The sequence below is a fragment of the Clinocottus analis genome, unplaced genomic scaffold, assembly GCF_023055335.1.
Source record: "Clinocottus analis isolate CAN_PGR_092001 unplaced genomic scaffold, fCliAna1.0.p SCAF_6, whole genome shotgun sequence".
Taxonomy (NCBI): domain Eukaryota; kingdom Metazoa; phylum Chordata; class Actinopteri; order Perciformes; family Cottidae; genus Clinocottus; species Clinocottus analis.
In genome coordinates this window covers 1,037,501-1,302,500 of record NW_027176218.1, presented here as the reverse complement: position 1 = coordinate 1,302,500, position 265,000 = coordinate 1,037,501, and the positions used below count along the sequence as shown (strand labels likewise).

General features: G+C 44.1%; 5 protein-coding genes and 1 long non-coding RNA gene across 14 annotated transcripts; 3 read left to right on the top strand and 3 right to left on the bottom strand.

Annotated features, from left to right (window-relative positions):
- Nucleotides 1-202: 202 nt before the first annotated feature.
- Nucleotides 203-5,189, top strand: LOC137804204 (deformed epidermal autoregulatory factor 1 homolog). Its single transcript, XM_068603302.1, has 13 exons — nt 203-467; nt 1,201-1,298; nt 1,489-1,615; nt 1,767-1,916; nt 2,068-2,207; nt 2,312-2,377; nt 2,833-2,877; nt 3,036-3,159; nt 3,608-3,742; nt 3,839-4,116; nt 4,339-4,413; nt 4,534-4,623; nt 4,749-5,189. The coding sequence occupies exons 1-13, from the start codon at nt 269-271 to the stop codon at nt 4,842-4,844; spliced, it is 1,623 nt and encodes a 540-aa protein (XP_068459403.1). The 5' UTR covers nt 203-268; the 3' UTR covers nt 4,845-5,189.
- Nucleotides 5,190-5,969: 780 nt separating this feature from the next.
- Nucleotides 5,970-7,626, bottom strand: LOC137804202 (E3 ubiquitin-protein ligase TRIM21-like). 5 transcript variants are annotated; one of them, XM_068603299.1, is made up of 2 exons: nt 6,932-7,619; nt 5,970-6,808 (listed from the first exon to the last, which is right to left on the bottom strand). In XM_068603299.1, exons 1-2 carry the CDS (start codon nt 7,617-7,619, stop codon nt 5,970-5,972), a joined length of 1,527 nt encoding a protein of 508 aa, XP_068459400.1. The 5 variants fall into 5 exon arrangements, with proteins under 5 accessions (XP_068459400.1, XP_068459399.1, XP_068459397.1 ...); XM_068603298.1 differs by having other exon boundaries at nt 5,970-6,872; nt 6,942-7,619; XM_068603296.1 differs by having other exon boundaries at nt 5,970-7,346; nt 7,380-7,619.
- A 37,155-nt stretch (nt 7,627-44,781) lies between these two features.
- Nucleotides 44,782-56,267, bottom strand: rassf9 (Ras association domain family member 9). The gene is made up of 3 exons (XM_068603312.1): nt 56,149-56,267; nt 55,594-55,684; nt 44,782-47,176 (listed from the first exon to the last, which is right to left on the bottom strand). Exons 2-3 carry the CDS (start codon nt 55,638-55,640, stop codon nt 45,892-45,894), a joined length of 1,332 nt encoding a protein of 443 aa, XP_068459413.1. The 5' UTR covers nt 55,641-55,684; nt 56,149-56,267; the 3' UTR covers nt 44,782-45,891.
- Nucleotides 56,268-58,558: 2,291 nt separating this feature from the next.
- Nucleotides 58,559-64,980, top strand: nts (neurotensin). Its single transcript, XM_068603608.1, has 4 exons — nt 58,559-58,744; nt 59,537-59,598; nt 63,432-63,662; nt 64,520-64,980. Exons 1-4 carry the CDS (start codon nt 58,684-58,686, stop codon nt 64,661-64,663), a joined length of 498 nt encoding a protein of 165 aa, XP_068459709.1. The 5' UTR covers nt 58,559-58,683; the 3' UTR covers nt 64,664-64,980.
- A 12,408-nt stretch (nt 64,981-77,388) lies between these two features.
- Nucleotides 77,389-190,653, bottom strand: LOC137803569 (alpha-1,3-mannosyl-glycoprotein 4-beta-N-acetylglucosaminyltransferase C-like). Of its 5 annotated transcripts, XM_068602123.1 has the most exons (8): nt 175,035-175,300; nt 171,675-171,752; nt 142,061-142,135; nt 132,758-132,837; nt 102,661-102,799; nt 84,449-84,602; nt 82,105-82,252; nt 77,389-80,782 (listed from the first exon to the last, which is right to left on the bottom strand). In XM_068602123.1, exons 6-8 carry the CDS (start codon nt 84,575-84,577, stop codon nt 79,626-79,628), a joined length of 1,434 nt encoding a protein of 477 aa, XP_068458224.1. In that variant the 5' UTR covers nt 84,578-84,602; nt 102,661-102,799; nt 132,758-132,837; nt 142,061-142,135; nt 171,675-171,752; nt 175,035-175,300; the 3' UTR covers nt 77,389-79,625. The 5 variants fall into 5 exon arrangements, with proteins under 5 accessions (XP_068458224.1, XP_068458225.1, XP_068458223.1 ...); XM_068602124.1 differs by lacking the exons at nt 102,661-102,799; nt 175,035-175,300 and adding an exon at nt 190,466-190,653; XM_068602122.1 differs by lacking the exon at nt 102,661-102,799.
- A 12,244-nt stretch (nt 190,654-202,897) lies between these two features.
- Nucleotides 202,898-209,371, top strand: LOC137803720 (uncharacterized). Its single transcript, XR_011080095.1, has 3 exons — nt 202,898-202,999; nt 204,372-204,565; nt 209,187-209,371. It is a non-coding gene; the product is annotated as an uncharacterized lncRNA (long non-coding RNA).
- Nucleotides 209,372-265,000: the final 55,629 nt, after the last annotated feature.

Genomic DNA, 265,000 nt, shown 5'->3' with positions numbered 1-265,000 from the left:
GTTTCGGATCCACTCGTGTTCTTTCGGTAATCTCCGGCTCATCTCTTTCCCGAGACTTCATGCAAAGAAACAAACAGCCGAGCGGCGGTCCCTGTCGCCTCTCTGAACCAGCTCGCCAGACTCTTGGACGTTCCCGTTGATTTTTTACCGATTCGGTAAAAGGATTATCGCGTTTTTACGGTTCGTTCTGAGCTCGTGCGGGACTCGGCGGCGCTCGGACCACGCGAGTGCTCGGTCGCGTTCGGCTCTTGTCGTTCGGCGGCAGGAAATGGACGAAGCGGACTCGGCCACGAAGGCGCTCGGGCTGCACGAACCGCCCATCGACATGGCGCCGGGGCAGGAAGTGGGCTCGGATACCGAATCGGAGGCCGAAGTCACCACGATGGCCGGGATGGCGGATCCGGGAAACCTCGACATGGGAGCCGAGTCCCCGCCGAACTCTCACGAGGCCGAGGCGGCGTATGCAGGCGAGCTAGCGGGCCGCCGCCGAGCGGGGTGGCGCTGAAACGCACAGTGCGAAAAATAAAGCATGGCAGCTGGCAGCCGCGCTCTGCTTACAAACAAGGAGAACACACACGCGCCATTTATCGATCCCTTGAGTATCGATTAAAGTGCATCAGTAACGACCCTCACATTAAACCGCACAGCTCTCCTTTGAGTCAAATAACCACTCCAGCTGCTGTGGGTGACGATGTTTGACGAACTCCCATCGTCTATCGCACAATTTAAGGATTTGCAGCTTCGCGATTGCATATGCCTCACAAATATAATATTGTACATGTACTCAATTTACTGATTTGAATGCGTTGCTGGATTCGGCGATGACTGAATTAATAACGCAACTACACAACTTTAGTTAAATTCAAACTTTTGTATTAGTTTGTGTGTGAAATAGTGAGTGAAGGCGCCCTCAGCTGGCAGACTGATGAGCGGTTGCCAAATAATTAAATCCATCCTTTAAAAAAATGTACAAAAACAAAAATTCTACATTCAAGATGATGTTTGAAATATCGAGAAAGCAGCTGCAAATATATACAAAAAAATGCCAATAATATCAAATGTATAAAATGTCTTCACGTGAGCGTGTGGTATATAACTGCATTGTGACATTACAGGGGCATTGTAGTAGCTATGATAACAAAGAAGCGCTGCTGTGGAGACTTATGTCCTCATTACATATTTCTTATTGTTGTTGAACAGAGGTGACGGCTGTGACGGTGGCGGACGTCCACCCTGGAGAGGACAACGTCTTTACCACAACGGTTGCCACATCAGGAAGTCTCCCTGAACACGTGCTGGTACGCCAACGCTCACGCTACTGCACATGAGCAGTGTCGCTCTCACGCAGCCTATGCTTTCAGATGACAATCAGAAAATATTAGTACAACAATAAGCAATAACCAGTTGCCCGAAATGTTTACAGCGGTCGTCACTCCTACATATTCAGGATGGGTTAAATGTAATTTAATGTGTGTGTTTGTGTCACAGAGTGGGAGGACGACCCTGCAGCTGGGTGACGGTCTCGGCTCCCAGAAGGCCACCTTGATCGTGGTTCACAGTGACGGCAGCATCGTGGAGGCAACTGGCCTCAAGTCTGCTGCGTCAATGGCTTCAGGTGTGTGTGTGTGTGTGTGTGTGTGTGTGTGTGTGTGTGTGTGTGTGTGTGTGTGTGTGTGTGTGTGTGTGTGTGTGTGTGTGTGTGTGTCTCTTCAGGCCTAACAAGCTCTCTGTCTGACCCGTGTGTTTGTCTTGGCCCCGCCCCTCAGGCCCACAGACTCCGCCCACCCCGCTGACTCCGCAACTGGACAAGGACTCCTGCTCCAAGTACAACTGGGACCCGTCGGTCTACAACAGCGAGCTGCCGGTCCGCTGCAGGAACACCAGCGGGGTCCTCTACAAGACCCGGCTGGGATCAGGTGATCCGTCACTTCCTGTTTCACGGTGACGTCGTCACTGGTTCCCGTGGGAACGTCGCCCTCCAAACCAGCTGTTCGGCTCCAGTTCCTCCACCTCGAACAGGACTCACGTCGCTCTCTTGTGCTGCTTCTCTTCCTTTCTGGTGTCCAGGGGGCAAAGGTCGCTGCATCAGACACAACCAGCAGTGGTTCAGCCCCACCGAGTTCGAGGGTCTGGCGGGAAGAGCGAGCAGCAAAGACTGGAAGAGGAGCATCAGATACGCTGGCCGGCCTCTGCTGTGCCTCATCCAGGTACTGACGCCAGTACGACTACACGTACTAGTAGTACACACGTACCGCAGTAGTACACGAGTACTGCGTTCTGAGCGTTCTGCTAAGGTTCTTCTTGTGTGTAGGAGCGGATCCTGAACCCACACGCTGCCTCCTGCACCTGTGCAGCCTGCTGTGACGACCTGACAGGGGTGAGTCAGCAGGGCCGGGTTCTAGTCTTAGTCTTAGTCACGGTCCTGGTCTTAGTTCTAGTCTTAGTCCAGGTCCTAGTCTTAGTATTGGTGCTAGTCATAGTCTTATTCTTAGTCCTGGTCTTAGTCATAGTCTTAGTATTGGTCCTGGTCTTATTTCTAGTTTTAGTCCTAGTCCTAGTCCTAGTCCTAATCTTAGTCCTGGTCCTAGTCCTAATCTTAGTCCTGGTCTTAGTCCTGGTTCTAGTCCTTGTCCTGGTTTTACTCCTATTCTTAGTTCTAGTCCTAATCTTAGTCTTGGTCCTAGTCCTGGTCCTAATCATAGTTCTAGTCTGGCTCCAGTTTCTCTCTTTCCATTGTAAACTAAAGGCTTACTGAATACAAAATGGAGGGTCGTGTCCTCTGCTGCATCAGGACTCAGAGTGTTTGTGTTCTGCTTCTTTCTTTCTCTCCAGTGTCCAAAGGATGGAGAGAATGTGGAGGTAGAGAACATCAGTATGGTACGTTTAAAGTCACCTGGTTGTCTCCTCGTCTCATTCTATGTTTGTGTTTATTTCTCTCTCTCTATATTTGATGTTGTTCTTCGTGGTCGTGGTGTTCAGTGTAACATTGAAACAACTCAACATGAAGTCATGGTTTCCCCTCACGTCTCCACCAGACCGGTCCCGTCCGCCTCTTCGTCCCGTACAAGAGACGGAAGAAGGACAACGAGCCTCTGGCCGCCTCCCCGAAGAAGGAACTTCCTGCCACCAAAAGCATCACGCTGACGCCGGGCGCCACGTGTACGTCAGGTGACCTCCGTCCGGCTTAGCGGAGTAAAGCGCTTCGTAACTAAACACCGCTAACATTAGCGCCACGTCGGAGATCGCCATTTTCTTTTGAATTCCTCGCTGTTCACACCACAGGAACACAGGAAGGAATAAAGCCCGCCTCTCGCCTGATCTGATTGGCTCCCTTGAACGAGCGTGACAGTGATGAGCTGTGTGACTCCGCGCTAAAAAGTTGAGAATATTTTAACTTTTAAGCGCACCGAAAAAACAGCTTGCAAAACGCGATGCGTGGCGTTAAAAGACGTAGCGTGAAAGTCCATACCAGAGGAACACAACGGTTTTGCTAGCGATGCGTTTTGCTAGCGATGCGTTTTGCTAGCGATGCGTTTTGCTAGCGACGCGTTTTTGAGCATTGCGTCCGCTGTGATCGTCTCCTGACGCGTCTGTCCTCCGCCAACAGTCACCGTGTCGCCGTCGGGACAGTTCACCACCTCGGGCACCTTGACCTTCGAGCGCTCGCCAGCGGGGGACGCCACCGCCGCCGCCATCATCTCAGAGGGCTCGGCGCAGAGCGAGGTGTTCACCAGCACGGCAGGTACCGAGCAGCTCGTCCTGTGATGTCATCGCTGTGTCTGAACCGCAGCGCATGAAGAAAGATGAGCTCAGTGTTCCCCCCCACCCCCTCCTTCAGTGCTGACGGCGTTGCCGGCGCTGGCTGTGACCCCCATGACCCCTCAGCCGGTTCAGGCCAAGATGGCGGTGACGTTGCCGGCGGCGATGGCTCCGGTGGGCGTGCTGGAGGCGGGGCCCGTCGGGGGGGCGGAGCCTGTTGGCGAGCAGCAGAGGAGCACCTGGCTGTACCTGGAGGAGATGGCCAACACGCTGATGAGCAACGTCCAGCAGCTGAAGGCTCTGATCCAACAGGCCAAGAGCTCCACAGGGGTCAAAGGTCAGGGAGGCCGCAAGGAGGTGAGGACGCACACTGACGCACATCAGGCCTTCCTCTCCTCAAGGAGCCTCCTCGTCTCCTCGCTCTTGAGACCCAGAAATCCTCTCTCCTCGCCTTGCCTCCTCTCTTCTCATGTCGCCTCCTCTCTCTCCTCTCGTGTGTGTGTGTGTGTGTGTGTGTGTGTGTGTGTGTGTGTGTGTGTGTGTGTGTGTGTGTGTGTGTGTGTGTGTGGTTTCTCTCAGTCGTTTCAAAACCAGATCACGTTTCAGCAGCCGGACGACAAGAGGAGCTCTGACATCACCGAGATCATCATCAACGTATGACTCACACACACACACACACACACACACACACACACACACACACACTTCCGTACAGTAGCTCTCCACAGATGTGCAGCAGCGTTGTTCAGCGTGTCGTCATGTGTTCGTCTGCAGCAGATGTGCGTGAACTGCGGCCGTGTGGCCATGAGCGAGTGCACGGGCTGCCACAAGGTCAACTACTGCTCGGCCTTCTGCCAGAGGAAGGTGAGCCTCACCTGAGTCACAAGGTCACAAGGTCACCTGCTACTGAACCTCCAGGAAGTCCACGGCCGGAAGGCATCGAGTGATGACATAATGTGTGTGTGTGTGTGTGTGTGTGTTGTCATCAGGACTGGAAGGAGCATCAGCACACCTGCTGTCAATCAGCAGGGGGCGTGTCCGTCCAGGAGGAGGAGCCAATCTTGGACATGGACAAAGTGAAATGAACGCGGGCCGTCAGACAGGAAGTCCTTATACGGCGCAAAGAGGAGCGAGCCTGTTCTAAAGGCTTCACGCTTCCTCACTGGAACTTTTATTGTGAAGGTTTTCCTCCAGTTCAGACAGGAAGTGAAGGTGTGTGACTCCTGAAGGACGACCTCATCGTATGAACTGTGGGCTCGTTGGCTTCACTGCCTGCTGGTTCTTACAGCAACGTTGCTTTAGCTAAACATTAGTTTCATTATCCATTAATCTGTCAACGTTTTCTGAGTTCATTATTTTATTAATAACCTTAATTATGTTTTTTTTTTTTCCCTATTTATGTTTTTCATTGACATTAAAGTATCCGTCCAGAGACCGCCTTTATGCTTAATGAAGGTCAATAGAATTATCTGTGAATATATATATATATATATATATATATATATATATATATATATATATATATATATATATATATATATATATAAATAATAGTTTGGCTGTTCACATACTTTGGATCTTGAGTATCTGGTTTATCAAACACCATTTTGTTTATTTATTATGACACTTTTCCCCTTAACAAATAAATACATTTAATTTAATGAATAATGTGTTTTTTACATCTTCTTTTAGCTCTTCAGTGAGCTTCTTTATTGATTTATTATATACACTCCAGCTGGATTTAGGTCTTTTCTGCCTTCATTCATCTCCTCAGTTTCATTCAAATGTTTCAAATGTTCAAATGTTTTAAGATCAGATTTCATTGATTAATTTTCTTCCTTTATTTCCTCTTAAAAACACACCAGATGAAGATCCCTCTATTCGTCTGTTAACTGGAAATCATAAAAACTTAAACCTTGCAACAATAAAACCTCAATGATCAGACAATAAAACCTTTGTTTAAGGAGTACATTTTAACAATTCAACATCTTTAAGGCAGAAAATGCAGTTATCATAATTAATTAAACCAGAATATCAATGAGTGGCATAACATCTGTGTGTTGTAAGAACTAGTAAAATTACAAATCATATAAAAAATATTCATAGAAAAAAATCCCATTGACCAGAATATGAACAACAATACATCAACAATAATAGATTTGTAATATTCATTATTAGTAAATCTCTCTGTAGAGAATCAAGTGGTTGTTCTACTCGGTGTGATTGACAGGAGAGATGATCAGAGGAGCAGAGTTTTTACCACCAACATTAAGACATGGACTAAAGAATGGGTAGAGTTTCTCAGTGAAGCAGCAGCCAGTAAAGGAGTAGATAAGAGCTGCAGCATCAACGTCATGAAAGGAGACCAGACCCTCCTCATAGTCCACAAACACCCCCACCTTCTGAGGCCCAGACCTCAGAGAGAGACGGACTGGAGGGTCATCAAGGGCATAGTACTGATTCTCATTCCTCAACCATATCGTCCAGAAACCTTTCTGAGGAGTTGGTGTGATGCTTCCCTTCCTGTTGATCGACTCTCTCACCACTCCTAAATCCCACTTAGTCTTTCCTTTAACCTGAACCTCGAAGTAAAATCTTCCTGAAGAGAAACTCTGCTTTGCTAAGACATTAACACAAGTATCAAATCTCTCTTGGTAGTTTGGAAGATTCTTCTTTGCATCACCGTGTTTAACTTGTTTTCCATCATCAGACAGGATGAGTTTGGGATGAGCTGTATCAGGATCAAGAGTCACATCCACTGCAGACTGCTGGACCCTCTTCAGCGCGATCTCAAGCAGCTTCTTCATCTGGTTACTGAGCGTCTCCTCCAGCTGATTCAAAGCTCTCCTCAGAGTCCCCTCATATGAAGGTGGACTGACTCTGACTCCTGTCCAGTTCTTGGTGGGTGGAGCAGCCTTCAGGGTCCTGGAGCTCTGGAGGAGGTGGAGGTGGTCTTCAGAGAGTGAGAGCTGCTCCACCTCAGTGCTTCTCTTCTTCAGCTCACAGATTTCCTGTTCCAGCTCTTTGATGAAGCCTTCAGCCTGTTTCTCTGTCTTTCTCTGCTTCTCTTTGATGGTGTGGATGAGCTCGGCCTGGCTTCTCTCAACAGACTCCTTCAGAGCGGTGAAGACCTGAACACCACCTGCTATCTCTTTATTTCCATCTTCCTCACTGAGCTCCACCGAGTGTTTGATCTCTTGAATCTTCAGTCGTCTCTTCTGGATCATCTGTTGGATTTCATCATCAGTCTTCTTCAGCTCGGCCTTCTTTCCTTCATACTCTTCTTTCAGAGTAACAACATCATGGTTCTTGTGGTCGAGAACAGTGCAGAGCATGCAGACACACATCTGGTCGGTCTTACAGAACAGCTCCAGCAGCAGCAGTTTATCGTGCTTTGTACACATCCTGTCTTCCAGGTTCTCCACAGGGTCAATCAGCTGATGTCTCTTCAGACCTGGTCTTGTCAGATGAGGCTCCAGGTGAGTCTCACAGTAGGAGACCAGACACACCAGGCAGGACTTCAGGGCCTTCAGTCTGGTTCCAGTGCAGACGTCACAGGGAACTTCTCCTGGTTTGGACTCTTGTTGCTCTGAGCTGCTGCTGCTGGCTTCCTGTTGAGCTGACTGTCTGAACTGAGCAGCCATCTCAGAGATGAAGGTGTTGACCTGCAGCTCAGGTCTGGTGTAGAAAAGCTTCTTACAGTTGGGACACTGATACGGGACATTGATGTTCCAGTGTTGAGTGATGCAGGCTTTACAGAAGTTGTGTCCACATGGTATGGTGACTGGATCAGTGAACACATGCAGACAGATGGAGCACAGAAACTGATCTTCAGTCATCTGCATGCTGGCAGCAGACATATCGACACTCTGAGGACAACAAGAGTGGAAAAACAAAACTGTTCTTAGATACATTTCGATTATTTGTTTCATGAAATCATTACATACATATGTTTGTTTCCCATTTTATGTGTATTTGTTCTTCTTCAGTAACAAAGATATTGTGGATGATTGTCCTGCAATGTATTGAGTATCAGATAATCGCTGTATCGCGATATCATCAATATCGTGATACCATCGTTATCGTTGGTAATGTATCATGATAGTATCGTATCGTGAGATTCCCGTTATTTTACTTCAGACTGTCACAGTTTGAGAATATTTTTCAAAGATCAGACTGAGTTTGTGATTTTTAAGACTAAACTTAGTGAAGGTGGAACATCTGCCTTTTATTCTCTATGGTTTAACATCATTAGTTAATTTCACTATTTTAAAAGCCTACATTAAAATCATATAAAATAATATAAACAACATTGTACTCTTATCATGTAATTTAATGTTTGATAGAGCAATTGAAAGATGAGATTGCCCTTTTAATGGTTGAAAATGTAATTCTATTGTTTTACCAAATTCTAATTCTTATACAAACAATAACCAGAGGGTTCAGGATGTTATAACTGCAATGCTCGAGACATCCGATTAGTTTGTCATTGTTTTAATTTTGTAACTAACAAGCAGCTAGTTCCCAAATGCAACAGTCATTTAAGTGACTGTCAGCAGACCGGATCAGTCAGTCAGCCTTAACACATTTAATACAATTTACTGTGATGTTTTTAGGCAGTATTTTACTTTATTAATAGTTCCATTGAAGCTTTGGAGGGAGTAGAGATGAATAAAATTATTTCATTGTACAAAGTCCTCTAGTCAGTGAGTCAGCTCAACATTCACTGAGAGGAACATCCTGTCTGAGTAGAGCTGAGGTTTTGAGCTCAAACAGGAAACAGGTCTGTGAGTTAGCTGAAGCTAATGCTAGCTGTTACTGTATCCTGTGTAACCTTTAACTAGCCAGAGTTCAGTCCTTGTGGTTTGGTTTCTACCTGTTGGTTTGATCTACAATGACACATTTATGTGGCTTCATATTCTTTATCTGATAAACCTTGATGTAAAACAATCAGATTCTAGTTTGAACTCAACGTGGATCAAATATGTAGAGAGTGTATTTAGTCTTTGTAGATCAGAGGACTCACCAGTGTTTGTCAGAGATTCTGTTGTGTTGTTGAGGAAAAGCTGCTGGATTCAGTTGAATGTTTCTTTAGAGAGAAACAGAGAGACTTGTCTCGACTGCAGCTCTGCTGTCGCTCACAACAACTTTAATTACGTTTCAGGAAAAGTGACTTTTAAGCTCCTTTTTTCACTGTTGCTCCTCCTTTCAGTGGCCTTCGCCAGGAGGGAGTGGAGGAGGAAGTATTCAGATAGTTACCTGAAAGAGAAGTACTAGTATCACACCGCGAAAATATTCCACTAATTCGTAAAAGTTTTCCATTAAAAATTTTTTTTTTTATCTGATGTTTCTGGATTAATTTTCCTGGATATATTTAGCTCCTTTACATCCTGTTGTGTAGTTTAATCTACGTCATATAAAATCATCATATGAGAAGCTCGTATGTCGAAAAAGAACAAACAGTTTGACGAACTGATCAAAGAGGCTTTAAAGAGTCTCTTGCTGAATAAGTAGGAGTTCTCAACACATAAAGGAACACTTCACCCTTCAGTTTATCACTAACACGTCTCGTGTCTGACTCGTGAAGAAGTGAATAATATTTTTTTGCTCTTTAAGATGACAATATGGAGGATATTGCTCAGAGGAGTGCGTCAAATTACACTAACTGGACACTATACAATAATACAACACGTTTCAGTGTCATCCGGTAGAGGGAGTTCTGCTTGAAACCACTAGATGGCGGCAAAGGATCAGAAGCCTTTTCACACTAACGCTTCACTTAATTCTGACAGACATGGAAACTATGAAGATAAAGCTGCGTTTTATAGTTCTGATGAACATTTTACGCCATCTGGTGGTCAAAGTGGGACGAATCTAAATTCATCTCATCTTTTCTCACATTCACACGACAACTGTGGATCAAAAAGTGTAGATCTCAACTCACATGTTGCCTTTTTAACGTTGATAAACAAAGGTGATAATTTACAATTAACGCAGGCATTTTATGTATGTGTATGTATGTACGTGTGTGTGTGTGTGTGTGTGTGTGTGTGTGTGTGTGTGTACAAAACAACGCTATTGTTAGTCTTTACTGGTTGAACATTCAGTGCAATGTTAAGCATCAACCATATTAGACTCTCCCTTTATTGCACAAAATCCATGACCGTCTCCTTCTATAAGGCTTCCACATCCTTCACACCTGTTTCTCCACACATACATGTACACACACACACACACACACACACACACACACACAAATGTTTGGGCACAACCGTTATTTTCAAGTGACACACGTCAGCTGGACTTCAGCGATGGATGCTACGCGGCCGCTGTCCTCCATGCTGTCGGAGTGGCGTTTCTTTTAAAGTCGGGCGGGCACGAGTGGCCCTGAAAACCACTTAAAGGCATCGGAGCAGATGGAAGGACGGCAGAGTGCCAGAGGGTCACGACGGTGCACTTAACTCTAGCAGAGCCGAGGCATGGAGGAGGGAGATGGACGCACTTCATGCTCCACGCCTGGAGACATTAGAAAGTGTCACGTGACGTGTACACAAGGGAGGTGGTGATTGCCTCAATTCGCTGGTCCCGCTACATTCGGTGGTTGTCGGGGAGCTAGCAGCAGCGGTAGCGGGCCACAGCGGGGACCGAGTGGTGAGCTAGAAGTAAGCTAGCAGCAGCGCTAGTGCGCCACAGCGGGGACCTAGCGGTGAGATAGCAGCAGCGCTAGCGGGCCACAGCGGGGGACAACCACCGAAGGTAGCGATAAGGTAGCTGGTCCTGCTATCTTCGGTGTGGTCGGTACGCTAGCAGCAACACTAGCAGCAGCGCTAGCAGCAGCGCCAGCAGCAGCGTTAGCGGGCCACATTTGGTACCACCAGGTAGCTGGTCCCACTACATTCAGTGGTGCTCGGGGAGCTAGCAGCAGCGCTAACAGGGACAACCACCGAAGGCAGGCGCGGCTTGTAAGAACAAATTTTGCCCTTAGACAGTTTGCGTCCTTTTGAAACTTTGAGACTTCCTGAGATGAGGATTCGGTCTCCTCGTTAGACGTGTGAAAGTCTCGCCTGGCGTGAAGCCGCCTCTTCACATCCTGACATTCAACACCCGGCTGGAGCCGTGCAGGTTGCAGCGGACGCGGCTCACGAGTGCTTTTCTAGTCTTGACTTTGTCCCAATTTGAGATCCGGTTGGTGAAACACAGCAATCTGAACATTAATGTCGGTCCATGCACTGGTCCCAACCTGGGCCCTGAAGTTAGTTCTGTCTTCGATTCTCTGGAGATCATTCGGTTGATCTCATTTGTAGCTCAATAGACTCATAGCATCACCAAAAAAAAGGTACATTTCCTAGATTCCCATTATTCAAGCGGCAAACTGTAACGACTACTAAGGGTCTCGAACTCTGAGGGGTTGTTTACGACATATTTGATTGAATCACTTCTTCCGTCACCTCCGCTCTGTCTGTACGCGCTCAGTGTTCAGCCCGACAACGTGGTTTCAGATGAATCACCGACGTACAGTTCTCGGCTGAGCGGATCCGCCATCGTGCATCTTCAGGCCCGAGGAACAAAAAAGGTGGGAGGACGAATGAACTGAGATGACGGATACGAATAACTTGAGGTGCAGAACGCTCAGTGAATACGCACATGAAGAAGTTAAGATGGGGAGACGTATCGGGGGTGGGATGTTGCATTCGTAAAGGTTTTCTTTGCAAGCTGCTGCATTGTGGAAAGAAATGACAAAAGTCATAATGACAACGGTCATAACCAGACAAGGCCGATTGACTGACGGTCCACAACATCTTGACAAAGTAGACGGTGATAATGTAAATCGTTACATACTGTGGATATTCTTCATTATGTCTATGAGAGTTCAGGTTACGCGAGGTCAGGAAAACAAAGTTAACGTCCGGGTGTCTGTTCCTCAAGGTTGCACTTCAATACCTGTTTATCAGTACGTTAACATTCAAGAAGCCTCAGTCTGTGAGAAACGACGAGGACGCGATTCTCCTTCCACTTTTACAACAATCTTTAGAGATTTAATTTGTTTTCAAGGACCTTTTCAGGCCTGGAAATAACCATCTCATTCAATGGCCGTAAGAAACCCTGCGAAAAGCAGCCACTGGAAGCTTTCCAGCAAATTGCAATGTTGATACAATTATTATTATATATTATCCTATTTCTGTGCAATACTGTTATGTCTTTATATTTTGTGCCTTTTTTTTACCTCAAGTTATTGTTAGTTCTGTGTGAGGAGGACCGAGCAAAATAAGCTTTTCATTGTACAGAATAACTGTCTGTCATCTGTGCTCATGACAGTAAAAACATCTTGAATCTTGAATCTTTCAGCGCACCACGTGTCACTCATCTCGAGGCTGCGGTCCGTCCGGTGACGACGACGTTTCGAGCTCTCGCCGGATCGTTCTGGGTTTTGTGCCACATGACATCGCAGCCTGACATGTTTCCATTGTGTATTCTACACGGATGTTCTTGAGCGCGTTGGGTCCGTATCCAATGAGCGGAGCCTTTCTTCGACTCTAAAGAACTTTACATTTATATAGGCGCTCGTTTCTCGTGGAGTATTTGGCCCTGATGAGATTCCCTCTCTGGGAAGCCTTTCAGAAATTGCCTTTTTTTTTTTTGCAATGTAATTGAGTGCCAGCTCTTCAGCCGGTCCTCAACACGTTTGTGTGTGTGTTTTTTTTACGAGCCTCCACCTTCTACTCCTATAAAGTCGAGGCCAACATTTACAATTAAGGAAGCTAATGAAGCAAACAAATGACCTGTTTTGATTATATTTTTGAATATGATCTTCACCTGCTGCTGAGATTCCCAAAAACAAAATGCACACTTTCAATCATCCAAATTCGCTAAAGTTACTTTAAATAATAAAAATAAGCTTAAACTCTGCAGCCGCCTTTAGGCCCCGCCCCCTCCCTTTCCTTTCCAGCGGCCCGTCCTGCAGAATATTTGGTCTGCCGTCGTGAGTTCGTCTGGCTGCTGTTGCTTTATGCATAATGTTGTGTGTCAGAATCCATCATTTTCATGATGGCTTTTAAAAGGTCGCCATGAACCTGCACAACTCAGACTCGGGAGTCAATTCGATCTCCTGCAGCTGAACCATCGATCCTGCTCGCTCGCTGAAGTCAGAATTTGAGTTCACGTCTTCTTCGGTCCTTCTCTCGCCCCGGACCTTGATAATCCATAACCAGTGAAACTCCTTGGTATGTGCAAGCTGCAGCTCACATTTCTTTCCCCAGCAATTTCACACTGGCTTTTATTCTTTATTGATAGTTTGCCTTGTTGTAATGAATATTCTTTATTCGTAACTCGTTTAATTACAGAGAAGAAACTGTGAGAGTTATGTTGGTGACTCATGTGCTGCTAAAATGAGAGATTGAGACATAAACTCATGTTTACAATGTTTACTGATGGAATACATCAAGAGAGAAGTAGAATCATTCATATAGACTTCTATACAGCCAAAGGAGTCGACCCCTGGTGGTCAGGAGAGAGAATGCAGCTTTAACACATGAAGCGTAGACTTCTATACAACCAGAGGAGTTGCCCCCTGGTGGTCAGGGGAGAGAATGCAGCTTTAACACATGAAGCGTAGACTTCTATACAACCAGAGGAGTTGCCCCCTGGTGGTCAGGGGAGAGAATGCAGCTTTAACACATGAAGCGTAGACTTCTATACAACCAGAGGAGTTGCCCCCTGGTGGTCAGGGGAGAGAATGCAGCTTTAACACATGAAGCGTAGACTTCTATACAACCAGAGGAGTTGCCCCCTGGTGGTCAGGGGAGAGAATGCAGCTTTAACACATGAAGCGTAGACTTCTATACAACCAGAGGAGTCGCCCCCTGGTGGTCAGGGGAGAGAATGCTAGTTTCTTCCAACACATAATTATCCCAAACACATCAGTTCATAGGAGACACTTGTTAAGATTTCTGTCAATTATGTTTTTTCCCTGAGCTTCACTTCCAACTGGCAATTCATTTAAAATGGTGATTATCATTTTTAAAAGGCTGCGGCGACCCGTGCCAGGCCTGCTGGGCCTCAGCTGGAGCGCCGCTCTCCAGAGGACTGTCGGCAGAAAGCAGCTCATTACTATTCAACGTGGGATTCACGGGCGACCAGTCAGCTCTTCCAATAATGTCAACACATTATTGATCATTAGCAGTATGCAGTAGTAAAAAGTGTGTCACGTCCATGATTATGGCAAAAGGCCGCCATCATCCCCTCTGGGTTACTTTTCCTGGACTATACTCCTTTCCACTAAAAGATAATCAGCATTTTCCAAATACAATTTAATATATTCAGCGTATCTTGAACAAAATGGAGTTTCCCTCCCTTGTATCATGGCAGTGAGGCTTCTCTGATGTAAAACAATATTGCTGCAAAGATGATGCAACACTAGTGTGCACACACAGTGCAACATGCCCACTGATCGTTGGAAGCTTCTCGTGACTAATATTGTGCAGCTAGCTAACGTGTTTGTCCCGCTAACAGCCTGCGGATCTGGAAAGTAAATTAGTTGAGGTTGCTTTTGCCGTTTATATTAATTCACACATTGACACGTTGACATGGACTCAGAAGTTTCATGACTTTTTTAAATTGGGCCCTCCAGAGACTCCAGTGGCAGTCAACGCGTTTAACGGCCGGCCGCCACAGACGCCGCTACGGTTTTCGGTTTAGCGAGTAGCCGCGTTAGCTGGTGACGCTCGTTGTGACGACGGCCGTTAGCAGAGGACGCCGGCGTCCTCCTTCAAAAGCTTTCATTACGTTTCTAAATACAGATTCATCTGTGCGTTTATTACCGACGCACACTGTTTATGTTTAAGCTAGTGCGAGGATTAGCGGCCGCTTTCGGCTGAAAGCCGCCGGTCACCTGTTGCTCTGAAACACTTGTTAATCCATCAGAATTCAGTTTGTGTCCGCTGTTGGAATATTGACAGTCGAACCTGCAACAACCAGACATTTGTGATGCTTTTAACGGTTTCAATTTATTGTTAAAAGCGTCGGCTGCATGTGGTCTGTTTGTGAACTGTGTGCGTGTGTCTCTGCCTGAGAGATGACAAAGCCTTTGCAATATTAAACCTTCAAATGAAAGTTTAATCCAAGCGGTTTTGTTGTAGAGAAGTAAAGATGAGCCTGTGGGCAACATGAGGCAATTATGGGGTATTTATGGTATTAACATGGTAAAATGGGTTTGTATCCCCGAGGCAAACTAAATTGGCTCAAACTAGTTCTGGGATTTTAACACAATTAAAGATAAACACATAATGTTACGCTTAAGTGGTTACGGGGAGGATAACGTTACACAAGGAACAGCCAAGAAATGTGAGAAGAGGAGATGACTAAATGAGAAAGAAGATAAACAAGAGAACACTGAGCACATGCAGCTCAGCTTTTTGCTGAATAATACATTGAGTGGAGCAGGAATGTTACAATTAACCTCCGGTGGCTGTCGGGGAACTAGCGGTAGCTAGCGAGAAGCTAGCAGCAGCACTAGATGGCGACAGTGAGGAGCTAGCGGTGACACCCACCGCAGGTAGTCGCGGCTTGTAACCAGACGTTTACGGTTCATCTTTTCTTGCATGTGAACGAGACAGGATGTAGTTTTACGCTGGAGGGAGGCCTGGAGAGAAGCGCTTTGATGGGATTCCTTTCGGTTGCCCAGACCAAAGCTTTATGTTTTTACTGGAGTCTAGGAAAAGTGCATGACGTCATCCTAAAGTTAAAGTTTATGGGGTCACATTGGACCAAATGGACTGGGCCAGAAAGAAAAAAAAGTGCACGTGTCCAGTTCCTTGTCATCCTTCCATGATCAATTAAGACCAACTAAGATTTATAGGTGCAGAAAAAGGGAAATAGTCACGCAAATGTGGTTGCAAATCATGCAAATTGGGTTAAAAGTCATTGAAGTTTGGTTAAAAGTCATGGAAAAGTGATAGAAATTTGGTTAAATATTTATCAGTTTATCTTAGTTTACATACTACATTTTATCACTTTTTCATGTTTCCACCCAGATTTGGTTGAATAAAGCACACTTAACAAAATGAGCCCATACTCACACACCATGAATGTGGTAGCGTTGGTAGAAACTCTGTAAAAAAAAAAAAAGACATCAGCAGCCATCGAACTAGAAGCCGCTGGATGGGTTCGGGCAGCACTCAATAGGCTATTATGTGACTGAGATAAGGTTAATGCCGCGGGGAGCTCGGGAGGCCGGCCCTCACCGCGCGCCACACAGCAAAGGTCAAACATATTCACCGTCTCCTCTCTGAAATGTCTTATTCGCACCCCGCCATCGGGTTGGATGGGACTTGGCACTGCGGGCCGGGATTGGCTTACGTGAGCTTTTTGGAGATAGATTTAGCTGTAAGAGCTGTAAGACGGCCCATGGTGTGTGTGTGTGTGTGTGTGTGTGTGTGTGTGGAGGGGGGGTTGTGTGGGTATAAACACTTGAGCATTCTCCCACCACATCCAATGCTGCTTTTCAGTTTGTGAGGAACGAGCTTAGTCGCCACAGGAAGGGATGAATGAGCTCTTCAAAACCCACTAAATGCTCTCACGCTACGGAGAAGACGAACACACACACACACACACACACACACACACGCACACACACACACACACACAAAGATGTACTGCGTTGCTCTGTGAGGACAAGCTGTCCTTGATGCCATCTCAAAAGCATGAAGTCCTGCTGAAGCCAATAAAGCTGGGTTCTTACGCTCATGGAAACCTGGAAACGTCTTGAAAATGGTTATTTCCAGGCCTGGAAAAGACCTTTAGAAAATAAAATCCCCAAAAGTGTAGTAAAAGTCGTGTAAATGTGTTATATTCATGTGTTCATGTCGTTCATTTAGTTTAAAATAATGAATCTGCTTTTAAAAGAAAGAGGCTCAAAATATCAGCAGCATACATACAGGCATCTATATAAATGTTTATTCTTTTAATCAAACTATTGCCTCTCATTCATTTGTGTCATTTAAGGTTTACTGTATGCTTTGAATCCTCATTGTTAGTTTAAATACTACATTTTATCACTTTTTACTGTTCACACACACATTTCACACAATGTTTGCTCATGAACATTTGGTTTAAAGTCATTGAAATTTAGTTAAAAGTCATGAAAAAGTCATTGAAAGTTGGTTAAAAGTCATGGAAATTGAGTTAAACTCATGGAAATGTAATTAAATGTCATTGCAATTGGGTTGAAGGTCATTGCAATTTGTTTAAAAGTCATGTAAATGTGGTTTAAAGTCATGAAAGTTTGGTTAAAGGTCATAGAAATTGGGTTTGAAGTCATGGAAATATGGTTTAAAGTCATGGCAACCCATTGGTCAACATGAGTATGAACCTGTGAAGGTGTCTGCTGAGATAACATCACTTGGATAATACTTCACCAGGAACACGGTCAGAGGTAAACACTCGTGAGGTCTGAGGAATCTCAGGTATGCCGGCTGCCGGCACTCGAGCCGAAACCTCAAGTTTCGAGCGATTAGACGTCCTTCTCCTGAAGGTTCCTCTGCGTCGGTCTCGCTGCCTTTGTCATGGCAGAACGTGTTCCTCCAACCGGCTCCTGATAGTGGACGCCGTGGAGATAACGGCCTTTTATCTCAGAGAGAAATGAGGAAATACACAAAAACCTGAACGGGTTCCAGTCGCTGCAGCGTTGGCCAGATGAAGTCGTCTTTGTCCTTCCAGCCGGACTCAAACACAAAGTGAGGTTTCACTGAAGCCACGAGGCGTGAGATGAGGAGGCGGGAACATTACGACATTGTTATTACACGTTGAAATGACGCAAGAGAGGGAGAGGAACGATGCAGCCGCTGCCTATTAGATTATTGATTATTAATGACTCAGCTGACGAACACATGAAACTATCATGATGTCTTATTTCTTTTTTCTTGTCTTATTTATTATTTCTTGTCATATTTCTTATATCTTGTCTTATTTATTTTCCTTTTTATTGTCACATTTCTCATTTCTTGTCTTTTTTATTGTATTTTTCTTGTCTTATTGCTTATTTCTTGTCATATTTTTTATTTCTTGTCATATTTCTTATGTCTTGTCTTATTTCTAGTCTCATTTCTTATCATATTTCTTATTCCTCGTCTTATTTCTCGCAGGTCAAAGATCCGACACTTTAAAAGCTCCTCACCAGACGTCTCCTCGGCGTCTAACAGCATATATTATTAGTATTATTACTAAATTTCAATAATTTGTAATGAATGCAATTATATTCCCAAATATTCCACCCACTTTTTAAACGACAGTAATGCTACATATACATATTAATAATATACGTGAAACAGTGATAATACGTATGCAGTAATAAATTGCAAATTCAAAAGTACATTTTTATCAGCAAAATTGACCAAAAGTAATTATGTAGAATAGAAAGCATGTGGAGTTAAAACTGATTAATCTACAACAAGCCATCTCATTTTATAATCTGATCATATGTATTATTAAGAAAAGTAGTAATCTTTTCGACAGCTGCACACTTTCTCCTGATAATAAAGACGAGATGTGACAACAGCAGCTTTCCGTCCTGGTCGAGGCCACAAAGTGAAAGCTTTGAACGCTGCAGACTGAACCGGCCGTCACCGCGGCGATGATTCAGACGCACTTAGTTCACGTCTCAGAGCGTGATTCAGTCTTGTGTCACCCAGACGTTTGTGACACAAACTCAAAGGTCCTTGCAGCAACATGTTGCTGCGGAAGTGTTGCAGACTGAAGACACTTTGCACGGAAGTTGTTTTTATTTTTTACCAAACACTTAAAAAGTTTTCCCCCTTTTTCACAAAACTCTTGAACTCTTTTCTCTGGTCAGGAGAGAGAATGCAGCTTTACCATATAAAGACTTCTATACAACCAGAGGAGTCGCCCCCTGGTGGCCAGGAGAGAGAATGCAGCTTTACCACATGAAGACTTCTATACAGCCAGAGGAGTCGCACCCTGGTGGCCAGGAGAGAGAATGCAGCTTTACCACATGAAGACTTCTATACAGCCAGAGGAGTCGCCCCCTGGTGGCCAGGAGAGAGAATGCAGCTTTACCACATGAAGACTTGTATACATCCAGAGGAGTCGCCCCCTGGTGGCCAGGAGAGAGAATGCAGCTTTAACACATGAAGACTTCTATACAACCAGAGGAGTCGCCCCCTGGTGGTCAGGAGAGAGAATGCAGCTTTACCACATGAAGACTTCTATACAGCCAGAGGAGTCGCCCCCTAGTGGCCAGGAGAGAGAATGCAGCTTTACCACATGAAGACTTCTATACAGCCAGAGGAGTCGCCCCCTGGTGGCCAGGAGAGAGAATGCAGCTTTACCACATGAAGACTTCTATACAACCAGAGGAATCACCCCTTGGTGGTCAGGAGAGAGAATGCAGCTTTACCACATGAAGACTTCTATACAACCAGAGGAGTCACCCCCTGGTGGTCATTAGGAATAATGCCAGTTGAAGGCACTTCTGCATTAGTGTCACTTTTCAGAACCGGGTGTTTTTCCAGCATGGCAGTTACAAGTTGTCCGGTGTGACTGTGTGTAGTGTGTGTTTGTACACTGTACACACAGTAATGGCTGCCTGTCCGTCAACACAACTCAAGGGTTTTCACTGCAGGACATTTGACAAAATCTTGGAAATTTGCCGTTTATTTGTGGTCCTTAAGGCAACCGGCGGTGATCCTTTATACAGAGAGCTCGCCGGCGCGGCGACCTCTGCTTCAGATTATGAATTCAGTACATCTTCACCATATTTACTCCTCCTCCTCATCCACATACATATACACCCTAACGTCGTTTGAGGCAAGAAGCGGCAGCCTTTTTCTCCCTGAAGTCGCATATCTGAATATGTTTACATCTCAAACAGCCGATACATATAATGCCACCTTAAAGGCAACAAAATATTAAAAAAACTTTGGTTTCTTTTTCTTAGAAAACACCTCACGCTGAGGCACTCGGTCACATATTTCTTCTTCACATACGCACAAATCCCACAGACGACATCCACGGCGACTGAAATAGAGCAAATGTGCTTTAATCTGCCGCACAAAACGGCTCCAAACGAACCCACTGATTCCTCCCGTTTGAATAATTACAGCGCCGCTTAAGGAAACCACTGGGCCCCTTTGTTAAGATGAGTTTATTTTAAGTGAGATTTATCTTGTGGCTCATTGCCAAAGGCAGCGAGGGAGCTCATGAACCCACAGACGGACTTTTTGGGGTCTTTTCCTGACATTTGTCGACGCTGGGGAGAAATAGTCCTTCGTGATGTTAATCAGTCAACTTGTGATTTCGTTTGATTACCTTGTGCGTACACGTTCTTTGTTTGTTTGCTTGACTCCTGATACGTAACCGAGCTGTAAAGCTGCAGACCGTGCCGGCATGCAAAGTAAAATATAAATGTGGCCATTGTTGCACAGCTGCTCTGGCGGCGCTTTCACCGTGTGACAGATTTATGGAGCTGCCTCATAAACCTCTTGGAAATCATTCAGGAGCAGCTTTTGAGAGAGAGAGAGAGAGAGAGAGAGAGAGAGAGAGAGAGAGAGAGAGAGAGAGAGAGAGAGAGAGAGAGGTCTATATGGTTTACAGCTCATCTCAGGGTCCTCTGGTTGACCTCGCGGTTTCCACAACATCTCGATTGCACGCTGGAGCCAAAACGAAGCCCAAATCCAACTGTTTTGGCGTCTTTTTGTAAAACCGACACGACGCCGATACTTTAACGCAATAAAGTCTGAAACAAACTGGGACACGGGTCGAAAAGACGGCTGTTGAATTAAGTTTGTAAGATACTTAAGTTGTGAGGTAACAAGGTGACAAACCATCTGGGAAGGGCACGTTTCCAGTGGTTGAGAGCGTTAGCATGCTAGCAGCTGTGCATTAGCCTCCTAGCTAAACAGTAAGCACAGCTGCGGCTGACGGTAATGTTATAAGTTTAGCCAGGAACTAGTACATTCTACATCTTTTTGTACATATATTTAAAGTACTTTTACATTCATGGTTGTTTACCGTAGCGTTAGCATGCTAACACCCGTGCATTAGCCTCCAAGCTAAACATAAGGCACAGCTGCGGCTGACGGCAATGTTATTTTTACATTCATGGTTGTTTACCGTAGCGTTAGCATGCTAACACCTGCGTGTTAGCCTCCAAGCTAAACATTAAGCACAGCTGGGATGAAACTGGTTCATTATACATCTTTTTGTGCATACAAGTTTTTTTTAATTTATGGTTGATACCGTTTCATTTTGTGATGCACTTAAACACCGAGTTAGTTTTATGTGAATTTACTTTATTAGCAATAAACCTGATTTCCGACGTGAAAATAAATAATTGTGCAGGGCTGTCAGCAGCTTGTGTTCATGGGTTTGGGCCGTTCTCTCCTTTTAGAGTTACTTCTATGTGCAGAACGTGTTTCGACACATCGACGCTGATGGCAACCAAGCTGTGGATTAACACCCTTTCAGTCTCGACACACACACACACACACAGGAAATTACAACGTAATGACTTAAAGTGTTTCCTCCCCTGCTTTTACTACTCAGCAAACAATTAAATGAATTAGGGCCAAACGCTTTGCATAACGCACATCTGCAGGCTTTAATTGACCTAATGTCGGTATAACACATTGACTGATTGACGCTCTGATTTGCTCGCAGCCTTCGTCAGCACGGACAGAAACCTGCGAGCTCAGGAGCTCTTCGTCAAACACTAAAAACCCCACAATTTGATTTAAAATGCCCTGTTAAATCTATCTGAATAATATTTAGGCCTCGATCAGAGACACGTCCCAGTCAATCACAAAATACACAAAATAACTTCCAGTTGACTTTGGTTTTGGCTGTAATAACACTGATGATGATGGCGGCCTCACTTGAAATGTCTCTTTATTGTTGTTTGTATTTTCCCCGGCCGGCGGTCGAGAGGACATTTAGCCGGACTCAGTGACTCATCAGCTTATCTCATGTCATTTGTTGAAATCAGCACATTTCCTGTTGTTGCTCGAGAAAGAAAAGGATTTGGAATAAAACACGATCTAAATACAGAACCGCAGCAGCGACGTTTGTCCTTCGCTTAGTGTTGAAGAGAAAAGGATCCGCTTGTGGGGAAAGTTCTTCAGTCCTTCATTGGACGGTTTTTGCGTCGTGACACAACAGTGTTGACTTTGTGTATTTATTCATCTGTTTATTCGGACAGAAACAACAGGAAACCGCCTCTGTTTCCTGTTTGCTCGGCCCCGCGGTCAGAGGCCTGGTGATGGAACGTGATTACCATCATTACGAGAAATGAAAATGGACCTTTTCCTGCTGGAATGATGTATCCAAACAACGATATTGTAATGACGATCAGAGTTGTAAACGTTTACACCAAAACGCCCTCAGTTGAGTCGACGCCCGCTTGTCTCAATGAACTACTGAAGACAAATAGAGCCAACGTCACTGGATTAGATCCCATCGCGGTTTCCAACACGTTAAGACTATTTAATTCCTACGATATCGCGAAACCTCGATCAATAAATCACATGAAAGCTACAGGAAGCTTTACAGGCGTGGCGAGTAGTTTAGCGCGGATGCTGCAAAAGCATCAATTATATCAGAGCTGATATTGTGAGGGAGGCACCGAAGGCTTTTCTCCACGGAAAGAAAACGCTTTTCAATATCACCCTGCCTGGCTTCGGTTAAGAGTTTGATTGACAGTTCATCCAATCACCTGCCAAATATATATATATTTTCCCCAGAAGGATGGCTTCCCAGATGGTTTCTGTGTAAACAAACCATCTGGGTTAAAACTTCACAGCAGTGGAAGTAAAACCGCCTTCTAAGTCCTGTAAATGTGTTATATTCATGTGTCCATGACGTTCATTCACGCTGAGTTTGAAATAATGAATCTGCTTTTAAAAGAAAGAGGCTCAAACTATCAGCAGCATACATACAGGCATCTATATAAATGTTTATTCTTTTAATCAAACTATTGTCTCTCATTCATTTGAGTCATTTAAGGTTTACTGTATGCTTTGAATCCTCATTGTTAGTTTAAATACTACGTTTTATCACTTTTTACTGTTTACACACACATTTCACACAATGTTTGCTCATGGACATTTGGTTTAAAGTCAAAAGAAATTGGTTAAAAGCCATTTAAAGTTAGTTAAACGTCCTGGAAATTGGGTTTAGAGTCATGGAAATTTTGTTTAAAGTCATGGAATTTTGGTGAAAAGTCATGAAAAATTGGTGAAGACTCATGAAAAATTGGATAAAAGTCATGGAAATTGGGTTAAAAGTCATGGAAATTGGGATTAAAGTCATGAAAATTGGGTGAAAAGTCATGGAAATTCGGTTAAGTCATGGAAAAGTCATGGAAATTGGACTTAAAGTCATGGAAATTTGGTGAAGTCATAGAAATTTAGTTTAAAGACATGGAAATTTTGTTAAAAGTCATGAAAAATTGGATAAAAGTCATGGAAAAGTCATGGAAAAGTCATGGAAATTGGGTTAAAAGTCATGGACATTCGGTGAAAAGTTATGGAAATCCAATGGTCGAATGAGTATGAACCCTGAATGCTCGTCCAAAAGGAAGGACGGTTCTGTCGGTGCGGCTGCTTTCTCGAGCCTTTTGTTCAGAAAACATGTTTCGCTGGCGGCTCCGGACAACGCGAAGGGCAGGAGGGCGTTACTGTGACAGCGCCAGTTTCTGCTGACAGCGTTGCTCCTCGAGTCACAGCAACAAATTACAGGCTTTCAGTCTCCAGAGACCAACACCCCACCGACCGCAAGACGTCGATGGGACACCGTAAAACCCACCACGATGCCAAAACAGTAGAGGTCTGAATGGTAATCTGTGACTCGTAGGCTGCCATTCAAGAGAAATGAAAGCCGCCGTGGAGAAATTCTCTCTTGGCTGATAAACGACTCGCTCAACTTCCCACCCAAAGGCAAAAAAAAAACCTTGAATATGTTTGGACCTGTGCAGCATGTTGTGTGCACGATCCACATGGTTCACACACACCTTCACGCAGCTCCCGACATATTTCTGCTGCGACTTTTCATCGTTGTGGGAGGGGAGGGGGGGAGATGGAGTCGAGTAAAGACAAAAAGACGAAAAAATAAACTAATTTCTCAGCGTACCGCCGAGTTAATCCCACCACTTAGTATCAATTTTCTCCTACAAGAACTGCATGCGCTTTCTCCGGTTACTAATAAGGTGGAAGTAATGAGCTCCTGGAGACGACGGGGGCCTTTCAGCGCGCCAGTCGTGCGTTATGAAGACGCACTGCATCGAGCTTTCACATCCCAGAGAGTCGCTGCAGGCAATCTCTGAAACTTACGTACAGTCGACTAATTAGAAAGACGCGCTGTTCTCTGAGCGTGAACGGAGACATCGGGGGGGAAGACAGTTGGGTGATGATGATCATTGTAGTACGTTCAGTGAAAAGACCAGAACGTGGAACATTAAGACTTTCCAGACTCCCAAACCTGTTCAACGTGATGGTTGAAGCTTTGGGAAGATGATATTCTCAGTTCTCATGTACGGATACCTTAATATTCCTCATACACAAGGTTTACATTTCATGAACTCGTTGGCTTGTAGGTCGAGATTGAAAGTTAATTTGATGACAGTTGACAAGACATTTACTAGCTGTTCTTGAGCTTTTGATGATACCACATGCTCCAATTAACAAGATGGAGGTTTGATAGATTAAGTAATTTTCCAAAAATACTCTAAAGGGCTTTTTGTCAACGTTGGAAAGGACTGACATGACACAAAAAAAAATTAAAGGAACACTTTAAAAACACATCAGATCTCAATGTTGGAACATATATGTTGGATATCTATACTGATATGAATAGTTTATTGTCTTGGGAATGAAAGGATGCCACATGTTTTGATGGAAATACACATGGTGGACTGTATGAACGCGCCGTGTATTCAGAGTGTCGGTCTGTGACAGAAACACCCAGGAAACTCCCCCCGCCCCTCCAGTCTGACATTGATGTGGACTATACGGCACTCATTGAAGGTCTAGGACTAAAAGCCACGGCCCGCCACTGATAAATTCATATATACATACATATATACATACATATACATACACACGTTCAGCAGTTTACCGCCAAGAAAATGTTTACCAGCATCTTTTTAAAGGATAAAGGGTTCTTTTTGTTTTTCTTACTTGTACGTTTGTGACGCTTTCTCACCCACAATTAATTCAATTTCTTTCGTTTCATATTAGCTTACATTTGCAGTGCCCATTATCGGAAGATCAATCAGACTTTGCTCCTGATACTATTTTATTCTATTATAATTGTGCATCACCTAAGTATTAGACTTCATTGGCCCAGAATATGTCTGGATGCCCTTTCACCTGAGCACAAAATGTTCCTTCAAATCTGACATATTTTTATTCTCAGATTTTCCCTTTGGACCTCTTGCCACCTTCCATAATTAGCTTTAATGGTTTGCAGCTGTGAGCCTTTTTTTGTTTTCTTTGTGCACTTCACAGAGGAACACAAATATCAATCAGCAAGCCCACTCAATCAATCAAGCAGCATGCAGCAAATGTATACTTAAGTGTCTATTAACCGCACATTATACTCAATAACACGTCCGCGTTGGCATGTAGCGATGAACTGGTTGCACCGCAGCTTTACTTACAACATTGTTGTTATGAGTCAAACCTAGCAAACTGTATCAAACAGCATTAAGTAGGTGTTGAACTAATCCTTTGTTCAGTGCAGCCGAGGGAGAGTGGGTATTAAAGTCGTGCTCTCCGTCTTTTCTGACTAAAGGCTCTCATGCAAATCTCAGGATGTTTTGGCCAAACACAAAGCTGCAAACCCATTAATTCCTGCTGCAGACGGGCTGTGGGAAGCTGGGATCTCGGTGCAGACTGTGTGTAAAATGAGGCCCTCTTTTTATGTGCGATAGAGTTTCTCACCTCTTACTGCCATTCAATAGGATTAGAGGGTGAACCGGTCGGTGGTTACTTGTTTGCCCCTCCCCCGTGGAGCCAATTCTCGCTCTCCCAAGACGTATGGCCGCTCGAAAGCCTCCAGCTGAAATATAATCTTGAGCTCTTCACAGCAAATCACATGAGCTCTCCGGGGAAACAATACACCCAGGTACTGTGTGGGGGCGGAGGGGCGAAGGCTCATAAGATAAAGTGGACGGTATGGACTGTAATGGATACATGCAAGGTTTTGACAATTTCAGGATGAGAACAATTCATCAGCTCCGTCACATTGTCCTTGGAATGGAAGGAAGGATCGTATACTCATGGATCAAGTGGGATTTGTTTATTATCCAACAGCGTAATAGCTTTATGTAAATGATACCGAAAGCAGCTCCTTTTCTGACTGCTAACCATAGAAATGTGTGTAGCTTCAGCAGAGTACGATTATCTCAATAATATCTGAAATTAAAAACAATATCTGCAAAAGAAAAGGCCATGAACGCTACCCAATTACCTAATTATGAGTTTTCAAGGTAATACCACCATAGAAAATGGCTGCTAGCGAGCACACATGGCTGCTAGCTAGCACACGTGGAAGTTAGCAAAATGATAGTCTTTTTTGTCCATGTCCATGACATTAAAACTGTCCATTTGCTTAAACTAAAATGAGATTTAAATAGGTCGATGAAAAATCTCAGCTTGCCTTTCAACCAGCTAATGCTATCTAGCATGTAGTGCAGCGCAGTTACAAACGACAGTGAGAAAAGTGTTTTTCTCCATTTGTTGTGAATTGAAAAGGGAAATAACTGTATTTTAGGTCTTTTAACTATAGTTCTGCTTTAGCTGAAAGAGTATTTATACAGGTTTTAAATTTAAAATGAACACACATGAGACAGACTGTGTAAAAAGTCTGTTTTAATTGATATATCTGGTGGTGCAACCCACTCTAAAAGTGGTACTTTTGTGACTTCTACAAACACCAGCATTGGGATGTTGTTTTATTTGAACAGTTGATCAAAACAATCCCTATCTCGGTGTCTTTGGACATGTTCGTCCTGTTGCATCTTGTCTTTTTCTTTCCTGTATTGGTGACACTTTAATCACTAACCCCCGAAACGCTCAGAGGTGACGAGCAAGTAGAAACACTGAACAGCATATTTTCACAAGTCCCTACCCAAAGGATGGCTTTCAGACAAGCAGAGTGTGTTTTTAAAGTCTTGCTATCTAACACCCAGACATCACAGGGAAACACTGTGTACGGGGCGAGCTTCAGAAGAGGCAGAGATAAGAAACAAAAGCAAGCTTTCCCAGGGTGTCAAAACAAGACCTCCCTTTTCACCCGTATAGACGCGGCAGCCTTGAATCAGATAGTCCTCCAGCCGCGCTGAGATTATGGGACGTCTTTAGACTAAACTATGACACAACCTCCCCTGGCACCAGGCAAGGGCCTTCAGCCATGTTGGGGATGTGTTTGTTAATATTTTGGGCGAAACATCTTCTGCATTCCAGAGATGTTGGAAAGTTTGGAAGTCCAAAGGAACAAAAGAAAACGAAGCGGCCTCAAGGCTTCGTTATATGTCAGTTCACCTGCACCCATGGGACTGTGACATGGGTCAGGGGTAGTTGTACCTAATTGGTCACGCCTGAGGGTGCGACGGCAACCTGCTGAACACTTAAAGGGCTTTTTCAAACTTGACAACAAAAACGTTCGAAGGCCTTGATCAGAGAGAGCGTCCAAGCAGCCTGGAGCAGCTTTTTGAACTGTTTTTCAACGAGAGTTAAGGGCTTTGCACGCTGCAAAAGATATTTTGACGTAGTGATGAATTCCACCTGCAAAACGTGGCTTTTCTGATCGGATCCTAAGTGGAACCCCTTTGTATTTCCTCTCTTGCAATGTCTGACAGGAACAGTTGGAACAAAGCTGTATGTATCTATAAAGAGACCTCACCCATTTGTTTGTGGACTGACGTTTTGAGGCCTACAGTTTGTTGGACAACGCCATCTTGGTTTCTTGCAACCACAAGTGACACAAGAGGGAGGGGCTAAATACAACTCAGACAACTCACATTTTCACCCAACAACAGTTACGATTAACTTTGAAGAACCGTAAACGCACCGTGAAAGGGTTAAGGTTCAACACTGGTTCGTTTTGGCCATAGTCCAATATCTCTTCATTTGAACGGCTTAATTCCCAGAAATGTACAAACACATCTAAAGTGGTGCTTTCGCGTGATTCTTCTTAGTTAATTTGAATCGATGGATCTGAAAAATGTACTTATGAGTCGAAAGTTCATACGTGTCGAGGACAGCCCTGTAAAGTTCACCGAAAACACTGACAACTTTTAATGTCAACAGGTAAGCATTAAAAAAAATTCGAGTTCACAAAGTTTAAAAGATAATTTAATATCTGACCCGTTGGTGAACGTTTCTGTAGATTTTAAACCAGATTTTGGGTGGAAAACTGGGTGTGGCCAACATTTAAACCACACACTTGTCCATCCACTGTGTCAGTACAACACAATATTTACAAGTTTATTGCATCAGACATCAACAAACACTTTGTATGATACAATTTTAAACAAATAAAACAAAACAGGAGGATTTGCATTTGTGACGATTCCAACCAAATGTCTTTTATGATTATTTCCATCTTACAACCTGCAGCGATCACGTTCATCCAGAAGCAAACTTGCAGCTCTTTAATCTCCTTCCAGAAATGTCTGCGCACACAAAAACAAACATCTGTCGACAAGTGACAATTTTTTAGGCATTAACCGCACGCCGTTTGCGTTTGAAGATTGACAAGTCACGGTTTAGCTGTGGGGAACGTAGAAGGAAGGCGTAGCAGAAAAAATGGATAAAAGAATGTTGAACGATTTTCTTTAAGTGCCTCAACTGTTTTTATTCTCTTTTCTCCACTTCATTTTCTGCAGCTTCACTTTACTAAGTGTGGAGCTAACGTTTTTAGCCCCGCGGCGTCCATTATCGGACACGAAAAGTCAAAACGAAGCCAAGTTACGTTAGCTAAAGCATCTCCGGAACCACAACGCTCCCGTAAAGCCTTGTGGGGAAAGCTCCATCGGCTCAGAAATAAATAAACTTACCGGTAAGTTTGTGTAATTGCAGAAACCCGTAACCTCAACATCATTTACGCTCACTAGATTGTTAAATACACCTTACGAAGTCAGATTTCAATAAAAGACCCCCCCCTTGTAAACCTACGTGGATGATACACACATGTATATTTTAAATTTTCAATTTAATTAAGGACGAAAGAGGGAAAATCGACCGTTTAAACTTCTAACCAGCTACATTTACGTCATGTCTACCTCTTACATCTACTGCCGCCTCCAGTCGATTTTCTGATTTTACACAAGCTGAATTTCCATCGAGATCACTCGCCCACTTACTGTAAACATGTCCTGTAGAGGCCTTTGTGGTGTGGATGAGATGCGCAGCGTGGGCTCTCGGTCTCAGGAAACCTTCAAGTGTTGACTCGAGCCGCTCGATTGGCCAGAGCTCCGGAGAACGTTCAAGATGTAAATCACCCTCTTTTTTTTTTAAAGATGAAGAAAGCAAATGGAAATAATGTGACAAGACGATATTTCTATTTAGTTAGTACAATTCTTTCAAACATTTTTGTTTTGTTTTTGCATCGGGGCAGCTAGTTGAAGTGAATGCATGATGGTTGTGGGAGATACCACGTGATAATTAGTAGAGGGGGGTTTGTCAAGTTGTTGCAGTGGTTGAACATTGTTTTGAGCTCCTGAAAACGTTGGTGGTTCATTTTAAGTGGATCTACGTTTCTTTGAGCCGCTAAAAACACGGCAAGGAATAAAAAAGTCAATTTAATGCCACAATTTTATGACTTTCCTTATTGATGTTATCCCATATGATATGCTATTTTGGGCTTTTCTCCCATCACAAACTTTCCTGGCCTACACCCCCCGCAAGAAGCTAACCTCGTTAGCTAAGAAGCAGCAAAATTTAGAGAGAACTTAATGGAAACAAAGGAACAAGCATTATTGCTCCTATACGAGTTATATTAATATCACTACATTGCATTTTGTCAAGTAACATTAACCTAACAGGCTGTGGGTTGGACCGTGCAGCGTCAATAAACTATTTCCTCTTTTTTTTTAAATCACCAACAGCTTTTTTTTTTTTCAATGTCCCAAGACGGCATCTCTCTAAAGCAGCTCTGTTTTCTACCGTTGTCTAAATCCCTAAAATGGAAATGGAATGTAAAATGACACAATAAGGGCTATATTTAAACTGCAGGCCTGTTTCAGCAATGAAAGATGTTGTAAAAATGAGATTTTAACGTCAGGGCAGTGTGTGTGTGGGTTGGCCACCAGTAAAGAACAATGGAGGGTGTTTCCTGTTGGAATCGAAGCGCCTCTGCCCCCAGCTTCCTCTTGATTGCAGAAGGAGAGCGTCTGCAGTGTTGGAGTGCGTGAAAGGGACTGAAGGAGGACTGCCGATACCACACTTTAATGTGATTTATGCTGCACTTAAGGTGCAACGCACAACGGCGGGTTGCGTACAGCGCGCGTGGGTCCCTGAGAGGCAGCAGCATGCACACAATAAGGGCCCGGTCGGGGTCGTGAACCTATGGGCTCGCTCCCTGCCTCTGTGCGTAAATGCACAGGTGCTCCCTACGTCTGCCCACGACGTCACATCCTGAAGCGAAGCACTCGCGGCCAAATAAATCAGAGCGGAGACAATGTGGGAGCGAGAGGTGAAAACACACATGTGGCGGACGATCTCATCAGCGATTTGATTCTCACAGAAGTGCCGACGTGAGCTCGTTGAACTGGAAAGCAGCGATCATCTCCATTGAACATGGATTGTTTTATCACATAAATGTTGAATATAGGTAGCAAACAGTGTCTCAATGTCCACACATTATCTGTACATTTGTATTCCCTCGGACCTCTTGCATACTGCATATCATCCAATTTCATCTATTTTATGATATTGTTTTTCGATCATAGGTTGCCAAATTTCTGTCGGTGTGGCCTCTTTGAAATCGACTGCAATGAATCTATGAACTCCATAATGCAGTTATTTGGTTAACACAACAATGTCTCCTCTGTGTGTTATATTAACGATCACACTTTGACAGATTTCCAAGGCATCGCACTACGCTCATGGCCAGACGGCTCAGGTACAAATGCAACCAAACTTCTCTGTACGAAAGCCAGAAGTTTGGTAAGGTGCCTTTCCGGAGAATACCTTCAGTATGAATCCGTTTGCTCGTCACCTCATCGGAGAGGGCGATCACGTTCCAGCGTTAAATCTCCTCTCGCTCACCGTGACAAACGGGTTTCAGAGATTTTCCGGTGGCAGCAAGAGGGTTGTGATCTAAACCTATTGTTCAGCGGGCTCACATTGTTCTACTGTCAGGGGGGTTTGGCATCGTCAGTCCGACGTCAACGCTCCTCCTTTGTGCTCTGGACAGGCCGACAGAGGAAGTGTTTACATCTCCCGGACAGTCGGCTTTGTGTACCGTAGATGGGTTTTTCTCACTTTTCCGGATCTGTTGATCCAACTTCTCTCATCCCCTCTTGACATTATTCGTGGCGTGATGATCCTAAAACGATGTCAAATCAATAATAAACTACTCCAAACAAAAGCCCACTGAGACTCATATTTACACATTAATACAATTGAAGCTTTTGTGGTGAAAGAGCTGGTGAATTATATGTATCAAAGAGATGCAAAAATAAATGTCTTGGGTGGGATAATTGCTGTTTACTGTTGGCGGCCGCCCATTCTGTGAAGCAATCGACTTTTTGTGATGCAGCATCATGAAAGTAGCCACTTGTTTGTTTACTGTCTGCAGGAGGCGTTGATCTGGCTGTGAAATGGCTGCAGCAAAGCACCAATTAAGACGCGAGGCTTTGACTCAAGTCCAAGGGAGGGGACGGACAGATAAGACTGTGACGTCATTAGTCCTGCAGGGGGCGATATTTACACCCCCCCAGAGAGAGATAATGTGACGTCCGCGCTAATGGAAACACTGAGGACATCGCTGCATTTTGAAGAGAGAGAGAAAAGGCCACATTCCTGCAGAGAGTTTCCAGGAAGCCTGAAATGTTGTTTTTTTTGCCAAATGTCACAGATAACAGCTTGATGAAATTGTTTTTAACAATCAAGACATTTGGACCTTAAATTGTCACTTTGCTGAATGTAAACAGGGTTCAAACCTGGAAAAGTCATGCATCATAAAAAAAAAAATTAAAAGTGTATTAAAAGTCCTGTAAATGTGTTATATTCATGTGTTCATGACTCCTCTATATTTCTCAGCAACACACTTTTTATATTGTAGGAATACGACGCAGCAGCAACAACAAGAAAAAGAGCAAAAGAAACAAAACATCTGAACAGCGACTTGGCAATAAAAAAATAAAACGCTGGCAGCAGCGCTCGTCTGGAGCGATGGCGACATTGGGGGATATTCCTGTCGTGGCATCTCTCAGGAGAAAGGAGACTTTGAAGAAAACGCTTGGCTCGCAGCGGGTTTTTGAAGTGGCGGACTACTGGCGGCCGGCACGCTCCGGCGTTAGATCTGTCGCCTTTGATGGTGGGCAAGAGGCTCTTGTTTCCTGTGCCACGTCCAGGCCAGATGACGGCACTAATCTAGACGCACTTCCCCTGCAGAGCTGCTGGCACTTTGAAGCCCCCCCGGTCTGTTTGAGAGATTAATAATATGATTCTGGGCTCATTTCCTGAGGGGAGGGGGGACGCGACCAATAACACTGCCCATACTGTGTCATCCTGTGCACACACACACATATAAGCAGTCCAGTGCCTGCACAAGTGGAAAATACACACACACACCTTTTTACAACCCGCACCCTCTGAGTCTTTCATCGCGCGTTGCCATGATAACTGAAAGCAGCCTCAGCTCCTTGGCAGGTGTCACCATGTCTGTGTTTTATGAAAAATAATAATAATAAAAAGGTGCAAAAGTCCCCGTGGAAAAAGCTGCAGCCAAAGTTTCTCTCCGCGCTCGCCGCTGTCAATCACACGTTATTCATACAGTCCACTTCATGAAGATGCAAATGTTATCTGGGGAGGATTCATCTCCACCTCAAATGCCAAAAAGTCCAGATAATCCGCTTTTGTTTCTGCAGACCCGCTGCCTCTGCGTCTCTGTGCGCTCGACGGGCCCCGGGAGGTCGAGGTCGTGAGCGAGGGGCTCGAGGACGGCCCGGCGGCTACCGGTTGGGGGGATTTCTTTATCCCAGTCGCTCCCTGTGAACTCGGCGGTAGTTGCGTGGCTTCCTGCGACGTTTCCTGCGACGTTTCCTGCGACGTTCAGCGGCTGTAAGGAACGCCAACGATGAAGCCGAGTGAGTTTGGCTAACAAACAAGTATTTGCACAGCGTCATTTCTACGGGTTGAGTTGCTGTGGAGGAAATGTAGAGAAAAAAGTAGTAAAGGTGTATCTGATCAAAGAAATACTCATTATTATTTTATTTTTGTATTTTATTTTGAAGGGACAAATACACAACTAATCAACAGTAAAACTGTAAGTGAGAGAGGCTCATTTTCATCTGCTAGACCTCGACAGATTAATTTTATGGCAGCCTGAAAATACATTTTCAATAAAAAAAATAATCTAAGATCGACAGACAGCAACAAATAGACAAAACTAATTCACATCAAGGAACATAAAATACATCAACACTAATGCACATATACACAAAACAAGCAGACAGTACATTCATGCTTGCACACCTGATTGTCAACAAGCCGCTCCCTTAAGGCATGTTTGAATGTGTTGTGCGTTTCTTTTGTTTCGTTTTCACAAGTTGGCTGAATTCACTGAAAATGCAGATTTAATAAAAGAGCTTGACATTGAGGGCATTAGGTAAGGCAGGTTCATTTGTAACGCACATTTCAACAACTAGACGATTCAAAGTGCTTCACGTGCATTTTTTTAACAAGTGGGGAAAGCTAGGCTCATATTTCATAAGACATTATCATTTAAAGCTACCGCGAGGAACTTTCATTTGTGGTGGTTTTGGCGGCCCCTGTGGCCCAAAGCGGTATTGTTTCTGTACACCAGATTCCCGTTAGAAACCCACTTACTTACCCTCTCATCTAGAGTCTGAGCTGAAGGCTTACAGGGTGTGCTACTGACGCATATCTACCTGTGTGCGACCTTTTGGACTCTTTTTTGAAAATTATTTTAAGGCTGCATAATCTTTCTGCTCAAAATAAAAGAAGAGTAGTTGCATCTTCTGAAACAAACTGGAAACTTTCACTGATTACAATTTATTTTGACTTGGTGGGCAAACTCCTCGAGCTCAGGAAGCGAGGGGAGTGGTGTGTTTGTGCAGAGAAAGAGGTCCAATGATCACAATGGAGGGTTCACACACACGTTGACCGATGGGTTTCCAGGACTTTAAACCAAATGTCCACGAGCAAACATTGTGTGAAATGTGTGTCAAACTAAATGAACGTCATGAACACATGGATACAACACATTTACAGGACTTTTACTACACTTGTGGGATTTTTTTTTTCAAGGATTTTTCCCGGTTTCCTGAAAATAGCCATTTTAAACTTCCATGTCTTTTCCAGGTTTTTCAATGACTGTATGAACCCTGCAATGGAGACTGGATACATAATGTTATCTGGAGCTGGAAATCATCTACATGGGTTAAAAACGTAACGTTCACTTTAACGTAGTCTCAATGGAAATTGAGAGTATCATGTAAAACGTTTGGCTGGAAAAGATCAACAATCAAACTGCCTTTACATTTTAGCTGCGCTACTAAATATGTATGTGGGGGGAAAAAACTCCACATTTTAAACATTTATCCACCGAGCACAGAGAGAATACCTTTGAGCTTCAAGTTTACCTTTTAGTCTGCAAACCCGTTTATGGAAATAAGTTCTCTGCAGCTCCGTTAGCCGAAACTTGTAGGAAACACGCTGCTTTTACTCCTCGTGGGTTTCGGGTGATTGACGGGAAGTAAAGACTTCTTAAAGAGGACCGGCGTCCCAAAGTAGTGCTGGTGTTTAAGGTTTTTTTTAAGTTAGGTTTTTACGTACTTGACGGTGAGCGATTCACAACGACAACGACGCAAAACATTAAACCCAAAGGCGTTAAAACGCGTTATTACGGGACACGTAAGTGTTCTCTTGCAGCGGTGTGGAGACGCAACGAACCGGCGACCTTTTAAAATGGTCGCTCGGGTCTCGTCACTCCTTCTATCAGCCGTGAATCGGATTGGGGATCACGTGCGTTAGCGTCGTTATTAGCTCTTATTCACCGTGCCGTCTGTGTCCGTACGTTATGTGTTTTATCGTCAACCTCGTTTAGAAATGTCCTAAAGAAAAAGGCAGCAGGCAGATCTGCTGCTGAATCCGTGGAGACGACCGTACGGAGCGAAGGCTGATTTCATTACTTTTAAACCGTCTGGTGCGACTGGCTGTGGACATCAGCAGCACGAATACCAATTACAGTGCAAGTCAACAAAGTGCCCTTTGTGTTTTGGGCAATGCGGTTACGATAATTGGCTGACGATCTTCTCCTTTTACATTTCTAAATTACATCCTCCGTCCCTCTGGCTGCTTTCAGCTCATAGCAGGGTTCATACACATGGGGACCAATGGATTTTCATCACTTTTCCATGACTTTTATCCAAATTTCCATGACTTTTAACCAAATGTCCATGACTTTAAACCCAATTTCCATGACTTTTATCCAAATTTCCATGACTTTCAACTAAACTTAAATAACTTTTAACCACATTACAATGACTTTTATCCAAATTTCCATGACTTTTAACTAAACTTCAATGACTTTAAACCAAATGTCCATGATCAAACATTGTAAAATCTGTGTGTAAACAGTAAAAAGTGATAAAATGTAGTATTTAAACTAACAATGAGGATTCAAAGCATACAGTAAACCTTAAAGGACACAAATGAATGCTAAACAATTGTTTGATTAAAAGAATAAACATTTATATCGATGCCTGTATGTATGCCGCTTATAATTTGAACCTCTTTCTTTTAAAAGCAGATTCAATATTTCAAACTTAGCGTGAATGAACGTCATGGACACATGAATGTAACACATTTACATGACTTTTACTACACTTTGGGGACTTTTTATAGTTTTCAATAACTTTTCCAGGCCTTGAAATAACCATTTTGTCAATAACCACTGAGTTTTCCAGCTTTTCCATGACCGTAAGAAACCCTGTCATAGTTGCAGCTGATTTGTTTCACGGGCATTCAGAGCGGCCGTGTGTAATTCACTTGTAAAATTCCCCTTCATGTATTTCACTCAGGCATTTCCTGCAACCGGCCCGCTGACATTTCGCTCGGACACAATGGGCCGAGCTGCACTTTGCCTTCGCGCAACGGGGAATTAGAGAACCTCAGAAGGACAAGGAGTTCAACTCTGAAAAAGCTGCACAATGAGAGATAAGCGGCTTATGGGTGGAGTCCGAGCTGAAAGCGGTGGAACGAGGTGGAGATCTAATGACCGCTTAGCGTCTGGTGTGGTTACCAATATAGTTTATGGCTTCAGAAAGTACTTTGTAAGCGCAATTGCAGGACTTAAGAATGACATTACGACACTTTTTGGCTTTAGACAAAAGGACTTAAGGTTAGAACATAAATGTGTTGAAACAATAGTCGATGCAATGGACGTGGTTTATTAATTTATTTAAGTTTGATGCCCAATGCAGCCATTTATACCTATAGTGAAGGATTAGTCAACAAACCCTTTTATTGAACTGTAGTTGTTTTATTCTTTATCAATCTATAGACTCTTTAAAGACCGACCTGAAAACCTTCTTTTACTCAGGAAGGCGTTTTTGATTTTGTGTTAAATCAATGTCAGTTATTCATTATCAATAAAATGCATTATTTGTATTATTATTATAAATGCAGCACAGAGCAGACTTAACCAAATTTCCATGAATTTTAACCACATTTTCATGACTTGTAATCACATTTTCATGACTTTTAACCAAATTTTCATTACTTTTAATTACATTTTCAAGACTTTTAATAACATTTTAATGACTTTTAACCAAATTTTCATGACTTTAACCAAATCGTCATGACTTTTAACCACATTTTTATGACTTTTAACCAAATTTTCATGACTTCTCAGCACATTTTTATGACTTTTAACCAAATTTTCACATCTTCTCAGCACATTTTCATGACTTTTAACCAAATTTTCATGACTTATTCACCACATTTCTACAACTTTTCATCAAAACTTTATGACTTGTCACCAAATGTTCATGACTTTTCACATTGAAGCTGTAAAGACCTGACTGCACTGAGACCTTTTTAAAATTCAAATGATCAAATGAAGCCGTGATAAAAACCCAACGCTAATTGGATGAAAACTAGAGTAGACTCTTCACTTCAGCTTTCAATGGAATTAGTTTCACAGGAAAAGAGCCGGTTGATCTTTTTGTTTTCCCCGTTGACGTCGAAAATCCAATTTCCACGGAGGCGACAAACGTCTTTCATGTGTAAATCTATTTGCTTGTTTTTGTGGAGGATCGTGACCGCCAGCAACCTCCCCGGCGGTCACGACTCAGCTGCTTACACGCTGGAAAGCGTAAACCACTCGAGGAATCCGAGAGTGAAGAATGAAATGTGTCGAGGTCGAGCTGAAGGTTTGTGAAGAAGTGAGGCGTCCGTGAACGAAGGCCGCGTTCACTTCGAGTGGCCGATCAGCGCGCCGCAATCAGCCGATCGGAGAGAGGCAACCGTTGACTCCTCGTCCTCTTCAGGCGTCAACCGGCATCAAACAGTGGCATTTCCCTCCCTGCATCGCTTACTGTCCTTGCTTCCTTCCTTCCTTGTTGATGCCACCTTTTTTTTTTGTTCCTTATGAAAAAAAAAAGTCAAGATCTTTTTATTGTGACGAGGAACCCCAGAGACCCCAAAAATGGGAGCTCAACCCTTCGTCCAGCTCTTCATCGATCTCTGGCCTCTTGTGATTCAGCTAAAAAGAAACGGCACATCCTGGCCTTACAATTTATTCATGTTCATGACACTATTCCACAATAAATATGAATATAAACCATGAGTAAGACTCGAAGGGACTCGAGGGCACCCTGAGTTTTGAGAATATGCCTTTTCATATTGTTAGCATGAAGCTACGCAGGATTAGCATACAGCTTTGGATTCCTTAGAGCCGACTGAATCCACCAATAACCGCCAAGAAACCTTCGCCAAAGATACGCTCAACATTGCTCTTTACGTCCAGCAAAAAAAAAAGTTGACATTTTAATGAAATTGGCCTAAAAATGAGTACCGTGACAATTAAATAAACCAAAAAATATAGAGCAAAGGTCTCAAATATATACTAGTTGTACATCCCAAAATAGCCTATTTTAGCTCGACCTTTAGCGCTTTCAAAGCTCATGGCTGTTGTGAAGGTTTTACACATTTCTAACGAGACGTCAAAGTGCGTTTTTGTAGGTTTCTGATTTCCCGTATCGCCTCTTTTGTCTTTACAAACTCCCACTGATGCCTGAAATGTCAACAATCACTAAGTGCTTCTGTCCTGCTGCACGGACGATACATAAACTTTTACTGTTATTAATGACCTTAACTTTTATGATGCATGGAAGCAGCTAAATGTCTGCTTTAAATAGTGACGCCTGGAGTGACCTTTAGAGGTCAACAAGGCCAAATGGTGAACTCATAAAGTCACGAGTCTACGAGGGGTTTACCGTCAGCCTGAAGAGTTCACATCAGAGCGGTTTCATGCGTCTGAGCTTCGTTCATCTGATATTTTTATTCGGGGAAACGTTGAAAATACAGAAGAAACAATTTATCATTTATCATTTTTTCATTGGTGTTGTCTGACGCTCACAACTATCCACCTACGACCAGCACCTGTGTGTGTGTGTCTGTCTCTTTGTGTGTGTGTCTGTGCATATGTCTGTTTATCTGTGTGTGTGTGTGTGTCTGTGTGTGCATGTGTGTGTCTGTCTGTGCGTGTGTGTATGTGTCTGCTTGTCTGTTTGTACGTGTGTCTGTGTGTGCATGTGTGTGTCTGTATGTGTGTGTCTGTATGTGCCTGTCTGTCTTTGTGCGTGTGTCTGTTGGTGTGTGTGTGTGTGTGTGTGCATGTGTGAGTGTGACTGCATGTGTGTCTGTGCGTGTGTCTATGTATGTGTCTGCCTGTCTGTTTGTGTGTGTGTCTGTGTGTGCATGTGTGTGTCTGTCTGTGTGTGTTTGTGTTTCTGTATGTGTCTGTCTGTGTGTGCGAATGCCTGTCTGTCTGTCTGTGTCTCTTTCTTTGTCTGTCTGTCTGTCTGTCTGTCTGTCTTTGTGCGTGTGCCTGTGTGTGTGTGCATGTGTGTGTGTGTGTGTGTGTGCATGTGTGTGTGTGTGTGTGTGTGTGTGTGGCGTCATGTGTCTCCAGCTCCTGTAATGAAAGGCTTCGTGAGCATCAGAGAACACCTGCAGCAAAGCAAACAGCCGGGAGAGCAGCGCCGATAGAGAAGAAAAAGAGCATCCATTCCAAAATAAAGTGTGCATGTGTGTGTGTGTGTGTGTGTGTGTGTGTGTGTGTGTGTGTGTGTGTGTGTGTGTGTGTCATTTCATTTGGTGAACTCGTTTCATATTCAATAATGTCAGAAACCTCACAACACGATCAGATTTCTAAAAATTCCCGTCTTTTTAAAAGAGCAGCCAGCAGGTTTCCCTCCATGTGCAGAGCAACAACACACACACACACACACACACACACACACACACACATACCTACACACACACACACACACACACTCTCCCTCCCCTGTGTTTGCTCTCTTGTCGCTGCCTGGCAGCGGGGACACTTTATTGCTCTTCATCAGATGATTCATGCCTCTTGGATGCGACGGCGCTCTAAACGCGCTTTGATTGAGGCCATAAAACCCGAGGCCTCCGACGCCTCCGACGAGTCCCGACTCGTCCGAGTGGAGTTAAGATGCGACTTGGCTGACGGGACCGGTGCGAAGCCACTGCAGGAACATTGAGTTAATGCCACTTCATGCTTTTTTTCCCCCCCTCAGCTAATTAATTCTAGCAAATGTATGTGAAGGATCTCAAAGATTGATTTGTGCTTCTGGCATCATCATCATCATCATCATCGTCGTTGTAAAATACTCAGAGGTAATCAAATGAAGTTTACTGTCGGGCGTGTTGTGGGAACAGATGCAGCGCAGGGCTTTTGGCACGTGTAATAATAATAATAAAACATTTTGTTTGCGTAGCGCTTTAAAAAGCTTCTCGAGGCACGAACGCAGCACTTCAATTCACTGAAATCTTTTCAAAATGGCCCAACTTTTTGTGACTCCAAAGAACATTTAAATAAACCAGATTGCTCCATCAGACAGAAAGGAACAACATGTTGCCATCACGTCGCTAGAACAATGCAAATACAGTTGGACAGACTCCAGAAGGTGGGCGTCTGGAGGGCCTGAGCTCACATGTGATGTGAGTAAGACCCGTCTGGTTGTTCAGAAGTACCTTTGCAAAGGTGCACCGCGTATTTCTCGCAATCAGAGGAAATTGGGCTTTTACAGGAGGGAGCTGAAGGAGACGCTGAGACAGAGTATAAATCCAGAATATTCAGACGATGGTGCTTTTTGAACATGAAAGCGTGTCAACATCTTCTGGTGCGAGTCCCAAATACAAGTATGAACCTGAACATTTAACACGAGTGCCCCCCTTTTTTTTTAAACGTCAGCTTTTCATCGTCGGCACTGAAACCGCAGCTGATAACAGATTATGGTTTACTCAAGCGGGCCGGTCGCCGTCACTGGGCGGGGCCCAGCGCAGACGACGGGTTCCCAGTCAGCCTAATTGCCATTTTTGGTCAGCGTAATTATTGTTGTCGGCGAAAACGCGCACTCGCGAGTCGGCGACTCTCTTGAGTGGCTGATCAGAGAGCGAGGAGGTAAAACATCAACCCGAAGCCGCAGCCTCCTGAAAAACAGGAAGTGACGTCGCACCGGTTTGTTAAAGCGGTTTGTAAACAAAGTCTGCTTGAAAAAGAGTTGAAATGTGAAAGCTGGACTACTCCAAAGACTCTGCACAGGGTTTTTACGGTCAGGAAAAACCTGGAAAAGCCTCAAAATGGTTATTTCCAGGCCTTGGAAAGGCATTGAAAACAATAAAATCCCAAAAGTGTAGTAATAGTCCTGTAAATGGAAATGTAATGAATCTGCTTTTAAGAGAAAGAGGCTCAACATATCAGCAGCATACATACAGACATCTATATAAATGTTTATTCTTTTAATCAAACTATTGTCTCTCATTCATTTGAGTCATTTAAGGTTTACTGTATGCTTTCAATCCTCATTTTTAGTTTAAATACTACATTTTATCACTTTTTACTGTTTACACACACATTTCACACAATGTTTGCTCATGAACATTTGGTTAAAAGTAAAAAAAAAATTGGTTAAAAGCCATTTAAATTTAGGTAAAAGTCCTGGAAAATGGGTTTAGAGTCATGGCAAAGTCATGGAAATTGGGTTTAAAGTCATAAAGAATTGGTGAAGAGTCATGAAAAATTGGATAAAAGTTATGGAAATTTGGTTAAAAGTCATGGAAATTTGGTTAAAAGTCATTAAAATTTGGATCAAAGTCATAGAAGTCATTGACAATTGGTTAAACGTCATGGAAATGTAGTTAAACGTCATGAAAATTTGGTTAAAAGTCATGGATATTTGAAGAAAGGTCATGAAAATTTAGTTAAAAGTCATTAAAATATGATTAAAAGTCATAAAAGTCAGGGATATTTGGTGAAAAGTCATGCAAACCCATTGGTCAACACGTCTATGAACCCTGTCTGTAGCCCTGAATGGTGGATAGATTTATATCCCCGTCTTGGCGCGAGTAGAGTCTCAAACTTCTCCTGCTGCCTCCACAGCGACTGACATGAGGAGTAAGTGCTGGGAGGTCCTTCATCCGCTCATTACGTACGCTCGGCTCGCTGCTTGAGAACGGCAGGTGCCTCGACATGTCCCGTCAATAAAATAATGAGGTGAACCGAGTGTGTTACCGGGTTTGGAAAAGGGCCTCCCTTGAACAACAGACTCAGTTATTCGACATTCCTTTCCTTTCAGCGAACTCAAGACGGCTGTGATTTGCATGAGAATGACCTCCGACAGACTCAGCGTGGTGCGTGTCGACCTGTTGGCCAAACATGCCAAGCATTTAAGGTTCACTGTAAGCTTTGAATCCTCATTGTTAGTTTAAATACCACATTTTATCACTTTTTACTGTTTACACACTGATTTTACACGATGTTTGCTCGTGGACATTTGGTTTAAAGTCATGGACATTTAGTTAGTAGGTCATGGAAATTTGGTTAAAAGTCATAGAAATGCGGTTGACAGTCATGGAAATTGGTTAAAAGTTGTGGAAATCTGGAAAAAAGTCATGGAAATTTTGTTAAAAGTCATGGAAATGTGGTTAAAAGTTGTGGAAATCTGGAAAAAAGTCATGGAAATTTTGTTAAAAGTCATGGAAATGTGGTTAAAAATTGTGGAAATGTAGAAAAAAAGTCATGGAAATTTGGATGAAAGTCATGTAAATGTGGTTAAAAGTCATGAAAATTTGGTTAAAAGTTTAAAAAAGTCATGTAAATGTGGTTAAAAGTCATGTAAATTTGGTTAAAGGTCATGTTAAAGGTCACCTCCGACAGATTCAGCTTGGTGCGTGTTTACCTGTTGGCGAAACATGCTAAGAAGTAGCAAAACAAAAACAAAAAAACAACCCCTGTTCCGTCAACAAGTGAGGCACCGGTGCACGATTGTTCACATTGTCAGATCTCTGGCCTTTCATGCTTGGTGGAGTTACTTAGTGGCTTGAAGCGGTGAAGGGTGATAGGGGTGAAATGGATATCCTCTGCTCGTACCGCAGCCAGGCCTCCAGCACAAAGTGTGAGTCTGTCAGCGGGGCCCCGGCGGGAGGAGAGCGCTCGCTGCTGTTTGTGCTTTCCGTCGACGTCTTGATGATACGCTGCAGTGACGGGACTCACTTCTCTCCTGGTGACTCCGAGCTTTAACCCTCCAACGCTAACGTTTTCTTTTACCCTGGAGAACTTCTCATGAAACCATAAACAGGTATCATGAGGGGCCTGAAAAAAAGCTTAAAAACATGATTGAAAATATAAATGATGGAGCTGTGAACTTGTTCTTTGGGCTGTTTGGAGTCTTGTCCTGTGAAGGAAAAGACTCCCTTCAATGGTAAAAACTTATCTGAAATTTTTTCACCTTTTATCACTAATGTCAGATGGAAAAATACTAAGATTGGAGCAGAGACACGCTCACTTTCAATCAGACACGCCCACTTTCAATCAGACACGCCTACCTTCAATAAGACACACCTACCTTCACTAAGACACGCCCATCTTCAATAAGACACACCTACCTTTAATAAGACACGCCTACCTTCAATAAGACACGCCTACCTTCAATAAGACACGCCTACCTTCACTAAGACACGCCTACCTTCACTAAGACACACCTACCTTCAATAAGACACGCCTACCTTTAATAAGACACGCCTACCTTCAATAAGACACTTCTACCTTCAATAAGACACACCCACCTTGAATAAGACACGCCCACCTTCAATAACATCAGTGAGCAGCATGAAGCTACACAAGGACCCACACAACTCAGACAAAAGCAACACAATAAAAATAACAAAACCACAATCACCCAACGTTAGTGTCGTAGGGTTCTAGGTTAGTGTCGTAGGGTTCTAGGTTAGTGTTGTAGGGTTCTAGGTTAGTGTTGTAGGGTTCTAGGTTAGTGTTGTAGGGTTCTAGGTTAGTGTTGTAGGTTCTAGGTTAGTGTTGTAGGTTCTAGGTTAGTGCTGTAGGGTTCTAGGTTAGTGTCGTAGGTTCTAGGTTAGTGTTGTAGGGTTCTAGGTTAGAGCTGTAGGGTTCTAGGTTAGTGTTGTAGGTTCTAGGTTAGTGTTGTAGGTTCTAGGTTAGTGTCGTAGGGTTCTAGGTTAGTGTTGTAGGTTCTAGGTTAGTGCTGTAGGGTTCTAGGTTAGTGTAGTAGGGTTGAAGGTTAGTGTCGTATGGTTCTAGGTTAGTGTTGTAGGGTTCTAGGTTAGTGCTGTAGGTTCTAGGTTAGTGTTGTAGGTTCTAGGTTAGTGTTCTAGGTTAGTGTTGTAGGGTTCTAGGTTAGTGTTGTAGGGTTCTAGGTTAGTGTTCTAGGTTAGTGTTGTAGGGTTCTAGGTTAGTGTTGTAGGGTTCTAGGTTAGTGTCGTAGGGTTCTAGGTTAGTGTTCTAGGTTAGTGTTGTAGGGTTCTAGGTTAGTGTTGTAGGTTCTAGGTTAGTGTTGTAGGGTTCTAGGTTAGTGTTGTAGGGTTCTAAGTTAGTGTTCTAGGTTAGTGTTGTAGGGTTCTAGGTTAGTGTTGTAGGTTCTAGGTTAGTGTTCTAGGTTAGTGTTGTAGGGTTCTAGGTTAGTGTTCTAGGTTAGTGTTGTAGGTTCTAGGTTAGTGTTGTAGGGTTCTAGGTTAGTGTCGTAGGGTTCTAGGTTAGTGTTCTAGGTTAGTGTTGTAGGTTCTAGGTTAGTGTTGTAGGTTCTAGGTTAGTGTTGTAGGTTCTAGGTTAGTGTTGTAGGGTTCTAGGTTAGTGTTCTAGGTTAGTGTTGTAGGGTTCTAGGTTAGTGTTGTAGGTTCTAGGTTAGTGTTCTAGGTTAGTGTTGTAGGGTTCTAGGTTAGTGTTCTAGGTTAGTGTTGTAGGTTCTAGGTTAGTGTTGTAGGGTTCTAGGTTAGTGTCGTAGGGTTCTAGGTTAGTGTTCTAGGTTAGTGTTGTAGGTTCTAGGTTAGTGTTGTAGGTTCTAGGTTAGTGTTGTAGGGTTCTAGGTTAGTGTTCTAGGGTTGAGGAGAACCTGTAACATTCTACCTCTCGTGGTTTCACCACTTTCTGATGGTCACTACCAGCTTCATCAAACATGAGATCATTTATGCTTTTGCACAAAGAGCGAATACTCATATTTACAGTATTAGTGTTTATTATGAAAGTCAAAGTGTACATTTTATTTAATAGTCTTTGTATCTTAACGCATGATTGACACTTGTAGCTCAGCTGCTCTGTGGGTTTTGGCTCCTGCACATTAAGTGTTGGATCACATGTGTAGCAGATGGAGATTATTGCATCAGAGGGGGAAACTGTCCTGATAAAAATCTCATCTGTAAAATTTGATTACGCGATAAATAAATGTTTTTCTCTGTTATTTTATCAAATTGTCTTTACAAAAGTGTGCGCGTGTCATCGGAAACACGCATTCACAGAGGTGACAGCAGCATATTTACAGTGTCGTCGAGGGGAATGTTACTCTTTTTTTTAACAAATCTTAAACTCTACATCCAAAACAGTTAGCTATCTGTTTTAATATAAAACAACATTGTTAATAGACTTAAGTGTGTTCAAAGAAGTGCAGCTTCATAAATAGCGTGAGAACCGAGAAGCAAACAGTCACCATTATTGTGAAATTAACCAAAAAAAACACAAAAAACACGTAAAAACCGTAGTTGTGGTTGTGCTGAGGAAATAGCCTTCAGGAAAACATCTACAGTTTGTGCTTTGTGTGCGTTGTCTTTACATGTGAGTCACATACCTCAAAATCTGGATATCTTTCAGAAGATTTGCAGCTTTTTTTTTGAAGGTATTAAAAAAAAGCAAATTTTTACTCGTCATACGATCTCCAAAGCGATGTATCCTTTAATTTTAAACAAAAAAAGAGATAAATACACCTGTATGATTTATGTGAATTTAAAAAAATGTCAAAATCTTCAAAAATATTAAACCAATCATTGGTTCAGTCTGTTGATTATTTAAATTTCAAATGCCCATTAGAAGTCTACCGTTAGATCCTCTCATTTTTACCAGTGTAAAAGACGAAGATATTCACTATCATATAAAGATTTCATTTTTTTTTTTTGCTTAAAAGAAATCCAGAAATAAGTTATGCATTATCACATTCATTGCCGTCAATAAACAACTTGTTTCAGTTCCAATTGAAATTGACCTTCGTGTTGTCGTGAAAAAGGACTCCGGTCTGTGACTCGAACGCGGTGACTGGGGCTCAAACTGGGGGCCGGCGCGCCCCAGAGCAATGACTCGCAGGGTGTCGAACCGGGTCGTTCAAACGTCCGTGTCCAGCGGGGGAGGGAAGTCGAGACACGGCGACAGCGAGTCCTGGCTGTGCGTGGAGCTAATCCCAGTGTCCGAGTCCGTGTCCGTGACGTCCAGAGGGGACGGGCCGGGTTTGAGTTTCACCGCCTGCGAGACGCCGCACTGAGTCTCGCTTTTCGGCGGGACCGGACCGGACTCCTCCTCCTCTTCCTCCTCTTCTTCTTCTCCTCCTTCGTCCCCGATCTGCATTGAGCTCAGCTGGGCCGCCAGCTGCCAGCACTCCTGGTCCCTGGACACCAGCGTGGCTTCGTAGTGCTTCAGCTGCTTGCTTATTTCCGCCTCTTGGTTGTGAAGGCACACGCCGGCGTGGAGGCTGCGCCGCACCTCGTCTCGCAGCGTCTGGAGTTCGGCGGCGCTCGGCGATTCGTCCGTCTCCGAGGGGATCCAGGAAGCGGCCGCGGCTCCTTCCTGTTCGCCGCCGCCGCCGCCGCCGTCGTCATATCGGCCCTGAGGGACGTTGGCCCTCCTCAGCTCGGCGTCGATGTCCCGGGACAGCTCCAGGATGAGCTCCCGGTGCCTCTGCACCTGCAGCTCCAGCTGTTCGACCCCGTCGCTGGCGTACAGGAACTCCTGCAGCTGCTGGTCGGCGTGCGCCCCCAAACTCTCGCGCTCCGCTTCCTGCTGCACCTCCAGCTCGAACTGCTCGATGTCCAAATCCAGCCCCCGCATGCGCTGGATCTGCTCCCGGATGGCGTGGTCCTGGTTGAGGATGAGCTGCACCATCCGGTCGATCTCGTCGGCGGCCGGGGAGCTCTTGCTCTGGAGCTTCTCCAGCTTGCGGAAGGCTTTCTTCACCATGCGCTTCTGCCGCTCCGCCGGCAGAGGCTGGCCGCCGCCGCCGCCACCGCCCTGGGCGCGACCGTGCTCCCATCGCTTTGGCTTGGCCCCCTTGGTCTTTCCGGCTTTCTTGGTGGGCTGAGGCACAAAATCGCTGGTTTTGACCAGCGTAAACTGGATGAAGGGTCTCTGGTCCCCCCAGGCGAACCAGAGTCTCAGGATCCTGGTGAGCGGAGGCAAGGCTCTCTCGAAGCCCTTCCACCGCTCAACGAGGCAGAAGTCCTTGGCCTCCCCGTGCAGGAGGCGCTTGCTCTCCGGGATCGACTTGTGATCCTCCAGCAGCGCCTGAATCATATCCGCGCATGTCGTGTGCTTGGTTACTCCGCAGATGACCTTGTCCTCGTTGCAGACCGTGACCTGGATCTCCTTTCCCTCCACAGGCTCGGCATCCTTTGTCCTGGTGAAGAGACAGAAAAGCAGAGCTCTGACAGGGATTGTGGCTCGGGGGATGAAACATTAGAAGTCTTAACCCCTCAACAGATATTCACAACACACAGAAGTCATCAAATGCTGTGCAGACAAACCAAAAAACAGGTTTGGAGTACGTTTTGAAGAGTAAATCTCTTTGGGTATTTTCCCAAATGACAACCTTGGTCTGATTGTCAACTTGTCCGACACTTTGATCCTAACTTTCATAACTTATCAGACTCTAGAAACTGTCCTCAGTCAAAGAAATTCTTAGACTAACACTCATATGATTTTGTCAACTATTTGTTGATTTAATAAACAATCTGGAAAACTGAGAATCTCCACTAAGGATCACGCAAAAGCACAACCTCAAATCTTGTGATTGCCTGAGATGTGGTCATAAGTGTCGGCATAAAAAAAGCATTAAAATGACTAAACAAAGAAATCTTAGTTGACTATGATCAAAATCCCCAATTAGTTGACTCATCGTCTAAGAGCAGGCAACCCGAACGGACTCTCATACAATGTTGGACAGGCATTCATGCTCCCCAGAGGATAAAGACTGACTGTTAATGACCTGACGTTACCTTCAGGGCCACCGTCCAGTCTCCAATTCCCACGTGAAATATGTCAACATCCACTCGATGGTTTGTAAAACAGCCTGTACAGACATTCACGGTGCCCTGAGGATGCACCTCATTGACTTTGGTAATGCCTCAACGCCACGAGCTGATCTTCAAGTTCACTTACCCAGGGAACGATCACAACACCTACTCGATGGTTTGTCGCAAAGCGTGTACAGACATGCACGGTCCCGAGAGGATGAAGCATTTCTGACACTCGGTAATGTCCTGACTTTGCCTCCAGTGCCACCGTAAGGTTGACTTTTGTATGGAGGGGGTTTGTGTGAAATGTCGCCGCCACAATTTGATCAATTGTCATGCCCTCTGGCACAATTGCTTGTATTCAGTATGTTGTTTATCATAAGCTCCAAAAGAGTTCAATCATAAACCTAGTGAGACATGAAACTAAAAGCCTTATTGCCCAACAAGAACCAGCTGCTTCTTGTTACCCTTCTTTACATCCCAGACAGTCGAGAAGTGACAGGAAATGAGGATGAAATGAGTATTTTGAGATTTACATGGCAGCCCAGTGAAATTAAAATTGGTGATTAGTTTTTTTGTAAACAATGAAAGCAAGTTTTACATCAGCAGGCACAGAAATCCACAATGAGTAGCAGACATACTGCCTTGCTCATGGTTTAAGAGTCCTTTCACTTTTCTATATTTCCCTTAAATTGGTCCCATGTTGATGGTTTTCCATTAGGTCAATGAGCAGAAAACCACGCGATCATTTTGTGCTCCCTGGCTTGATCCAATTAGACCGTTACTCATCACTTAATGGTTCAGTTCTGAGCTATTTAACCCCAAGGCCCTCATTACCTTTTCGTCTGGGCCGTAAAACTCCAAAATTGACCTCCGACGGGGGCCGACGATATCAATTTTTGATACGCTTAATGGACCACCGGTAATATCAGGACCTAATATCCACTCGTTAAGCGATGGGCACCGGCAATGCAGACGTCCACGACCCGGACGAGTAATCAGATAACAAGTACGTAGATAACTTTGCCAGACATTTCAATTTGATTTCCAGATAAAGAATGATGTATCATGTTGTTGTTTGCATGACAGAAAATGTTCGCAATATTCTGCAATTCGCTTGATTTATTACGCCGGACTCTAATGAACGGTAGCAGGCTGTCAGTGAATCACTCTTATTTAAAAGTTGAAGCCGACTATTACAGCAGTATCATATAGTCACTACTTCTTTATCGTTGCTTTCAGACCGTTCAATCTCAAAGGAACCGGAGAAGGACGATCTATACGATATCACTCAGACACAAACTGGAGCTCCTCGTCTGACGGTTACAAAACCAGCAAAACTAAATTCCTTCACCGCCCTGAAATCAAACCGGCAACACTTTAAACTGCAATAAATCAGAATAAAGCGCTTGTAATTCTGGTTCACGTCAAGTTTTTATCTGCAGTCTCGACGTCAGTGAAGGAGTTGAGCTGAAGGGAAACACTTGTTTATGTTATCTGACAGAAGTGAGAGAAAGCACAAGGCCAAAACGTTCCTTTTAAAGTCACTGTGGGGAGGTTTTAACCGGTTATGAAACACTCTCAATCTTACACTGACACCTGCTCAAGTAAACAATTTCCTCATGCTAGCTTTCCAAAGGAGAGATGCATTCACGGCTTAGTGCACACAGCGGCCTTATCTATAGAGCCTTTACAAAACAGGAATACTATAGGTGAGCTCGGCCTCGCTCTCGAGTGTCAGGTGGTGTGTAGAAATGATTTCACATCTGACCCTTGCATCATGTTACTGCTGTGCTTTTTCTTTTTTTATACATATATATCTGTGGAGAAAACCTTGGCTCACTGCCGCCTCCGTCATTACGAGGGGAGGGTGCACACAAACCCACTTCCTCTAAAGATGCTGCAGATACGACCGGCCCCGCACGCCCATGCAAGTAAAGTGAGACGTTTTTTAAGAAATGCTGCCGAGCAGGGGAGAACTTACACTATCAGAGTTTTGCAGATTTCACCCTGCGATAAACACTGTTTTTTTTTTTTTTTGGTTCCCACACAACTGGGGACATTGTGTAAACGGGGCCGGTGAATAAGAGCTCAGGAATGCGACGCGTACGCGACAATGCAACGGGCTGGTTAATGGTTACGGAGACGAACGAGGCCGAGCAAATACCTGAGCCGCGAGCCAGCCAGACGAATTCAGCGCGCCCGAAGCGATCGGAAGACAACGAGCGCGCCGACTTTGACCTCAAAGAATCTCTGCAGACGCTACTGCAGGTCAGCGGAGGAAACAGTGGAGCGGACACACACTGAAGGCCACACCTGTACAAGATAACGCAGCGATAATGTGCGTCTCAACAAAGACTCACTACGATAAGCTGAGCACACATCTACACATAGCCGGGTATTTACAGAAACAAATATTTCTGCCACTCCGTTTTCATAAATAACGTCGTACACACAAGACCGTTTTCCAAAGTTTTCTGTTTCCATGAACCCGCATGAATACGCCACCGAGCACCGTCATAACTGTAAACGCTCACATATGATGTGATACATTTTTGAGTCACATACGGTGATGTTTGAGGACCTAAAACTCTGTTTGACCGAGTGCACACGCAAACAGAGCTTTCATAGATCTTTGGCTGGAGTTTTTTTTTAGAAATGATCGTTTTCTGTGATAAAACCTCAGTTTTTGTGTAAATAAAGGGCCAAACCACATGAATATATATGTGTCCCCCTCCTGTAAACAGGGCTTAAGATATAAAAAAATAATTCAACTACAGTCGCATCTGGGCTCATGCACAACATTCTTTGGCGTGCTGCAAAGTCACTGGGAAGCTGAAGACAGATGGATAAACAACATTTATTAACATCTTTAAATACTCTGAGAAGTACAAACATGTGTGTTTGTGTGTCTGCACGGTCATGCCTGAACATGCATGAGAATAAACACGCGCTCTTCGGACAATTGGATATTTCAGAGAGGGTGACTTCAGCCTCAGCTGTGCAGGAAGAGGGCACGGCGAGGCCGGGAAGCACCTGTATTTGTCCTGGGCCACAATCACCAGCGCTCACACAACATCCTGCCGCCGCTGTCCCATGGACAGAGGGAGGAAGGAGACGAAAATGGATTTTCAGCTCTACTCCAATGAGAAGAAAGTGTTGACATATCTAAAGAATAAATACAAATCTAGGGCTGGAAAAACTCTTTTTACGGAGAGCAGTGTTGAAAATATGAACTTCACGCCCACGTAGCTGCTTTTGGTGCTATAACGTCAAATTAATCTACGATGGGAAGAACAAGTAAGATGACTTAAGTGGCAATAATAAACTTCACTAAAGGAATAAAACATTCCTGTTCCCACGCTTTTTCATGTGACTTCCATGCTAGTGGATAGTTAGCAGGCTAACTAGCTTACTAATGTAGCTAAAGGCTATTTTGGGTTGTCTCATCAAACAGGCAGCTACTTCTGCTAACGCTAGTGGGTAAGCAGCAGGCTAACTAGCTTACTAATGTAGAAAAAGGCTTTTTTGGGTCGTCTCGTCGAACTTCTGCTAACGCTAGTGAAGAGGCAGCAGGCTAACTAGCTTACGTATGTAGATAAAGGCTATTGTGAGTCGCCTGATTGAACAGGCAGCTACTTCTGCTAACGCTAATGGATAAGCACCAGGCTAACTAGCTTACTGATGTAGCTAAAGGCTATTGAGGGTCATCTCATCGAACAGGGAGCTACTTCTGCTAACGCTAGTGGATGAGCAGCAGGCTAACTAGCTTACTAATGTAGCTAAAGGCTTTTTTGGGTCGTCTTCTGCTAACTATTTGAGTTGGTTAAAAGCAATCAGCAAAATTAAGCTCCCGTATAACCAAACTGCATTCGTTATGGAGGAGAAACACGTGTTCTCAATTATTACGGCTGCAGTTTGACACAGTTTAAAACAGCTGGTTACTGTCATAGATGGAAACAAAAAGCAAAAATCACTGCAGACGTTCCTGGTTAGGTTGAGAGAAAGAAACCATCACGGTTTGGCAAACACAAGTACTTTGCTTCACATACGTAGCGTTCTCTTTTGAGTGAATGTTTCGTCACATGGCTTACTATAACTTATATACAATATTTGAGTTTTCCAAGCAGCTCTTCCTGGTGTAGAAAACCAGGATGTACATCGTGACCTCTGATCATTGACGTTTTGAAGCTTTTTTTCTTGAAAATCTAAGTTTGGGCCTGTAGTAGTAACCGACTGTGGCTGTGACAGACTGAAAACACAACCTGCTGCACATTCTTCTCTTCACAACTCCTCGACGCCTCCTGTAATGGAGCAATGATTCACAGGACTGGCACCAAGACAGGAGTTTCAAAAGATTTACCGGAATAAATATTGTTTTGAGCGGTTTGTAGGTTAAAGGTCGGATACATTTCCATGAGATCGGCTGTGTCCGTCTCTTTGCTCGCCCTCTCCAACTCCAACAAATACCACACGCCCCATCGGGCTGATGTGTTCATACGGGCCGTCTCTTTTCATATCCATAGTTTGGGATCAAGCCCAGCTTCCCGGGTGCCACACATGAGGGCGGCCCCTGATTGGTCACAGCCTCAAGGGGATGTTGTGACGAATTCACTCATTATGACTCATTATGTTTTTACGATAAATATTTCATTACCAAACCACATCATGCGGGTGGATGCAGTGAAGTGGAGTGGCTTGACGGGTTACGCCTCGACAATTCACACTCGGCTGAACCCGAGACACCTGAGCAGACCTGCGTGACCTCCGCTTGAACTCGCAGGCCGAGATGGCGAGCGAAAACCACATTTTGAATTATATGCCTTTTTTCTTCTTCTTCTTTTTTTTTTTTAAAGCTCCGTCACATCGCAGCGCTCGTAATGACAACCTTGTGGAGATGAAGCTTCTCTCTCCGTGTCATAAATTAGCGAGCTAACAAGTTACCACAGAGCCAGCCGGTGGTTGGAACAAGTCACGGCGAATGACAGAATTACAGCTTTGACTGCGTCTTCTCACATCAACCGGGCTGTGATACGGTGATGCAGGTATTTACAACAGAACAAAGCCGCGACGGCTTATCGGCGTATTTATCCGGTAGCGGTCGTTGCCAACCGGTCGTGACTTTCCTGCAATGGAATGAACCTTTCAATTAGTCCGATGATGCGTTGATGGAATTACAGGTTTTCTCCAACTGGGAAAACAAAACTGACATCGTAAATTACAAGTGACGTGTGATAAACTGTAAATAATTCACCTGGAAGCTGGAAACTCTCTTGCTGGAGATATCACGAAGCCCACACTGTCACTAACTGCACTTTGTAAAGAAAACCTCTTTAAAAAAAGATGATTCAACTTAAAAAATACAAAAGCTAGAAGCTAAAAGCTAAAAGCTCAAATCAGGTCAACACAGTGACGAACAAGCAGGTGCTTGTTCTTTTTCTAGCGCTGACAGCTGTTGCAATATGATTTGTGGTATAGAATTAATTAAAAAGTACATTTTTACCTCATAATTCTCGTCTTCATTGAAAAACGTGTGCAAATGTTTGGATTTGTGCGAGCAAATCCATGTGTAGAATGTTTTCACTCTTGTATAAGCTTTGATATCTAGGAAAAGGAAGGTGTTTATTATAACAGCGGACACGTACGGAGCAGATACCGGACAAGAGACGCTTCCTCTCTCTCTTTCTCTCTTATCTGAAAGAGGATGAGGGATCAGCGAGGAAACGACATGACTTTTTCTATCTGCGTTCGCTAATCTCTGGGATGACTCCCACTCTGATAGGCATCTGTGTGCAGAGACACAACACACCCTTCCCTTCCTCTGGGACTCCCCCACCACCACCACCACCACCACCCATCCCACCTCCACCCTCCCTTACTCCCCCCAACAGCTCTGTAAACCACCAAATAAAAATAAAATAAGTGGCTGACTCTCTTTCATACACAATTGCCATAATTTGTGTTTACCCAACAATACACGCAGCTAAAATGGCCGCCGCGCACAATGCCGTCACCCCCCAGAGTGCCGCCGCACGCTGTGATTTCTTTTGACGGCCCACGGGCGACCAAAGCGTCCGTAATCAGCGCCGCAATTAATCCGACGACGTTTTCCCCCGAACCCGACTGCCTGCGACTCGCAGAGTAAAAAAAACAACAACTGAAAAAGCAGCGAGTCTGAATTCTGAGGCGTTTTGACACATCCACAGATCTAAACACTCGAGGTAATTATAGGTGCCGCGATGGTAATTACGACACAACGCCAAGGAAGAAAAAAAAACACCGGCGACGGCCTGGAGTCAGACGGTTTGAAGTGATCAAGAAGCTCCCGTGTGTGATGTGAAACATTCTGCTGCCGGAGCCGCTGGCAACCAGCGTCTTTCCAGTCATTTAGCATAAAAGCCTGTTTTTATTTTGCTGAACTCCAGTCAAAGTCTTTTCCCCCCACGTGGAGTTTGCCGGTAAAAGAGTCTCGTTAAGTAAAGTTAATGAACACGATGATCCGGCCCGCGGCCCGGCGGGGGGATCGGACCCAAATCCCTCCAGAGGAGAGACGCTTGTTCACCAAGTCGAGGGTCCGAGTAGCGTTGGAGCAGACGGGACCTCTGATGAAGCTTTTACACTTCAGCTCTCATGAGTTTGTAGTTCACTTTGAGGAGACGATGCTCTTTGAAGCTGAGCCTCGTTCAAACGTTTAAGAACGAGGAATCTGATCACTGAGACACAAAATATACACATGTGTGTTAAAACTACACTTATACACACACATGTATGAACATGCACGTATATGAACACACACACACACATATATATATATATATATATATATATATATATATATATATATATATATATATATATATATATATATATGAACATGCACACACATATATGCACACACACACGAACACACATGTGACCACACACACACACATGAACACACACAAACACATATGCACAGACACACACACATATGAACACAACCACACATATATATATGAACACGCACACATGCACACACACACACATATGAACACATGCACACACACACACACACACGAACACGCACACACACATATGAACACACATGTGAACACACACACAAACACATATGCACATGCACAGACACACACACATATGAACACAACCACACATATATATATGAACACGCACACGCATGCACACACACACATATGAACACACATGTGAACACACACACACATATGAACACACATGTGAACACACACACACATATGAACACACATGTGAACACACACACACACACATATGAACACACATGTGAACACACACACACATATGAACATGCACGGACACAGATAGACAGACACTCACACACAGAGACACACAGACAGACAGACAGACAGACAGACAGACACAGACACACACACACACACACACACACACACACACACACACACACACACACACTCTCTCTCTCAGTAGACAGCTCACGGCCTCCCTGCATCGCCATGTTTACGCCCCTGCTGAGCAGAGGACAACGTTAACGTAAAGCCCGTGTTCATGAACGTCCCTCCGGCTGGTCACGTGCCTTAATGGCGCGTTGCTCTCTGGGGGTTTTAACCCCGCAGGGTCTCCACGCCGCCGTGTTCCTCGCGGCTCCCGCTCCGGTAAAGCTGGATGTGAAAACTCAACCTGAAGTCTTTCCCCTCGCGCAGCGTCGCGCGCACAAGCTTTCCAAAAGGAGCGACGAAATGAAACTAAATGAAACAAAACACGCACACGCTCCCATCAGGTAGAAACTTCTCCCTCATCATCAACTTACCTGTTTTTCTGTCGCGCTTTCAGGAAGTTCTTCCCAAACGGAGCCATGCTCTCCTCGCGCTACAGTCCCCGCATGGCCGACACTTTGCGGACTGTGTTTTTGGGGGGAGAGAAAACAAAGTTGAAGTGTGTTTCGACTGCAAGCAGCTCAGTCCAGCCCCGTCCCACGAGCGGATGGGAGGTGTTTCCTCGTGCACGCTGCGCTGTCAGCCTCCCCTCCCTCCACCTCCACCTGCAGGACGGCCCAGAGAAGGAAACCACCAGCGACCCACTGGAGGGGATTTCAAATAAATACAGTAAAGTACTGCAGGATCAAGACCAAACTCACAGGGGGAAGGGTTTTTTTTTTAATGAAGAGTAATATTGTGTTACCGGAAGGGGCCAAAAAAAGCCAAATAGGGATACCTTCACATGTTGGACACACTGTAGTTGCAACTAAACATGCCATATGCACAGATATTATCATAGAGAAATGCAGATTACACATCATGTCAGGGTCACTCTGTTAAAGAGTAAGTGGCTCTCCCTGGTGGACCCACACTGTAAAGAGACTCACACATCAGAGGAAAGCATCCTGTTGATGGCTGCAGTCTGGTCTCGGTGCCTGAAACGTCTTCATGGTGCCTCCTGCATGTGTCGAAGCAGCTCCAGCCGGGATGTTCCCTCCATATTTAGAGGATATTTCAGAATGAAAACCATTTATTTGTCATGTTTCTTTCCACATACGAGGAATGATGATGTGCATGATGTTTAACATTTAACAATTAAACAGAGTGCAATAATGGTGGCATGCATATTTACAGTTGGATATACAGTAGAATATGACATTTAAGCATTTAAGTTAAAAAAGTTAACAAAGTGCACGGAATAATAATATAATCCACTGTGGGGACCAACTAGTGTGAAGCGTTGGATTTGATTTGGGAGAATGTGCTGACCGATTTGGTGGCTTTAAATTAAAGTGGATTTAGTTTTATTGTGGTAAATCACCACATCGTCAAAGTAAAACAAAACAGTTGTTTTAATAACCAGGAAAGTGAGGAACTGACTGAGAAGAATGAGGATTTAATGCGCGACATGTATGTGGTGTGTTCTTCGTGAAGCACCGGGGACACACGCCACGCGGTGGACTTTAAAAGTCTCTGGTGTGATACCGTACGCAGACGACTCGAGTGTCTTCGTTCCAGGTTAGTTAATATATCAATAACCTGATTCAAAGTCACCAGGGGAAACTCGAGATGACTTTAATGAGAAAAAAAATCAAATTATGTAACTTGAGAGGATCTAAAATCGATCCTTGCGGGACCCCGCAGTCGTTTGCTCAACATATATTTAATTATTTGAAAGCTGTAACGCGTGCGTAGCTTAACCGCTACATGCGCTTTGTGGGTTGAAGGCAGCGATGAATGGACTTTTATGTCGTTGTGTGTTTTGTTCAGGAGCCGTTCACATTCCTCTTCTTTATTTATTTGCATCGAAGGAAATCCTCACACTCATATAGAGCAGATCTGTGTCTTTAATAATACATTTAAAAAACGTTCCTGTAGCTACCAGCACATAGCCTCACTAGCTAACCTAAACTGACCCGGTCACGTTCCTGTAGCTACCAGCACTTAGCCTCACTAGCTAACCTAAACTGACCCGGTCACGTTCCTGTAGCTACCAGCACTTAGCCTCACTAGCTAACGTAAACTGACCCGGTCACGTTCCTATAGCTACCAGCACATAGCCTCACTAGCTAACCTAAACTGACCCGGTCACGTTCCTGTAGCTACCAGCACATAGCCTCACTAGCTAACGTAAACTGACCCGGTCACGTTCCTATAGCTACCAGCACATAGCCTCACTAGCTAACGTAAACTGACCCGGTCACGTTCCTATAGCTACCAGCACATAGCCTCACTAGCTAACGTAAACTGACCCAGTCACGTTCCTGTAGCTACCAGCACTTAGCCTCACTAGCTAACGTAAACTGACCCAGTCACGTTCCTGCCGCTTCCAGCGCTGCTTCAGGCGGACCGGCAGCCATGTTGGATTCTGCTACGGTAGGACGGCGGTGATGACGGGAGGAGCAAATATTCGCGCCGCTTTTTCGCATCATTCACGCCGCGCGGCGAAAAATTTGCGACCATTTTTGCAACCATTTCTCACGTTTGTGCATCGACTTTACATGTAATCTACTCTGCGCAAATATTTCACAACTTTTTTGGTGTGAACACGACATGAGAGTCTGCACGACATCAAGCGCATGTCATCACTACTACTGAGAGGATCAAATTCAACTTTTAAAAATACAGATATTCATAACTGGCTATTTATCACAGTGATATCTTTACTTCTACTATGTCGAGACCTTCCCCTGTTGCGTTGAAAAGACACAAGATGATCGGTTATATATATATATATATATATATATATATATATATATATATATATATATATATATATATATATATATATATATATATATATATATATATATATAAGATGTGGTGGAGCCCGGCTTCTCAAATGCAGAGACACAAAAGAGTAAATCTTTGTCGTGCATCCTCCCACATCGTCCCCGGGAGACGGGAGCAACGCGAACCTCACACTGTGTGTGTGTGTGTGTGTGTGTGTGTGTGTGTGTGTGTGTGTGTGTGTGTGTGTGTGCCCAATCGCTCAAAAAGCTCAACGCAAAAAAATGAAAAATAAATAAAAAAGAAACCCGCCCCGACAACAAACCCTCTCGCCTTGTGATGCCAAAGTGACGTGTGATGAAAGGATGACACGGGAGGAGAGAGAGAGACTGACGGGTGGATGAAGTGGGTGGGAAGGTGGGGGTGGAGAGAGAGAGAAAGAGAGAGAGAGAGATCCTGTGACATCACATTGGCTCTTATAAACTGGGGGGGAAATGGAGCCCACCGCACTTCACGAGCGACTAGGAAACGGCGAGGAAGGTGAAGCGTGTTGGGGAGCTGGAAGAAGAAGAAGAAGAAGCAGCATCACATCGTCCCCTCTGCAGCCTCTTCAGCGGTCCGTCTGACCTTTAACCTTATGGACTAGATCCCTCCTCAGGTGAATTCCTGCGTGGGTTTCTTTGCTGGTCACGATGCAGGCTCCGCTGGCGTGCGTGCTGCTCCTCTGTTTCACCGGCGCCGGGCTTTGTTCAGGTAAGCGACCCAGGTGTTTGCCTCCAGATGCCTCCTGGTGGAGTCATCGTGACCGAGGACAGAGCTCTGCCTCTGGCTCCACTTCCTGTGTGCAACAGGTGCAGCAGGGGAAACGCTAAATTGGGGAAATATGTATTTTTTTTTACGTCAAAGCTTTTTTATGACTTTATTGTTCTTTGGGTTTAAATGCTGAAATACTCTGGCTGCCAAAATGATGAATTCTCCTTTTTTTCTGGTCTCACAATTGATCAAAAATGACCAGAAGGCGAATAACTTTAAATCTTATTTAATTGATTCCAGTAGAAAAGTAAATATATATATTTTTTAACCTTATTTTTTGCCCGATTTCAATTCTTTTAGGCTCGTATATAAACCCAATTATTCCCTTAACGCGTCAACGTCATGATGTTTTCAACCCACGATTATGCACCAAACAAACCACGGCAGAAGCAAACCATGTTTATTTTATAACGTTAATTAAAAGGATTTCAAATTGTTGAAAATATTTAAATAAATTGTATTTTGTATTATCAAACACAAGCCGTTAGAAGAATCCCTTTTGTAAGATGGAAGAACTTGACTTGAATCCTGAAAATCAATAAACCAGATGTTGGATTATCAAAGCTTTAGTGGGAGGAAATCAACAGCGTGTCACCTGTTCAACTCCCAAAATATGTATATATGTGATATATATATATATATATATATATATATATATATATATATATATATTAGATATATATATATATATATATGTATATATATTAGACCGTTTCTCTTTCTTTCTGACAGACGTGTCTCAGGATCAGCGAGCGCTGGAGGACGAGCTCCTCGGCAGTCTCTTCACGTCGAAGGTAACGAGGTCTCGCTCTTTTTTAAAAATGTTTTACTTCTACCTGTGACATCAGTTCACATCCCTCCAGCCTCCTCTTCTGGCTGTTCATGGGAGATGAACCATTTACTGGAAGAAGCTTCACCTTTTTCCTTTTTTTATAAACTCCCTCTTATTTATGATTACACATGAAATATGAATCTTTGATACAAAGTAGATCTAATCGCTGCTGCACTTGTTGAGGTAAAACCTCTGAGATGAGCTTTGCAACGCTGCGTCTTCCACCGCAGTGATACACAATGATACACGATGATACACAATGATACACAATGATTCATGGTCATGGGGGGGTTTGAAATAATAACCAGCCGGCTGACTGACGGCTCAAGACGATGGAAAGTGCAGATACTCGTGGCCCTTATGGGCTCGACGGCAAATATTGCTATAAAAAGTGTATAATTCACGTCTTCATTCGCTCATAACCAGTAACATATCGACCGGTATTTACACATCTCAACACACAACTCACATTATACTCTTTTATTGAAACACCTGCATTATTAAAATATCCCTACTGGATGCAGAAATGCACCTTTTTTAGTTTAAGGATAATATTTTAGAGCAAAGGCCTAAAAATAGGTTAGAAAAACAAATTAATCAGGATATTTCTGAACCAAATACCTCGATTATCGATATTGTAGAGCGGGCGGTGCCTTTACACAACGAGGTGTTTGATGAACGGCCATCAGGAATGTGGATATCAAGACTTAAAGCACATCATAAAATGGCGAGAACAATCCTGTGAGACGACACTTGGGTCAAACTATCAGTCACAGTGGATTTTCTACCTGAGCCTTCTGTGCCTCAGCTGTTTCACATCATACTCATAACCAGTAGCATATTGCCTGATATCTGAACAAAATCTCACATTATGCTATTTTATTATAAGACCAACATTATTCAAATAACCCTGGCGGTTGCAGAGATGCACCCTTTTTAGTTTGGATATGATATTTTGGAGATAATAGGTTGTTTTCTAAGTGAAGTCGAGCTCTCCGGTTGGTCCGGCTGCAGCTGAACCTTGAGACGAAGCTGATTCGTCATCAATAGTTGGTCCGTTGGGGATCGTTGTCCAATATTGGATTTATGCATTCTCTCCCTGAAAGTTATTAATCCCATTAAGGGAAAAGATCTTGATGAAGCTCCACCTCCATCTTCCTCCATGAGACCTTTTCAAGTGAACCTTTTGAAACAGCGTAGACCCCATGGGGCTCTGGACCGCTTTATTCCATTTTTAAAGCAGTTCAAATCATCGGATGAACCACAAATGTTGATATACTTGTGTTTTTTTACATAATTCTTTTCAGAATTTATTTGTGAAAAATGTATATTTTAAAAAAAACAAACCTTTTTTTAACGTATCTTGATCATAACTGTGAATTTCCAGCAACCATATCATAATAAAACAAAGCATCGTGGCGTTACAGAGGAGTTTAAGTCAAAAAACTGTATCATTCAGTTGAAAATAACTTATTTTATGGCCAAACATTGTCTCACTGATGCATGCTGGGACTTGACATTTGCATATGCTGCCACCCGCTGTGACGCTGTTTGAAGAGCATGAAGTTAAACAAGGAAGTGTTCCCAGAGATAATGAAGGAGACGTTCAACACTAATAGTTTTTCTGTTGTCCGATAACAGGCGCTCAGAGCTGAGAAGCTAACCTGAAGCTAAGTGGAGCCTTTAAACACCTCGATGAGTCATTCAAACGTCCTGCAGGCCCCAGAGGGTCCTCGGTTCAACGTCTGCAAAGACGTTTTTATTGCTTCTCTTCTTCCCGCCGGGAAAACCAAAGAAAGCTGAGATTCATCACCGAGTAAGGGATTTAGGACAGAGGAGAGCAATGAGCAATGGGGGCAATTTGAGCTATAGGAGCAATACTAGCAATGGGAGCAATTGGAGCAATTGGAGCAATGGTAGCAATATGAGCAACATGAGCAGTATGAGCAATAGTAGCAATAGTAGCAATAGCAGCAATAGGAGCAATAGCAGCAATAGGAGCAATAGCAGCAATAGCAGCAATAGCAGCAATAGGAGCAATAGGAGCAATAGGAGCAATAGCAGCAATAGCAGCAATAGCAGCAACAGGAGCAATAGCAGCAATAGCAGCAATAGCAGCAATAGCAGCAATAGCAGCAATAACAGCAACAGAAGCAATAGCAGCAACAGGAGCAAAAGCAGCAACAGGAGCAATAGCAGCAACAGGAGCAATAGCAGCAACAGGAGCAATAGCAGCAATAGCAGCAACAGCAGCAACAGGAGCAATAGCAGCAACAGGAGCAATAGCAGCAACAGCAGCAACAGGAGCAATAGCAGCAACAGGAGCAATAGCAGCAACAGCAGCAACAGGAGCAAAAGCTCTCTTTGAAGCTGTCAAACTGGTTTCCAACACGACGCTGCAGAGGGAGTTAGGTTTAGTGACAGGTCACAGGTGACAGGTGACATGTGACAGGTGACAGGTGACATGTGACGTGTCATATGACAGGTGACATGTGACATGTGTCATATGACAGGTGACATGTGACATGTGACTTGTGTCTTTGGGTGTCTCAGAACGTCTGAAGACATAAAACAGACACACACCTCAACACAACGGAGCCTCTCATGCGTCCTCGGCGCCTCTTGAAAGGGAATTGCCGAAACGTTCTGCTGCTTCAAGTGTAAAGAAGACCACGCAGGAAAGTGTGTGTGTGTGTGTGTAGGTGTGTGTGTTTGTCTGTGTGTGTGTAAAACCTCTGAACACCACATCCAGGCCACAGCGCTTCAGTGGAACAAATGAAAGGCATGGAGGCGGTTCAGCAGCTGTACGGAGGCGACAAATATTCCACACGCATGAGGAGCGAGATCCAGAATCAGTTCTGGAGGAAAAAACAACAACAACAACAACAACATTTTGACAAAATACATTATTATTATGAAAGAAATGCTAATGTAAGAATTATTCACACAATATGACCATGAAGGGCAACGCACAGTGAAAACACAACACACAGTTTCTTCTTCTTCTTCTTCTTCTTCTTCTTCTTCTTCTTCTTCTTCTTCTTCTTCTTCTTCTTCTTCTTCTTAATAATAATAATAACTTTATTTATAATGCTCCTCTCAGTGTGTACACAGCGCTCTACAGAGACATACACAACTTACATACCGGTAAAAAAAAAGGACCATAAAGGCAATAAATACAACACAAACAAACAAATAACTGTAAAGAGCAAATGAAGCAGAAAACAAACAAACAAACAAAATATACAAACAAAACCTGGGGAACAAAAGAACTGCATAATAGAGCCTAAAAGGACAACGTCACTTAAAGCAATCTATAAGAAATGTTTCTAAGAGATTGCTGTTGGACGAGCAATATGAGCTATAGGAGCAAAAGGAGCAATGGGAGCAATGGGAGGAATGGGAGGAATGGGAGCATTATGAGCAATGGAAAATCCATAAATAGATGCTAAAATTCTTCTTCATGGTGTAAATATCAGGTAGTTTTTATCAACTCATTCGGTCCTCAGCGTTAAACAAACTTCAATGACGTCATCGCTTCATAAAGTTCTTTTTTAGTTTATTTATTTTATTTAGCACACAGACCAAACTACTGCATTAAAGCTGTCAATCATAATATCAGCTGCACGATGACATCGTTGCTGCCTCTTTTTAGATATGATTGCCTGCATCACATATCATCTGTTACTAATAAACAATGTTCTGCTGATTTAACTTCATTACCATAAAACCACTTCCTGTCTTCAGTTTGAAAGCTTCTCTGGCCCCGCCCCCTCCCGCCTTCTCCCTTTGCAGATGAAGCTGAACAAGCAGAGCGCCCCCTACTGGCGCGTGTCGCTGGTCAACCTGTGCAGGATGGTGGACAGCGTGGGGCAGGAGGCGTGGAGCGGCGCCGAGGAAGAGGAGGAGGAGGAGGAGGAAGAGGCGGCGGCCGGCGGCGAGCTGAGGCAGAGGAGCCTCCAGCTGAGAGAGGAAATGTACAAACTGCAGATCATCTGCAGAGCGCTGCAGAGCCGGGAGGAGAGGGTGAGACACACACACACACACACACACACACACACACACACACACACATATATACACACATCTACACACATAGATCTACACACACAGACACGCACATATATACACACACAAATATACATACACACACACACACACACACACACACACACACACACACCTACATACATACATCATTTATTTTTTTCACGTTCAACGTGCCCTAAAAAAATATAGCCGCTACCTTGGGTGGTTGTCGGAGAGCTAGCGAGGAGCTAGCAGCAGCGCTAGCTGGCTACAGCGGGGATATAGCGGGGAGCTAGCAGTAGCGCTAGCTGGCTACAGCGGGGAGCTAGCGGGGAGCTAGCAGCAGTGCTAGCTGGCTACAGCGGGGATATAGCGGGGAGCTAGCAGTAGCGCTAGCTGGCTACAGCGGGGAGCTAGCGGGGAGCTAGCAGCAGTGCTAGCTGGCTACAGCGGGGAGCTAGCGAGGAGCTAGCAGCAGCGCTAGCTGGCTACAGCGGGGAGCTAGCGAGCGACACCCACTGAAGTTAGTAGCAGCTTGTAACCCGACTTGTAAAAGGCCTTTTACTCTAAATATCTCTAACAAATCCACACAAAGGCCCATCCTTCCTCGCTCCAAGTAAACACTCCTCTTCCTCTTCCTCCTCCTCCTCCTCTCTTGTCCTACATCATGTTCCTTCGTATCTTTAACACGGCGGCTGCACATTAGCACCTGCTCCTCCGCGCGTGGACGCCCCCTGAGGTTAAATCACAGCTACAGCGCCTCCTCCTGCTGCCACTCAGCAACCAAACATGTGTTCGGCTGACATTTCCTCTTCTCTTCTCTCCTTCTCTCTCTCTCTCTCCTCCCCACACAGCTTCTCCTTAACTCTCGAGAATATTTAGAGGAGAACAGCGACACTCTGCTGAAGCGGAAGTCGCCCTACATCCTGAAGCGGCAGGCGGCGCACACCTCCAAGTCCCGGAGGCCGTACATCTTGAAGCGGAGTTCGATTTACTGACGACCGCCGAGTGGACGTCCACGAGGACCGGACCATATATAGATATACTTTCTGTGAAGATGTGATTGTGGGTTTTCTTTCCCCTCTCTCTTCTTGTAAGCCGCGCTGTGTGTGTGTGTTTTCTTTCTTTTTCTTCTCCCGGTCGGCCGTCGGCCGGTCCGTCCGGCGGCCGTCGGCCATGTGTTCTGCTGCTGTCGCGTGTCCGTCCTGAAAATAAAATTCCTGAGCATCAAAGCAAACTGTGCATTTCTGAGAAACTATATTTATTTACTCTATTTTGTTTTGAAGACATGATTAAAAGGATTCATGATACAAAACCAGTGTGACGAGACTCTCTTTTCTGTTCTGTGACCGCTGAAAATACCACCAACTTCTACGGCGGGCCGCAAGGTTTCAATGAATCCTCAATGAGTTCCCTTTACAACGTCGGATTTTACAAACAAACACATCTCCATAACCCTGCGGGCTTCTGGGAGTCTAAAAATATACAAAAGCAAATATATATAAGATTGATAAACCCCCTATTGGTGCCTGAAAAATCACAAAACGGCTGGAGTGTCTTCTTTTTTTTCTCCGTCTCCCGTTTCTAACTCCTGAAGCTTCCTGGTCGGCCCACATTTCTAAAACCACGTCGTTGAGCAACTGCGGAAGCTGACGGACATTTTAAGTCCCAGCATGCCCCCATTCAGACAATGTTTTGCCATAAAATAAGTAATTATTTCATTTTTGAACCCAACGACCCAGTTTTTGAACTCAATATCCTTCATGACGCCCCAATTATTTCTCTTATTATGATTTTTGTTGCAGATTCTGATTCCTCAGGTCCTAATCTCTCCAGAAATGTGTGTTATTAGTGTGTGGAACGCTTTAAATGAGCAGACAGAGGTTGTATGACCCATTAAAGCTACTGTTCCACATCTATCTACCAAGGGTCAGCACGAGGTCAAGCCGCCCGCTCGGCCCTCGAGGTGCCGAGGCTTCATGTCTCTGGTTCCTTCTGAACGGCTCTTCACTGGGTGAACTACTTCTGTGGTAGAAGAAGAAAAAAAAAAAGATTACAATGAAAACCTCAAAAAGGTAATTTTCCAATTCTTTGAGCACCAGAGAAGAAGATTACTTTCACCTGCGTTGTGTTGGCGGCGGCGCAGATCTCAGAGACCGCTATCTCACAACCACCGGCGGGTAAAAGGTAATGTAACGGCGCCGCTCCATGCCGTTGGATTTGAGGTCAATCAACCTTGTGATGTGAGGAGCTGAGGGCTCTCCAGCTATCCATTACATATAAAAGACCAGAGTGCAGCATCTCAGGGCAAATGGAAAATAATATTATTATGTTGTATTACAACCACAGTCTCGTTAAACCCTGTTTGTCTCCGGCTCCAGTGTGGGATTGTACTGAGTTTCAATCACACCGGGACAATTTGACTTTTTTTTAAATGGTTTTAAAACGAATGTTTGTAAACGAATGTTCATTAAAATGTAATTCATAAAGACAGTTTTACAGAAGATGTTTCTTTTTGGCCTTTCATTGAAGCAGATTCAAAGATATTCATTCATTTCTGCGTCTCACTGCTGCATTTTATTTCTAAACTTTGATTCTATTTTTGGCTTTTTGTGTCATAAAGTGAGTTTGTCCGTTTCCTGTTTTATTTTGTAGTCCTGGTCTTGTGCGTCCTGCACTTCCTGCCACTGTGATTGTCCCTGATTGTTTCCTGCTGTGTCACCTGCTCCTCTCGGTGTATTAGAACCCTGTTTGTCTCCGGTCCACTGTGGGATTGTACTGAGTTTTTGTCCGTCCTCCCCGTGAGTAAACTTGTGCATCTTTTTATGTTTACATATATGTATTTTTTTGCTTTTCTTTCTTTTTTTGTTCAAATAAATGTACTTTTTTGAGCTGTTGCTTTGGCGTCTGGGTCCAAAACCACCTCGGGACGTTTTATTTTTTTAAATCTTTTTTTTCTGGGTTTTGTTTGTGAACCACTTTGAGTCGCGTTGTTGTTGAAATGTGCGTCACAAATATACTCGGCTTACCTGAATTTATCATGAATTACAGCATGTTTTACATTTACTAAAAATACTTAACATCACTCATTAAAAGCCAAACGTTTCACATATTCTCTTAACCCAAAGAGCGACGTTGTATATTAAATCCATTGGCTTCATTAATACAGCGAGGATAAGAAAAAACAAGCTTTAGTTTCTTTTTCTTCTGCTTTTCCCCCCTTTTCTGTATGTTAAAGCTTTTAAAATGATTAAAACATACCTTGCGGTTGAGGAGAATCAGTATTTAGTTGAATGCAAACCAGTCGCAATTTTTTGCCATTAACTTTGCTGGGATGAAAAAAAAAAGGTTTTAAATTTCCCCTCAACTGGCTCCGGTCGAACTCTATTGTGTCAAGTTGTTTGCGTGCAGCAGGAAAAAAAGTCAGATTTTGCAGAAATGAAAGAACAGCGCAGGTGAACGTGCTCGTCACGGGCAGCAGGTGGCGATGTCGCTCAAGTCCTCAGAGGACCACGAGCCTTCAGGCAGGAGATCTGCTCATTGAGAAGAACAGAAACTCCTCATAACAGCAGAGGAAAAGGAGAAGTCCGTTTCTCTGGTCCATGTCATCACGAATAATCTTGTCATGACAAAAAAAACAAAGATATGGTGAATTCAATTGCACCCAATGAGAGACCAAACTGTTTTGTTTGTTGAGCAAAGATCTGGAGAAACACAAAACACACGGCGCCTTTCTGGCTGTTACATAATCCAAACTTTCTGGTTTGACTCTAATCTATATTCAGTATAATAATCTATGTTCTTATCTATATGTATCTTTAAAGGGGCGTTTGTTATTTATTCCTAAAAACAGATAAAAATGGATTTATTTTTGTCTCTCTTTGACCGATCTTCACATTTACATTCTTGAACTGTATGTAAATAATGCCTCATTTGCATATCAACAATATAAGTAATCAACTGGGGAAGTTTCATGAGGATAATAGTGTTTTTACCTGTAGTGTCTCTCCTGAAAAGTATTTTTTCCTAATGAATTCTGGGAGGATTACACGCTCGGCTAACATCATGCAGCAGAAAAAGTAGAATTTAAAATGTCTGGATAAATAAAAGCAATGATCTGTTTCCCCTTTACGGCTCACAGTTATTTACCCAGAGGCACCATGTTTAATTTAGCAATATTAAAAGGAAAAAAGACCTTCAAAAGTTCAAAACTCTCCCCTGAACACAATGAAACTCAGCTGAAGCCGAGCATTAATGCACAATTGTGTATTTTCAGGGAGTTCGTGGAGTGATTTCACCTTATTCTCACCTTTCAAATAAAAACCAAACACTCTGCCTTTCACAATAAAAGCACTAAATCCCCGGCGGGCACGAGATATTGGCGGTGTGTTGGTGTTTAAACGAGACGACGTCCTGCCATGTGGTGAAATACTACTTTAATACCAGCTCAACACGAGGGAAGAGAAGCCTGACCGCTCCTCTCTTCCTTCCCATCGGTGGACGCACGTCGACCAGCAGGTGGCAGTGCAGCACAACAGACCTTGCCAACAGAATATCTCCTTAGACTATTGTTTTGGTTTCCACCGAAGTAAAACTAAATATCCGGTCACAATACAGAACCCTGTACCTGAACCTTAACTCTACCAGACAACGCAGTATTCCTGTTGCGCTGTTTCCTGCTACTCATGTTTGTCACATTCTGCCGCCCATATTTCTTACAAAAAAAAAAAAAGTGGCAGTGTGGGAGCCTCGGGCCGTCTCAGATTACGTACAATGTCAAGGAGCGCTGCAGTAAACTTTGCTGGGGATCGGGCCCCCGGAGCGGTGAGCCCGGAAAGTGGAGCTCCAGACACTTCCATGTGATGGTAGCAGCGAGAAGCAGAGTTACAAAGTACTGCTGCACCTGAGAGCTCACAGGGGCCTCAAGAGTGTTTACACTTATGTTTACAGTACTGAACTCTGATTGGACAGCAGCGACCTGTCAATCACTTTGTAGCCCCGCCCCTAGAGCATCCCCTGGTTTATGGTTTGTTTGACTCTAAATTACCATAATTTACTAAATGAACATCATGCTGTATTGAAGAAATAGTCATTTACATAGACTTCTATACAACCAGAGGAGTCGCCCCCTGGTGGTCAGGAGAGAGAATGCAGCTTCAACACATGAAGCATAGACTTCTATACAACCAGAGGAGTCACCTCCTGGTGGTCAGGAGAGAGAATGCAGCTTCAACACATGAAGCATAGACTTCTATACAACCAGAGGAGTCGCCTCCTGGTGGTCAGGAGAGAGAATGCAGCTTCAACACATGAAGCATAGACTTCTATACAGTCATTTCCTGAGCGCTTTCACACTTTAAAGAATATCCATGCAACATATGCGAGTAAACTACTCGGCAGGAATGCAATTCATCATGATTTCCACATCCGAGCGGATCTGTCAGTTTTTGCAAAAATGCACGCCTCAGCAGATGTCCGTCAATATAACGACGCTCGTGACCCTGACGGGATTCCAACCCGCACCTCGCGGGATAAATTGCACCCTGCGTGAACTAATTCGACTCCATTAAAACCTTCATCGGCATCTGCCGCCGCCGCTCGGGCCCGGCTTGTCTTGGCCTTCCTCCAGCCGGACGCCTCTTCAATTTACCTCCAATTTGGAGTCGGTGGATGTTGGCTGACGGTCGGGAGTTTTTTTTTTTTTTTTTCCGCCGGGATACTGATGAGCGTCTTCGCTCCGGCGAAAGTGAAAGTCATTCCCTCATCTGGACGGCGTTGCAAATTGCGCGGGAAAAGACAGCGCGATCAAGATAATGGCTTGTGAAGGAATGAGATTAGCTCCCTTTTGTGAGGAATCTGATGGCGTGGACGGGACGGCGGCATAGCAAGTGCGACCTTGTGGCGGGGGGGACCGGCTGAAAAAAAAGTAATTAGGCCCTCGCATATGGGCAGAATTTCTGAAGCCTTCGGGCAATGGCGTCGAAGAGAGAGCGCCACGCCGGGGCTGTTCGTTGCCACAGGTATGGCCGCCAATGGAGGGAGGCCATCTGTTACTCCGAGTTTAGACAAACTGCAACAAAAGAGACTCTTGACTCAGCTCGAGGTGCTTTAATTCCAAAATGAGTCCGTCGGTGTTTGCCGTCCGAACAACTGATTGAGTTGTCGGCTAAAATGAGATCTGAAGGGACTCTGAAGCTAAAAAGAAACCAGAAGTCAACGATGATTTGTTGTAATTTGCGTCCATAACATGAGGCAGGACCTCTTTTTCCTGATCTCACGGAAACTAAAACTGTGATATCTCCTCATCCACAGTTCCAATCTAAGTCATTTAAATTGCTTAAGTACCGTAAATCTTGTCAGAAGATATGTGTCGGTTTACATTTTAAAAAAACGATCGTTACATTTAAATAATTATGTAAACTCCTCAACATGACTAAGTGATTATAACCTTTCACTAAAGCGCTCATAAAGACATCTCACGATGGCGGATGTCAGTCAAAGTAACTTCCCTGTAACCTGCGAGACTGTGGGAGTCTAGCAAGCGTTGTCTGGTCAGTATTGATGTCTCAGTTTGCAGTTTTGTTTGCGTTCAACTGACAACGTGAAGTGAGCGTCTGAGAAGGTTATTTGTTGGGAAACGGGGTCTTTCAGCTTCACCGAAGCCTCCCTCGCCCTGCGCAGCGCTCTGCCACTAAAGAGACGAATCTCACTGACGGTAAACACACCGGTCGGCGACTGTGGATCTCATCTTCAGCCCTTGTGAGATGCATGCTGGGAGACGGGTCCGGGGCGTCGCGCGACGCCGGAGAGACGCGACGAGCCTCGTTAGGGAACCGCCGGCTCGCCGCCGAAGTTGCTCACGTCTCATCTGCATCACGTTGGAAACACCGCAAACGCACGATTGAACGGCTCGGCCTGCACAAACAAACACCCACACCTCCGCCGTGTGTGTGTGTGTGTGTGTGTGTGTGTGTGTGTGTGTGTGTGTGTGTGTGTGTGTGTGTGTGTGTGTGGAGAGGCGTATAAAGGCTGATTCCCGCAGACAGACCCCCCCCTTCACTCTCTGGCATGCCCTGACATTATAAACAGGCTTCATGAAGAAGACGAGCGTCAGTAATTGTTGCGATGGGGCGGAGGGACGAGCGGTCGGTGCGGCGGGCTGATTGTGTCTCTCCGCCTGCCTGTGATAATTAAAATGACTCAACCTCCCCCCGTTGCAGTCACAGTGGCGGCATCGCACAGGCAGCAGCGGCGGCGGCGGCGGCGGCGGAGCTGTTATTACTTGTCCTTCAGCTGAAAGGGAGCGTGTTGGCCAGCGAGCTGAGGGCCTTTTTGTTCTGACAGCTGAACAATCTGGTGTCCAGCCCGGGTAAGTTTTGAAGCAATGCGCCCTGGGAAATGAGTTATCTGAGCAGCGCATGCAAGAAAAACCCCTGACATTAATCTTTAATTAAAGGCCTTTACAATTTTTAGGACGGCGTAGCCCCCCGGGGGGGTATCGGCGCCACTGGAGGCGCCTGGTATCTCGCGGGCTGGAGCTCATTTTTGAACTCATCAAAGTCAAGGAGCCATTGATCTGCCGAAACCCCGCCGAGCGCTTCTCCTTCCAGCCGCGAGGATCTACGAGACGCACGGCGAGGACGGGACGCCGCCGCTTGTCTCCCCCCGAAAACAGATAACAATCCACGGAGAGGGTTAACGGCAACGTTGGCCCACACTTCCTGATGAGAGGATGTCTTCTGGTAACTGTTTGGTTTCAACACATCAAGGTGGCTGCTTTTGCTTCACACTTTGTCTCCCCCCCCCCCCCCCTCCTTTCTCTCTCCCCCTTCCAAACCACCATTTATTCCTTCGTCTCCGTAATTGGCTGTGGATCTCTTGTCGAAAGAGCCAAGTGATAAACCTGCTGGTGGAAGCAGCGTGAAGCTGAAGCTTTTCTTTGTGTTGTGACGGCTGTTGCCTTTGTGATGTTTCACACACACACACACACACACAAACACACACAAAAAAGCCCCCCTCAAGACACAACCTGTTTCAATCTGAAGACTCACACGGAAAAGAAAAAAGACAAGTCTCCTATGAAGCGAAATGGGACTCGGGTAATTGTTTTGATTACTCCTTCCCCCGGTTCCCAGTGGGATGACGGCTTTTGGAGGAGCTGAAAGTGGAGGTTTAGGGAAGAAGGGACCGAGCAAAAGCGGCGGCGCAATCTCCCCGTGGCAAGATTTGTTCACTGGCAAGAATATGAGACAGATGGGAGGCGGGTGGAGGGGTGTCGAGGGGAGGGTCACACCTTTTTTAAGGCGAAGCAATTGGGAGCGATTAAACCCTCCTTCGCCGTAGGGAAGCTCCACTACGAGGAAGGAGCCGGCTCCGGCAGCGACGCTGCTTTTTCATCTGGGCTCCTCCTGCGGACCCTGTGAAGGCCACGGGGGAGCGAGGCTCGCTCAAAGCGCTCAACGCCACGACGGCAGATGAAAGGAATCGTCTTTGGGTCGTCGGCGCCGCCGCGGCGCATCATCCGAGCCGAACGGAGCGCGGCTTAACCCGCCAGATTAAAGTCGTGACCCCGTGCAGCCGCCTCCGTTCTGCACGCGTGCAAACGCCACGTTTTTTTATGTCGCTACAGATTTTTTTTGCCACCACCCGCCGGTGACAAATGATGACAATCCGACACATTCTTGGCGCGTTAGGAAGGAGTTTCAGTCAAAAATCTGTGTCGTTCGGTTCACAAATGGAAAAAAATACTTATTTTATGGCAAAACAGTGTCCGACTCAGGCATGCTGGGTATTAAAAATGTTCATCAGCTTCTGCGTGTGCTGTATGACGCGTATTTAAAACATTTTAAAAAGTGGGTGGACCAGTGAGGCTTCAGGACCCATACACGTTAGCCGGAAAAAAACAACCTCACTTAAGTTACCAGCACATAGCCTCACTAGCTAACCTAAACTGACCCGGTCACGTTCCTGTAGCTAGCAGCACATAGCCTCACTAGCTAACCTAAACTGACCCGGTCACGTTCCTGTAGTTAGCAGCACATAGCCTCACTAGCTAACCTAAACTGACCCGGTCACATTCCTGTAGCTAGCAGCACATAGCCTTACTCGCTAACCTAAACTGACCCGGTCACATTCCTGTAGCTAGCAGCACATAGCCTCACTAGCTAACCTAAACTGACCCGGTCACGTTCCTGTAGCTAGCAGCACATAGCCTCACTAGCTAACCTAAACCGACCCGGTCACGTTCCTGTAGCTAGCAGCACATAGCCTCACTAGCTAACCTAAACTGACCCGGTCACGTTCCTGTAGCTAGCAGCACATAGCCTCACTAGCTAACCTAAACTGAACCGGTCACGTTCCTGTAGCTAGCAGCACATAGCCTCACTAGCTAACCTAAACCGACCCGGTCACGTTCCTGTAGCTAGCAGCACATAGCCTCACTAGCTAACCTAAACTGACCCGGTCACGTTCCTGTAGCTAGCAGCACATAGCCTCACTAGCTAACCTAAACCGACCCGGTCACGTTCCTGTAGCTAGCAGCACATAGCCTCACTAGCTAACCTAAACCGACCCGGTCACGTTCCTGTAGCTAGCAGCACATGAGAAGCTCGATGTGCTTTTCGTCCTCACCCTCGGCTCCTCCTCCTCCTTCCCCCCACGAGGAGACGCACAATCTCGAGTCCCCCTTGCCAGGTTATTTACGAGTCATTCATCACCTGCTTCACGCTTCTCTGCCTCCATCTTCCCTTCAACTTCAATACTTTTAAATCCCTGTCTTTACGTCTTCTTTTCAGCCCTTTCAACCCCCATTTCCCCGCCTAAGCCGGCACACCTGGCTCATATGTGTGTGTGTGTGTAGGTGTGTGTGTGTGTGTGTGTGTGTGTGTGTGTGCTGCTGGGGAAATGCTCCATGCATCAAACAAAATGTCCTAATCAAAAGCTATTGACGGGTTTGTGCTGGGAAACACTTTGAGAGCAGAGAATCGAATCAAACGGGCGGGCGGCCGTTGTTCTTTTGCCGAAACACGCCGCTGCTTTTGTAGCCGGAGGGGGAAGAGGAATCCCACCGCAGGACGGATCCGCACAATCAATACCGGCCTGGTTATCGTGCGCACGCTGCCAGCGCCATGGCAACACAGCGATTGATCGGCTGCTCGGTGCAGGACTCGTCACGTTGGATATTGGTTTTCCTGCCCGCTGCACCCGAGCCCCTTCACGGCCGCCATTAGCCCGCAGGTGGCCGGCCGCCGCGTACGCTTACCTTCCGCTCGGCTCTGCAGGACTTTGGAGAGCAGCGGCGGGGAAACGCTGAAATGGCGACAGGACATGTGACGGAGGAGACTCCAGAAGTAGCCTTCATCAAAGCTTTGAGAGCTTTGCCTCTAATCCGGTTTCACACCTCAACCTCTACACGAGTGTTCACATATTCATTTCACTTGGTCCGTTTGTTTCATTTGTGTTTTGGTCTCGACACTTTCAAAGGAAACGTTTGAGCGTTTGTGTCTTAGTGAAGGTAGGCGTGTCTTATTGAAGGTAGGCGTGTCTTATTGAAGGTAGGCGTGTCTTATTGAAGGTAGGCGTGTCTTATTGAAGGTAGGCGTGTCTTATAGAAGGTAGGCGTGTCTTATAGAAGGTAGGCATGTCTTATAGAAGGTAGGCGTGTCTTATAGAAGGTAGGCGTGTCTTATTGAAGGTAGGCGTGTCTTATAGAAGGTAGGCGTGTCTTATAGAAGGTAGGCGTGTCTTATAGAAGGTGGGTGTGTCTTATAGAAGGGAGGCGTGTCTTATAGAAGGTGGGTGTGTCTTATAGAAGGGAGGCGTGTCTTATAGAAGGTGGGTGTGTCTTATAGAAGGTAGGAGTGTCTTATAGAAGGTAGGTGTGTCTTATAGAAGGGAGGCGTGTCTTATAGAAGGTGGGTGTGTCTTATAGAAGGTTTTATGAGTTTTTATTTTTAGAGATCCTACAGGATAACATCAAGGTAGATGACTTCAATTTGTCTTGTATTTTAATGTTTCTATGAGAAATATACTTCATCAGGTCCATTATGTCGGGTAAAAGAAACCCGATGTTAGTGATAGTGTAACTTTTATTAAACGCTAGTGTTCTAGGGTTAAACTCCTAAAGAAGTCGTTCCACCAACAGGATTTTTTTGATCTCAGCTTTGTTCGATAACTTCAAAACCAGTAACGCAACAAGCATTGATTTACTTGTAAAACCAAATCACAATCTTCTGTACTTTTGTTGCCTAACTCTAAACAATTAAACCTGCGTCGGGAGTTTGTTGTGAAGCAAACGAGCTGCTCGTTTCTTACACCGGCAAGAAAACAGGAGCAGTAATTTTCATGGAGTCAAACTATTTGTCCTCGTCAGCCAGATGTGTGACGCAGGCTTTATATAAGAAGATGCATGACCCCTCTTGACAAATACACAAAGAACATGTTGCTTTAAACAGCACAGCCTCCCCCCGAGCGGCAGCCCCACACCTTCATTAAGTAGCAACATAAGCAGCAGAAAGCATATGAATATTGACATGAATAATGTATGGATTTCTGCTTTTGGCTACAGCGATGTGAGTTTCAAGGAACTGCAAATGTCAGTTATGCTTTTTCCTTTTTTCTTCTTCTTCTTCTTCTTAAAATGTTTAAATGTATTTTTGTTCATGAACATTTTTAAACTGAAACAAACATTTGCAGGAAAAAGACAGAAAGACGTGTGAATATTGTTTTTGTTTTCATCGATTCAAACATATTATGATATTGAAGACACACACGTGCACGCACACACATGCATGTACACACACGTGCACGCACACACGTGCACGCACACGTACACACACATACACGAATATACACACGCAAACACATGCACACACAAACACACTCACATACATATCCACACACACATATCAACACACACACACACACTCTCTCTCTCTCTGCAGTAATTGCACCACACGCTTTGCATCCATTTGTTTAATCTAATTTCAATACAGTACAACATTTTTGAAATGATACGTGTAAAAAAATATATGTCATCTTACAGTACAGAACCGTTTAGAGAAGGATGGACACAGAGGAACGACACCGTAACACACTCGCTGCACAACACACGCCGGCTCCGCGCGGCGTCACGAAGCCGAACAATAATCCACAGACTCCCGACGTATAAAAAGAAGTCGCTTTATCCACTGAAAGAAAAAACAAATCTTTAGTTCATGCACTTTGTACATGCTCCACTGGAAGACGGCTCACATTTGAAATGACTCAGGGCCCTGCGGGGGCATCGAACCCACGGCCCCGCCGCCGATATAATGAAACATCCACGGTTACCTTCCTGCAAGCGAGTCACACGCCTCTTTCCTCTTTCCCTCCCGTCAGACACTGTAACTCTTGACAAGTGGACGTGGAAATTGGCCGTTCATTTGCTTGTAAGTACTAAACAAGAAGAGGAAACAAAACATCCTCTTAGTATTCAGTGAAATGTACACTGACTGTTCGCTGGAGGAGCCGGTATGGATCGTGCTTTGCCAAACGCGCTGCCAATAAAGCGAAGGAGCGATGCTGCGCGCAGCACTTTGCTGACATCCAGTTGAGGAATTTATGCAGCTTTTTTTTGTGTTGTTATCCCCGAGATGTAAATCTCTCCATAAATCTGCTGTTTTTTTGTTTTTTTTGGGGCGGGCCGTTGTCTTTTTTTCTTCTTCAAATAAAGATCACACGGCAATTTCTCAGACAGCCGCGATTGCTCTCCGTCTGCGGAGCCGTCCATTACGCTTGTCAAGCGGCTAACCGCCCTGCGGTGACACCGTGTGTTTATAGCTCATGAGCAGGTGTAATAACGGGCTGGATCGGCGTCTCAAAGAACACAAATAGATTGTGTTTTCTCGAGGATCAGCCGTTCGATCCCCCTCCCTCTCCATTAAGCCCCGCCTTCTTCCCCCGCTGCCGCCTGATCCATGCAGGTCACGAAATCATTCACCAAAATGAATAGCGACTTTTCCGAGGGAAACGCTGAGGAAAAACAATGAGCTACATGCTGGTGGCGCCCGTGCCGGCGGCGGCGGTGGCGGGGCATTGTAATTTCATTTCAGATAGCACATGGGGGATTTGCTGAGGAAGGATTTCGAGGGTGGCGGTACAAGCCAATCTGCAACCAAAAGAAAAAAGAAAAAGGCCTTGATCTGTGACACCGAACAAGACCTTGAGGGAGAACACGGAACAGGTGGCTATCGAGACGAAACGAGACGAAGCGTTCACGGAGCCGCCGCCGCCGCCGCATGCTTAATGACGACCCGCCTCCGCCCTCGTGTTCCCGCAGAACGTCGGCGTTATGTAAACATTCACCTCTTTTATTGCGTCGTCGAGCGACCCCTCGACGCCGTTTCATAATTACACGAACGTGGAAAGTGACGAGGTTGTTTTTTTTCTTTCTGGATCGCTCTGAGCGTCACGGTGATCGTCAGAAAACAACCCTCGAGACTGAGCGATTGTTATATAAAACTGTAAATTATAGCTTGCTTTATGGAAAAAATGCTGTATTTGGATGTATTGAACACCATAAATAATATAGAAGTGAAATATATAGTTTGGTACGTGAGGAAATTCAAATAGCCCCAATGGCTCCAATGGACCCTTTGGATCCGATGGCTCCAATGGACCCAATGGACCCAATGGATCCGATGGCTCCAATGGGTCCATTGGAGCCATTGGGTCCATTGGGTCCTCGTCTGAATGTTCTCTGTTCTAAACCCTCTCTAACTTTGTTCTGCTTCACTTTATCAAAGTTAACCTTTGCAGAGAGAATGTTCACATGTTGAATGTTCACATGTTGTGCTGTGGTTTGGGATAGAGTTGGACTTTACAGCTGCATCACTTCAAACAAACAAACCTTTTCATTTCTTCCTGTGTTTCATCTTCATTTCCTGTTAACCAGATACATCTAGACTGATATTTACACATCTGAACAACATCTCACATGTGTTCCTTTTATTATACCACCAACATTATTCAAACAGTCCTAGTGGTTGCAGAGATACACACTTTCTAGTTTGGGAAAAAGGGCCTACAAATAGGTTGGCGTTCTAGTAGTTAATATGCGTAGTGTTAATTCTTGCAAATGTCTTGCTGTTAAACACGGGAGCAATTTGGGGGATTTGAAGAAAATAATGGACTCATCAAAGGGGAAAAAGCCGAGGAAGTTTCGCCCGAAGCGACGGCGGACGAAGCGAGAGCAAAGATCACACGGAGGCGGCGTTGCGAGGGCGCAACATTCGGAGGGAGAAAGAGCCAAGTGAGGTTCTTTAGCTTCGGGGGGCAGAGAGATGTTGTGTTTGCTGGTGTCGAGCGCGAGGCAAACACAGACCAATTTACTGTGGGGGAAATTGTGCTGTGGTGGAAGAAAGAAAAAAAAAGAAAAAGACAGCGACCTAAGAGCGGACCTGGCCCATTCTTCACTGTGCAATCTAATCTGGGCTCTGGGAGGAGAAGACGGGTGAAAACAAACATTGTTCTGCTGTCGGCGGCGCTGACGGAAACACACTGTAACGGCGCCAGCGGAGCAGCTCAGCGCCGCCGACACAACGGGGGGAAGGTGATTAAATCGGGAAAGAAATACTCCAGACCTGCCAAAAGTTATGTGAGACATGATGCATATTTAAGGCAACGATGACCTCGTGACACGATCCTGGTGGGGGGTTCAATGAAGGGAAATAGTTCGGAGACAAATGGGAACACTTGCAGAGAGAAAAGTCCCTAAACTGCGAGTCGCATTAGCTTTATTTGGACGGATCGTAATGAATGGTTTGGAGCATTTAGAGGAGCAACGGTGGTCAATTATAATGAAATTAACAAACTGTTTGAAGCACCTTTTCTGCAGAGCGTCGACCTTTTGGTTTCACGTGGGACACGAACAGTGCTGTCCTGGGTGAAGGTCTCGTGTTTCTTTGAGCTATCTTTGATGCTTGTTACACTCTTTGCTTGATATACATTACATCAGTTGCTTCCAACTGAATCCAACAATGTCCGCCATCATTCATTCAGTATCCTTTGATTGGAACGTACTGCGCGGTACCTTTTTCCTCGCAACTGCTGGTTAAATGCAATGAAACGTGGTTCACGGTTCCACTTTACACCAGACGAAATGTCCTAAATGCCTGTAACAAAACCTTCCTCAACTTCAATTGGGAAGGAAAAGGCTGCTGTCATTCTATATGGTTGTTTTTGTAACGCCAACAAATCCCATGAAAAGACACAAACCCTAAAATGTGTTGTTCCATCTCTTTCCTCATCCATCTGTGGATCAAAGCCCATTCGTGTCTCCTGAATCAGCTGTGGATTAATACACATTGGCGTATTAATGGTGTATTTACGGAAAAGAAGGACCTTGTATGAGGGATTGACTCAAAATGCACTAAAGTGCCTACGTTTATTGTAAAGAAGGCGCATGTCGCCCAATGAAAAGGCTCAACGACTCCAACGGAGGTCAAATGGCACAAAAGAATAAGATATATCAGACTTTGGCTGCATGGCAATACTTTGAAGTGGAATCAATTCATTGTTGTTGTTTTTTGGTCTTGTCGTAGGATTGTAAAACAACACTGTAAGATACCACAAAGAAATTGGTGAAACACGACAGAGACATCGCCCAGCCCTTCGTTAAGGTCAGCCATCAAGATGGGAAATAAATAAAAGGCTCGTGGAACATTTGAGGAAAAACATACGTTCATGAACACTTTGAGGTCAGCTTGAACAGTCCTTAAGAATGACTGACGGGGAAGATGCTCCACTAAGGTTACAACTTGCAGGTATAAAAAACTATAGATTGATTTGGCAATCAAAAATGAGTATCAATAAATACATATAAAATGAATAAATAAACCTGGAAATACATACGTTTTTTAAATAATACAAATTAAAAACCTTTTGCCCTTAAGACATACCCTAAGTCTTTGTGTACAGTCCTTATTGGCTGGGGGGTTGTGTAGTCCATAAACTTATACTTCTGATGATGAGCCACTCTTTCTGACTGGCCGTCACCACGATGCGAACGCACTCAATGTCAAAGGCGATTTTGTGGTCCACGTCCTGCACCTCAAAGTTTCCGTTTTTAAACTCCCCCAATGTGATGTAAGAGGAACACTGCTTCCCTTTTTTAGTCCCGACCACTTTCTCGCCAACCTCCAGAGCTCCGTGGTGAAGAACGTCATTCTGGCGGTCGTCGGAGCCGGTGGCGATCTTGATTTTGCTGATTTTGGTAGATTTGTTAAACACGATGACAAAGAAGTCTCCCGTGGAGGGAGGCTTCCCCCAGAAGTACTCGTCCACGGAGCTGTAGGCCTTGGCGGCGTCGTAGCTCTCGAAGACGTTGATGTTGGTGTACACGCCGGCGGGCGGGTTGTCGGGGATGTCGACGGAGTCCTCCTCGAAGTCGTCGTCCTTCAGCTTGTTCTCGGCGCCCTTGTAGGAGGAGTAGTAGCCCATGTGCTGGAACAGCGAGGGCTTGAAGCGGATCACGTCCTTCTGGGCCAGCAGACCCCGGAAGTGGATGAGCAGCCAGTCGCAGGGCATCTCCTGGTAGAACATGAGCAGGAAGTGGGCCAGGCGCGGCAGGTCCCTGGAGTGGTACAGCTTCCCGATGTAGCCCAGCTTGGAGAACTCCAGCATCACCCAGTAGGATCCCTCCCTGGAGGTGATCACCTTCTTCAGCGCCGTCAGGAAGTTCCTGGAGCAGCGCACGTCGTCCTCCAGCATCACGTAGAAGTGCGAGAGGTTGGTGCAGAAGTTGAGCAGGAAGGCGTAGTCCACGTTCTGCTTGGAGCGGAACCGCACCCGGTCCTCCGGGTCGTTGTAGTTCCTCTTCAGCCCGTCCAGAGACGGGTAGTACTCCTCCGGGGCCTGGATCACCAGGAGGCGACCGGCGATGATGTGGTGGGCGAACTTCCTGGTGATTTCCTGCACCAGGTTCTCGCACCAGACCAGGTCGAAGTCCGCCAGGTGGACCACCACCACGATCTCCTTGAGCTCCTCGTAGCTGGACTGGTCGAAGATGGACTTGATGGTCTCCAGGAGGTAGTTCCCTCTTTTTCTTTTCACTGACGACAAACCGATGGTGAGATACTCTGTGGACAGAAATGAGCGTGTCATGATATCAAGATGCAAACAGAAATGCTTTCAAGTGGCCAATTTTAGGTGCATTGTATAGTCACACAATGCCAGCCGGAGAAGATGAATCATGTGGAGTGCAACACTTTAGCTATAATATAGGCGCAAATGGTAATTTATTGACTTTGGGAATGGTAGTTTGACAGAAAATATGCCAAATAGGATCAAACTATGTGTTTAAATATGTACACTGGACCCCGAAAACGGCAAAAGGTTTTAAGGTTATGAGTTTAGATAAAAATCAGGTTTTGTTTTTCATGTCTCATATTTTTACCCATCTTCTGCAATAGTGGACTTCTTTTGCTCGTTATACTTATTATACGGTCGTGTCTACATGGGAAACCACAGTTTGTAAAACTTTCAACCATTCAAGGTTGATTCTTATGGAAAAGCCTTTTACAAGTTGTTTGTTAAGTTTTTTGTGAAGTCGGAAGATCATCTAGACCCCGACCCAATTTTTTTTTAGCACAAAACATTTTTGCCCCATTTTTCCCCATAACTTTTTTTTTCCCAAAAACTTTTTTTCCCATATTTTTCCACATAACATTTTTTTTAAATAACACTCCTCCACCCCCATTTTTGCACAAAACATTTTTTTCCCACATTTTTCCGCATAACATTTTTTTTCCCACATTTTTTCCCCATAACATTTTTTTCCCACATTTTTGCACAAAAACTTTTTCCCAAAAACTTTTTTTTCAATTCAAAAAATTTCCCATATTTTTCCACATATCATATTTTTTCCACATAACATTTTTTCCCCCATTTTTCCACATAACATTTTTCCCTGGCGACTGGGCAGCTCAGTATTCATCAGCTGATCTTCCCAACAGACATGACCGCATGTTATCAAGGCTCCACTCATGAGTCTGACTGTGAGATGTATGGTTGTAACTGAGAGAAAGCTAGTCGTGTATTGTTTGATTCATCTTTGAATTGGGAATAAAATGCAAAATGCTTTTCAGATTTAAAACCAGTGATGGATAAATGTAACTAGTCCTGGAAAACATTTAATAGCTCAGACCTTTAAATTAGAGTTTTTTGCTCTTTTAAAGTACAATTTCATGTTTGGCGACTAAACCGAGTGTCCTCGAGAGGAAGAGTGCTTCTTAATTTGGAGGCGAAAAGGTCTCGATGGGGCAGTTGCCTTTTATTGCTGCGCTTTAAAGCCCCACATCGCAGATTTTGAAGTTTGAGCTCGTGTTCCCGGCTCGCGCTCGCAGCCGTGTTCGTGAGAACAGTGGATGTAAATTTCTCTTTAAACAAACATTAAACTTACTCTTGCGGTTCAGCGGGGTACCGGCGAGATAACGATACGTGACATTAATGGTTCCAGAGGAATTACTCAGGTCTCTGAACGTGTGGACGTATCGCTCTGCGCTCGAAGGGTGGACCGACGTCTCCCTGAGCTGCCTTTTATCTCCTTCCTGCAACACAACGTGAAGAACACAACATGAAAAACACAACATCACAGGGTTCATACACTTGTTGACCAATGGATTCCATGACTTTAAATCACATTTCCATGACTTTAAACCAAACGTGCATGACTTTAAACCAAATGTCCATGACTTTAAACCAAATTTCAATGACTTTTCACCATATTTCCATGACTTTCCAAGACTTTAAACCAAATGTCCATGAGCAAACATTGTGTGAAATGTGTGTGTAAACAGTAAAAAGTGATAAAATGTAGTATTTAAACTAACAATGAGGATTCAAAGCGTACAGTAAACCTTAAATGACTCAAATGTATGAGAGACAATAGTTTGATTAAAAGAATAAACATTTATATAGATGCCTGTATGCCTGGAAATAACTGTTTAACATTCCAACACTTTCAAGGTTTTCCATGACCGTATGACATCATGTTGCATTGTGGACAATAGAGAAACAAATCCTGAACAAGCTGTGATTCCTTCTGCAGGGACGGGAAAGTCATCTTGCACATTTCAATTTCTCCAGTGAATAATTTAAATGAGGGGAATGCTTTTTTATCTTCTTTATTTAAAAAACTTGTCTCTAACATCCTGTAGAAACTTGAGACAATATGTGTTTGGACGTGGCGGAGCAGAGCCACAGCGTTTGGAGACAGAAGGAGTCTTGAAACCCCTCCAGGCTGTTTGCACAGCCCAGAAAATGGACCTGAGAAGAGCACCAGACTCTCTCTTAATAATTTAAATAACAAACACAGATAATGGACTGTGATCACCGGGGTTTTGAATAAAACGTGAATAAAGAAACAAACGATGGTTTCAACTTGGGTCCACGTCATAAAAAATTCAAACGCGTTTCCTTTTAAAACAAGCAATTATATTTTAAAAAGGGACAAAGAACAAGAAACGTGACAAAGAACAAATCCGGTTTTAAAAGCATATTTGGTCAAACGTGTTTTTCAGATGTTTAAAAAGGAAAACACTAAGTCAGTGGTTCTCAAACTTTGGGGCGCGACCCTCGAGTGGGGTGCCGAGGTATTACAGGTGGGGCGCGACCCTCGAGTGGGGTGCCGAGGTATTACAGGAGGGGCTCAACCCTCTAGTGGAGTGCGGAGGTATTACATGTGGGGCTCTACCCTCTAGTGGGGTGCGAAGGTATTACAGCTGGGGCTCAACCCTCTAGTGGGGTACGAAGGTATTACAGCTGGGGCTCAACCCTCTAGTGGGGTACGGAGGTATTACAGGTGGGGCTCGACCTTCTAGTGGGGTGCGGAGGTATTACAGGTGGGGCTCAACCCTCTAGTGGGGTACGGAGGTATTACAGGTGGGGCTCGACCTTCTAGTGGGGTGCGGAGGTATTACAGGTGGGGCTCAACCCTCTAGTGGGGTGCGGAGGTATTACAGGTGGGGCTCAACCCTCTAGTGGAGTGCGGAGGTATTACATGTGGGGCTCAACCCTCTAGTGGGGTGCGAAGGTATTACAGCTGGGGCTCAACCCTCTAGTGGGGTGCCGAGGTATTACAGGTGGGGCTCAACCCTCTAGTGGGCTGCGGAGGTATTACATGTGGGGCTCAACCCTCTAGTGGGGTGCGAAGGTATTACAGCTGGGGCTCAACCCTCTAGTGGGGTGCCGAGGTATTACAGGTGGGGCTCAACCCTCTAGTGGGCTGCGGAGGTATTACATGTGGGGCTCAACCCTCTAGTGGGGTGCGAAGGTATTACAGCTGGGGCTCAATCCTCTTGTGGAGTACGGAGGTATTACCGGTATTACAAAACAACTAAGAACAGTCTTTTTTTAACAGAATCCTTTATTAATCCCACGGTGGGGGAATTTTTCTCTGCATTTTTACCCATCCTTAGTGATTAAGGAGCACTGGGGCTTCAGTGTCTTGCTCAAGGACACTTCAACACGAAACTACATTGAGACCAGGAATCGAACCGGCGACCTTGTGGTAATCTTTTTTGCCAAATGTTAGTTAATTTTTGCAGATATGATTGTATTTGCATTGTTCTAACAAAGTGATTGCACCATGTGATTAGTTTCTGTCTGATGGAACAATCTGGGATTTTAATTGTTCTTTATTCTATTATTTGAAAAAGCACGGATGGAGGAGGATGCATCATTTTAAAGCTTGAGAACCGCTGCACTGAAGTGAAGAAAACACGCGTGACAGAAAATGCACTGACCAGCACGTAGCCATCTTCAATGTAGAGGTTGAGGAAGAGGAGGAAGGTGATGAGGAAGCCCAGGAAGGGGATGGTGGAGCGTTTCCTCAGACACCTCATCTTGTCCAGGGATTTCCACAGCAGCCTCATGGTGAACAGGCTCTCACTGGGGTATCTGCACGAGGAGAAACACCAACGTGATTACCATCCACGAGCATCATCATCATCATTCTTCAACAGACTTCTAATGGTGTGTGATAGAGTGTGTGTGTTTGTGTGTTTCCTTATCAGGGAAAGAGGTGGAGCAAATCCACTGATTACTAAAAGCCCTGCAGGACATGAAGGATATTGATATGCCCAAACAAAGGATTACTGATGCAATTTAAATGTGTCCTCACTAATAACCATGACATTATGCACCAGTTGGTCGCTGAATTTGTTCCCCGCCCTCCTGGGATTTGTGGCTGTTCAGCATATTTTATTACATTCTTATGCTACGATGGTCAAAAAGAGACGCAGCAGATAGCTCACTCCTGCTTGTTGTGAAGACGCCCATCACTCAAGGGAAATGTGATTTTAAATTCAGCTAGGCCATAGAAAAAAATGTGGAAAAAGAAAACATTTCAGGGTAAAAACCTGTAATTATTATTCTATCGATTAATATTCATTGTATTTTAATTTATTAAGCATTTCATTTGTTAAAAAATGAAACAAATTGGTTTCATTTAAGATTTGTAGTCATTAGAAAAAATTTAAAAAAATAAAAATTTGGTTGTGACAATAATATTTACATTTTTTTAATAAATATTTTAATTGTTTTTATTACTTAAAAATACAAACAGATTGATAAAAAATGACATGAAACATACAACTGAATTGTCAGGTACGTTTTAAAGGGAGTATATTTTCATTTTTTTACTCAAACTGGTGATAGTTTGTCTCCTATTTGTTAAAAAAAACAGCAAAACAACAACAGAGCCTCATTTAAGAAGCCGCAACCAGTTCAGAACTAACGGCTGATTCAGTTTTCTTCGTCCTTTCTGGTCACAAATCAAAATCCTTTAAAAACTTGGGTTATACTTGATAAACCACACGAGAGCCCTTGAGTCGGCGTAATGAAGCACAGACCAGATCTCAAAAGATGTTTTTTCATCAGAGCTTTCTTGTAAACAACTAATCAATGTCCCGATCAATCACAACCTGCTATAAATAACGTGGAGCAGGAGACGGTCGGGAGTGGAGTAAAAGGAGACGAGCAGGGCGGACGCGCCAGTCTTTTTGTACGCCTGTAACATATAAGTGTTTTTACCTTTTGAGGAAGTTGTGATCAGACTTAAGCCCAATATTTACTGTATAATATCCAAAAAGAAGCCTTGGTGGTACACGAGGAGCACGGGTCCAACAAACAGGACTTTAAACCAGAAGGCCGGGGTTTCGACACCGAGTTGTGGTTTTTATTGTAGCGGCAACTGTACATAGTTAAGTTAGGGCGAGGTGTTTTGTTGCCGAAACCTAACTGTATGTAGTTAGGTTCAGATAACTAAGTCATTTTGTTGTTTAAACCTAACTGTATGTAGTTGAGTAAACCTAACTAAGTCATTTTGTTGCTTAAACCTAACTGTATGTAGTTGAGTTAACCTAACTAAGTCATTTTGTTGCTTAAGCCTAACTGTATGTAGTTGAGTTAACCTAACTAAGTCATTTTGTTGACTAAACCTAACTGTATGTAGTTGAGTTAAGATAACTAAGTCATTTTGTTGACTAAACCTAACTGTATGTAGTTGAGTTAAGATAACTAAGTCATTTTGTTGCTTAAGCCTAACTGTATGTAGTTGAGTTAACCTAACTAAGTCATTTTGTTGCCTAAACCTAACTGTATGTAGTTGAGTAAACCTAACTAAGTCATTTTGTTGACTAAATCTAACTGTAAATAGTTAATAGTTACGTTAACCTAACTAATTTGTTTCGTTGCCTAAATCTAACTGTACATAGTTAATTTAACTTAACTAAGTCATTTTATTGCCATAAAACTTCCTTTTTTTAACGGAAAAAAAAGTTTTAAAAAAAGGACAATTCCTGTCACTGTAAACAAAGTTTTTTCAATGAAGTACCATATGAAATATTGCTGTAATATGATGTTGAAAGAACATAAAGGTACAATATCTTTCACTTCATTCCCCCTAAAGGCGATGAGGGCTAAACCTCTCCTACTTCAGAAGCTGATCATAAACTCATCAACTCACATCGTAAACCGGTTTCTACTCGTCATTAGTTCGTCTCCGCGCACCGAACCCGGAGAAAACGCGATCACAAGGTCCATCCGATGCTGAGAGCCGTGTGCACACACACATCAAGAGGCTTACGAGCAGCAGAGGAAGCCGCGACACATTCGGGCTCGGTCACACCAGCCGTTGGCAAGTCCTCACAGCAAACTGTACGACCGCAACCGGCTGCGGGAGATAAGAGCCGGGAAACGGCGGCAGGAGCCGCCTACAGATGTAACAATGGCGTTTGCTCTTCTCTCCGCCAGCAATTAGGCATCAGCTTTGTTTTTGTTCCACTGCTGCAAAACCCCCAGAGGTTGCTAATAGAATACAAACTACCTCTAAGCTCGGTTCGATGACCACACACACACACACACACACACACACACATCGATCACCTGCACCGGGAGGCGGCCTCACCTGGGAGTCGGGCCAGTCAATACCTCTTTGTGCGTTCTTGAAAACTAAATTTAACATGTCCGTCCACCGCGCGCCTGTTCTGTGCAATTTTCAACCCAAAGTGATTTGATTTTTTTGTAGGAATTATCAGTTTTTTTCTCCCTACTTCCTGCTGCAAATCTGTTGTGAGCTGGTCAGTGGCTGCATTTGTATATACCTTTTTGACATGCACACTTACAGAGAGTGTTCAAGGCCTGTGTCTGGGTATAAAATCAGATGTGGTTATAACATTTGTGTTGGTTATTAACGAGATCAAGATAATTGCACAAATCAATAGGCCCAGGTCCCCCCTAAACCCTCAAACCCTGAACCCTCAGGGACTCACTGGCGCCACCTGCCAAGTGGTCGAGCGTGAGAGGCTTTAGGGCTTGAACTGGTGTGAATATAAATGGGACGGCACTTTGCTGCAACATATCACGTGATAACACAAAAAAATGATGTGTATAATTGTCTATTTCATGCTTTTTGTACCACCGAATTGAATGTCTTCCTCACGAGATGAGACGCCATTTTAAATGATCTATTTACTGCGTGTTTAACGTCACGTTGCTGTGCATTGTGGGTAATTCACTGAGACGAAGTCGGCATGTAATGCCGGCTTACGGAAAAAGGTTCATAAAGGGGTCAAAATGTCTGCCGGAGACTCAGGCACTCGACGGTCAGACAACCCTCAAGGACCTCAAAGTCCAGGAGTTCGTAAGGGTGGACTTTGGGATCCGGTCTACGACTTTCACCCAGGAGGCCGCTCTTCAGGTCCTGTAAAACCCAGAAAACATTGACTTACTTTACCACAGTTTTGTTCTGTGAATGCATTGCAGAGTTCTGCTGGAGTGCAACACGACGATGAGAGGCATCGTTAAGACGACGACAAGCGCGAGAGTCTTCCCGACACCTCGGCTCAGGTAACGCTCGCCCGCCTCAGCGTCTTCGGTGAGAACTCGACAGCTTTTTCTTTTGGCACAAAGCTCACGCCGAGTCTCCCGACCGACAACAAAACTAAACGGTGTTCTTTTTTCCCGCCATCCAGCGGGAGATGGAGCTACAAATTAAACGGCTTCTCTGCATCGCGTTCGAAGGGAGTCGATCTCTCAGATCGGAGGTTTTTTTGTGGGGCGTGGATCCCGGCGATACAACACAAAGCACAGGCGCCTTTCTCATTTCAATAATTCAGGATGTGCTCAGAGCAGGAAGAGGATGAGGACGCTCATCCGGGGCCAAGGCGCAGCTGGGAAGCTACCGACCTAGCCTAGATAAAAACCCATCATCCCTATCTCCAGTCGACCGTATGCATCCTAAGGTATATATAGCCATGTGGACGATGGTATGGATTCACTGAGAGCGTCCATTAGCCAGACAGAGGAATGCATGTGTTGTGTTCAGTCTCGTGGCATGAATCCAGCGCAGTGAAATGGACTAAGTGTGTTTTAATGGGTGTGTCATCCTGGCAGTCACACACTCCCTCAGATGTCCCCAGCACCATTTCAGGACACGGCACACTTCCAACAGGCCGGGGCCGTTAAATATCCATTATGCACTGTGTGTGTGAACTGGACCAAATAAACCACAACACTGCCTCTCCACCCGCGTATATTACCCAGCAGCGGCGGCGGCGCCTTGCACTTAACTCGTATCAGCTGTCTGTCTCCAACTCCTCTCGAAAACCCCCGTCCTCGCAGTAAGGAGGTTAAATCGCGTTAGCTTGACATAAAGGGAGCTCGGTGGCAACAACGCTGTGACAAAAGCGGAGCGCTTTAGCCGCAAGGGCCTTGAAAATTAATTACATTTTCATTCTTGTGGCTAAATGTTCAATTTGATCAAGATTCCTCAAACCTTGCATTTTCTTAATTCAATATTCTCTGCTTTTTGTTGTCTTTTTTTAATGTAAAAGCAGACGCCAAGTGCCAGAATTCCTTCTGCTTATTACTACAGTTGCTCTTTAAAGAGATGAGATGGAAAATACGTCCAGAAAGGGTAAAAAAAAAAAAAGAACAATCCTCCAAGGCAACTATCTCCTGGTTGTTGCCTTTGGGGGTTTGGAAATGGCTCTCAGCTGGAAATCTTCTGCCCATCAATCCTGGACGTCACAGCCAGCTGAGGGTTATTGTGTTGCCGTGCAGGAAGACGAGCGCAACAAGGGAATGAAAACGAGGAGCAAGGGAATAGGAAAATGACACGAAAGGCTCTGTGTCACGAAGACAATGAAAAACCAATGTTCCTAACATCTTCTACAAAGTGCCTTTTACCATCAGGAGCATAGAACTTGGAGAGTTGTGTTTTTTTGGTCATAATTTTAGGGGAAGTGACAATTCAAAAATCCAATCCACTCGTAAAATGACCAAAAAAATTGCATAAAATGCACTTCACAAGTTACCAGAGCCCCAAGTGGGCGTCTTCAAACTGCTAGCTTGGTCTGATTATATTTAATATACCTTTTATATGAAAAATAAGTAAAATGCACCTTTAGTTTGACAATGTTATGAGCCAGCGTTCCTGTAAAATGCGCCTAAAAGGCCTATCCAGTGCTACCCAAAGTAAATTGCAAGCTGCACTTGAACCATTTGGAGTAAATGCATTTTGAAAGGTAACACTCTGAAGCTTTTTACCCCAATAGTCTGAATCCCTTGAAGTGCTGCTGACACTGAGTTATATAAGTTTGAACATACTAAAGTATAAGGGTTCAAGAAGAGAAGAGTCACAAGAAGGTCACAGGAAGTCATAGGAAGGTCACAAGAGCCACACAAAGGTTACAAGAGTCAAAAGAAGGTTACAAGAGTCACAAGAAGGTTATAAGAGTCACAAGAAGGTTATAAGAGTCACAAGAAGGTCACAAGAGTCACAAGAAGGTTACAAGAGTCACACAAAGGTCACAAGAGTCACAAGAAGGTTGCAAGAGTTAAAAGAAGGTCACAAGAGTCACGATAAGGTCACAAGAAGGCACAAATAGGTCACTGGAAGTCATAAGAAGGTCCCAAGAGTCACAAGAAGGTCACATGAGTCACAGGAAGGTCACATGAGTCACAAGAAGGTCACATGAGTCACAGGAAGGTCGCCTTACAACGTCTTCTTGTTTGTCAGTGATCAACCATGTAAATAGATGCTTACGTCTTCCTGAACCTACTCGTATGTATTATCTTTATATGTATACAGTATGTATCCTCCTCTAACCCACAGCTATGGAGGCCAGTAACTGCGATATTGCCCATTCAGATCGGTTGGCACCAACCAAAGTGGGTAGCATGATCCCACATTGGATGAATAACTAATAAATGAATCATGTAATCGATTCACCAGCAGACACAGGACGACCTAGTTTCCATGCCTTTTGCTTGCGATATAACGTTTGTTTTCCAGGTTGCGGGCAAAAAAAGTACCTTGGCAAGCCATCCCTGGATTCATCCTCGATGTCCTCCATGCGTCTCTGGCAGCCCGTGAGATGACTGATCCAGGAATTGTCTTCTTTCCCCCTGCTACACACCCCCTCCCCCAACTAATGGTGAAATCTGACAGAGGCAGACTTCAAAATGGAAAACAAGGAGCTCCCCAGTGAGGAGAAGGCAATTATGGTCTGGCCTGATGTGCAACCAAATGCCAGGAATTCTATATCACAGCAACAAAAAAAAGCAAAACAATACAAGACAAAAGGCCGACCGTTCCCTCGTCATTCGTAATGGCTTGATTGCCGCAGAGTGGAAGCCATCCTCCTCCTGCATGTCAACGATACCACTATTATTATTTTATTTTTTGAGTGCTATGAATGGGGAGCGAAGAGCAAGTAAGAAAGGAAAAAGAGCGAGCGGAGCGGCACAGAGGCGAGTCGAGTTGTCCAGTGATTCAACATCCCATCTTCCCAAGGTTGTTCCTCTCAAAGATATTTCCACAAAAGTGAAACCACAATGTCAGGATGCCTCGGAGGAAAGAACGCTCAGGAAGCAACACCTGCAACCCTGAAGAGATTGCTTCTTCTTTTTTTTTAGAGACAAAAAGGAAACCGTTGTGTACGATATCAGCATAATGAATTCATTCCTTTGAACGCCGACGGGAAAAAGTGAGAGGCAGAATAATGAAGATAAGATTCGAAAATCAAATATTCTCGACTGGGAGTCTGAGGTACACACAACGTCGAGTTCCTCCAATGTGTGTTTCGGAAATCAAAATAGCCTCTTAACAAACACTTTTCTTGCCGGCTTGAATCAACTCTCGGCTTTTTTCCATTTAGGCCGCGCCGCTTTTTAAAATGTGAAGCGGCGTTCCTGTAATGGGGGAGGAAAAAAAAAAAAAACCTGGATGGGGAAACTCATTGTGAATGCGAAGGAAAAAAAAAAGAGCAAAGATTAATAAAATGAGTAGCAGAAAGCAATTCTCCCTCATTTCATCTTGTTATCTGTTTTACATTATTTCCCCTGGGTATCCTGCACCTCGCAGATATACAGCGCCGCACAAATAATCAATTAAGCCCGAAGATTTGCGGGGATTCAGCAGTTGCTTTGTGTCGGGCCTTCAGCCACTTTCAATGGATTCGCTATCTCGATAAAAAAGCCGAGAAGTAACAAAGGCTTTTTTTGTTGATAGCAAAATTGTGACGCAGGACGGGAATAATGAATCCTTGTATTATGAAGCGGCCGTTTCGTTAATAACTCAAAATTGGACAAACGGTTTACCAATTACTACGTCTTCATAAAGGATCCCATCGTCTGCAAAGACTCGGAGACGCCCACGGCCCTTTTTTATGGAAACGCCAAAGTCGTCTTAATTATTGTCAGTGAGGGTGTTATCAACGGGAAGTTAAAGGACTGAGAACTGTGTTGCCGGGTAAATCCTGTAATGCGTGTGTCGCAGCGGCCAATCACGTTGCGAGATCATCTCCACAACGGTGATCCTCCAGAGGGCCAAAGACACAACTATTACTTTTTTCTTTTTTTTGCATTATTCAGGGTTCATACACAGTGTCACCAATGGATTTCCATGACTTTTCAAAGACTTTGAACCAAATTTACACAAGTTTTAACACAATTTCCACAACTTTTAACACAATTTCCATGACTTTCCCAGGATTTTAACCAAATTTCCAAAACTTTTAATGACATTTCCATGACTTTTAACCAAATTTCCAAGATTGTAACCAAATTTTCACGACTTTTAACCAAATTCCCATGACTTTTCCAGGATTTTAACTAAATTTCCATGACTTTTAACAAAAATGTCCATGTCTAAACAGTAAAAAGTGATAAAATGTAGTATTTAAACCAACAATGAGGATTCAAAGCATACAGTAAACCTTAAATGACTCAAATGAATGAGAGACAATAGTTTGATTAAAAGAATAAACATTTATATAGATGCCTGTATGTATGCTGCTGATATTTTGAGCCTCTTTCTTTAAAAAGCAGATTCATTATTTATAACTCGGCATGAATGAACGTCATGAACACATGAATATAACACATTTACTCGACTTTTACTACACCTTTCAGGGATTTTAATTGTTTTTTTCAGGCCTGGAAATAACCATTTTAACATTCCATGACTTTTCCAGGTTTTCCACGACCGTAATAAAAACCCCGTCTATATTACTGCCGGACGCTTTTCCCCTAAAGAGATCGAGCTCACTCGTTCTAACAGAGGAGGAGGAGGTGTTGCAGAGGGAACAGAGTGTGTGTGAGTGTGTGTGTGTGTGCTGAATGTGATGCATTCCCCATGGACATGCTGTCCAAGTGCGCCACCCTCTCCTTCCCCCTCCTCCTCCCCCCTCCACCTCACCCTGCCACCACCACCGTGGCCCTCGAGGGAGAAACAGGCAGTCCAGTGACAGCGGCGCTTCCAGCTGCTCTCCCATAAGGTTCCCGTGTGCACAACGGACCTCAGAGCGCAAAGACAAGAAGAAGAAGAAGAAGAAGAAGAAGAAGAAGAAGAAGCACCCGAAAGGAAAACATAATTTTCTCTATTCAGCATCCAAAGCGCCTTGTTCTCCTCCCAGGATGCGTTGGAGACGTCGACGGAGCTTTTCCAATTCATCAGCATTAGGGCTTGTTCTTTTTTTCCCTGCATGTCTCTCTCTCTTTCTCTCTCTCTTTCTCTCTCTCTCTTCTCTCTCTCTCTTTCTCGCACAGGTGGCGGAGGCCGGAGTAGGGTTCTGGTGTGCCAAACCCCCCCGTTGATGCTACCTTCAGAGCAATCAGGCATCAAAAACATTTGGAACAAAAGGCGGCGGGACCCTCTCGCTACCGCGGCACACGTCGCCCAGATCATCCGGCCTGTTTCCGTAATTAAAATGTGATTGTTATGAGCTTTTCTCCTCAGATCGGTCCAAATCCCCCCTCCTCTCCCCCTCCGCCCTCCTCCCCCCGCTCCACTATTTGGTGTCTACTGACTTGGCTGGAAAAGCTCCCGTATCATTTATATCCGCGAATGGACTCTTGCCATCTCTGGAAGAGCCCATCCTTAACGCCGTCAACGTCAGAGGTGTGAGAAACAACAAAAAGGTGGGGACCGCATATATTGTGACGCAGAAGCGGAGCTCAATGGCAACGTGCGGCGCGACCGAGGATCACGTCTCGATGTTTGTGTTTAACATTTTGGAAACGTTGCGCGAAAATCTTCCCGCGGCCATTTTAAGTCCCAGCATGCCCCATTCATACAATCTTTTAGCATAAAATTTGAACCGAATGACGCAGTTTTTTGATTGAAACTTCTTCCTAACAGGACAAGACTTTGTTTTATTGTGATTTTTGTTGCAGATTCTGATTCTTTAGGTCCTAATCTTTCCAAATAGGTGTCTTATTGACGCTCCAGGAGGCATTTTTTAGGGAATCTGGGTCATATCATGCTGGATGTTCATAGTCACGATCAAAATATATTTTAAAAGTGATTTTTTTTTTGCAGGTATACATTTTTTTCCAAAGACTTTGCTGAACAAATACATAGAATAAACACAAGTATTGGAATTAATTTGGGGTTTCTACAACGACTCAAACACAGGGAAAAGAAGGTCCGGAGCCAAAAATGGACTCAAGTAAAAGCACCGTTACTTTGTTAAAAAAAATCAACAAAATAAAACAAGTTTTTTATCTGAGTCTTTCTATCAATGACTGGACTTATAATAATAAAGATAATAAAAGATAAAGCAATCGTTGTCAATAATGTTACAGTGTACGATAAGTAAAAAATAACATGTCTTAAGTCACAGTTCCAGTCACAGGTCACATCCCGATGTCTCTCCGCCCACATGAGCTCAGTACCATGAGAGAAGTGGACGAATTAGTCTCTCATCTTCCTGAAATCTCTCTTATCTGATGACTCATTAGGAGATAACGCTGCGATGTCTCACCGTTAAGCACCTATTAAATACAGATGTGTTCACTTCTCCACTGTCAGCGGAGGGAGAGCGTCTGTGGGTGGAACACATGGGTGAAGACCACACCAACGTTAAGCTGTTCAACTTCTTTTTCTTTCCTTTCCCGTGTGCATAAGTTGGTCTCCGCTCTTCTGCCTCTATATCAGGACACCCCAATGCAGCGCGACCCGTCACCTGCACATGAACGAGTTTGTGTTTGTGCAGCGACACCGTTCACTTGTCGGTAAATATTGGCTGCTGAGGTAGAACAAGTAGACACAAGATAAAACCTATAGACATGAGGTAGAACCTGTAGACGTGAGGTAGAACCTATAGACGTGAAGTAGAACATATAATCGTGAGGTAGAACCTATAGACTTGAGGTAGAACCTGTAGACGTGACATAGAACCTGTAGACGTGAGGTAGAACCTGTAGATGTGAGGTAGAACCTGTAGACGTGAGGTAGAACCTATAGACATGAGGTAGAACCTATAGACTTGAGGTAGAACCTATAGACGTGAGGTAGAACCTGTAGACGCAAGTTAAAACCTGTAGACGTGAGGTAGAACATGTAGACGTGAGGTAGAACCTATAGACTTGAGGTAGAACCTGTGGACTTGAGGTAGAACCTGTAGACGTGAGGTAGAATCTATGGACGCAAGACTGCAGTAGAACCTTTTGTCGGAAGTAGAACCTGTAGACTTGAGGCGAGATAAAACCTGTAGACTTGAGGTAGAACCTGTGGACTTGAGGTAGAACCTGTAGACACAAGGCTGCAGTAGAACCTTTTGTCGGAAGTAGAACCTGTGGACTTGAGGTAGAACCTGTAGACACAAGGCTGCAGTAGAACCTTTTGTCAGAAGCAGAACCTATAGACTTGAGGTAGAACCTGTAGACTTGAGGTAGAACCTGTAGACACAAGGCTTTGGTAGAACGAGTAGACATGAGTCTGCGGTAGAACGATGGTGCGTCAGCAGACCTGGGATCAGCCACAGTCTTGCATAGCGTAGACCAGCTGACCCTCTCAATGGATCGTGTATGCACTAAATAATAAATGAAGGAAAGGAAGTGAGTTGAATGTGTCCATGTGAAAACAGAGAAAAAGTCATGATTTGTCTCGAGTAAGAGTAAAAAAAAGTAGCCGAGTACAATCTCCTCTTCAAACTTGACTTCATTGAACAGAAGGAATTTCTCTGAGCTTTTCGCACCGCAAAAGAAAGGCATCAACCAATGAAGCGGTGTGGAACGAGTGTGTCGAGTTGCTCCGATATTTAGGAAATAAACAAAAAAAAAACCCTAAGGGACCAGAGTCCCAACCAAGATGGCCACCGTGATTACTCTCTTCCACCCTGACGGAGGCGGCACAGACCGGATCCACTCCGTCTGTCCTTCCCTTCCACAATAACTCCGCCTGAGAAGATACGCTAATGGGTTCGGTATCGATACCTTCGCATCAGTTCCCGTCCTCGCGGGACCTCGTACCCTCTTGTGCGAGGGCGTGAAGATGCAGCCGGTGCTATGAATCACTGCTTGAATCCGAGATATTTAAGTATTGCAAAGTGCTCTCTGAGGGGGATGGGGGACGAAGACGTTCAATTAGTTCTTAGTTGCGTCACATCGGGCTAATAGACTGCGAGTCCGACCGTCCTCTGAGCCTTGACGTCATGTGTCGTAAACACATGCCGCCGCTCTCCCGGGGGCCATTTTACTACATTAAAAGCGCGGACCCACTTAGAATACGCAGACAACAGCCTGCCATCATGTCTACTCCATTAAAAAAAATGGAAAAATGGATGGATGGCTATGGGCGAGAAGGGGCCATTGAAAGAAAAGGTTGGAAAGAAAAGGTTGGAAAGAAAATCCCCCTCTCCTCACTCTCTGTGTGTCTCCATTTGTGAGACAGGAAGAGGAGACTTGGCTCTGCCTTAAAAGCACTTAAAAAAGCCAAGGTCACCTCCTGGTCAAATCTGTGAAATGAGAAAATGGCTGAAGGGGCAAGAGGCCGGTGGCAGATAACATGAGAATGCACTATCTCCTCCCTACACATTTTTTTTTTGTAGTGCAGGAGAGGACGGTGGCCACTGGCAGGCTTTCCAACAAAAAAAAGAAAGAAAGGAAGAAGGGAGCTCCGTGTTGAAATGAGGAACCGGAGACACAATGAGATGGCCCAGTTTCACCCAGTATGACGGCGCATACGTTCAAGTGCTCTTAGGGAATGAGATTTTTTTTTTTTTGTGATGCAGAGGGGGGAGGGGTGAATGTGAGCTCACTGTTTTGTTTGTTTTTTGCATTAAATCACAGCGGCTGAAAGTACTCAGGTGGATTTAAAGGCGCAGCGAGAGGAAATGCACCAATTACACGAGTCACACAGAATAGCGAAAACCTCCTGAAAAATGCACTTTTTTTGGAAATAAAACAAAAAAGATGATGTTTTATTGCATGTACCCGATACATAACACTAAAAATACAAAAAGATACAAAAAGAAGATCACACAAAGTGCAGACGGGAGGTTTTCCATCACTTTTCTCTGATCATTTTCCACTTTGACGATCGATATATGTAATGTATAAGTGGCCGTTCTTGACGGTGTCTCGTATATTTTTCTATGATTCATAACACCCATACTACTACTTCTATTATTATACATCGAATAATGGGCTGGCAGCTGTGACTCATATCCTCCGACTCGATGTGCCCATCGACCCCGTTTGCTCAGAGGACTCAGCGTCCCACTGAGATCTGTAATGACTCCGGATAAGACGGCCGAGGGTTTTAATGATGTGACTCAGCCGCGTCCGTGACGTATCGGGTACGAATTTCGAGCACGCGGGGCGGCTGAAGTTTTTTTATTTAATGTGAGTTTGTCGTGAGATTGAAGACGTGACCCGCCGCGGCCGCCCGTCGCGCCTCAGCCGCCAGGAACGTTTGCTTAAAAAGTTCAGCGCTGAAGAGGAAATTCACAATTTGAAAGCAAATCGATGCCCAAAGTGCAACGTATATTTTTATCTTTCTTTTTTTGTATTTGTTTTTTTGTAATGTGTAGTATGTATTGGATATTCTTAACAAATAGCATTCTGCAAATAGCATTTTTTTGTTGAGGTTTTGCTCTTCGGCCATCGATGTGAAGTTTAATTAAACTCATCTTTCACCAGAGTTTTAAACCAGAGTTTTAAACCAGTTTAAAACCAGTTTAAAACCAGAGTTTTAAACCAGCTTTAAACCACAGTTTTAAACCAGTTTTACGTCAGAGTTTTAAACCAGTTTAAAACCAGTTTTAAACCACAGTGTTAAACCAGAGTGACCCTAAACTGGTTCAGTTTTTAAACTCTGGATCACTGTTTTCTTTTCCAATATAGTTTGGAATATTAAAACAAGAAAACGCAAAACAAACTGCAATTATATTGCATAAAAAAAACTCTATGATCTTCAAAAATTCAATTTTATACGGATTTATGGTCAAATTTACTAAATTTAACAAAATTAGCACATACTTAAAATTACAAACAAAGTCAGTTGGAATAGTAAAAAAGGCAGTTAGGACCAACACCTCTGTAACAGCTGCTAGATAATAGAAGGATAATAGATAATAGAAGGATAATAGATAGATAATAGATAGATAATAGATGGATAATAGATAATAGATGGACAATAGAAGGATAATAGATAATAGAAGGATAATAGATAGATAATAAATAGATAATAGAAGGATAAGAGATAGATAATAGATGGATAATAGAAGGATAATAGATAATAGATGGACAATAGAAGGATAATAGATAATAGAAGGATAATAGATAGATAATAGATAGATAATAGATGGATAATAGATGGATAATAGAAGGATAATAGTAATATCCCTCTATGGATTTTGGAGGAAAACATCCACGAGCATGCCGGGTCACCAATCTGTATCACAGAGTTTAAACCTCACGCTGGAATCAAGAAATACGAACGCCGGACAACGATCAGCGAGCAGAAAAGGAGCGCGATACCTCAGAGGAGACGCTCGCGTTTCCCGCCGGCCTCCAACGCCGGAGTTCCTCCTCTTTGCCGACACATGGACTACCTTTCGGAGCGCCGGTCTGGTGGGAGACTGTCTTTACATCCCCGCATCCTCGGAAGTCTCCCAAGCTCCCGGCATGAATATTTGATGAGCGCCGTGTGGGGACGGCCAATCGCTAAAAGACGTTTATCTCCAATAGCCCCGACCGGGCGGCTCTCGCTGAGCTTCTCCTTTGGTAATCAAAAACAAACATTTCATGGATGAAGAGGCCCTCTGACAAAGAAACATTGATACCACTGTAATGTATGTGTGGAGATTAGCTCGGCTGCATGCCGGGAATGCGAGAGGATTCCCAATGAGGTCCAGACGTGACTACATTCTTAAAGAATATTACATTTACACCTTCCACTGCCTTTTTACTTAATACTCAAAACCTTTTACATGTTAAGTTTAGACATGACCTCAATCATTTTGAATTTATCGACTCATTGTACGTCATATAGACGTGACCTTGATGGTTTTTTAGGTTTTCCAATAACCGTACGACATACGGACGTAAATAATATTTACATTATCGACTTATCTCATGGGGCGTCGACATGATTTTGATCATTTTCACGTTGTTGACTCATTATATGATGTATGCATGTGAGCTGAAGGCTTTCCCTAAAATAAATATTAAACATTTGGCTCATGAGTTTATCAAAAAAGTGCAAAGGTACATATTTAAGCAATAAGGTACGAGAGGCAGTACTGTATCATCAATAATGTACTGTTAAGGGTGCTATTATTATTATACAAGTATGGAAGCAAGAGAAACTCTCGGCTACACATGTTTGGTAACTGTCAAGCTTGAAATGACAACAAACAGTCGCGCAATTTTAATCTACCTGTTATTTTGAGTGCACACTGATATGGAACGCTCTGGTAAATGTAAACAGGTTGTACTTTATGGCTGAATACAGTACACCCCGTGACTCACTCTCAACCAATCAGAATGCTCGATTTGATCCACCCGTTTTATAATAGCTATTAAGTAGGATTGCTACTTTTTGTTGCAATCCTACTTAACTAGTTTCAACAAAAAGTAGCAATTCTACTTAAAATCTAATATGTAACTTTGCACTTTTTGGTAAACTCGTGAGCCAAATGTTTCATACTTATTTAAGTGCCTTTTTGTGAAAATTGTATGTGTTGTTTTGCTTTTGTTTTAGTTTATTCATGTTTTATTTACATTTTTACACGCCCGACGATTGGACCATTAAAAGTTCATGGGTCTTTTAAAGGGCGTACTTGCATAATTATGCTGATAAATGATCATATCAGTGGTATACAATTATATCAAAATTACATTTCCATCATTTTATCGCTATTATTTCCGGGACGATATTCAGTTTCAGTTTCATTTATTGAACAAAAGAAGCAGCCTTCTTCTTCGTCTGGCCTTCCACGAGTCCCCGAGAGCTCACGGCTGATACATAATAATCATAATTAGCTATTTTGGGACTCGGGCCTCCACTTATTCACCTCTAACGACCCTATTTGTGCCACGGTAACCGTCTGCGGTCATCGGCCAGACCTTGAGTTTTTCCATCATCAGCCCATTATTTCATAACCTTGCTTTATGCAAAACACCGAGGCACTCGTGATGACAGCAAGCAGCTCCGCAGGTCCTCGGAAAAAAAAAAAAATGCTTTTGCCTTTTTTAATGATGCTGCAATTGGGCAATTCCTTCACTGTAATTCAACGATTACAGTTCCTCCTCTTCCACCTCCGACTAATGAGATTGGAAAACCGCTGGATAATGTTGCACTTCTGCTCCTATTAAAACCCGCGGTGACTTTGTGGAAGCACCTGTGCTGGGATATGTATCGCAGTCGTTTTGTGCTACGGGGCAACAGAAGTATTTTTATGGCACCTTTGACCTTGAGAAGAAGAGCAGGACTGCGGTACACTGTGGGCCGCGACCCGGTGCCCTATGGGACGCTGAGGACTTTTATAGTGACATCATAACACACTTGCAGTCGGCTCTTTAATGTGACTTGTGTTTGAAAATGTGGTGGCCTTTTTTTTTTATTGCTAATCATATGGAACTAAATGAGGCACCGAACCAACTGTAACACAATTACACTTTAATTAACGGGTGTTTTACTGTTCTGTGACATTTATGCGCAGAGCGAAGGACTAAGAATGTCTCCACAAAGATGACATTGGCTAATTTCCCAGGTCTGAGTCCTCTTTTTGTCCTCCGGAAAAATCATTAGTATCAGTTTGAGGGCAAACTTTTCCTGCAGTCATCGAAGAGCGTAACACTCTGCTACACGTGTGTAATGCCTGCGATATGCACACACACACACACACACACACACACACACACACACACACACACACACACACACACACACACACACACACGCACAGTGTGTGAACATGCTCATCAGTCCAGCTTTGGGAGAATATGTATTTTAGAAACCTTTTTTGTTATATTTGTCACAAAATCAAATGCTCTGAAAAAAAGAGAAGAAAATATGGTATCTGTGGCTGTCACAAGCTTGTAATTAAACCGACCAATCAAAACATCACTAAGAGACACATATCAATGAGGAAGAGACACAAAATGACTACAAAGATTCAAATTGACTACAGAGAGTCACAACATTACTTAAAAAGATTCAAAATGATTAAAAAGAGACACAAAATGTCTAAGAAGAGATTCAAAATGAGTACAAAGAGACACAAAATGACAAAGAGATTCAGAATGACTACAAAGAGAAACAAAATGATTAAAAATGATTAAAAATGATGAAAAAGAGACACAAAATGACTTTAAATGATTGAAAAGAAACACAAAATGTCTACGAAGAGATTCAAAATGACTACAAAAAGACACAAAATGACTTAAAGAGATTCAAAATGACTACAAAGAGACACAACATGACTTCAAATGATTAAAAAGAAACACAACATGTCTAAGAAGAGATTCAAAATGACTACAAAAAGACACAAAATGACTTAAAATGATTATAAATGATTTAAAAGAGACACAAAATGTCTAAGAAGAGATTCAAAATGACTACAAAAAGACACAAAATGACTTAAAATAATAATAAATGATTAAAAAGCGACACAAAATGTATAAGACGTGATTCAAAATGACTACAAAAAGACACAAAACTGCTACAAAGAGACAAAACGTTACGTTCATAAACTATTGTTGGGGGCGTGGCCTTGGAGCGGCGGCTCTCGGTGTTGCAGACTGCAGTAAAGTTTCCCGCTCTAGTTTTCGTGACTTTGGCAGCTTCGTGCCGCCGGCTACTTTTATTTTTTTCGTGGCTCGGATGTTTTTCAAAATGTTGCCGAGCCGAGCTACAAATGTCGACATGTTCGTAATTGCTCGTCTTTGAAGAGAAAAAGCCTCCACCGGTGCTTTTCTTCTCCCGGTGACGGATCCCGCTCAGGTTAATGAAGGATCCGCGTTACAGCTCACGGAAGTTGCGCCTCTTGTTTTGTTTTTTTTTTGGACGTGAAGCCAAAGGGACCGTTTCTTTTGATTAGCGCTTGTCTGCGATTACTCTCGAGGTGGATCTGTGGCTGTCAGTTCGAGATGCTGACAAAGGATGCCCTTTGCCTTTGAAGAAGTACTTCATGTTGCCTCAGGTAAAAAAAAAAAAAAAAAAAGACTCCAGAAGTCGGCAAAAAGGAAAAACTTTTTGTTTGGTTCCCAGCCTCGGGCGGGCTTTCAACCAAGTGGGCTCCTCTGATGTTGAAATATACACATTACACATACAAAACAGTGCGTCAAAGTAGAAAAAAAACGGATAAAAAGAGGGAGAATCATCTCTACTCATTGCATGAAAGTGCAACTCGACCACTCTATCAGGAGAGTATGCTGCACATTTCCTCCTGCCTTTTGAAATAGCAAATCAGAAACCAGTAAAAGCTTGTCTGTGTGCATTATTAATGCCACTAGAGTCCAAAAAGGGCAGCCGAGAGGATGCCTTGCATCCAAATCCTCACCTGGCAGCACGGGCAATAAAAAAAACAACCCACATACATCCTGTTTCCAGTCCGCACATGCTTTAATGTGCACTATATACATCTTTTTTAATATTAAATACCTCTTTAAAAGCGGTCAGAGCGGATGCTCATTCATTTTAAAGGCTCAGACTAATTACCTGCAACAGAGTTGTGTTTTCCAGCAGGTTATTCCGCAGACACAGCCGCACTCCCGCTCTCACCTCCAGAGCGCCGTGTTTATTATTCAGCACAAGTCGGCTCCACCTTTGGCTCATTTCCGAACAATTTTCAGGCTTCCTGTAAAAATGAATATGCATCGCCTTTGCAGTGAATCCATTTGCGAGACAGAATGATAATGAAGAGAAAGTGCTTTAAAAAAATAAATAATAATGAAAAAAAAAAACCCAATTAATCTCATGTAAAACGGCTGCTCGCTGCTTCTAATGAGATGCCATTTTAATAAGCGGGTTTGTTGTACAACAAAGCCGTTTGGTAAACATTATTGTTTATTTGTTTGATGACATGCAGGCAGTGGAACGGATTGGATTTTGTGAGGAGTAAAAACAGGTTTGATATAAAGGCAACGGAGGTTGCTGTGACGCACATGCGCGGGCTGATCGTGCTTCCGTGTGCATTTTTTGTCGGCAGTAGTTTACACAAAAGCTGCATTCACGTCGAACGGCTTCTGATTGAAAACAACCTTGAGCACTGAGTATCTCCGGTGTATCACAATGAATATGACAATAACTCCAGAAAATCAAGTTTTGTCTCCACAGGAGGAAGCTGAAACAAATTTAAATGGAAAATGTTGTCGCTGTCACAAGCCTGTAATTAAACAGACATCACACAAGGGACACATATCCATCAGGAAGAGACACAAAATGACTTAAAACATGACAACGAGTAGACAACATTACCCCAAATGACTACAAAGACACACAAAAAGTCTAAAAGAGATTTAAAATGTCTAAAAAGAGATTAAAAATGTTTAAAAAGAGATTTAAAATGTCTGAAAAGAGACACAAAAAGTCTAAAAAGAGATTAAAAATGTCTGAAAAGATACACAAAATGTCTAAAAATAGATTGATATTGACTACAAAGATACACTAAATGTCTAAAAAGAGATTTAAAATGTCTAAAAAGAGATTAAAAATGTTTAAAAGGAGATTTAAAATGTCTGAAAAGATACACAAAATGTCTAAAAAGAGATTCATATTGACTACAAAGATAAACAAAATATCTGAAAAGAGATTAAAAATGACTACAAAGAGACACAAAATGTCTAAAAAGAGATTCATATTGACTACAAAGACAGACAAAATATCTAAAAAGAGATTAAAAAGGACTACAAAGAGATTAAAAATGTCTACAAAAAGAAAAAAAAGGTCTAAAAAGAGATTCATATTGACTACAAAGATAGACAAAATGTCTAAAAAGAGATTAAAAATGACTACAAAGAGACACAAAATGTCTAAAAAGAGATTAAAAATGACTACAAAGAGACACAAAATGTAACAAATGAAAACAACCTTGAGCACCGAGCTATCTCAAGTGTATCACAATGAATATGACAATAACTCTAGAGAATCAAGTTTCGTCTCCACAGGAGGAAGCTGACTCAAATTTAGATGGAAAATATTCATGGAGAAACCTCATGAACACAAGGCACAACAACTCATTTATTTCCTGTTGCGCAACACAAATTCGCCTTTTGTCCGCCGCTGAAAGCAGAAACAGACGGCGGCCGGACCCGTAGCCGGGCCGTGTGAAAAGTGCCGGGAGATGGATCGAATTTCAGGTGTAATCGGTAGCTTGTAAACAATGCTGCTTTCAGAAAGAAAAAAAACAAACAACAACCCACAAATCAACTTGTCGTGGACTCAAAGCCCGCTGACTGGATCTATGTTCACTTATTCATGGAGGTGTTGCGGGGCCTTTCCCTCTCAAAACTCCAGGTCTTTTTTTTTCCTGCTGTCGGACAAGAGGGGCGGACCCCATTAAAGATGCATGTCGGGGCTCCAAAAACTCTCCGAGCATTTGGTCGATGCCCTCGTGAAATATTCACGACCCCTACTAGCGCTAACGTAGCCTTGGGCGGAAGGTGTAAGAGGCCACGGGGGCGGGTCTTAACACATTCTTGAAGGTTGCCCCAGAAAGAAAAAAGAAGTGGGGCGAATTTCTCATCCCGTGTTGCTGGGTGGCGGCGAGGCGCCCCATGTTGTGCCGTCTGACCCGGCGCTCGCTGCGCGATACTTTGTATGCAGGAAGACACTCGCGGCATTAGAGGTAATAAGACTGTACGGGGCCAAACTGTGCACAGCAATGAATTCATGCAAAGGAAGCTTCTTGAAGTTTTCAAAGCGGGGCCAGCTGCCAGAAAAATAAAAAAGGTTTCTGCAAACCACCGGGGTTACTGCCACGAAAATATTTTACATATTAGTCTGGCGCGGAAAGACGCAGTGTCACGTGGTTAATAACGTACAATTATTAGGGTTTAGGCATCGAAACTACTCGGTTAGCTTCAGGGAAATCATGGCTTGTGTTTAAATACCTTAAAAGTTGTGGTATAAGCCGCTATTAACGGTGGGTTTCGGTGGGTGTAGCAAGCTAACGCTGCTGCTAGCTAATGCTGCTGCTAGCTCCTCGCTGCCCAAGTCGCGCAACGAGCCGGGGCTGACCCCGCTACCTTGAGCTAGCGGTGAACTAGTAGCAGCGCTAGCTGGCTACTGCGGGGAGCTATAGCGTGACAAACCACCGAAGGTAGTAGCGGCTTGTGTTTGAATACCGCAAAAGTTGTGTTACAAGCCGCTACCACCTCCGGTGGGTGTCAAGCCAAGCCTGGTCCCGCTACCTTGAGCGAGCCGCGAACTAGCAGCAGCGCTAGCTGGCTACAGCAGGGACAACCACCGAAGATAGTAGCGGCTTATAACCCAAGTTTTACAGTAACAACTCAACGCGAACAGCTGTCCCCTGGGTGAGAGTCCTGTGTTTGTTTAACCCATCTCTTGCTTTTTTTTTGTCGTCGTTATCATACAATGTAGGCTTTCCATAGCAGTCGCTCGATATGCTCCGTCACTTGCTTTGACTGAATGCGTAAATATTCACATCTCTTTCCTTGGTTTTGCAGAGACGCACAATGGGCAGGAGGGTCTGGGTTCAGCGACCCCGTAGAATCTCAGGCGAGCCGGTAAAACGGCTTTGCTGTCTTTGCCACCCGGAGGGTGATTGAGTTCATACTGGGAACAAGTCGAGTGTGATTGTGTCCAACTGTTGGCGTGTGAAGCGCTGTCAAAATTCAAAAGTAGCCTCATTTCTTTTCTCCCATCTCGCTAAAGAGACGGTTCCACGGCTCGGCTTCATGGAGACTTCTCGTCATTCACACACATTTCAAAAGGAAAGGACCCCTTCTGGGAAAATAATACCATTTCAAAAAAGATTGACTCAAATTGACTCAAACTAGCTTCAGAAATATCTAATCTATCTGTAATTTCACAATATTTGTGTGTTTTTCTAATGAAGGGTACTAAATACATTTTGGGTTTCTAGTCGAACATGTTTAAAGTTTAAAAAAAAACACATTATTTTTCTAATACTGTCTGTCTGAATATACCTGCATTCACCTTGTGAAATGCTGCGTTTTAGCGCCCGTCTCTTTACGAGCCTCTCCAGAAAATTGTCCTGAAATGGGTTTCTATAATTGAAAAGTACAATCAGGAAAACAAAGAAGATAATATCCAAAATTGGACAGAAGCCATGAGAAGAAACATAAAAAGTTTTTAGTTTTCGTTGCACAAAGAGCTGCAGCTCTTTTTGTGACAGAATATGTCTGTAATATTTCTGCAACACAGTAAAGACACGTATCATATGGAGCGGAAGATATACAGTAGACATACAGCTCGCTTTGTACTCATCTCTTCCCTTCTGTCACTGATTGTCACAGAAACGGTGATTCATTCCTGGTCCTTTGTAATCATTGTGATATATTTATATTTGGTTTTAAGAGAGTCAAAGCGGTTGCAGTCCGGCTAATAAGCCATCAAAGACGGTCTAAAAATACCCCGTAAGCCTCCTCTCTCCTGCTCCATTCATGGCTCGAAAAGGAAATATGACAAATGGCAGTCAAATCTCACTGTAACAGCTTTAAGTAGCTTCCACACACTGACACTTTGCATCGAGCGACAGTCAAATCACTGTACTCACGTCCTGGATCTCCTGGATCCGTGACCGCTTCTCTCTCTCTGGCTTTCGGATTTGAAAACCGGGCTGTTGGTTGTTGTTTTTTTTCCGCCTGGCCAATAAATAACTAAATAAATAATGTTTTTTCCAACGTGCAGTGATGCTAAAGGTGTGACGCGTGTCATTGAGAGTCCTCTCACATCCCCCCCCCTCCCTCCAGCGGTGACGCCGCAGTGATCATTTTCTCACCTTTTGTTTTATTCTCGGCCTCGGATTGGAGACGCATGGCCGATTATTGCCTCGTGTTCAGGAAGAGTGACAACGGGCCGCGGGCACGCCACAAAAAAAAAAACAGCGGCGCATTTTAGCCCGTGATGGATGTTCACCGAGGTCCTCCGGTGCATCTGGGATTCGTAAGATGCAAACAAATTAAGTTTGCACACAACATCAAGAGCAAGAGGATGGTGGGAGAACGAACAACAGTGATAATAAATGTGTGCTAATCGTTGTCCTTTGTCGTTTTCGGCTGACCTCCCGGGGCTGAAATGAGGCTTTACCTTTTTTAGTTTTCAAAAAGCCATTTCCATTATTATGCCCCACTTATCAAACTGGGACAGAGTATCTCTCTCACACTCTGCGGTCACCACTCCTGTGGAATCATAAAGCAGAAAATCACCATCCATCTGACATTTTTCGCTGGGGAAATAGCGGCGATAACTCCTGACTGAGTTGGCATTTAGAAGTTGGACATTTTGCCGCCCGTGGGGACGGGTCGGGAGCGGAGAACAAGTTTTTTTTTCCCCCTCCCCTCTCTTGTGGGAAGGATCTGCTCCGCCGGTCACAGCTGCTGTTCTCGGCTCGGCCCTGGTGGGCGCAGACGCTCGGCGAAGCCCCCCGACAACACGGCGCGCGGCGGGGAGTCGCTCGAAATAGAAAAAACGCAATAATATGCACGGCGGGCTCCTCCAGCAGGGAAAAAAGGGAACGCCGCCATATGGGAGCCGCAGCACGCAAAAGAAATATTGAAACATTGCTTTGGACACACTTGTCTGATGCCGCTGATAGCTTTCATTGTTGACTCTGACAGCCGCAAAGCAAGGATTTTCTTTCTGCGCATCGGTGGCGGTGCTACACATGCAGCTTTGTGAAGGGCTGAGCTGGATGACAGAAAATGATGCGTTTTCCACATCCTTCCATTACCATTCAACAAAAAAAAAAGAGCTCAAATCTCTCAGCCTTAGAATAAATCTACCCTCGTATATTTGCTCGTGTGAGCCGCTCATTCAATCAGTCAGACGTTACACGTGCTCGGTTTGTAATTCTAAAGAGATAAACAGCAACATAAAGACGCCGGCAGCGAATCGGAGAAGAGCTTCTCACAGCAGGCGCGACTTCTAAACGCGAGTGTTTGATGAGAAACTTAACTGGGCCCGCTTCATTGTTTCACCTGTAATTAAATGGAAGTATGTTTACCATAATCCAAAACCTGGTGCACCTGATTCATTCCCCCCAATAAACCGCACCGTGAGGAGGGTTATAAATGTCACGATTCAATTCCTGATTAGCCGAAACGGTAGAAGTACAAGGCCGACGCTTCATCACCGCCGGTGAGTTCTTCGCTCCAGTGGCAGGGGTCGCAAGGAAAAAGAAGCAGGAAACAATGTGATAAATATTGTTTTTTTAATCTTTACATTTCTCTTTAATCACTGAATAATTTGCGCTTTCTGTTTGGTTTCATTCAAACTGACTCGGGTTTGTTTTCCCCGCTTGGCGCGATCCAACCACCCGAACCTAAAAGGTGGGTCTCGGCCTAAAAGCTGCCTCGCCCTAAAAGATAACTCCCACTGTTGAAGGTGGGTCTCGTCTTAAAAAGTGGGTCTCGCCCTAAAAGGTGTCTCTGGCTTTAAAAGGCAGGTCTCGCCCGAAAAGGTGAGTCTCGCCCTAAAAGATGAGTCTCACCCTAAAATATGGGTCTCACCCTAAAATATGGGTCTCACCCTAAAAGCTGGGTCTCGCCCTAAAAGCTGGGTCTCGCCTTAAAAGGTGTTTTTTTCGCACTGAAAAGCAGGTCTCGCCCTAAAGATGGGTCTCGCCCTAAAAGGTGAGTCTCACCCTAAGAGGTGAGTCTCGTCCTTAAAGTTGGGTCTCTCCCTAAAAGGTGAGTCTCACCCTAAAAGGCAGGTCTTGCCCTAAAAGATGGGTCTCGCCCTTAAAAGGTGTTTCTCGTCCTGAAAAGCAGGTCTCGCCCTAAAAGATGGGTTGAGCCCTAAAAGGTGTCTCACGCCCTAAAAGCCGGGTCTCGTCCTAAAAGATGGGTCTCGCCCTGAAAGGCAGGTCTCGCCCTAAAAGATGGGTCTCGCCCTAAAAGGCAGGTCGCGTCCTTAAAGGTGTCTCACGCCCTAAAAGGTAGGTCTCGCCCTAAAAGGTGAGTCTCACCCTAAAAGATGGGTCTCGTCCTTAAAGTTGTGTCTCGCCCTAAAAGGTGAGTCTCACCCTAAAAGATGGGTCTCGCCCTAAAAGACGGGTCCCGCCCCAAAAGGAGGGCCTCGCCTTAAAATGTGAAGGCGAGGCCCTCAGTGTGAACACGAACCAGACCAGAATTGAAATGTATAGTTTTTTCCCCCATTGGTCCGCACCAAATGAACCCATGTACAGGTGTGCCAGCACCTTTTTAAATTATCCAAATACAACAGGCATACATAAATCCATAACCAGCTGATGAGTCACAAGTAGACGTCGCTTTCTCGTGCCATAAATATTGGGAACCAGCGACTTCAACCTAAATTCGTTAAGACTTAACACAGGTTCTAATGAGCAGGATATCCGTCAGCCCAAACCCTCGTGGCGGTCCACACTTAGCTAACTGAATCATTTTGTCGTGTTCCCTTTGGTATCTGATGTAAATCACTCTCTATTTTGTGCACCCTCTCCCACTCCCCCGCCCTTCAGACATCAGATTAGATTAACATGTGCTTTGGGTTAGCTAAAGAAATGAACATTGATCCACTTAACCCTGTGCAGGCGGCCCCTCCCCCCTCCAGTAAATCATCATGAACCAAACCTCCCCGAGGTCGAGGGAGAAATTAGCCCGCGAAGCAAACCCCCGGCAGAAAAAAAAAACGAAACAAGGCGGTAGTTTTCCTCGGTGATGTGTATAAATCACTTGTCGGCAGACCGTTCAATTAGCCGGCGGGTTCAGGCCCCTCCCCCTTTCGCAAGCAACGATGCAATCGGGAGGAGAGCCGGCTGGTTAATATGACCTGTCACGTCTGAGCTCCCTTATCTCCGGGTAATGCCGCTCAACACCAAAGGGCCCTCGCGGCCAACTCATTCCAGTTGATTCAGCGAGCGCAGGGAGCCCGCCCCCTTTTGACAAAAAAAAAAGGGAAATAACCTGGTTTGAAGTGCATCGGCGGCGGAGAGACGGCGTTCGTTCGGGGCCCACGCGCCGCAAACTGCCGGCATCACTGACTGCTGACATTTAAGTATTGGACAACAATGTGACCCGCGGGGCTCCATTCAGAGCGTAAAAAAGGTCAAAAAGCTGCTGGACTCGGGGGGTGAGGGAGGAGGGACCCAACCGCGAACGCCACCGCTTAAATGTTGGCACTAGTTATGCAATTAAGGCCTTTTGTTCGCCCACGTCGCCGCTGTGGGGCGGACGCAGGGGAAGCCACCGCCGGACGAACGGCGAGATCGATCGTGAGTCATCGGCGTTGGCTCGGTTGTCTCGTCATTATTATGCATTTCACGCAAAACCCGGATGACATTTACACATTTACATTCTGTGTTGTGTTTAGGCGGAGGCCGTTCGGAGGTCTCGGGGAACCTTGAACTGCACCCGCGGGCGCCGCCGACGCGGCGGAAGGAGTCGGCCGCCCGCTTCATCGGCGCGCAGAGGGTCTCGGCGCTCTTTTTCCCGTAGAGCCAGTTGTCCCGGCAATCGACTGCCGGGTTGTAATTCTCTCAAGAGATGGGAGCCGACAATCTCCGGCTTGCCAGACACAAAATCCTGTTTATCTTTCGGAGGCGCTGAGCGGCCCACCATTCTACTCCCGGCTCTCTGCCTGTAAGCTCTCTGGTGCAGACGAAGTCTTAGACGACGTGAAGACAGACGGGCAGACGGGCCTGATAGCGGCCGAGCTATCCTGACACCGAGGAGTTCGCTCGGTCGCGGCTTATCCCGGAAAACCGCCTCGCCTCAAACTCGGAAAAAGCCGATTTGACTTTCATGTTCTCGGACTCCTCTTTGTCTACGAAGACATCAAGGTGCTCGAAACTTCACACTGCACCCTGAGAAAGTTTTTTTGGAGCGTGTCCCATCTCAGACCCAGTTCTTCTATCAACGGTAAACCCAGGTACAAGTAGACCTTGCATGTCCCCCCAATGACCCTTATGGTCTCCAGTGTCCCTTGTACTTGGATTTCACGAACTTATACCCAGAAGATTGATTTCATATTTCGTCATCTGACCTGTGGAGAAGAGGGAGGAGGGGGCTGCAGCGTTTAGAGGCTCCGAAGAATTAAAGCACGTTGACAAAAGGGAAGAAGAAAAAAAAAAATCCAAAATAAAAAAAGCCTGGCGACTACTTCAGAGATCAGTGTTTCCGGTGAAGTGGCTTACACGCAGCTTGTTCGTGTAAGAAGGGACTCAAGACAGAGGGATTACAGAGCGTGAAACATGGCCGAAGAGGACAAATGCGTAACTCGGAGAGCGAGAGAGAGAGAGAGAGACAGAAAGGGAGAGAGAGAGAGAGAGAGAGGGATGGCAGCTGTGTCAGGCTCTGTGAGCCAAGGTGCCAGTGCAGAGTGAGAGGGGAGTGTTGATGGGCTCGCCGGGTGGAAAGGAGTGATGTGAGGCTAAGGTCGGGCAGATGGTGGCCGTTAATGAGGGTGTAGAGGTGTGTGTGTGTGGGGAGGAGGGGAGTCGGGCTGCAAAGGCTCGGCGCTGAGTTCAGGACCGGGGAGACTGCGAAAAGTAAAAAGTGTGGGAGGTGTAGAGGGAAGGGAAAGGAAAGGATGGACCCTGTGATGAGGGGTGAGCCCGGTAGCTCCGTGCAACCTTTAACAAGCACACCCATCATCCCATGACGTCTGCACTCGGCCGGTCACCGGGTGGGAGAAATATTTCAGAGTTCACTCTCTTGAAAATTCCTCCAGCTCCTTTGGGTACACTCACTCCTTGAATCCTTTCTTTCTTTCTTTCTTTCTTTCTTTCTTTCTTTCTCCCAATGACTTGACCTTGCCTTCGTTAGTGGGTTGACATTAATGCATAATTAATACGAAACAAATGAGTCTATGCTGTGAAAAGTGTGGCAAAGAGAGGGCCTATTTTTGTGGCCTTGGGTGCCGGTTTTAGGCGTATGGGGAGGGGGAGGTATGCATCGCCTTTTTCCCCTAATTAACAGTAAAGTACGGCTGAATCGTGCCATCTGGAACGACGCAGACCAGTAGACGGAGGCAACAATGAGAGGGGCATTAATACGCCGAAGGAAATGGTTCAAGGTGGTCGCATTTCCCGATTTCGCCTGTAACAACGGTGAAACTATATCGTCCCTCGGACGCATTTCAGCCGCACCAGCAGCCGTCTAATCGCTGCGTCTCTTAAGCCCCCGCGGCAAGCTGGCCTAAAATATGTAAGCATCGAGAGAGGAAAAAAAAAAAGAAGAAAGAAAATCAAATAAAGTAATGAAAGGATGTGTCCTAATCCGGCTTAGATGTCACAATTTGTGTTGGCAGAAAGATTTCACATTAACATTCTGAAGGGGATTTCCTATTGGTGCTGACAGCGCTCAGCGCTAATTCTCCAAGAAAGAAATCTGAGCATTATGGGGGTTTTTTCCCTCCACTAACATTCTGATCAGGTTTCATGTTTGTGAACAGGGAGGGGGGAGGAGGAGGAGGGGATTTGTGCTTTATTAAGCGCCCCCCACCCCCATTTCTTTCTGCCTCATTTGGCCGAGATGACAGTTGACAAGGCCCGCTGATTTTTTTCATTAACGGCTCCGCACCGTCAGCCACGACGCCGCGTCGGTGGTACGCAGGAAATGAGCGCCCGGTATCAATATTCTGGACGGCGTCTCGTACACAATGCACCTCGCGTAGACGCGAACTCTACCATGTGTCCCCCCCTCGACCCCGAGGAGGGCGAGATATTGATCGGCTTTCATTATCATTATCGATCTACAAGCAGAATCTGAGGGACGAGCGGGGAGGCGGGAGAGGGGGGGGTCAACATCAACCACTACTTAAATTTGTCTAATCACATGGAGTTCCCGCACTCGCAAGACGAGATGCCAAAGATCGTCGGCGGGATTGGACGTTTTCATCGTCCGGGAGGGGCGTTTCATCCCCGGAGGACGGCCGCACCGCGAACCGAAAATATAAAAATGTAATCATCGGGCTCGTCAACGCGCCGCCCGATTCGGTTCTTTCCCTTCAGGTGAGTGTAAGGGAGAGTTAACAGGATTGTTGATCTTCATTTATGACACGGCATCTGATATGCAGGCGTCGCTCCCGGGGGCTTCAGAGTCAATACCAGAATCAGTTTAAAACCTTTCATTAAGGCAGCCATAACACTTCAGCGGACGCCTTATTTTCCCCTTCATCTCGGAAGGACTGGAAGGAGGAAAATAAAGCACGAGCGAAAAGCCCGGGCTCCACGCGGGGGGATAAAATCTATTCTCTATTATTGCGCTGCTGTTGCTTGAGGGCCGTCAAGCTAAAGGTAATGGCATTGCCCGTGATAAATTTATGGCGAGAGAGCTGCTTCATGTTCCGCGAGGGACATAACGGGCCGGGAATTGTCCAGATTGTCGGAGTCGCGACTAAAATGACAAATGACCCGCCGGTGACGAATCAACAACGCCATTCTCAATGTCGTTGAGGATGACTAAGTGCGCCGTAATGGCGGGCGACGCATTACATATTTACACAATGTCGCGAGGGCGGACGTTGCCGATCGGCTCGCTGTCAAAGCGGCAGAAAGGATTGGCGGGAAGGGGAACCCACGGCATCGCGGAGCCGTTCTTTGGGGCGACTCCATGCCGGGCCGACTCGGTAAAACGTCTAGCGACGGCTGCGAGGTGGCAGCGGGACGGCTGGTTGGCCGACGAGGGACTCGCTGCAGGCGTCATGTGGGAGGGGAAAAGTCGGGGTGTGCAAAATCCTCCGAGAGCCGGTGAGGAACCGGCGGACGGCGTCCGCGGTTCCTCGTCCTCGATTTGGACACCCTCGACTTTTCCCCCTCGGTCGGCCATCATCTATTTTCACCCTTTTGTTCCCTCCTTCTCGCCAACCAGACGGCGAGGCCGCTCCGCGCCAATTAATCAATACTCGCGGCTGAAGCAAGTTGGCAGTGTTTCAGCGGAGAGCTGAAGCTAATAGGGCACTAAAACGGGCCCACATTTTCCATCTTTTATAGGGCATGAGACCGTCTATTAAAACGGGACATGGCTCCTCCAGGACCTAACTTTTGTCATCACACACTAAATAATAATTGGTTTACCAAAGGTTAATTGCTCAATAGCTACTTGGCCATTGGAATTTAATTGTGCTGTTAAACGCCTCAGTTGTAGCTCGTGCTTTTGTAATAGCTCATTTGACTTGGAATGAATGGAAACACTGCTGCGATCCCGGATGACTACTTAAAGTTGCTAACTGTTGCGCAGAGTCTGCTCAGACAGACTTGACGGCGTGTGCGTGTGTGTGTGTGTGTGTGTGTGTGTGTGTGTGTGTGTACGTATCAGCGGTTGATTCTCTAAATAACAATTAGAGTTTGCGAAGCTGAAAACTCTCAACGTGCTAACCGGCGTTCATTTGTTAACCGAGCACTTTCTCTGCGTTGGTTCTGTACCCCTCCGGCTCTTCGTCTACTCTCACAGTGTATACTTATACGCACAAGTCAGCGAGGTCGGCCGCACACGGGAGCCGTCTTCCCCTCGGCAGATAATCGGAAACATTAAAATGCCAGTCTGGGAGTTTGTGAAAACATCAGTTACGCATATTAATTGTTATATTCCTCGACAGTATGGGTTGTATGGGAGATGGAGATGATGTAATCTGTACTCGGTCTCCCTGCAGTATTGGTAGTACTTGTTTTATTGAAGAATGGCCGCGATCAAAAATCTGCTTGTTACATACATTTTCCTAGGAATTCTTCAAAATAAAAGCCCCCGGTTATTTTATTTTTTAGAACGTTGGAGAGGGAATACTGTGTGTGTGTGTGTGTGTGTTCAAATAAACGTAGCTGGACGTGTCATTGCGGGCTAACTTCTGTATAATCTAGTAGTAACGTGTGAAACTTAATCACTTAATGCAACGACAACAACAACGTCTGTTTGCCTTATTTTCTGTAACCTGTGTAGAGTTAAAGTATGGCGGGGTTAGCCAACTACCGCTAGCTGGTTAGCCAACTACCGCTAGCTGGTTAGCCAACTACCGCTAGCCGGTTAGCTAGCCGGAAATGCTTTGATGCCACACAATGAGCCGAACAGCAGCATCTGTTCCAACTCGCTCGCTCCGGAAAAGGACAAGTTAGCTACCTAGCTAACTAGCTAGCCACCCTTCTCCATTTCCTGGTGACACTTTATGACCCAACAAAAAAACGTCAATCGCCATTTATTTTCGAACTGGTCAAACGACCACAGAAAGCGACTGAACGTCCGTTGAACTCTTCTATTTCTGTCCTTGATTCATGCAGCAAAAGGTCACTGATTCACTTTAAATGTGAATAATTTGTTGAATGTTGGGTGTTTAACATCAAACTCGGGCAGGAGAGATAGTTGCATATTTAGGAGGTTTTTTTTACCCCAAAGAAAAATATGTTTTCAACTGATGGAGCAGCGCCAAAGGTACAATTCAAGGCGCGCACCCTGTCAGGAACACAAGCTTAATGGAGGCCTTGTGAAATATGAGGACAACATCCATTCCTGCTATCTGCTTCATTTCAAAGTGAAGGCTGCTGAGGCAGAGCTGTATCGAATGAACCTGGAGCAGACGTCTTCATTGCTGTTTATCAAACATCCCCTGGCTGGAATAGCAGACTATCAAGTCGACTGAAGCATAATTACTTTGTTTGTGTGCTTCCTCTCCCCTGCCTCCGAGGGCAGATGTGACCCAATTACGACAACTGACTGACAACTGGCTCGTGCCTTCCACGCAACCTAAATGCTTTAAAGCAACGCAACAAATGTTAACTAACTAACTAGCTAACGAAGAAAAGTGTGTCGCGGACGAAGGTCGGTTAATGACATCAACTTAGATGAGAATGTTTTCGTAAGGATGGCAACCTTTTGGTTTTCTACCGAATTTCCACCAAAAAAGACCGAATTTCTACCGAATTTCCACTGAAACCTTTGCCTTCGGGGTGTTTTGAGTGGTTGGAACCAATACAAGTACAATCTTACTATATATGTATTTAAAAAGTCCTGATTACAGAGCCTTTGGAGGGATGGACAAGTTAATATTACCCTTATTGTTGATATGGCCCAGTGATTAAAACCCTCTCATTTTCTCGATTTTACATAATTTCTTAAATTCACCTTTTTAAGGCACTCGCATATGAGATATATACCCATGTGTTACATCAAAAGTTGCAGAACGATCTCAGCTCTCTCTATAATGAGGCACAATTGTCCCAAGGCACAAGTTTAAAGTGATAATATGTCCCTAAAGCTGAAAACTTAAAGCTTGATTTTGGAAATTCTTCATATTTCTTGGTCTAGACAAACTGTTTTGGTGGTTGAAATTGGTTCACCAAAGGTCTTATATTCACAAAAGCAGTAAAATATACGAATACAAAGTTAGATACATACAAATGTCGTCCGTCACTACTTTCATCAGAATGAGAGAGGGACTGAGAAATGACTTCGTCCCACAGACCAATCTTCATGGGATGTGTGCAAATGAAAAAGTTGAATTACAACAAATATTTACGATAGAAAAACAAACTATTCACAATGTTTAATGAAAATGGTACGACTGGTAAAAAGTTGCCTATCTCTGCCTTTCACAACCCCAGAACATAAAACCCGCCGATGAGGGCCGTCACCAGCACGGAGGCCCATCAAGTCAATGCACCACCGTAACGCCGAATCCTCTATTCAATGATCATTTTTGGGGCTGAAGCAACAATGAATAATTTCTCTGGCATCGCGTCTGTGGCATGACGTCACTGGAGTGCGTCTGAGCGCAGGTCGCCTCCAGCGCCGATGCTTATTGTCTTCATGCCGCTGATGTATTCTGCTCTAAGTGACATTCGTCAGAGATATCTGCTTTGTTCCCTGCACTGTATTGCTCCTGGTGTTTCCAAAAGATAAAAGCAATTTCTTCCGCGGTATCGACTGCGGTCTGACGCGCGAGAGAGAGCGATAACGGGGAGAGGTTTTCATCCCGCTGTAACCCGCTTTGCGTGACTCTAAATGTTTCACCCCTCAGAGAACAAACCCCCGACCAAGGACGAGGTGAAGCAAGACTTCTGTCTGCATGCACCTCGAACATGTCGTCGAGGCAAACCCCTCTTCCTCCTCCACTTCCACCGAGGCCGCGCACACGATTGTATCCGGTGAAATTAGATTAACCGCCAGCGTCCCGCTGTGTTTGTTGTGAGGGATCCTGCTGCTGAACGTTTGACAAGGATGTCGCGCGGTGAAAGAAAACAAAAAAAAGAAAGAAAAGAAGACAAGCCGCCCGCCGCTCTCCGGCGAAGCTGCCAGCTCCCGGCATCTGACCCCTCGCCGCGTCCGGGCCGCCACAAGAGTGCTTTTCCCCCCCATCTCCTCCGACTGCTCGACCTGTCAATCCGCCTATTGAAAGGTTTCCCCCTTTCCCCGGGAAAAGCTCATTCTCCCTTCCCCTCGGCCCAGTCGGTGAGTGTCACTTCAGTTTAGATTTCACCGCCTCCCTGCAGCCCTGCACTAAAGCTCCCGTGGAGGTTTTTTTTTCCTTTCTCTTTGTGCCGCCGCGGACCTGCTGTCCAATTAAAACCGTAAGGGGGCGGGGAACTCAGAAACAACTTGCTATTCACCGAGCCGTCCGTCGAACACGCGGCGGTGAAAAGGGACTTTAAAAGGTTTACTTAAAAAGCACGGACAGAAAAAAACATTTTGAGCGGCGAAACCAGAGGGCTCAAAGAAAATAACATGCATCCCCGATCAATCATGTAGACAGATCTCTACGGCGTGTTCGCCGGATCGTTTTTTCTTCTTCTCCTCCGGTTTTTCAAAACGCCTAATACCCAGAATCCCGTTAGGCCTCTGGTCTGCCAACACCACAGAGGGGTTTGAGTCCTGATAGAGCCCCGGGTGCTTGATTGCTGTGTCTTTTCTCACTGTGAGAGTGAGGGAAGGCCGGTTCTGCCACAGAGATTTCCTCAAATACCGGCCGGATTAGGAATGCGCAGAAGCCCGCCGCATCCGCGAGACGGCAAGCCGAATCAATTCTAACTTTGCTCTCCGTGTCGATATCCTGCTCGTTGCCCTCTTTCGCTCAAGGTTTTCCCATCATCCATCCAGCCTTCTAGCTGTGTTACTTCTGCTAACTTTAAAAAAAGAAAAGGTGGGATTGCATGCGAATCTACGGATCTATCCGACGGACCTCAACCGTCTTCATCCAGAAGAGTCTCGTTTTACGTTCCTTGTCTGAGAGACAATTAAAAGCAGAATGTCGCTCGAGGCTTTTTAAAAAAAAAATACCCTCGTACGTCTCACGGCGATCTGTTTGGTGTTTTGCATTCCCTCCGCCTTCGCATCAGTTGTCAGGTTGCCGGTGTCAGCCGGCGGGAGCGCGCTATTGCAGCAGAGAAATTGCCCGAGGCAACATATTAAAACAGGGTCACAGGGTTGCGTTCCCCCGAGGGCGAGCTGTCAAAAATTTGGTCGTGATGCAACAAGTATACGTTTCAGGTGAGGAGTATGTATGAGGAGAAAAACCTCTTCCCCCCCTGAAGGAGAAATGATTGTTTGAATTCTGGCTGAACCAATACATTAACCCCCGACGACCTCTGTAAAAAAAAAGAACCCCACAATTTTGATTAGGTTTTTTTTGGCGGCAGAAATGAGTGAAGTACGGATTCATGCTTTGGGAAATTGATGAGATGATTAGTGTTCAGCACACAGACCACTTGAGTCATGAAGATAAGTGTTAATCGTGGCTCATTTGTTTCTTCATTACATCCATCATTCATCGGACAGTCGCAGCCTGCTTCCAAACGATGGAACGTCATGCTTAATTATGTATTTTATGTCTTGTTTGAAACCAAATATTTATAAAAGTCCATAATCGAAATAACATTAAAAAAAACTACTTCTTCAAAGCCAAATTATAAGGTTTTACTCCACTCTTACTAAGTAGTTGTGTTGCCTTTTCATTACCAATAAGGTAATATCTATTGCACTGTTGTTGTCGTTGATTGTCTCGTCTAATATATTACGGTATGCACTTCGAGAAAATCCTTGTTTGTGTAAACATACGTCTCAAATACTTGGTTCTGATTCTGATTATTTAGTTTTGTTTTAATGTACAACAGGATTTAAAACTGTGACCGCGATCCTGCACAACATATGTTTCCCTCTAAATGTAAATGAGGATGCAGTTTGGGTGTCGGGAAATGGGATTTTGTAGGAAAGCATATATCTCTATTTTAAAAAAAAAGTCACATACAGATAGATAGAAGCATAACTAGTATATACAGATAATCACGCTGCACTGGGTATGCAATAAACTCAAAAATCTCCTTAAAGACTCTTACTGCAGCAAAGAACTCTAAATAATAACCCCTAATAATGTACCTTGGTCTCCCATTTGCCTTCACAGAATACAGAAAGCAGCCGTTGGCGCACCAGTTGGCGAAGAGAGCTGGCCAGAGGAGCCCAGAAAGGTTCGGATGTGCCCGCAATCAAATGGCGGAAAGTCGCTATCAACCCCATAATCACAAAATTGTCCTCAGCATGAAGGCGGCCGGTGCTTTTTTGTCATTTCCTGTAGGTTAGCCGAGTAGAAAAATTGCCTCAGTTGCGTACCTGCCTCGGTATCAACCTCCGCTCCATTATTTCGTTAGCCGAAAAAAAAAAGATTTCTAGACCTTTGACTTGGTTTTGATCACATTTTCTGGATGGCGGCTTTTATCACAATGGCGCTAATTACTCGCCGCTTCGTTCCGTCACAGCAACGCAACACTACAAAGAGACGTGGCGGGCAAACGGAGTTGAATTATGATTTTCTTTTCGACTTGATTCAATTAATCATCATTTATGAAGCCGCACAATATCTCAAGAGAGGGCGGGGGGGGGGTTTAAATAGAACTTGAGACCGACCGGAAAACCGTCTGCGGGCCGAGTCGACCGCTAACCTTTGTCAAAGGACGAGAGATTTCCATCGACAAGCGGAGCAGAACAATGGGGCAACGCTCCTGTCCTGAATGCTTTGTCTCACGGACACCTAATGCGCCGCTTTGCTGGAGAGAGGGCCAGATAATGAAGCTTAGGCGGGGAGGGGATCAGCGGCGCCGGTCTCCGCCGACTTCTACCCCTCTCATTGTTGGACGCCTCGCTTCCCTGGGAGTCGTCGCACGTTTATCAGTGATCATCAAAGGCACTGTCAGGGAAGTGTGGAACTGGGGCTTCCACGCGCCGTCCGAGACGCCAGACACATCCAAATGAGACAGGCTTATTAATTCTTCAAAAGCCACGCAGCTTCCCTTTTTTTCTCTCTCTCACCGAGACTCATTTTGGTACATTTAAGGATGATAAAAGCTCAGCCGGGGAGCTCTCCACCCGCCTCTTCTCGCTGTCGTACTCTCTCTCTCTCACACATACATCATGCATAATGCAGGCACATGCATTCAGTTGATTTCCAGAAGATATTAGTCCTCGCTTTAGCATAGCTGCCAAGCCTCAAAGTCTTTTGTGAGAAATGGAAATATAAGACATTTCAGGGACAAAAAAAAATAATCAGCAGAGTTTAAAGCAAACACTGTGGTGTGCAGGACTGCTTTCTGCATATATATATATATATATATATATATATATATATATATATATATATATATATATATATAAATCCATACATCTATTTCTTGCCGGAGCTTTCTGCTTTCCCCCCCTTGCTAAGGCCAAATAGTGCCCATATGTCCACTAAAACCGTTGCAGGCGACAGGAAGTTTAGAAAGACAAAGCTCTACTGGTGCCGAGCGTCTTCTGCAGCGCCGACGTCGACGTGAGAGGGAGACAAAGCTTTTAATTCTGAAAAAAAAAAATGAAGCGGCCGGTTTTCCCCACCACCAAATGAGAATCTGTGACAACGAGAGCTGTTTTAACGGGAGGACAAAGCCCTGGAATTCATTACAACTTCTTTTTTTTCCATCCCTTCTTTGCATTCCCTCTCTTATTGCTGCACATTGGATTATACGTGGGACATCAAACGCTTTAATTATCTTAATTACTCCGACATTTGCAAGCGGCGAAGCTCCTTGAAAAACCGAAAGGAAAACGCGAGTGTTCCTGCGTCGTTAAAGTCCACATAATTTGAATGTTATATGAGAACCTTAATTGGCGAATTCATGGCTATCAAGGGGCCTCCTTCATTACGATTCAAGAGGCTCCGTCGTCGTGCCATATTTTCACATAATGAATGTGATTGTGTGTGTGTGTGTGTGTGTGTGTGTCCCACACCCCACACACACACACACCTCAGTGTAATAACCAATTGCACAGACCAGCTGATCGAGCCCACCACCTACACACCCAACATTAATATGGCAAGTTTATTCTAGTTTTACAGCTCACAAAGGGATTATGATAAACTAATTCCTCTTGTGACACTGACATGTCATGGATCCACTGAAAGCTACACCAATACATCCATATTGATCCGATTATGTCAATTCTTCAATTGGAATGATTGATGGATTGATAGATAGTTGGGTTGTTGGGTAGATAGATGGATGGATGGATGGATAGTTGGGTTCTTGGAGAGATGGATGGATAGATAGTTGGGTTGTTGGGTAGATAGATAGATGGATGGATGGATGGATGGATGGATGGATAGTTGGGTTGTTGGGTATATAGATAGATGGATGGATGGATGGATGGATAGTTGGGTTGTTGGAGAGATGGATGGATATAGTTGGGTTGTTAGATGGATGGATAGATGGATGGATGGATGGATGGATAGATAGTTGGGTTGTTGGATGGATGGACGGATGGATATAGTTTGGTTGTTGGGTAGATAGATGGATGGATTGATGGATGGATAGATAGTTGGGTTGTTGGAGAGATGGATGGATAGATAGTTGGGTTGTTGGAGAGATGGATGTATATAGTTGGGTTGTTAGATGGATGGATAGATGGATGGATGGATAGATAGTTGGGTTGTTGGATGGATGGATGGATGGATGGATGGATAGTTGGGTTGTTGGATGGATGGATGGATAGATAGTTGGGTTGTTGGGTAGATAGATGGATGGATGGATAGATAGTTGGGTTGTTGGATGGATGGATAGATGGATGGATGGATAGATAGTTGGGTTGTTGGATGGATGGATGGATAGATAGTTGGGTTGTTGGGTAGATAGATGGATGGATGGATAGATAGTTGGGTTGTTGGATGGATGGATGGATAGATAGTTGGGTTGTTGGGTAGATAGATGGATGGATGGATAGATAGTTGGGTTGTTGGATGGATGGATAGATGGATGGATGGATAGATAGTTGGGTTGTTGGATGGATGGATGGATGGATGGATGGATAGATAGTTGGGTTGTTGGATGGATGGATGGATGGATAGATACTTTGGCTGTTGGGTAGATAGATGGATGGATTGATGGATGGATAGATAGTTGGGTTGTTGGATGGATGGATGGATAGATAGTTGGGTTGTTGGAGAGATGGATGGATATAGTTGGATTGTTGGGTGGATGGATAGATAGATAGTTTATTTACATATGAGACACACAAAATGTAATATAAATAGAAAATATCGCAAAGAAATTAAATGAAAATGATCAGAAATACAAAATACTTAATATATACAACGAAACAAAACACTAAAACGTAATAATTTAGAAAATGAAACCATAAAGAAACCAACACCAATTGGATTTATTCCCCTTCCCATCACCAACATGACCAAACCATTAAAGAGTAAAAAAGACCAGGACCAAAACCAGTAAAGCGTGTATTTTACATCACGCCCCGTACACTCCTCTCATAGACTGCTTTCCTTAGCACTTCACTAAATAACAAACTAAAAGCGTTATTTTCCGTTGGCGTCTGATAAAAGGAAAAACCTGGTTCACACATCTGTTGCTTTCACTTGAATTCTTTGGCGTATCAAGTGGAGGCGCTCATGCCTCCTGTCTTGTGATAACTAAGAAGCTGTGAAGCCACACAAAAAAACAAGCATGTGTTAAAAAATCTATTTTGGAAATGGTGAAGAAATCACTTTTCATGAAAGCCGTTGGCGAATGCCATTAAACACGATGGTGCGACTGGCAGCAGATTCGTTTTTTTTTCCTGAAAATTATTTTAGGACTAATTTAACACCAAAGAAGCCGAGTTTCACTGCGGAGAGTCTTCGACTAGGAGACCGCCGCTCGTGTCCAACGATTAATTATTGGACCTTACGTTTCTAACTTTCATACTGAACGCCAATTACGTGATAAACGTGCCATTTAACATTAAAAAAAGTTATCTTTTCTCAATCTTTTCCAAGTGTGTCTAGTTTTGTTTAAAAAAAAAAAAAAGCTCAAGTAAACCGACATTGGAAGCTTATTTTAAAAATACACAGTTTTCATGTCACGAAGGAAAATTTTACATTTCAGATATGTGTTGGTTTATTTTGAAAAGACACGATAACTGAAGCCGAAAACCGACGCAAGTGGGGTAACGTCAAAGTTTGAAGTGACGTCATGGAGGTACCTCCACACACCTGAGTGCACGGTGACATCACAGCAGCAAGGTGGCATATTAAAGCAAAAACAGCAAAGGTCAGCAAAATAGGATTTTCAGCTGGTGCATTGTTGCTGTATTTCAGTTGATTTTGTATATTTTAACGTATTTCCAGGATTTGCTCCGGGCAGACAGCCATGCTCGCTCACTATGGTGTTATTTCAACACATAAAGACGTTGAGCAATCGCTGGATTGGAGTGTTTTAGGTCCCAGAATGCACTTTGAGACATACTGAGCGTTCACACATGAACTGTTTGCTCGTGAGAATATTTTGTAATCAAACGAACAGACTTTTTTTTCTTCTGTTTTCATCACTTGTAAAAAAAATAAATAGATGCACATTTAATGAGCTTTACTACCACGGCTGTCCTTTGACACACAATACATTACATTTAGCTGAGGCTTTTATCCAAAGAGACTTAAAATAAGTGCATTCAAACTCAGAATAAGGAGAATCAAGACAGTACAATTTCTTCAATAAAGTCAAACTACAAAGTGCTATCAATAAGACACTTTTACGTGCTACTAAAGTGCTACTACAGCGCTATCTTCCTTATTCAAGGTGCAGTCAACAAAGATGTGTTTTGAGTTTGCGACAGAAGAAGCATGTTTGTCGTGCCCGGGGCTCTCAATCGTCTGACATCCTACGTTTGCCGTAGCGAAGCCAATATGCATTTTCTTTTTTTTCTCCTCCCCATATCTACGGCGTGACCGTGTGGGAGAAAAAGAAGACATTATCAAATCCAGACTAAACACATGTTTGCCGACACGGTAATGACGAAGCCAGGAGGTCGCGAGGAGAGACGGGAAAAGTCTCGTTAGCCCCCGAGCGCGCCGACAGCGCCGGCGACGTCTCTCCCCAGAGTGCCTCAAGGCATGCCGGCACAAAAGACACTTAACTTTGAGGAGAGGGAGGCGGGCTCCTCGCCTCGACGCCACCCTGCCGTCACGAGGAAAAAAGATAAGTGTCTCCTCCTTACCCGGAGACGTGGGCGTACTTCCCCGACCTCACGCCGGGGACTCTTTCCCTCCGCGGTGGTTCTCCGTAAATTACTTTCGCTGATGGAGGTGAGAGAGGACATTTGCATCAGACGAGGTGCGCAGATTTATTTTTTATTTATTTTCAGGGTCTCCCTCACTCGCCATATGCGGCATTTAATGTCACCGTAATCTCTGAAGGTTAGCACCTGGCAGCCGCCGCCGCCGTGTATATCGCGGCAGCGAGCTGAATCAGTGGTTTGGAAATGGGTTTGACATTGGGTTCGAGTAAACGTGGGAAACACACACACACGCACACACACAAAATAACACACATTTTAGGGGAGAGATGTGGTGCATCTCCACTCAGATGTTGAACTCCTCCAATGAGCGCGAACGCGATTGGCGAGGTCAGGCCGCGACGACGCAACGCTTCAGAAACTCATCGAGGTAAACGTACCGTGTGTGTACTTCCTGTTGTCAGAGGAATTGGGTGTTAGGCGTCTGCTGCCTAACACCTCATTTCCCTACATATTTTTCTTTGGGTAGCCCCTCCCCCACCCTCTCATGGGAGTATCTCCATGAAACCTCTCCGGTTGATTACTTCTATGTATGTCACGCTAACTTGTGGTGGATTGAGCGGGAAAGCTACGGAGGCGAATACACAAAAGTAGTATTTTACTTTGAAAGCAGATCGTATGAGAGCGTATTGCCCCACCGGAGTCAGCGGAGGGTAAAAAGTGAAGGTACGATCACTTCCCCTCAAGGAGAGGCCGTATAAAGCTGCTTCCCTCCCTCTGCTCTCCCTTTTGTTTTTGACCTCAGCCGTGAAGTGTGTGTTCTGGGAGTTACTTTACTCCTTTTTAATGCTTTGATTTACCTTATTATCGCACAATAAATGTTTAGATTGGTTAAGTACTCTCCCTTTGCAGAGCTAAAACCACACACACACACCCACACAAAGAACTAATAAGAGATCTGCCTTTAAAAGTATAAAGCGCTCTGCATAACCCGCCACCAGCTTCTCTTACTGTGTTCATATCCATTAAGTTAAGTTCAGCATCTTTTACATTATTGATGTGAAAGCAAAAGAACTTCCTGGTTGCTGCTGTGTAAAGTATTCTGTGTCTACAAGGAGTGTTGTTAGTGACAGTGTGGGCTCCATGTGAGCCACGTGAGGGCGGGGCTTAGCGAAAAGGTGGATTCGCTCACAAGTTGCACTACCGTGAAAGTCCAGTGATAAGCCGCTATTACCTTCGATGGTTTCCCCCCGCTGTAGCCAGCTAGCGCTGCTGCTAGCTCCTCGCTATCTCCCCAACAACCATCAAAGGCAGCGGGACCAGCGCCGCCTCGAAAACCAGACTCTGGCAGCGAGTGGGAAGCTAGCAGCAGCGCTAGCTGGCTACACCGGGGGAGCTATCGGAGACAACCACCGAAGATACTAGCGATTTGTGGCAGCTAGCCGGGAGCTAGCAGCAGCGGAAGCTCGCCAACAACCACCGAAGCTAGCGGGACCAGCTAGCAGCTTTGACGCCAGACTCTGGCAGCTAGCGAGAAGCTAGAAGCAGCGCTAGCTGGCTAAAGCGGGGAGCTATGGGGGATAACCAACGAAGGTAGCTTATAACTCGACTTCTATGGTACAATGTCCCGTGTTGTATTTCACACCTCTCCTCCCCATTTCTTAACTATCAAATAAAGGGCAAACAATGCCTCGTAAAACTGCAATTCGGACGTTAGCTTTTAAGCGCTTCCCACTTTTGATCCAACTATAATGAGACTATAATTTTTTTTCTCTTAAGTCCTTGGACTCACTTAGCACGGACGCTGCAGAGGTGTTCAGCGAAGAAAGCCCACATGTCTCCGTCTTTGTGCCGTCATCTTATATTCCTCCCTAACTCCCTCTCTGAGAGAAGGCTTCTGTCTACAGTCTCTAAATCCCACACCTCCCCGAGCATACGCGTCTGTTCATCACGCTTTCTCCATTCTCTCCTCTTTTTTTTTTCGGGGAAAAAAGGTGGAGGGGGTTTGTTTTGTTTTCTGGGATTCTGGTGACATTTTCAAAGTGCCAGATCCGTGCCTTGAGAAATTGTGCCTGTGCCCACACCTCTGCGCCCTTGAAACACACAAACACACACACACACACAAAGCAGATCCACGCTCTCCTCGCCTGGAGCCAGGCCCCTCTGTGCTCCTCTACCTCAGAGAAGCTGGATCTTGGCACCGAGAGGAGCTGTGGTGGGTTTCTGTGCTCCGCCTGCCAATGCTGCTCTTTTGATCTGCAGCCAGCTGATGACAGATCTACATTAAGCTCATAGTCTTCTCTCTTTTCGCTCCGCTTCGCCTCTCCTCTTCCGTGACACCGGGGCACTTTTTTCTTTCTTTTTTCACTGTCGAGTCCACGGGCATTGGTGGGAATAGTCTTTTCCCCGTGGGGGTCGGCCGCCGCGAGTCTCTTTCTCACACCAACACGAGAGAGAAAATGCAGAATGCTGAGTGGGTTTTTCCAGGCTTGCAGAAGAAGAAGAAGAAAAAAATGGCATGTGGGTGTGAGCCAAAGATAGTGCCAGATCGACACATCCAGGGGGAAGCTGTATGCACATCTCTGATGTGTACCTCCAAGTTTTGGAGGAAAGAAGCAACCTTCACCACGCGCACACATGGACATGCTACATTTCACTGGTATTTAGCCGCCCGCTTGTTCCTGTGTTCAAGAAGTCGTATGAACCCCAAATGAGTTCTAATTGTTGAAAAAATTGTATATTTTCGAGGAAAAAAATCTCTTTAATAACATATTTGAATTATAACTATGAACATCCAGCATGAAATGCGCAGGATTTAAAAAAAAAAGCCTCCTTGAGCGTTCACCAAGCTTTTTAAACTGTCTGGTTCAGGGCCTCAACAACAGCCCACATGCTAATAAGACACCTTTTTTTAAGATTAGGACCTAAAGAATCAGAATAAAACAAAGCATTGGCATGTTACGAAGGAGTTTTAGTCAAAAACGTGTCATTTGGTTCAAAAATTGGAAAAAATACTTATTTTATGCCAAAATTTTGTCTGAATGGTGCATGCTGGGACTTGAAATGTTAATACTTCTGTTGTACTTTTGAATTTCTTAATATTACATTTTCTTCATCATGAGAGAAGAGCATCTCTTTTAGTTGCGAAAAAAAAGTGAGTAGAGGAAAGTAAATATATGGCAGGAATATGTTAGCATGCTAATACCCGATGGCAACCGAGTGTTTCGCTTGCTGGTGCTCGTGCACAGACTCAATATGCGATAAGACAAGATTGCATGGATGCAAATGCGCTACACACACTTTGCACGCATCACTAAAGCTCATGTGGTTACCAATAAGGACAGCAGGTCCATCCCGGTTCAGTCAAACAACATGGGAGATTAAAAAATATGCTAGTTTACCTAAAAAAAATTATAATAATGGAGCCCAAGTCTGCTTTCTCTTTGACACATTTTCCCCGACTCCGACGTCCTTGTGTTCGTATTTTCAGAGAGTCAACGAGGGCTGCGATTGGACAATAACAGCTTTGTGTGAATAGTTGAATGTGGGCAATGAGTCCAATGTGTGACGCAGACACTGAGGGTCAATGTGTCATATTGCATAGCTCTCTTCTTCTGTTTGCTGTGATGAGGTCCAGAGAGAAAGCTGCCAACCCACAGAGCAGATTGTGTGCTAAACTAAGAACCCCCTCACTTGGAACAACTGAAAATTAAATTAGAAAATGTTTTGTTTTTTTTTGTCTTTTTGCTATGAAAGGAAAAGCTCCCTCTTACTGACCTCTCTCTACGTGGACTTAGCGTTTTGCTGGAGTAGAAACTAAAGAGAAATCTGTTCACTTTGGACACGTTTGACAAACATGAAGCGTTTCCAATCCAAATCTAAAGTGCAAAACACTATATAGATAGATAGATAGATAGATAGATAGATAGATAGATAGATAGATAAAAGACTGAAAAGTAGGGGATCCATGATCGAGCCCTGTGGCACCCCATATAAAGTGTTGATTCTTTCCGGCAAAGATTAAAGAGATCCTTCTAGGTAACACCACTTCAGATGATGGAAGGAAATTGTATTAATTACCAAAAAAACACTCCTAAAAATATCTACGTAAAAACAGACATTTTCTGTCTGTTCATAACCTCGACGGAAACGAACGGCGTTGTAAACGACCGACCGTCGGCCTCAGCAGAAATTGCACTCAAGTACCGTGATGTGTGTGTGTGTGTGTGTGTGTGTGTGTGTGTGTGTGAGAGAGCGATTACATGGGATCCACGGGTAACAGCTGCTGATGAACGAGGAGTGGCGGGCGGCGATGGAGCCTCACCATCAGAAATACACAACCAGCTGTTATTTCCAAAGGGGGCTTGTCTGCTTATTACTGCGATATCCAGCAGGAAGAGCTCGCCAACGCACCGTTGAGCATGGCGGGGCGGCTTTGAGCGAGGCGCGGCTGAAAACACTGCTTATATATATATATATTTAAAGTCGGGGGCAAAAAACAGCACGTAGCAGGCGGCTCGCCGAGTTGTTTGCGTTTGTCATTACGGAGCCTGTCCTTCGATTCAGCGGGGCACTGCTTTTGTGTGGGCTGTAAATTGGCAATCAGCCCGTCACATTACCATTGAAATGGTCACCGTAAAGCTCCTGCCACGAGGTCGCGGCCTGTCTCGGTGGCGGAGAGTGCGCCATTGTGTTAAACTCTTAAAGTACATTGACTGTTTTCCTTTTTTTTTTAAACCCCTCTCACTTTCTCTGCACACTGCGCCTGTTTCCAGCTGCACTCGTTGGTTTTTAATACGTCTCAACGCAGCACAGATGTAGATATTTAATGAACCTTTTTTTTTTGTGTGACGGTGGGTTTTTGCAACAATACCCTCCGTCTCCCCGGAGGAAAGCGAGCGTATGGGGATGCGCCAGAGAGACCGTGAAAATGAGACGGAACAAATGTGAGAGTAAACATGAGAGTCAGAGCGCATGTGGGCACAAGAGGGAAGGAGGATGATGGCGGCTCATATATACACACCTAACGCACATCACTCAGCCGCCTGCACGGCTGTCAGGAGCCGGCATATATTATCGCTGCATCTGCTGCGAGATGAGCGGACAAATGTCAGCTGGGATGAAACACGAGTCTTTCTTTTGAAGCCCCCTTTTCCGTGATGGCGGTGCTTTACGATTCAATTCATGCTCAGATGAGAAAATGTCAAAGTTGTTGTATGGAAATGACTCATTTGACTCCAATCAGCTGCTTCTGCTGATACTCCGCCTTGGGATCGGACTCGCCGTGTATTAAAAAAGGTTGAAAATGTGTAACAACAGAGCCGAATTATGAGTTTAAAACATTCAAAGGAACTTAACAAAGTGAGGTCACGGTGTCACAGACGTCTCTGCAACGCAATGAGCTAACCAGCTAGCCGCTGCCCAGTGGGCGGTCAACTAAAAGGTCTTCGAGTTGGCTCTCGGTCCATCACGAGACGACCGACAAGCAGAGCTGCCGCGAGGGCCTGTCAATCACGTTGAAGGTACAGGATTAGCGTGATCGTTTTGTTTCGTGGATAGAAATCTAAAGTGGCAGGAACGAGAAATCGCTGCCACCAGGATGCTATCGGCGCTATTTGGCCATTATCATTGGGTATTTCATTGGCTATTGCCGCTATTTGACCATTGCCATTGGGTATTCCCACTATTTGGCCATTATCATTGAGTATTTCATTGGCTATTGCCGCTATTTGACTATTGCCATTGGGTATTGCCACTATTTGACCATTGTCATTGAGTATTGCCACTATTTGACCATTGTCATTGAGTATTTCATTGGCTATTGCCGCTATTTGACCATTGTCATTGGGTATTTCATTTGCTATTGCCGCTATTTGACCATTGTCATTGAGTATTTCATTGGCTATTGCCGCTATTTGACCATTGCCATTGGGTATTGCCACTATTTGACCATTGTCATTGGGTATTTCCGCTATTTGACCATTGCCATTGGGTATTTCATTGGCTTTTGGCGGACGGCGGCTCTGGGAGGCGGGCCTCCAGTCAGCGATTAGCTGTGGCGACTGTCATTCGGCACCATTTGTATGTGTACACATTGCCCCTTCTTTTTAAAGAAGTAAAGCTCAATGGGTCTGTTTTAGCTCGTTTTAGTCCGCTTCACAAAAACTCTTCATATTCATTTCAAAGACTCTCGGCTCATCCTCTTGCCTCCAGGATACGTTTGCACTCTATTTCAGGGGTATGCTATCAGTTTGCAGCAGTCTTCTTTATCTGACAAGCGGGGCCCTCGTACAGTAGCCTGCACGCGGTGCTTTTTCAAACCCCAGCTCCTCCGGGCTCCCCCTGATTTGAAATCGAAGCACACGGCCTCGCTCTGAGCCAAGCTGTCCTGTCGAAGGAAAACAGCTGTTTGCATGAATCTTTAATGTAACGCCCACATTGGCGCGCCATCGAAGCAGACGAGAATGTGGAGGATCACCTCGGCCGCCTGATTTAAGCTGTTTCAAGTCCACGCCGTCTCAGAATGTCAAACGTCTCGTTCACTGAAGTGTAGCACTTACAAATGTTACAGGTTAGAACAACAGCCGCTGTCGCACAACTCCTTCAAGGAGGGCAAAGAAAACTGGTGACAATAGGTCAAAATGGAGAAAAACAAGACCGTTATGGGTGTAGTGCAACAAAGTAACGTGACAATGTAACGCGACAAAGTAACGCGACAAAGTAACGAAACAAAGTAACGAAACAAAGTAACGAAACAAAGTAACGAAACAAAGTAACGCGCAACAACAGCGTAACGCAACAACAGTGTTGTGCAAAGGCGTAGCGCAACAATGTAGCACAACAACGTAATGCAACAACGTAATGCAACAACGTAACGCAACAACGACGTAACGCAACATTGTAACACAACAACATGACATACGTGACATAATAAAGTATTTACCGTAAAAATCCAATCTCCCTTGGTGGACTTGCTGAGAAGCATAACGTTGTTGTGGGTCATACTTGTCGTACTTATGGGTTTACACTCGACAACTTTCCTGCGTGAAAGTTGTGTGTCTGCCAAACCTCCCAGCCTTTGCTTTGTGGACTTTATTGCTTGTCAAGCGGCATACCTTCCTCATATACTCCCTTATTGTTGAACAGAAGAAAATGCCATCACTGATTATGAGTTTTCAAATACAAGTTGCTTGCAATTTAAAAACACAATATGATCACACACATCCTTACAATTCGATTCAATGGAAGAAAGAAGTCTTGCTTCTCGGTTTGAACACACAATATGTGATATTGACGACTGGTGCAGTGATGAGTGATCTGATATATCAGAGTTAAACCCTCTAATATTGAAGTGATGGATTGACTTCACCTTCGCAACAATCAATAATCACAGGGGCCGGCTGAGCGAGTGACACGCCACAGCGTATTGACAAAGACACACACACACACACTCTGCTGTGTTTCGTTGTCTTAATCTAGAAAGAAATTCAGAGGCTCCGCTGGGTTTCCCCGTCTCACCTTAGAGAGTAAGTATTTCATTTTCCTCCCCACCTTGCGGACACTTCCACATCGTTTGTCTTTGGAGAGACGAGCTGCAGAGTAAACAGCGTGAGCCTCGGATCCGCCGCCCGGCACGGAAAAAGAGCAACGCGGCCGTCAATACGGAGCGCGGCTTTACGATTGTTGTGCTTGGCGACGGCTGTCTGTATCGCACGAGTGTGAAAAGCAATAACGCCACCAAAGTGCAACTGTTGGCGGTCAATATTTTCTCTCCCCGATAAACGCTCTGGGCAGGAGCGTCGCTCCTCGAGCCAACGCAAACACAGCTTTGCAGTTTCAATCTGTCACAGTGTGTGAACGTGGAGCCAGAAGATATATATATTTATATACGCACACACACATTTATAAATTTATATATATATACATATCTGCATTCTGAGTTTCACAGAGGAACCATCCCAATGAGCCACGCTCTCGTCAGAGTAGCGGCCTCATGCTAAAAGCTAATCAGTCTTCATGGCGGCTTTGATTCGGTTTCGTTGCACTGGGGAAACAACAATCTGACGTATAGTTCGACCAGAGTGACACAGTTTTTCTGTCTGGTTTAAAAAAAGACATGAAGAGAGAGAGATTACCTTGTTAAAAGTCAGATGTGTTGGCGGTAGAGAGTCTGCAGGTTGACCGGAACGAGACTCATGAGCACGTCAGCTGCATCCTGAGGAGAACGAGACCAGATGTGCCAAAAGTTACCTCACAGCTGAAAACAGCACTTTTCTTCTTTTCTCCAGTGCACCATGTGACCATCACCATGTGACCATCACCATGTGACCATCACCATGTGACCATCACCATGTGACCATCACCATGTGACCATCTACATGTGACCATCACCATGTGACCATCTACATGTGACCATCTACATGTGACCATCACCATGTGACCATCTACATGTGACCATCACCATGTGACCATCAACATGTGACCATCAACATGTGACCATCACCATGTGACCATCACCATGTGACCATCAACATGTGACCATCACCATGTGACCATCTACATGTGACCATCACCATGTGACCATCACCATGTGACCATCTACATGTGACCATCACCATGTGACCATCTACATGTGACCATCTACATGTGACCATCACCATGTGACCATCTACATGTGACCATCAACATGTGACCATCACCATGTGACCATCAACATGTGACCATCACCATGTGACCATCAACATGTGACCATCACCATGTGACCATCAACATGTGACCATCAACATGTGACCATCACCATGTGACCATCACCATGTGACCATCTACATGTGACCATCACCATGTGACCATCACCATGTGACCATCACCATGTGACCATCACCATGTGACCATCACCATGTGACCATCTACACATTTACACATTTTACATCCAGCACCTCACCGGCCTGAACGCAGGGAAACGAGATTAGTTTGCGTGTTTGTGTGCGTTTGTGTGTGTGTGCAAACCCAGGCGAAAGTATATATACTTTTGTCAATTTAAAATATACTTAAATTTAAAATAGTACTTTTCCAATATACTATCAAAGAAATATACTTTCTGCAAATACATTAAAAAGTATATCGTAGTATACAACAAAAAATATAGATATATTTAAAAAATATATACTTTAAGTGAAAGTTCTGTGCAATTACTCAAATGTACTTCTTTGAACTTTAATTTAAAAATGTATGCTCTAAATTAGCATTAAAACTTTTTATTTAAAGCACATTTTATGATTACAGATTTTAAATATACCACCTCTTCTTATATTTTAAGTACTATTTGAGAAGTGTACTTTCTGAAAATATATAAAAAGTATACAAAAGTCACGCTTTCACCTATTTTAATAATTGCACTTTTAACACACTTTAAAAATAATTGTACTGTCGTGTACTTCTATACCGTACACATTACAAACTGGAATTTAAAGTCCTGTTGAAGTTTACATCAATTTGTTTCAGGTTGTTGTTTGTTAAATTCTGTTTTACAAAGTTAGGAAAGCAATGTTTAGGTAACACACACACACACACACACACACACACACACACACTCAGTCAACAAGCCTCCTATTCCCAGAGCGGCTGCAGACTCCGTTACCCGTGTAGCTTACTTTTGAAGATGAATCTCCAGAGCCCCGCAGGGATAACGGCGCTTTGCCGAGACGTCCGGGAGCGTTGTCTCTCTCTCTCTCTCTCTCTCTCTTTCTCTCTCTCTCTCTCTCTCGGGGTAATAGGCTCGAGATGATGGGTCATAAACATTCATCACGCGGGCGGCGGAGCGCCGGCAGACGGCTAACTAACGCGCTCAATCTCGTTCCTCGCGCGGCCCTTGTTTGTAGCACGCATGGACGCGCACCGCGAGGCCACGCCGTCTACCTCCTTTCCCTGGATGTTCCCGCTCTTTTGAACACACGGGCCGGACCCAACATTAACACAACAGAGAGGAGAAGAAGAAGAAGAAGAAGAAGAAGAAGAAGAAGAAGAAGAAGAAGAAGAAGAACCCTGCGAAGCTCCGTTTATTCAATCTGTCACCATTTCAAAACGATGTGTTCTGCGCAAGGCATTTTGTTTTTTTAGCATTTCCTTTGGCACCGCGACCGTAACCCGGAGGACGCTCTCCTCCGCCGTGACCGTCCGCTGATGTGTAACAGGGCGCCATCGCCCATTTTAAAAAAGCACCGTCGCCATAACGGGACAGGACGCCCTGCTCTCTCTCCACCATTACCACCGGCACACACAGCGGCGGGTAATAGGCTATCCGTTTCCCGCTGGCGCTATCGCCGCGGCGCAGCCTTTCCCTTCCCCCATTACCATAACACTTCTGTCATAATAAGCGGGGAGAGCCTTCCAGTCATGACCGCGGCTCTCTGAGAGGAGGTCAGTCGCGTCGTTAGACCGGTCGGTCTCTCTCACGCGCTTGGTAATTGGCAGGAATAAAGGCCGGGCCGAGGGGAAAAAGGCACCGGAGCTTCCCGCTCTTTTTTTCCGACCCCTTTTTTTGGGGCCGCGTTCCAGTGTGTGTCGCCGAGCCGGCTTTTTCCCGGCGTCTAAAATAAATAAAATGAAGCAGGAGAAGCATGAGGGATATGCGGGAGACGCAGCCAGTTAATTTGGCTCACTCAATCGCAGCTGGTTGGGTTCTCCTGGCGGATTCCTCCCCGGATACAAGCCAGCCCCTGGTCGGCGTCCTGTAATACCGCGCGACACAAGATGAGGGATTTCGTCAATAAAATCCCCTTCATTCATCTAATCCTCTTTCTTTTCTTCTGGCTTTTACAAGTCTTCGTGACTGCTTATATAAATATATATTTATATTTATTTTTATTCTTCTTCTTCTTCTCAGGACAAGCGCCAAAACCTGGAAGGTTCTCACTCTCGCTTTCAGCAAACAGGAACTTCGAGGGTGGAGAGCGAGACCCCGACAGAGGAGTGAGGGGTGTTGGCTCATTATTCACGGAAGACACTCAAGGCCACGGGAAATAGCACACTTCATTTTTCTTGTCAAACTCGGCGCCCGGCTTAATGCCGCGTTCGCAGCGAAGCGGCGAGACGAAAGAGGGATCCGGGGGGGCCGCCGAGACGTGGGAGGAGTGCTTGATCCAGACGGAGGCGAGTCAGTGGCTTCCTCTTCCTCCTCCTCCTCCAAAAAAAAAAAGGTAAGACCACCTGAGTCGCTATAAAGCCGCCGGAATGAGTTGGAAGCGGGAAAAATAAACACGTCTCATCTCTCAGAGAGCGAGCGTACGGTACGGGGGGAGGAGGAGCGCTCGCTCTCCTCAAAAAAAAAAAGGGAAAATGAAATATGGCCTCAATTATTCTGTAAGTGTAGAGAGGCACAGATGTTCCTATTGTTCCTCGCGTTCCACATCCTCCTAAACCTCCCCTCATTATCGCCTTCATTACGGCGGCGCCATCAATACGGTAGGCGACTGCCAAGGAAACCTGGATGTACCCACAACTCATCATGCCGACACCGATTAATCATCCGTCCCGGCAATTACACACCTCTCCTCGCCGTACCTTTCCATTGATTCTGAGCACGCTGATGCCCCCGCCACCAAAAAAACTCCACATGACTGCTCTGGCCTGCAGCTCGCCGTGGCCTCAATCTCCTCCTGCTCCATATAACCGCTGGCCTGGAACCGCGTTGTGATGGAGGAGATGATGGAGCAGGTGTTTTTTTATTTATCCATTTTTTTTTTGGTTGCCGGCTTCCCGTCAGCAAAGGCAATGGCGGCTGGGGCCTCGGTGTCAGACAGCCTCTTTTGTTTCCGACTCCTAATTGGGGTAATTTATTGTCCTAACAGGCGGAGCAGCTGTGGCTTTACAGCGCAGCGCCAATTAAATCCAGATGCCGGGATGAAGAGACGTGCTTTGAGGGGGTCGATCGCTAATATTTAACTGCGGGGATGAATGTGACGAGCCGCGATGAGAGACGTTAGCTCGCGTCGCGTCGCCGTCCCGCTGATGTTGAAAATATGCAAAAAAAAGTTTTTATGAGGATTCATGAAAACAGTCGCGGCCAGATCTCGGGGCAGACGTTGGTCATCATTTCTAGCAATGGATGCAATTTTCTGCCAGATTAAATATGCGAGTATACCCTCATAGCCTCGTGCTAGGACCCCGTGGTGAAGCAGTTAAGCCACAGGACTCTAGTTCAAGTTTCACTGAAGCCCCGCCCCCCGCCACCACCGCGCTAACCCTGCTGCACAAACACCGCGCTAACCCGGCCGCGCAAACACCGCGCTAACCTTGCCATGCAAACACCGCGCTAACCCTGCCACGTTAATACCACTGCGCTAACCTTGCCACACGAACACCACCGCGCTAACCCCAGCGAGCTAACACCACTGTGCTAACTGTGTGCTAACTCTGCCGCACTTACACCACCGCGCTAACCCTGCCACGCAAACACTGTGCTAACACCGGTGCGCTAACACCACTTCGCTAACCCTGCCACGTTAACACCACTGCGCTAACCGTGCGCTAACCCCACCACGCTAACTTGGAGAAATGGAGGCAGCAGCTCACTGGAGGAACCGTGGAAACACAGCGACTGTTTGTTTTTTGGGCTTAAACGTGGAAAAAGAGAGAGAGGGAGTAATGAGGCGACCCTGGCGAGGCTTTCTTCTTCTTCTTCTTCTTCTTCCTTTTTTTGTTCATTTGTCTTCCGTGTGAAGTTTTAATGAAGTGGTGGTCCGCTCTGCCACTGTTTACTCTGAATGGAGGGTGTTTGTTGATGTAATGCGCGCAGCCTCGTAACAAGTTAAACATCTTACTGACTTTCATATTCTTGTATTTTTCTTTCCGCTGCTGCGAGCCGACCGTCGGAGTCCATTTTAATATTCGTTCAGTTAGCGACACTAACGTGGAGCAGCTGCTCTGGACAAGCCTTTCGACACCGAAAGTGTTAAATATTACTGTTTGAGCCATTTGTGTCACATGAGAATGTAATCATATTAAGCGTTGTTTAAGTTACTTCAGTTAAACTGTCTACATTTCACCACAGGGTGTTGAATGTGGAGCGACAGCCACCGGAAAGGGTTCCCACCCTGCAGAGCAGCAGAGACACTTTGAGTACTTGGAGTACGCGCTATATGAAATTAAAGTATTATTATTATTATTACATCGGGATCTGGAGTTTCTGGTGAACCTTCGTGTCTGATTGTGTCAGAATCGGACCTGTTGGCATCGATGAGCTGAATAACTTTAAAAGATAATGACGAAAACATGTTGAACTCCAAATGTCCCTCTCTGTTGGCGGTTGGATCGCATCTCTCTGGGATGGAACCCACGTAAGGAGACCTTGGACGCCTACGTCTCTTCTTGTATCGCCTCGACAGCGGCGGCTCGGCTCCGCCTCCTTTTCCCCGTCTCGCTCTCTCCGAGGGAGTCGTTGAACTCCGAGGGCGAGGGCGAGGGGATCCGTGAGCGGCACCGACTGGATGAAACCTCTGTGCTTTACGAGGATAAGGAGCTCTGACCCAATTAGCTGTCTTTGTAGAATAAAAACTGCACTGGCCCTCAATTAAAGCACCACACACACACACACACACACACACACACACACACTTCCCCCGCTGTGTTTTTACAGAATAAAGTGATTACAGATTTAATTAGCTGAGGACCTCGCTTCAGGGACACTTCCTAAATCCATATTGATATTTCTGCAGAGTTTGGAGACGGAGGCGTCTGTGGTGAGGACGTTGGCTGCAGAAAAGTGAAACGCAAAAGATGATTTGCAACTTTTCTCCTGCTCTTGTTTACCCCCCCGCCCCCTTTACCCTCCCCCCTCCCCCGAGGCTAATCACTCTTTTGCAGGAAGACGGCGAGAATTACGCGGCGAGAGCAACGAGCCGATCAATGCCGTCTCTCCGCCGGAGCCTTGCATGTAAACAGGCCTGCTGTCAACAACCAGCTGTTTATGTTTTTTTAACATTAAATCCGTATTTAAAAAAAAAAAAAATAGACCTCCACCTAGACTTTATGATAAATTAAGTCAAGTGTGTGAGAGAGAGGGAGGAACTATGGCGTCCTGCAGTGGCGAGCTGTGGATGTGGTACCTACGCAGCTGTTTAGTTTAACAGCAGCGTTCTTGGGCAGCGTTAGCGGGCATCCAATATTGACAATATTCCTACACATGTGCTGAGAAAGCTGCATGTGAAGTGTGAGACTATGAAATGCCATGAGCAATAACCATGCAAACTATTGTTCTTGTCCAAAATCATTTCGATAAAGAGATTTTTTTGTGACGTGAGTCTCTGGGCCTGTTTTTGGTTTCAGGGCCGAGCGGTAAAATCTTCCAACGATGAGAAATCTTTTGTTGTTATCCATCGCCTCGCTGTAAAAAAAAAACTATTTCCCTTCGAGGACAACTCTTCTAAAGTTGACACGACTCGCTCAACTAGTAGAATTTGATCAATTTGGCTATTTGGACTAGAAGATCTACAAAATGTCATTACCTTATCATAATGACTGACTGGAGGTTAGACTACATGCTGCAACGGCACACTGCCGCCTCTTACTGGTTATTATTTATGATCCCTTCAACAGTTATTCATATTGTGCAGATATTACATTAGTTTATTCATTTTAGTTAAAGAAGTCTGTGGTGCATAAAATTGGCATGAAGCAGTGAGATGGCCAACGAGAAGCGTATTCATTCTATGTATACGGAATAAATTCTCAATGACCATAAACCATAATTAACCTTCTGGTCTCTTTATGGTTCTGTCTGGAGGAGCATACTCTTCAAACTGTAAATGTGGCATTGCCATTATTATAAATATCAATCAATACATACCCCCCAAAAAAACATCCAGCTATATCCAGGGATATTTGTCTCTGAGGGACGTTGATCGTCATTCTGGGAAACGCAGGACGTCACTATTCATTCATTTAATATTTAAAACGAGCGTTCCCATCACGACCGTCAACAAGGAGGGTAATAAATACTCAAAGCTTTTCAGCCAACATGTTCTTGTGGATACGCACTTTATGAATAAAAGCAGCGTGCCGTGTTTTCCCCCCATATAATCCGGACTGTACTGTGCATACAGTGAGTTGATAAAACGGCAGATCGCAGGAGCCGGGGAGGGAAATGGAAATGAGGATGGAGAGCGTGGAGGTGTCAGAGCCGCTCGTCAAACTCCGGCACGTACGATGAATATTTCACCACTGACGCGCTCCGGCTTGCCAGCCCCAAAACGCAGCCCCTCCCCCCGGAGACCCACGAAGACAAAGAAAAGAGAGACAAATAGATCTGGCAGAGAGATGGATGCCTGAGTGGATAGTTAGGTAGATGTATAGAGCGATAGATGGGGGAGAAAAAGGTAGCTTGGATAGATCACCCCACCCCAGCCCCCCCTCCGCCCTCCTCCACCTCTCCACCCCACATGGACGCCTGTCTCAGGCTTCATCTCGCAGAGCTAAATTTCACGAGGCAGGGCTCGACAGGAAGAGAAGAGCTCTCCACAGCTGACAGCGCCAACAGGAGCTGTGTGAGGAGCTCGCCGCATCGCCGCGGCAGGTAGCGCCCAGGTAACGGGCCGACAACACGCTCACGGACACGGAGGAGATGTGACGCAAAGGGTGGAGAAACAAGAGCCGAGGAAATGACTCCACGCTTAACGTCAGCAGGCCGATGCTGCGTTCAGGCCCAACGCACGCGACAAATAACTTTTAAAATGCTTGTTTTCTTAAAGGAGCTTCGGCTCGATCGGTGATAGACTTTGCTAGCATTGTAGCTTTGCTAACATTGTAGCTTTGCTAGCATTGTAGCTCTTATAACATTACAGTGTTGCTAACATTGAAGCTTTGCTAACATTGTAGCTTTGCTAACCTTAAAGCTTTGCTAACATTGTAGCTTTGCTAACCTTAAAGCTTTGCTAACATTGTAGCTTTGCTAACATTGAAGCTTTGCTGACATTAAAGCTTTGCTATCATTGTAGCTTTGCTAACATTAAAGCTTTGCTATCATTGTAGCTTTGCTAACATTAAAGCTTAGCTAACATTAAAGCTTTGTAACATTGAAGCTTTGCTAACATTAAAGCTTTGCTAACATTGAAGCTTTGCTAACATTGAAGCTTTGCTAACGTTGTAGCTCCATCAACACACATAATAATAATAATTTACCTTGTTTGTACCAAATAGTGTGAACGCTTGCTTTCAATGACGGTATGCTAATGGTTTGCAGGTACAACGCTGATTGTGTTTTTTTAAAAACATTTGTTAATTAGAACAAAATACGAAGTGTTACTGACGGATTTTTTGTATTTTTTTCTTCTGGAACTTTGGTGTGATCTTTTTGCCCAATGAAACGCGAAGAGGTCACTGACGTTTTCTGAACCAAAGTTCACAGCAATTTATTTCAGTTGTTGAGAAATTTTACTCAAAACTACAAATCTCAACCTGCTGGTGGCTCAACCGTTTGATTCATTTCCTGGAAAGCAGCTCGGGGTCGTCCTCTGGGCCTGTCGGGTGTCCTAGGCATGTTTCATGGTAATCCAAAAGTGTTTGCCTTGACATTTGGTTTCCCAAATGTCACAGGAATCCGTTCCAATTGTTGAGATACTCGAGTCTGGACCAAGTCGGTGGACCGACCAGCAGACAGCATTCAGCCGTGCGATCCCCAACGCTTTACAGGCCGGCCAAATCGATGCTCGGTTACACTGGTGCTAGTGAAGTAGACAAAGGTGCAGAAATAATAGAAAGGGTACACATTTGATTGGAAGCTTGTGGAAATCTCCCATACCCAGAAACACAAACACAATCCACTCCGATCCGAGCTCCAAACTGAGAGAATCACGCTCTGGTAGTCGGGTAGCTCCACCTCTCTCAGCCTGTTTTATCACTACAGGCAGCAAAAATAAGAGTTGGGGGATTCATCGTCTTCCTCCTTCACACACATTGCCCTTGATTACTTATTACGGAACATTTTCGAAGGAAAATCGGCAAAACACCGAGCCGAGAAAACGCTTCTCCAATGTGATGCTTACGGATCGCCACGACACTGCGATTCATTTCCAACTTCCCACAGAGCTCTGGGAATTCAATTTTCCCCATGGGGGACTTTATTTGTTTTATATTTAAGAAATACAACTGGCTTTTCCCCCTTTTTTTTTGTTGAAGGTTTTGCAGCGTTGTAGTACCCGTAAAGTTCCCTCCGCTTCCCGCCGGACCACATAAAAATGCAACGCCATGCGGTCGACTCGTCCGGAGCGATAAATGGACGGTTTCACTCCGGCGGCTTCATGTTAAAGTGCCGTATGTTATGATCCAGAGATTGCCATGTTGCGCTGATCAATACGTCTGCATCAGATGAGCTCAGGGTTTACAGGGCGAGGAGGAGGAGGAGGAGGAGGACCAGTAAAGCGGTAAATCTGACCAGAAGCACTTACTTCCACCGCGCGTCCTACGGGCCATTATTGGTGGGGGGGGATGCTCACACATCAAAGTGGCAGGGGTCTTCCAGGCTAAAGCGGAATAAGAAACAAAAAGGCCCATTAAATCACAGCGTAGAGACTCTGCTGCGAGGAAGACACGCACACACTTAAACACTTCAGCTCGAGGACCATAGAGGAGAGTCTCGGACCAAAGAGAAAGAGAGAGAGAGAGAGGATGGGAAAGGGAGCGCGACATTGATTCCCCCCCCTTTGAAGTGCCAGTTCATCATTCTGTGAGACACTCGCTATCGATCCTCCGCCTTTAGTTTGTTTGTAATTTTGGGGGCTCAAAAAACTGTTCACAAAGATAGATCCTCTTATATGCCACTTGCCTCCGAGATGACGAATGGAGGGATCAAAGGATGAGTGGCGATGGCCTCATTTTGCTAGGTGCTCCTTCACTCAGTGGGTTTTTGTGGCCCTGATTAAAAAGGAGAGCTTTGAGTGTGAGTGTGTGTGTGTGTGTGTGTGTGTGTGGGGTCTAGTCAGTGTTTTTCATGACAATATGTTACGGTCTTATTCCTCGTATTGCAAAACTACGACATTGGAAACTGAACATTTCCATTTTCGGACCCTTTGACGCTTCAACAACGACTAAAAACAATGGTGATATTTCATATTTTATCAACCATTTAACAGTGTTACATCCGTGTCCGTCCAACAGGTCTTCACTTCTATCCTGTCACACTGAAGCAGACGAATTATTTTGGAGTCGGGGCCCAAAATGTGTCCTGTGAGGTCACGGTGAGCTTCGAACGCTAAACTTTAAATCAGTCCAGGCGTACGTTTTGAAAAAAACAACTAATTGGAGACGTTCTCACCGTCGCGAGAGCGGCTCAGGCGCTCGGTCAGAGCGACCTCGACCGCTGGAAGAGAAAATTCAAAATGCGTTCGTCCTCGCGAGTAGACGATGGCGTTGGAAACACGTTTCACATCCGGACGGATGGGTCAGACCACGAGGCGAGACACTTCCTGCATCTCATTCGATCTGTGTTTCTCATCAGATGTGATGGTGATGATGAAACCTGATGTGTACCAAGTTTGAAGAAAGTGAGTTTGTGCGTTTGGGCTGTTCCAGATTTACTGGAATGTTCAATACAACCTGAAGGATCGTCAACAGATTTTGATTGACTCAAACTACACAAAATACATAGTTATGGTTTTCATTGACTTCGGTAAAAACTAACACATGTTGACCAATGGATTTCCATGACTTTAAACCAAGTTCCCATGAGCAAACATGGAGTGAAATCTGGCTGTAAATTGTACAAAGTAATAAAATGTAGTATTTAAACTAGCAATGAGGCTTACCGTATACCTTAAATGACACAAATGACGAATAACTCAAACTTAAAGTGGCGACTAAATATGATTTAAACAAGGAAATCTGCCACAGGATTAGGATTTAAATCAAGAAAATATCCAATATCTCGCCAGCATCAGATCGTTGGTCATTCTTCTCCTCAGAAGATGTCCTCTCCTACATCACATCACACAGCTTCTGCTCATTGAAGGTCATCCTTCAAGTCACTACCTCCTGCTGCCACTTGGAGCTGGAGGCCATGCGCTAAGTTTGAACTCAAAACATCGAATGCCACTCAAAGAGCTCTTTACTGGCCACAAAAACAGAACAAATTGGGCTTTCAAGCAAATAATCAACAGAATGCAACTATGACGGGTTCAGAAAGAGAAAGCTTCTTCTGCAACAACCCTGTTAACAAAAGTCCAGGAATTTAAACATTTCCAGGACTTTTCCAGGACCTCTTAATGACTTTGAACCAAATATCCAGGGCTTTTTCAGGACTAAACCAAATTTCCAGGACTTTTCCAGGACTGAACCAAATGTCCAGGACTTTTCCATGACTTTAAACCAAATTTCCGTTACTTTTTCATGACTTTACCAAATTTTCCATGGTTTTTCCATGATTTTAACAAAACTCCAGGAATTTCCAGGACTTTTCCAGGACCTTTCCATGACTTTAAACCAAATCTCCATGACCAAACATTGTGTGAAATGTGTGCGTAAACAGTGCCACTCAGAGAGCTCTTTACTGGCCACAAAACAGAACAAATTGGGCTTTCAAGCAAATAATCTCCAGGATGCAACTATGACGGGTTCAGGAAGAGAAAGCTTCTTCTGCAACAACCCTGAACCTTCAGTGAAAAGAGTATTGTTGGTCAGGTTGCCCAACCGGCGGCTTGTTTTCGTCCTCACGGCAACATCTTAGCCAGGAGACATCGGACGCCTCGAAATTGAAATCCAAATTCCTCCATTCTTTGAAAAACCGCGTGCAATCATTTACAGCGGGAAGAAGATGTACCATTTTTGTTATAAATGGAATAAGTACCTCTCTCTCCTGGAGCAAACACAATTGGGTTTTTTTCGCTGCCAACGTTGTTTTGGTGAGAGCACATTTTCCACTGTGACCTTCTGTAGTTTCCAGGAAAATGCTCAACCTGAGAGGCAGCCACCCACATGTACCTGAACATCTCATCTGCACCACTGCACCTTCAACACCTCAGAATACCTTCAGAGATGCCAAGAGAAAAACATGAAGGTCATCCCGGCGCCGCGTACGCTGCAGCGACTACCGGGAACACATCCCTTACCCAGAGTTCAATGCACAAACAAACAAACAAACAAACAGACGCCCACTCACACTCACTGGGAAGAAAAACAAGACAAAATGTCTGAAGTGCTCCAAAGAAAACCATTATTTTTCACATATTTTCCGGGGACGGATATTTGTAATGAATTTCTTCACACACATTAGTTCTCTGACGATTCGCCGCCGTTAAGTTGTAGAACTAAGACTGAGACGGCACTAAGAAGAGCAAAAGGAGAACATCAGTAAGGACTGTTTCTTTTAGAAGGCCAAAGAACTTTACTGAACTAACACTATGAGGAAAGGTTCAAGTCTTCAAATATCTGTTCATTTGAATAACAATTCATGATTTATTTCAGATAGGAATAGCCAAAAAAAATAGCCAAAAACAACGTCTGGAATCATAGACATTGTGACTAATGGATTTCATTGTCTTTAAACCAAATATCCAGGACTTTTTCAGGACTAAACCAAATTTTCAGGACTTTTCCATGACTTTAAACCAAATTTCCATGTTTTTTCCATGATTTTAACAAAAACCCAGGAATTTAAACACAATTTCCAGGACGTTTCCAGGACCGTTTAATGACTTTAAACCAAATTTCCAGGACTTTAAACCTAATGTCCATTACTTTTTCCATGACTTTACCAACATTTCCATGTTTTTTCCATAATGTTAACAAAAGTCCAGGAATTTAAACATTTCTAGGACTTTTCCAGGACCTCTTAATGACTTTGAACCAAATATCCAGGACTTTTTCAGGACTAAACCAAATTTCCAGGACTTTTCCAGGACTGAACCAAATGTCCAAGACTTTTCCATGACTTTAAACCAAATTTCCGTTACTTTTTCATGACTTTACCAAATTTTCCATGGTTTTTCCATGATTTTAACATTGTGTGAAAGTGATAAAAAGCATACAGTAAACCTTAAATGACACAAATGAATGAGAGACAATAGTTTGATTAAAAGAATAAACATTTATATAGATGCCTGTATGTATGCTGCTGATATTTTGAGCCTCTTTCTATTAAAAGCAGAATCATTATTTCAAACTCAGCCTAAATGAACATCATAAACACATGAAAATAACACATTCACATGACTTCAACAACACTTTTTAGCGATTTAATTTTTCCCCAAGGACTTTTCCAGGGCTGTAAATAACCGGTTTTCATGTTTTCCATGACCGTAAGAACCTTAAACGTACAACTTACTTCCTCGGAAACAAACAGCCGTGTTAAGCCCTGAGTAGTGGTTGACTACCGCTACGTATCTAAAAACCTCTCGCCAAACACTGCAGCAGCTGATTTCCTCCCCTGCTCTGCACACACTCGGCGAGAGTCGGGTGACTAATCAATCATGGTGCGTGGTGATTGGTTGCAACATAAGCCTGCAGATTCTGGGGATTTAGTGGCACATGTTTGAGAGCGACTGTGTAAACCTCAAGAAAAACAAATCCATCTGGTGGAAATCTTCTGTGCAATATTTCTGTTCTGGGCTTCTTATCGAGATGCGGCACGCGGGTTAAGATCGAAGTCGACGCGTCGTAAACAAGCCGTAAGCTGCAGTTTTCCCACAAAAAAAAAAAGCGGCTGCCGCTCTCAACCCAAGAGTCCTGAGCGGGGTGAGAGCACTGAGGGGATGGGCTCTCATCGGGACGATTAAATAAAACACCGTGAAAGGATTAACCGTCAAACACAGAGCGCCCTGAGACCTCGTGTGGCGTTTGAGGCAAAATGGTTCTACGCAGCTTTAACACATGAACGTCCACATCCTCGTCTTCGTCATCACCCACATCCTCGTCTTCGTACACGTCCTCATCCTCGTCCACGTCCTCGTCTTCGTCCACGTCCTCGTCTTCGTCCACGTCCTCGTCTTCGTCCTCATCCACGTCCTCGTCTTCATCCACGTCCTCGTCTCCGTCCACGTCTTCGTCCTCATCCACGTCCTCGTCCTCATCCTCGTCCTCATCCTCGTCTTAATATTCGGCCTTGTCTACATCCTCATCCACGTCTTTGTCCTTATCGTCGTCGTCATTCTCGTCCTCATCCTCATCCTCGTCCACGTCCTCATCCTCATCCTCGTCCACGTCCTCGTCCACGTCCTCATCCTCGTCCACGTCCTCATCCTCATCCACGTCCTCCTCCATGTCCTCGTCTTCGTCCTCATCCTCGTCTTTGTCCTCGTCTTCGTCCTCATCCACGTCCTACAGTTTTCACCGAACAGTCGTGAGCCTCCGTCCTCGGCGTCGGTGGTGACTGACAGCCCTCGGACGCTCGCTGGGTGCGGGTCGTCCACGTTGAACCCCGGTGCCGCATCCTCCAGATGCCCTCGCCGATGCACTCGTTGCCTACAAGGCAGTCTTATATCTAGGAGGGGGGGGGGGACTTCTTCATTTCCGCACTTCCCAGGTTTTTTTTTATTTTTTAAATGTCACTTACGTCTAATGGCTGTGCTCATTAGCGCCGCGTCTGTATAAACCCACTCTGGTCATTACCAGCCGCATCTGCAGTCAGGCCTCATGCCGAATCTCTCTTGTTTAAGTCATCCGTCACGCCCCCCCCCCCCCCCTCCCCCCTTCCTCTCCCTTGTTCTTTGGCAGTCGGCACCAGGAAAATGACGCAAAGCGCAAATCTTCTAATTATCTACAACTATCTATCTGCTTACATTGCGAGTGAGTGTGTTTTGACTCGGCCGCTTTATCAGTGTAGCGAGAAACCCGATCTGAAACAACATCCATCATGTGAAGGCTGCCAAGGCCACTCGGGGAACTCCACGGGCAGCAGAGCGCTGAGGATCGTACTTTACCTCGGCGCGATCCTCTTGTGTATGGGCACAGAGGGAGGAGGGAGGCCTGTGCATGACTGGGACTGCGTTTGAGACACTCAAGTCTCTTTTATTATTCACTCGTACCACTGTCAGATATGGACAGTTGTTACAACACACACAAAAAAACCTTGGTGTGCTCGGGGGGAAAAATGTCCAAAGAAACCCCTTCAGAGTCAAGAAGATCAAGAGTTCAGTCAAGAAACAAGAAATCCACTTTTTTCCACTGTCAAGTCGACTTGAAACAGAAGCACAGCGTGCTATTTCTAACATAATACCGCAAAACAAATAACTGATATGAAATCACAGCACTGCTCTTCTTGCCTTTCTCCATTTTTTTTTTTGATTCTGCATCGTTCTTTAGAGGAGCTTTGCGTGGGTGTGCAACAGCCTGTCCAAGTAAGAAATAGAGAGAGGGTTGGGGAGCGCGCCGGCTATCCTTTGTCAACTGTTCAGTGCCATTTAATGGCCTGTAAACCCCTTTGCTTGAGAAAGAACAGGCAATTAGCATACTGAGTGGATTACAAGATTGCTCTGACTCCTGGATTAATGTGTGCACTTAATCTTCTCTTTGCTAAGCGATTCTTGGATATACAGCCAGTCAAGGGGAACAAATGTCCCCAACCTTCCAAAAACACAACATGAACAAAAGATTCCTTCCACGATTGCATCAAAAAAAAAAAGAAAAGTGCATTCCCTGAAAGTCATTGTGAGGCTGGATTGGTCTCTTCGTCAACACATCTATTTACTTCCATTTGTTTCAGATGATCCTTACCCTAACCCTTACCCTAACCCTTACCCTTACCCTTACCATAACCCAAACCCGGAACAAGAACGTCAATACGCCAACATCGGCATGCGAGGGCGGCGCTGCTCCTCACCCCAACATGTTTCTACCCAATGGGCCACTTCTGCGGTTAGTGATGCCCCGATGTCGCACCAAAGGGGAACCAAGGAGGCGATTCAGGCTGAGAAACAGCCCTGCAGCTTAGTTTTGGGGTGGAGCGTGTATGTTACTGCTGTATTTGGATGTACTGAGAACTATTAGTGATATACAAGTAGAATATATCGTTTAGTACATGAAAAAATAGAAATGTGCCATCGTGTCAAAATGGACATTTTGGAGATCTCACCTAAATTGTCTTTACTAAAAACTCTTAAATATCTTTCTGCTTTACTTTATGAAATTCTACCTTTGCAGAGGTGATGTTCACAGATTGTGCTTTGATCTGGATTAGCTTTGGAACTGCAGATGCATCATTACAAAGGGATTAATCATCCTGGAAGTGCTTTGTTTCTTTTAGGCAAACCTGACACTTTGAAATGTTTGCTGTGTGTCATCTTCATTTACTCTTCAACAGTGTAATATACACTGATATTTACACATCTGAACAAATCCAGATTGTTCCCTTTATTACGACCCCAACATTATTCAAACAACCCTTGCGGTTGCAGAGATATACTCTTTTTAGTTTGGGTATGACATTTAAAAGGTTAAAGCAACGCTGACGGGGCCGTGATGTTCAGGGTACGGGGTTAAATGATGAAATAGGATCCAGGAAGTCCAGTTTAGAGCAACAAATGGTGTTGAGAGGTGCCCAAATGGTTTCTATCAGGGTGGCAAGTACTTCCTCTTTGGCGGTGACCATCACGAGGTAAACGGTAGAAATGGCATTAATCTATCAGGAATGCGTCGCATGACACCAAAAGTTGAGCCTGCTTCAACTTCACATTTACTGACTTGTGGACTATGGTTAGGAAGCCTTGACTTTGGCATTTTTCGGCAGGCGACCGTCTTGTTTTTTTACAACCAGAAGTGACACCTGACCGTCTGACAGCAACCTGTCAATCACAAATTTGCTACGCACCAAAATGACCCTTAAAGCAGAGTATGCTTTACTCTTAACGGGACCACAATTGACAAAATGAACATCACGCTGCACTGAAGAAGACTTGTAAACTACCGATTGAGACTGCGAACTGGACATTGCCTGAGACAAAAACCTCCAGAAATATTTGTATAAAGTGTAAATCATCCCAGAAAAAGAGCAGAATTTTAAAAACAGTCATAGCAAATGTGTCATTGACATACATGGAATTTTTGATTTTGTGGAAAATGAGTATCAAATATTTGCCCCGACTTACAACTCTGCCACACAGCACAACATCTCCTTGATTGCTATCCTCTACCTATCTGTACTCTATATGATAAACTTGGGGCTGCACTCCATATCTCCGGGAAGTCAGGCTCAATCCGCTATCGTCCCTGAACCCCCTATACCTTTTCCGCTGGCTTTGATATGATCTTTAATCCACGGCTCCCCTACCTAACCCCCCGAATCTTTCACCCGGGGTGTCAGCGCAGAAATGAAAAGTGCTGATAGCTTTGCGCTGCTATTGCTCAGTGCCAAAGCGGGGTGTCTTAAAAAAAAAAACAGCAACTTCAGCTTCACATGGCCTACATCCAGGGACACGTGCAGCCACAAAGCAGAAGAACCAGGTATTCACTCATTCACATCCCATATTCACAAAAACCGACGCTTACTTTCTGATATCTTGCAGGTGGCAGGCGCCATGTATGTGCCAAGGAACCGTCATGTCGTTAACACGCTAAAAGGAAATATAAAAGAAGCTGAGGGCAGCTTGTTTCCTCTGCAGAATATGTGTGAAAATGAGCAATGACACAATGCATCGCTCCCTTCCTCTGAATATCAACGCCGATTACGATCTTCGCGGCAATTCGCGGACAAAAAGAGATTTCGGGTATGATGCTGAGTCACTGCATTGTGTCAGAAGGGGACAGATGGTTGAGGCGTACCTTCGCGGCACATCGAGATGAGCGCTCAATGTTCCCGAAAGCTCGACCGGCATGACTGAGCTGAGATGGTGGTGGCTAAAAAGCTGTAGAAACCCGAGTATAGTCATGACGAGGAGAGGAGAGAGAAAGAGCCTGGATCCCCCGGACACATTAAGAATGCGTTTTCTCCTTAGAAATCAATAACGTCTCATTGCCTTGAAGATCGCCAGGAACGCCATCGCTTTCAATTTATTCATTCGTTCTTCTCCGTGAACACGCGGCAGTGATCCACGGCCCTCCTTCGCCCTCCTGCTCCATCTTCCCGGGAGGTCCGGGAGGTCTCTGCTGCTTTTTGAACAATGGCGTGTGTCTAAAAAAGGGACGATCCCCTTCCCGAGCAGTCTGTTCTGGGTTTGCATCTCGAGCGACGAGCTTGGACGCGTTTGTTTTCTCCTCGTCGGGCCGCGATTTGATCCGCTCGGCCCTGCCGGATCATTTTCCTCCACACTCAGTTGTGCGTTCATGAAGGCAACTCCCAGTGAGATGAGGAATCGTTTCAACACACCCCGCAGCCCCTCGGAAATTTCCCCAAAACCTCCCAGGAACCCCTGCTGCGAGCAGGGTTGAAAGCAGCACCTATAGGAGTCCTAACACCCGGGATTGGGGTCGGCCTTTTCTCTCAAAGTCAAAGGGTTTTTTCATTTGAAAAGGTTTTTAGTTAGATGCCTGAAATAAGGTCTGTGGTGAACACCTGCTTAAGGGAGTTTAAAGTTTTGTTCTGAGGTATAAAATAGGTCAGTAAATACCCATGGGGGGGAATTCGGAAGCTTTTACGTGTCTTTAAAGACGCGGTTGCTAACAAATGGCTAAATGAGACTACAAGACGTTTCATTTAGCTGACGCTTTCATCCAAAGCTCACTTACAATAAGTGCATTCAGCCGTGAGCACAAACTGAGAACAACAAGAATTAAGAAAGTCCAATTTCTTCAATGAAGTCAAACTACAAAGTGCTATCAGTAAGAGACGTTTAAGTGCTACTAAAGCGCTACCACGGCTTCCCTTTTCAGGGTGTAGTCGAAAAAAGATGTGTTTTTAGTTTGAGACGGAAGATGTAGAGACTTTCTGCTGACCGAATGTCGAAGGGGAGCTCGTCCCACCGTTGAGTTCGTCTTCACAGCCTCGTGGTGCGCACGACGTTCATTTGTGAAGCCGCTCAGCTCAGTTTCAATTGACAAAATCCAGATGGAGCGTCATCCCCTCCAGAGGGATGACGTATAGGCGTGGCGAATATGCGAATACGCCCGCTGAGCCACTCGTGTGCAGCGGGGGCTCGACTAGAAGTGGCTCAGCGTGCCTATTCGCTTCCCATAATTATCAAAATTAGCCATCGACCGGCTGCGTGGAGGCTCTCAGACAGCTGATCGCTCTCTCTCTTCACTGAGTAGACGGAGACATGAAACGTCCTCAGACATCACAGACCCTCCCCCCAAAGAAACTACAGACGTAGCCTGTAGCCTCGGGGAATAAACGGTTGTTGCTCGACGTCGTTTGACGAGCCTTTTTTTTTTTTAATACACCCGACTGCCTCTTCTGCTCGTTTGTGCACAAGATGTTCCCGTTACCAACACATCAGCTTCCCACAACTTGACAGAAATCCGACCTTTATTTTTTTTATTTTCCTCGGTACGTGTACGAGAAGATGCATGTTTGACTGTTACCGTCACTTAATAATGTGTGTGTGTGTGTGTGTGTGTGTGGATTCACTTCTGCTGAGCGTCACAGTAAAGCGCGGCTCAATGTGAAGCGCTCGCTCAGCAACTTTAATGCTGGCTCTGCAAACAAAGGGGTCAGAGCTTCACAGTATTTTTTGTTCTCTCCACATCGATGTGTGCGACGCTTCACTGGGCGGGGCGACCAGAACCCGCGCACAGTTTTCGAACCCTTCCAACAAACGTTGGGGGTGGACGGCGAGGTCCTGGCGGCTCAATTCTGTATTCCCTCGCAAAAAAACAGGACAGTCAGCGATGGGTTAGGGTTAGTTATTACAGCTAATGTGCACCATCTGCTTCCCAGGGCGACTGCTCATTAAATATGGAAATATAAATATGGAGCAGGTAAATAACATATCTCACGTCTGCAGCACCGAAGCTAACTGTGACCGGGTCCTGGTAGAGCAGGAGGGGGAGGGGCTGAGATGGGTTTGACAGCTTCTTTTTGTTAAGAGACTGTGCAACATAGTGAAAAATGGATGTGGAAGTTTTTTAACAGATTGCGGCTCCGGACAGTCTCGACAGATATTTTTCAGATTAAATCCGTCAGGGGAGAAAAAAAAGAAAAAAGAAGAAGTTTCACTTGCAGCCATGAATCAATACTTCCTCTAAGTATCAAGCTTTACTTTACTTTACTTTCTTTAAACATTAAGGTATCAAAGATCTGCCGAGACGAGATCGCGTGACATCACACCTGGCCGGAAAACCAGAGTTTGTTTTCCCAAGACGGGGAATGTTTCATCGGATCCACATTCACGGAGGCTTTCTTCAAGACACCCGCAGGCCAAAAACATTGTTTTTCATGCACTGAATCTTGATATTTAGCTTTATTTTTCTCCCCTTGCATGCGCTTTCAGACTAGTGAGAGGAAAACACATGTTGGTGTTTGTTTTGCTACTTTCTACATTCACGTCTGCAGATTTTTCCTAAAATTAGCATTAGAAAATGCATCATTTTGCATATTGTCACCTTCCTAAAATAATAGCCTATGTCATTTTTTGATAAAAATGATTTTCTTGCCTAAATCATCTCCTCATGATACTGGCAAAAACCACCTACATCCTCAGCTGAACACATCATGTGATTCTATCTCTGTAGCATTGACGGCCTATGTCAAGAAACGTGACTAAAGCCATATTTTTGCCTTAAGTCAAAAGACAATGTGACTTAAGCCATTTGATTTTGTCTTAAGTCAAAAGACAATGTGACTTAAGCCATATTATTTTTGCCTATAGTCAAAAGACAACATGACTTAAACCATTTTATTTTTGCCTTAAGTCAAAAGACAATGTGACTTAAGCCATATTTTTGGCTTAAGTCAAAAGACAATGTGACTTAAGCCATATTTTTGCCTATAGTCAAAAGACAACGTGACTTAAGCCATTTTATTTTTGCCTTAAGTCAAAAGACAATGTGACTTAAGCCATATTTTTGGCTTAAGTCAAAAGACAATGTGACTTAAGCCATATTTTTGCCTATAGTCAAAAGACAACGTGACTTAAGCCATTTTATTTTTGCCTTAAGTCAAAAGACAATGTGACTTAATTTGTCAATGAAAATCTCGCTGGAATGCCTGTAGAGCAGTGTCTGGAGGCAGCTTTTGCACTTCTCTTGCATTTGGTCAAGTTTTTTTGTGTGATTTCTGAGTAACCTGGAAAAAATGACTTGGGCCATTATTTTAGGAAAGTGACGATATTTAAAGATGCATTTTCTGAAAACTTTACTCCGTAAGTAATTGACTGAGGACATTTTTTTAGCCAAATTTTCCACCCGTTTCTCCTGCAGCGTCTCCCCCATAAACAGCAATGAAGAGACGGAGGCCTCATTGCAGCATAAAACGGTCCATATAGTCCAGAAGAAGTGCAGGAGACCACAATAGTCCTGCGAGCGCTCGCCACCTTTTAAAACCCCGCCAGTAATGCAGAGTAATCTTTTTTGTTTATCTATTTCCCCAGACAATTAAATTCTCCATTACTGCCACCGTGTATTACAAGGACATATGTGCGTGGGTGTAGATGTGAGAGCACCAAAGGAAAAATAAATAGCGCCTCCCTCGATGCTGATCATTTTAGCAAGCCACTCAGAATGGGGGGGGCGCTTTCATATACAAGCACCTATTTACCGTCCAGCAAACACGCGCAGCCCACTGTTTAGTCCAAGATAAGCAGCGAGAGAGTTGTTTTTTTTTATATCTTCTTTTCTTTTTTAGTCGTCATTTCATTTTTTTCTAATATTGCAGGAGAAACGGCTGGAGTTAATCACAACTCTCACCACTGTCTCCTTCAAAGTCGACGGATAAATAATTCAACAGGAATTGTCTGAGAAAACACAAAGCTTGTAAATATACACCGGACCGCAGTGTTCTGGTTCTTTTTATGCGAGACTGATAAATACATATATTCTTTTTTTTTAAAGTTCAGTCCCTCAGCGCCGCCAATGCAGAGCCGAGGAGCGGCACTTTCATCTGCTGTCGAGGGTGTGCAGGTGCTCCTGTCTGCACTTCCACCATCCCTTTTTTACAGCTGGATACATTTCAAATGTTTACCATAGCTCCAATTTCCTTTTTACTATCTTATTCTGGCAATTTAATTGGAAGACGGCTTGTTTTCTCACTCGTAGAACAGAGGTTACAACGTAACTTCTGCTTGGTTACGCGAAAGCAGTGGGAAACAAAGCGGGTCATTGCGTGTCCACGGAGGCTCGAGGTCCGTTGGAGCGTCACGATAGCCGTTAGCCGTTAGCCGCAATGCTGCAGGATCCCAACATGCAATGCATGAACAATGCATTGTGGGTCTTATAACAAAAGTCTTCAGATAAACTCAAATGAGATTGAAATTGGAAGGTTTCCTGTTCTTGGCTCGAGAGAGTAAATATGCAATCGTTGTGTTTGTATAACATTCTTAAAACACTTAATTGCAGATAGCAGTACATGTTACACGCTGGTACCTTCAAGTTTGTTACTTTTTATGTACTTGAAAACTACCATCAAACAGGTTCCACTTGCACGTATCGAAGCACAATAAACGTGCATGTGTCATAGCAAAACCCCAAAATCTATCCATTCTCCACCATTGCAATTTCCAGTGCAGTATTTCTAGTGATCGCGTCGTCTCCGCATGATTACGATGTAATTTGCATCCGAAAGACGCCGCCGCGGTCGTCTGTCAAGATTTAGTTGAGACCTGAATCTTAGGGAAATAATTACCGTTGAGGTGCTTTTGAGCCGAGCCGCGAAACCACTAAAGCTGCTGCAGCGACTGCTTCTCCGTGACCTTCTTTTGCCCCCGAAGCCCGAAAAAGAAATGATTCCTCAGCCTACCTTCCTCGTTAAATACGAGTACAGCTGCCTACTATTATATTGCATGGGGAAATAGTCACGGCTCAGCATAAAACCGGGTCCTTATTGCGCTGAGAGTCACACTGTGCTGAATTTCTCACCAAAATCCAGTTCAATTTTGTGCTCCGTGAAATCTAATTGATCAGTAATGAGGTCCACTTTTAGCCCCGCACGTTTCTCCTAGTCAGGCTCATTATGAGTAGCAGAAATAGCTCATAAACAACAGAGCTTCCTTCAGCTTATTTCAACTTCCACATTGATTTAGGGGAGAAAAAGTGAGCTAAAACGAGCTCAAACGAGCACAAAAGCTGGTTTCTTTCTGCGCGTCACTGATTTTTTTCCCAGCTCTTCGTTATCATACGCGCATCAATTAAAACGGAGCGGTCGGCGGTCATGAACGTCCAGAGTCTCAGGCTCCTTCAACGACGCTCATTAGATGACGAAGAAAAAGAAAAGCACACAGGTGAAGACGCAGGAGGAGAACCGAAGGCATGAAATAATGCAAGATAAAAAAATGTATGTAGAAAATATATAATGAAGTAAAATGTGGGTGACAGTAACAAAGGGTGAAACAAAAACGTCACCCACAAACTCACTATTTGTACGTATACCAATGACTCGCCTCGTGTTATCAGGACTTCTTGGACGGCGTTCCAGCGCTTGTGTTTCCACACGTCACAGCACGCCCGAAGCGTTCATGAATTCTGCTGAACAGCTGTCCGAATGTTTCTCCTCTGCACTTTTCTCCGAGGCGTTTCCTCTCCGCGATGCCGAAGAGAAGACTGGAAGGTGAACGAAGGCACCCAGGAGTGTTTTCCTCCCCGTCCATCTTAATTCCCTCCACCGCTGGACGCTTTGGAGAAACTCTTTGCAGACGGACGCCTGTCACGCAGCCTCCACCGGCGGCCTTCGGGGAGGCGGCAGCTCATTGGACTGAAGCTGCAGCTCGCCGTAGAGAGGCGGCAGCTCGCTGTACTGAGGCGGCAGCTCGCTGTAGAGAGGTGGCAGCTCATTGGACTGAAGCTGCAGCTCGCCGTCGTGAGGCGGCAGCTCGCTGTAGAGAGGCGGCAACTCGCTGTACTAAGGCGGCAGCTCGCTGTAGTGAGGCGGCAGCTCGCTGTAGTGAAGCGGCAGCTCGCTGTACTAACGTGGCAGCTCGCTGTACTGAGGCGGCAGCTCGCCGTAGCGGAGCTGCAGCCAGCTGTACTGAAGCGGCGCTGAAAGCCCAAACAGCGAGCGGCTGCTGAGGTCAGCTTCTGGCACCACGACACAAAGCTGACACCTCGTTATATACGCGGGGCTCTTCCTCGCTCCTCATCTGCCTTTTGTCTCTGAGTTACAAGCGCGCCGCATCTTCCGCCCGAGATTGCCGACATAATTCTCCGGAGCAAAGCGACGACTTTCATGAATATCTTTATGAATAAATACAGTGTGTGAAGGCTGGCGCCTGGAGAAAAAGACCTCGTTTGTATTTTTTTTTTTGTTTTTATGATGAGCCTCCTTAACGTTTTTTGCTGACGTGTGATCTAAGAAGCCGTGTGTCGGCGTCCTGCAGGCTCGTCCTGACTTTCACACGCCGGTGCGGCCGTGACGCCCCTTTATTGGCCCTCCAACCACCGGGGTGACCCTAATTACAGCGTTGGCTTTGCTGCCAAACCGTCTCATTGGAAACCAGCCGCAGCGTTCGGTGACCCCGGCGTGCGAGCTGGTCCCAGTGGAAAGCAATTTAATGCTTGGCTGCTCAGAGGACAAAATATATGCAGCACAAGAAATCCCTTAGATAAATTAAGAGCGGGCGAGAAGACTGTGTGAGAGCCTTATCGGAGGCCCGGCGAGCCACCTGTCACCTCAGAGGTGGCAGGAAGCAGTCCACTTCTGTCAACGAGCAGCCGGCGCCAAGTGGGGAACCGCTGCGAGGAGAAGAGCGGTGCACCTGCCGTCCATTTTCTGTGTTTGAGAACCGTGCAGTGAACACGCTCGACCCGGTAAACATCAGATTGAACGCAAATCTGTTAAAGAATACGAATCATGTCATGAATATTACCTGAAATATGACACGGTGTTGAAACTTGACAAGCTCCTATGCAAGAATTGGGACACAAAGTAAGGTTAAAGGTTCAAATTGACCACAATGTGGTTGCCTGTTGGGGCCCCAAAGGGCCCGGAGCCTGAAGGCAGTGACTCATCCGGCCCAGTTGGGAAGCCCGCCTAGTAAATTATGTTCTGAGGATCGAAAGAATGAGCAAATCTTTAAAAAAAAGTGAGATGAAAAAAGTGAGATGAACAGACTCAAACTTTATCGTATTAGAATAAATATGTTGACAGTTTTCCTTTGGGGAGAATTTGCAGTTGAAAAAAGTTAATAGATCGCAATATATCACAACAACCAATATATTGCAATACTCAATGTAGCACAGTATCGTGATAATATTGTATCAGGACATAAAGTATCGTGATAATATTGTATCAGGACATAAAGTATCGTGATAATATTGTATCAGGATGTAAGTATCGTGATAATATTGTATCAAGACTTAAGTGTTGTGATAATATTGTATCAGGATATAAGTATCGTGATAATATTGTATCAAGACTTCAGTCTCATGATAATATTGTATCAGGACATAAAGTATCACGATAATATCGTATGAGGATATAAGTAACGTGATAATATTGTATCAGGACATAATGTATCACGATAATATTGTATCAAGACTTCAGTCTCATGATAATATTGTATCAGGACATAAAGTATCACGATAATATCGTATGAGGATATAAGTAACGTGATAATATTGTATCAGGACATAATGTATCACGATAATATTGTATCAGGATGTAAGTATCGTGATAATATTGTATCAGGACATAAAGTATAGTGATAATATCGTATCAGGATATAAGTATCGTGATGATATTGTATCGGGACTTAAGTATCGTGATAATATCAGGACTACGTTTACGTGCTCAAAATATTCCACCGTTGCTACCTTCGATGAAAAAAAAGTCGAACTAGATTTTAAATGAACTTAAACCTCCCACATTCTCTCAAAAAGAAAACAACCCTCCCGTTTATCCCTTCCAGCAGCCTGGTTATGCTCCCTGTGTGTTGACATTGACAGTTAATGCAAGTTATTTCTCTGTAATTAGTATCGAAGTGGAGACAGAAAAAAAAAATGTCCTTGGCAGTACACAATGCCCGAGTGGCTGAGGAGCAAATCAGCGCGGGTTGAGAGGTGCTCGGCTCGGGCCGAGACCGCGACGACCTTTTAGATTGAAGCAATGTCCTGGGGAGTCAAACCCATTAAGCACAGTAACTGTGCCGGAGAGAGGATCCATCTCCTTAGATTAGTCGACAGCCAACGGGGCCACCGAGCTGAAGCCCGCCTCCACTGAAGTGACGCCTTGAAGTGGCCTCCGCGGTGTAATCCCGTTTGCCCTCCAAAGATCGCCGGTGCGCCTCCTCGGGCCCCTTTTTTTTTTTTTTAAAAACACAAAACCCAACGAGCCAAAACCCAACCAGGGCGGCGCAGGGAGGAAGTTGGAAAAAAGACGAGTGTGAACCGACAGTTACGCAGTTAAAGATCATTTATCCTCGACGCTCTAAACCGAACGTTCCTTTCATACTCGTAGTCGCAGGCTAATATCAAAACGAAGCGTTTTTAATAATCGACTAGAATCAGTCCCATTACAAAGACGCCTGTCAGCTACATCATTATTTTTTCCAAATTATTATGACGTCAATTTGGTGGGACAGCATCATAGCTTGTTTTAAGCTTCAACAAATACGATCATTTTATGAAGAGCATGAACACGACTGCCGACGGTCTGATCCCCCGTCCCAATAATCCATTAAAACCCTCACAATAAACGAGGCGTGGGAGCAAAACCACGACATTTCCTGCAGGTCGAGGAAACTCGCGCCCAACGGAGCAGAGCTAACGTAGCTTCACTTGCGCTCGCTGAGGATTAGCCCCAACGCGTGGCTCTGCGGCGCCATATTGGAGAAAGTAACAGCTGCTAAATAATAAATGGAGAACTGGAAAGTGTGAGCGCGCCACACCCAAAGTTCAAATGTTCACTGAGACGCAGCCGAAGGCTTCCCGTCTCTCTAACCGCGCAGACGCCGGCTCCGCTCGTTTCGCCGCGTCTACAAATGACAGCTAGCGACGCCGTGCGGCCCCGGGGTTCGTCTCTAAGTGCCGAGTATATTTACCCTCCCGCCCGGCGCCATGCTTTGCTGCGCTTCTGCGAAACGAAGGTAGAATTCAATTACACGGCCGGGGCCGGAGCCGGGGCCCCCGACACGAGCTCACTCTTGTTTCAATCACCCCAACAGGTGGATGTGAGCGACGAGGAGGAGCGGCGGAGGCGGCGGCGGCTCACCGGAGGGCGGCGAGGCGCGAGGAGGCCCTTCGAACAAGAGCAAGTTTAGTTTTTTAAACTCCTGAAATAAAAAGGCCAGGTAAGGACGTTGGCGCCTGAATGCAAATGGAGTCGGTGGAGATCTGCGTGTTTTGGTCTCTGTACACTAAATGTGATGTTTAAACGGTCCGCTGCACAACAACAACATCTGTTCCAGGAACTCCATTCACAGGTTTAATGCCTATTTATTTTATCGCCTTTTTTTTCTCTATTGTCTTTCCTCCGAACGATCCTACAAGATAAAATAAGATAATCCTTTATTAGTTCCGCAGTGGGGAAATTGCGGGATTACGGGAGCACACAAAGACACATAGTAAGTAAAAAAAAAATCAAGTAATATAAATATTAACCGTATGACAAACAGTAAAGAAGAAATCAATACAAATATTAAATATACAGACGGAGTAAAAACTGTATATGAAAAGTATTTATTATATATTGCACCAGATAATGAATGTAATTAAAGTGGCCAAAAGTGTTTTTCTGTTTTCTTTAATGTCTTTTTTATATTTATCTTTTGCTCATTGTACACCATTAAGAAGAGTAAAGCAAAACTAACGTCAAATTTCATGCATGTGCGAATTTACACGGCCATTAAAGCTGATTCAGCTTGTTATGCAGCCGGACAGCAGCGGTCGGGAAGGGAAGGACTTTTTCGAGATGTCCGCCCGGCCGCCGTTCTCTTCCAGGGACCAGAACGGACTCGCAATACAAAAAAAGACCAAAAAACACCATCAATCATCATGATTGTCACACTTTTTCATTGCGTTCGTAATTTCCACTGTGAAAACGTCTGCGGATCCGCGGCGGCGGAGACAATTTAAGGCACTAATCAAGCGTGTTATGAGTCCACACTGGTAATTAATGGGTGGAGGGGAAGTGGGGGGGGGGGGGGGGGGGGTGTCGCGGGAGAGCGCCGTTAACCTTGTTTGTGGCGCCCGATGCGTTTCACCTTATTCCCTCTCAATAACGCGGCGTGTTTGTTTGCGCTCCTCGGGGCCGCGCTGTCTCCGGTGATTGAATGCTGCCGTGTCCTGGAGGAGGCCACGTCGTTTACCTGCTATTCTCTTCGGGTTCCCGGAGGGTGGGAGCTTTGCTTGCGTGCATGTGTGTGTGTGTGTGTGTGTGTGTGTGTGTGTGTGTCCGTCCTGTCTGCCTCATTGTGTATACAGGCCCGTAAATGATATTTATGGGTGAAGCCAACAGAGGGGATGTTGTGATGATAAACGCAAACACTGCCGGAGTGACAGTGAGAAAATATGGCGGGGAATTAAGTCGAGATCGCGGCGTTAAGAGGGTCACGTCTGCGCCGGGAGACGACTTTGCCGTCGTGGCGAATGAGACTTTGTGCAGAGGAGGAGGAGGAGAAAAAAGGTAGAAACTGAACTGTAAACATGGCCACGACCACGGCCTAAACTTCACTACTTATTCTCACTATTTAACGGCAGTGTCGCCCCAATTTGAGACGACAAGAATGACAAAATATTGGTTTAACTGCCATATGACAAAAAGGCGAAATAAATAAGGTGGCAACTTGCTGCAGGGAGGCGGAAGGTTTCCTCCTCGCTGTGGGCTGTGTTTTTATTTCCTGTAGATATCACAATGGTGTGTTTTCTGTCAGATATGACGTGCTATCCGGCCGTCTTTCTGGACGGTTTTATTTCCGGTTTGATCTCAATAAATTATTTTTAAAAAAGGGACGTCGCGTCACTCTCGTCATTATGGTTCATGTCATATTTGAAAGTCTTCTTTTTTTTATTTACAATTCCAATATACAATTCAAATTGAGAATGTTCATTGACATTTACTGATGTTAAACTCCTTGAAACGTTCGCCCCGACATTTGAATGTTGTTGACGTCCCCGCAGTGACTCAACACATTTCTACCCCCAGAATGCATTGGGAACATCCACGACTCGTCTAATCCTTTACGATGCAATAATTGTGTCTGCCAGGCAGTGAGGGACTGCAGTGAACTACAATAAACTACAGAGAACTACAAAAAACTAAAACTACAATAAACTACATTGAACTACAATAAACTACAACAAACTCAAATTAACTAAAAGTAGACTACATTGAACGACAATAAACTACATTCAACTACAACAAACTACATTGAAGTACAATAAACTACATTTATTGGGGGGAGCGCGACGCACTGAATCCGTCGCGCTCCCCCCCGTGGTCGAGCAGATGGTACGCTCCGGCTAGGTGCCGCCGCGCGAGAAGGTGCAATTACCTTCGAGGGGAAGGAGAACAGGTTGCAGCTCGCAGAGACGCTACGACCTTTAGCGTAAAACATGTTGTTTGTTTGTGCTTCACTTTTTCAATATCATGTTATTCATGGTTTCCAGTAGGATTTCCATTAGTTTAGAGGTGCAGCACTACACACATACACCAAATACATCGTGTAACTAGGTAGCAATTGGTGGATTTAAACATAGAAAAACATGACAAAATATGCTATATTTTCAATAATTACAGCTCCTCAAAGCTACACACTCCATTCAAGAGAGGACGGCAGCCATGACACACTACACACTACTTCATGATTACTCACGGCGCGCCGACTGTCAGGCGCTACGATGCTGAGCCTCCAGGACAGCAGTGACTCACGGAGCCTTTCCACACACACATTTCTCCACCTTTTGAAAAACAAGGCAGGAGAATTTGAGCTTCATCCAGCCTGAGTACACAACTGGATTCTACTCCTGTTTTCTGACGCTCGTACTCTCTTACAGCTCCTCGTTTTTGGACTAGTTTTAACCGATATTTGTGAACATGAGCATCTCCCTCAAAGTCCCAAACATCACCTACATCGTCTACATCCACAACTAGACGCTACGTGCTGCTAGCTACAGGAACGTGACCGGGTCAGTTTAGGTTAGCTAGTGAGGCTACGTGCTGCTAGCTACAGGAACGTGACCGGGTCAGTTTAGGTTAGCTAGTGAGGCTACGTGCTGGTAGCTACAGGAACGTGACCGGGTCAGTTTAGGTTAGCTAGTGAGGCTACGTGCTGGTAGCTACAGGAACGTGACCGGGTCAGTTTAGGTTAGCTAGTGAGGCTATGTGCTGCTAGCTACAGGAACATGACCAGTTCAGTTTAGGTTAGCTAGTGAGGCTATGTGCTGCTAGCTACAGGAACGTGACCGGGTCAGTTTAGGTTAGCTAGTGAGGCTACATGCTGCTAGCTACAGGAACGTGACCAGTTCAGTTTAGGTTAGCTAGTGAGGCTACGTGCTGCTAGCTACAGGAACATGACCGGGTCAGTTTAGGTTAGCTAGTGAGGCTATGTGCTGCTAGCTACAGGAACGTGACCGGGTCAGTTTAGGTTAGCTAGTGAGGCTATGTGCTGCTAGCTACAGGAACATGACCGGGTCAGTTTAGGTTAGCTAGTGAGGCTATGTGCTGGTAACTACATCGTCTACATCGTCTCACCGACATCGTTTACAGCAATGACATCCTCCTCAAAAAAAGCTTTTGGTTCCAACATTTAAATTTGCAAACGCACATAAACCCTCTCGAACAGCAACACATCGCACACCTCTGTACACGGCCTCTGACTTTCCTCTCCAGGCTCCGCCCCCTTATCTCTCCATCCGTCATGGATTGGCTCTGGTCCGCGCACATCAGGTCTGGGCACGAGGCTAATCGTGCGTCCCGCAGGCTCGGCGGGACTCTGGCCATCTGAGGGCACCACATTACCCCAGACACACACTTTAAAGTGGCACGGCAGCCCGAATGCCACGTCCTCAGAGGGCGAGAGGAACCGCTGGCGTCCGGCCCGAGCTCTGCCTTCAGCAGGTTTTTGGCTCTTTTTAAAAAAATCATTCTTGCACGACTAGTAATGTGCTTTTTTTGCGAGCCGCCATCTGAAAAAAAACACCCGGTTTGCTGTTGAATGAGTCGACGATGCTGCAGGTTGAGAGTCCAGCCTGACGTGGACGAGGCGAAGGCTTCCGTTCAGACATGACTCTGCACTAAAGACACAGACGTGTAGAAGCAGGAACGGCATGAAAGTTTGATGAACTCGGTCATGAAATATGAACGCGCTGATAAAGTGGATGTTAATAGGTTGCCTATGGGAGGGCCCGGCCTGGAAATGAGGGGATCCTCCCTCCTGCAGGAAAAAACAAGAGTGTGTGTGTGTGTGTGTGTGTGTGTGTGTGTGTGTGTGTGTGTGTGTGTGTGTGTGGAGATGAACGAAAAGTAGATTTTCTTTTATTATCTGCACAGAAATGCAACAGATGGATTAGTCAAATGGATAGTCATTATCCACTTAGCTAATTAAAGAGTTTTGTATTCAATAAAGGGCTCCAAATTCACATTGCACATATTACACAGATGCCAAACCAACAGATGCACAAATACACAAATACATGAGCAGACTCACTTGGAGAATCTAATCATTAACACTATACTTGAGCTCTAAATTGTGAGATTTGCTGCAGTAGTTGCATTTTTGTGCATCTACAATCAAGTATTAAATGTCTGCATACGCTAAATTGAAATATATATGTATATATACTGTGTGTATATATATATATATATATATATATATATATATATATATATATATATATATATATATATATGTGCAGGTTTCAGTTAATGGCCGTGGTCTCAGTCGCCTTAATTAAGTCAATTCTGATCTCAAAAACCAAGACAGCGAAGGTCAAAATGCCCAAACTGTCAATCTCAGTTTTTACATCATTAGAAATGGATTGTCTTGGGTTTTATTTGGAAGCTGTAAATTAGGCTGAAAAAACAAGACATCATGTTTGTACTCTGGGGACTTTGCACGGCTTTCTGACAGTTTATAAAAAAATATTGTGTTTATAATCGAAACGTTTTAAAGGCTATGTGCTGCTAGCTCCAGGAACGTGACCGGGTCAGTTTAGGTTAGCTAGTGAGGCTACGTGCTGGTAGCTACAGGAACGCGACCGGGACAGTTTAGGTTAGCTAGTGAGGCTACGTGCTGGTAGCTACAGGAACGTGACTGAGTCAGTTTAGGTTAGCTAGTGAGGCTATGTGCTGCTAGCTACAGGAACGTGACCGGGACAGTTTAGGTTAGCTAGTGAGGCTATGTGCTGGTAACTTGGGGTAACGTAGCCGCGCCCCTTTCTGCCACAAATGGTTGCGAAGAAGTGAAGTAACCACATGAAGTCGAGCGAATAAAATCAGGCATTAGAGTCGGTCCGACTTTCAAAATAAAAGCATCGCTTGGCGTAATAGACCGCTAGTGGGATGAATCGTATGTTTTGTGTTGTTACTCCTTTTGAAGAGCGACAACAGGGAGGCGGAACTTGAAACGAGGCTTTTGAGCGCTAATGAGCCTTGTTTTAAGAACACAACGCGCTCGTGAATATTTCACCAGCTCGTCTCCTCGATATCGCCACCAAAGTAAAAGCTGCCGCCGGCATGCTGCTTCATTGTTCTGCTCGGTGCGGAAAGTAAACACTTAAATTGATCCTATTTTGATTATAACCAAAGTGCCGGTACACAAACCAGCACACACACTCTGACGTCCTGAGTAACAAAGTAACTCTGTCGTTAGTTTTCATTGAGACAGAAAAAAAAGAAGCCTTTTTGAGACGTGCTCATGTAAAATAACACATAATTATCGGCGAATAAACTCTCCCCCGCGTCCCGAAGAGGACCCGATCCGAGGTATTTTTTTTTTTGGTATTTTTTTTGCAAGGTGCGCCGATCCCACGGGGCTCACTGGGTTGCCAGGCAACAGCAGCCAGGGCGCCGGGCCCTCTTTTCAGCAAAAACAACTCCGCCGTCCAAAATAAATAAAGATGGGAGGGAGAAAAAAAAACAAAAAACGCCGCGAACCTCTCGAAGCAAGTCAAGTCCCCGGGAAATAAAACTCATAACACTCGGCAGGCGTCGAGTAGCAGCTGCACGGGCCGAGGAGTCGGTCCATGTTTGGAGATGAGCTCCTGTTTCATGCTCAGGAAGGTTTTTTTTAAAGCATTACTGAGTGACAGCAAGCTAATCTGAGTCTTAACGCTCGCTATTGAAGAGCTAATTATAAATGTGTTTATGTATTTTTGTGTTTCTAAAGAAAAACACGATTTTCTGTTGGGCCCAAAAATTAATTGGAGGTTATATTTTGAGGTTCTGATCGCTCCAAAAGATGGAGGTGATGTATGTAAATGAAGGTTTTATAGACTAACTAGGCCTCCTTATCAAAGACGGCTGGCTTTATCTCATTAAAGCAGCTGAGGTGTGTGTGTGTGTGTGTGTGTGTGTGTGTGTGTTGGGGGGGGTTCTGGTTCCAATGGGAAATGAAACAGTTTTGCCCGTATTTGCTTTGTTATTTAGCTGGAACAGCTCTAATTAATGACTCTCCTCTTCCTCACTCTATTCATTATTCTAGCTGTAAACACATTAGTCAAATAAAATGCCTCCGAGCACACCTGGCTCTTCTTATCTGTCTCGGCGCCGGAGACGAGCCGGTCGGTTTTCAGGCTTTTCCAGCGAGCTGCATAGCGGAGCATTAAAGGAAAAAAATAACCCGGTGCCGTGTTACGGGCTCCTATAGGACGCGGTACCTGCCGCCGCCCGCTCCACCGATAGCCGCCTCCCAGGAAGCCGTAATGTGGGAGATTTGTCAGTGTCAATTTCCCGGCTAATCTCTCTGGTCCACCTCGCCGCCCGGCTCCGGCTCCGGCTCCGGCTCCGGCTCCGGGACGCCGATGGACGGGGGAAAGCATCCGGGAGGAGGTGATGAACGATGCTGTGTGACCCCGCCCCCTCCAACAGGAAGGCTGGGCCCGTTGCTAACCCTTCTTTTGATTAGTCGGATCATAACCTGTGACCTTTTAAAACCTCTTGAACCCCCGAGCAACTTAATGGCGAGAATTGCAAATTGTTTGCATTCAGCTAAATACAGAATATCCCCTCAACTCCAAGATGTATTTGAATAATTTAGAAAGCTATAACGTACAGAAAACCCTTTTGGATATAGATACTAAGTTCATGTGTTAGTGGTATATTAGTTTATCATAGTACACAGAATAGAATATTAAAAAAAAGTTGTTTTTTCTTATCGTAACTATATTAATGAATGCTATATTTATAACATATTTGGAGTAAAGTGAGTAAAGTTAAGTAAGTTGAATTTTGAATTCAACACAAAAAATCCCCACATCCCTCCCTGGTCTTTGAACGCTCCTCGCTCCACTCCGGCCATGTGCCGCGGGGTCAGAGGAAGCCAGAGAGGCTGAGAAGGCTGTGATTAATAATAATTCAGCCATAAATATGTCAATTTGAAGAAAAAAAAGACACCAGAAGACCGTATATGGACCGGTAGAGCTCGAGAGATCCATGAAGACGTTCGTCGAAGGCCTGAGCCCCTGAGCCTTCCACTGATCCATCAATAGTACTTTAAAAATGATTTTGGAAATACAGAATATTTAGTTTCCTGATTGTTAACGACATGAATGATTCACTTCAGCAATCGGTAAACAAATATCAATAGATTTGGGACATAAACGATGATATTTCTGATTTAAATACTCAAACACAATCGAGCCCAGAATTTGTCTGTTTTTTTGGTTTGTGTTCAGATGGTTGTAAAAGTTGTAATTCTGGGTTAAACAAAATAAACTGAGTTGCAATTGACCTCGTAATGTTGAAGTATTTTTTAATTTTGCTGTTTTCGTGAGTGGGAAGCCGGTGAGGGATCACGTTACTGCACTGAGGACTTTTCTTTTCCATCACATTTGCTGCATCAATGCATGAAAATGAGTGTTGATTTTTTTCAATAAATGTAAAAAAAAAAACTGCCCAAAGGGATGTTTGTCAACATAACTACGCTCTGTGTTGTTTTTGTGTGTTTGATTGCATCCTTCGTTGATGAATGTAGATGTTTGCTGAGCGAGAACAGATGTTGCTCATTTGTGGATCCAAACTGGTTTTCTTTGTCTAAATGTGTTTTTGAAATTGAAAGACAGCTCGGTTTTTATCGGAATATTTTCACGTTATTTAAAAATAAATAAACTTGTGCACCCGGTTGACTGCGAGCAGCACATTAATCCCTGTGATAACAATGTGACACATAATATAGCGAGGTATAATAAATGCATGAATGGAATACTGCAACGAGGGAATGGAGAGTGCTTTTTTCTTCTCCTCCAGACTGCAGCCCCAAAACGAGAGAGCGAGAGAGAGCGAGAGACTAACCAGGTTCACTGACATTCAGCACTGAGACTCAAACAAAAGAGGGATAAACTGCGGATCAATAGAGAAAGGAAAAGCTTTTTGTTTTAAATGTATCGCTCCGGCTTCTGAACGGCTCTCCGTGTCACTTTAACGGCAAAAAAACCCAACGTGACTCAAGAAAAGAGGACGTATTTCCTTCAGGGTCTGGCAGGCGGAGGAGAGGTGAGGTTTAGGTTCTGCAGGGAGCCAAATGCAAATGTGGGGCTGCGTTTAGGAAAGCTTGTGTTCTCCTGCTCGTGTTCTCCTGCTCGTGTTCTCTGCTCGTGTTCTCCTGCTCGTGTTCTCTGCTCGTGTTCTCCTGCTCGTGTTCTCCTGCTCGTGTTCTCTGCTCGTGTTCTCCTGCTCGTGTTCTCTGCTCATTACGCGCCGGATGCTGAGCCTCTTGGCCAGCATCGTCACTGACGTCAGATAAATCTGTGGATAAGAAAGAGGAGACCTCGCCTGAACCTAGAACCCTGACCTAGAACACTAAACTAGAACCTTAACCCGAGAACATTAAACTCGAACACTAACCCTAGAACACTACACTAGAACCATATTCCTATAACACTAACTTTAGAACACTAACCGAGAACAGTAACCTAGAACACTAACCGAGAACACTAACCTAGAACACTAAACTAGAACACTAACCCTAGAACACTACACTAGAACCTTAACCCGAGAACATTAAACTCGAACACTAACCCTAGAACACTACACTAGAACCATATTCCTATAACACTAACTTTAGAACACTAACCGAGAACAGTAACCTAGAACACTAAACTAGAACACTAACCTAGAACACTAACCCTAGAACACTGACCTAGAACACTAACCTAGAACACTAACACTAGAACACTAACACTAGAACACTAACCCTAGAACACTGACCTAGAACACTAACCTAGAACACTAACACTAGAACACTAACCTAGAACACTAACCCTAGAACACTAACCCTAGAACACTGACCTAGAACACTAACCTAGAACACTAACCTAGAACACTAACACTAGAACACTAAACCTAGGAAACTAACCTAGAACATTAACCTAGAACACTAACCCTCGAACACTAACCTAGAACACTAACCCTAGAACACTAACCTAGAACACTAACACTAGAACACTAACCCTAGAACACTAACCCTAGAACACTAACCCTAAAACACTGAACCTAGAACACTAACCTAGAACACTAACCTAGAACACTGACACTATAACACTAACCTAGAACACTAACACTAGGAAACTAACCTAGAACACTAACCCTAGAACACTAACCTAGAACACTAACCCTAGAACACTGACCTAGAACACTAACCTAGAACACTAAGCTAGAACACTAACTTAGGCTTGCCTCGTATTTTAATATATTTTGAGTAGTATTTTTATCCGGTACATTAAATCGGGTGTTGAAGTCGTCTTCATGACGTTCAAACTTCACGGAAGAGAAACGAACATTTCAGACGTCCTGAAGAGCTGCAGGATTCTGCTTCTTATCGTTCTCTTGCATTTCTAATGTTGATCACACATCTCTTGTTGGGTTTGCTTCCTGCTGTGTTCCAATCCCATTAGTGGAGGCCTGCTTTATGTTTTTGCTGCTTCAGCTTGACAGAAAGTATCCGAAAAAAGACTTTCTGGGAACTCTCACATTTGAATATAATATTGAAACCGATGATACCTTCAGTGGTTTCCAAAATTGTTGATGCATTCCCACCAAAAATAAGCTCCCACTTCCATCGGGTGTTCATAACCCTTTTTTTTAATCTGTAAATATGCAGACTAGTGAGGCGAGAGGATATCTTATTCAGGAGCAAATTAAGTTTAAACTCCCTGGTGGAATAAAGAAGAGACGCTCATTTGTGTGGGTATTATTGTGCTGAATGGGCATTTAATCTCTTTTAGCTTTGACTTTGGGGGTTTGCTTTGTCTCTGTGGCTGAACTGAATATCACCAGAATCGTGCTTTATGGACCCAATTAGGGGGATTTATTAGCAAAAATGGAATATCTAATTAATTAGCTAGTTTCCTTTTTAGTTTATTATCACCTCAAACTTTGTGTTAACTTTAAAATGAGCTGTTTTATATCTATTTCTTCCGCAGGCGGAATATAGATAAATAGAACGCCTTTGAGTTCGGCGGGTTTGGCCGTCGGCCATCTTGGCTTTTTGCAACCAGTGAACCAGAAGTGACCACAGAGGAGTCCACGGCTCTGCTAGCGACCTGTCAATCATCTTGAAGCCCCGCCCCTAAAGCTCACCCTGCTCTACAGGCCTATTTGACTCTAAATGGACCATAATTTTACCGCTCTCTCTCTCGTCCGCACAATAACTTTCACAGTCATCAGTCGGCTAGCTTAGCTCAGCAAAAGACGAGCGGGAACGGAGCTGGAGGAGGTGAGGGGGTAAACAGCTGGCCTGCGTTGCCAGGTAACTAATGAAGACTCCAGGTAATTACCGTGAAGTAGCCCGACAGGTGAGCCTTCATGAAAACACAATTTTATGTTTGTTGTTATTGTAGAGAATGAACCATTGGTGTGTAACATGATAATTAGTGAGATTTACAGGTGGAAGGAGGTGGTTACTCGCGGTTAACTCCTGTTTTCAGTCTTCATGGTGAACCAAGCGAACATATTCAGAGCGATGTGACAACTGTGCATGTATATGAATATATACATACATGTTTTTAATCATTACACAATACCAGAAGTTAAGCAGTCGATACCAATACCAGGGAAATTCCACGGTTCTCAAAAAACAATTCGATGCCACGTAAAAGGAAAAAAATAATCTCATGAATTCGACATGCGCTGCATGTATTACTGTTTAAATACAGGTTTTTGGCAAATATATTATTAAGTCCCTGATAATTACCCTCAAACCTTTCACCAAAAACAACACATTTTTAAAGACTCCGTTGAAACACACCATCGTAATGGTCTAATTCACCTTCGTTAGCTAGACCGAGCTGCCCACCGGCTGCTAGCGGCTAACGCTACTCGGTCTCCTACCGATGTTAACACCAATACTGTTTAAATACAGGTTTTTGGCGAATGTATTATAAAGTCCCCAATAATCAAACCTTACACCAAAAACAACACATTCTTAAAGACTCAATTGAAACACACCATGTTAATGCTATAATTCATCTTTGTTAGCTAGACCGCGCTGCCCACCAGCTGCTAGCGGCTAACGCTACTCGGTCTCCCACCGATGTCAACACAAATGTAGTTTTTCACAATGTCGCATTATCAGTAAAATGCTCCCGTCTTGATCTCTTACTTCCTGCCGCACTGGACAACAAAATGAGCACTTCCACATTGCCTCGTGATTTCAAGAATCTAATTAAAACATTAGACGTCACGGTGGCGTAAAACAAAAACGTTTGAACCATTGCTTTAACGTTAAGGTTTGTGGCGCCATTAAACAAAGCACAGGTTTGGCTGCCAGCAGCGGAAAGCTGCATTTATACTGGATCAGTGACAAGAGAAGAGATAAAGCACTTGTGTGTGTGTGTGTGTGTGTGTGTGTGTGTGTGTGTGTGTGTGTGTGTGTGTGTGTTGCATTCCTTCATTCTCACCTTGACATTAATATTGTATCTGGCTGCATCCCATTAAGACTCGGGCTTGGTGTGTCCGGGCTCTCTGCAGTGTGTCGGCTGCAGAAACAAAGAGGACACCGACGTTATAGAAGCTTTAAAAATAAAAAAGCATACTATTTAAGGAATAACAATTCAAACAGGTTTTTCTTTTATTAATCCGTCAATGCAAATGAGCTGCTGAGCGTGCAGTTTCCTCTCAAACAATGCACATTTAAGTTTTTGCAACGTGATATTCCTTTCCTGGGAAAGTAGTGTCGTTCCCCGTTGGCTTCATGGGCGGGAAACCGGTGAGGGATCACAAAAAATGTCTCGAAATCCTTTTTAAGAAAAGTGACACCCGGCACGTTGTGTTTTTATGCCGTGATTTTTATTAAAAAAAAACACCCTCACCATACGAATTTATTTCCCACGAAGCATAAGGCCATCAATTCGCCGCATATGACTTTACGGCTCTTTCAAGGCTGTCTGGGGAGGAATTATCACGCTCGATGATGTCTGCGAGTTAAACCCATAGAACAGATGCGCGCCTGATGTTGAATTTCAAAGCACAATGAAATATGTCACTTCAAAGCGCGGCGGCCTCTCCGAAGACGAACCGCCGAAAGGTTGCAGAGCGTCTGAAATTCAGAGGAATCAATTAATCGGAGATTTTAATTACATGTTGTCAAAAGCTTGTGACGACGACGACGATTATGCGCGAATGAAAGATGTCTTTTTTGTTTTTGAAAGCGGAATATAACAGTTAACCATCAGTTGCACCGTGGGAGACGAAACTCTTAACTTCACTATTTTGTGTCTGGCTCTAGGAAAGTTTCTTTCCACTTTGACAACGTGAAGTTTTCCCCCAACAGTCGTACGCAGAAGAGCTAAAGACGTTCGCTTTTCCTGCCTCCTGAAGCCAAAGTTAACGCCTGAAAAGAGTGCCGGGACTGCGAGGAGCCAAGTGTGCGACCGGGTGCACGTTAAAAAAGAAAACATTTCCAATAACATACGTCTCAATGCCATGTTTTTATTCTTCATTCAGACTTCATTGTTGACACGGTCGCGTTAGCTCAAATAACAATGCCACTGCGCTGCTGTGGGAATCATTTTAATGGGGAAAAAAAACACTTTTCCAGTAAAGTCCTGAGCCAAATGCAGACTAATGTTACGAGAAGACCGGACCGCCCGCGTTACACCCCAGACGCAGGGCTAATGGCCGACCCCCGGAGACTTGATTATGCAGTTTGTGTAACCCATTACGGCGCCGACGCCGACGGTAGAAAGCCATCACGGCGACACAGACCTCCGCGTAATGACTCCCGGTGACGGAGAACGTGGATGCTGAAGGCGTGAGAAAAAAAACAACACAAAAAGCTCTGAAATACTTCCGTTAGCACGTTTAAATTAACATGAAGCTCAGAAGACGACGCGAGGCTGCGGAGGTTTCGTCACTTCCTGAATAAAAAAAAGGAAAATATCTGTGCAGACGGCGACTGACGTAGTTTTTCAAGAGTTTAGTAAGTATTATTATACTTATTAACTCATCACATGAGACCTGCTGGTGTGTTTGAGCTCTTCTGAAGGCGAACGCATCCAGGAGAGCTTTTTAAAGAGATCAGCATGACCGACTTCTCATTGGTTTCTGTTACTTAAAGTTGATTTTCTAAATGTTTAATGGGGTTGGGGGGAGAGTTTCAGATAGTTCCCACAATGATGCTTGTTTTGCATAACTGCTTATCTTTATCATTGTGGGGCATTTTAATCATATATTTCACTCTACAGACACAAATAAATTAAAATCCGTCCTTCCTGGCTGCGACTATTCATCTCCCCACTCAAACTGTCTGAACTTTCACAAAAAAAAACAACACACTGCTTCGAGCTATTTACTGCTATTTCCAGGCCCGTCGCCCACTACCTTGAAAGTAGAGTCTGCTGTACGCCTGTGCGATTTCTTTTTTTTTTTTTTTGGTAAAGTATTCGTCTTCTTACACAACAGATAATAAGGAATATGTTTAGCTTACTGTAATGTAATGCATGCCTACAGCTGTCACGCCACTGCTAATCCTTCTGCAGGAAAAATCAATTTCTCACGTTGGCTCCGGCGGGCCTCGAGGAAGACGAATCGCCAAACCAGTCGAACCCAGCGATCAGAATCAAACGGACTGAAATCAGCCAGAGCAATCAGTGGAACAGTCCCCCCCCCCCCCTTGAGAAGACCAAACATCCCATAATTAGGATGATTTAAAACGAGAGGAGACCAAAAAAGGCCGACGATTCGCTCACAAGGAGGTAACGGCAGGTTTGAATGTCGTTAGCTAACGTGATTGCAAAGTCTAGCTAACGGACAACAGGTGTGAAAAGCACTTTTAAAAAAAAGTGTCACATGGTCATTCAGGTGTGGGAGGAAAAGAAAAACCCTGTGAGCACTGACCCGGCCTGACCCACTTCTTCACCTGATTTATGGTTTATCCGTCCCTCAGCAGACACAGCTTTGTTCTCGCGGGGGTCATAAATCTCTCTGCCGATCAGCTGACCCTCCCCTCCGATCCTGGCGGCAGCCGCCGCCGCCGCCGCCTCCGCCTCCCCCACCCAGCCCCTCCACGCGGTCCCGTCCGCCAAAAAGCCTGCATGCAAGCCGGTGGCGCTCCACACAAAAGCAGAAATCGCCCGAGCCCGAAGCGCGAGGCAGTTAATCACCGCGAAGCAGACAATGGTGAGAAATGGAGCCAAGCGGAGCGTCTCAAACCCAGGTTTGGTAACCTCTGCTGCGAGCACGGTGAGTAGCTCCAAAAAAAAATGATAAAAGTCAAATGAAGTTCTCACAGTTTTGTTGGGGTTCGGGGGCGATGCAAAGAAGCCGGTGGGAGTGCGAGTTATGGAAGTCTGAGTTGTCGAGGATGTGAAGACGCATCACTGACTAGAGATAACAACAGTTTAGCATTTAGACACCCAGTCATGCCGATAAGGACGTCAGCTGGTGTGAGGATCAGGGAACTACGACCCCCAGGAAGTTGGGTCATCAAACAGGCGAGCGTCGCCCGCTTGCAGCCCTCGCCGCCTGGGGGGGGGTGGCGACCAGCTGCACCGCACGTCTGAAAAATGAGTTATTTGAGCCCGGTGATCGGACATCGTCTCGGTGACAGAAAGGAAGATACAGCAAGAACGACGGAGGAGCAGAGGCAGGAGGGGAAGGAGGGGGATCTTCTTGAAAGGGAGGAGAGAAACGAGAAGAGATTACGGATGCAGCCGGAGAGGAGTCGGCTATCCCTCCACTAAGACATCCATCCGCCCGGACGGGGAGCAGCGCTTTGCTTCTTGTGTGCAGGCGTGAAGAAAGAAAATTAGCACACTCACCTGTCTAAAAGCATGTAACCGCATCTCCGCGCTCTGTCCTTTTTGTGTGTGTGTGTGTGTGTGTGTTGTTGCTGTTGCTGTGTTTGTTACGGGGTGAGTACCGAGAGGGAGCTCCGCCGATGCTCCGCGCCCGCCGCCGGTCTAAATGATCTCCATGACTCATGCGGGAGCAGATAACTGGCTCTCGCACAAGTGGGATAAACACTCATTGTCAAGGCGGTGAGTAGCCTGTCGATGTGGATCTTTTTCCTTTTTTTTTTTGTCTTCCCACTCCCGCGAATGGATGTTCTCTCTCTCTCTCTCTCTCTCCTCCACCTCCCCTTCCTTTTTTCTCATTCGTCCACACTCTCTCATGAGCCTCCCCCCATCCCTCCCTCCCCCGCCCCCGTATCCCCCAAAGCACAACTCTCCTCGCCAAGGTGCCACTAACAGTATCTGCAAACCCCCCCTGCTCTCTTATTGGCTCTCTCCACCTTGCTCTCCTGCACTTTTCCCACGTTTCTCGTCTTTTTTTTTTTTTTTTTAAAGGGCCAACGTGTTCTCCCTTCCCCTCCCCCCCCTCCTTCCTTCTCCCACGGCTCACAAAGTGTATCATGACGAGAAGTGTTGGGCAAAACTAATTACAGTTAAGGGTCGGAGCAGCGGGACGGACCTCAATAATGCATGAGCTCAATTTAAAACGGGGTGACGGAGGATGTGTGCACCTGAGGACACGGAGCTGGCGGAATTGGATTTTGGATCGCAGGTGGCCGAAATAACAGGACATTAAGTCATCTCTGACGTTTATCGATCTCTCTCTCTCTTTTTCTTGCAGCGGCGGCGGCGGCGGAGGAAATGTGAGAACCGTTTCAACAGGTTTCTGCTGCGGCTCCAGGTGCGCGGCGGCACGAGTCCTATTTTATTTTTATTTTTATTTCCGTTAGCCGGTTAAATGGAGCGGAGATCCGCGTGTCCGAGGCGATGCGTCAACGTGAAAACACTTTGACGGTCGTGGCTCGAGAATGAGCACATTGAGTTCTGGGCATTTCGGAGTTAATTTGATTTAACCTTTCCAACCTTGTTAGATACAGTTTGTACTGTGGAGTACAAACTGTATCCAAGTCTTTTCTTGCCAGTTCGTTCTCGGTCTTCGTCTGGAGACCTTTTTTTGAAAGTCTCTTTTTTAAGATCTGTCGCATTTCTGACTTGTCTTGCTCTTAGACGAAGATATCATTTCTAGAATATTACAACTGCAGGGTTTTTACTAAACCACCTGTTTCTGATTTGTATATTCACACATTTCTCCCATTTTCACTTCTATATCTATCTATATCTATATCTATATCTATATCTATACATATATATATATATATATATATATATATATATATATATATATATATATATATATATATATATATATATATATATATATATGGTAAAAAACCAAGGGGAATGAGAGGTAAACTTCATCCGTTTTCTGTGGTTGTTTTAGAATAATGTAAATCAATTTTAGGAGTACTAATGGTTTTCTCCTAAGTGTGTCATGCATTGTGGGACTTGGTCTCGACCCAATAAAGTCTTGGTCTTGACTCTCTCAGTCTGTCTTAGTCTTGACTCTCAGTCTGTCTTCGTCTTGACTCTCTCAGTTTGTCTTGACTCTCAGTCTGCCTTAGTTTTGACTCTCTCAGTCTGTCTTGACTCTCTCAGTCTGCCTTAGTCTTGACTCTCAGTCTGTCTTAGTCTTAACTTTCTCAGTTTGTCTTGACTCTCAGTCTGCCTTAGTTTTGACTCTCTCAGTATGCCTTAGTCTTGACTCTCTCAGTCTGTCTTGACTCTCTCAGTCTGTCTTAGTCTTGACTCTCAGTCTGTCTTGGTCTTGACTCTCTCAGTTTGTCTTGACTCTCTCAGTCTGTCTTAGTCTTGACTCTCAGTCTGTCTTGGTCTTGACTCTCTCAGTCTGTCTTGACTCTCTCAGTCTGTCTTAGTCTTGAGTCTCAGTCTGTCTTAGTCTTGACTCTCAGTCTGTCTTAGTCTTGACTCTCTCAGTTTGTCTTGACTCTCTCAGTCTGTCTTGGTCTTGACTCTCTCAGTCTGCCTTAGTTTTGACTCTCTCAGTCTGTCTTAGTCTTGACTCTCTCAGTTTGTCTTGACTCTCTCAGTCTGTCTTGGTCTTGACTCTCAGTCTGTCTTGGTCTTGACTCTCTCAGTCTGTCTTGACTCTCTCAGTCTGTCTTAGTCTTGAGTCTCAGTCTGTCTTAGTCTTGACTCTCAGTCTGTCTTAGTCTTGACTCTCTCAGTTTGTCTTGACTCTCTCAGTCTGTCTTGGTCTTGAATCTCTCAGTCTGTCTTGGTCTTGACTCTCAGTCTGTCTTAGTCTTGACTCTCAGTCTGTCTTGGTCTTGACTCTCAGTCTGTCTTAGTCTTGACTCTCTCAGTCAGTCTCGGTCTTGACTCGGCCTGCCAATTCGCGTCCTAAATCTATAAAATTTCAAGCCAACTCCTAAACGTTGAGACTCAACAGAGTAATCTTTGATGTCGTAAAGTTTTACAACCAGAGGCGGCTGAACCAGTTGGACTCTGACTTTGCGTCACTCGTCGGTGAGATTACAGAGTCCGGTTCTTGGTCCACCGACAGCAGCGAGTTGATTCACTTCTGCAGGAGGCAGAACGCAGCGGGTTGCATAACTGCTGGCTTATGGCACTCGCGCTTATACCAGTGTCATTTTCTCCGCATCAAACCCGCTGTCAAGAAAAGGCAGCGCATTGAGTGAGCCTCACTGCAGGCACATAGCACTATTCATAATGAATGAGACAAAACACAAGTGATGTAACCAAGTCAATCTCCTGCCAGCGTGAAGGGTTTAGATTGAACATCTTCTCACGGAGCAGTAGTTCTAAACCTGGGGGGTGCGACGTTGATCCATGAAGATAAACTGGTTTTCTCGTCAAGAAGTGATGTTCAATGTATCAGGAACATTAACCTTTTGGAAACCGCGCGCGAAAATCCTCCCGCGCCCATTTTAAGTCCCAGCATGCCCCATTCAGGCAATCCTTTGGCATAAAATACGTAATTTTTCAAATTTTTTAATCGAACGACACAGTTTTTGGACTGAAACTCCTTCCTAACAGGCCGAGGTTTTGTTTTATTGTGATTTTTGGTGCAGATTCTCATTCTTCAGGTCCTAATCTTTCCAAAAATGTGTCTTATTGACTGATTTTGTTTTTGCAGATATACATTTTTTTCCATACTGCAATACATAAGAAGTTAAGAAGTGGACGTCATCACACGACGTCACACATTGCTTCACAAACTACTTTTTTTAAGCCTTGGGCTTGCGTTTTGGCCATCGCCATCTGACGCCATCTTGTTTCATGTTGCAACCAGTAGTAGTAGCACACTGTGGTAGCCATTTTTAGACGACAAAGTCTTATTACGAATGCAAGTTTAATGACATTTTTAAATGAGTCCAAGCCACTTCTGAACGATGAAATTGAATGTTCTTAACGTAAACCAATTTAGCTGTATAGTTTAAACCAATAATAATTTTTAAAACATTACACCAACTGAGAAAAATGTTGAGAGAGAGTAGCTAAGTTATTCTCTATATATATTTATAGTTAAATAGGCAAACATCTGGAAATACGTTCCTATCTTGAGCTGTTTTCAGATGTTTTCTGAGCTCCAGACATCCAGAGAGTCAGCAGTAATCTCCAGGCCTGTGTGTGCCGTCTGAGCACCTGTGTTGCCTGATAAATTAGCGACGACAATGAACATCTTCAGTCGCAGGTGCATCAACGCTGCTATTTGAATTTCCTCCCCGGGGCGCCTTGTACAAATGCTGACTTTCGGAGTTTGCTCTTTTTTTGTCAATCTGAGCTTTCAGCGAAGCCGAGTTCAACGGCTCCGTGAGATCCTTCAGCCGTGGGAGTGTGGAGGAGTAAATATTCCGCCGTTTATTGGTAATCCCGGCGCCTCCGTCAGGGGGGAAAACAATTGGAAGTAATTATTCATGAAGGTTTCATTGTTTACTGGCGTCTGTTTAGGGTTTTGATGCGCTGCTGCATTCACCACCTGCACACACTGGGAGGCGTTCTGCACAAAAGAAATCTCAAGATTAATAAAAGAATCGGTCAGCGCCGCAACAAAGGAAAAACCTTCCCCTGCAATCACAGCTGTCAAAGTCAGAGCCGGATTTCTCAAGACAAAGCTCCGCCGTAACTTTGAAAATCTTCATTTTCCAAACAGGAGCTTCGATGAAGACTAAATGAAGCGGCGCGTGCACGGCAGCCTCGGTCGCCTTCAGGTGCACATCTGCAACGTCAACCTCGGCGCACCTCCTCTCGCTGATCAAAGCTGCTCGCCGCCTCCGTCAACAGCTGGCGTGCATGTTTAAAAAGCAACGGCGATGCAAGAACCTACTTCAACCCGGCCTCCGTCCCCGCTCTCCAAACAAACACAACCCGCCTTTTGGGGGGCTTCGTTTCCCTGTCATTGCTGCATATTTCATGAGGGAATTTCAATGTCTTCCTTTGATTCTTTGGCACTTTGGAGCTGCTGTCGAGCAATCCATTAGCTCCCATTATCATCTCTACAGTCTTAATTAGAGACAACAACAAGACACGCACAACTCTGACGCACTGGATATATAATGACTCGGCCCCCCTCCTATACAACACTTTTAAAGGTATGATCAAATAAAGTGTAATTTAAAGGGATTTTAAATGATTTAGTCAGTCTGAAATGTCAGAAAATAGTCACGCATTGCTCATCGAATAGCTGCGAGTACATATTTGGACGATTAACTTATATATGAGTACTATCATTAAACATTTTTTTTGGCTTGTGTTGAAAAACAAAATCCCCAATGAGGACAATACCCGAAATCTGAAACGTGGTGCCAATAATGAACTTGTAAATCTCGTCATTGGTCCTTTTTAAAATGTGTGCAGCTCCAACGGATTTCACCCCCCGTCAGTAATGTGACTGCTCTTTTATTATACGTCGTGACTAACAAGATGCTTTCACATATTGTTTCGCTCGCCTACGCGTAATCGCCGGCGCGTTTAGTCCGGCGGCCTCTCTCCTCGTTCCAGCTGTGCATTAAAGCCGAGCTGTCCGTCAACGTTTCCGCTCTCCTGTCTGATCGCACGGCTTCTCCTTTGTGTCGGCCATAAAAACAAGATTTCATAATTGAAGCCATGTAGCGGGTTTATTTCTTCCTCTCCTTGATGAGAAAGTTATGAAAGCCTGTTTACGACAATTTGATGAAAAAATTAAGATGCCGTCTCCTAATTTTGATTTAGTTTTATGAGATGCCAAATCACTATGACTTAACTGTCTCATAATTATGACTTATTGTCTCATTATTTTGAAATAGCATCTCATAATTTCGACTTAATATCTCAAAATTATAATCATGCCAAGTCAGAATTATGACTATCTCCTGATAGTATTTCATAATGTTGACTTACTAGACAGTAGCTTATAATTTCAACTTAAAATATCATAAGTTTTGGTTACAGAAACGGGCTTTCATAGATATTCTGTAGAGAACGGAAGTTTTTGAGATTTCGGTATTTCTACTTAAAATATTGGTTCAAAATATAGAAAATAAAGCAAAAACGACTTTAGGGCGAACGTGTTACTAAATGATTTTGCCATGAAACTTCTCCAGATGATTCCTCCTCCTCCCCAATGTGTTTTCCTCTGCCAGCATTACTCAGCATTTCTTTACATTAAAATTATCCCAATAGGTTCAACAAAGTTTGAAATACATATTCATACCGGTAGATAATTCCTGTCATCATCCATATCAGCGGAGATGTTAAATTTAGTGGTAAATATCAAGCTTTGCATATTGTTTTACTTTTATATGCCAAGATGCTGAGGTATTTTCCTCTGAAGCTTTTTCCCACCCAACACCAAATACAATGGAAATGAAAGAAAATATGTTTGTGCTACTCAAAGCAACAACAACAACAAAAAACATTGACAACCGCTCGGGCTATGTCTGTCCTGGAAAGTATTTCAGATGAAAAATGTCACTGTCGTGTCACTGCGTTGGGTCGGGAGCAGAAATCTCAAAACCTCAGCACATGAAACCAGAAAGTGTCTACGCGGGTAGACGTCACTCTGGCTTGTAAACAGAGTTGTGTGTCTGTGTGTGTGTGTGTGTCTGTATGTGTGTGTCCTTTGGGTGAATTGACCCTTTTGAAAAATGTTTTTAATTTTTTTCAAACCTTAAAAACCGAAGATGCTCTTTGTGGATCTGAGCGTCCCTTCTTGGCGGCTAACGGGCGGAAAAGTCACATTATGCTAAATGAGCAGCGGAGGGCCAGACGCCGAGGGGGGGAAACGGCCACGGAGAGGGAAGACGAGGCGGGAGAAGCACACTTCAGTGAGTGTCTGATCATTCCGCCTCAAAACACAAGCTGACTTAACGTTGCCATATAGGCAACTTTCTTTTCCCTCCGTTCCTGACAGCGGTTTTGCTGAGCTGGTTGTTCCCGTTTGAACCCGTTTGAACCCGTTTTCACCGCTCAGCTGTCACAGTTTACTCTCTTTCTGTCTCTGAAGGGAAGGGGTGCGGTCGAGTTTTAGAAGTACATCTTCTAACATCTAGCTAAAGCCACTTCTAAAATATATCATGTTCACAAGTTCAGAGTGACCTTGACCCTGACTCTAAATACTCTAAAGAAGGAAAAAGTCATTGCTCTTTGTGTACTTGAGATATAATGCTATAATGGCTTAAAATGGTCTAAAAATAGTATTATTCATAGTTGTTAGGATATTGGTATCCAAGTATCGTAAAAGTCCAGTTATAAGCCGCTACTGCCTTCGGTGGTTGTCCCCGCTAGCTTACTGCCGTAGCAAGCTAGCGTTGCTGCTAGCTCCCCGTCGGAGCCAGCTCGCTCTGCTGCTAGCTCCCCGCAGCTAACTACGGCGGTAAGCTAGCAGCAGCACGAGCTGGCTACGGTTGTAAGCTAGCAGCAGCACGAGCTGGCTACAGTTGTAAGCTAGCAGCAGCACGAGCTGGCTACGGTTGTAAGCTAGCAGCAGCACGAGCTGGCTACGGTTGTAAGCTAGCAGCAGCACGAGCTGGCTACAGTTGTAAGCTAGCAGCAGCACTAGCTGGCCACGGTTGTAAGCTAGCAGCAGCACGAGCTGGCTACGGTTGTAAGCTAGCAGCAGCACTACCTGGCTACAGCAGGGAGCTAGAAGGTAAGTAATTTTTCTTTGGATAGGTTTGTAGATTTTGTGGACTTCACCGGCGGAACGTTAAGAAGTCGCCTTTGGCTTTAGTCTCGCTACAACCTCCACAACGCACGAGGTTCATACATCCACGAGGCACTGGAGGAGAGTTCAAACCCCAATCTCTTTCAGCTCCCCCTAAAAAAATAAAAGGAATATATTCTGAATGTGGTTTTGAACCCCTCTCAAAGGAAAGTCAAAATGAGGAGCCAAATCAAACACTGGGGGGTAAAAGGGAATTGTTAAAGCACGGATGAATCGCGAGAGGAAGTGCAGTGGATTTGAAATACCTCCAACTGCGACAGTTTCATCTATTGTCACACCGGGCTTGCTTTTATTTTAATGGCCAAAATGCTCAGATTGAGTTAACAAGACGTGCTGCTGCGGATGCTATCCAGGCCATTTCGTATTTAATAAAATGAGCTCATATTAGAATAATGTTCAGGTTAATGCTTGTATTTTTTATTTCTACTAAAACATGTTTAAAGAATTTAATGTTCAAAAAACACACTATTGTTTTTGTACCGCTGTCTGAATGTACCTGTATGTACCTGTATGTTTTAGCGCCTGTCTCTCTAAGAGCCCCTCCTGGACCCGCCCAGTCTGCTCTGATTGGCTCGTGCAGAAAACATATGGTGCACCTTTGCAGGTAGTTCTCAAGCCTGTGGTGGAGATACAGTATATTCTGTGACATAGGAAGGGGAGCCAAATCTGAATAATCTGTAAGCAGTTGTTTAAAAAATCCGTAATCGTAAGCATAGGTGTAGACATGAACAATTCTCTTAACTCTGCAAAATCGGGTATATTAATGTAATTTAAGGATATACACCAAGTCCAAAATCTGCATAGATTTTCAGAAATACTGTTTACTGCTACCCTTGTTTTATTTAACAAATGTTAAAGGTATAAACACAAGCAGGACTTACAGGAGCTTCCTCAAAAAAGCAGTTTTTCTATGTTAAATCAAATTGAAATTGCATCATATGTATTTTCAGTATGAGTGTGTGTGTGTGTGTGTGTGTGTGTGTGTGTGTGTGTGTGTGTATAGCTCTCCCCTAGGGAGTTCATGCCTTCATGTTCTATCAGTAATGTGACTGATCTAGACATGTGCAGGGTGTTTTTTTATGAATGCATCGTGGGTAACGAGCCGCTTTCGCATGTTGTTTTGATCGGACATGTGTAATTGCCTTGCCAGCACGTTCGGCTCTTCAGCCTCCGTCATCATTTCTGTCTAATGGCCTTTACTCTCCTTCCCCATCACAGGCGTCTCCCTTCACACTATTTCAAAATAGAATAGAAAGGGATGCAAAAAAAACCCTCAACAGATGAGCTCTGGAGAAACCAATATCTCTGTAAGTCCTGAGTTTTGTTTTTCTAATGTATCACAACATTCAGACAGAGGTGGTTACAGCTTGTTAAAGCCTCCTCCTCTCTATTTCTGGATGTTCCTCCTGAAATGACATCGGGCAGCAGCCGAGAGACGAACAGATCTCAAAGTTTGACAGCAGTGACTTGATTGGCCGATGGAGACGGCGGTCAAGTCTTGTGGGCTTAACTTGAAGAGCGAATGCCCGGCGAGTGAGCTGATTACGAGGAAGCGTGAGCAGTGAGAGCGACATCATGAATAAATAAAGCGTAGAGAGACCTCCTGGTCACGCCGAGCTTCATTTGTGATGCGTCAAAAAAGAAATGGGAGGAAATGCGATAGTTTCATTGTAGTTGGATTTGGTACCAGGTTGCCAGTTCAGCCAATGATAGTAATTAAGTATTCACAGCAATACGTGAACATGATGTTACTTATTCATATTCCCAGGTTTCGCCATTCACCACCACCAAGGTAGAAACTCGCCTTCCTGGGCTTTGTCCAAAAACACTGCAAAAACTAACATGCAGTTAAAATCCAAAGCAAGAAAAAAGGGAAAACAAAGGAACAACAACCAAATAAATCTACCAAAATAAAACTGCTAATGACAAAAACAATTAGTTCTCACGCCTCAATTCAGCTAAGAAAAAGAAGAAGCTCATTTAAATAACAGTGTAAACAGCTGCTGGTCTACAAACAAAAGCAAGACGGTGATTATCATGAAGTCATATATTTGGAGAGGGGCTGGTGTTTTGTGCTGTCATCTTTTAAAAAAAACAAAAAAACACCTCCTAATGCATGCTGGGTAGACGTGAGAATTAACCTGAGGTGCCACAATTTGATTTTATCCCAATACTGCGATATATTGAATATTGCGATATATTGAGTAAAGCGATATATTGAGTATTGCAATATATTGAGGAGAGTGATATATTTAGTATCACAATATATTGAGTTTTACGATATATTAATTATCACAATATATTGAGTATCACAATATATTGAGTATCGCAATATATTGAGTATCTTGATATATTGAGTATCACGATATATTGAGTATGGCAATATATTGAGTAACGCGCTATATTGAGGATTGCGAGCGATATATTGCGATTTATTCCCTTTTTTTTCCAACCGCAAATTGTCCCCAAAGTAAAACTTTGTCAACTATTGTGTCCAAGAAGGTAAAGTTTTCAGTCCGTTCAACTCACATCAATCAAAATGCAATTTATTTTATTATTAGAGGTCCAAAAAGTTTAGAATTCATATCATAAAAGATCGCTGCAATAAAAAAATATTGCAATACTATAATTATAGTATCGACCCCCCCCCCCCCCCTCCTAAAGCCCCTCATGCTGAGTATGAAAGTTATTGCCATTTCTATTATGTACAAATGTAAAATATTTAAAGTCAAAGTTGCCATTAAAGTATTATGTTTATTGACTTTAATCTTGTTGTCACGCTTCAAGGAACAGAAGAGTTTAACTTTGTTCCTGCTCCCTCACTCAATCTGACATTACAAAGGTGTAGAAAGCTTGAAAAGGTATCAATCTGGAGTACGGCTGTCCTTCAGCACTAAGTGAATATATCCGTGGGGGTTTGACGGCGCTGTCGGCGTCCATCAGAGGTCGACCACTGTTTTATCTAACTTACGGTAATAGACCGTAAATTTGAAATGGCTCGGCAAAGTGAAAATGGAGGGAAAATGGACCTCTCGGCATCATTATCTCCCGACACCCCGGGGGAGTATCTGTTGGGATTCTCGGGATCACTTCAGTTAAAAGCACCTGTGCACAAACTTCCACAACAGATGCCGGCGTTCAAGGTGAACTCGATATCTAAAAACACGCCGGGTGTCTGAGTCTGTCTTCCTGAACTAGAAGGGGAAACATTATGTTGAGCATATGGGAGCGAATATTATACCCAAAAAGCCCGGGACTCCTCCCCCCCCCCCTCCACTCCTCCTCTAACCCCCCTCTTAATAAACATGATATTCAAGCTTTGCACGATGCTCACTGAACCAGCTAAGCGCTTGACGGCTACATCAAGGCGTCTCCCAGTGTGTGAATATAAAGTCTGGATTCGTGCCTGGAGTTTTTTTTTTTTTTTTTTTTAACGCTCCTTCCCTCTGATATACTTGACATCGCTGCGAGTGCGGTCCGCTCTTTCACGCTTTGAGCCGGGCAGGAAGTCGGTCACACGCTCGCAGTCGTTGAGATTCCTCCTTCACATGCGGATGAGCTCGGATTCCTCACGTCGCCTCGCTTCCCCTTTCCGAGTTTCCCAGCTCGGCGGGGCCACCAGACAGATTCCCGCCGAGCAAACGTCGGTGACCCCCCCAGCGACACCTCGGATAATCAACGTAGCTCGACACCGCGGGGGGTACAGAGCGCGGGTCGAGAGGCAGGAAGGACAATTATTCGTGGCATTTGTCTAACCTTTCGCGGGACATAATCAAGAGAGCGGCCGTGCAGAGTACCTGAATGACTCGCGAATGCCGTTGCATTAATCGGTGTCTCTTGGGGAAGGGGTCAAAGGTTCATCTTTCACTGTGAGAAATGTTGTCTTTTTCTTTTGTATTGTTTCCTTTAATCACCTGATGTTGATGGGGAGGTATTGGATCTGGTGCAACAACATTTTTGTTATTTTTTCTGTCTGGTGAGCTCGTACCAGGCAGCAACCTCCCGCATTGGCTTCACTCGTCAGAACCGAAGTGTCTCAAGACTTGTATTCTCTCGACTGGTTGTATAGAAGTCTATCAGAAATGTACTCTATTTCTCTCTTTGTGTATTCCCTCAGTAAACACTGTGAAAGAACCAGCAGTGCCTAAACCTTGCATTCTCCCTCACAATAATGTGACTCCTCTGGTTGTATAGAAGTCTATGCTTCATGTGTTAAATCTGTATTCTCTCTCCTGACCACCAGGGGGTGACTCCTCTGGTTGTATAGAAGTCTATATAAATGACTCTACTTCTCTCTTGATGTATTCCCTCAGTAAACATTGTAAACATGAGTTTATGTCTCAATCTCGAGTTTAAAGTCTTTCTAAATACAGCATGATGTTCATTTAGTACATTGTGGTAATTTAGAGTCAAACAGACCATAAATCAGGGGACGCTTTAAGGGCGGGGCCATAAGGTGATTGACAGGTCTCTACCAGAGTTTTCTGGAGATCCAAAAATGAAAGTCTATCATTTTTAACAGCAGCAGAATTAAACAACCTGCGTAAAACAAGAAATGATGAAAAATATTGATACATGTTAATGAGTGAGAGTGAAAATATTGAACCAAACTGACAAATCCTGGAAGATAAATACAAATTTCGAGCGAGTTACAAGCATAAATGTCTTCTAAGGATGGCCGTTGTTTTTTTTGTAAAAAATGACTGCGTCGACTGCGACAAGGCAACAGACAAAAACAACCTGCATGTAATTCTGTCCAAAAAGTTAGAGGGATTAATTTCTTCAGGTTTATTGGGAGCTGCTGCCTCACTACTGAGAATAAGAACGAGATTATTTAAACTATACCTGTACAGGAGAATGAATGGATGCAAAAAAAAGCACGACTCATTTTATTTGATTTTTTTTTCTAAGCTTGAAGAGATTAAGCACACACTGCACCAGAAGGGCTTCTGCTCTGTACCCATGTCCAGTATGACCACGGGTGCACAGCAACCGGTGCAACCCTTTAGGCCGATGTGTCGATGTCCACTGTCTTTACACACCTGGTCTATTTTTAGTTTTTGTTGCTGGCTCGCCTTTCTGAAGCATAGAATTTAAGCTCTAACACATGAAGCATAGACTTCTATACAACCAGAGGAGTCACCCCCTGGTGGTCAGGAGAGAGAATGCAGCTTTAACACATGAAGCATAGACTTCTATACAACCAGAGGAGTCTCCCCCTGGTGGTCAGGAGAAAGAATGCAGCTTTAACACATGAAGCATAGACTTACATACAACCAGAGGAGTCTCCCTCTGGTGGTCAGGAGAAAGAATGCAGCTTCAACACATGAAGCATAGACTTCTATACAACCGGAGGAGTCGCCCCCTGGTGGTCAGGAGAGATATTGTACGTTTTGAGACACTGGTTTTACTCTGAAGCTGCTCTGGTTTTTAATTGGTTAACCTCGAGTCGCTCGTCTGTCAGGAGTCTTCTCATCAATGTCGAAACTGAATCCTGCCATTCCTTTTACAAGTAAATCAAAAATAATGATGTCAATCTGGATTGTTACTAACCCAACCTAACAAATAGTGGATACTGAACTCGAACGGACTGGAACACAGAACCACGTCCAGACTGGTGCCTCTTTTTTTCATACAGATCGCAAACACAGGGAGCACAACTGTGTCCTTCTTCTTCTACGGTGTTTTATGTTGTTGTGTCGACAACACGCTAATCCAGAGGGGCAGTCCGTCTAATGCCGTCGAGCCCGAACGCGGCAGTGAGCTTCCACACAGCGCGGAGATAGTTTTACTGACGCGCGTGTGCCTCCTCAATCTGTCAGGGAGAATGAATTCATTCCAATTACCGGCGGTTTCGCAGAGTGCCGCGGTAACAAGCCGAGGCTCATGGAGGGCGACTCGCCCCTCGGTGACCCCTAATGAGCCGGCAGCCTCCTGCCGGAGGAAGCCGAGCCGCTGCGCTTGTAATGAGCTGCTGTTTTTTTTTTTTTTTTTTCTTGCTACGGGCCTTTAAGATGAGCCATGGAGCTGTCATACGAGCAGCTCCGGACCGCGATGCGATCCTTTCGCCAACTTTAAAAGGGACAATGTGTGCCTTCGGCGACGCGTTCATGCACGCCCAGCGTTCATGCGCTGGAATCACTTTCTTTTCTTTCTTTTCTATATGGCGATTATAGCGGTTTTTCAGAAAATAAGTTTGAGATCTTAAGGGCCGACGCAAGAGAGGCGGAGATTTTAAATTCATAAACGTCGCCATGAAACATCCCAAGTTCATCACTTCCAACTAGACAATTATATTTGCGGTACAATTTTTATGAAGTTGTGTGTTTTAAATATGCAAATGAGGTCTTATCCTATCAAATATGTGCTAATGTTAGCCTGTAGAGTCTCTCTTCAAACCGCTCCGTGAATCAGAAAACAGTCAACTGCCCGCCAAAAAAAACGATTTACAAAATGTTTTTAGGAATGAAATGTTGTATAAATTAGGCTATGAATGATGTATGAGCAAACATGTCTGTGAAAACCTTCAGAATATTTTTAGGAATGACACTGGGAGAGAGTTTGTTGTGTTTGTGGGGTGCGTGCTCTTTTAACTCGTTAACTCTGCTCAAGTCCCGGCCATTTTTCTCAAATGTTACGAATGGTTTGCGTCCCCAGACTAAACACTGAATATCTCCTCAACCACAAGGGCTGTTTGAATAATTACAAAACATATAACATACAGAAAACACTCGTGATGCCAGTTAAGAGGTTCATGTAACAGATTATGTGTTACTGGTTCATTAGGTGATGAAAGAACACAGGAAAGAATACAAAATCTAAAAGAATTCAAACTTCCAGGATGTATTTCCTCTTTTTAATTATTTTATAACTTTATTTTCTACTATAAAATATCACTATATGTTAACGGTATCTCTGCAAAGTCTGACTTTGATTAAGTGAAGTTAAATATTTTTAGTAATTAATTTTATGCAGATTTTCGTGAACCGTGGTTTCTGGTAAGCAAAAATGCCCGAACTTACTTCCTGGACCTTGAACGCCTCAGGTTCCACAACAGAGGGGCTGAGACTCAAGCAGATGCACCAATACATAACAAGCAGGTATAGTTTCATCCATAAGTCATATTTCAAATGCAAGGTGGTTGATATTATTTGACTGACTGGTTCTGTTGCAATTTACTCAACATTTACTAATTCAGTCTGTAAAAAGAGGAAAAGGAGACTCATGAGGGGATGTTGACGTATTCAACAAAAAAAAGCAGCGATATCCTCACTTTTTTTACAACTGTTAGTTAATTTAGCACGAATGCACCAGATATAAAGATGTCATGTTAGAAAGATCATCACACTAAGTTCTACTACGTATTTGTACACGTTGACCTGACACCACGTGTTTATTTGGCTGCCAAATATTACATTCATGCCCAAAGCCTCCTGCTGTTCTATATTTCATCAGGGGAGCTTTAATCTGCCTCAAGGCATTTAAAGATCTGGACTCTTTTACTCTGGAGTTCCTCTAGTGGCTGTCTGAGATTGACTTATTACATTTTAATATTCCTGATCTTATCAGAAAACACACAACACATGATGAGGCTGTAATATTATGACTTTTTATAAGAGCTCCATCTCGGTACTGGGCTCATACACATGTCGACTAGTGGATTTCCATGACTTTAAACCAAAATTTCCATGACCAAACATGTGGTAAAATCTGTGTGTATCCATGAAAAAGTAATAAAATGTCATATTTAAACAAACAATGAGGACGAGAGCGTTCACCTGCTTATATTTTGAGCGTATTTCTTTTAGAAAGAATATGAATTATTTCAAACTCAGCGTTAATGAACGTCATGAACACATGAATAGAACACGTTGACATGACTTTCACTCCACTTTTAGGGATTTCATTTTCTTCAAATACCTTTCCAGGCCTGGAAGGAAACATTTTAAAATGTCCATGACTTTTCCAGGTTTTCCATGACTGCAAAATAAAACCCTGCTATAGAGAGCTCCATCCCTGTAACACAGCACCGCGGTGCCGGGTGAGACCCAGGTGCATGCCGGGTACAGGTATCGGCCCCACGTGGCCTCCTCTACCTGCGGGTCACCTCGACGTACACGAATCACCGCAGGAGCAGCGCGTCGGCACTCACCTCCACGCGGGTCCGGAGCCCGCACGCAGGTGTCCGCGAGGCGGCGTCCCGGTTCGTCTCCCGCAGCCCGGGTGGATGGATCCGGACAACCGGCTCCGAGGAGCTCCGCGATCCCGATCGACGAGGGAGGCGGACAAACACCGCTGGAAATGTCTGCAGCGGCTGATGCTCGAGTTGTTCCCTCTACTCCTTCTTTCTCTCTTTCTCTCTCTCTCTCTCTCTCTCTCTCTCTCTCTCTCTCTCTCTCTCTCTCTCTCTCTCGCTCGCGCGCGCGCGGTTGTTCTTCCTCTGCGTCCTCACCGCTTCAGGAAGACAAACTTTGAGAATCGCACGGGTGGAGGAGAAGGAGGAGGGGATGCATTTCTAGTCGCAAGATTCGCCTCCACGTCCCCGAAGACGCGACTGTTGATGCTCCGCTCTCCTCTCCTCTCCCTCCTCTCTCTCCTCCTCCTCTCTCTCCTCCTCCTCTCTCTCTCTCCTCCTCTCTCTCCTCCCCGGTAGCGGGAGGGCGGTGCAACCGGGTTCGTGCGCTCCAGCGCGGCCCTGGCGGTGCGCAGCTCCTCCTGGACTCACCTGTCATCACAAGACGGAGTGCATCCTGTTTAAAATGCAACCGGGAGGACGAGACCCGTCTCCAAAGGGCGCTGCGGAACCAGCAAAGCTCCAGGGGCGCCCAAAAGATCGTAAGGGGCCCCACTGCTGCTCTGAGAGGGGCACGTCAGCCTGAGCCCCCCGACCCCCCTCGGGAGTTGATTTAACCCATTTAGCCCCTTTTTTTTCATTTTTTAACCAAACAATTATTTATTTTTTTTACTGAATATCCTTCCTAAAATGCCACTTATTTGTTGGATTGTGATTTGTGTGGCAGATTCTGATTATTTAGATCATAATCTTTCAAAAAGGTGTCTGTGTTCAGGCCCAGAACCCGACATTTTGAAAAACTCGGGGACCGCTTGAGGAGGCTTTTTGAGGGAATCTTGCTCATATCATGCTAGATATTCATAGTTATGGTCAAAACATGGGATAAAAGTGTTTTTAAATAAAGAAAATCATATAAAATAACACGCGTATTAGACCCTCTTTGGGGCTCATACGACTACTTGAACACGGGGAACCAAGAGGTACAGAAGCCCCCCAAATAATACTATCTTTAAAAGCCTTTAGATATTGCAGATGTCTCCGGCTCTGGAGGAACTCACTGACACGTTCTGTAAAGTTAGAAGATTGCTGCCCAAACTTTTCATGTCAAAAAAAATGAAAAAAAATCAATCCAGACCTAATAGAGGTCTGGAGGACTTATTAGAGGTTTCATCCCTCAGAGCCTTCAAAGACTCGTGTTGCCTTCCGGTGTACTGTGAGGCCGAGCGATAACAAGGAGACTGGAATTGAACCAGCCTTCATTTGGCAAAGACCCAACCCCTCCCCCCCAACCCCCCGCATTAGGAAGCTCTATACTCGGCCATTTTTTTCTGATTCCTGTTCTGAGAAAAATACTTTCTCCCTCAATAAGACTACCTGCTTCTGGTAAATGAAAGACAGCATACACTGAAATACAATAAAAGGTGGTGCACATGACGCAGTGGTGGAAGGTCAGGAATGTACTTTTTATGTTTTATGCTTCTTCATACGCCGCTAACTTCAAGAGGCCACTGTAATTCATCTTAGATTTTGCACATAAAGATTTGATCGACAAAACGTAACATCATTCTCATAAAATGTGACGCATCGTAATGAATGTGGGGCTCAAACACACAGAAATGCTTATTTAAAGCTACCTGCTATAGGAACTTTTATTTTGTGTTGATTCTGGCGGTCCCTGTGGACAAAAGCGGTACTGTCTGCCGAGCACCAGATTACCTTTTTTTTTTTTTTTTTGAAAAGCTCTTGTTTTAGTCCCACGGTCTGTTCCAACTGCAGATCGAGGCCGGATCTGTGTCTGTTGGCCTTCATGATTTCATCCGATTCCGCCAGAAATCTGACCCCGGTCGGCGCTGTTAACAAGCGTGACGAATAACTATACTTATGAGGTCATCCAGAGGCATCGGTATTAAATTGGGACTGTTTCACAACCAGCTAAAAGTTCCTCACCGTAGCCAGTAACGGACTTTAAAGCCTCAAATAAATTGCACTTTTATATTTTTCAATCGGCGAATAAACATGGCGGCGTCTGTCTCTGTCACAAGTATCCACGGTGGGCCCATTAATTTAAGCTTATGACAATATTCCAGTGAAAGTGACATCGCACCGGCGAGCGCAGTCACACAGCGAGAGAGGACACGGTGCTCACACTCCAGTTGAGGTCATATTTGGGCTAAGCTGTTCATATGCATATTCATATCCTAATCACAAATACCCCAGCATACATAATCAAGCTGAATACTGTGGATATTATTATGAAAAGAGAACTCGGCGTGACCACAGAAAAATAAAATAACATTGAATGAGATACTCCAGGTAATACCAGCCTAGTCATGATGGGGGCTTACACCGGATGGGGGATGATGGCTTCATGCCCCAAATGGAAATGTTGAGCCTCCTGAATAATATTGGGATGTAAAAATGTTTTCATTTGTCCAACCTGCAACCGTGGAAATCAACGTTTTATTTTTCCTCACACAAAGCGAGCCGGGCTTTGGTGCTCACGGTTGCCCGTTAAATCTCGTTTCATAAATCATATCGGAGGTCTGCCGGCGGTACAGAGTGTTGAGTTTGATGAGAAATATTTTAGCTTTGAGAGGCAGAGTTCATATATGAGTTAATATATTCCTAATCCTGCTCATTCCCAGTAGACGTTCCCCCACATTCGCTCCAGAACGGCTCTCCGGTGTGGGTTTGGGGCTCCGAGTGGACCTATTTTCATGTATTTTAACTCCACTTTATATCAAAAGCGGATGGTGCGCTTTTATTTTATCTGCATCTGATGAGTTGCTACTGGCTTTGTAGAGAAGGGTTTAGGATGAACCAAGATAAGATCTGTATTGATCCCACAGCAGCAAAGATGAAGCGCGGAAAAAAGACCCACAACAGAAGTGAACTAAAACTGTGATGTGTGAGCGTTATGAAACACGAGGCGCGCGTCAGAAGTGGAGGAACCATCCACACACTGATGAACATGAATATTAATATATTTTACTGTACAGGTATTGCATCAATAATCTAACACTTCATTTTGATGACTGTAAAACTGTTTTTCTGTTTTCTTTATTTGGGGATAAAGTTTCTGATTAGACGGCAGAGTTCATTCATATTTCATTACAACGCAATCGCAGCTGCTCGCAGCTAACAGAGCTAACAGTGCAAACAGAGCTAACATTACAAACAACGGCTAACAGTGCAGACAACAGCTAACAGAGCTAACAACAGCTAACAGTGCAGACAGAGCTAACAACGCAAATAACAGCTAACATTACAAACAACGGCTAACAGTGCAGACAGAGCTAACTGTACAAACAACAGCTAACAGAGCAAACAACAGCTAACAGAGCTAACAACAGCTAACAGAGCTAACAACAGCTAACAGTGCAGACAGAGCTAACAGTGCTATCAACAGCAGTGCTAACCTGAGGGCGGCCTGCCATGAGATAGCCAGTGAGGCGCGCTCATGTGCACTAACACGGCTTCAAGTAGTGTGTCTGCTTTAAGTAGTGTGTCTGCTTCAGTTAGTGTGTCTGCTTCAGTTAGTGTGTTTGCTATAGGTAGTGTGTCTGCTTCAGTTAGTGTGTTTGCTATAGGTAGTGTGTCTGCTTCAGTTAGTGTGTTTGCTATAGGTAGTGTGTCTGCTTCAGTTAGTGTGTCTGCTTCAGTTACTGCGTTTGCTTGAGGTAGTGCGTTTGCTTTAAGTAGTGTGTTTGCTTCAGGTAGTGCGTTTGCTTCAGGTAGTGCGTTTGCTTTAAGTAGTGCGTTTGCTTCAGGTAGTGCGTTTGCTTCAGGTAGTGCGTTTGCTTCAGGTAGTGTGTTTGCTTTTGGTAGTGTGTCTGCTTCAGGTAGTGTGTTTGCTTCAGGTAGTGCGTTTGCTTTTGGTAGTGTGTTTGCTTTAAGTAGTGTGTTTGCTTCAGGTAGTGTGCAGGGGATTTCATCTGAGATTTGTACCTGAGAGTGAAACCGCGAGTCTGTGGGTCATAACAACCTTTAGCGATGAGCTGAAACTCACTATGAAGCTGCAGAGTCCGACCATGACGCTCTTCACGAGAAGTCGTGTCGATTGATGAGAAACGTTGATAAGAGCAAGAACCTGATGGAGGCTTCAGCTATAGACAAAACAAAATGGCCGTTTGTGTAACGACGCTCACACTTAGTGAGATTACTAAAACAGGGTGATTCCCTTCCAGTGTTTTCCCGATCTAAAACCTGACCTGCACGTACAAAGAAAACTGGTTTCTGTGTTGAGAAAAATCATCAAAGGCGTTGCACGAAACCCTCCGGAGAGACAAACCTCATCCTCCCTCCCCGAGGTGTGTAAAAACCCTCTCTCTCTCTCTCTCTCTCTCTCTCCCTCTCTCTCTCTCTCTCTCTCTCTCTCTCTCTCTCTCTCTCTCTCTCTCTCTCTCTCTTTGCTTCGTTCGGTCGCGGCCTGATCTCGGGTCAGGAGAGGGCTCGGGGCCCCGGAGAGGGCTCAGGATAAGTCAGAGTGACAATTAGCGGAGTGACACATCCTGACACGTCAGACCTCCAAACAGCCGGCGATGATTCATGGGAGCCGCTCCAGAAATAGCCGCTCCGGCTCCGGCAGCCGAGCGGCCCCAACGCCGCTTGTCAAGTTGTTTTTTTCGTGGATCCTCACCTGGAACAATGTCCTCACTCTCTGAGCGGTGAACAATCCAAATCCTCGCCTCTCTGTGGGATGTCGCTACCGCTGCTGCAGGTTTAGTTTCATACACGCTGTATAAATATATATATTTCGAAGGGGGAAGAGTTATTTTTTCCCCAAGTCAAATCTCAAACTTTAAGCCGGTGACTCTGCAGGGGATTTCTAGGATTGATGTTGTGAGTTTGCTCCGTATATTTGTGAGCAAAATGAAATGAAAGGAAATATATGTTGTTTATTGAAGCCCTAATAAGGAGTGCTTTTGAAAATAGCATTATAAAAAGTATGATGACGCCACCTGGTTGAAAATCGCTGTGTTCTTTCATGAGGAGAAAAGCGCTTCATAATCCACTATTTCAGTTTTTAGATGTGCTTATAAAGAAAAGATGTGCACAATGCATGTAAGGCAAGGCAAGTTTATTTAAATAGCACAATTCAACAACGAGGCGACGCAAAGTGCTTCACATAAAACCAGTAAAAGTATTAAAACAACGCAGAAGAAAACAAGATTTAAAAACAATTAAGAACATTCATTTTAAAACTTTAACAGTCAAAAAGCAAATTAGAATAAAAGTCGCAGTGCAGTTTAAGAAATAAAATGCAGTCGTGAGATGCAGAAATGTATCTGTGAGATGATAAACATAATCATACAAATAAAAAATACAGAAAAGAAAGAGGCTCAAACTATAAGCAGCATACATACAGGCATCAATATAAATGTTTATTATTTTAATCAAACTATTGTCTCTCATTCATTTGAGTCATTTAAGGTTTACTGTATGCTTTGAATCCTCATTGTTAGTTTAAATACTACATTTTATCACTTTTTACTGTTCACACACACACTTCACACAATGTTTGCTCATGAACATTTGGTTATAAGTCATGGAAATTTGGTTAAAAGTGATGGAAATTTGGTTTGAAATCATGGAAATTTGTTTAAAACTCATGAAAATTTGGTTTAAAATCATGGAAATTTGTTTAAAACTCATGGAAATTAGGTTAAAAATCATGGATATTTGGTTTAAAGTTATGGAAATTGGGTTTAAAGTCATGAAAATTTGGTTAAACGTCATGAAATTTGAGTTAAAAATCATAGAAATTTGGTTTAAAGTCATGGAAACCCATTTGTCACCATGAGTATGAACCCTGTATTGGTCTATATACTTTTAGTCTTATTACTCATAAGTCGGGCCACCAGGTCGAGGGCCCTGTGGCCCTTTGTACTTAATGCACAGAGAAAGTGCATTTTTCTTTTTCCCCCAATCAACCAATCACAGAAAAGTTCCCAAAAAAGCCGGTGGACCAAGATGTCCTTCAGATGCGTCTCGAAGAAGTACGACATCCTGATATTTACATGTTTATTTCCATGAAAACATGAAACTTGGGGGTCATGAATGTTAAAAGATCTGCAGAGTGAGTAATCTCCTCTTGGCACATGTATAATAAATGGCGGCGTGTTGTTGGTGACGGGCGGCTGCGGCTGCTCCCGTTGTTGTGGTTGCTGTTATTCCCTGGGCTCCGCTCCACATTCATAATGGAAGAGGCGGCAGTAAAGGGCCGGCAACAGGTTTGTGTGAATGCATAAAACACAAGGCGGTTCCCCTGGGCGGCTGTCACACCGCCAACTGCGCCTCCGTTTCCACTGCTGCAAGTAAACAAGGATGTTTGGATTATTTTAAGAATCCGAATCGTATTTGTTCGCCCTGCTTATTAAAAAGGAGTGCGTTTCCGGGTCCGACGGCAACCTCTGAGGGCTCGCCGCCTCCACGCTGAGGTTTTGAATCAAAGGGGATGATTTAAGGGCGAGAGGTCACTTAAAGTACAACAACAAAGGATTTCTGAGGGAACATTAAGGCTCACTTTTCACTCAGCTTCTCCTCCTAAGTGTCCTTGTGGTTGCATTATTCATTCGTGGTCCTGGTTAGAAATATACGAGATATTTGTCTGCGTGCTGCTGCTGTTTTTTTGACCTTTTGATGCTGCGTTTTATTTCGCTGACAGAGAATGAGCATTATATTTCTTATTGGAGTTCATTCATTCAACCTTTACTTCTCAGAAACACCTTGATGGACTCAAAACACATTTATGTTCACATGAATATTTAGAAACATACATGTGCTCTGTAAGTAAGTACATTGTATGTTATTCCAGGAGTCCAGGCCACCACATGTAAAACGTACAGATGTTTTAAAATATTGTTATATTTATATATGTACATATATCTATGTATATATATATTATGAATAATATATATTTCTATTTATAGTTTTTCTATATACACAATTTATATTAATATATGATATGTATATATATGTATATATATTAATATGTGTATGTATAAATATGTATCAATATATGTAAATGTATGTAAGCATGTATGTATTAATATATGTATATACACATATATAAATACATTTACATATATTATTACATACATATATATATATATATATGTATGTATACATATTTATGTTAATATATATATGCATATAAATGAATAATACAATATATATACATATATATATATATATATATATTTTATATGTATAAAAAAATATATATGTATATATGTGTGTGTGTGTCTATATATATATATGTATATATATAGACACACACACACACACAGATTGCTTGCTATGCAGGCAGCAGCCTCTCCAGCATCATCAGCTTTTCTCCTGCTTTGGAGACACCGGCGTGATATTGATCTCAGCTTTTCCGCCGGGTCTCCGTTGGCCTCTGAACGTGCTCAGAGATGAACATTTGAAGACGTTCAGCTCCGCGCTCCAACAATCCATCGATACATTATTAGACGGCGGGCGTGTCGGGGATGGGATCCATCGCCTGGTTCCAAACAGAACACCATCCTGCAGGTTTTATTCGTCCGATCAGCATCTTGTTCGCTCCCAGAAAGAAAGTGGAAGTGGCTGAATCCCTCAGGAGTCGTCGCAATAGTGTTCCTGAACCTGAGCTGGAACCAGGCTGGTTGGATACATGCTCATGGAGGATCAATACGACATTTCTTTGTACATATGTTGCTGAAACAGAGACTTAAATGAGTGTATCTTCACATGTGTAACTGTTAAAAACATTTTCCAATTAGTTTTTAGCTTAAAATTGGGTTAAAGGTACATATTCCTTAAATACGGAAGCGTTACCTATGATATAACTTTTACAACAGCACGAATGCCAAGCTCAAAGCTAACTAAATAAAACTCACAAAAATGAGAATTACGTGTCTTTTTCAATAAATCATCTTTTATAATATATGTAATATGGATCTGCGTAGGCCCGAGTTCAACTACCAGGATCCTATCGACCCAGAGCGAAGTCTGGAAGTCTCTCCGAGGTCAATGGTTGCATAGCCCAAGGTGCTGGACGCCTCCATGTTGGACACCTCCATGTTGTACATGTTGGACGCCTCCATGTTGTACATGTTGGACGCCTCCATGTTGTACATGTTGGACGTCTCCATGTTGGATGCCTCCATGTTGTACATATTGGACGCCTCCATGTTGGACACCTCCATGTTGTACATATTGGACGCATCCATGTTGGACACCTCCATGTTGTACATATTGGACGCATCCATGTTGGATGCCTCCATGTTGTACATGTTGGACGCCTCCATGTTGTACATGTTGGACACCTCCATGTTGTACAGGTTGGACGCCTCCATGTTGTACATGTTGGACGCCTCCATGTTGGATGCCTTCATGCTGTACATATTGGACACCTCCATGTTGGACACCTCCATGTTGTACATGTTGGACGTCTCCATGTTGGATGCCTCCATGTTGTACATGTTGGACGCCTCCATGTTGTACATGTTGGACGTCTCTATGTTGCATGCCTCCATGTTGTACATGTTGGACGCCTCCATGTTGTACATGTTGGACGTCTCCATGTTGCATGCCTCCATGTTGTACATGTTGGACACCTCCATGTTGTACATGTTGGACACCTCCATGTTGTACAGGTTGGACACCTCCATGTTGTTGCACAGCGGGATCAATTGCCGGCTTTAATCGCAACACGCGAACTGACGTTCTCTTACCGCGTAACATTCACATTCTGTGTGAAAGTATGAAGGTATTCATGACAAAAAAAAAATACATTTCAACTCAAATATACAGAAAAAAGGTGCTTAATCGCGTCTCACATAATTAAATTTTTCTCTTCACAACAACAGTGAACAAAAATACATCCAAAATAGGTACAAAAAATACTTAAAGTCGATGCTAACACAGCTAACATTTACAGCTAATCAAATACAGCATTGGCAAGAAGGGCGGGACAACCTTGTTGCTTACTATACCCACAGCTGTTTTTGTGGAAGAACTAATCATTTAGTCTGTATGTGTTCAGCTGGCTACACATTTCCTGCAGAAAAGGCATTTTTTGTGTGTTCCACATCAAGTACAAAGCAGAACTAGCGGTTATTTCTTCCATAGTCCATAGCGGGAAAGAAACGCTCTCTTCATTGAGAGAAGTAACAGAGATAAGCCACGCCCCCTTTGCAGGGGGTTAGGGTTAAATCTCATCGCGTTTGGTGTGAACACAGTATTACATTTAAATGGTTAATGATGTCAAAATCTGTAGAGGATCTCCGATACAGTGCGAGTCATCGTATTGTTTTTTTTTATACACACAGGATTTTCCAGTTCGGACCGGCTCCCATTCAATAGTTTGAATTAACGACGTTGGGCTTTGTGCAAAATATGCAAGGTTTCTAGTCATTTTTAAACCAGGCTTCTCCCTCTTGTAGTACAGCAATAAATTGATTTGCTGGACTCGGCCATTACTGGACTTCACAAGAGGAAATGGGCCCTACCGGTAATTAAAAAGGGATTTTTTTTTTCCATTTTTTTCCAGCAACCTTCTTCCTCATTAAAATCTCACACGGCAGGTGACAGAGGGTATTATTTTCTGCTGGAAAAGACAGCCAGGTGAGTTCCCACCATCTCGCCGCAAGGCCGAACAGGAATCCAAAGCTTTCACAATAGAGGAAAAGCAAGTCCCTTTTTCTCACACTATCATTTGTGCAATGAATGATATCTAGCAAATTGGTGCGAACATCTTGGTTCACATTGTGTTTTTACCGCAGGAAGCGCGAGCAGCAGAACTCCCCATTGATTTTTTTTCTTCTTCTTCTTCTCCGAGCTTTCTGCAGGCAGGATGTAAAGGAATCTTGTGAAAAGGTTAAGCCATTGTTAATTCCACAATGCTTAATCGTTCTCCTAAAATAACAGGGAAACAGCCGTCCTGGAACAGTCGCCAATGGGAAGATTAACTGGATTAGCAGCAGATGATGCGGTCGAGTGGTGATTGCTGTGGGTCTGAAGCATGTCAGTGTGTTTTTTTTTCCTTCCCTTGCATGCAAATTCCTCCGTATATTAGATGTAAGTCGCAGCATGAGAAGGGCATTTTGTTTTACGGCCATAAAAAAATAAGCCAATTTGTGATTATTTTTGGACGGATTTGATGCACAAAGCCGGCACTTTGCATGGATACCACGCCTGCGGGAGGGATTCGGCTTCCTCTTCTTCTTTTTCTTCTTCTTCTTTCAGCTCGGTTCCCAACCTTGATGGAGAAAAGGGAGTCGAAATAATAGATTCTGTGGGGATCTGGCTGTTGTTTTTCTTTTTTGAAGCACGCTGGGAATCTTTGGTTATGAAAGCTACTGTGGGCTTGTTATGGCGGCCCTCCGCAGCCTTAATAACCCCACTAACTCCGCATCCTCTCTTCCCCGTCTGTCAGCCCGGTCATCTTCCACACAGGAGGGACACAAAGCCAGCGTACCCCCGGGGCGTCCATGAATAGGGATGTTTATAACAGCGTGGGACGATTTGTCACTCCTTGGCCGCAACCTGTGTCCTGCAGGAAGCCAAATAATGATTTTAACTGCCCGTCTTAAAGATTGATCTCCCTAATCCTCCCCACGTTTCTTCTTGAAAGGTGCCGACTAATTTACGACGGGGGCCGACGATGTGCATGCTACGCCTGTGAATGAACGATCCGGCCTCCGGCTAAAAAAAAAAAAAAAAAGGAGGTAATTTCCTCTTAATGTAGTGCCGTAAACATTTATCATCACGCCGGGATGGCGGCGCGTCGAGGCCGCAGCCGATCACGCCTAGCTAACGGCACATTGAGACCGCTGCTGATCACGTCTAGCTAACGGTACATTGAGGCCGCTGCTGATGACGTCCTAGCTAACGGTACATTGAGGCCGCAGCCGATCACGTCCTAGCTAACGGTACATCAAGGCCGCTGCTGATTACGTCTAGCTAACGGTACATTGAGGCCGCTGCTGATCACGTCTAGCTAACGGCACATTGAGACTGCTACTGATCACGCTTTAGCTAACGGCACATCGAGGCTGCTGCTGTTGACGTCCTATCTAACGGTACATCGATGCCGCTGCTGATCACGTCTAGCTAACGGTATATTGAGGCCGCTGCTGATCACGTCTAGCTAACGGCACATTGAGACCGCTGCTGATCACGTCTAGCTAACGGTACATTGAGACCGCTGCTGATCACGTCTAGCTAACGGCACATTGAGACTGCTACTGATCACGTCTAGCTAACGGTACATCGAGGCCGCTGCTGATCACGTCTAGCTAACGGTACATTGAGGCCGCAGCCGATCACGTCCTAGCTAACGGTACATCGAGGCCGCTGCTGATTACGTCTAGCTAACGGTACATTGAGGCCGCTGCTGATCACGTCTAGCTAACAGCACATTGAGACTGCTGCTGATGACATCCGAGCTAACGGTTCATCAAGGCCGCTGCTGATTACGTCTAGCTAACGGTACATTGAGGCCACTGCTAATCACATCCTAGCTAACGGCACATTAAGGCCGCTGCTGATCACATCCTAGCTAACGGTACATTAAGGCCGCTGCTGATCACGTCCTAGCTAACGGCACATTGAGGCCGCTGCTGATGACATCCGAGCTAACGGTTCATCGAGGCCGCAGCTGATCACGTCTAGCTAACGGCACATCGAGGCTGCTGCCGGCTTTAATCTGCTGAGATTCAGTTTTACCTCTAATTAGCGCCGCGGTCAACAATCACCACCCAGCATGCGTGGTTCATTTTACCATCCGCCCGCAGCAGCAACTGTTGGTTCCAGAGGTGCTAAAAATAACTATAAATCCCTGGGCCACGTGCAAGCGGGCAACTTCGCACACAGCGTCGGTTGCTGCCAACGGGGTAGAGCAGGCTATATTTAATAAAGTTGCCGGTTGATGCAAAGGCAGGAGGAGAAGAGGAGCAGAAAACAAAGAGTTGAATGGAGGCTTGAAGCGAGGCCATGAAAATCACATGATGTAATTACGTTGACAACCCTGCTTGTGCTGACACTTTGGGATGTGTAACATACCAGTGATTTGGGAAGGCGAGGACTGTTCATTAAGCTCGGGGATAAATAATGTAGATTCGCATTAACTTGCTCACAGTGAGAGAGAGAGGCATTTGCACATGAATATATAATGCGCTGGAACAAAGCAAACTCTTTGAACGACTGTGTACAGGCAGAGTGAGTAAGACGAAGACAAAGCAGGAGGAAGAGAGAAAAGGGAGTAGATGTTGGTTATCTTGGTTCTCTGCTTTTTCTGACTTCAGGCTCACTTCTGACTAAAGGACCACCTGACGACATACCTGCTGCAGGAATGAGTCCTAAAACCCAGGATTTCCTCCGGTTCTCTCGTCTAGAAATCAACGGGTGGGTTTTTTTTTCACAGGGATTTGGTCAGATGCCTGAAATGAAGTCCGCGGTTAACACAAGCTTAAGAGATTTTAAGGTTTTTGTTCTGCGATATAAAATCCGCCAGTAAATACCCCCTCGACGAACAAAATGGTGCATTTGTCGACCCGCCGCAGCTACACACACCAGAGCTGATCCAACAACACAAGCTCCCGCTGTTAACTTATAGAGGCTATGAATAAATCCTGTCTCCATATTTCTTTACCGTGGTAATGAATGAGCGTGTTTATCCCGGAGCTGCATATATTCCAATCAGCTGGGGGGGAACAGCCTTAACATATTATGCTAACATGTTAGAAAGCAATTACAGTAGCTCCACCCGACACAGAGCAACATTAGCATTGATTTGGAGCCATGTTTTTGTCTAATATTCACTCTTTTTTCTCTCTCCAGCTTCTGAGAAAAGGTATATTCCTTTAGCTGCTTTAAGGCTCACATTACAGCTCACGTGTCGCAGAACTACGGTGGCCTTTAGGGAACATACAGATGTGAAAGTCTCTCTTTCCAGAGCCAGCGTTTGGTTTGTCCCTCGTGAGCTCCGGTAGAAACACGGCAGAGCAACATGGCGGCCTCCGTGAAGAGGAGCCGCTACCTGTGTAGATATGAATATTATTTCAGGCAAACGAAAACACGATTCTTTGTTTCAGGTGGTTATACACTAACGAGCACATAGTCATGAATATTACAGTCCATTTCTGCTTATGAATCTCCCTAAATAATATATTTTTCACCTGTCAACACCAGCTAGTCAATAACGCTGTCGGCCATTTGTTTTTCTGGTCAAAGTACAGTGGGTTGAGCAGTCTGCTGGTTGATGACGTCACTGAGATAAAACCACACAGTAAATATGCCAGAGATGCAAAACTATGAGCTAAAAACAACTATTACAAGCAATCCCTTTTCCCTTTTTCCCAATTTGATTCATATGAATGTTTTTAAAAAAAAATCACCTGTCAGTCAAACAGTGTACCGTGAAATGATTTATCATTGGATTTTCTGCTGATGAAGTAGGTAGACCTCCAGGGATACTTTTTAAATGAACAGGCTGGAGACGGACGCGGCGTAACAAAACCGACTTTGACATATGAAAATGTCACTCGTTTATTCCTCGGCAAGAGCAATGCAGCAGTTCAATGAATGGCATTAGCGACAGCGCGAACGCTGACCTTATTAAAAGCTTTTTAGCACTGACCAGACACGGCGGATCATCGCTAAATGCTTTTCATGAGTCACTGTAATTTTAATAATCCTACATGAATAATTAAAAACTTAAAAGGAAAGGTGTGTGAAAATCAGAGGCGTAGTTACAGGGTTGTGTTGCCTTTTTCAGGTTCGTCTAGAGTGATCGCAGTGAGGAGACAAAAGAGATGAACCCCAGGTGATGAAACAATAGACGCCACCTTGGAACCGCTTTCTGTCTCTCTGAATGATACATGAAGCCTTCGGGATCGCGACAGCAAGGGAACGAAGCAGGTTGCTGTGTGTCCGGGCTACAAAACTGGAGATTTCTGTCTCTTTGTAAAGGTAGGTGTTGTAACATTACAGGTAAATATTAGAGCTGGGCAAAGTTGAAAAAATGTAACTGGTTAATCGCATGATTTTTTCACGATTAATCACAATATGCGTCAAATTCAATAATAAAGTAAAAACTAGTGTATTGCACGCTTTTACTTTAAAGAAATGTTATCAGAACAATATAACAGCGCTCTGGAGCAACAGCAAGTTAACATACATATATAGTTTATAAATCTGTTTTTTATGAATCGGTAACCAGAAGAAACATTTGTCTTTTATCAGGGGACAACATAAACAGTGTGTTCAGTAGTAAGGGTCCCTGTGAGGGACAAACACTCCTTCTTTTGTCCATGTTTAGTAGTAAGGGTCCCTGTGAGGGACAAACACTCCTTCTTTTGTCCATGTTTAGTAGTAAGGGTCCCTGTGAGGGACAAACACTCCTTCTTTTGTCCATGTTCAGTAGTAAGGGTCCCTGTGAGGGACAAACACTCCTTCTTTTGTCTATGTTCAGTAGTAAGGGTCCCTGTGAGGGACAAGCCACTCCTTCTTTGGTCCAAGGGTCCCTGTGAGGCAATTGATTAACTTAAGTAAGTGTAAGGAGAGGACCTAGCAAAATAACCTTGACATTGTATGAAGTAACTGTCATCTGTACATATGACAATACACATATCTTGAATCTTGAGCAGAGGTAAGACATGTTGAACTAATGAGCCATAAAACTTCTCCCAGTTGGGTTACACTCAAAGTCAAAAGTGTCAACAAAAAAGTGAAATCTTCTATTTGTGCAAACATACAGAAGATTCGAAAAGTAACTTTGTCTCCTGGGTTTTGGACAAGAACATGAACTGAAAAAAGAAAAGAAAGTGATGCTTCAGTATCTGTATAGAGAGAGAGAGAGAGAGAGAGCGAGAGAGAGAGAGAGAGAGAGAGAGAATTGAATACATTGAAACAAAATGTCGCTGCAATGTAAGTGATTGAATTGTTGATTCCCTTGAAAAGTCCTCCGCAGGACTTTCTCCTCCCACTTTCAAACCAAACAAACGTTCATTGAATCACCGCCAGAGGAGCCGAGAGGACGCCGGCGTCCCTCGTGCTTGTTGACAAGTGCAAAGCGCATTAAATCCAGTGTCAGCGGCAGATCAATACCTGCTGAAAAGTGTTGACGCTCGTCCCACCGCGGCGGCGGCGGCGGCGCATCTGCATGGCAGCGAGGTGGACTATCGGCGGCGGTGTTAAAGTTCACTGCCGGGGGAGTCGGGTGGATCAATCTCCGTCCCGTCAGTCACAATAAGTCTCAAACGAGCAATTTTGAAAAGCGAGTGCATGGGCCGCCCGGCGGGGACGGAGAGGTGTCATTACCGTCTGAGCGCGATTATCTTCCAGCCAGATACCTGAGGCAGACGGCAATTAACTTGTCGTTGTCGTAAAATCAAAACCATTTTCTCTTCTTTTTTTTTGCTCTAAAAAGGACAGTTTTAGCTCCCGAAACCGTTTATGTCGATCCAGCACTAATCCACCGTTATGGGTTTTTAATGGATTGTTAAAAATATCATAATTGTAAATTGACTTTAAATCTTCAGGATCCTCAAGATGAAAGACAAAAGGTCACAAAGTCAACATGTTCCTGTGTGACGGCCCAGAATATGTTTTATATATATATATATATATATATATATATATATATATATATATATATATATATATCGTTTTTTAATGTATACATTTTTATAGATATATTTTTATTAGAATTAAACTATGTATATATTTTAATTTATAGATATATATCTTATTAAAATACATACATATATATGCAGTACATTCTGAAATACATATATATATATATATTATATAAATACATATTTATATAAATATATATTTGGTCAAATATATATAAAAAATATATATAGATTTAATTATATAAATATACATATATAGTTTTTAAATATATATAAATATTTCGTATATATATATTTATATATATATATATTATAATGTGTATATATTTTAATATATGTATATGTAAAAATGTATATTTATACTGTACATTCTGAAATTGTTATACTTGATGAAATATATAAAGTCTTATATATATATATATATATATATTTCAAAAATATGCATATAAAAATAGTCGTATGGAGCATAATCGTCCGCCTCTAAGTTTGAAAACTGAATAACTATAAAAATCTTTGTGTCGCGGCTCGTAAGCTGAATCCCGACACGATAAGTAATTAACTACGCTCATTGAACGCAGCCTTCAGCCCGCGTCACCACATGCATCCTGATCACGTTCATGCATTCACTGCCTCTGCACCTTTTGTCTGGTTGTGTTGACGGTGTGTGTGTAATCTATTGATGGCGGGCCAACATCTCCCAGGATGCATTGCGCACGAGCTACCGAGGCCGAGCCCAAACATGGTGAAGCCGAGTTGCGCCTACGCCGGCATTAAAATAAAAAACACGGAGCCTTCGGAAGCGGCACCAACTCTTCTTTTTTTTTTGACATTTCGCTGCAAATTAGCCGCGAAAACGTGCAACATGAAATATTCATGACTGGACTTGTGAGGCGCTCAGGATGTGAAGTACAGTTCCTTCAAGCTTCAACTGCACAGATCAGATTGATGGCGACGGGGACGAGGGTGAGGTGGCAGCGATAATGATGCTGAAGATAACGATAATGGGATAATAATTAAGATGATGATGATGATGATGATCGAGAGGATCGGTGACCTTCATACGCATCTGTGAAGCGAAACCTTTCCTGTAGAGCAGCAAGTTACCTGGGAACAGTGAAAGGTTATATGTGTGTATATATATATATATATATATATATAAATATATATATATATGTGTGTGTATGTATGTATATATATATATATATATATATTTCTATATATGTATATATATATTTTTATATATATGTGTATATATATATTTCTATATATGTATATATATATTACATATATATATATATATATATATATATATATATATATATATATATATATATATATATATATATATATTACATATGTTGTGAAGGAGAGAGAACTGACTCTCTGGAGTCTTGGACCATGAGAGTGACGACCCTTCCTCTCTCTCTCTCTCTCTCTCTCTCTCTCTCTCTCTCTCTCTCTCTCTCTCTCTCCATTGGGCTTTGAGGTCTCTCAGTCCATTAGAGGAGGAGAGTGACATCATTAGCTTCACTGTGGCTTCGGCCTCAGACCTGTGGAGTCTGGGCCGAAGTCACATGACCACTTTAAACCCTCGCTGCGGTTCAAACTGCGTCTGTGGGTCAGTCTGACTCTGTTTCAACTGATCACATGAAGCACAGACTTCTATACAACCAGAGGAGTCGCCCCCTGGTGGTCAGGAGAGAGAATGCAGCTTTAACACATGAAGCATAGGCTTCTATACAACCAGAGGAGTCGCCCCCTGGTGGTCAGGAGAGAGAATGCAGCTTTAACACATGAAGAATAGACTTCTATACAACCAGAGGAGTCGCCCCCTGGTGGTCAGGAGAGAGAATGCAGCTTTAACACATGAAGCATTGACTTCTATACAACCAGAGGAGTCGCCCCCTGGTGGTCAGGAGAGAGAATGCAGCTTTAACACATGAAGCATAGACTTCTATACAACCAGAGGAGTCGCCCCCTGGTGGTCAGGAGAGAGAATGCAGCTTTAACACATGAAGAATAGACTTCTATACAACCAGAGGAGTCGCCCCCTGGTGGTCAGGAGTGAGACTGCAGCTTTAACACATGAAGCATAGACTTCTATACAACCAGAGGAGTCGCCCCCTGGTGGTCAGGAGAGAGAATGCAGCTTTAACACATGAAGCATTGACTTCTATACAACCAGAGGAGTCGCCCCCTGGTGGTCAGGAGAGAGAATGCAGCTTTAACACATGAAGCATAGACTTCTATACAACCAGAGGAGTCGCCCCCTGGTGGTCAGGAGAGAGAATGCAGCTTTAACACATGAAGCATAGACTTCTATACAACCAGAGGAGTCGCCCCCTGGTGGTCAGGAGAGAGAATGCAGCTTTAACACATGAAGCATTGACTTCTACACAACCAGAGGAGTCGCCCCCTGGTGGTCAGAGAGCATGGAAGGTTTCGGCACTTCCCTTTTCAGAACCGTACTTCCCACTTGGTGTTACATCACCAACTCGCGTGCAGGAGGACACACAAACATGCCGACGTGCACAACATACAGCTACTTTTCCACAGGTTGCCTTTTTAAAGAACTTTGCAGAGTCAAGGTCAAATTAAGAAACGATTCAGAGCACGTGTGGGTAAAGCAAACAGATGCTCCCATGATGCACTGGGCTCACCGTATCGTCCACACAGTTCACCATCGATCTTGTTTTCCTCACCTCGCTGCGCGTCCTCCATTCCAGTCGGATGGCCGCGATGACAATGAGGCGTCTGCGGCAAACAGTTGTAAATTAAATGAAGCAATCAACGTAATTGCCAGAAATCTATGTTGCCGTTAAGTTGCCGCTCCGTAAGAGCAATCATTTGCATCTTTTACCACTTAATTGATCGGCGTTCTACATCACAAACACAGTCCCTCTCATCTCATCTCCCCATTGAACCGTCTCTCTCTCTCTCTTCACTCTAAACAGCCACGGCACCGTTGCATTCAAGATGGACGCCTCGCGAGCTACTTTTCACATTGGCGGCGGCGGGATGATGATGATGATGATCATGACTCAAAGTTGTGACTGGCTATGTTCTTCAAATGCGGCTTTTTATTCCGCAGAGACTCAAAGAAAGAAGGAATGGAGCTTTTCTCTTCTTTGTGTCCGGTGTGAAGGCTCACTGAGACTTATCTGCTGCTGCGTCTTATCTGGACGTCTCGGCGGGTTCGGGGTCCAAGCGCGCCGCTTTCATCTCCTGAAAAATAACTATATTTGAAAGTTTAAAAAAAAAGAAGAAGAAGAAGAAGGGGAAGTGAAAAGCCGATGTTGTCGGCAGAGGAAATGTCAGCTGTGTTTCTTTTCAAACAGACGACTAAAGCTGGACTTCACACCCAGAGCATTGATACATGCTAGCTGCGTAAAGAGAATGAAGTCGCTCTCCATCTTTGGGTGTGTTTTTTTTGTCAAGCTTCTTTTTTTTAAATAAACTGTACTACCTCCTCATCCACAGTTCTGATTTAGTTCATTTAAAATGCTGAAGTACCGTAACCTTTGTGAAAAGAGGTGTGTGGTTTTACATTTTAAAAAAGCGTAATAATTCTGCACGCTCTTTAACATGCTAAAGCGATTATAACGTTTCGCTAAAACATTCATCAGCATCCCTTACAGCGGCGGATTTGCTTGTGTTTATCGTGATTATTATTTCAGATTTAGATGCTTTAGGTTATGACCTTTCTGAAGATGTGCAGTATCACTCTGCGGGTTGATGGGAAGGCTCCGAACAACACAGTTAAAAAATGCTCGCGGAGCAATCAAAGAGTCATTTTTTGAAGGGAATTATGCTCAGACTCTTGTTTATGTTGATCATATTCACGCTGAAAATACGTCTTTCAGCATTTTTAAAGGCAGGAAGTTGCATATTTGTTAGAGATCAAGGACAATAGGGGCACCAAACAATACTTTTAATAAACTCGGGGAGCGATCCAGGAGTCATTTTTTGAAGGGAATTATGCTCAGACTCTTGTTTATGTTGATCATATTCACGCTGAAAATACGTTTTTCAGCCTTTTTAAAGTCAGGGATTCGTTAGAGATCAAGAGCAATGGGGTCTGGTTTTCATTGCAGTCACACAAACTCTTGACAACACCTCGGCGTGTATGAGGCCGCAATATTTTTATTTTATTTTGCTCCACCCTGATGCTCTCTATCTGAACGGAGGGTAAAGCGAAAACCTCGTGAACTACACGACCTCGCCCCCTCCAAGGTTGACGGGTCCCCATCTCTGCAAGATTTCTAAATCAATGTGTTTCTGTCAGCTCGTACAGTTTTTCAGGCGTTCCTCTGCTCCGTGAGCGTGAAAGCACCGCCGCCGCGCCGCGTCGCGTACCGGCTTCTACCACCGCCGGCGCCGCCCAATCACGGTCCAGCCGAGAGGAACCGGAGCAAAGTGGATGTCGGGCGAGCCTCAAGCGATGATGGATGGGCCTCACTAGAGAGATGATGGATGACCGGGGGAGAGGTGGGCGGGGGGAGGAGGGAGGGTGGCCATGTTTGTTTCACATCACGCAAGAGTGAGTGACCTCTGGTTGACCCGTGTCAAAAAAAGAAAAGGAAGAGCAGACGGCAGTGACGGCCTGACAGATCCAGCCAGACAGTCCATGGATATGCTCCTGTTTCATGAAAGTATATATATAAAAAAACATATTTTGTCACTTTTCTCGGGCCTCCGAAAAAGCGACACCCGTCTCCTAATTGACTGTGGTTTTGTTTTCTTCTCCTCGGCATGAAATTCCAATAAGTTGCGCTAATTAAACTCAGAGGAAACAATTAGAAAGTCCCACTTATCTGCAGTCGGCAGGCTCACGGAGACGTGCGAGAAATACGGAGGCGGTGACTTTTATTCTCGTTTCAAAGGCTTCTTTCTGGAGGGTTCGTCACAATTCAATTGCGTTCCATAAACAATCTTTTGGCAAATTATCATTGAGTACATTTAACAATGCAACAGAATGTCGAAGACCTTTCATGCTTTTTTTCCTCCTTTCATGATGTAATTAGACCGCGTGAATACAACTTATTTTTTAAATGTCGTAAAAGCATTAATTACCCCTTTATTTTACACTTAAAAGTGCATTAGCCTGCTTCTCCATCCCTTTAAACGAGTTCATTAACAGAGCGTTTCCTCTGACAAAACAAAACAAAATCGATTTAATCCTCAACCAGCTCTTAAGATACGCCTGCAGATGTTGACATTTCATTACATCCAGTCAGAGACGTACTATAAAAGTCGGGTTTACAAGCCGCTCCGACCTTCGGTGGGTGTCCCCGCTGTAGCAAGCTAGCGCTACTGCTAGCTCCCCGCTGTAGCAAGCTAGCGCTGCTGCTAGCTCCTCGCTGTAGCAAGCTAGCGCTGCTGCTATCTCCTCGCTGTAGCAAGCTAGCGCTGCTGCTAGCTCCTCGCTGTAGCAAGCTAGCGCTGCTGCTAGCTCCTCGCTGTAGCAAGCTAGCGCTGCTGCTAGCTCCTCGCTGTAGCAAGCTAGCGCTGCTGCTAGCTCCTCGCTGTAGCAAGCTAGCGCTGCTGCTGCTTCTGACGGCTCGAGACCTCAAGTCGGTGGTTCTCGGGGAGCTAGTAAAGAGCTAGCAGCAGCGCTAGCGGAGAGCTAGCAGCAGCTACAATTGCACAATTGTCTGACAAATGGTTTGATGGCGAGGTGTGTGGCACATGCTCTTGTTAGTTTGTGACAAATTAGGCAGATAAAAAAGCTCTGGAGATGATTCAACATGTTGAATATGTAAAGCTGGTCCAGGAAAACTCTGAGCTTGAGGACCAAGGAGGCCATAAAAGTAAAATATCTATTGTAAGTAATGAGCTCACTGTGTATTTTAGGGGGAATAGAAATAGCCTAAAATCTTTATTGGCTTTAAAATAAATGGTGTAGGACTCGGACAAAATGTACAGAAATAGCCATTTATCCATTTAAAAGACATATTACACATTACAGGAACACTTTCTCTTCAATCAACTTTTTTTTTTCATTTTCTTAAATTCCCTTTTCAATTTTGAACTCACGCCTCTGCTTCCCGTTTCCAACGTTTTCATTTAAGCGACCCCGGGGATCAATGAATGGAGATGAACTGGGTCTCGTGTTGGAGAGACTTATGAAGACGACGAGTGTATTTAATCACCTCTTTACGCGCTCCAGGAGGTTTTATCGGCCTCAACAGCTGCGCCGCATTTAAAAGTTACAAAATGACGTGAGAGGACGCCCCGAAGCAGAAGCAACCAGATGAGGCAGCAGGCAGACTTTTCTCCGTCAGTTTAGCTTTTCTTTTTGTTTTTGTATCACTGGATGCAGAAATTATTGCTTTTTACGGCCTCAGATGGTTTCTGTATTTTCTGTTAATTTTTTTTATTTTCTGTTAACCTGCTTGGAGCACAAGATTGATGTTGTTTACCGCGTCTGGGAGATTTATTCATCCAATATTGGGAAAAAAAAAGTTGCCATAGCCGTAAAAGTATCAGCCCCATTTGCTTTTTTCGACAAGTATCATTGTATAATTAATGCGTTGCCCTCAAAGCTCTCCATGTTTTGTTTGCAACGAGATAATGGAATTTACTGCCCCGAAAACATTTGTTTGTTACTTCCTGTTTGCTGCAGAAAAACCTGAAGTTTGTCGATACTGCAGCTGTTTCCTGTCGCCTCGAGGAGAAACAGAAAGTGTACGACGAGCGACTAAAGGTTCAAGCTTTTTATTTTGCCATTTGTGCCAACAGTGCAGGTATTAAAAGACACTATTCATAAGGTGGTATTCAATTCAGTTTGTTTTGTATAGCCCAAAATCACAACCGCAAAATTGGCCTCGGAGGGCTTCACAATCTGTACTCCAGGACCTCATATCGAATCAGGAAAAACTCCCCAAATAAAGATAGAAAAAGCCCTTTGACAGGGGAAAAAGAAACCTTCAGGAGAGCAACAGAGGAGGATCCCTCCTGTCATGTGACCAGAATGAACAACATAACAGAGTTACAGCACATTACATGAATATAACGAGTAGTATACATATGATACACCATCCAATAGCCACAGTCCACGTCAGCAGAAGAGGTTTGAATACGTACAAAAGGTGAAGAAAGGTTTATACACAAGTGTTAAATACCAGTAATAGAGAGTGAGTGCTGCTCCTGGGTTACAGGGGAGCGTTATATGGAAATATTGCACTTTTGGAGAGGTGGAAGAAAGGTATGTTGGGATATTGCACAGCTAGAAAGTTGCACCTTCATCAGAAGGTATATGACACATGATCGTATTTCACAGATAATATGATATCACATATTCTACATGTGAAGTGAGGTCATGTTTAGCAGAGAACGGTGACGGCTAATAAAATGCTACGTGACGCTCGTGGTCAGTGGACGGTAGCAAATTAACACATTTCCCCGTGGGGATGAATAAAGTATAAATATATATAAATCTATCTATCTAATAATGGGATCTTCACTGGAATTATTGCCGAGGGATGATTTTTATTCCAAAAGACAAATATTGAAACTGATTTTAATAACTGGAAGTCGCTTAATCTCTCCCGGGTAATGACGGAGGCTCAACTTTTAATTTAAAACGGCAAACTTTTCTGGTGAAAGTCGTGTGTAAAGCGGACGTCCTTCGTTCGTTAGCGGCGGCGGCGGGAATCGTCCCCGCGTCCCGTTTCCAGACTTCCATCACCGCCGGCCGGCTTTTCATGTCGTCGCTGTTTGGTTTTTCCCGCTCCGGAGCGGCTCCACCGCGGCGTCAACACAAAGACGTTGCCCTCCAGCAATGTGAGCCGGGGCGCAACCTTGAAATACAAATAAGAAATCTTCAAAAACCCCGACTTCCACCGAGTCCAGGTTAGACTGTGTGTGAGTGTGTGTGTGTGTGTGTGTGTGTGTGTGTGTGTTAGAGTACCCTTTGAGAACCTCCTTGAGGTTTCAACCTTTAAAGTGAAGTGAGATCAGTTCGGACAGAATAAGAATAGAGTAGAAGGTTAGGTTAAGAGTTTTAATTCAGAAATATTCCACCGCAAAATGAAAATTTCTGTCTCCTTTCATGTCCGTCAGCCTTTGCTAAGCCCCGCCCCCCCAGCTGCTGCTCCGTCAAGCTACCATGGAGCCCACACTGTCACCACCTGCACGCCCTGCATACAGATGTGTTTTTTGGGGGGAAAGAGCAGCAGACACAAGCGTCTACAACATGCGTGTGAGGGATTTATCCCAACGTTTCCTCATGCACGGGTTCGTGTTTTATCTCACAAAAAGTTACGGCTCATTTTCTCTTCGAAAGCCAGCAAAACATTTCTGTTGATTTCTTGCATCGCGTACGAAACTATTATAAAAAGGTAGAAGCTAAAGCCAGGGTTCATACACGTTGTGACCAATGGGTTTCAATGACTTTTAACCAAATTTCATGACTTTTAACCAAATTTCATGACTTTCCGTGACTTTCAACCACTTTTCCATCACTTTTAACCACATTTCCAGGACTTTTAATCACATTTTCATGACTTTAAACCAAATGTTCATGAGCAAACATTGTGTGAAATGTGTGTGTAAACAGTAAAAAGTGATAAAATGTAGTATTTAAACTAACAATGAGGATTCAAAGCATTCAGTAAACCTTAAATGACTCAAATGAATGAGAGACAATAGTTTGATTAAAAGAATAAACATTTATATAGATGCCTGTATGTATGCTGCTGATAGTTTGAGCCTCTTTCTTTTAAAAGCAGATTCATTATTTAAACTAAATGAACGTCATGAACACATGAATATAACACATTTACAGGACTTTTAGGGATTTTCATTTTTTTTCCAGAACCTATAAATAACAAATTGAAAACTTCTATGACTTTTCCAGGTTTTCCATGACCGTAAGATTCCTGTAAAGTGAACCGCTTGACGCCAAACGCTCAACGGACTACATTTACCATCAACAATGACGTGAAAGGTTTAGCAAATTTCCCTTTTCAGGAACGTGCGGTGAGCGTTCGTCGTCTGGGAAAACGCTCCTCCTCGTGTGCTGATACGTGTTCGCAGTGTTGAGCGCCGTGCGGGCCGGCCACGAGATAAACTCCGGCTAACGCGCTCTCTCGAAGGTAAGCCGAGCCCACGCTGCCGCCGAGCAGGCCGAGCAGGCCGAGCAGGCCGAGCGCCGCATCATTATTCATCCCGGCGCTGCGTTGGGATGAAGCCGTGTATCTAACGACGGGCTCTCAGGACGAGGAATCATCGACAGGAACAGGCGGGACTGTAAATGAGCGCGTGTCGGCGCTCTGTATTCACGACGGCGAAAGATTAATGAGGGAGGCCGCCGCCGCCGCCGCCGCCGCCGCCGCCGCCGCTGTTCCGGTCTGTGGATTCGAGCGGGTTTATTTTTTCATTTTTTTCACGTCCGGGCTCCTGCAGAGTCTGGTGCGAGTCCCGCGTGCCGGTGAACGTGCTTCATGGCGATGAAAAGACAACGCTTTCAGATTGTTACAGCTCGCCGCTTGTCCAGGGATCTGGCGGTCTGGGCGCCTCGGGAGGAGCGGGAGGCGTGTCTTCGGCCTCGTGTTTCGTGTGTTTGCTGAGTGATTGTGATTATTATCCCCCGCAGACTTATTTCCTTAAAAAAGGATGAAGACGTAAATCAAACTTCAGCATGTTTTGAGGACTCGTTCTCTGGGAGAACAATCACCTGATCTCCACACACACACCTGCCCTTCACTCCCACATCAACCCCAGCTTGTGTCTGTGTGTGTGTGTGTGTGTGTCTGTGTGTGTGTGTGTGTGTGTGTGTGTGTGTGTGTGTGTGTATAGATATCTATCATATATAATATATGATGATATATAATAGATATCTATCATATATCATCATACATCACACATGATGATATATGATTGATATCTATCATATATATATATATATATATATATATATATATATATATATATATATATATATATATATTTATTTATTTATATTTATATATTTATATATATATATATATATTTATATATATATATATATATATATATATATATATATATATATATATATATATATATATATATATATATATGTATATATATGGTTGTTTTCTTGCAGAATGCTAGTTGTTAATGATACCCAATACATAATACAAGCTAATATTAAAAATCGGAGGTTTCACTCCACTTTTCCTGGATCATTTTGCAGGTTGCAGGTTTTGCTTTTTGGCCATCGTTATTTATATAATAAACAAAAAACAATGACTTTGGGCCCTCACTATTTGGGAACTGTGGGGTAAAAGTGCATAATTCTCGCTCTGTGACGGCAACACACTGCGGCGGTGGAGATGTGAAGGTTTTGAAGCCATTTCATCTGCACCATTTGCGCCTATTATTACATGTAGATTCAAGGGTTTTACTGCCAACAGAGCTCACATGGCAGCACATTTCCAGCTTGAAACCCCATATTTGAATCACTTAAAACACTATTTGTGAGGCGTTAGCGTCCTGTGGCCTCAGTGTTTCTCTCCACTACCTCTTCCTGATCATTACCTTCAATCACGCCGCCGACACAAGTGCCAGAGTTGAAGCAAATTTGCGGTCGGTGACCATTAAACCTTTTTTTCCGTGTGAGACATGACTCCTCCAGCTGCAAAATAGCGTGCAAAAGCATCTGTTCATCGCTTTATGACTGAAGGGAAGGCACTGGAGCGGCAAAACTGGAGCTGGATCGATACGACAGAGTCGGGTTTGTCCTTCCCGACGATGCGCCGGTGAAGGATGTTTTGTTCCTCGCATCGCTGCAGGACCGCGGCCGCTCGCTGCCGCGGTAACACACGTACAAGATGGAGATTCATCTTTCAATTCACTCACGATGTTGTTTCCTGTGAGTTTGTAAATGTTCACTTCCAAATGATATCAAAGTGAGTCGTCTACGCGTTAAGAGTTTAAATCAGTCTGACGCCTTCACTAAAGTTCACATTTAAATCAATAACTTTAGAGTTAACAAAGTGCTTTGACAGACAAAGCAGCAAAAGCATATGAATAAACTATGAATTCATTATTTTTTGTAAATATTTTGAGACCCAGACGTGCTGTAAAAGTGATCAACATCTTAAAATCAACTTTACATGAACAGAGACCCAGAGAGCTTTAAATGGGACTGAATCCTATGATTTCAGATTAGATAGATAGATAGATAGATAGATAGATAGATAGATAGATAGATAGATAGATAGATAGAAGCTAAAAGTTGGGCTAAACCCACTTTCCTTGAAACTTTCTACTAAACACGGAAGTTTTGAAATCTCTTACACAGCAGTTGACTCAGAAACTTGCCCAACTTGATGCAATATATATATATATATATATATATATATATATATATATATATATATATATATATAATTTTACTTTTCCTCTGAGCTGGAGCCGGTGGAGGCAGCCGGCGCTCTGACAGAGGACGGGTTCGTCGGCTGGTGTGCTGAGAGCAGCGGCGTGGAAGAGGGAAGATTTGGCGTCTGGCACGACTTCACTGATCTGCTGATCTGAACCGAGGCAAGACGGTGGAAATAAAATAATGCCAACACCTGACACATCGGTTAACGGGGCTCACGCCTGGGCTGTGCTCCAGAGCTGTCAGGGCCAATAGCGTCTGTGGGTGCCCACACACACACACACACACACACACACACACACACACACACACACACACACTCTCTCTAACGCTCACACACACATATGGTATCACCGCATCATGTCGCTCAACAAACACAGAGGAACAGCAGACGATGTTGAAATAGAAGAGGTTTAAAGAAATAATCAAGAGTGGCAACACACAAGTTTCTTTTGTTGTTTTAACTTCTTCTTGTGAAGTAAATATTCGTTGCACTCGGCGTCTGTCATGGCTCTGAGATCAGGGATTTACTTCAGATCACGATAAGATTCTCACAGTTGAATCATGTTTTCGGGCAGTAAGCCAGGCCGCAAACGCCATTTTGCTAACCTAGCTATTTATGCTAGCAAGCGAAAAATGAAAATGGGACCCGTTTGTTTCAGGCTGCTAACTCTAGCTGTGCTGTTAACTCTAGCTATGCTGCTAACACTAGCTGTGCTGTTAACTCTAGCTATGCTGCTAACACTAGCTGTGCTGTTAACTCTAGCTATGCTGCTAACACTAGCTGTGCTGTTAACTCTAGCTATGCCGCTAACACTAGTTTTACTGCTAACACTTGCGATGCTGCTTACACTAGCTTTGCTGCTAACTTTGCTGCTAACACTAGCTAAGCTGCTAACACTAGCTTTGCTGCGAACACTAGCTAAGCTGCTTAACAATATCAGCAACGTGTGTTGCTACTGTAAAAGCCAGTAGTAGTAGTAGTAGTAGTAGTAGTAGTAGTAGTAGTAGTAGTACAGATGAGTACACACAAGATACTGTAGCCTACAAGAGAATAAAACAGCACCTGCAGCCTTCGTCGCAGCATCCCACTGCCTTCACATCTGAAACACGTCACACACATCGAGTGTGTATTACAGAAAACACCAGAAAAGAAAATAAAGAAAACATGGCCTCATTTTGGGAAATGCAAATGCGATTATGAGAGTTGATCCAATTCAGATTCTTGCTCCAGTGAAGTCCTCTTGCGTGCTATCTATCGCGCAGCTGCTTCATTATCCGTCTAACTGCGGCGCGTCTCGCCACACATAATGTTCAGAAAAGAAGTATTGTTTCCACAAATGAGGAAAAAGACCCGATTCCTCCTTGTTGTTGTGCACGCTGCAAAATTGCCCACCAATCAACTGCCTTCATTTGCCACCATAATACAAATTATTTATAATTAGTGCTGTTGCCAGGATTTTTGGGGAGAATACAACGACCCCAAACAAACTGCACCAAAAAAAACCTTCTTATCGAATCAGTTTCAGTCGTTTAACTCTTCAACTCATCGACTTAATGTTGTTTCAGAGCCTCCTATCCAACTTCTCAGAGTCAGATATTCAAATGGGGAGTCTCACCCTCACATTCTGCGATACATTTCAAACGTTGCAGGAGGATAACTCGGAGCCCAGAACAAAAAGGTTGTACTGCAGTGTGACTCATATATTTGAGATGGCCGCAGCGTCGGCAGTCAGTCAAAATCTCACCGTCAAGCTAAGAAACAATCTCTCCTGACCCATCGACCCATGACCCTTTCTTCCAAATCGGCTCACCCTTCACAGCTCACCAATGAACTGTGTGTGCGTGTGTGTGTGTGTGTGTGTGTGTGTGTGTGTGTGGTGAGATCCTGCACCTGTGTTTGCACCCTGGAGTGCAAGTGGGTGAATGTACTTGTGTATACGTGCGTTTTGACTGCGTGTACACGTCATGTTTTTATGCGTCTGCAGGATTTTGAGCCCAGACGACTTTGTCAATTTGTCCTCCGACCGGTTGAGGGCGAGTCTTTTGTCTGTGAAACCTGGAAAGCGCTGTGCACATATGAATGAGTCATATAATAAATGCACTTCATGTCCACCTGTAAGTAATGGGTATAGGACATTTCTGCAACGGATGATTTGTTCCAGAGAGAAAAGCAACTCACTGCTGCTCCTGAGACATAAATGTGAATTTTAATTCTATCCAACCTTGGAGAGGTTATTAAATTAGGTGGATACAGGTAAATAAGAAGTTATTGTAGAGCTTGTGTTCTAGTTTAACCTTACTGTTCATTTGATTATTTCCACATCAATATGTCTCGTAGCAAAGTTGTTTTTAATTACGACATTTAATTTTCGCAATTTATTTCTACAAGGCCATTAAACATCAATATACTGTAATCAATATGAATCTATTATGCCGTCAGCTCTGTAACATGCACTCTGCAATTATTCAGTTAAATAATGCTAATGCTTCAAAGTGTTATTAGGACATCAGGAGAGTGTGTGTCGCTGGAGGGAAACACGGAGGTTTAGATAACGATTAATCCCATTGGTCGAAAGATAAAAAGGTAAGTTACAAACTCTTAATGGCGAACAGAGAACCATGATGTCAAAAGCAATGTATTTCTTTCAAAAAAAGTGCTCGGTTTGGAATTCAGAGCATTAAGCATTGCCTCCATACAGCTAGCGTAGCCGTGTAGCATCTGGATATCGAGCAGCAACATCTGGGGTCTGGAAAATGGATCCGGTGTGGAAACTGCAGTTCCCCCACGTGGCCACTTGAGGCAAACACCCAAAGCGAGTCAATCCTTATAGACCCTGCCTAACTTTACATACTTACAGCCGTGTGAACAAGGGCTTTGGTCTCTGTCGCTGTACAAGAGGTGCATTTTTACATATTTACCATTAAATTATATGCATGCATAATTAATTAAGGGGCGTGGCCGCTTTAACTGACAGATTGCTCGCCGCTGGCCGTCTTTTCTGCGTCTGAGAGCTCCTCCACGTGCATAAATGAGGTACAGAAAACATTTGGCGGATAATGCAGTCCACAAAGTCCCAAATCCACCGACGACTGTTTGTGTGGCAACAAAATCTGAACATTCGTAAGTGAAATAGTATTCAAAGCAGGACCGTTCTTTTGTTCCGCGTTTCATTGCACAGGTGTCTATATTTAACCTCCTTTGCTTGGCATCGTCTTTTCTTCATTCTTTTTATCCACTGGCCTTTTGTAATGTTAAAATCTCTACCTCTGGATCCTCTCCGCCGCCTCTGAATGGATTTCTGCCGAAAAACAAATTCTATTAACGGTCTTCTCCTTTTGCTCTGTGTGTGCCTCTCGGCGCGGGCACTATCTCTGAAAAGAGATTACGGAAAAGCAAAGAAAAGGCAAAAACAAAAAAAAGGACTCGTTTGTGAAGCACGACTTCATACACAACTTTTTGGGGGGCGACACAACATCCCCGAGGTCCCTGTTGAGTAACACGCTGCAGGGCAGGCAGGAGATAAACCATCGCTTCAGACCAGCAGGAAGCACTTCCCCCCCGACCGGCCCTCTCGCGGGCAAATGGCAAAACGGTGCAGATGGTGCAGCTGTAACCCGGAGCACAATCGAGTCTCAAGCTCAGCTAGCGGTTGACCGAATAAGGGGGGGTCACCACGGGACGGCGGATGTTTGACCGTCGGTGTGGGTGGAGATGAGTGCCGTGTGCAAACCAGAAGCTCGGGGGGGTTTTGGAGAGCTGGTGTCAGACGCCGTGACACACGCAGACGTGATGGGGCTGAAAAGCAGGGCGGCTTGTAAGCACATTTGACGCCCGGCGAGGCTGTGTCAGATCCAGCAGGAGGGGGCGGGGGTTCGGCCCTTGATTGACAGCTGACAAGAAGGAAGTGATGTGTGCTTGTGAAGGACTGTGTGTGTGTTCCTTTTTTGTTTTTTTTTAAATCTTTTGGTTTCTCATCCCGTCTCTCTTCCTCTTTTAAGCCCGAACCCCTTTTTTCACGGACATGAAGTGTGTTTTTTCAGAACTAAAGCTGCTATCTCGTCATGTACAGTTCCAATCTCATCCGTTTGAATTGCTAAAGTACTGTAACCCTTGTGAGGAGACAGTAAGAGCTCATTGTGTGATCAGTGTTGGTGTCTCGCACTGCAAAGCAGGAACCTGAGGTTTTTAAAATGTATTTTTGGGGCGTTTCGAAGTCCTGCGATCTCATTGGTCCTCAGACTCGTCTGGAAGCGTGTCGGATGAAACACGCGGAAAAAGACGGTCAGTTACATACCAAGCTTGTCACGGTGCGAGCAAGATTCAGGTCAAAGGAGGTGATTTTCTCAATTTCTGAACTGAAAATGCTTCACAACATGTCACTGCTTGTGTTCATTGTGATTATTATTGCAGATTTAGATGCTTTATGTCTTAATCTTTCTAAAGATGTGCGGTATTACTCGCTTGCTCTATCGCACACGTTCCTCGCCTGGGGTTTAACTCCGGCTCACAGTTTCACGGCGCCATAATTAGCTTAGGTTTTTGGTCCCCTGAAACCTGTGCCGACATGGACGAAACGAGGCTTTAACAAATTGTTTGTCGATACGAAATATTAATATCCCATCATAAAAACCAGAGGAGACGTCGCTCCTCCCACAGAGCGTCACCTGAGCCCAGCTGCCGCTCTCTTTCTTCTTCTTCGGGTCTCGCTCTCTATTACGTTAGCGCCATACCGGCTAACGGTGTGTGGAATCGGTTTGGGAGGAAGATAACCGCGTCGCGTTCATATGAATGTGCTCGAGATGAAATGTCCAGACCATATATGGATGTTTTAAAACACCATGATGATCCAAGACTGAGAGACTATTGATTAAATATTGAATTTAAAATGTTCCTTGGATGCTAATCTCTTAGTGAATAATAACCATCACGACATAGCCGACAAAATAATAGAAATAAAAGGAAAACCGGGCGTGTTTGAATGGTCCTGATGCCGCTGACACAAATTAATAAAATATATGAAAATATGATTAATAATAGCATTCACAGCTGCTATGTATTCACATGATATAGTCACAGCTAATTGTATTATAGTATGTATGATTTATTATTACAAAGGAAAAAGTGTAATAGCCTGTAATAGGTCATGATACACACAAAGACACACACACGGACACACACACACACACACACGCCTTCTCTTCAAAGCAGCTTGTATTGAATGAAGGAATGACTCATTAATGGCTGAATTAATAGATACACGTCTCAATGAAACTGAATGAATAGAACACACAGTCATATTGTGTTCAGCATTATTCATATTTATTAGTGTGTTTACCTCAACTCAGTGCTGTATTTCATAAATCTCTTCAAGTTGTTATTTAATGATAATATTCACTCGTCTCAGGACTCTGCAGAACATATTTCACTTGATAAAAGCTTAGCAGAGCCGGAGAGACGCTTGTGTAAATGTCACGGGTCCCTTGTGAGTCCGGTTCATGTAGAAGTTGTGTGTCCAGGCAAGAAACAGGCAAACAAAATAGTTTCCGGCGCACGCTGAATATACAGGATGGATAGGAACTCACGCCCACTGGTTCCCATTGAGCCCCATGTGCACATGTACTGGTTTAACAGAGTGGGTGGAAACAATGAACAACGGATGAGAAGATTTAATTGAAAAAACATGAACTCTATACTAGAAGTAGACGTTTTGTCGCTTTGTCGACTGGTTTTGAAGCCCTAAATCGTCCGACGCCATCTTTTTTTTCTTTCAGGAAAACAAAAAAGCGACGAGAGACGGTGAAGCACAACAGAAACGTTCTTAAATGTTTCACCAAAATGTCACAATTAACTAACATTTCTACTGAAAACAGCAATATGAAACTCCCAGACCGGACTGTCAATCACAAGGTAGCCCCGCCCCAAAGCACACCCAGCTATTTCACATTTAATTTTACATCATGCTGCATGAAAGAATCTTCAAAACTAGTCGTTCATCCACGTGTTTAAGCAGTACATGAGCATATGTTTTACAGATAAGATCATAGTGAATAAATAAACAAACAGTTTTACAGACATGTCTCGAAGAGGTTTTCGCCTCCAGCTCTCTCTTAACTCCGTTCTTTTGGGGGCTCTGTAAACTTCCTCTCGTTGAGGATTAGAGAGGGAACAGATTTCACAGCATCGAATTTGGCAAAAGTTGCTCTCGTACCCAGTTGGGAGGTCTTGGCTGGTTCTGGTCCCCCATTGGAAACTGATCGTGATTCATTCTGTGGAGCCGCGTAAAGACTCGACATACTGTGTTTTGCTGATAACAGATTGGCTAGAAACGACAGTGTGTGTGTGTATATATATTTATATATATATACTGTCGCTTCTTGCCAATCACCATAGATGAAATCAAGCATTCTGATTGGCTGAGAGATAGTCATGGGGTGTACTGTATTGAGCCATAATGTTCTGTACAACCTGTTTACATTTACCGGAGCGTTTCTCTCGGCTATTAAAATGCGATACACAACGTTTGGTGGCTCCAACTATTTTGTGCCACAAGGCAGCTTACTATCCATAATGTCACTGCATCGTCAATAATGTACAGTTCAAGGGTGTTGTAATGCCCGACGCTGTGCATTATTAACGATACAGTACTGCCCCTTGTACCTTATTGCTTAAATATAGTTGTTATTGGTTTCCCAGACTTAACATGTTTGCACTCGGAAGAGCTGGAAGGTCCTGAACGCATCTGTTGAACTAACAGAGGTCACCAGAGGTTAAATGCCTCTCGGCGTGCACATCCAAAGTGTGTGAGCTAGTTTTGTTGTGTTTTTTTACCCCGCGTGAGCGAGCACCTGTCCTCCTGACGGCCCTTCACAGTTCGCTGCCCCCTCTTTCCACTTAATTCCCATCCCGAGGCGTCAAAGCGGAGTCTTGATTATGCTCCGTAGCCTCGTGAAAAACAGCCCTAATTTTACACTCCCGGGCTCCCCGCCGCGAATCATTATCTGCATTCGGAAGCGTTGCACCTAAAGGTCACGTGCAAGACGGACGCACCACTCCAGATGGGTCAGAGAGATTAATGTCTCCCACTTCCTCATGCAAGCTCCTTTTTTTTATTCGTCGAGCACGAGTGAAGAGCAGGAATTAAAGGCTGCTATCTCCCGCTCTGCTAAACAACTGGGAGGTGGATAGGGTTTTTTGTGTGTGTGTGTGTTTTAAAAAAAAATGTAATTGAATCTCCCTTGGGCAGTCCAAGTCCTTGAAAGCATCCTTTTGATTCTTCTGTCAACATTGGTGACAGCGTCAAAGGGAGTTGGGTAAAAGACTCTTTCCTCTGGTTCAAAGCAGCCCTTTGCTTTCAATATGAGGTGTTTAAAATGTTACAGCCTTGGATTTACACAACTCGGCGAGGCAACTCATAACTCTTGCCGCTCTGAAATCTTGATTTATGTATGTTTTGGGGCGCAATATGATTTTTCCTTGTGCATAGAACACAGAAATGTCTTTGTCTTAGCTCTCTGGTATTGCTTTGAAGCAGATATCACAGACTGACAGGATGCAAGGTCAAAACACATTCTGCTGCAAGTCCCGCAGAGCACATATACATGTACACAAATAGCTGTTTCACATGCATTTTATACTTGTAGTTTCTGCATATGACTAAGCCTGAGGGACAGAGCTGGATTAATGCAGATTATTCAAACATGTAACCATTAATAATGGAAAAATAATGAGAACAGTAAACATATACAGCACATTCGAAATAACGTAAATAAAGGTTAAAACCCTGAGGAGTCTAACAGTATAAAAAGGTCTTTTTATAACTTCAACAACTTAAATAATGACATCATGCACCCTCACTTAAGTTTGACCTCCTTTTTGGGTTGAGAACCACTGCCATAGATTATCATAAATTATCATATATATATATATATATATATATATATATATATATATATATATATATATATATATATCTCAATATGGTCACTTCTGCATAACCGGTCAAGTCAACATGGCGACAGCCATAATCCAAGATGGTGACAGCCGTAATCCAAAATGGCGACGGCTGTATCCAAAATGATGACACCCGTAATCCAAGATGGCGACGGCCGTAATCCAAGATGGCGACGGCCATAATCCAAGATGGCGACGGTCATACTCCAAGATGGCGACGGTCACAATCCAAAATGGCGGCGGCCAAACACGAGGTCTCATAACGGCAGCCCACGACCAAATGGGTGACGCCATGTTGGCTATTTCCACCTGTGGGTCTTCGGCGCTGCGCTACACTGACTTCATTCTCGTCTCGGGTCGCCTTCACTTCACTGTATCTCCATACAGGTAACAGTGGTTTGCCGCCACATTATTACCAATCGGACTATGAGCGCTGTGGATAACGATAATGATAAGCGCACACGTTCAGCTACTTCAGGCTACTTATAGCACGGAGCCGGCTGCTATCTGTCGAGGCGGGTGGCTCGGGTCACAGGTAAGTGGAACGTCCTCGTCGATGAGAAATGCATCGCTCCGCTCTGTCGGCCTCACTCCTCTCGGTGACCAGCGAGAGCGCAGTTTAATCAATGACTCCTCTTCACATTAATCTCAGCTAATGTCAGAGAGGCTGCTAATAAAAAAAATGCATAATGTGCCGCGCTGGCGTCGCGCAATCTCCGTTGTCGGCTTCATTAAAGAGATATCATTTTCACACTGTGGGAAATAGGATTTTGATGAGGAATGGCAAATGTTTCTTTTTTTTTTTAGAGGAATCTCTGGCAGAGCTTCAGGCAAGCAAACAAAACAGGTTTAGTACTCAGTCCCCTGTGATGTCGATCTCTCGGGTGAAGAAAGACCAAGAATCTCATCAGATTGATTCTAATTCCTGCTCCTCGCGCGCTCGCAGGGTGTTTTTTTTTTTTGTGTGTATATGCTTGAATAATTCAGGAATATTTCCTCCTCATCTCCCTTTAAATGCAATCAAGCCAGGCTGTAATTATATCCTTCGGAGGACCTTTCAACATACCTTCCAGGCACTTATTGGGAATTTGCATTTGTAATTGCTCTCTCTCCCCGCTGTGCTCTGCTGATTTGCAGAATAGCAATAAACAAAACATGTCTCCGAGTGCTTCCAACGGGAAATCAATAGGGAATCGTTCCTTTTAATCATCTGATACTTTTGATTGGGAAGAAATGCGGTTAAATTTTTTGAAGTCTCAGTCGCCAAAACTCAGGTCTGGTGATCCTTGAAAAAAACAACAGCGGCCAACGCATTGAGAATCCATGTCCGTCAAGTAAATGAGCGCTAGAGAATATCGACAGAGACGTTACTGCCGGTCAAATTCTGTCTTTTTCCATCTTTTTTTCCCCGAAAAAGATGGAACTAGCGCTCACGGCTTCAAGCCGTGGATTGGAAAAGAAAGACGAAACGTACGAACGCCGTTGGATGCTAATCGGATGCTAAATATGTCGTCAATGGCCGCACAGTCAAGTCCGAGATGTGGGAGGTGAGGAGTGGGAGACCGGTTGTGATATTCATGACTTCATATTTGGTTCACAAGTGGTGAAAACAGTTTGGACTCCATGGATGACACTTGCTTTTATTTTATTATTTTTTTACCCTTCATCTTTCGAAAAAGCCCCGGCGCTTTCGCCGCCTCCTTTTGTTTACTGCGTCATTGTTTTCTCTTGGCTGGTAGATGGATAATGTTAGCTTAGCATAGGCCATGCTAAGCTAGAGCACCATGCTCTACCTAAAAGTGGCTAGTGCGGTTAAAAATGAATGAATGAAAAGCCTAGCAGAAAATCCCACTCCCAGAAAAGTACCGCACTTATTTTCTGCTGGAATCATAACTGCGGTCGCTTTAGTCTTTAACCTCCAGCGAAAATTTGTAAAGAAATAAGAAAAAAAAGTTGCCGGTGACATCGACACTTTTCTAACGTCGACGTAAAAAAAACACTTTTCTCTTCTTGAAAATAAAATCGCATCAAAAAGGACCGAAAACAACAAAGTCCCATGTTTAAACTGGGGGCAGACCAGTAACCACACTGGTAAGATATTTTTCCTCCCCCCCAAAACAAACAAGAGAGCCCTTCTGTTCAAATTCATAATATATATAAAGTATTTCATCAGCTAAAAGAGAAACACAAATGTAAGAACTACAGCATTTCAATAGCGCGTCCCAGTAGATTTTCCTTGTATTCAACTAAAATAAATAGCTTTCCTTCAAGGAGAATGTGAGCGCTGTGAAAGGAAGCTGCGAGTTACACAGCTGAGTATTCAACAAGCGAGTCCTCGCTTGAAACAACAAACAAAGTGTTTAATTGGATTTTGCTCAGCTCCGTCTCTTATTTTTCATCTTCCTTTATTTTTCTGTCCGGCTTCTTGGAAATAAAGAGCGTTCAATTACCTCGAGGTCGACTTCTTTCCACAGCGAGAGGGGAGGAGGGGGGGGATGGCTAACCGCTGGGTGACGTGTGGTTTATGGTTGACTTATTCCTGGACTTATTTCCTGGGGGCTCCCGGGGAGTCTGCGTCTAAGTGTAGCTCCTTAAGGGCCGAATTACCCCCTCTGATCCGCTAATCAATTTGGAGAGGTGGTGTGGTGGGGCAGAATTAGCACATGGCCCATTTTTACTCTTCCCAACTGATCCAAACTCGATCCTGCTGCCAGTTTGAAGGTCTATAAACATCTAAATGAATCCATGTATATATATATATATCCCTCTGCTTGACCAGCCGTTTGCAAAAACAAATGCCGCCGCAACCAGCGGCGCTCCTCTCCTACCGACCCGTATAAATCATATTCTTTTGGCATATTTAAAGTATTAGCGTGCCATGACGAAATATTCAAACCTCCTGCTCGCGGCAGGTGAGTCTGTCGCGGTAACGGTGACGTATCGGCCCGGGGGGGGAAGAAATGGATGGGATTCATCCTGGTGAAATGAATCATGAGTCTTTGGGACTCGGGAATCCTGAGTCTCCGGGACTCTGGGCGTGACTGATGAGGCCCTCGGAAAAGTGGGTCAGAACCACAGGTTGGGTCGTATGCACAACTGGGCCGAGACACGACGCCCGAGGTGGAGGAAGGGGGGGCAAGGAAGGAGAGTCTTGCACCAAAAAAACGGCACCTCTCTGCACCGTTTCCCCCTCGTTAGCATCCCTGATTATTATTTCCACTTCTTCTCTGGACCTTTTTCTATCGTAGTTGTTTCCGTTAGCTAAAGGGCGATATACACTCTTGCAACTACAACAGACTCGTCTTGGTTTATGGTTCCCGCCTTTTCCATACGCCAGAACAGCAGGCGGCGCAACGACCGTTTAGAGTCGACCTGCACGCCGACGTTCACCGATATCTCCCTCCAGGAATTCACCTCCATCTTTGTGTCTTGATACTCCGTCAGACGGGTTTCATAAATGCTCATATTTGTGGACCTCTTCAGCCAAACGTTCTTCAACAGGATCCATTGTTCGTGTTTCTGCTGTGGCGTTCAAAAACAGCGGTATTATGCTATGAAACCGGAGATGCGAGACTCAGAAAGGACGTGGTTAGCAGACCAATCACAGCTTTGCGGGCTGCGAAAGGCTCGCGTAGCTTTGACGGATAGTCAGAAATTTTGAGCGACGCACGCAAAACGGCTAACGGGACTTGCGTCTCTGCGTAAAACCCGAGTATAAATGACCTTTAAGGGATCTCGGTTGGTTTTCCATTTGCAACCTTTACTTCTTCTTCTTCTTCTTCGTCTTCTTCTTCTTCTTCTTCTTCTTCTTCCACTGGATACTGACAGATTTCTGCCGTGACCAGACAAGAGAACGAGAGAGGAACAAGTTTTCTATAACGGGAGATGAATTCTCGTGAGCTTCGAGACCCCTGCACGCCTCGTGGTAGGCGGACCGGCGAGTTGAGAATACCTGGCAGCGCCGAGCAGAGCGGTCTCACCGAGATAAACCAATAAGCGGTTCATGCATTAAATCATGAAGCGCTCTGTTTTTTTTTGTTTTTTTGGGGTGGATGTGCCGTCCCCGAGAGTTAAGGCTTTCTAAAAAGAAACTCATTCCTATTTTAATCACACCGGAGGTTCAATTAATCATTGCGGCGGTTTAAGGGTGAAATTGATGAATATTCAGTTGCCGAGTGAAACGACCTCTGACCCCCTCCGGTGTACTCGCATTGCTTTTAATCATATTCTCGCACATTGCGCTTCAATCCGCCGGCCGTAATCTCCGAGGAGCGGCGCCACGGCCCTCCAAGGTTGAGTTATGTATTTGCGGGAAAAAAAACACGTTGGTTTGTTTTTCTACCGGATGAGAAAAAAGAATAAAATACCCTCCGACATCTGAAAATAGAAATGTGACGGCTCTATTTTTGGAAACAAAGAGGCGTGAGCGTATAGACTAAAGGAAACTTGGCAGCCTTCTGCATATTCATCCTCTGCTCCGCCCGGTCAGAAGGGCCCCGGAGGCTCCAACAGACACGAAATAAGAGCTCATCCGAAGTCTCTCGGAGAGACAAATGGCTCTTTAAAAACCAGATGCCGGCCATGATGTGTGTTTTTATGAGGTTCATTAAAAATAGCCCAGAGTGAATTATCGGGTAATGCCGGTGACACGCGCGGTGCCACCGTGTACGAGGGGGGTTTCTCCGTTGGGAACGCCCATTCATAAAAGGACGTTTCACAGCCGGAGCCGTCGGTTATTTTCGGACTTGTCGATCACGTTTGGAGGGAACTTCTCGCTGCGATTGGATTTAGATTTTAATGCGTTTCATCAGAGTCTGCGTGAGTCCGCTTGGGAATGAGTTCAGGAAGGATGGCGGCGTCGAACCGAGGACTTCTATTGAGGTTTGTGTCCTCTGTCCAACCAACTTACTTTTTTTTACTTTGTAAACGTCATTAAAAATGCAGTTTTAAACATTTTTTAAACAGGGTTCTTACGGTCATGGAAAACCTGGAATTTTAAAATGGTTATTTCAAGGCCTGGAGAAGTTCTTGAAAAAAATAAAATCCCCAAAAGTGTAGTAAAAGTCCTGTTAATGTGTTATATTCATGTGTTCATGACGTTCATTTCCTTTGAAATAATGATCTGCTTTTAAAAGAAAGAGGCTCAAAATATCAGCAGCATACATACAGGCATCTATATAAATGTTTATTCTTTTAATCAAACTATTGTCTCTCATTCATTTGAGTCATTTAAGGTTTACTGTATGCTTTGAATCCTCATTGTTAGTTTAACTACTACATTTTATTATTACAACTGTATTTGTACGACTTCTTTAAACAACTTATTATTCTGTTACTTGTAATCAAAACCTTCAGTTTCACCAGACTACCCGCCCACGCACGCCTTCACAGACGCCGTTGCTTTGTTTAAACGTGAACGCCGTGATGATAATTTATGGAGCTGATGTGAAGAGCGCAAGGTTGTGTTGTTGATGAAGACAAAAACAACACTCAAAGCTCGCTGTGTGTCCTTGGCCTCTTTGTTGCGAGGGATGTGGTTTGTCTAATTTTAAAGGTGAACTCAACATAAAATAAAAAAATCACTCCACTAGACACAACATCGTGCCGCCATTCTTGTATTTCACTCACATTTTGAAGGCACAATGCAGTCGGGGGGGTCATTGCTGTTGATGCTTTGGCTTTCCTTTAATGACAATAAAAACACATTGACCTGGAATGAATACTGGATATTTTGGCCCTGGTTGAAGCTCGCAGCTCTGTTTTTTCTGTCTTCTGGAAAGCGAGTCAGACAGAAGGAGACGGTGTCGGCAAGACTCAGATCAAAGGAGGTCATTTGTCAATTTCTGAACCGAAAAAAACGTTTCTTTGGACTGAACATGCCTTCCCAACATGTCAATGCTTGTGTCTATTGTGATTATTGTTGCATATTTACATGCTTTAGGTCGTAATTTCTCTTAAGATGTGCAGTATTACTCTGTGGGTCGATGGGAAGGCTCCGAACTATACAATTAAAAAGCTTTGGGAGCAATCAAGGAGTCATTTTTTGGGGAATCTTGCTCTTGACTGATCATATTTACTCAGGAGAGCAAACGATGGAGTTTTATGTGAAGTTAATCCGTGTAGACCTTCCTCTATAGAAGATATCTCGGTTGGTTTCCGGTTTGCAACCTTTACTTCTTCTTCTTCCACTGGATACTGACGGATTTCACCCATTAGCACCAAACCTGTAGCCAAGTTTTTTGGCTCCAAACCCGTTGATGGAAACCTCAATTCTTTTTTTTACAACTCATCAAAAGCTCGTCTGAAACTCATTATTCCATAGACACTCGAATGCCCCCATAAAAGTTGGATTTCGGTCACAGTCTGTTCCTGAAACACGAAAAAAAAAGCCCACCCTGACAGAAGTACCCAACATGTCTACGATGTAAGTCTGAACAGACCAAAGGCAAAAGGGCACAGTTCCTTTGCTGAAGCACTCTTTTATTATTTTTTTTTTTAAGTCTTCATTATTTTCCGTTGTGGAGTCCGAGCGGCTTCAAGGACGCTCTAATGAAAACGGTCCAGAGCGACCGAGACAACAGACCTTCTGTCACCATTCACATTGCCGTTGTTGTGGGAGAGCCATTGCATTCCAGCTCTACTCTGTTTACTCTGCGCTTTATTTTCAATTTCTGACCATTTCAAACCTTTTCAGAACCAACAAGGTAGTTCAAGGCTAAAACTACGTTATAGAATACTTCTTTTTATTTGTTCGTTGGTGAAAGTTTTGGACATGAAAGGATGAGCTGCCGCCGACACAAGAGTAAGACAATAGAAACCCACAGGATTTAATAGTTTTTTCTTAATCTCGTTGGCGGGTAAATGACAAGCGAAGACGTGTCATTGGTCTCCTCCAACGAAATGGACGGGCAGTAATGAATACGCTTCGTCTCATCGCCCCCCGGCTGATTACCCAGGGATTAAATATGCCCTGGGTTGTTGCAGGCCTCTTTAAAGAGGTGAGCTGAGTCTCTCCAAATGGCAATTTAGCGCTTTAGCTCCCCCCCGGCCACGCTGGCTGAGGAATGATGGGAGCCGAGGGTCGCCGAAAAACATTCAAAGAGAGGATCGGATCCTCTCCAGAGTGTCTCACCGGCTGCCTGAAAATGCAGATGAGTCCGCGTGGATGGAAGATCCAGCCGAGGGGAAGCCCCTCCGTCAGGGCTGGAGAGCAGAGCGAGAGAGTGGAACCAACGCACAGACATTCACTCTCTACAGGACTTCATGCTCAGCTCCCAAATTTCCACTCGTATCTGAATTCCTCCTGCGACCGTCCATTTCTATTCCAGGATGCGAGCCGTAGCCGAGACCAATACGAGCCGACAGCGATGTTGAAAAGGCTCCGAGAGACGCTGATGAAAGATGTCATATTTGTGGTTTTTTTGTGTGTGTACCTACACCTTTTTTTTTGATTTTCCAGTGTGCTATTCATGTTTAAGGCATCGCTGCTCTTCTCTTCGCCTCTGCCACTGCTTCTTATCTCAGGTGAAGGTGGTCAGTCTTAAACGTGGTATGTACGTTACCTACTTGGTATATAAACTAGGTATGGCGACAATGGCTGGCCTTGGCCCGAAGAATTGGCAAATATTCACCTTAATGCTACTGCACTAAGATGCTACAGGGTCTGATTTTATTCCACATGTCCGCGGTCGATTCTGTGCCGACGAGATTTCCATTACTTCCTAAAAAAAAGTGACCTGCAACAGCTTCAGCGTGCACACGGCACCGGAGAGCTAAATAAAGTCTGCTCCGCGGTGAAGGATCTGCTGCCCCTGGATACCGGGACGTGTCCGCTCCAATTCCTGCGCTAAACACTAGTGGCAGAAGTGTGTGTGTGTGTGTGTGTGTGTGTGTGTGTGTGTAGGTCAGTGCATCTGGTTGGTGTTGGCATCCGTGTGCATTCACACCCTCCTGTCGGTGTGTATGAGGTTGTGTTGGCGGAGGTGATGGAGAGTCCACTCCAGCGGTACGAGCGGAGGGGAAATGCATCACTCTAAATAACAGTGCTTAGAGCTGGCGGCGAGCGAAGAGAGGGTTTGCCGAGCCTTGAGGGGATAGTCGACGGACAAATGCATCACATGCTCTTTCAGCAGAGTCCACCGACGGCGACCTTTCGCTCATATAAAGACGATAATGAATCAGCGTCGGCGATGGATGTCGGGGCGAGCCCCCCCTTTCCCTTCGACCCCTGCTCTCCGGCCCCGGCAGGTGGTCTCCAGCTTGTTTGTCTCTCGGCCCTCGCCGTAACCGTGAGTCACTGCCCCTCGACATGAAGAGCAAGACGGATGAAGTCCGGGCGCTCGCATGCGAGCACACTCACGGACATGAACAAAAAAAAAAACCACATCCTCACCCCTGTTCACACCGGGAACATGGCCTCCTCTCAGAATACAGCCGAGGGGTTTCCAGAAGCCGCTTCGCCCCTGCGGGCCGCCGTATTTCAGGAACAGAGGGATGAATGAATAGAAAATCAATTGGGCTTCATGGTGCGAGGATGCAGGGCTATTTTCCCCCAATTAGGGCAAAAGCTGCTGCGAGGCAGTGGTGCAAATCGGCCCCTTTTGCTGAGGAACCTGGCATTCAACACAAAGCCTCTGGTGCGGCCAGATCCGGGTTGGGCCTTTATCTTACCCTCTTTATCTATCCAGAGCATATATCTCACGCTGCTACATGACAAAGCTAAGCCCGCTACTAGAAGCTAACGGTGGTAGCAACGTTGCAGCCAACGGCGCGAGCGGCACAAACAGTGCAAACAGTAGCGAGTGAGAACTGGAGGGCGGTTGCTGTGTTTCTATACGGGATGGCAATATCAGCTGTAAGCGCCGTGAGAGGTCATGAGCTAGCCAGCGGGGGATTCAGCTTTTAATAACAGCGAGATCCTTGGGCTCGCCCATTTCTTTCCGCAGTGGATGCACTCGGCAAACAGAAAGAAGAAGAAAAACACAACTTTTTGACAGTGTGTGTGTACCTGACTGCTAGCAAGACATTATGCCAGTACATCTTTACTGGATGCTAATAGGGGTTTGTCACTATATTAATGCTCAAAATATCAATATATGTCTGACTGGGGCAAGCAGGGTCCTCCGTCAATCAGATGATCGGCGGTTCGGTCCACGGCTACGCTAGCCCATGTCGACGTGTCCTTTGGGCAAGACACTTAACCCCAAAATTGCCCCTGTAGTTGTGCCTTAAATGTGTGAATGGTAGTTAGTTAGGAATTATGTCATGTAGTTTTAAATCGATGTAGCTCTGACAGCACTGTAGCCGTTGTTTGCACCGTTAGCTGCTAGCTCCGCGAGCTTCTAGCAGCGAGATCAGCTTTGTCATGTAGAGAGAGAGAGAGATTTTACCTTCATGCATGGAATAATGACAAATGACTGGCTGACAGTGAAACTGGTGTGCAGCATAATGTTCATAAATGTTGATCGTGTTGCAACAGAACATTATGAAAGCGTCATTTCAGAAATCCCCTTTTTCTGATTGCAGATCAGTTTGAGAAGCTTGCTCCTGCTTTAAAGCGCCATATGCGAGAGGACTCGCTCTAAATTGTCACAGACAAACAACATCTCTTGGGATTGGATTGAGTGAATAATCCGGGGGAAGATACCTTTTGCGCAGCTTGCTTTTTTTTGGAAAGTCACTCTGGAAACTTTCCTTGGGAAGAGCAAACTTTGAAATTCAAATGTGCCACGGCGGCTGTGTTAACGGGGCGCCGCGAGAACAATCTCTGCACAGGCGGGAGAGACTAGACGGCACGCCAGCCTTCGCTCTTCAAATGCTGCCAAAATAATTGAAAGGAGTCCCTCCGAGGACAGATCATCAAATGTTTGTTTTTTTTAGATGATCCGCGAACGTCGCCAGCTTTTAAAGTGGCCTCGACGGCGGCGGCGGGGGACGACACTCCTGTTTCCCCTCCCCCATCTGTGATGCAAAAAAAAAAAAGTAAAAAGAGAGAGCGAGGCCGTTCAAATGGGTGCTAAAACACGGCTAACGGCGCGTGCCGCGGTCCCGGAGCACATTGGATTCAAGCGCTCCCGTCTGAGACGACGCGCAAGCGGGTTTCTGGCCTAATTTCAGGTGGAGTGCTTCGCAAAACGAGCCCATTTCTGTCAGCGAATCGGCCCCAGACGTCCCCCCCCCCTCCTCCTCCTGCTCGAGTGCTCTTGTGCGACGGCGAAAGCGGCGTGCGTTTCAGCGGCAGCGGCGCGGCCGGTTGTTTCAGTCGATTTGAAGACGCCCATCAAAAAGGCTAACTACTCAGTAATGACGGCCGTTTCTTCAGCGGGGTATTTTTTTTCTTCGGAAAATTCATGGCTGTAATCGAAGCTGAGATTGCGTTGCTTTGTGCGGCGGTGAGTTTTCAAGTTGATTGCTGGCCTCGCTGAACAATAAAGTCATCAAGGAGGGAACGCGTAAGAGCTCTTCTTAGGCCGTTTGCTCAGCAGTGGGCTTTTACCCTCCCGTGCAATTTCAAATCCAATCTCAAACCATGTGACTAATAAGCCTCGTTCCCCTTGTCATCCCAGGATGGAGATACAAAAGCGACTTGGAATTACTGCTGGTATTTTCATAATAACTGTGTCAATAACGTCTGAACCTCGAGGACAGCCGCACCGAGCCTCACTGATGCATACACAAGTCTACTGTCAAATTAGCATCACAATGCCTATTGAATTACTTGTAATCACGCGTAAAAAATATCATAGTTGCGCGTCTGAATATGTATACACCTCACGAACCTACAGTGTGGGTTTTGAGTTCCTTTGTCCAGGCTTTGCATAAGTATCCGCCTCTGAGATTCCTGCACACAATTGGAGATTAATGCAACTTCATTCATGGTGAAAAGCTAAAAAGAACCGTTCAATTAACTTCATTCTGTCGGGATAATCCACCCTTCCAGGGTACACGTATTAAAAACAAGCGATAAAAGATATAAAATAATAACAGTCTGCCAATCAAGTGGAGGATTCAAGCTTTCAATCAAACGAGAATGTTCCACATATTTCAGGGAAAAATAAGTGTGGTAGCCAACGATAAATCATTTATTGGACGTTGTTTATGAATATTTGTCCCCCAAAAATTGAGCACTGTGTCAAAGTTGGTGTTTTTATGTATGGACACGTACTTGAATGCATCATTATATTAATATTTCACGAGAATGGAGCTCTAGTGTAGTCACGAAGTTTACGACCAGCGAATAGTGAAAGATGAATGTTTCTTCCGTTAGCTTAACGCGAGGACGTCGTGGTGCCATTTTAGTGTTGTGTGAAACCCTTTTGTCTCTCTCGCACATCAAATAGTTGATTTTATTTTGACTTCATCTATTGTTTCTGTCTTATTTTTGGCTCGTCAGTCACTCTGCGACCAAAGCGGGTTGATTGACGGACGTTAGCTTGACACATTTCATTTTGTTCTTTCGCGAGCAGTGTATTTTAGGATCGCTTTAAAGTTATTCTTCTTGTTTACGAGGCTCTTAATGGACCGGACTACATCACTAATTCTCTTGTTGCTGTTTTTTGTTTTTTAAATCCTTCACAGCCTCTTAAATCTTCTACTTCTTCCTTTTTATTTTCACCAAGCACCAAAACTCTGGAATTGTATTTATTTAAAAACTGATTCATTTAGCATTGCTTTTAATTAACTGTCACTTTTTTCTTATTTTATTCTCATCTTTTATTTATATTATTTTGTTCTTAGCGCACCTGTCCTTGATGTTAGCTGCATCTTATTCTGCGAAAATTGCAGTTCTTTTAATTTCATTTAATTTGTTTATATATTCTTGTTTCTTTTCTCTCTATTTCTATATATATATATATATATATATATATATATATATATATATATATATATATATATATATATTATCGTAGTATATAGTGGTTCATTGTAGCCGCAATAAACTGTATTTACCGCGTTACTTCAAATGTCACCAAACAAATTGTGAGAATCATAAAATCTGAGCTATTTAAAAACATTAAATGTATATATATATATATATATATATATATATATATATATATATATATATATATATATATATATACATAAAGGCCTCGCAAATGAAACCTACTGACACATTGAAGCGTTGCTGACATCACAAAGTGTTTCGCCATTATCCGTATTCGCGTACTATAATACTCTGCCGAAAATAGTACGCAAGTACACATCCTGTTGGTTTCAAGCTAAGGTTTTAAACGTACTAAACAAATCCTGGGCGTTGTTTTTTTGCATGCGATTCTGCTTTTCATTGGGTTCAAGACCGAAACCTCATGGAGAAATTAGAAGGCACTCAAAAGCAAAACCATAAACTCTCTCTTCTCTGAGAATAGTTTCACACCAGCTTGTCACACACACACACACACAAAAATCCCTCTTTGTCATAGCGTGTGGCACTTTCAATTAGTTTTAACCAGCTGATTCGAGGTGACTGTCCGCTGCCCCGGCAATTAATGAGAGCGCTCTCGAGAGCTGCTGAGGCCGATCCCGAGGCAGCGCTGTCCGCTTCATCGCGGCTCGGAGAGAAACGGAGCGAGGACAATGATTTAGTGCCCGGGCTTCTATGAAAGGTCACGGCTATTCATATTACATCGAGAGACCTCCCATAAGCCCGCCGCACTGTATCGCTGAGTAACATGTACTGTTGTTCTTTCCATCAGCTCACCAACCTGAGGCCCACAATATCGCTCAGTGGTGTGTGTGTGTGGTTGTGTTTTATAAAGAGCTGATTATAAAGTGCTTGAGATTCTGTAAACCCATTTTTTTTTAAAGAGTGATTGACAGCCCAAAATTAGAACACATTATTACACAGCTTTGTTGTTTTGATTGCCAAGTGAGCGCACGCTGAGCTCTGGTATTTCCAAAAGAAGAGACTAAAATCCCAAATTAAAGTCTTGGTGAGTTTGTTGACTTGGCTTGAAAATTAAACGGGCGACAGACACCCCCACGTTGCATGATGGGTAAAACACAAATGAAACGACTTTGCAAAAAAAAAAAAAAAAAAATGTTGGCGTTGAAAAGGGCTAAAAATAAAAAAACAAAAGCTTCGCTGATGGATTTATTTTGTGCACCAAGTGTGTGCAGCGGGGGGTTGTTCGGTGTTGTTGATCACGTGCCGGCTGATTTTTGGCTTTAATTTTGAAACCAATTAATTTGTGTATTTCTGTTCGAGAAACTGAAAATAGAACTGGAAGAGCACAAGATAAAAAGCATTCAGTTTACCGGACCGGCTCTTTCCGTTCGAGGCTGACCGTCTTTGCTGAACTTGCGTTATTGTTTCCACGTCTGAAACTTTTTTTTTATTTTTGGAAGTTTGGCAAAGAGGATTCAACTTCTAGTTTTCACTCGACCTGTTCACGGTTCTCAGTAAATGGACCTGTGCTGGTTGTTTCGACCACTCAAAGCGCTTTAGTACTTGTGTTAGCGATCACAGCCATTCATTGGAGGGGCTACCCATCAGGACTACTGCAAAATTTGGATAATAAGCCGCTACTAGCTAACGCTATGAAGGTGCTAGCAGGGTTATTTACTTGAGCTCAAGTCAACAACACTGAATATTTTAGTGGATGCGGCTTAAAAAAGGGTGCGCCTTGAAACTCGCATTTTACGTTAGCTAGATGGATAAATACTGTTTTAATCCCGCAAGGGGAGTTTATTTTTGCTACAGCTACATTTGTACAGACAAGTCACGCAATAACATGAAAAAACAACAATCGACGTGGACTAGTGGGGCCGGGGATCGAACCGCCGATGCTCTGATTGAAGGACCCAGCAGGATGAATCCTATACTGACTTTAGTTGATCCACGCAGCATGGTGGGAAACTTGCTCAGCCTCCAGTTGGTGTTTCACCACGTAGCTCCATCTTTTTACAAAAATCAAAAAGTGCAATAAATAACAGTAATAATAATTAGAAGAAAAAAAGTTGTGAATACACATATATATATATATATATATATATATATATATATATATATATATATATAAAATAAATAGATGAATATAAATAATGAAAGAAATAGGTTGAATGCTTAATGTTATAATTTTTGTATTGTGTATATATATATATATATATATATATATATATATATATATATATATATAAATACATATGTCGATGTGAATGAGCCAATATTCTTTCATTAAACCTCGTTGACCTCCAGACGTGACGCCGTCTTTATATAACACGTGAGGTTGAAATATCACAGTTCTTGGAAGAACAAACAAGCGGCACCAGTGACCGAGACGCAGCGGTACACCTGATCCAAGCCATATTATTTTCATGCTGAGAACCCAATTATCTGACTGCTGACCCGGCCTGTCAGCCCTGCTTTGTCATTTATTCCTTTGGATTTTTCTTTTTTCTTCCCGTTCATTCCTGTGTTTGTGATTTTTTTCCGTCTCTGTCGGCTTGCTGGACTCGACGGGAAGAAGGTTTGATGGTGATCTTGCGCTGCGTTCCCACCTTGCTAACAATCCACCTGTTTTCACACGTGAAGCAGAATACACACCGAGCTTCTGACTCGCACCGGTTAATGAGGCACTCTGTGGACCGCCCGAGAGAGGGAGAAAAACACACACACACACACTTTGTAATGTGGAGACCACCCATGGATTCTTGTGTACAGCCAGTCAATGCTACAGGAGAGGAAAACCACAACCCTTTATTTACAATGTTCACTCAATCTGCTTTTAGTTTAATGAATTTTATTTTTGTTGTACTGTAATTTGTTTCCCAATAAATGAATGCATTCTTCTGGCTGTATAGAAGTCCATGCTTCATGTGTTAGAGCTGCATTCTCTCTCCTGACCACCAGGGGGCGACTCCTCTGGTTGTATAGAAGTATATGCTTCATGTGTTAAAGCTGCATTCTCTCTCCTGACCACCAGGGGGCGACTCCTCTGGTTGTATAGAAGTCTATGCTTCATGTGTTAAAGCTGCATTCTCTCTCCTGACCACCAGGGGGCGACTCCTCTGGTTGTATAGAAGTATATGCTTCATGTGTTGAAGCTGCATTTTCTCTATTTTCCACCAGGAGCGACTCCTTTGGTTGTATAGAAGTATATGCTTCATGTGTTGAATCTGCATTCTCTCTCCTGACCACCAGGGGGCGACTCCTCTGGTTGTATAGAAGTATATGCTTCATGTGTTAAAGCTGCATTCTCTCTCCTGACCAACAGGGGGCGACTCCTCTGGTTGTATAGAAGTCTATGCTTCATGTGTTAAAGCTGCATTCTTCCTCCTGACCACCAGGGGGCGACTGGTTGTATAGAAGTCTATATGAATGACTCTACTTCTCTCTTGATCTATATGTTTTATCTTATAGCTTTGACCATTCACAGAACCTGATAGTTAAATGCAGGCAAACAAGTGTCTGGTTATACTGTAAAAAAAACAAGATGGCGACCGCCAAAATCCTAAACTTTAAACTACAAAACAGTACTGCACAAACCAACGGGGGTAACGGGTATAGTTTGTGTTTCAGTGGGCGTCTCCATCGACCACCTTTTGCCATGATGACACACACAAACTCAAACACACCGGCGCTTCTGGAAATTATACAGCAAACATCAGATGATGAGGAAGTTACTTCTGAGGAAGTGAGGTGAAACGCTGTGGAAATACAAAGTTCCTTTCCACGCATGAGGCGCTGCATCATTTTATGAGCAAACCGTAGCAATTAAATGTAAAAGGTCTCCGAGGTCTTTGCCTGTCTCGAGACCTACGAACCCCTTTCAAGACCGTGGGATTTCAGAAGTGCACGGCTGTTTATACGGACCAATACCTTTTTTGTTTTCCCTCCACGCTCTTCAGACACTTGGGCTTTCTGAACACACAAAGTTTTTCATCCGACAGCCTTTGCAGTGTTGCCGATGCTCCCTGTGACGCTGGAGGGTAATGCCAGCAAAAAAAAAAGGTCCAGTTTTGTAGAAGTTTTCGAACCATTTAGAGACCAAAAAGTTCTTCAAAGGTCTGTTTTTTCTTTCTAATTCGAAGCTAGAAAGCAGGGAGTCGGAGAAGAAAGGCAGAGGCCGAGGGAGGGAGGGTCCCTTTGAAAACGTCGCCCCGTCGATCGACAGGATGTGGCGAGGGCTCGTGAGCGGCGAAGCGACGCTTCTGGGTCTTAGATGGTCGTGGGGACTCGGTTCTGAATCGCAGTCTAAAAGCTGCTCGTGCAGTCTTTTTTTTTTTACAGGCTCAAGCTGAGAGCGCTATCAGCTCAGTGCAGACGCCTACACGGTCACGTTCACATGTCTGCTGGCTTTGACGAATACCGAAACACTTTGTAGACACACACACACACACAAGACATTGCCATCATGTGATGCAGGAAACACTTTAAAGGTTTGATGTTCTGCCTGTGCCGTACGGACTGTTTCCCGATTAATAAGCCCTAGGGTCCCCCCATCTATAGAAAGATTACGACCTAAAGCATCTGACTCACAATTAACACAAACATTGGCATGTTAGGAAGTATATTCAGTCCAAAAAAACTTTTTTTTTTGGTTCAGAAATTGAAAAATGACCTACTTTGAGCTTTTTCTGATCACAGGACCTCGGATTGCCCAAAAAAAGCAGCCAAAAAACTTCTGATCGCGTGTCGCAATTTAGAGACACTTATACTCGTGAGAAAATGGTCTTATTCAAAATGAGCGTGACCCCACGTCTCTTCTCACAAGGGTTACGGTACTTTAGCAGTTTAAATGAATTAAATCGGAACTGTGGATGAGGAGATAGCACAGTTTTTTCTCATTTCCGGGAGACAGAAAAAAGAGCGTCGGGCTTATAAGGTTAAACCTGTTAAGAAGAATTGTTTTGTTGCTGCCGTTTGCATTCCTCCGGATGCAAGTAAAGAATTTGCCTTTTGTGTGTGTGTAGCAAATGGACTGCGTTGCGTAACCCTGTGTTGCATAATGACAATCATTCTTGAATCCTTTTTGCAGTGTTTCATTGGGAGTCATTGGGTTTGCGCTGACGTTTAAGGATTTCCTTTCCGGCAAACGTTTGAGCCGAGTGCACACCGTCTTCCCTGTCCGGGGAGCAACCTCCATCTATTGCTTTTCCTCTGTATCTCCTCGGTCCGATCTCACGGTGGGGGTGGCCGTCTCGGACGACCCCCGGGGGCGACTGATCTATATCCCGCGAGAGAGGCCGTGGAATAAATGGCGTCTCCCGCTCATTTACCAGGGAGCCGAGATCGATGGCGGACGATCAAAGACGGAGATAACGCGGGAGCGGTCAATCGCTACACGTCCTTTTTTGAAGTCGACACAAGGTCACCTCATTAAGGACGATGCTTCAAAACCCCACGGGATGGGAACGTTTCTTTTAGAGTCTTCAAGCAATGCAAGAGTTGCTATGAAATGGTAAAGGGCGGGGATTGGTCTGTTCTCCCACTAGGAACACTCTCAAACAAGATTACGCCACACTGTCAACCATCTGTGCTCGCAGTGTAGACTTTGTACCCCACGATCTCAGTGCAATCAAGACTTTCTTTCCTACCAGCACCCCGGCGAGTATCGGCTAATTTCAACCTCCGAAGGATTACCCCTCGTATGAAATTGTGTGCGTGCTTCATGGTCATTACATTAAATGGATTGCAGAGCATTCCTGAGAGGCTTTTCCTCTTAAAAAGCCGAAGAGTTTGTCATCGTTTTTTTTTTAGTTTTTTTTTTTATGGCTTGACGTGAGTGGTTTGATGAGTGTGCTGGGAGCGAGCTGACCCTCCCCGCACGGCACGAGCAAGACTCCCACCACGAAGCAGGAGCTGAATGTCAACATTAATAGCACATTATCTCTGTGACATCTTGTTCTGTCGCAAAAGCTGATCTGCGATAGTTAAATTGCTCGAGCGCAGAGAGATGTGTGTCTTGTTTCTGTAAAGTAACTGCACTTCTGCGTACAGCAGTCTTTATCTGATGCCTTTAAGCCAAATGAATGGCGCCCTCGGCATGTCGGCCATTTGCTGTCTTAACGGAAAGATCATCTGAAAAGTACCTTTTTCCCACAACCTCAACCGCTGTCAACCGCTAAATATATATTTTCCAAAAAAATCCCTTTTATAACATACAGTATTTTGACGCCTCTTCCAGCGGTCGCTGACTTGTCCATCATCCCACATGCTAATAAGACACCTTTTTGGAGAGATTAGGACCTAAAAAATTGGAATCTGCAACACAAATCACAATGAAACAAAGCACTGGGGTGTTACGAAGGAGTTTCAGTCAAAGAACTGTCGTTCGGTTCAAAAATGGAAAAATTACTTCTGTTATGCCAAAAGCTTGTCTGAATGGTGCATGCTGGGCGCTTGGTGCTGAGTTCACGTTAGCTACTATAAATAAAAAACACCTTCCGTAGATGACAACAACATTACACATGGGACACATACAACAGTCTCCTGGGTGAAAGTCCTGTGTTTGTTGTTTGACCCCCCCCTGCAGACTTTCTCCCTCTTTGTACTCGTTATTACGCCACGTCGTTTTCAAAGCTCAGTGTCTTTCAACTTTGGGCTTGTTTGTTGGCGACTTTGCTGGTGACAAAATCTGAAAGTGACCGATGATGGGCGCAAGAGAACATCAACAACAAAACAAGGTTTCATGCGAGGCTGTCATCAGCGGAAAATAAATTACATTCGGACCTCTTGCTGTGGCGCAATAATGACTGTCTCATCTATCAAGATCGGGGCAGAAGTAGCACGAGGGTGTTACAGCTCCAGGAAACATCTTGGGAAGGACGGTCGGAGCAGAAAAAAGTGTTGGTTGCTTTTGAATACCTTTTTATTTAGTTTGCTCGAACCCTTGACTTTTGTTAGTACCCAAAAAAAAAGGTAAATTACCAGTGATTTTTTAAATCTTTCACGATTATTTTCTATTTGAATCTACACTTCCACATAAAGACAAATGTTGACATCTACAGAAATGTTCTTCGACGGTACATTTTGAGTACGACCTTTGCTGCTGATCACGAGCAGAGAGCCTCATGCTTTACTATAATTACTGCAGACTGAGCTCATATGTTCATAAAAGAAAAAAGGTCAGGGTGAGAAAGCACCTTCACCAGCACCAAAAACAAAAAGCCCCAGTCGTCTCCGTTTTGGACTCCTCGAGAGAAACATTGGATTGCAGTGAAAACAGCGTGTTAAGTGTGAAGAATTTCAAAGCATGTCACAAAAGAAAAATGTTAATGTTAGCTGTGGGGCGTGCAGAGTCAGCCCCCATTACTCTTTGGTGGATACAGTAGGGGAGGTCCCGCGGTGTGGTACAGGAAGCTGTGACCTTTCTAGGAGGCCCGGCCACTAAATCACTGTCTCAGCCTGCAACGTTTCCATGCAGGCTAAGATAAAGTGGACAGCTCTATCCGGGGATCTGCCTCGGTGACTTCTGAGACCCATCTCATTAATTGCTGGAGCAGCAGATGCAGGGGCAGTCACCTTTGGTTAGAATAATCTGGATTCCCAGTCGAACAAAAGAGCTGACCCAACAGAATCGGCCCTGCGTAGTTTTTTTCCCACTGAAAAGTTGTGTTCAGGTGCTGCATGTTAGTGACTTTATCGCTTCCTAAAGGCACTCTCTACCCCTACACAAAGTTTAGCAGGAAATATACTGCGCTTTAAAATTAACTTTTGCTTTTAAAGTCATGCGGTACGAAAGCTGTGTGGTAGTATCATTTTTGCCCGCTTGCCACAGACTCTCCGCAGACTCGCCGCTGTCCTGGCATCTGACTGACGCTTGCCACAGACTCGCTGCAGACTCGCCGCTATCTTGGTACCTGACTGACGCTTGCCACAGACTCGCTGCAGAGTCACTGCTATCTTGGCACCTGACTGACGCTTGCCACAGACTTGCCACAGACTCGCCGCTGTCCTGGCACCTGACTGACGCTTGCCGCAGACTCGCCGCTGTCCTGGCATCTGACTGACGCTTGCCACAGACTCGCTGCAGACTCGCCGCTATCTTGGTACCTGACTGACGCTTGCCACAGACTCGCTGCAGAGTCGCTGCTATCTTGGCACCTGACTGACGCTTGCCACAGACTTGCCACAGACTCGCCGCTGTCCTGGCACCTGACTGACGCTTGCCGCAGACTCGCCGCTGTCCTGGCATCTGACTGACGCTTGCCACAGACTCGCTGCAGACTCGCCGCTATCTTGGCACCTGACTCAGGCCTGCCACTGACTCGCCGCAGACTCGCCACTGTCCTGGCATCTACGCTTGCCACAGACTCGCCGCTGTCCTGGCACCTCCGCTTGCCACAGACTTGCCGCTGTCCTGGCACCTACGCTTGCCGATGTCCTGACGCCTGACTGACGCCTGCCACACGCTCGCCACTGTGGTGCCACTGCCACAAGGACAAGCTCAGCCTTGCTGCCTAATTTTGCCATCTGCCCATTTCATTTACACACTCCTTTATCTTCCCTGATCCTTTGCCAGCTCGTCTTTGTTTTACCTCGCGCGTCCATTCTCTAGTGTCAGCTTTGTTCTCAGATTTTCCGGGGGGTTTTGTTTTGCCTCCTCCCTGCCAGGATCTGTTTGGACTGACCTTCTGTGTGTGCGCGCTGGCTCTTCAGCAAAGCCTCTCTGAACTTCACCCTGCGTCCCGCGTCTGTCATCGTTCAGCCCAGAACTGTCACAAGTTTTGCCGAACGACGGTGTCATTGACTTCAAACACTCAGATCTCCATCTTGATTCAGCCTGCAAAAGCTGGGAGGCTCATCCAAGCTTCTCGCTATTTGTGAAATGTCTACAAACCAGTGACACGCTTTTTTCTTTTCTTTCCTTCATAAGGCCATTGAGGTTCTAAAAATATGCCTTTTCAAAAAAGAGAGAGAGTTTGTTTAAAGTCAAATGCACAGCAGTTTTTCTGCTGGCTTCTATTTTCAGCCGACTTTGAAGATGCAAGGGGAAAATTCCAAATTAGTGCGTGCAAAGACATCTGTGCAAGAAGTTCTGTTTGTTAATTCGACATGTAGAGGCATGTCACAAATGATTTAGGCCTACACACAGTAAGTCACCTGCAGGATGAGCAACCGTGGCGTCTTGCGTAGCATTAAAAAAAGTTTTTGTTTTTTAACAACAAACGTTACATGCGTGACAAAACCCAGCTCGACGTCTGAGAAGGTAAACGTGCCGTGAATGTTCTCTGGAACTCATGATGAAATTCCCTCATGTCTCGGGGAAGAGGTGTGTCATTTGGAGTGCAGGGGAAAAAACAACAACCAGACAGAATTCTGAATTTCTCTTTTCATGGTGGAAGAAGCTTCACAGAGCAAAGTGCCGCATGTTTATCATCACCCAATTTTACCCCCCTGCACCCGTTCCCCAGGATTCACGGCTCAAAAACAGAGACGACGTGACCGAAAAGCATTGTCGACTTTGTGAACATCACATTTCAAAACCATGGCCATTAATATGCTGCGATAACATACACGCCGCCTTTCTGGTTCCATGCTTTCCACCAGCCTTTGGAAGCACACTGTGGTCCAAAAACAGCAGCAAACCGCATCATATGAAGGAGCACATTGAGGAACATGGATACAAAATTTGGTTTTAGACATTTATTTACATGTATCTACCAATGTATTCATATATTTCACTGCTTTTGTGAACCTAAGACCTTTGGTAAACTAGTTTCCATCACCAAAAAGGTGTGTTTTAACAAGAGATATGAAGAATTTCAAAAATCAAGTGTCAATTTTTCAGTTTTCAGGGTCATATTATCTCTTTACACTTGTCAGGGTTATGAAAATTGCAAACTTGGAAACGTCATGGAATTTTAAAATGGTTATTTCCAGGCCTGGAAAAGCCCTGGAAAAAAAAATATCCCAAAAATGTAGTAAAAGTCATGTAAATGTGTGATATTTTCTGCAGAGTCTTGTACATTTGGTTAAAAGTCATGGAAAAGTGGTTTCAAATAATGGAAATTGGGTTAAAAGTCATGGAATTTTAAAATGATTATTTCCAAGTCTGGAAAAGCCCCGGAAAAAAAATCTCAAAAATGTACTCATAGTCATGTAAAGGTGTAATATTTGGTTAAGAGTCATGTACATTTCGTTAAAAGTCAAGTACATCATTGGTCAACATGTGTATGAACCCTGCTTGTGACTTAAGACAATGGTGCCTCGTTGTATAGAGAGCAGAGATTGTTCTGCAGTTTTTGATGTGAAACACACCTCTTAAGTGCACCTTTTTCTCGGTCGTTGGTCATCTCATGACCCTTCAGATTCATCTTGCGACACCTGACAGGGTCCCGTCCCCCAGGTTGGGAACCACCGGTCCATTAACTTGATCTTGTGGCTCATCTCCATTGTCGCGCCGCTGCACTATAATATATACAATATTCATGTTGCACAATCATCGTGTTTGAATGTCCCTCGCTCTGCCAGCCTGCGTCTCTCTCTCCTGAGTGTAATCAGGAGTGATGTCTTAGAATTCAGCTGTCAACAAAACAAAGAGACAAAAAGATCCGGCGATTAACAGTGACGCGCAGGTTTCCTTCGGCTCTTCCCCCCAAAATGATTAAAAAAGACAAACTAATTAACAACTGTCCAACTTGTCCGAGGAAATCAGAATCACGTCGGGCTTTCACTCAGACCGGAGACGGAAAGCTTGTTTTTCTCGCCGCAGGGCGCGGTGCGGTCCGGACGAGGTATTAATGACGCATTTTGAATAAAGCAAAATGTTATTCATACTCCATCGTGCAGCGTGTGAAGATATCCAGCGTGAAAAACAGACATTTTGTTCCCATCTGGGCCTCGACAGTTTGTGTCGGGAAAAAAAGGCTTCCTCCTCTGACGAGGTTTCTTTGTTCTGTGAAAGGTACGCGCCGGCCTGTGATGCGCTTTTTAAGCCATTTTCATCATGTACACCATCTCCGGGGACACACACACACACACACACACACACACACATAGAGAACAGCTTGTCCTTCATCTGCTGGTTGTCACTTTTTGTGACATTAACAGCATCAATCTGTCACAGAAGAGTGTATATATATATATATATATATATATATATATATATATATATATATATATATATATATATATATATATATATATACATATATATATATATATATATATATACATATATATATAAACATGTATATATATGTACATGTACTATACTTAAATCTATATATATATATATATATATATATTTTAAAAAATAGTACATGTATGTATGTATATACATATTTAAGTATAGTAAATGTCTATATATATATTTACTATACTTAAAAATATATATATATATCTAAGTATAGTAAATGTAAATTCATGTATGTGTATATATACTATACTTAGAAAAAAATGTCTATATATAAATATATACATTTACTATCCTTAAATATATATACATATATTTAAAAATAGTACATGTATGTATATATATCTATATCTAAATATATATATATATATCTAAATATAGTAAATATATATTTACTATACTTAAAAAACATATATATATATATATATATATATATAAGTATAGTCAATGTAAATATATATATATATATATATATATATATATATATATATATATATATATATATATATATATTTACTATACTCAGAAAAAAATATTTATATATTTAAGTATAGTAAATGTATAGGTATACAAATACATATATATATACAAACATATACATTCACTATACTTATATATATATATATATATATATATATATATATATATATATATATATATATATATTCTGTCACCGTGTACCGGAGAGTGAAACGGCCGATAAGAAAAGAATGGGCGACAATGGCGTCCGCATCCAGCCTACTATCTTGTAAATTGCACAAAGGCGATGAAGCAACAATCGGAGCGGAGATTGACACGGAGACAGTTTTCGGCGAGCTGTGCATCGGTTTTAAGGAGAGCGCTGACAATGGCGGCACAAAGCGGCGCCGCTGAATAGACTTCGGCTTCTGCGTACGGCGTCTGACAGCGGTGAGTCACCGCCAGGAGGAAGCGCTGAGATTGAGGATTACACCTTCATTTGCATCCATGCCGATCTTCTTTCTAATCCTGATTCATCACCAGTTAGTATGGAAGCTCATCTCCGCCACTGCGATAAAAACAATTGTATCCTGTAAGTCATAATTATGAGATACTATCTCTTAATTTGAATTTAGTATCTCATGATTATAACTTAATATCTCATAATTATGCCTTAGTATCTCATATTTATGCCTTAGTAGCTCATAATTATAACTTAGTTTCTCATAATTATAACTTAGTCTCTCATAATTATGCCTTAGTATCTCATAACTATTCCTTAGTATCTCATAATTATGCCTTAGTATCTCATAATTATAACGTAGTATCTCATAATTATAACTTAGCATCTCATATTTATGCCTTATTATCTCATAATTATGCCTTAGTGACTCATAATTATGCCTTAGTGGCTCATAATTATGCCTTAGTGGCTCATAATTATGCCTTAGTATCTCATAATAATGCCTTGTTGTCTCATAAGTATGCCTTAGTGTCTCATAATTATGCCTTAGTATCTCATAATAATGCCTTAGTATCTCATAATTATGCCTTAGTATCTCATAATTATGCCTTAGTGGCTCATAATTATGCCTTAGTGGCTCATAATTATGCCTTAGTGTCTCATAATTATGCCTTAGTGTCTCAAAATGATGCCCTGGTATCTCAGAATCACGCTCCGGTCTTTGGTGTCGACTTCCTGATCCACCGTGTTGGTCCTCAGCTGAGCCGCGGCTCTCAGACATCTCGCCATTAAAAAAAAAACGTACCTTGTGTCATGTTCGGTTCAGATCAGCGGCTCGTCGATGCTTTGATTTGATCTTTAAACATGAACCAGAGAGTGAAACAAGTCAGCTGTGCGTCCCAATTAAGGCGGAAAAGGTACTTTTAAAGTAAGACAACGACTTTGTTCATTGACGTTCCACTGGAAGGCTTCACTTCCATTTCATCTTTCTATTTCCAGCTCGACTTTGGTCGGCTATTTGGTCTTTTCAGGATGATTTTCTTTTCATGCCAAACCTACTTGACATTAACAGTATTATTAATGAACATTATCTCTCTGGATGGGTGAGTGTGTTGAAGTGCTATTGTCACAGAGGAGCCTTTTCTTTAATTAATGCAGTTAATGATTGCTCAGTGGTTTTTATCCTCCGGTCATTAACAGGCGAGGTGTTACCCTTTACCCCTCAAAACAAGAGGATGGCGCTTCTTTAAGTGCCATCCCTTTTTTGCTGCCAGGATAACTTCAAACCCTGAGACCCGTCAGATTACTGTGACACTCCATTAGCGACGAGAAAAAAGGGCCAATCGACGTCCACCAATAGGCAGAAGCTCTGCGTGGACGACAGCTTTTCCTTTCACAGTCTTTTAGTTTGAGGCGATTCTGTAAACGGCTTCAACGAGGAGAAAAAAACGACAATTAAGAGCTGCGGATTTAGTTAAAAGCAAAGTAAACTAAATCTGATAGATGGACATTAACTGTTGAATTACATTCCCGATATGGAAGGCAAAAACTGACGAATAGTTTGGTGGAGCAGTGAGGGGTGTATGCAGGGTGTTTTTCCCCCGCTATATTACTATTTAATTATGATTTCTGGTCTCATTTATTACATTTAACATATACAACACCATCACATTCATTTCAATCAGTATTATCCACATACATTTGGAAAATATGTCACAAAAAGGCGCTGATATATCTAATATGATGATATATCTAATATACCGTACAAAGTCATAGCACTGCAACTGATTTAATCTGCCCTCGCTCCGTATCTGAGTATTTTCAAGCAGGATAACTTCATTACATCTCTAAATTCTTCTTCTACTATTTATCTCGATATCTGCCCTGTCATCAGATTTGCCCCTGACATATTTTTTGGGGGTATTTTTCTCTCCCTCCCCGCGCGGTGTGGGAAATGATGATGCATGTTCCTGGTGCGCTCGCACACATCGATCCGTCTCTCTAATTCTGGATCTCTGCGGGACATCTTATCTCCGGGAGAGATGTTCTGAGTCATCCCTCTCCTCCGTCTGAGCCGGAGAGCGATCGATAACCATCAATATCTTATGAACGCCGAGCAAAAGTTACACGTCCCGAAAGCAAACGCACCGATTCATAAAAATGAAACGAACGCCGGCGTTGAAGGTGAAGATGAAAGGCTTTTCGATGTGGACGGCTAAAAGCATTTAGCATTGCATCTTATTTAGAAAAGGAGGTGGAGCCTTTGCACTCCTCCCAGACAGGAAGTGGCTGTTGAGAATATTTGTGTGTTTGAATCAGTTTCACCTCACTTAGAACATGTTTTCAACATGTATATTGGTTTCTAGTATTTCTTTTATCTTTATTTTCTGAGGTAAAGTATTGATACGTACATCCTTAACGGAGGGCTGCAGGCATGAGTCCTTTAATAAGTCAGCATCTTGTCATGTATTCCATTGCTTTTGTGAACTCAAGACCTTTGCTAAACCAATTTCCATCACCAAACCAGTTCGTCTACATGAACTCGTCTTTCGGCGTCCACATCGGCACAAGATCCGGTCTCGTAACGTCCGAATACGGAGAAAAGTTCCTCGTCGTCATCGTGAAAACGGGTAATTGTGGTTGGACTCGTCCCAAGAAGTCACAACAGTGAGCGACACTCTCGCTGTTTACCGAAAGAAGTTCTCGCGCGTTACACGGCGGCTACATAATGGTAGCCATTTGGGAAGCGACGCCGACGTCTGGCCTTAATTCATCATAATGAAGCCGTTTGGTCGCTTTGTGACGCTGCTGAAGGTCTCACGTAAGTCACATCGTGAGAAAAAGTATTATTTCACTAAGCAGTCAGGTTATCTTCCGTACTTTCATCCCTCTGAATGGTCAAAGGGATGTTAACAAGTATTAATTGAACAGGTATTAATTTAGCAGCACACTCTTTTGAATTATCAAACTCGTGCATGGAAAAGATGAAAGGATGCTTTTGTGTCAGTGGGACGTCAACAAATCTGCCCTCGGGCGATGAACATGGCTGATTAATTATTGTAATAATAACTCTCTGCTTTTAAAATGGGGAGATCCAAGAGGCGTAAAATGAACTCTGGCGGTCGTATTGATTATTATAGCCGTCGTGTTGCTTCCAATCAGGGAATGTTGCGTATAAAATTTATATTGGAATATTAAGTGAAGGTCGCAAATGTTACTCAAATTGAATGAACTCGGGCTTGAAACGGAAAACATTCTCTGATTTCAGCTTGTTAAACGTGACAATTTCTTCCATTTCTTTGTTTTATATCATTGTAAATTAAATATCTTAAAACAAAAGTTTATAACTGAGTGAATGTTATATGAAACTGTTGCTTGTTTTATTTATTTTTTAAATCCCAAAAACTGCTGTATTTGGATGTATTGAACACCATAAGTAATATATAAGTGAAATATATAGTTTGGTACATGAGAAAATTAAAATAGCCCCAATGACCCGATTGGGGCTATTTGGCCAATGAGTCCTCACCTGAATGTTCTCTGCACTAAACCCTCTCTAACTTTGTTATGCTTCACTTTATTATAAGTTTGTAAGTTAACCTTTGCAGAGAGAATGTTCACATGTTGAATGTTCACATGTTGTGCTATAGTTTGGGTTAGAGTTGGACTTTACAGCTGCATCGTTTCAAACAAATAATCTTCCTGAAAGTGATTTTTTTTATAGGCGGACTTGAAACCTTTTCATTTTTTTCTGTGTCATCTTCATTTCCTCTTAACCAGTAACATACAGACTGATAAGTGCAAGAAATTTGAACGGGACATTTTGACCTCTGGACTTTGGGGAAAATCTTGCAGTCTTCAGTACAATCTTTGCTTTTTGCAGCCATTGAATCCCTCATTTACTAAACAACCTTATTATATTAACGTCCTTTGCTTTAGTCGCACCTCTTGGCTTTACTTTGCATCAGCTCTTCCAGAGAAAAAGTAAATAACACTTCAGGGATGACCTTGGGTGTCTTGTAAATTTGTTCTTTTGTGGATTTTTTTCTATTCAATACCAATATTATCTAATCAACACTCGACCGTGTTTGCACATGTTGAAGGGCAGATTTAATGAGACGAAGCCCCGTACTGTTTCCATTAAAAAGCCATCATTGTTATTAAAATTCAGACATTTATGGCCTTCATCAGATACGAGACACCCAGCAAATTACATTAGATTATAATACAGAAAGGACCCGAGTGACAAGATTGATCTTTTTAGACAAATTAGTCTTTTGTTTGTATTTACCATTTGATAGAACCGATATATTCCACTTTTGTGATCCTAAGACCTTTGGTAAACCAATTTCCATCACCAAAGCAGTTCATCCACATGAGTAAAGTTATGTTTTCACAAGAGATATGAAGAATTAAAAAAATCAAGCTTCAATTTTTCAGCTTTAGGGCCATATTATCTCTTTACACTTGTGCCTTGGGACAACGGTGCCTCATTATGTAGCGCGCTGAGATTGTGCTGCAATTTTTTTATATATATTTTTGACATATTGGTAAGTATTTCATATGCAAGTGCCTTTATAAAGTGAATTTAAGAAATTATGTAAATCAAGAAAATGACCCCAGAGGGTTAATGGGCAAACAGCCGCCGCCGCCGAGAACATAATTAAGTTGAGGGGAGAGGGAAGAGGGAAGAGGGAAGAGGGAAGGGGTCTGTCGGAAAAAAAAAAAAAAGACCTCGGTAGGTAACTGAATATTCATCGCAATCACGCTCAACAGCTTGGTGATTAATTGCTCGGCTGGGGTGATTAAAAATATGTCTTGAGTTGGTAGAAAATTCCGAAACCGAGTCAAAAGGTGGCGAAATCGAGTTTCTCCTGATTAACAGACGACGTCAGGTCCTTTTTGTTCGGAGCCAAGAGAAACGTCTGGAGTTCTGGAGCCGAAGGTTGGATTCGTGAGAGAAAACATTTTGCCCCGTCGTCAAAAAGAAAAGAAAAGAAATAAATGCCCTCCCGCCTCCTCCCTCCCTTAGTCTCCCTGTTTATCATCACAAGGCCGGATCTCGGTAAGCCACAATCTATAATTGACCTCGGGATGTGTGCTCGGAGCGGCAGAACGCGACGCCACCGACCCAACCTGCTTCTGGTTCTGACCCACTTTCTGGCCTCATCAGTCACGCCGAGACTCCCGGAGACTCTGATTCATTTCCACCCGCCTCGCGAAAAAATCCCATTTATTCCTCCCCGGCGCCGTTGTGTCATCATTACAGACTTACCTGCTCCATCGTGCCGGAAGCGGGGCGGCATTTGAATATTTCATTATGGCACAATAAGACTCTAAATACGCCACTGGATGAGATTTATACGGGTCATGCAAGGCGCTCAAATATGTCTTTTTTTTTCTCAAACCTGATGCCTCTGCCAGGAATCTGGTTAAGACCTACAGGGGAAAAAAACCTACGGTGTCCGATATTTCTAACCTGATCCTCTGCCAGGAATCTAGTTAAGACCTACAGGGGGAAAAAAACCTACGGTGTCCGATATTTCTAACCTGATCCTCTGCCAGGAATCTGGTTAAGACCTACAGGGGGAAAAAACCTACGGTGTCCGATATTTCTAACCTGATCCTCTGCCAGGAATCTGGTTAAGACCTACAGGGGGAAAAAACCTACGGTGTCCGATATTTCTAACCTAATGCCTCTGCCAGGAATCTGGTTAAGACATACAGGGGGAAAAAAAACCTATGGTGTCCGATATTTCTAACCTAATGCCTCTGCCAGGAATCTGGTTAAGACATACAGGGGGAAAAAACCTACGGTGTCCGATATTTCTAACCTGATCCTCTGCCAGGAATTTAGTTAAGACTTACATGGGGGGGGTGGGGGGGGGTGGGGGGGGAACTACGGTGTCCGATATTTCTAACCTGATGCCTCTGCCAGGAATCTAGTTAAGACCTACAGGGGGGGGGGGGGGGGGGAAACCTACGGTGTCCGATATTTCTAACCTGATGCCTCTGCCAGGAATCTAGTTAAGACTTCATGGGGGGAAAAAACCTACGGTGTCCGATATTTCTAACCTGATCCTCTGCCAGGAATCTAGTTAAGACCTACAGGGGGAAAAAAACCTACGGTGTCCGATATTTCTAACCTGATCCTCTGCCAGGAATCTAGTTAAGACCTACAGGGGGAAAAAACCTACGGTGTTCGATATTTCTAACCTGATGCCTCTGCCAGGAATCTAGTTAAGACTTACAGGGGGAAAAAAACCTACGGTGTCCGATATTTCTAACCTGATCCTCTGCCAGGAATCTAGTTAAGACCTACAGGGGGGAAAAAAACCTACGGTGTCCGATAATTCTAACCTAATGCCTATGCCAGGAATCTGGTTAAGACATACAGGGGGAAAAAACCTACGGTGTCCGATATTTCTAACCTGATCCTCTGCCAGGAATCTGGTTAAGACCTACAGGGGGAAAAAACCTGCGGTGTCCGATATTTCTAACCTTATGTTTCTCACCTGATGCCTCTGCCAGGAATCTGATTAAGATTTACAGGAAAAAGAAAACCTACGGTGTCCCATATTTTACATAGCGACGATAACAAGGATCTATGACACAGATGGCCTCTTCTTCTTCACATTGGCATCTATTTCACTCAGCGGGCAGCGGGAGGAATGCATTTCCTCCCTGACTCCGAGTGGGAGAACCGGTGTTAATTTTCTTCCCCACCAAATTGATTAGAGGATCAGGGGGCTAATTCAGCCCTTGAGGAGTCTCCCCGAGAGACGAAGTCATCCGTAACCCGCACACATGTCGGCCCTGTTTGCTCTCCTGACTTCCCCGCCTCCCAACCGTCACCCCTACAGGGCGAGCTCACGATGGCGTTCACCACGGGGAGCCGTGTGCGTTCTCTCCTCGGTAATTAAATGTAAAATGGAGGAGAGACGCTGCGGTCGTGGGGGCGATCTTCCGACTTGGACTCCCATCCGTCATTCTGGAGACAAAAGGAAGAGTCATCGGTTCGCGTGGAGAGCGCGGTGAAAGAGCCAGCACTTGTGAGCTTTGAGGAAATACTCTCCAATGGTTCACATCTTAATTTGATTGTTTTTTTTTTCTTCACACATTAAATGAGGAACTTGCACACAACTATCCTCGTTGCCATCTCAACTATCGTGTGTGACGTTTGAGGTCCTTTTCAACGAGTGGAGTGCAGATCTGTAATGTTTGATTGAACAAAGACAACCTGTGAGCATATCAGACATTATACATGCTTCAAGTCTATGCTTTCTTTTTGCAAAAAGCTACAAAAGGGATTAAAAGAAGATGTGTTTCTATTGTAGGAGTTCAATGATGGAACAACGCTAAAATGAATGTATGTAGGGTCAACTCATTTTTTGTTTTCAAAAGGATTTATAAAACATTTTTTGAGGGTTACAAATGTGAATAAAATGTATATATATATATATATATATATATATATATACATATATATATATATATATATATATGTATATATATACATATACACAATCCTAGCACACGGTGCATCCTTGGTGACTTAAATCTAATTTAGTTTGACTCGCGCTGTGCATTAGCGTTTCTTAAATAAGCGGGAAAACGTACACAACACACATACATAATTTTCACTTATTATGATGATTTGGTAATATGTGTTCATATATATATATGTATATATATATATATATATATATACATATATATATATATATATATATATATATATATATATATACATGTATATATGTGTGTATATATATATACAATAATAATTTAGGATAAGAATATATAAGCATTTTTGCTTCTACCTATACCTTTTTAGTCTTTCTGTTTTGTATATTGCATTGTGACATTACTTATTGTGTTGTAATGATTAACTGAATATAACACACAAACAAACAAAAATAACAATAGAACAAATCCATGTCTTTGCATTCTTAATTTCTACTGTTGGAATCAGTACATTGTTAATAAAGAAGTATTTAATAATTGTTTGGGATCGCAGAACAAGAATAAAAAACAACAACATCGCTACCAGATGAGGTCATGGTCGACGAGTTCGTTTTTTCTGTATGTATAGTTCCGAACAACACACTTGAGTGAATGAGGTGGCAGTTTTTATACACACTGACAAACAATGAGATCAGAGTGGAGGTGAGTTAAATATTATCTAGAACATCCTCAGTAGATGACGGAGCGATCCATCTTATCTTGTCCTGTCCTTGAACACCGAGTAAAGCACTAACAGATAACTGTGCAGAGCAATACAATACATTCACAGAGAGGTAACATTTGTGTACATGTGTACAAGAAGCGGACGTAGTCGCCCATTTGTTTGTGGGTTGTATTTTGATTTAATTTTATACATTTATTTGACCATAACGCACACCCTACTTTTGTATAAAGACAAAACAATATATGCTTCACATGAAGGCAAAAAAAACTACTTGGTTATGTTTAGTTATAAAACACAATGGCTTAAAATTACTAAGAAATTAAAGTAAAAAAAAGATTAATTGTGATACATTGTAATCATTGTGTTAATTGTGATTCTTTTGATACATTGTGATCACTGTAATAATTGTGATACATTGTGATTCTTGTGATACATTGTGTTAATTGTGATAATTGTGGTACAATGTGATCTCTGTGATAATTGTGATTCTTGTGATACATTGTGATAATTGTGGTACATTGTGTTCACTGTGATACATTGTGATAATTGTGGTACGTCAAAAAGAAAACGTGATTTGCATCAAAATCGCAATGCGGGTTCGGAGTTCGGGGAGCTGACATTTTTAGGAGACGCCGTACATTACTTTGTTTATCGTTACCAATGAAGGGAGGCGAACTGTTCCGTACCTCATGAAATCACATCTGTCGCGCTCGCCGGCCTCCTGTGAGGCGAGCGGCGGTTTCAAACGCCCGGGCTTCCGTACGTTTCATTATCTCCTGATTTACACGCATCTCTCTGCATTAGCAGCAGGACACCACCGCATAACAAGCAGAGCTACCGACTCCCGAACAGCGCTAGGCCCCGGAGGATGGTGTGTGTGTGTGTTGTGTGTGTCTGTGTGTGTTGTTATTAAAGACCAATGTCACAGCTCCTGGCTATTGTGGATAGCGCGAGTGGAAAGGTAGATGTTGCAGCAGGCGATTTGAGGTGCTTAATGACCCCGGAGTTGCATGATTAATGGAAGGGGTTTACGCGATATTTCTCCAACTTCGGTGGGAGAGTGGAGGGGGGGAGTCGAGTGGAAAATACTGGGCATGTCATCTTTTAAAAGCCCCCCACCTCCCTCCCCTCCTCTCAAGGTCGGCCGAGCCCGGAAGAGAGCCCACAGAGACGACACGGCTATTAGTGGAGTTTCTTTTTCCATTCTGGACCCATCGCACACACCTACGCAGTGTCGGTGCATGCACATACATATAAAAAACACACACATGGTATAAACGCACACACACATCCACCCTACACACATTTACACCAGGGACCACCCCAGCATCGCAGCAACCTCCTGGGACTCCTGTAACCTGCTTTAAAGAAAGCAGAAGTTGTATCCCTTGTTAGGCGCGGGTTGCCTGGAGGATGATGGAGTGCCGGCGCGATGCGGGTGAGCAGCATCGGGGCCTCGGCCCGCTCACTCACTCCTTCATCCATTTAACGCAACCGCACACGCGGTCCCCCCAACGGCGACCAAAGTGTTGAGTTTTGCGAGCTTCAGATTGCGCAAGAACACTTGAAGTTAGACGACGTCTTCGCAAGTTGACTGAGATTGATCAGAGAAAGTTTTTCATTCTCTCTCCTGACCACCAGGGGGTGACTCCTCTGGTTGTATAGAAGTCTATGCGTCATGTGTTAAAGCTGCATTCTCTCTCCTGACCATCAGGGGGCGACTATGGTTGTATAGAAGTCTATGCTTCAGGTGTTAGAGCTGCATTGCAAGTTGACTGAGATTGATCAGAGCAAGTTTTTTGGCTCTTTTTTTCCGCAGTGACTGCTTCAATCATCGATGTAAATTCACAGTAAATGCCTGCTAGGTTTGTCGAGAGGTTTCTCCACAGGAATAATAATATAGCCGAGTAGTTTTTACAGCAGCCGGGAATGAAACATTGATAAGTTATTCAGGCAAACAAAAATAACCTCAGAATGTGAGCCCACAGGGGTTTTGAGTCCTGGAGGAAATGCAGATATGAATCGGGGGAGAATTTCAAGTTACTACTCTTGCTGCATTTTTCCGGCACTATTATACTTGTGTAGGAAAATAGGAACATGAAAGAGTGACTTCATAAATGAAGTGAATTAGATGGTTTGTTTCTTTTTTGTGTGTTTTCTTGTGTTTGGTTTCCTGTGGCCCTTTTAAGGCCTTTACACACCGGGGGCATTCATTTATTTTCAATTTCTTTCATGCAACTAATTTGCATGCCAATATAATTTTTTTTTTTCTGTCAGAAAAAAACTTTTACACAGAACACTAGCGGTAAACTTTATGACTTTATGAGGATCAGATCCGCTCCTCCTGTTATTACCTTTCACAATAAAAACCCTCGCCATGAAGGTATTACCTTCTTTGCTGTCGTTTATTCGTCAGAAGTGTAAAGACCTTTAAGCTGACAGAACTTCTTCACTAGAATACTTTGAGAGACAGATGAAACGGATGGATCTGACTTGTGAAATTGAAAAAAAAAATGATATGTGTGAGTGAAAAGAAGTTTGACCTTTAGTGTAACGGTAAGATAGAAGATAATGATCCTGAGCAGGAAGCCTCTGGGTGTTTATCAAGACTTCCTCTCACTTCGCCATGGAGGGTAATCACACCTCCGCTCGGGTGGAAATTAGCTGGAACGACGCAGTGGACTGCGACCGGCCGACGTAATTAACATACTGAACGCTGGAGTAAGCCAAAGTGCTGCATTCTCTCTCCTGACCACCAGGGGGCGACTCCTCTGGTTGTATAGAAGTCTTTGCTTCACCGTGTTAAAGCTGCATTCTCTCTCCTGACCACCAGGGGGCGACTCCTCTGGTTGTATAGAAGTCTTTGCTTCACCGTGTTAAAGCTGCATTCTCTCTCCTGACCACCAGAAGTTGAACACCGCAGTGAAGTGAAGTTAAAAGCTTCAGTCGGGCAGACACGCGGCCTCACAAGCTACTGTTTTCTCCCTCCAGAGCCTTTTTTCTTCTCCACATGGAAGACCGAGGCCTCGAGCGAAGAGAGCCGGACGTCAGAGGTCTGTCGGTTTGAACTCGGGCCTCCTCGCAGTCAGAAAGGACAAGTCTTTGAGAAGAGAGAGAGGTGAAAAGAGGGCGATCGCGTGGAGGCAAGAGGTTGGCTCTCTCCATCTCGCTCTGCTCTTTTTGACGGAGCTGCTCTCCCCGGAGGCTGTCGGCTCGCCTCGTATCAGAGGGCTTCGACACAATCGGCCCCTTCAGCTCGCCGTCTGCAGCGCAGGACGGATGGTTACTTCGCGTTACTTATTTCGGCGATTTCCGGGCGGTCGTCGCAAGTTGTTTACCGCGACGAGTTACAAGCGAAGATATGAGAGGACTCGCGTCCAAACACAATTTAGGAAGAAAAATGAGCTGAACGGTCTCTCTATTATCTCTGACAGTTTGAACTTCTGTAATGGGCTTTTTAAGGTCTTCCACTCTCGCACAGTTCATTCAATGTGCTGCTACCTTTTTAATAAGTTAGTAAAGAGCTTTTTCTTTTGGTCTTGTTTCTCCCCGGGCGCTTTACAGGATGGGCTAAATGCAGAGGTCAAATGCATTGTATGTATGTGACAATAACATGAATAAATTAATCATTAGAAATGGATTCATCATGAAATAATCCTGTGACGGACGTTTATTTTGAAAAGGCCAGATCGTGAAACGAGTGGAAAAAGAACCAGTGTTCGGGTTCAGCCAATGCTAAAGTGTCTTAAAACGTGTATTCTCTCGTCTGGTTGTATAGAAGTCTATGCTTCATGTGTTTAAGCTGCATTCTTTCTCCTGACCACCAGGGGGCGACTCCTCTGGTTGTATAGAAGTCTATGCTTCATGTGTTAAAGCTGCATTCTCTCTCCTGACCACCAGGGGGTGACTCCTCTGGTTGTATAGAAGTCTATGCTTCATGTGTTGAAGCTGCATTCTCTCTCCGGACCACCAGGGGGCGACTCCTCTGGTTGTATAAAAGTCTATATAAATGACTCTACTTCTCTCTTGATGTATTTATTCAGTAAACATTGTAAACATGAGTTTATGTCTTATGTCTTATGCCTTTCAAATATTCTTCAATACAGCATGATGTTACATTAGTACATTATTTTTAAAAAGACGTAATCCAAGATGGCGACGGTAAAACTCGAGGCTTCAAAACGTCGGTCCACTTCTTAGCTAACGTCTACGGTCTGAACCCACAACCCACTGATGACACTGACCCACACATCAACACAGCTTTAAACTTCCCGATGGGCGTCGATGGGATTTTACTTCACACCTTAAATCCAACAACAAATAACATATTCCAGTTCCTCTCCGCCTCTCCCGTGGCGATCTTCCTCATCCCGCAAACGGCTTGTGAGGATCACGGCATTACTTAGCCATGCTGGAGGCGTATCCTGTTCATTTTAATGCACGCCGGCCCGCCAACCAGCGGCTCAATCTACTCAGGAGAAAATTACAAAGCCCAATCAATACAAATGTGTCCGACAAAGTTAAATACCCGCTGGCCTGATAAACAGCCACTTCTCCCTGTCATACGGCACAGAGGCAATCTGCCACGACAAATTGCTTTAGAGGGACGGGGGGGGGGGGGGTCATGGGAGGAACACTGAGAATATTTGTCCCTTATATTTTTACGTAGCGCTTAAACCAGTACGGCCCCTTAGGGTCGCCTTCCCATCAACCAACAGACTAATACTGCACACCTTTAGCAAGATCTCGACCAAAGCGCCCAACCCTGCAATGATAACCACAACAGACACAAGCAGTGACATGTTAGGAAGCATATTCAGTCCAAAAAAAAATGTGTTTTGGGGTTTAGAAATTAAAAAAAGAACCGACTTTGAGCTTTTCCCTGGTCCCACCATGACAAACAGTCCATGTGAACGAGCGTCTTCTTCGGGGCTCCGCCTGTTGCGCTCGTTGTGCGACCTGTCACGATAACCGTGCATATTGATCTCGACTGATATTGATTTTTCCAGAAACGTCTGCGCGGCAATATTACAAAGTCAAATGGAAAAGCTTTCCTTGAATACGGTGTTTCCAACGTTTGCCCCGCTCACATCAACACGGAGAGCTGGACTCATAAAGAGTTGGAATAATGTCGACATTCACATTTAGTCTGAATCAACGTCTTTTTCATAGGAAGAAAACAGAAGAATGTTCACCACACGTCCATAAAGCATAACATAATATAATAACATATCGTCCTTAAAGCATAACATAATATAATAACATATCGTCCTTAAAGCATAACATAATATAATAACATATCGTCCTTAAAGCATAACATAAGAGAACTAGAAAATATCGCAAGACATTTTGAAAGTGTGTGTATAAATATATATATATATATATATATATATATATATTTATATATATACATGTATATGTGTATATATTTATATATGTATGCATATATATATACATATCTATATCTATATATATTTATATATGTATATATATATATATATACATACATATACATGCATATCTATATATATGTATATATATGCATGTATGTGTATATATATATTTATGTATTTATACATGTATATATATACGTATATATATATATGTATATATACATATATATACATGCATGTATATATATGTATATATATGCATATATATGTATGTATATATATATATATATGTATATATATGCATATATGTATGTGTATATATTTATATGTATGTATATATATATAGTTATATATATATATATATATATATATATATATATATATATATATATATATATGTATATATATACACACTATATATATATATTTATATTAATATAGAATTTGAATGTAATATTTTAGCTGAAGGGACTGGCGGTCGGCATCAAGGAGGCCGTCATGGCGTCCGCCTCCAGCCACCATCATGTCACACAATAGTTCTCACACAAAATATATTTAATCACACAGGCGGAAAACTGCAAATTAATTTGACCGTTTATTTCAGTTTTGGGAAACCTGATCACCAGGTTGAAAAACACAAAAGATGTATGGAAGATAAGTGACCGGCGCTCGTTTCATGCGACACGCCGTCATTCACACACATTCACACTCTTGCGGGCGACGACCAGCACGGAAGCCGCTCGCCAAAAATTCACATTCACACTGTGATGGAGAGTCGGAGGGGGCGGAGTCTCAGCTCCCGCTTCTCTGAACGCAGCACCTGCTTCATTAAAACCAGCTCATTAGTTTTCAACGTCACCAACTCCACATTCACACTCCGATGAGTCTATGGATGTGGGACCTGGGTTGGGAGATGGGAAGGAGGCGGAATACGAGAAGCTCTCATCTTGCTCCTCATTCTTTCAAGCTCCATCTCTGGATCTCGCATCCTCCTGCCAAATCTTCCCAAACTCTTGCGCTTCAGGCGCAAACAAATGTTCTCTATGAGCATCATTTCTGCTTGGTGTCCGTGGATGACACGAGTCAGCTCAGTATTCTCGAAACTCAGCATTCGATTCTGGACAGTCAGATCTTTGTTCTGGTCACTCAGGTTTTGTTTCTGGTCACTCAGGTCTTCGATCTGGACACTAAGCTTTTTATTCTGGATGCCCACGTCTTCGATCTGGTCTTTCTGGTCTTCGATTTGCTCATTCAGGTCTTCGAGCTGCTCATTCAGGCCTTCAAGCTGCTCATTCAGGGGTCTGATCTGGACACTCAGCTTGTAATTGTCTAGATTCAGCTTTCCATTACCTATCGTCAGCTCACATTTCTCCATCTTGTGGTTCCGACTAACACGAATCATGTTTTGCATCGTCATAGCCATATCCTGTTTCTCCTGAGCCAGCTCCTGATTCTCCAAAGACAGCCGCTGATTGCTAAAAGAGAGCTTCTGAATCTCCAAAACCAGCTCGTCATTCTTCAAAACCAGCTCGTCATTCTTCAAAACCAGATCATCATTCTTCAAAACCAGATCATCGTTCTTCAAAACCAGATCATTAGTCTTCAAAACCAGCTCGTCATTCTTCAAAACCAGATCATCATTCTTCAAAACCAGATCATCATTCTTCAAAACCAGATCATCATTCCTCAAAACCAGATCATTAGTCTTCAAAACCAGATCACCATTCTTCAAAACCAGATCATCATTCTTCAAAACCAGATCATCATTCCTCAAAACCAGATCGTCATTCCTCAAAACCAGATCATTAGTCTTCAAAACCAGATCATCATTCCTCAAAACCAGATCGTCATTCTTCAAA

Bases quoted from the DNA above. Each gene is read 5' to 3' on its own strand.
- nts (XM_068603608.1), top strand. From the start codon at position 58,684: ATGCAGGCTCCGCTGGCGTGCGTGCTGCTCCTCTGTTTCACCGGCGCC. The intron at 58,745-59,536 runs GTAAGCGACCCA...TCTTTCTGACAG, and splicing joins CGGCGCCGGGCTTTGTTCAG to ACGTGTCTCAGGATCAGCGA. The intron at 63,663-64,519 runs GTGAGACACACA...CTCCCCACACAG, and splicing joins TGCAGAGCCGGGAGGAGAGG to CTTCTCCTTAACTCTCGAGA.
- LOC137803569 (XM_068602124.1), bottom strand. From the start codon at position 84,577: ATGAGGCTGCTGTGGAAATCCCTGGACAAGATGAGGTGTCTGAGGAAA. The intron at 82,253-84,448 runs GTCAGTGCATTT...GTTGTGTTGCAG, and splicing joins TTGAAGATGGCTACGTGCTG to GAAGGAGATAAAAGGCAGCT. The intron at 80,783-82,104 runs GTAAGTTTAATG...TTCTGTCCACAG, and splicing joins TACCCCGCTGAACCGCAAGA to AGTATCTCACCATCGGTTTG.
- LOC137804202 (XM_068603300.1), bottom strand. From the start codon at position 7,619: ATGTCTGCTGCCAGCATGCAGATGACTGAAGATCAGTTTCTGTGCTCC.
- LOC137804204 (XM_068603302.1), top strand. From the start codon at position 269: ATGGACGAAGCGGACTCGGCCACGAAGGCGCTCGGGCTGCACGAACCG. The intron at 3,160-3,607 runs GTACGTCAGGTG...CTCCGCCAACAG, and splicing joins GCTGACGCCGGGCGCCACGT to TCACCGTGTCGCCGTCGGGA. The intron at 4,624-4,748 runs GTGAGCCTCACC...TGTTGTCATCAG, and splicing joins CGGCCTTCTGCCAGAGGAAG to GACTGGAAGGAGCATCAGCA.
- rassf9 (XM_068603312.1), bottom strand. From the start codon at position 55,640: ATGGCTCCGTTTGGGAAGAACTTCCTGAAAGCGCGACAGAAAAACAG. The intron at 47,177-55,593 runs GTAAGTTGATGA...TCTCTTCACCAG, and splicing joins AAAGCGCGACAGAAAAACAG to GACAAAGGATGCCGAGCCTG.